This window comes from Hippopotamus amphibius, chromosome 7, assembly GCF_030028045.1.
Source record: "Hippopotamus amphibius kiboko isolate mHipAmp2 chromosome 7, mHipAmp2.hap2, whole genome shotgun sequence".
NCBI classification, from domain to species: Eukaryota; Metazoa; Chordata; class Mammalia; order Artiodactyla; family Hippopotamidae; genus Hippopotamus; species Hippopotamus amphibius.
This window is the reverse complement of record NC_080192.1, coordinates 79,167,900-79,408,566: the sequence shown is the minus strand read 5'-3', so window position 1 is coordinate 79,408,566 and position 240,667 is coordinate 79,167,900. Positions and strand designations below refer to the sequence as shown.

Here is a 240,667-nt window from a genome sequence, read left to right as displayed (position 1 = left end):
CTTAAAGCTGTCTGTACATTTGCCTTTATTTCAAAAATCTGAACATATGGCCTGCGTATACTTGAGCTCACTGTTGCTGAAATTTAAATGTCAAAAAAATAATACACCCATAAAAATAAAAAGCATCTGAATACCTCAGCACCTCCCAAACCTACCTGCACCCTACACAGAAACCCATTGTCTGAGCATTTCCTCCTGAGCACAAGACCACCTATCCATCCCCACTCTGGGTCCCCACAGCAGTTCTGTCTAATGCCAAGCCCACTGCTGGACTTGCCCTTTGGGTCAGACAGCCAGCAATGGAGACTCTATTCCAAGAGGCCTTTCTTCAGGGTGGTCTACCTCTCACCTTAGACCCCAGATGGCCCTCATTTCCAACCCTTCAGCAGGTGGCCCTGAAATGAATCTTCCTCTGGAGCTTTTCTTACAAAACTGGGATAGGAGTGAGGTGGGCAAGGATGGAGAATGGAGAAAAGAGGAATTGCAAGAGGTCCAGAAATCCTTACACCACCCCCGGGCATGGATCAGGAGAGCAAATCCATTATATTCTCATGGGCATAATTTACCATTTACCAAGGATATAGAGAGTCTGTTATTGATCTATAAAACTAAAAATTGATTGAAAGCATTGGTGAAGCTTTTCATGTTTGTATATTTTCTCAATTAACAAATGCTTGAAACACCACAACTCTTATCAAATAGGAGACTGAAGCTTTTTCGACTGACTTAAAGCTACTCTCAGCCTCTGAGCCCCCAACCCAAGACCTAGAGACTTTCAGCTCTGCAAGTGTCCTCTGGGTTCTGGCTCCCCTGGCCTTTTCTGGACAGGAGTTATCAGTCTCCTGTTTCAGCCACAAGCCTGTCACCCCCCAGCACATGGTCCTTGAGCAAACCACAGCCTCTGAGTCTCCTTCCTCAGATAAAACACAGCAATAACTTCCCTGACCAGCTGGCTCACCAGGCTGATGTGAGGATCAGATTGTATCGAGTTTGTGAATGCTCTTTGAAAATGGTTTAAAAAAACAAACCCCCAAACACACAAATAAATAAATAAATGAAGCTGAAGTCATACGCATAGAAGACACTATTACCTATGAAATATCACTTTCCTTCTTTCCATAATTCTTCTGGGGGGCTTGGACGTGACTGGAGCAGCCATTACTACAGCATTTGCATTTTTATAAAGGGCTATTTTTTAATTTAGGGGAAAAAGAATCCAGGAAGGATCCAACTTGGATTTGGTTCCAGCCCCATTACCGGCAGTTGTGTGACTCTGGGCCCTTGATTCAGCTGCTAGGAGGGTCCATTTCCTCATCGGTAGATGAAGAGGTGATATTACCTGCTTATAAATTGTTGGGAGGGTTAAAGGAGAAAATTCATAGCCCACTTAGTTCTGGTGTCTGACTTATAGTAAGTTCTTTATTATTATTATTTTACATTTTTATTTTATTAGATTCCCACAGGGCCAGATCTGAGAAAACCAGGGTGCTAAAAACTCTTCAATTCCACAAGCATTTATTGACTGCCAATTGAGCCCTGTGCCAAGTATTATATAAAGATACAAATATTCAACCCAGCCCACTGGCCTCAACAAATCTGGAATCCCACTGGGAGGATCAGCACACCCTCGAAGACAGGACCCTTGGGTACCTGGTCGTGTATTTTACTCCCTTACGTCGTGTAAGGTGCTCATTTGGACATCCAATGACACCAGAGGAACATGGGTCCTGCAGGAGGATCCCAGGCACTGTGACGTTGATGGCACCCCTAGTGGAGGAAGCAGACACTGCTCCCTCCTAGCTGGACAAGGTGTGGACCATGTCACTGGTGCTTGGTGCGAGTAGGGGAGGGGGCTCGTGCACATCCCCAGACAGAGCAGGTTGGCTATGGAATTCCCTTTGGAGTTTCCTCTGAACATCTTTAAAAGGAGTGGACTCAGCCAGTGGGATGAGAGAGCTTGATGCTTTAGGGGACCCAGTATCTTCCAAATATCAGGGTGCTTAAAGGCCAGGAAGAGTCCCAGGGAGCAACAGTACTATACTTCGGTCCTTGGCCCTTTGCAGCTTTATGACTTTTGTGAATATGTTTTCTCATGTAACCCTCCCTAAACAGCTGTGCAGGTTTCTCTCTCCTTAACAGAGGGAGGTAAGGTGATTTGGCCAAGGGCACCCATGCAGAAAGTGGCAGATTCAGAGAACAGCTCCCCTTCCCCAGGCAGGCTATCTCTGGAGGAGCCCCTTTGCCAAGTTCCTGCCAGTGTGAGAAGCACAGTGGGGAGGCAGTAGAAATGCAGATTCCAGGACCACCCCCAGAGTATCCAGTACTGGAAGTGCACGGGGCCCAAGAATTTGCATTTGTAAGCTGCCCAGTTGAGTGTGAACTAGATCTTGGACCATATGTGGGAAAAAAAATATGACTGTCTGGGATCCCCAAGCAAACCATCAGATGAGTCTGTCTTGCTCTGTCACCCTCCCGTTCTGTGTGTGTGTACATGTGTGGGTGTGTGTCCCTCTCTGTCTCTCTCAGCTCTGAGGAGAAGGAAGAAAAAAAATGCTTGTGAAAGGAGCTGGGAAAACCATCTAAAGGGTGAGTGTGTCTTTTCCAGAAGAAAGCAGCAGTGTCATCTGAGGGCAGAGGAAGAGAACACAACACAGGGGATTAGAGCATAGAGCAGGTACCCTTCCTCCTGCTGCTCCAAGGTTCCAGTCAGACCCTCAGCACCTGCCACACTTAGCCTGAGCCCACTGAGCTGGGCCAGGGCCAGGCTGGTGCACACTGGCCTCTGTCGTTCCGTGAAAGACTCGGGCTGGTGGGAGCCAGGTTCCCCGGCTGCCCAGCGAATCTGAGAGTATTACCCACTGAGCACCAGGTCCCAAACCCCTCCTGCTGAGGGGTTTCCACCTGTGACATGTGGGCACAGTGGGGAGCAAGGAAAGGGTTGTCTGAGCCCCACGATGTGAGCTCTCTGACCACAGGAACGTTAACACCGAGTTTTCAGAAACCCAATTGGCTCTCCAGTTTTGTCTTAGCCCCACATCTCCCAAGCTTCGACTTCATCAGCAGAGAGACCCCCCCATGAAAGCTGTGTCCACCCCAGCAACCCCCTCTCTGCAGCCCTGCCCACAGGGTGCCCACTCTCACTCTCGTCTGAACCACACCCTGCAGCCCCTCCGTCTGCGAGGGGAGACCCAGCTCGCTGGACGGGGTGACCCTCACGTTGGAACTTGCTGTTCATTTCCCACTTAGGGGCTGTAAGGGTAATTACAAATTAAAAACAAGAGGCTGACTGCCTTATTGAAAACAAGGGAAGTTTTCTGTCTTCTGTCTCCCTTTTCTTAGAGCATAATTTACTTTAGAAAACTTAAAACTTTCTCTGTTTCTTTGAAATGTATGTCAGTCTTTTTAAGAACCTAAGTAAGCGTCTTGCCAGCTTTATGACCCAGGTGTGTCTTTCTCAAGGACCTGGGAGCCAGGTCTTTGAGATGGAAACATGGAGGGAAACAGGCCTGTCTCCCAGCTTCTGTGGGAGGGCAGGAGCCTACCTTCAGCAGGTGCCAGGCTCCAAGCTGCAAAATTCCTTCCTAGCAGAAACACAGACCTTCACCTTTCCTTGGCATAAAATCAGTGAGCTAACCCAGATGGTGACTCCACTTACCAGGTAAATTTAAGATGAGCTCTATGGACAGGAGGTGCTGACAGGTCCTCTTTAACTTGAGGACTAGGAACTGTTTGTCTTGAGGACGGGGACGTGCTGGGCTGTACCTGTTCAGCTACAAGAGCAATGAGATTCCTTCCTGCCTCTGCCACCTCTTAGCGGGGGGTCTGTGATGAGCATCACATTCTGGTAAATGCTTATTTGATAACAAAATTCTTTTCTTTCTCTTCTCCCTTTGTGGAGACGTTTTCTGGGTCGGGAGCTTTTGTTTTTAATTCCACTTCCCCAGTAGGGCAAACTAGCCTCACCTCCATCCTCCCCCCAAAACCTGGACCCCCAGGTATTAGTCCAGCCATTGCCCCTTCCTTGCTTCACACCTCTGGGAAGGCAGTACTTGAAGTTGACCCCTGCAGGCCCCCTGAGAGCTGCTGCTCACCTTCTAACCTTGGCCATGGAGGAGGAGGAGAAGGGGGAGGAGGAGGAGGCCTTGCTCCTTCCTCGCACTCACCTGCGTGACCCAGCGGTGGCTTCCGGGGAGAGAACTTGCAGCAGAGCTTCTGGATTGTGGCTCCTGCTGGGCGGGGCTGCTACTCCCAGAGAAGCCCTAGGTTGGGGGGACATGGCGGCGACACAAAGCCACAAGCTAAACCTGCCTTGTTTTCCCAGAGGTAAAAGGACTCAACTGATACGTAATTTAGAATCTTATCTGTAATGAAAACACGTGGGGATCATATGATGCAGTTGGATTCAAAACAACACACTCATTTCTAAGCTGAGGCGGGAGAAAGTTACCATTTGTGCCTCATCCTCAGGGCTCTCTCTGGCCTGGCCTCCCCACCCTGCCCCTGGCAGAGGCGCCCTAGGCAGAGGAGTTTGCTGATGGGATTCCCTCTCAAGGCAGGCGGAGCTGGGATTGCCCATTTTTATGGGTGAGGCTCAGAGCAGTTCAGGAATGAACTGGGTGTTTCTATCATGCGTGCTCATGCGCGCGCACACACACACACGCATGTGCACACACTGCCTGGCTCTGGGGGGCAGGCTCAGCAGCCCCCCCGCCCACTCAGGCTTTCTGTGCAGCCCTCAGGGAGCCCAGCAGGAGACAGGGAGGTGAGAGGAGACGGGGCGAATCCCTGCTCCCTGTTCTGCTTCCCTCTGGCTCAGGAAACATCCTTCCCTCTCCTTGACCCCTGCAGGGTGGGGCAACTCTCACTGCTGCGGGTCTCTGGCTGCCCCAGCACCCCCATGGCCACACCTTGGACACAGCCCTCTTGTAGAAAACCAGGGGCAAATCTGCTTCCCCTGGAACGCTGGCTGACACCAGGGGTCTGGCCATGCTACCCAATGGGAAATAACCCCATCGCTGCCTCTCAGACCCAGCTGTTGGCACCTCACTGCCCAGGTGGACACCTTCGTGCAGAATCGTCCGCAGCAGGGAGGGAGGGATCCAGCAGCATGAAGGCTTTTCCTCCTTCGCTCTGTGTGATGCGTCCTTCCTCCCCCCAACCCAGTACCAGACACCTTGGCTGACCTGAGTGACTCTCCTCAACCTTGAGATGGGTCCCTGGGCAGGGACCTGGGGACTCAGTTACTTGGCGAGGGGAAGTTGGAAAGGGAGCTGGTAGAGTTAGGGGCACTAAAGACATTCAGTTCATTGTGTAGCATTCGTTGGGGGCGGGGTGCACATTGAGTCCCATTTTAAAGATGTGGAGACTGAGACTTAGAGGCTGTTTGGTGACTTGACCAAGCCACCCCCACCACCTGCCTCAGGAAGCGGCCAGGCCTATCAGTTCTCTCTTCTCGACATTTCTGGGCCTTCGGGGTCAAGCTGGTCTGTGCTGACTGCAGCCAAAGGGCTGAGGCTTATGGACAAAAGCCAAAAGCCAAAACAGCTTTAGAAGCTGTGCTGTGTTTCAACACAGGGCTTGCCTAACAACATCACTTACAAAGAATCGAAGCCAGAACTTCTCTGCCCGGTTGAGAAACAGTGTGTGGTTTACTCTATGCAAAACAGAAGCATATTATGAAATTCAAGAGCCAGAGCCCAGGTGGCCCCCATTAATTCCCAGCTCCAGGGAAGAGGCTGCAGGACGGGTCCTAGGAAATGTTGCTTCACGACAAGCCATTGAATGAGTATTGGCCCAGAGGCCCCTAAATTCCTCAGCCTCTGAGGTCAGCTCACAGGGCCCCCAGGACACTGAGACATAGGGCCAGGGGTGGGAGGGTTTCCAAAGAAAGTATTAGCTATCTTTCAGGAAGCTGTGTGTTCCAAGGATGAGTGGGCAGGCACAATGAACATGACCGTGGTGAGGAGGTGTCCTGCTTTACTGTATCTGTCCTTGGGTGAATCACTTAGCCTTCCTGGGTTCTCGCCTTCCCACCTGCAAAAGGCAGAGCCAGCACCTCCTGCCTCTCCAGCTATCAAGGTGCCAGCATCCTCGGGAGTGTCTGAATGGATCTGTTATACCTCAAGTTATACAAAGCCCAAGATCACAGCATCCACTTTCACAAGTTGGCTTCAAAAAAAAAAAGGCATCTTCCTTACAACCTCATCAGCTAAAAGCAAGATGCTGTTAGTCCTGGCATTGAGGGGGAAATACAGAGAATCAGAAGCCTTGGATCCTAGATCTTGCTCTGCAGAACTCAGCAACACCTTTGGACATAAGTCACAGCCTCTCTGTGCCTAGGACACTCCCTCTGTCAAGTGAAGGGCATTTGAGATGACCTTGAAGATGGCTGTCCAATTCTCCAAGGTCCTGGGAGGCCCCAGCCACCCTGCTGGCCTGCCTGCCTGAGGGAAGCCTACTCTCAAGCACCTTCCAGCTTGGGCTGGACTGATGGCAGAAGGGTCAAACTCACTACCCAGTGATCCCTCTCCTGTCCTTTCCCCAGTGGCTGAGCCAACTGGAGACCATCTCAGAAAGAATGACCCCCTCCATGGGAACTTGCCATTGCCCCTGGTAATATTGATCTCTAGCCCTTCAAGGTGGGCAAAGGAGAAAAATAGCAAGGGGTCACTGCACCAAGCAAACCTTAACTCCTGTTTGGTTTGCCTCTCTGAGGGGATGCTTGGTCTTTCCAGGGAAGCTGAATTTTAAAAAGTAAGGTACAACAAGGAGAGGACTGCTGCTCTAGGCACAAGGAGTAGCATGACATGTTGGAGGAAACTCTGACATGTGGTGGGTTCATTGCCCTGAATAAATGCCCCCAAAGCTATACCCTGGCTACACATCAACATGTGCAGCCCTCCCACCCCAGAGTTGGCACCCAATACAGTTCCCACAAATGCTAGAGGCACACTTCCCTGTCCTTGAGCATAACTTTCAGACAGGATCTTAACTCTCTACGAAGAACAAAATAATCCATTGTTCAAGTCCCCTTCAGTACCAAAGAGGTAAGAGGAGAGCCTTGGCATCCTGCTTAGGGATCAGCCCAGAAGAATAACCATCATCATCTGTGTTGTCATCATAAATATGCTTTATAAGCTGAAGTGGGTATTGCAAGAAACACTGTTAATGGACTCGCAGAGGCCCAGGACCAATCACATTATTTTCAAGATATGTGTTAGATATGGCTGGATGGCATTGGGTACCCACCCCTACCTTCCTATACTGCAGATCTAAAAGCATGTGCTGATGGAGTTCTACATGCAAACTAGGCCCCATCAATTAGATGCATTTCTTCATTGTTCTGGAGGGCTAAAAGTGGTGTGGCCATTGTCTAGTAGTTCTGCTATTGCTTCTGGCAAGCATGACCATAGAGACATTGGGTCTTTCTGAAAAGCTTTCCAGGGGCCACTCACCAGTTTTGTGGGCATTGGGAGCTAGTTACAGTAGGGGCAGAGGCAGCTTCCCAATTCCCAGATCAAAATTTATGTGACAAGCCATTAACTCAAGGGTTCCAGGGCTGGTCTCCTGATTTCCCATCTGCCTGACTGTGTCAGAGGCAGCAGCTCCCCTGGCAGGCCAGTTCTGCTGAGTTGTTCCGGGAGTCAGAGCTGGAGGCCTCCCCTAGAGCTTGCTCCAGTCCTTCTACTGTAAGCATCCAGCATGTGCCAATGACCAAGCTGACACCATGGCAACAAAGAAAGGAACTGCTGACCCAGGTGGAGAAATACATGGAAAGAGACAGGTAGGCCTCCTCTCCCTTCACTCCTCACTCCCTGCTCCATGCCCATCTTTGCCTATTGAAATCCAACTCACCCTTCAAAACTCAGTCAGATTTTACCTCCTGTAGGAAAACTTGCCCGGTGGCATGTTGGAAGCACTCTCTCCTCTGTGACTCCTACAGCTTCATATTGGTTTCTCCCTCAAAGCAGTTAGGACACACACCGGCCATTGTAGCTATTTGCATGCAGTTCTTCTCTTAAGATGCTAACCTCCTTGAAAACAGAGGCACTGTCTTTTCTTTTTGGTCTCTCCAAACATTTGACCTAATGTTTGATACCTAGAATATCCCCAATAAACAGTTTGACTGAATGATACTCATTGAGGAAAGAAGACAGACAAAAATTACTGGAGAGGATCCCATGGCAGGACATGTAAGAGCTGAATTGAGTGCCACCAACCAAGAATGGCAGGTCCCTCCTCCATCCCAAGCAGCAAGGTGACTCCTCTACCGCCACACTCCCATCCCCACCCTCAACCCAGCCCACAATACAAAGAGGTATAGTCACTGAGCAAATTGAACCATGGAGATGTCAGACTCCAGAATACTAAAAGCAGTAAAAAGTTATGGCCTAAGGCAAGAGAAACAAATTTTAATCTGAGCCAGACAAAATTCTATCTCCAGAATTCCCTTAGCCATGTCTATACCACCTCCACCACCAGAACAGAGGGTTTGTGAGAAATTCAGCACACCTCGAATCCCCAGAGAAAACATCTCCAGATTTGAGGATCCTCCTATGGAAAATCCAACCAACAATCTAGTTACCCTAAAGAAACCCCAGCCCACGAGGTCTGCACAAGACACGAGGCTTCTAATTACATTTCATGCTTCCTTCTTAAACATGAATGGAGAGTGATGAATCATCAGATGTTTCAGGAAAATGCCTGACATGAAAGAGAGGAACCAAAAGAGACAAACAAATTTGCAGAACAAAAAGACCAGCCTCCCCCAGCAGGAGAGAATCCTCCAGGTGATGCCTTCAGACTTCATCTGCATCACTGGTTCTTCTGGGTATCAAGCCTTCTATCACTGGCCTGCACTGCAGATTTGGATTTGCTGGTCTCCATAATCATATGAGCCAATTCCTTATAATAAATCTTTTTCTCTATATATGTACATCCTATTGGTTCTATTTCTCTGGAGAATCCTAACACAATCATTTTAAACATAGAATTACCATGTGATCTAGCAATTCCACTCTTAGGTATACACCCAAGATAAATGAAAACATATGTCTACACAAAAAAACTTGTACAAATTTTAATAGCAGTATTATTGATATTAGCTAAAAGGTGGAAATAACTCAAATGCCTATCAGTAGATGAATAGATAAATAAGATGTGACATATCCATACAACAAAATATTATTGAACAAAAAAAGAAAGAAAGTATTGACACGTGAAAACATGGATAATTTTTCTGAAAGAAGGCAGACACACAACAGACCAAGTGCATGATTTTCTTTACATGTTCAGAATAAGCAAGTCTGTGGCGACAGAAAATAGATTAGTGGTTGTCCAGAGCTGGAAGCATGGGTGATTTGGGAGTGAAAGCTAAAGAGTATGGGTTTCTTATTAGGAAACATGTGATGAAAATGTTTTCAAATTAGATAGTGACAATGGTTGTACAACTTTGTGAATGTCCTTAAAAATATGAAATTAATATATCATGGCATTCAGAAAGGTTAACATTTTGTTTATGATACTCCTGCCAAAGATGCATGACCCACAACTAATCCTGAGAAAACATCAGACAGGGACATGCCTGGTGGCACAGTGGTTAAGAATCCGCCTTCCAATACAGGGGACACAGGTTTGATCCCTGGTCTGGGAAGATCCCACATGCCATGGAGCAACTAAACCCGTGCACCACAACTACTGAGCCTGCACCCTACAGCCCGCAAGTCACAACTACTGTGCCCGAGTGTCGCAACTACTGAAGCCCATGCGCCTAGAGCCCATGCTCCACAGCAAGAGAAGCCACTGCAATAGAAGCCCACATATGGCAACAAAGAGTAGTCCCCGCTCACCACAACTACAGAAAGCCTACACGGCAACGAAGACCCAACGCAGCCAAAAATAAATGAATAAATAAAATTAAATTTAAAAATTAAATTAAAAAAAATCAGACAACTCAAACTGAGGGCATTCTACTGCCTTGGACTCTTCAAAACTGTCAAGGTTAAGAGAGAGAGTGGAGGGCTGAGGAGGTGTCCCAGGTTGAAGATTAAAGAGACATGACAAGTACATGCAATATGAATCCTGAATTTGGTTGTTCCTGGATTGTATCCTAGACACCGAATTTTTTTATTGTTTTTATGATAAAGGACAGCAGTTGTACAAAAGGCTGCAGAAGAAGTAGTAATATTATGCCAATGTTCCCTTCCTGACTTTGCTACTTGCACTGTGATTATGTAAAAGAATGTCCTCACTTTTAAGAAACATACTGAAATATCATATTTAGGCAAAAAGAAAAAAATCATGAAAAATTATCTATATCTAGCTACAGAAAGAGAGAGAAAAAGTAAATGTAGTAAAATTTAACAACTGGGGAATCTGAGTAAAGGGGAATACAGGAATTCTTCCATTACTTTTGCAACTTTTCAGGTTTGCGATTATTTCCAAAGAAAAATGAAAAAAAAAAAAAAGAATACATCATGAAAATATTTCCTAGTCACTAGTATGGGTCTAACTCAAATTTTCAATGGCTGCATAATATTCCTTTACCTGAATAAACAAAGTTTATTCAAGCATTCTCCAATGGGCATTGATCTTGTGTCCAGTTTTTGGCACAACAATTTACTTACATAAATCCTTACATGTCGGTGCTTTTCTTTCCATAAGATAGAGTCCCAGAGTAAGATTACTGAGAAGTATATGTCATATTTTTTATTTTAGTAGTTATTGCTAGATTGCTTTCCCAAAAGTCTACACAATTCATTTTTCCACCACTAGTATCTGAGATCTTTCCCCTAATTCTTGTCAATAATAGGTGTCACTCTTCTTAATTTTTCTTTTGTTTTGTTTTTTCTTAATTTTTGATAACCACATTATTCTAATTTGCATTTAGCTAATTACAATGGAGTTCTACGTCTTTCTACATATTTATGAGCCTTTTGACTCACTTTCCTATGAATTGCCTATTCATATATCTTGCCCATTTTTCTACTTATTTGCTAATTTTTTCTTAACTTTAAAAGCTTTTTTTTAAGTAATTTTCAATGTGTATTGAAAATATCCACATACATCCCCCCCCAACCTACACACACAATTTTAGCATTATCCTGTTGAATTAACTTATAGTATAATTTGTCACCAGGAAAATTTTATATAATCAAATACATTTGTCTTTTCTAATACACCTTCCAGGCCTATTGTCTTGACTTAAAAAATCTCCCCCATCCTAAGGGTAAAACATAATTGCTTAAATTCTCTTTCATGACTTCTGATTTACTTATTTTTATATTTAGCATTTAACTTATCTGAAGTTTCTTTTTTGCATATGGAGTAAGAGAGTTTAACTTTATTTTCTTTCAATGAGTGGCTGGTGGTAATAAATTGTAAATCACAAAGGAACCCAGAAAGACAACACAGCATGGTGGTTAGAAGCCAAACTCCCTGATTTGGGATTCCCACTCTGCCACGTGTTAGCTGTGTGACCTAGGGCAAATCACTGACTCTCTGTCCTTCGCTTCCCTCCTTTGTAAAATGGAATCATAATAGACCCAACTTCATAGGGTTGTGGTGACAACTAACTGATATAAGTGTTTATCACAGTCCCCAGACCACAGTTAGAGTAACATTTAGAACTAGGATTTTACAGCTGCAAATCCTCTTGTTCTACAACCCTCAGGGGCAGAGAGGTCTCAAATGCCTAATCCATTTCAGGTGAGACACCAGGGGCAGGGTTAGGGTTAGGGTTACCCTGCCCAATGGGGCACACTCCTGCACAACCAAGGCCTGGCTCACTTCCTAACTCCACCTGCCCCGCAGCCACTCCACTTAGGAGAGGAAGTAAGTGGCTGGTGGAGTCTGTGGGAAGGGCATTGGGATCATCTTCCAAATTCCCCTTTCCTTCCAAACCTCAGCTCTTTCCTGGTTAAAAAGGCCACCTCACCTGGCAAGGGGCAGGGTAAGTAAATCTTCAGGGGCCTTAACACTTGGCACCTGTCTTCTTTGTGTTAATTTATGAGGCTGCGTGAGTGTGTATGAGGTGAGTGTGCATCTACACACATGCTCTCTTGTGTGTAGATGTAAACCTTTGAGCATTTCTTGGAGACTGTCATGGTTTATAAAAAGATCAGTTTATGGGATTTAAATTAGAATGAATCAAATATAGTTCTTAAAAATATTTGTATATTTATTAAAGTAAAACCGTAATGCTGGGATGGGGAACACAGCAGTCTCCTTCCCCAACCTTAAGTTTCCAGGTAAAGGACTCCTGCTCCAGAAACATCCCTTCCACCCACCCTCCACATCCACAGAGGAGGAGGTGATAGGAAGGAAGATTCCCATCAGCACACAGCCTTGCTAGGGAGAGAGAACCTGAGAAATGGCTTTCAGCACTGGAAATCTATGTCCCTACCTTCTCACCCTAGCTCAGTGCCAGAAAGTTATCCTGGGCAATTGGGTCCACTCCCCAGATGCTAACTGCTTAGATATCTAGAGCAAAAAGATGAGGGTGAGGGACAGGTGTTACTGTTCTAAAAGCCATGTCATCCATGCAGAGTTGGGGGGATAAAGTGAGCTACAGAAAGGAAGGGGGGCCAGCACATCCATCTCCTGCCTCCATCTTGTCTTCCCACTCACAAACTAGAAAGGCATCCCCTCCATCCCTGTGCCCCACAAGCTCAGAGGGAGCCTGGCCATTCTCACCTCTGACTGCACACCACAGTTACTCAACAACTGCATGCTCTCAGGCAAGCACACTCTTTTAAGCCACCTAAGGGTTGAGAAAGCTTGGGTTTCACTGGCTTTCCAAGTGCCTGGTGCTCGAACCATCCAGAAAGGCATTGCTCTCCTCTGGCCAATGTCCAAAGAAAGAGATGACTGCTTCCCACTTGCCTCCTGATGGGCAGGTCCTCATCTGTACAGCCTGGGCACACTGCCATCTGGCTGCTAGGCATTGTGGGAGAGTGGGGCCTGTTGAGCCTCTCTACATTTGCCTCATGGTCACTGAGTTTGGGCTCCAGGCTGAGATGCTGGCAAGAGTCCACAGAGAAAGGACTCTACTGCCATCTCCTGCAACCCACAGACACACACAGAATCCTGCTTTCTTAACTACCCAGGCAAACAATTCCCACTGGTGACAACAGCCAAAAAGGGAGAGCACTCCATCCATGACACTGCCCACCTCAGTTCACCAACCAGCCTCTCCTGCAATTCTGCTGGTGGGAACTGCGGGCTTTTGCTCACTCCAAGGGCTCATCCGGGAGAACCAGCTCAAAGGTCAGGTCATTGTGTCTGCTGAGTACATCCCAGGCTCCCTGGCATTACCCTTGGAAACCTGCTTTTCATAAGTCCTGAGAGTTTTGCCCAAGGTGGTCTAGCCATTCCTGCCTCCTTGGGCATCACTTCCCAGACACCAAAGTCTGGTGATACACACAGGGAATTCCCTTTCAACTGGGAGCTGCCTGCTGTTGGGAGAATTCTGGGAAACAGTAAGGAATACAAAGAAAAAATTCACATTGTAAAAATTCATTTGTCAGTGAGAATGATCTAATAGTTCTAAGAAGTGGAGATATTTCAAGATTTGACTTTCCTTCCTAGAGAGGGAGTGTGAGAAATATTTTGCCCCCACACTCTATTTCCTGGATTCACACAACTCATTCTCCTCACTGGAGCGTTTGTGGGGAGGAGCTCATTTCATTTGAAGCCCTTGTCTTCCCAAGATGGCAGATACCCCCCTACTTGTCAATTTTACTCCCCTCATGGGTCACTTGAAACATCTCCCTGGCAACTAAGACTGAGCAGTGATAATGGGCTCAGCACTAGTGCTCCTGGAAGCCCAGAATGGGTCCAGGAGGGGTCCCATCAGGAATGCTGTCCAGCACAGCAATTTTCAAAATAACTGTCTCTTGCTCTAATTAAACAATCAAGCCCCCAGATGTGTTAAGCCCTCTGCTAATCTCAGGCCTTTTCAGGATCTGGTGGCAAGAACAAATTGCCTAAGAGACTAGAAGAGCTCCAGAATTGGACTCTATTACAAACCATGATACCTAACTCACCAGCTTCACCTGCGGTGGAAGGTTCCCAGCAGTGGATGGCAACACCGGAAGTGAGAAAAGTGAAGGAAGACGTAGCACCCATGACAGCCAGCATGGGAATGGCCCACAGAAGCCTGTGGGTAGGATTCAGAGTGACATAATCAGCCTGGATTTGCACTTTTCTGCACCCCTGGTCTGGTGCAAGGTGCAGTGTGCAAGGGAGAAGCATTTTGTATAAGGAGAGTTGTGACTTCGTAAAGCAAGTTAAAAAATGAGAGGGAGCAGAGGCATGACAGGTATACACAAGGTGGGTGTGGTTCTTACAGGAGTCCTGAGGCTTGAAGTACAGTGAAGACAAGTGAGATCAAAGGACAGTCAGGGTTGGGATGACAGAGGGAGGCAGCTGGAAAGATGCAGAAACAACCTAGACATCCATCAACAGTAAAAAAAATAAATGAGCAGAGGGGGAAGAAAGATGGTGGTGAAGTAGAAGGATGTGGAATGCATCCCTCTCCACAGATGCATCAGGAATACATCAAAAGATGCAATAATTCCCACAGAGAACCTGCTGAACGCCAGCGGGTGACCTCAGACACCAGAAAGGACTGCAAAGATCCCGACATAACTGGGTAGGACAGAGGGGAAAAAAAAAAAGGAGAAAGGAGGAGAAGAAAAGAAAGGGACAGGCACCCTGGGGTGGGGGGATCTGAAACAGAGGGGAGATTGCTGAATTCGGGGAAATGTCCCTTATCTCACAGGGAAACCCCTTCTCCAATGGGAAATTTCCCTGGGTCAGAAGGGAGGCATTTTGGACTGTTCAAAAAGGGTGAAGCGGCTGAGCTGTGGCAGACGGGAAAGAGTGAGAAACACACAGAGGGTCCACACCACGACTCAGCATGTCTGGACTGAGACATCAGTTCACAGCTGAATAAGGGGTCTGGGAGCTGGAACGTGGGAACCAGAGAACTGGTTCAGGGTGAGAAACATTGTTGGCAGTAGGGAGACGGACTGAGAGGACAGAAGGGAAGAAATCCTCAGCAGCCATGGTGGTGGCTCGATACTGCTGACTCATAAGCAGGGGGGAGGAGCCACGGGTGTAGCCTCTCTCTTGGCGCCTGCAACGGACAAAGGAAGGACCCCTCTGGGCCTGGCTAATGCACTCAGGGATAACAAAGGCCCCTGGGCGGGGCTGGCCTAGAGTGCCTGCAGCCAAGAGCCAAAAGCCCGCAGAGTGGCCCAGCTCTGGAGACATTCTGTTCACATCTGAGCCACTGGCATCCCTCTGCAACAGGCACTGCCACGGCCGACTGAGCTGCCATGACCCAGGCAGGGCGCCCTGGTGGAGTTGTAGCAGCAGGGAGGAGCTGCGGTTGTAGTCGCTCTCTTGGCCTGAGCCACTGTTGTCCCTCTGCAACAGGCACTGCCCAAGCCACCACAACCCAGGCAGGGTGCGACTGCTCACTCGCTTCCAGGGGAAGGAGCCACTATTGTACCCTCTCTCTCCCCACACACTGGCACTTACAGATGAACAATAAAAGAAGTTCTGCTGGTCTCAGAGTAATACAAAAAGCCCAAGGTGGGTAGAAGGATGCTTACAGCTGAGACCACAAGGAAACAGAAATATTATAATTAATTCTATTGATCTAGTCCATTCTGGGGTCAGTTCTAGCTTTTTTTTTTTTTAATTAATTATGATCTTAGTCCTAAGGGATCTACATGTTTTATAACATTTTTTATTCTATTTTTTATTCTATTTTTATTTTTAGTCTTTTTATATACTTCTATTTCTAAGTTTTTTTGTAGTGCTGACTATCTCTCCTACCTTCTTTTCATCTCTACCTTTTATACGTTTCTATTTTTTTCTTTTTTTTTCATATTTCCAGTCACATTACACCCTTCTGTTGCCCTGTCTTCTATCCTTTTTTAGTTTCTTTTAGCTTAATGTACTTATAATCAATATTATTGCTCAGCTCTCTTTCCTTGCTTTATTCTCCAGATGACACACTGCTTTGGTTTTCATTATTAGGTTTGGTCTTTATCTTAGTTCTGATTATAATTGTCTCATTTTGTTTTGGGAAACTCCAGTCTGTCTGACTGTACTCTTGCTCTTTATTATATTTGATCCTAGCTTTCAAAATTTCCCTGGATATGTGTTTGTGTGTGTGTGGTTTTTTTTTTTTTTAATTAATTACAATCTTAGTCCTAAGGGATCTACACATTATATTTTTTATTCTTTTATTCTATTTTTCCTTTTATTTTTATATTTAGACTTTTTACATATTTCTTTCTAGCTGTTTTTGTACTGCTAACTTTATCTCTCCTACCTTCTTTCCTTCTCTATCTTTTATACATTTCTATTTTTTCTCTCTTTTCTTTTTCTTTTCATATTTCCAGTCACACTATGCTCTTCTGTTGCCCTGTCTTCTATCCTTTTTAGTTTATTTTATCTTAATATACTTATAAGCAATATTATTGGTCTGCACTGTTTCCTTGTTTTATTCTCCAGGTAACACATTGCTTTGGCTTTTATTATTAGATTTTCTCTTTATCTTAGTTCTAAGTATAACAGTCTGATTTCATTCTGAGAATCTTCAGTCTGTCTGGTGGTACTCTTGCTCTTTATTATATTTGATCCTAGCTTTCAAAATCTCCCTGGATTTGTGTGTGTGTGTGTGTGGTGTTTTGTTTGTTTCTTTGTATGCTTGTTTTGGGTTTTGAATTTCTGTTGGTTTTCTCTTTGACTGTCTGATTGCATACTGGGGTTCTTCTGTCAGGTCTTTCTAGTGCCTTATGTTCTATTGGATTCAGTATTTGTGTGTCTTATACATGTATGTGTTTCCTTGATTTAGTATTTGTTTGACTCAACACTCTGCCATTAGTCTGGGGCTTGGACAGTCTTCTTTAAACCCCTTTATTGGTGGGAAAAGCAACCTCTGAAGTCTCTACTACTCCATCAGAAGTCAAGTAGGAGGCTCTGGGGAAAGAGCACTGAATCCAGATTGCTAGACTACTAGGGAGTCCTCAGACACAGGGAAGATTAACTGCAGAGAACTCTCATGGAGCCCTGTATCAGAGTCTAAGACCTGGCTTCATCTGACTGTCTTCAACTGACAGTGGTGGACACCTCACACCAAACTACAAACAAGACAGGAACACAAACCAACCCATCAGCACACAGACTTCCTAAAACCATATTAACCTCACAGATACCCTAAAACAAACCACCTGACACAGCCCTGCTCATCAGAGAGAAAAGACACAGAGCCACACACCAGAAAGCAGACACCAGACTCCCCCACACCCCCCACCAGGAAGGCTACTCAAGACACTGGACAAACCCCACCACAGGGGGCAGAGGGCAGAAACAAGAGGAATTACTACTAGGCAGCATAGGAAAAGGAGACAGCAAATGCTATAAATTAGACAAAATAAGAAAACAAAGAAACACCATGCAGGCAAAGAAGCAGGAAAAAAACCCACAAGACCAAATAAATGAAGAGGAAATAGGAAAATTGCCTGAAAAAGGATTCAGAGTAATGATAGTAAAGATGATCCAAAATCTCAACAACACTATAGAGAAAATATAAGAAACAGTTAATAAGGACTCAGAAGAACTAAAGAGCAAACAAAGAGTAATGGGCAACAAAATAACCAAAATTAAAAATACTATAGATGCTATAAACAGCAGAATAACTGAGGCAGAAGAACGAATAAGTGAGTTGGAAGATAGAAGGGAGGAAACAACTCCCACAGAGCAGGAAAAAGAAAAAAGAATAAAAAGAATGGAAGACAGTCTCGGAGACCTTGGTGACAACATTAAGTGCACCAACATTCAAATCATACGCATCCCAGAAGAAGAAGAAAAAAAGAAATGGTCTGAGAAAATATTTCAAAAGGTTATAGTGGAAAACTTCCCCAATGTGGGAGAGGAAATAATTAATCAAGTCCAAGAAGCACAGAGAGTCCCATACAGAATAAACCCAAGGAGAAATACAGTGAGGCACATATTAATCAAACTAATGAAAATTAAACACAAAGAAAAAATATTAAAAGCAGCAAGAGAAAAGCAACAAATAACATATAAGGGAAAACCCGTAAGGATAACAGCTGATCTTTTTGCAGAAACTCTGCAGGCCAGAAGGGAGTAGCAGGATATACTTAAAGTCCTGAAAGAGAAAAACCTACAGCCAAGAATACTCTACCCAGCAACAATCTCATTCAGATTAGATGGAGAAATCAAAAGCTTTACAGGCAAGCAAAAGTTAACATAATTCAGCACCACTAAACTGGCCTTACGACAATTGCTTAAGGAACTTCTCTAACTAGGAAACACAAGAGAAGGAAAAGACCTACAAAAACAAACCTAAAATAACTAAGAAAATGGTAATAGGAACATACATGTCAATACTCACCTTAAATATAAAAGGATTAAATGCTCCAACCAAAAGACACAGACTGGCTGAATGGATACAAAATCAAGACCCTTAAATATGCTGCCTATAAGAAATCCACTTCAGACCAAGGGACACATATAGACTGAAAGTAAGAGGATGGAAAAAGATATTCCATGCAAATGGAAGTCAAAAAAAGCTGGAGTAGCAATACTCATATCAGACAAATTAGGCTTGAAAGTAAAGACTATTACAAGAGACAAGGAAGGACACTACATAATGATCAAGGGATCCATTCAAGAAGAACATATAACAATGGTAAATATCTATGCACCCAACACAGGAGCACCTCAGTACATAAGGCAAATGCTAACAGCCATAAAAGGGGAAATCGACAGTAACACAATAATAGTAGGAGACTTTAACACCCCACTTACAACAATGGACAGATCATCCAAACAGAAAATAAATAAGGACGCACAGCTTTAAATGACACATCAGACCATATCGACTTTTAATTGATATTTATAGGACATTCCATCCAAAAACAACAGAATACACTTCCTTCTCAAGTGCACACAAAATACTTTCCAGAATAGATCACATCTTGGGTCACAAATCAAGCCTCAGTAAATTCAAGAAAATTGAAATCATATCAAGCATATTCTCTGCCCACAATGCCATGAGACTAGATATCAATTACAGGGAAAAAACTGTAAGAAATACAACCATATGGAGGCTAAACAATATGCTATTAAACAACCAAGAAATCATTAAAGAAATCAAAGAGGAAATCAAAAAATATCTAGAAACAAATGACAATGAAGACACAACAACCCAAAACCTATGGGACACAGCAAAAGCAGTTCTAAGAGGGAAGCTTAAAGCAATGCAGTCCTACCTTAAGAAACAAGAAAAACATCGAATAAACAACCTAACATTACACCTAAAACAATTAGAGAAAGAAGAACAAAAAAACCCCAAAGTGAGCAGAAGGAAATAAATCATAAAGATCAGATCAGAAATCAATGAAAAAGAAAGGAAGGAAACAATAGCAAAGATCAATGAAACTAAAAGCTGGTTCTTTCAGAAGCTAAACAACATTGATAAACCATTAGCCAGACTCACCAGGAGAAAAAGGGAGAAGATGCAAATCAACAGAATTAGAAATGAAAAAGGAGAAGTAACAACGGACACCTCAGAAATACAAAAGATCATGAGAGACTACTACAAGCAACTATACGCCAATAAATTGGATAACCTGGAAGAAATGGATAAATTCTTAGAAAAATACAATCTTCCAAGACTGAACCAGGAAGAAATAGAACATATGAACAGACCAATCACAAGTATGGAAATTGAGACTGTGATTTAAAATCTCCCAACAAACAAAAGCCCAGGGCCAGATGGCTTCACAGGCGAATTCTATCAAACATTTAGAGATGAGCTAACACTCATCCTTCTCAAACTCTTCCAAAATATAGCAGAAGGAGGAACACTCCCAAACTCATTCTATGAGGCCACCATCACCCTGATACCAAAACCAGGCAAAGATGTCACAAAAAAAAGAAAATTACAGGCCAATATCACTGATGAATATAGATGCAAAACTCCTCAACAAAATACTAGCTAACAGAATCCAATAGCACATTAAAAAGATCATACACCATGATCAAGTGGGGTTTATCCCTGGGATGCAAAGATTCTTCAATATATGCAAATCAATCAATGTGCTACACCATATTAACAAATTGAAGGATAAAAACCATATGATCATCTCAATAGACACAGAAAAAGCTTTTGATAAAATTCAACATCCATTTATGATAGAAACTCTCCAGAAAATGGGCATAGAAGGAAATTACCTCAACATAATAAAAGCCATATATGAGAAACCAAAAGCCAACATCATTCTAAATGGTGAAAAACTGAAAGAATTTCCTCTAAGAACAGGAAAAAGACAGGGGTGCCCACTCGCACCACTATTATTCAACATAGTTTTGGAAGTGTTAGCCACAGCAATCAGAGAAGAAAATGAAATAAAAGGAATCCAAATAGGAAAGGAAGTAAAATTGTCCCTCTTTGCAGATGACATGATATTATATATAGAAAACCCTAAAGACTCTACCAGAGAATTGCTAGCACTAATCAATGAACTTAGTAAAGTAGCAAGATACAAAATTAATGCACAGAAATCTCTTGCATTCCTGTACACTAACAAAATAAAAAGCAGAAAGAGAAATTAAGGAAACACTCCCATTTACCATTGCAACAAAAAGAATAAAATACCTAGGAATAAACCTTCCTAAGGAGTCAAAAGACCTGTATCCAGAAAACTATAAGACATTGATGAAAGAAATCAAAGATGATACAAACAGATGGAGAGACATACCATGTTCTTGGATTGGAAGAATCAACATTGTGAAAATGACTGTACTACCCAAAGCAATTTACAGATTCAACGCAATCCCTATCAAATTACCAACAGCATTTTTCACAGAACTAGAACAAGAAATCTTACGATTTGTACGGAAATGCAAAAGACCCCGAATAGCCAAAGCAATCTTGAGAAGGAAAGATGGAGTTGGTGGAATTAGGCTTCCTGACTTCAAACTATACTATAAGGCCACAGTGATCAAGATGGTATGGTACTGGCACAAAAATAGAAAGGAAGATCCATGGAACAGAATAGAGAACCCAGAGATAAACCCAAGCACATATGGGCACCTTATCTTTGACAAAGGAGGCATGAATATACAATGGAAAACAGACAGCCTCTTTAAGAAGTGGTGCTGGGAAAATTGGACAGTGACATGTAAAAGAATGAAATTAGAACACTTCCTAACACCGTACACAAAAATAAACTCAAAATGGATTAAAGACCTAAATGTAAGGCCAGACGCTATAAAACTCCTAGAGGAAAACATAGGCAGAACACTCTATGACATAAATCAAAGCAACATCCTTTTTAACCCATCTCCTAGAATCATGGAAATAAAATCAAGAATAAACAAATGGCACCTCATGAAACTTAAAAGCTTTTGCACAGCCAAAGAAACCATAAACAAGACAAGAAGACAACCCTCAGAATGGGAGAAAATACTTGCCAATGAACCAATGGACAAAGGATTAATCTCCAAAATACACAAGCAGCTCATGCAGCTTAATACCAAAAAAGCAAATAACTCAATCCACAAATGGGCAGAAGATCTAAATGGACATTTCTCCAAAGAAGACATACAGATGGCCAACAAACACATGAAAAGATGCTCAACGTTACTAATCATCAGAGAAATGCAAGTCAAAGCCACAATGAGGTATCACCTCACACAGGTCAGAATGGCCATCATCAAAAAATCTAGAAACAATAAATGTTGGAGAGGGTGTGGAGAAAAGGGAACTCTCCTGCACTGTTGGTGGGAATGTAAGTGGGTACAGCCACTATGGAAAACAGTTTGGAGGTTCCTTAAAAAACTAAAAATAGAACCACCATATGATCCAGTAATCCCACTACTGCGCATATACCCAGAGAAAACCATAATCCAAAAAGAAACATGTACCATAATGTTCATTGCAGCACTATTTACAATAGCCAGGACATGGAAGCAACCTAAATGCCCATCAACAGATGAATGGATAAAGAAGATGTAGCACATACATACAATGGAATATTACTCAGTCATAAAAAGGAATGAAATGGAGCTGTATGTAATGAGGTGGATAGATCTAGAGTCTGTCACACAGAGTGAAGTAAGCCAGAAAGAGAAAAACAAATACTATATGCTAACTTATATATACGGAATCTAAACAAACAAACAAAAAAATGGTACTGATGAACCCAGTGACAGGGCAAGAATAAGGAAGCAGATGCAGAGAATGGACTGGAGGACACGGGGTTGTGGGGGGCCGGGGGTGAAGGGGAAGCTGGGACGAAGTGAGAGAGTAGCATAGACATATATACACTACCAACTGTAAAATAGATGGCTAGTGGGAAGTTGCTGTATAACAAAGGGAGATCAACTCGATGATGGGTGATGCCTTAGAGGGCCAGGACAGGGAGGGTGGGTGGGAGTAATGGGAGGGAGGGGATATGGGGATATATGTATAAATACAGCTGATTCACTGTGGTGTACTCAAAAGCTGGTACAAAGGTGTAAAGCAATTATAATCCAATAAAGAGCTTAAAAATTTAAAAAATGCGCAAATTGTGTTTAATTCCTATAATGGAATATTTCACAGAAATAAGGATGATGCAGAACTCTATACACCAACATGGAGGAATCACACACACAAAGTTGAGAGAAAGAAGGCAGGGAACATTAATATACTCCTGTGATTCCATTTATATAAAGTTGAAAAAAAAAGGCAAAACTAATCTGTGGTGTTACGAGGAGGAAACTGGTTATCTGCGGGCAACAGGGAAGATCATCAGAAGAGGCAAAAGAAGATTTCATATTTCTTGCTCTAAGTGCTGGTTACTTAAACACATTCTCTTTGGGTAAATTTACCAAACCATATCCATAAGATGTGGTGCTTTTCTGCATCTATGTTACATTTCCATAGGCGTTTACATTGAAAAGTATTGGAGATGCAACCACATGGATGGACTTGGAGGGCATTATGCTAAGTGAAATAAGTCAGACAGAGAAAGACTCTATCATGTCATTCATATGTAGAATCTGGAAAATAAGCAAACTAGTGAATATAACAAATAAGAAACAGACTCATAGAGGATACCAGTGAAGAGAAAGAAAGGGAGAGAGGAAAGACAGGGGTAGGGGATTAAGAGGTACAAACTACTATCTATGAAATCGCTACAAGGATATATTGTACAACACTGGGAATATAGTCAATATTTTATAATAACTATACATAGAATATAACCTTTAGAATTTGTGACTCACTGTGTTGTACACCTCAAACTTACATATTATAAATCAACTATACCTCAGTGAAAAACAAATAAAACAAAAAAATTTTTAAAGCACTGTGAATTAGCCATCTCTAAGGTCACCACTGGTTCTGAAACACTTAAGTTCTAATTAACAAGCCAAATAATCAGTGCTGAAATGATCCCAAGTTGGGTGACAAGCAACAACAAGTTGTGTGATCAAACACACAAGCAAGCCTCAAAAGCAAGTATAGGAGAACTTAGTGACAACACTAGTATATTGTATTTTGGGGACAAGATGGCACAGACTTTTTCCCCTACTCCTTCCATCTAAATACAACTGAATTCTCTGACAACAAGCCAACAGACAATCATCAAAGGATTCTGAAACATGGAAAGAAGGTGGGTTGAATAGCGGCCTTGGACTTTGGGAACACCACCACTGCGAGCTCCCTGAGTTTTCTTTTTTTATCTTCCATGTACCTTCCTACTGGGCACTGGAGAGACCTCCAACCCAAAACTGCCAAGAGACACAGACAAAAAAAAAGGATAAACATAAGAAACTCTTGTACTCTCTTGACAAAGGACTAGGAAAGGAGCAGCCCAGCAGGGGTGTAGTGGGAACACCCATATGCAGTGGTGGTAGCCCTGACCTGCCTGCAGCAGCAGAAGCAACAACGATGGAACCCAGGCAGGGGGACTGTCCCCTCCCCAGGTGGTGAGAGGAGATCCCCCTAGCTGCACCAGTGGCACCAGCAGGCCCAGTGTCTCCTGAACTTCCACCTAGGGGCTGACAGCATCTTAGACTCCATGGCTCTTGTCCTCCACCCAGTGGTAGAAGGTGACCCAGGAGAGGCTTCCCTCCATAGCAGCACTGGCAGAGATAGAGTGCAAAGCTCAGCAGCACCAGGTGGCCAGAGAAGACGGCAAGGGCAACATTGTTCTCTGTCTTCCAGGTCCAACATGCCCCACCCCTGCCTAACAACACCAGAAGGCCGAGGGAAGCACCCTCCACTCCCTTGGGAAGCACCAGCAGGGACTTAACAGGAGCTCAAGTGGAGCCAGAAAAAAGAAACAGATCAGAACAGCATTTAGAGGCTCAGCAACTAAGTCATCATTGGAATTACAGCCCATAAAATAAGACCAGAACCTGAATATTAAATCAAAGCATGCTTCATTTTAAAATAAAAAATGAAGTAGGATCAAGACTCTCCTAACATAATAGGCAAATATCCAGGATATAATTGAAAACTACTCACCATACCAAAAACTAGGTAAGCCATAACCTGAATGGAAAAAGAAAATCAGAATTGATACTGGTGCCAAGATAGATCAGATGCTGGACCCATTTGTCAAAGATGGAAAGCTGCCACCCTAAAATTGCCTCAGTAAGTAATTACAGACTCATTGGAAGCAAATGAAAAAAAAATGTAAAATCTCAGCAAAATAAAATAGGAGTTATAAAAATAATGAAATGGAAATTATATAAATGAAAAAAGAAATAACTGAAATTTAAAACTCTGAATTGACTCAGTAGTAGAGTGGTGTGACAAAAAGGTAGAATCAGTGAACTTGAGGACAGATCAATAGAATTCATTCAATCTGAACAACAGAGAGAAAATAGACTGAAAAGAAAAATGAACACACTTCAGGGATCTGTGGGACAATAACAAAAGCTCTAACATTTGCGTTATCAGGATCCTAGAAGGAGAGGAGTAAGAATGAGAGATTTTAAAAGTATTCAAAGCAATAATGGCTGAAATGCCCAGATTTGGTGAAAGAAAAATTTCTTAGAAATTTAGGAAGCTGAGTGAATATAAAATAGGATAAAGCTAAAGAAATCCATGCCAAGATACCTGATAACTGAGAAAAAGAGAGAAAAAGTTTAAAGCAGCCACAGAAAGACAGCAAACTAGAAGGAAACAATGGTTTGAATGGCAGCAGACTTCTTATTTGAAACCATGGAGGCCAGAAGAACCAGCATATTTTGCAAGTAAGTCTTGAAAGAAAAGAACTGTCAGCCAAGAACTGTGTCTAGCAAAACTGTTCTTCAGGAATGAAGGGGGAATAAAGATACCCTTAGTAAGGAAAAGTAAGAGAATTTGTTTCTAGCAGAATTAGCCTCAAAGAATGACTAAAGGAAGTTACCATATTGTGGTTTTAGTGGAATTTCCCTAATGACTAGTGATGTTGAGCATCTTTTCATGTGCTTTTTGGACATTTGTATATCTTCTTTGGAGAATGTCTATTCAAGTCCTTTGCCCATTTTAATTTTTTTTTGTCTTGAATTTTCAGAGTTTGTTATTCTAGGGAATTCCCTGATGGTCCAGTGGTTAGTACTCACACTGCCATGGAAGGGGGCCCAGGTTTGATCCCTGGTTGGGGAACTAAGATTCCACAAGCCATGTGGTGTGGGGGAAAAAAATGAGTTCTTTATTCTAGACCCTTATCCACTATATAACTTACAATATTTTCTCTGTTAGTGCAGGTTGTCTTCTCACATTCTTGATGCACAAAAGTTTTTCATTTTGATGTAGCCCAAATTATCTATTTTTTTCTTTTGTTACTTTTGCTTTTGGTGTCATATATAAAAATTTATTGCCAAATCCAAGGTCATGAAGATTTAACTTCATATTTACTTCTAAGGGTCTTATGGTTTTAGCTCTTAAATTTAAGTCTTCAATCCATTTTGAGTTGATAGTTTGTATATGGCATGGGGTAGGGGGTCCAACTTCACTCTTTTGTAAGTGCAAATTCACTTGTCTCAGGACCATTTGTTGAAGAGATAGTTCTTTCCCCATTGAATGGTCTTGGCAGCCTTGTCAAAAAAATTCAGTTGGTCATAGATCTATGGGTTTATTTCTGGACTCTCAACTCTATTCCATTTGTCCCTTTCCTTATGCCATTATTGCACTGTTTTGATCACTGTAGCTTTGTAATAAGTTTTAAAATCAGAAAATGTGAATCCTCCAAATTTGTTCATCTTTTCAAGATTGTTTTGACTATAATTGCTTTCCATGTGAATTGTGGGATCAGCTTTTCCATTTCTGAAGAAGAAAAAAAGAGGCCATGGGATTTTGGTAGGAATTGCATTTAATGCTTAGGTCACTTTGGGTAGAATTGCCATCTTAGCAATATTGTCTTCCGAGCCATGAATACAGGATATCTTTTCCATTTATTTAAGTGTCCATTAATTTCTTTCAGGAATGTTTTGTCATTTTCAGTATACAAATCTTACACCTTTTAATTTATTCTTGGTTTTTTAATTAATTAATTAATTGGCTGGGTTGGGTCTTTGTTGCTGCATGTGGGCTTTCTCTAGTTGTGGCAAGTGGGGGCTACTCTTCCTTGTGATGCATGGGCTTCTCATTGCAGTGACTTCTCTTGTTGAGGAGCATGGGCTCTCGGTGAGCAGGCTTCAGTAGTTGTGGCTTGATGGCTCTAGAGTGCAGATTCAGTAGCTGTAGCACATAGCCTTTGTTGCTCCACAGCATGTGGGATCTTCCTGGACCAGGGATCAAACCCACGTCCCCTGCATTGGCAGGCAGATTCTTAACTGCTGTGCCAGGGAAGTCCCTATTCCTAAGTAGTGTGTTCTTTTTGATGCCATTATAAATGGAATTGTTTTTGTAATGTCTTATTTGTATCACGCATTTTTATATAGAGAAATACAATTGATTTTTGCTTGTTAATCTCATATCCTGCTACTTTGCTGAATTAGTTTATTAGCTCTGATAAGTTTTTGTGGATTCTTTAGGATTTTCTACACATTGTCTACATGTCATCTATAAGCAGAGATAATTTTACTTCTCTCTTTCCAATTTTGATGCCTTTTCTTTTTCTTTTTTCTTTTTTTTTTTTTTTTTTTTTTTTTTTTTGCTTGATTGCTTTGGTTACAATTTCCCACACAATGTGGAATAGAAGACTTGTTCCTGTTTTCAGGAGAAAATCTTTCAATCTTTCACCATTAAGTATGAGGTTAGCTGTGGTTTTTCATAAGTGTCCTTTTTCATGTTAAGTTCCTTTTTATTCCTAGTTTGTTGAGTGTTTTTATCATGAAAGTGTGTTGAAATCTTTCAAATTCTTTTCTTTTTTTGGCACCAAGATGATCATGTGTTTTTCCTCCCCTCTTTCTATTAATGTGGTGTATGACATTGATTGATTTTCATATATTGAACCATCTTTGCATTCCTGGGATAAATCCCACTTGGTCATGATCTATAATCCTCTTAATATGTTGTGTATTTGGTTTGCTAGTTCTTTCGTTGAGGATATTTTGCATCTCTATTTATAAAGAATATTGGCCTGTGGGGTTTTTTTTTTCTTGTGATATATTTATATGGCTTTTGTATCAGAGTAATGGTAGCCTCATAGAATGCATGAAGAAGTGTTCCTTATTCTGTGTTTTTTTTTTTTTTTTTTTTTTTTTTGAATAGTTTGGTAAAGGTTGGTGTTAATTCTTCTTTAACTGACTTGTAGAATTCACCAGAGAAAACTTCTGTTCCTGGGCTTTTCTTTGTTGGGAGATTTTGATTACCAATTCAACATCTTTACTTTTTGTCTGTTCAGATTTTCTATTTTTTTCTTGAGTCAATTTTGGTAGTTTGTGTATATCTAGGAATTTGTTGATTTTGTCTAATTTCTGAAATATAATTGTTTATATTATAATTGTTTATATTATTGCTCTTAAAATCCTTTTATAAGGTCTAGAGTAATGTCTCTACTTTCATTTCTGATTTTAGTCATTTGAGTCTTCTCTCATTTTTTTTCTTGGTCAGTCAGTCTAGCTAAAGGATTGTCAATTTTATTGATCTTTTCAAAAACCAACTTTTGGTTTCATTGATTCTCTTGTTTTTCTAATCTCTATTTGTTTATCTCCACTCTAATCTTTTTTTAATTTCCTTCCTTCTGCTAACGTTGGGTTTAGTGTGCTCTTCTTTTTCTATTTCCTTAAGATGTAAAGTTAGGTAATTGACTTGGGATCTTTTTTTTTTAATGTAGGTGTTTATAGCTATACATTTCTCTCTGAGCACTGCCTTCACTGCATCCCATAAATTTAGGTATATTGTCTTTTACTTTTCATTTGTCTCTATTTTCTAATTTCCCTTGTAATTTCTTTCAGCTACAATTTCTTTAAAGTGTGGTTTAATTTCAACAGGTATGTGAATTTTCCACTTCTGTTATTTATTTCTAATTTCTTTCCATTATGGTTGGGGAAGATATTTCAATATTCATAATTTTACTGAGATTCATTTTGTGGCCTAATATATGGTCTATCTTGGAGGATGTTCTATATACCCTTAAGAAGAATGTGTATTCTGCTGTTGTTGGAGTGTTCTGTATATGTTCATTAGGTATAGTTGGTTAGTAATGTTGTTCAAGTCCTATGTTTCCTTCTTGATCTTCTATCTAGTTGTTCTATTCATTATTTTTTTTTAGAACTTTTATTGAGATACAGTTAACAGACCATAAACTGCATATCTTTAGAGCATACAATTTGGTATCCCAATCTCCCAATTCATTCCCCCCCAACCCTCTCTGCTTTCCCCACTTGGTGTCCATATGTTTGTTCTCTACATCTGTGTCTCTATTTCTGCCTTGCAAACCGGTTGATTTGTACCATTTTTCTATAGTCTGCATATATGTGTTAATATATGGTATTTGTTTTTCTCTTTCTGACTCACTTCACTCTGTATGACAGTCTCCAAGTCCATCCATGTCTCTAGAAATGTCCCAGTTTCCTTGCTTTTTAGTGCTGAGTAATATTCCATTGTATATATGTATCACATCTTTTTTATCCATTCATCTGTTGATGGACATTTAGGTTGCTTCCATGTCCTGGCTATTGTAAATAGTGCTGCAATGAACATTGGAGTGCATGTGTATTTCTGAATTATGGTGTTCTCTGGGTATATGCCCAGCAGTGGGATTGCTGGGTCATATGGCAACTCTGATTTTAGTTTTTTGAGGAACCTCCATACTGTTCTCCATAGTGGCTGTATCAATTTACATTCCCACCAACAGTGCAAGAGCATTCCCTTTTCTCCACACCCTCTCCAGCATTTACTGTTTGTAGTTTTCTGATGATGCCCATTCTGACCGGTGTGAGGTGATAACTCATTGTAGTTTTGATTTGCATTTCTCTAATAATTAGTGATGTTGAGCAGATTTTCATGTGCCTCTTGACCATATGCATGTCTTCTTTGGAGAAATGCCTATTTAGGTCTTCTGCCCATTTTTTGATTGGGTTGCTTGTTTTTTTGATATTGAGCTGGATGAACTGTTTATATATTTTGGAGACTAGTCCTTTGTCTGTTGATTCATTTGCAAATATTTTCTCCCATTCTGAGGGCTGTCTTTTAGTCTTGCTTATAGTTTCCTTTGCTGTGCAAAAGTTTTGAAGTTTCATTAGGTCCCACTTATTTATTTTTGTTTTTATTTCCATTATTCTAGGGGGTGGATCAAAAAAGATCTTGCTATGATTTACGTCAAAGAGTGTTCTTCCTATGTTTTCCTCTAGCAGTTTTATAGTGTCTGGCCTTACGTTTAGGTCTTTAATCCATTTGGAGTTTATTTTTGGGTATGGTGTTAGGGAGTGTTCTAATCTCATTCTTTTACATATAGCTGTCCAGTTTTCCCAGCACCACTTATTGAAGAGGCTGCCTTTTCTCCATTGTATATCCTTGCCTCCTTTGTCATAGATTAGTTGACCATAGTTTATCTCTGGGCTTTCTATTCTGTTCCATTGATCTATATTTCTGTTTTTGTGCCAGTACCATACTGTTTTGATCACTGTAGCCTTGTAGTATAGCCTGAAGTCAGGAAGTCTAATTCCACCAACTCCATCTTTCCTTCTCAAGATTTCTTTGGCTATTTGGGGTCTTTTGCATTTCCATACAAATTGTAAAATTTCTTGTTCTAGTTCTGTGAAAAATGCCATTGGTAATTTGATGGGGATTGCATTGAATCTGTAAATTGCTTTGGGTAGCATAGTCATTTTCACAATGTTGATTCTTCCAATCCAAGAACATGGTAAGTCCCTCAATCTGTTTGTATCATCTTTGATTTCTTTCATTAGTATCTTATAGTTTTCTGAGTACAGGTCTTTTACCTCCTTGGTGAGGTTTATTCCTAGGTATTTTATTCTTTTTGTTGCAATGGTGAATGGGATTGTTTCCTTAATTTCTCTTTCTGATCTTTCATTGTTAGTGTATAGAAATGCAACAGATTTCTGTGTATATTCATTATTGAAAGTGGAGTTTTGAAGTCTCCAACAATTATTGGAGAAATGTTTATCTATTTCTCCCTTCAATTCTGTTAATTTTTGTTTCAATATTTTGGGGCTCTCTTTTTAGTTTCATTTATGTTTATAATGGTTAAATTTTTTCAATGGATTGACTCTTTTATCAATATATAATGTCCTTCATTATATGTTATAACAATTTTTGTGTTTATCTGATATTACAATAGCCACCTTAGCTCTCTTTTGGTTACTTTTTCCATCCTTTCACTCTCAACCTCTGTGTGTCTTTAGATATGCAGTGAGTATCTTATGGATACTATATAGATGGATCATAGCCTTTCATCCATTCTACAAATCTCTGCCTTTATCTATTTACATTTGACTTAATTATGGGTATGGAAGGACTTACTCCTGCCATTTTTCTATGTGTTTTCTACATTGTCATACTGTGTTTGTTCTCAATTCTACAATTACTGCTTTCTTTTATGATTAATTTTTTTTTCTACTGTACAATTTTTACTCTATCTTTTTCTGTACTTTTTGTTGTTGTTTCCTTAGTAGTTACTCTTGGGAATACAATTGACATGTTAACTTTATAACAAGTTTGAATTAATCATCTTAGTTTTAGTAGCATATAAAAATGCCATTCCTTTACACCTCCATCCATCCCTTTATGTTGTTATTGTCACAAATGACATATTTATACATTAACATAGATTTATAACTATTGGTTTTTTTGCATTTTTAGGAAATAAAATAGTAGTTACAAACAAAAGTTCAATGATACTGGATTTTCTACCTACCCGTGTAGCTATCATTACTTTTTTTCTTTATATGGCTTCTAGTTACTGCCTAGTGTCCTTTTATTTCAGCCTGAAGGACTCTCTTTAGCATTTCTTTCAGGGAAGATCAACTAAAGACAAACTGTCTCAGTTTTTGTTTATCTTGCAATGTCTTAACTTCTCCTGCACTTTTGAAAGATAGTTTTGAAAGCTAGTTTTGCCATACATAGAATACTTCTTTGCTAGTTTTTTTTTTTTTTTTTTTCTTTCATCATTTTAAATATGTCATCCTACTGACTTCTGGCCTCCATGGTTTCTGGAGAGAAATTTACTGTTAATCTTATTGATGATCCCTTGTAGATGACAAGTTGCTTCACTTTTGCTACTTTCAAGATTCTTTCTTTGTGTCTTAAGACAGTTTGATTATAATGTGACTGGGTATGGATCTCTTTGAATTTATCCTACTTGGGGTTTATTGAGCTTCTTGGATGTATAGATTCATATCTTTCATCAAATTTGGGAAGCTGTAGTCCATTATTTCTTGGACTATATTTTCTTCCCCTTTCTCTCTCTCCTCTCCTTCTGGGATTTCCATTTTATATTTGTCAGTATACTTGATGGGTCCCCACAAGTCATTCTTTCATCTTTCAGCTCCTCAGATTTGATGTACTTCAAATTCTCTTAATTCTTTCTTCTGACTATTCAGAGATAGGTGAAATAAAACAAGCCCTTGCACCAGTCCTTCAGAGAACTGTCAGACAGGTCAAAACACACAACAGTTCTTGAGAAAAAGTGCTCTTTAGGAATCTGCATTAGGAATGTAGGCTGCCATCTTCATGGCCACCATTGATCAGGGATGGGGCAAGGTAGACAGGAAATTTAAAGAACCACAGTAGTCACTTACTACAATAAAGCAACTTCTTTCTTGAGCTTTTTCCAGTTGTTGTAAGGTTTTGACTCGTCCCAGAGTGCTGCAAATGTTGAATCTGACCATTTTTTTTAGCTTATTATTTCTATAGACGGACAGAGCCCTGGAGACCTCTACTGCATCATTTTCAGTGATATGTCGCATGGGAATCTATAAGTAAATTAAAATAAAAAGCTTAATCAAAAACTTTAAATAAATTAAAATACCATCACAAAGGGAAATTCCAAAATACTGCTTAGAAAACTGAATCAAGTTAAAGCAAGTAAGGACAGAGAGATTTAATAAAATGATCAAGAAAGTCAATTAGTAGTTGTTTATGCAATGTTACATTCCCCAAATAGAGAACTTTTTTTCCCATTGGTCCATTTTACACTGACAAAATTAAGTTCTTACGCACACAGAAAATTTTAAGAAATTAAAAAAATGGGAATTTGACAGGCCTTATATTCTAATAATAATTTAGTAAAATTAGAAATCAATAATAAAAGCATACGTTTTTTTACTTCTTTACTTCAAAATTATGAAACCCAGAGCTAAATAAACTTTGGATCAAGAAAAATCAAACTGAAAATACAATCCATATGGATAGTGAAAAAAAAAATCAACAATTCATACTAAAAGTCAAGCTTACTCAGAAAAAAATTTTAAGTCTTAAATATGTTCATTATTGAAGATGACAAACTAAAAAAAAAAAAATAAGGAAGTTACTATTTGTATTGGTTCCCTAGGACTGCCACACCAAAATACTACAAATTGTGTCACTTAAAACAACAGAAAGTTATTGTTTCACAGTTCTGGAGGCTAGGAGTCTGAAACCCAAGTGTTATCCAGGCCATGCTTCCTCCAAAGCCTCTAGGGAAAGATCCTCTCTTACCTGTTTCAGTTTCTGGTAGATACAGATGTTCCTTGGCTTGTGGCAGCATAAATAGGCCAATCTCTGCCTCCATTTCCCACAGTGTTCTCCTTTCATCTCTGCATCACATGCCCATCTTTATGTAAGGACACCAGTCATATTGGATTAGGGCCCATCTGAGTCCAGTGTGACCTTAACTTTATATCTATGATGGCCCTATTTCCACAAAAGGTCCCATTATGAGGTACAGGTGGTTAGGACTTCAACATTTCCTTTCGTGGGGACACAATTCAACCCACAGCAGTTCCCATCTAAAGAAATTAGTAAGGCAACAACCATTATAGAAAACAGTATGGAGGTTCCTTTAAAAACTAAAAATAAAATTACCATATGATCCAGCAGCCCCACTCCTAGACATATATCTGGAGAAAACTCTAATTCAAAAAGATACATGTGGGACTTCCCTGGTGGTCCAGTGGTAGAGAATCCACCTTCTAATGCAGGGGACATGGGTTCGATCCCTAAGATCCCACATGCCGTGGGGAAACTGAGCCCATGTACCACAACTACTGAGCCCATGCACCTCAATTAGAGAGGCTGTATGCCACGAACTACAGAGCCCACAAGCTCTGGAGCCTGCACACCGCAATAAGGATCCCATATGTTGCAGCAAAGATCATGAGTACCACAATGAAGACCTGATGTAGTCAAAAATTTAAAAAGAAAATTAAAAAATTAAAAAGTAAAAATATGCACCCCAATATTCATAGGAGCACTATTTACAATAGCCAAGGCATGGAAGAAACCTAAATGTCCATCAGCAGAAGAATGGATCAAGAAGATGTGGTACATATATACAATGGAATATTATTCAGCCATAAAAAGAATGAAATAATGCCATTTGCAGCAACATGGATGGACCTAGAGATTATCATACTGAGTGAAGTCAGATAGAGAAAGATAAATATCATGTGATATCACTTATATGTGGAATCTAAAAAATGATACAAATGAACTTATTTACAAAACAGAAATAGACTCACAGATGTAGAAAGCAAACTTATGGTTACCAGGGGGGAAAGAAGCAGAGGGATAAATTGGGAGATTGGGATTGACATATACACAGTACTATATATAAAATAGATAACTAATAAGGACCTACTATATAGCACAGGGAACTCTACTCAATACTCTGTAATGACCTATGTGGAAAAAGAATCTAAAAAAGAGTGGATATATGTGTATGTATAACTGATTCACCTGCTGTACAGCAGAAACTAGAATACTGTAAATCAACTATACTCCAATTAAAAAAAAAGAAATTAGTAATGGAACAAAAATATCAAACCACAAAGAGTTGGAAGAGGAAATTACTAAAGATAAGGGCTAAAATCTATGTAATAGAAACCAAACACAGTAGAAAGGACATATAAATCCAAGAGCATTTCATTGAAAAAAACCAATAACATTGATGATCTTCTTGTGAGATGGATAAAGGCAAAAACAAAGAGCAAAAATATGCGAGTAGAATGAGAAAATCAAATAATCACAGACGCAGGGACAGGTGAGACCACTGTAAAATAACACTACTTACAATCCTATGGCAATATACTTGGACACAGATGGTTCCCTTACAAAATGTAAAAATTACCAAGAATTAAACCAAGAAGTGGAAACCTTGAATAAATAAGTTACCATAGCTGAACCTGAAAAGGTGATTAAAAATACACCATTGCAGAGAGTACCTGGGACCAGATGGTTTCACAACGGAGTCCCAGTCCTCAGTTAATTCTCATGCCATTTAATCTATTTCAAACTATAGAAATGTGGCAATATTCTCAATTTATTTTACAAAGCTAGCATCACTTTAACACAAAACTTTATAACAGTAATAACAGCGATAAAAAGGAAAGGATAGACCAATGGTTCTTATGATTACAGATGGAAATATTTTAATTATTATTAAAAATATTTCCTAAATTATGGGTAAAGGAAGGTACTAGCACAAGTGCCTATCAACTGGGAAAAAAGAAAGCTGAATTCCCTATCTCACACTATGTAGAAAAATAAACTCCTGATGAATTAAAACAAACAAAATAATACAAATCCAAGAAGAATATTTAGGAAATATTCCTTACATCCAAGGGGTTTGGAACAGTCCATAAGCAAGAACACCTTCCTTCTAAGTTGGCAGCTTGAACCTGATGGAATCTGACACAGACCAAGGACTTGAACCCCGGCCTGGGCACCCACTCATCTCCATGCTTTATAATCAGGCTCCAGGATAAGCCAAGGATGCTCTGCCCACGCAGAAAGGTATTGGATTATGTCTTCTCTTTCCTCTTTTTGGACAAGTTGGAGAGATGTGGACCTTGTGACAGGCCCCTCAGGTGGGTTTTTATCAACAGTAAGAAAGGGACTTCTCGTGTCGTATCACCCCTGACCATCTCCTAAGCAGACTTGTTTTGGGGTCAGCCTCATAACAAAAGGAACATACTTCTTTCTCAAACACACAGATGACACAAAGCAATAGTTAGTTTAGGGGACAGCAGGCTTAGAAGCAGGAACATTTTTCATAAATTAGGATTATAGGTCTAAAATAACAAGTAGAATTTTCTAAATCCTGCATAAGACAAAACAGGCAAAATCAAAACGACAACAACAAAAAAAAACAATCCTCACTATTGTGTCCATGTTGAGACTTACAAAATGTCAATGCCATTAACTAGATGGTCTTTCTCTTGGACATTTATCTAACACAAGCTCAAAACAACAAAAAAAGAACAGGCATAAAAATAATTTATCATTTGGATTATCATTAAATGATTTTACTATGAAATAGGTCTACATGCAGTTAAGTGTTGGAAGGGCAATTGTCTTTTTCTCCCCTTGTTTATGTAGAGGATGGAAAAGGCCAGCTTGAAGGCAGCTAGAGGGACGTCCTAGGATTTGGGCTGACTCGGCTTTAGAGATGGCCTGCAGTGCAAGCGCAGGCAGCTCTATTCATAACGTACTGTTCAGATGGTGGGCAGATGTACTGGGCCCTTCATTGACCAGAGCACATCTGGGGTGTGGTGTCTAAATATGAGCAGGCCCTCAGCAGCCCAGAATGGCCAGCCAGGCCCCACCCTGTGTGGAGTATGGGCTCCCCAAGGAGACAGGCTGCTGCCTTCTCTGGATGGACCACCTGCTGGTGCCCCAGGGTCCCCAGCACATCTGCACCAGCTCTTTCCTGCTGTGATACTCCTCTGCCCACTTCTGGGGACATGTGAGTTTGTGCTGTTGCATGGCGTCTAGGCTGACACTCCACTCCTTAAATTCAGGACACCAGATAGACAGACGAGACCACAGCTGGACCATCTCATTTTAGTGCACAGGGAAAAGCTCAGAGAACGGAGTTTCACCTGGAGAAAGTGATTCTGGGCCTCTCACTCCTCCTCTCAGTGCATTAAAAATAAATACCCCTGTTCAGAAAAGAAAACACAGGAAAAACCTTAAACTCTAGGTCATAAATATATTTTCCAGGAAGAAAAACTAGAACCTGCCATTTGCTTACTGGCCTCAAATCAACAGAGCTTTGGTCACTTGCTGGAGCTGATAGTCAATGGCCAACAGCAGCAAGCATTTCAGAAGGAGCCTGTCTCTGATGGGATGCTTTAGGATGGAAGAGACAGAAATCCTGGTTTGAACTGGCTGGAACATAAGGACAGGTGTTGGGGCTCCCGCCTGGGCCCCACACTAGCTGATCCTGAGGTCCCCAGCTGTTCCCTCTGAGTACTGGCTTCACCCTGGGGTGCAGCCAGTCCAGTCCTCTCCACCTGCTGCAAAGACTGCAGAGGAGCAGAAAGCACTGATCTCTTCCTGCAGCTCTTGCTCAAAAGTAAGGATACTTTTCTCAGAAATTTCCAGCAAGCTTGCCCATAGTTTTGTGGTCAAGGTCAACCACATGCCCATTCCTGATCACCCACCTGCAGGCGAGGGAGTCCCCTAGCCCCATCAAGCCCCAGCTGAGTCAGTGGGTGGCTTGGAGTCATAGACCTGAACCCAATCAGTTCAGTTCGGAAGGAGAAAGGGCAAGTGACCAGAAATGTCCATTATACCACAGGCATTTTCGAGGTTTTTCTCTCCGTATTAAAAATTCTATATGTTGACAACGGCAAATGTGGAAAACACAGAAAGGCATAAAAAAGACACACACTGTTAATAGCCTGCACTATTCAATCCATCATACAGGGGGTCTCCAATGTCTTACTGGTGTTGCTGGCTTTAATACAGGTAGAAGAATAAATCTATAAATTTACAAAATAGCATCATTTATTTACATTTCTTTTGTACTTATTTATTTTCTTGAATTCAGAGTAATACATTTTAACTTTTTTGTTTCAGTATCTCTGACTGAAGATGGCAAATGTGAATTGAAACAAAAATCAAAAGATTAAGTACTTATTTCAAATTCATGAGTGCTCAAAGCTGCATTACAACTGTTGTTCAATAGTTTTATATAATTTAGTTTTGTTATTTTGTAACATTCCACAATTACAGGGTTGGCCAAAAAGTTCATTTGTGTTTTTCTGTAAGATGTTAAGGAAAACGTGAATGAACTTTTTGGTCAACCCTATTATTTATTTAACTAATATTGTATTATACAATGTTTAGGTTTTTCTCCCTATATCCCATGATTTAATGTCCTGCAGAAAATGGTTTAATTATAACTCCATATGACTTCTATTAAGGGGACTAATAAACTACCTAGGAATAAACCTACCTAAGAAAGCAAAAGACCTGTACTCTGAAAACTATAAGATGCTGATGAAAGAACCTGAAGACAACACAAACAGATGGAAAGATATACCATGTTCTTGGATTGGAAGAATCAATATTGTTAAAATGACCATACTACCCACGGCAATCTATAGGTTCAATGTAATCCCTGTCAAATTACCAATGGCATTTTTCATAGAACTAAAACAGAAAAAAAAAATTTTTTTTATTTGTATGGAACAACAAAAACCCCAAATAGCCAAAACAATTTTAGAAAGAAGAACAGAGCTGAAGGAATCACACGCTGTGACTTCAGACTATACTACAAAGCTACAATAAGCAAAACAGTATGGCACTGGCACAAAAACAGACATATAAACCAATGGAACAGGATAGAAAGCCCAGAAATAAACCCATGCAGTTATGGTCAATTAATTTGTTGATGTTTCTTACTGAAGACCTCAACTCTCCATACTTTTCTTACCTCCTTGCTTCCCTTCCCCCAATTGCCAGGATTGTGCATTGTCACTTTAAAGCTAACTGAAGATATTTCCTAAGAACAGCTCAACATGTGTGCTATGTGTGGTAATATGTGCAAGAGAAGCCTAGAGAAACACCTTCCCCCTCATCCAATGGAGGATGAAATTGCATTTTGAAATAAAACAAGTCTATGTGGTTGCCAAGTGAAAGGGGATGGGGGAGGGAAGGATTGGCAGTTTGGGATTAGCAGATGCAAACTATTATATATACAATGGATAAACAACAAGGTCCTACTGTATTGTACAGGGAACTATATTCAATATCCTATGAAAGGGACTTCCTGGTGGCGCAGTGGTTAAGAATCCACTTGCCAATGCAGGGGACACAGGATCGATCTCTGGTCCAGGAAGATCCCACATGCTGTGGAGCAACTAAGCCCATGCACCACAACTACTGAGTCTGCATTCTAAAGCCCGCAGGCCACAACTACTGAGCCCATGCACCTAGAGCCTGTGCTCTGCAACAAAAGAAGCCACCACAATGAGAAGTCTGCACACCACAACAAAGAGTAGCCCCTGCTTGCCATAACTAGAGAAAGCCTGCATGCAACGAGGACCCAACACAGCCAAAATATACCTATATATATCCTGTGATAAACCACAGTGAAAAATATGAAAAAAATGTATATATGTATAACTGAATCACTTTGCTGTATAGCAGAAATTAACATAATATTGTAAATCAACTATTTAAATAAATAAATAAATAAATAAATAAATAAGTCTAAGTGATGCCCTTAGTTAAATGTAGCCCATGTTCCCCCATGAAATGGAGATGTAAAATTATCTCTTCCCTGAAGTTTTTCTTTTTGTCATCAAATACTTCACCAGGGCATAAGAACATGTTGGTGATCATTTTTATTAAAGCCAAATGTTTTCTTACAACGGAAACACACATAAAGTTGAAGGTTGAATAACTTGTCACAATGTGTGATAACACAATGATTGTATTGCTGAATTTATATATGATCATATTCCATTATCACACATCAACAAAATGTCATAGTTTGGTCAAGTGATCTTGACTGTTCCTAAAATGTGTTTGAGAGGGCTTACCAAAGGACATAGTGACAGGGTTAAATAAAATAAAAACAATAAGAATATGAAAAGAGGAAGGAAGTATGCTAATCACAGAGCCTGATATCTTCACAAACACTAAATATCAAGTTTGACTCAGAGTTTCCTTGAGCAAAAAGGGGAACAGAAGTTACATAGCTCTTCTCATCAGAAAGAAAAAAGCACCCGCTCCCACCCACCCCTCTGCAAAATTCAGAAAGACACTTGTTTTGTGGAACGTTTTGGACAGTAAATATAACAGGAGAGGATTTTTTCCAGCAGAGTTGTGTAACAAATGGAGAAGTGATTTCTAATGTGTGCTTCTGGTAAACCCCTCCAGGAAAGTTTCAGAGTCAGATACTATGGGGGAAAGGCCAGTTTAAACCAAATTAAACAGGTTGGTTCCTGTGAGGCTTTCCTTTCAGACCCTTCGGTATGCACCAGTACATTCAGTTAATCATGGAACTTTGGTCTGATAAAATCTGCTAACATCTGGCAGAACTGGTGTCCTGCAGAACAGTGTTTGGGAAACGTGCTTTAGGTGTTTTTTTTTTTTTTTAAATAAATTTATTTATTTATTTATTTTATTGGCTGTGTTCGGTCTTTTTTGCTGTGTGTGGGCTTTCTCTTTAGTTGTGGTGAGTGAGGGCTACTCTTTGTTGTGCTGTGCGGGCTTCTCATTGCTGTGGCTTCTCTTGTTGCAGAGCACGGGCTCTAGGTGCGTGGGCTTCAGTAGTTGCAGCACATGGGCTCAACAGTTGTGGCTCACAGGCTTAGTTGCTCCACGGCATGTGGGATCTTCCTGGGGCAGAGATCGAACCCATGTCCCCTGCCTTGGCAGGCAGATTCTTAACCACTGCGCCATCTAGGAAGCCCTAGATGTTCTTTCTTAAGATGTTTTTCCTCAGCCTGGATTTCAATCAGAGTGGCAAAGCTGACAGGTTGAGATTAGATTCTCTGAGGAGAACTCAGGCTTCTGATTTTCCACATGGCTGAAGGCAGAGGGACAGACAGAGAGAAGTGATAAGAGACTAGGTGACTTGGTGATCTTTTGTGAAAGTTCTGAAGCCTAACCAGGCTTCTTGCCCTAAAAAGAATTGAGTACCAGTGGACAGAAGTGGGGATGCTGACCTGGTTTTCTTCATAAAGGATACAAGAATTTTTATTCTCATAAGCAGATTGATCAACCTTCCCATAATCCCCTCAAATCTATATACAACAATGTTTCTAAACATATGTTCTGTTTGGATGTTAAGATACTATATCCAAGTCATGTTGCCAAATGCTAGGTTAAGTGGGTAAAAGGAAGGGTAAGTTAGAATGTTCCATTTTAAGAGGGTAGATTGAAAACATTGTTTTTCTCCACTTGTTACCATTAAAGAACAATAATAATAATGAAATAAATAGGAGGGGTCTTCAGTGGATGAAAGATTTTAACATAAGTCTGGGAAAAGGAAAGTGGATGAAGGTATTATGGTGACCATGTAATGAGGATGCCAGAGGCAAGGCTGTATGCAAAGGAGGGTTACAGGGGACCAGGGAAGAGATCCTTCCTGGAGAAACTCAGGGGGCTTCAGATCCAGAGATGGTGAGGTCTCCAGAGGCTGGCAGTCCAGTGTTTATCACCAGGCAAAGAAGCCAAAGAGATTTTCTTTAGTGAAATGGACCTGGTTGGGTGTGGATGGGTTAATGGTTTAGGAAACCTGAAATTTGGGAGATTCCCAGCCGAAGGGCTGTTCATCCAGCCATGTACCCAGAGCTCCCCATCAGCTTTCCCATTCAGAACTAATGAGGAAACAAACCTACTTACACAACAGCAGAGGAAACTTACATCAGTCACCTAAAAGCAATCTAGTCCTAGGAAAACTTCGAATCATCAGACATACGTGGACTCCAGGAATGTGAAAAAGTAAACAAGCAAAAACTGAACTTGGAAAATCAGGAAGTTAAAAGATTCTAATTTATATCACCATGGAGAAGATATTACATCCATAAAATAAAAAGAAGGTGCTATGAAAAGGAATAAAATCCATAAAGAGCTCAAGAAAATATGTACTGGTTTTTGTGCCTTGTTGTAGAATGCTTTGCCTCATACTCAAAATAACTTCTATATTATGCTTTAAAAGTGTTATTGTTTCACCTTTCACATGTAGAACAATCACCTATAATTGATTGTGTACTGGGTGAGGTGTGGGTGTAAAAGTGATCCAGTTCTATTTCCTGAAAAGAACTCTTTCCCAACTACTCTGGGCTGTCATAAATATAAGTATCCACATATTCCACGAAGAAGGAGGAGAAGGAGAAGAAGGAGAGGGGGAGGGGAGGGGGAGGAGAAGGAGAAGAAAAAACGTTAGAGACCTGCTGGGATTTTGGTTGAGACTACATTAAATCCATATAGATTAATTTAGGATGAATTGACACCTTTTTCATTCTTTGATAAACAAACATAGCATATTACTTCATTTGTGCAGTTTTCTAAAATTCCTTAAAAAGTTTTCTGTGTAGAGGACTTGCATATTTTTCATTGGAATTATTCTTAGCACTTCAATTTTTAAGCTATTGTAAATAGTAAATTCCAGTTTTCTCTTAGTTTGGAATTTTTGCTGCTGAATAGAAATATAATTGATCTTTAAAACTTTTTTATTTTGAAATAATGATAGTATTATAAGTAAAGTACTCTCATAAGAAGTTGCAAAAATAGTACAGAGAGGTTCCAGGCCAGTTTTTCCCAATGGTAATACCTTACCTAATTATAATACAACATCAAAACTGGGAAATTCACACAATCTACTTCAATTTCACAGATTTCCATACACTTATTTGTGTGTGTGTTTATAGTTCTATGAATTTTATCACATGTGCAGATTAATGTAACCACTGCCACAATCAAGATACAAGAACTGTGCCATCACCACAAAGATGTCCCTCAAGCTGTCCCATTAGAGTCATGAGCATTCACCTGCCACATCCCTAAACATCTGCAACCACTATTCTGTTCTCCATTTCTATAATTTTGTCATATTAAATGGAATCATACAGTACGTAATATTTTGAGATTACCTTCTTTTCACTCAGTGTAATGCCTTTGAGATCCATACAAGTTGTTGACGGTATCAACAACTTTCCATCGCTGAGTAGAGTTCCATGGTATGGATGTATCCCAGTTTAACCGTTCACCCACTGAAGGACATTTGGATTGCTTCCTATTTTTATCTACTATAAATAAAGCTGTTATAGATCAATGGAATAGGATAGAAAGCCCAGAAATAAACCCACGCGCTATGGTCAATTAAACTATGACAAAGGAGGCAGGAATAAACAATGGAGAAAAGACAGTCTGTTCAATAAATGGTGCTGGGAAAACTGGACAGCTGCATGTAAAAGAATGAAATTGCAACATTCTCTAACACCATATACAAAAATAAACTCAAAACAGATTAAAGACCTAAATGTAAGACCGGATACTATAAAACTCCTAGAGAAAAACATAGGCAGAACACTCTTTGACATAAATTGCAGCAATAATTTTTTGGATCTGTCTCCTAGAGTAATGAAAATAAAAACAAAAATAAACAAACTGGACCTAATTAAACTTGAAAGCTTTTGCACAGCAAAGGAAACTGTAAACAAAGACCTACAGAATGGGAGAAAATATTTGCAAACAATGCAACAGACACGGGATTAATTTTCAAAATATACAAACAGCTCACACAGTTCAATATAAAAAAAAAAAACCAACAACCCAATGAAAAAATGGACAGAAGACCTAAATAAACATTTCTCCAGAGAAGACATACAGATGGACAACAGGCACATGAAAAGATGCTCAACACTGCTAAATACTAGAAAATGCAAATCAAAACTACAATGAGGTACCACTTCACATTGGCCAGAATGGCCATCATCAGAAAGTCTACAAATAATAAACGCTGGACAGGTGTGAAAAAAGGAACCCTCCTACACTTGGTGGGAATGTAAATTGGTGCAGCCACAATGTAGAGCAGTATGAAAGTTCCTTAAAAAACTAAAAATAGAGTTACCATATGATCCTGCAATCCCACTCCTGGGCATATATCTGGAGAAAACTATAATTTGAAAAGATACATGCACCCCGAAGTTCATAGCAGCACTATTTACAAGAGATAAGATGTGGAAGCAAGCTAAATGTCTATTGGCAGATGAATGGATAAAGAAGATGTGGTACATATATACAATGGAATACTACTCAGCCATAAAAAAGAATGAAATAATGCCATTTACAGCAATATGGACGGACTTAGAGATTATCATACTAGGTGAAGTAAGACAAATATCACATGATATTGCTTATATGTGGAATCTAAAAAAAAAATGAGAGGAACTTATTTACAAAACAGAAATAGACTTACAGACAGAAAACAAATTTATGGTTGCAAAAGGGTAAAGAGGGTAGGAGGATAAATTAGGAGTTTGGGATTAAAAATATACATACTACTATACATAAAATAGTTAACCAGCAAGTACCTACTGTATTGCACAGGTAACTATACTCAATATCCTGTAATTACTTATAATGGAAAATAATCTAGAAAAGAATATATATATTTGAATCACTTTGCTATATATCTGAAACTAACACAACATTGTAAATCAACTGTATTTCAATGAATATTTTTCAAAACATAAAACAAAAAACACAACAAAACAAAAAGCTGCTATGAACATTTATGTTCAGCTTTCTTTGTGAACATAAGTTTTTATCTCCCTAGAATAAATAAGTGCAAGTGCCAGGTCACATGGGGAATGTATACTTTGTTTTTTAAGAAATGGCCAAAAACTCATTTCCAAAGTGGCTATAGACTTTTTACTTTCTTGAGAGTCATATACGAGAGATTCAGTTTATCCACATTCTCACCAGAAGTTGGTATTGTCATTATTTTGTATTTTAGTTCTACTGGGTTCATTTACAGTGATCTCTCATTTTGGTTTTAATTTGTGTTTCCTAGTGGCTAATGATGTTGAAAATAGTTACAAATACTTCCTTGCCATCTATCCTCTTTGATGAAACATCTCTTCATGTCTTTTTGCCCATTTTCTAATTGGGTGGTATGTGTTTTTACTGTTGAGAGTTCTTTATGAATTCTAGACAGGAGTTCTTTGTCAACTATAAGGTTCGCAAATATTATCTCTTATTCTGAAGCTTATATTTTCATCCTCTTAAGAGGGTCTTTTGCAGAGCAAAAGTTTTTAATATTGATGAAGTTTAATCTACAAATTCTTTCTTTTTTGAATCACACTTTTGGTGTTATGTCTAAGAACTCCTCATCTAGTCCTAAGTCCCAAAGATTGTCTCCTATGTTTCCTTACAAAAGTGTTAATTTTTTTATGTTTTACATGGAAGTTCATGGTATATGTTGAGTTAAATTTTGTACAAGTAGTGTGGTTGAGACCAAGATTCTCTCTCTCTCTCTCTCCCTCCCATCTATGGATGTCACATTACTCAAGCACTATTTGTCAAAAAAGATATATCCCCCTTCACTGCATTGTTTTTGCATCTTTGTCAAAAATCAGCTGGGCACTATTGCATGAATCGGTTTCTGGATTCTCTATTCTGTTTCACTGATCTGTGTGTGTAATCCTCTGCCAGCATCTCACTGTCTTGATGACTCTAGTTGTAAAGTCTTAAAATCAGATAGAGTGATTCTTCCCACATTATACTTTTTTTTTCAAAAAAACTTTTTTTGCTGTTCTAGCTCTTTACCATCCATGTACACTTTAGAATAAGCTTGTCAAGATCTACAAAAAAAAATTCTTTCTGGGATCTTTATGCAATTGCATTAAATCTATAAATAAATTTGAGGAAAAGTAACATCTTTATTATATTGATGTCTTTTAATCCATAAACATAGTACATCTAATTTCTTTAGATCTTCTTTGGTTTCTTTTATGAGTACTCTGTAGTTTTCAGCATACAAGTTCTCTACATGACCTGTTAAACTTATTCCTAAATAGTTCCGTTTTTTTTGAGAGATTGTAAGTAGTATTATGTTTTAAATTTTGTTTCTACATGTTCATTGCTAGTATAAACACACAAATATCAATCACATTTCTATGTACAAAAAGTAAATATGTGGAATCCAACATTAAAAACATAATACCAAGAAAACCATAATCCCAAAAGAAACATGTACCATAATGTTTATTGCAGCACTCTTTACAATAGCCAGGACATGGAAGCAACCTAAATGCCCATCAACAAATGAATGGATACAGAAGATGTGGCATATATATACAATGGAATATTACTCAGCTATAAAAAGGGATGAGATGGAGCTATATGTAATGCGGTGGATAGAACTACAGTCTGTCATACAGAGTGAAGTAAGTCAGAAAGAGAAAGACAAATATTGTATGCTAACTCACATATATGGAATCTAAAAATGGTACTGATGAACTCAGTGACAAGAACAAGGACGCAGGTGCAGAGAATGGACTGGAGAACTCGAGGTTTGGGAGGGGGCGGGGGGTGAAGGGGAAGCTGAGACGAAGCGAGAGAGTAGCACAGGCATATATATACTACCAACTGTAAAATAGATAGCCAGTGGGAAGTTGTTGTATAACAAAGGGAGTTCAACTTGAGGATGGAAGATGACTTAGAGGACTGGGACGGGGAGGGCAGGGGGGACTCGAGGGGGGGGGGGAGTCAAGGGAGGGAGGGAATACGGGGATATGTGTATAAAAACAGATGATTGAACTTGGTGTACCCCCCAAAAAATAATTTTAAAAAAATTAAAAAAAAATAAAAAAATAAAAAAAACATAATACCATTGGGAATTCCCTAGTGGTCCAGCAGTTAAGACGGCACTTTCACTGCCATGGGCCCGAGTTCAATCCCTTGTTGGGCAAATAAGATCCCACAAGCTGTGCAGCACGGCAACAAAAAGGAAAAACCCACAATACCATTAATAACAATGAGATGCTACTATCCATCTATTAGAATGCGGAATGTTCAAAGCACTGATAAGACCAAATGCTAATGAGGATGTGGAGCAGCAGGAACTTTCATTCATTACTAGCGGGAATGCAAAATGGTACCATCACTTTGGAAAACAGTTTGGCAGTCTTTTACAAAGCTAAATAAATTCTTAACATATCATCCAGCTATCACACTCCTTGGTATTTACCTGAATGAGCTGAAAACTCATCTGCACACAAAAACCTGCACACAGATGTTTATAGCAACTTTATCCAATAATTGGAAGGACCCAAATGTCCCTCAATAGGTGACTGGATAAAGAAACTGTGGTATATCCATACAATGGAAATTTTCCAGCAAACAAACAAAAAAGGGCAATGAGTCATCAAACCACAAAAAGACATGAAAGACTCTTAAATGCTAAGTGAAAGAAGCCAGTCTTAAAAGTGTATATGCTCTAAAATTCCAACTCTGAGAGATTTTGGAAAAGGCAAAACTACGCTGACAGTAAAAAGATCACTGGTTGTAGGAGCTTCAATCAGTGGGTGGCTCAAGTTTTTTGCTCCTTTGTTCATGTCTGTGAAAGCACCATGAGTATTCATTTTTAAGGTTACAAATGAATTTTAGCAGTTAGGCAGCTTCACAAATATGGAAACTGAAAATAACGAGGATGGACTGTAATTTGTCTTCTGGCTGCTTTTAAGATTTCCTCTTTATCTAGTTTTCAGCAGGTTTACAATGATGTATCTAGGTGTTTTTCTCCCTGCTTGGGAATTACAGAGCTTCTTTATCATTTAATATCTTTTTATCAATTTGAAAATGTCATTGCCTGAAATCTCTTCAAATATTGCTTCATTTTTGCTTTTCTCTTCTTCTGGGACTCCAATCTCTACATATGTTAGACTTGTACACTGCATTCCACGTCTCTTGTGCTCTTTTCCGTATTTCCCATGCTTTTTCTCTCTGTGATTCATTCTGGATATTTTCTATTGACCTACTTTCCAGATCACTAATCTTGTATTTTGCTGCATCGAACCTGCTGTTAAACTCATCTGTGGAGGTTTTGTGTTTTTTAAAAATTATTTACAGAAAGAGAAAAACAAATAGCATATGCTAACACATATATATGGAATCTATAAAAATGGTACTGATGAACCTAATGGCAGGCCAGGAATAGAGATGCAGACATAGAGAACGGACTTGAGGACACCAGGGGGTGGGGGTGGGGAGGGGAAGCTGGAATGTAGTGAGAAAGTAGCATTGACACATGCACACTACCAAATGTAAAATAGCTGGTGGGAAGCTGCTACAGAGCACAGGGAGATCAGCTTGATGCTTTGTGAAGACCTAAAGGGGTAGGATAGGGAGGTTAGGAGGCAGGCTCAAGAGGGAGGGAATATGAGGGCTATATGTATACATCTAGCTGATTCAATTTGTTGTACAGCAGAAGCTGACACAAGACTGTAAGCAATTATACTCCAAAAAAGAAAAAAAATTTTAACTACAAAAATAATTTTATTTTTTTAAAAATATAACAAAATTTACCATCTTAACCATTTTAAGTGTACAGGTCAGTAGTGTTAAGTATATTCACATTGTTGTGCAGTCAATCTCCAGAACTCTTTTCATCTTGCAAAACTGAAGCTCTGTACCTATTACTCAATAACTTCCTATTCCATGCCCCCACCCCCAGCTCCTGGAAACCACCATTCTGCTTTATGCCTCTCTGAACTTGACTCAGCTAGATACCTCACGTAAGTGAAATCATGTCGTATGTCTTTTGTGACTATCTCACTTAGCTTAATGTCCTTAAAGGTTCATCCATGTTGTAACACCTGTCAGAATTTCCTTTTTAAGGCTGAATGATATTCTGCTATATTACAGACCACATTTGCTTATTGGTTCATCCATCAATGGACACTGGGTTGCTTCCACCTTTTGGCTGTTGTGAATTATGTTACTATGTAGATTACCTTTTTTTAAAAATTGGTGTAGAGTTGCATTACAATGTTGTGTTAGTTTCTGCTGTACAACGAAGTGAATCAGCTATATGTATACACATATCCCCTCCCTTTTGGACCCCCCCCCCCATGTAGGCCATCACAGACCACAGAGCTGAGCTCCCTGTACTATACAGCAGGTTCCCACTAGCTATCTATTTTAAACATGGTAGTGTATTTATGTCAATCCTAATCTCCCAATTTGTTGCTATGAACATGTGTATACAAATATCTTGAGACCTTGCTTTCAATGTTTGGAGGTGTATACTCAGAAGTGGAATTGCTGGATCATATGATTGAGAGTAACTGTCATACTGTTTTCCATAGCATCTGCATCATTTTACATTCCCACCAGCAGCACAAAAGTGTTCTAGTTTCTCTACATCCTTGCGAAAACTTGATATTCTTTCCCCCCTCCTTTGGTTTTAAAAAAAATAACAGACAACCTAATAGGCGTGAAGTGGTATCTCATTGTGGTTTGACTTGCGATTCCCTGGTGAATAGTGGTGTTGACTATCTTGTCATATGCTTATTGGCCATTTGTGTATATTCTTTGGAGAAATATCCATACAAGATTTTGCCCACTTTTTAACTGAGGTTTTAAAAAAATTGTTGTTGTTGAGTTACAGGAGTTCTTTACATATTCTGGATATTAACCCCTTATCAGATAAATGATTTGCAAATATTTTCTCACACTCTGTAGGTTGTCTTTTCACTTTAACAGTGGTTTCTGTTATTGAATTTTTATTTGTTTCATTAATTCTAGTTCTCTGCAGAAATTTCCAACCTCTTCACCTATTTTATTAAACATGATACTTAAATGATCCAATGTAACTCCAATATCTGCATCACCTGTAGGTTCTTTCTCTAATACATTTGTTTCCTGGTTTGGTTAACTTTTTGCTATTTCTTAGAATGCCTGATAGTTTTTTATTGCATGCTGGACATTGTGTATAAAAAATTGTAGAGAAAATTTGATGTTCACTACTGTTATCTTTCTCCACAAAGAATACATTTTGCTTTCTGGCAGGCAGTCAGAATAGGGACACATCAGCTTATTCAGCCTGGGACTGAAGGATTCAAAGTCGAGTTTCAGTCTTGGGAAGGCTAGTCTTTTTCTGGTTTACCCTTAATTCAAGTGTAGCCCTCGCATGGCATCAATAGGAAGCCTGGGGTGTTTAGCAGGGCTTCTCCTGCTTAGTGGGCAATTAACTGAAATTTTTGCCTCCCCAGACTCGTGAGACTGCCAAAAGCTCTGCCTAGTTTCCCCGCTTCTCAGGTTCTTGCACCCATGCTGCTGCTTAATCAGCAAATGTCTGAAGGGAAAAGTGGAATAAAATGTTAAGTTCAGCTCAATGTGGCTTTTTTCTCTGGGATTTTAGACTTTTTAAGTCTTGGCTGCTTTGGTAACCCTGACATCTATGTTTTGTCTCTCCAGTCACTGTGAGATTGCCAGAAATTCAACTCAATTTCCTGGCCTCCTAGCTGCTATTTCTTGTTCTTGGACCCATACCACTTTTTTTTTTTTTTAACAGTACTTTTTTTTTTTTTAGTTTATTGATTGATTGGCTATGTTGGGTCTTCGTTGCTGCACACGGGCTTTCTCTAGTTGCAGCAAGCTGGGGCTACTTTGTTGTGTTACACGGGCTCCTCATTGCCATGGCTTCTCTTGCTGTGGAGCACAGGCTCTAGGCACATGGGCTCAATAGTTGTGGCTCACAGGCTCTAAAGCACAGGCTCAACAGTTGTGGCACATGGGCTTAGTTGCTCCACGGCATGTGGGATCTTCCTGGAGCAGGGATTGAACCCGTGTCCCCTGCATTGGCAGGCAGATTCTTAACCACTGTGCCACCTAGAAAGCCCCCCATACCACTTTCAAATTAGCAAATCCCTGAAGGGTAGAAGCACTGAAGAACATTGGGCTCACCTGTACGTAATTCCTTTTCTATAGCATCAAGGCCCCTTAAGCTCTCTCTGAATTAATAGCTCTCCAATGCTTTCAAACTGATTTGACTTCTATCTTTTAAGGCATTTCTAGTTGTTCTCAGTGGTCTGGAACATGCTATTCTATCACTACCTGATACCTTTACGTCCACTTAAAAATAACATGATTGTTAAAACGAAAGAAAAAGAAAAAAAATCAGTACACGGGCTAAAAGCCAAAGTCAGGAAAAATCAGTAAGCAAGCTGAAAGTCAATCCACCAAGGTAGAACATCCAACTAATGGGAGTTCCTGTGATGTCAGAGCTAGTGAGAGTGGGGGGAAATTGAAAAAAAGGTCCCAGCATCAAATAAAGTCACCAGACTTCAGATTGAAAGGGACCACTAAAGGAATAATTGGGGGGAAAATCCAATAAATGAAAGAAGACTCATGAGTATTCAGAATATCAAAGATAAAGGAAAAATCCTAGATGCTTCCAGAAGGGGAAACTTTCAAGTACCAAGGAATGAGAATCATACTGAATACAAGTCCTCACATCAGTGATAATCAAATGATATAAGACAATGGAACAACACCTTCATAATTCTGAGGGAAATTTGTTAATATAGAATTTTATTCCCAGGCAGACTATCAATGAAATATGAGAGATGGAATGAACATAAACATTTTCAGAAAGACAAAGCCCTAAAGTTTTCCTCCCATGTACCCTTTCTGAGGAAGTTACTCAAGGATATGCTTCAAGAAAACAAGGAAGGAAAACAAGAAAGAGAAGGAAATGAAATCCAGAAAGCAGTTAGTATAACCCAGGTAGGGGAAGGGGCAGTGATCAGTAAAGGGAAGTCCCAGAATGAGAACTGGCCAGCTGTCAGAGAGAGCAACTGGTGTAGGCTAGACCAGGAAGTTGCGATGGTCTACAGGGATGTCTCTGAGAATAGTGGATTGCATTCTGTAGGTGGTATCAATGAAAGCCTAGATGGTTTGAAAGATAAGATGAGGACATCCTTCTTTAAAGATACTTCAGGATTCTAGGAAAAACTTTCTATTTCGCAAAATTATGGTTAAAATATAAACCATGGTTTGAGTAATTAATGAGTATAGTAAAGGATCACCAATTTGATCCAGATACCAGAACTATCTTTCTTTCAGTGGAACAGAGTTCAAAACATTTGACTGTAAAGAGGGGAAAGTAGTTCCAGCAACCCCTTGACTAGGCAGAGAACAGTATTGGTTGGCCAAGTAGTTCGTTCAGGTTTTTCTGTAAGATGTTATGGGAAATCCTGAATGAACTTTTTGGCCAAGCCAATGTTTAGTTAGACTAGTGTAAACACTATACATCTATTTTCAAATTTCACAATCAACTCATAGACAAAGCATGGAAGACTTAAATATAGTAAAACATGTTATTAAGTATGAAATGGTAAAAAAAAAATTATAAAGCAAAATTTGAGAGGTAGAAGATAGAAAACATGATATAGGACAGGGCACGGGGCTAGTGCTCTCATCTTACCCCATAAGGAAATGATGCATCCCAACTAAATTTGGTATAACCAAAAAATTGATGTTTACATGTTGTTTTTTCCCCTATCTGGACTGCGCTAGTAGTTACTAGGTATATAACTTTGTCAAAGCTCATCAAAATTATATTTTTTAATGGTTACATTGTATTATATGTAAATTATACCTCTATATATTTTAGAATTAAGCATTAACTTAAATTAAATATATAACCAATAGAATAAAAATACATAATTCTGAAAAGCTGGGGAGAGGAATAAGAAACGGGGGTTAAATTAGACAAAGCTTTGTTTTTCTTAACAGGGAGTTAATGTTTAAAGTTGGTAAATCAAGGAAAGAGGCATTTTAACAAATTATCAAGTCTCTAGCTATACAAACTTAGCCTATGATAAAGATGTTGTCTCATACCAGTGGGGATAAGCTGGGTTTTTTAATGTGTTATGAGGTATCAGGATAACCACTTGGAAAAAGATAAAATGCAGATTTATTCCTCACAATGCAGATCAGTATAAATCCAGACAAATCAAAAATAAAATGTTTTTAGAAGAAGAAACTGTACCAATACTAGAAGAAAATGTGAGCAAATTACTCTTATAACCAGGGTTGGGGAAGCTTTTCCTGACAAAATCAAAGACCACTACACTCATGTCTAAAATACTGAGGAGTCAACTTGAAGGGGCTCCTACTGGCCAAAGCAGAACCACTGGAGCATCGACAATGCTGACTCCAAAAAAAAGTATCAATTATAATGTGTTAAACAGATCTTGATTCAAACGTACTGATAAAAATCACTGAGATGAGGGAAATTTGAATGTTGAATGATATTTGCAGAAATTAAGGAATTTTTCTTCATTTTTTTGGGTGTGATAACAGTTTGGTCAATTTGGAAGTGGTCCTGAAATATTTAAGGATCAAATGATCCAATGCTTGGGGGCTGCTTCAAAATACTCCATGAGGAAAGTGGGGTGAGAGGACAGATGAAAGAGATGGCCATCCATGGATAACAGTTGAGGCAGGATAATGGATATACAGGGGTCCATCTTTCTATGATTTTTGTATGCATTTGCATTCTCCATAATAAAGTTTTAAAAGGTGTTATAAGCTTTGCTATTTATTGATACACTGCAGAGTAGATATGAATTTATTCAACATTCAGCACCAGAAGCGATGCATTATTTCTTTTTAAAATCAGATCCAATCCTCTAAGCCTCCACTGGTTAAAATGTTGAGAAACTCAAACAAAATCATGTCTGGAGGATGGCTGCCTCTCTGGAGGATCGTACCAAAATCTTTACAGCTTATATGTCATCTGAAAACAGGAGATAGGTCTCAATTCTTCAGCCTGTGGAGTCTGTCACCTGGGGATCTTTGGCTCTGCCCACTCCCCACCCGCCCCCACCCCCGCCCAGGTTTTTACACTCATTTCGTGTGACACTTCACCTCTTCAGGGTCCCGTCACCTGGTGTAAGTTGGATGAGTCTCCACTGGCAGAATCCCCTTCTAAACCCTTCCCCAGCTTTGGGGAAGCTCACCTCTCCCCTTGGTTGGACACTGCTTGGGCTGTCATAAGAAAAGACCGCAGACCAGGTGGCTTACACAACAGAGATTTATTTTGTCATCGTTCTCGAGGCTGAAAGTCCAAGATCAAAGTGTCAACAGGCTGGGTTTCTCCTGAGGCCTCCCTCCATGGCGTGCAGACAGCCACCTTCTTTCTGTGTACTCACATGGCCTTTTCTGTGTGGACACTCACAATGTCTCTTCCTCTTCTTATAAAGACACCAGTCTTATTGCATTAGGGACATCCATTGCAAACTCTCCGGCCCCACCTCAGAGCTCTTGAACCAGAAACTCTGGGATCAGGCTCAGCAATCGGTTTTAACAAGCCCTCTAGGTAACGTGACACACACTCAGGATTTGCTACATGACTTAGGTTTCCATACCTGGAAAGGCTGTTCAGCCTCATGGGTCCTTCTTCTCTCCTGAGCCCCAGCCCTATCCTCAGGGTGCCTGGGGCTCTCCGTGGCTGTGGGGAAGCCGGCTTGTCTTTTCAATTCCTTATAATGAACTTGCTTTTGGAGTCTAAGCTACAATTAGATCCTCTTCCTTCATGTTATACAATAATCTCAGCATGCAACACAGTGGCTTGTACAAAGAAAGTATGGTACTTCACAAATACGCACTGAACGGATAAACTATTTCGTGCATAAAACTGTAAAAACACTTATTTTGATGCAGATGCTTCATGTTCAGTTTTATGGAGGTTACACATATGCTCTCAGATAGCTAAACTTGATGATCTGATCTTGGGGGAATATCATCTAAGACAAGAGTTTGGTCCTACTTCCAGCAGACTCCAGGAAGAGCATTCTCTTAGGCTACACCCAATTCACAAATACAATGGCTTCAACACAGTGTGGTAGAAACTCCTGCATCTGGTTCTCTAGAATGGTATCAAGGCATTGGAAGTATAGATTAAAACAAGGGGGCTGTACTTCAACACAAGGGAGATTATGATGCGGACTCTCAGGCGATAGCTACCCGCCCTGCATTTTGGCCACAGTACAGGGTGAGTCAGGAGGAACAGAACGCTCAACTCTTGTCAGTCACTGGGTTATATCAACACATGGATATGCCATGATGCACCAAGTTCCAGAGCTACCAATGCATTTCTCAATTTCTGCACAGACCCCACGCGCCCATGGATCCCACGGTGGCAGGAATCAGGGTCTGGACACAAAGGTGGGATGGGTTTTCCCCACAGCTACGAGAACCTCTGATTTCACGTCTCAGCTCCCACCATGTGACTCAGAGGTTCTGGCTTAACATGCTCCCTGGCACTGGATGGGACCTTCTGTCTAAACACTAACCACCAGCTGCACAGACCCTGAGACTTCTTGTAGGGGATGTGAAAACACAGGGCTGCTACCCTTCCTTCCTCCTGGTCTTGGGAAGATGAAGGGCTCACCAAAGAGGGGAGACAATGTGATCAAGGGCACCACACTAGTCTCACAGGAAAGAGGTCTCCTTACCCATCAGGCACAGCCCAATTGGCCTCTGATATTTGCCAATTAGGTGGTCTGCCTAGCTTTGATTCTCACATTTCTGTTTTAATGAAAATTTAAAGAAAACAATGTTCTAAAATCCAGGTTTCTTGGTGAAAATATGAATGAGCTAAAGTAAAACAGATCAGAATCTGTAGCCCCTTGGCCTTCCCATCCCAGGTAACATTCCAGTGGAACTTCGTCTTAAAAAAATTGAAATGTTTCTTAAAAGTATTTTAAAACACCAATCAAAATAATGTGCACTAAGGTGTAGAAAAACCAGAGTCTGGAGATAAACAGACAAGGTCCTAAGCCTCCCTAGGACGACCCCCTCAGCAGGTTATTTCACTTTTAGGAACTTCAGTATCTTCTTCAGTAAAATGTATCAACAATATTTACTTCAGAAGATTCTAGAGTGGATTAACGATAAGGTAAAGCCTCTAGCACTGCGCTGTCCAAAATGTCAGCCACCAGCCCAAGTGGCAACGGAGAACTTAAAAAGTGGCTCAGAACTGAGATGTGATGTGTGACATCCACAATTCCAGTCTTAGTGTGTAAAAAAGAATGTTAACTATCCTATTGTTGAAAGCTTTGATTACAAGTTGAAATTACATTTTGGAATATAGAGTTAAATAAAAACATATTAAACTGGGCACAATTAAGCATATGTCGTGTCTTACACCAGAGACTAGACAAAATGATGGTCTGTGTTGCCAGCTTCACTTCTTTGTGCTCACATCTTAAAAGCTTCTACTGCGACTACCCAAAAGCATCCCCAGATTGTTGACATCATATACTTTTGGTGTTCTTTTCTTACAAGGTTAACTGTTTAAAAATTGCCATTATTCACCTATCAGAATTATCACCATACTAGAAAACTAAAAAAGAAAAATAAATCTGACACTGACATCAACAGAGATTATCCATAAACCTCAAGAGCAAAGCAGTATCAGTTCTCACTGCTGGATCTCTGAAGAACTTTGTAAATTTGAACTTAATATCCACACCAGTACCTCTTTTCTCTGCTTTATAGACAAGCATCCCATTGTTTAAATAAGGCTGGAAATCTGAGAGACATGGATCTGGGAACATGCAGTTTCTTTTTGCAACCCAGAGGATTGACTTAAGGCAGAAAGCACCCCCAGAACCAAATGTTCTCAGGTCCAGCAGGACCTGCTAGTTACCCATGGTGGGTAAGTCCCTAGATCCCTACTTGGTGGCTACAGCGTTCACTGGGGAGCTGGCCGCAGTACTGGGAAAGCACAATCAGAGGTGGTGAGGCTCCCAGAGAGGCCCTGGGTAGGGGGTCGGTGGGGTGCTCTGTGGGGCTGCAAACAAACTCCGCGTGTCCTGGAGAAACTTCCCATCATGCCCTTGCCCATCCATTCCTGCTGCACACAGAATCAGTCTCTAGATTGCTGCCCAAATCCCCATCTGCTCAAACATTCATTCATGTTTATGAGGAATATCAAGGCCATTTGTACTTGAGTTCAAAAATGCTCTCAAACGGCTCACGCACTGTTTACCAGCCTTGTTGATATCCAGTCCCAACAAACCTCAAAGGCCCTCCTCTACTTCCCAACAAAACTCAAACATCTCCCTCTACATCCCAACAAGGTCAGCCTCAAGGGCGTGGGCCTAGCCAGCTATGGAAGTTGCCCATGTCCTTCTTCCAGTCCCTTCCATACTGAAAGCAGTCTATGGGTTCAACCCACTTTTTCTAGATCTACCACTTGGCACCTCGCAGAGCTACCCCTCCTGAACCTAATTATTTTTCCAAATAAAGTAAACAAGTGATACCCTGTCTTCTCTTTTACAGGCGGAGCGGCCATGTGTAAAAGCCCTAAGTACATGCCTGTGGCGTAGCAGACAAAGTATCTGCTGTCATCACTGTTGTTAACGACCCCAAACTGGATTGATCAGAAGAACACTCTTCAGAAGTTTATGATTACTTCTCCTAATTATTTCTGTCACTTTTCCTTTAAGCCAGTCCTCTTGGGAACTGGTCTGAGGCCCTTCCCAGTCAGTCCTTCACCTGGGCCAACGCTGTGGTTGGTCTGGATCCCACAATTGGGTGTATCAGGTCAAGTGTGACACGATCAGAACAGGGGCATCCTCTTTTCTCACTTCACCGCTTTCTCCAATCAGTCCAAATACACACCAGCTCTTTCGGCAGCCACATCGCTACCTTTGGTGAAGAGTGTAAACCTCCCCATTTGCGCCGTTATTGAAGGCTCTGCTTTAACACCCAGAGCACACTGAGCACTGGTTTCAGAGCTGCCCTTGTAGACAGCGCCCTGCAAATCCCCCAGGAGCACGGCACCTCCAGACACGAGGTGCCCAGCAGAGTTCAACTCGTCGGCCTCACCCAAATGCCACCAAGTTCCCAGAAGCTCAGGAGCGTCCACACCTACTCAACAAGGTACCCTGGAAGGGCAGGTTCAGGGACAATTAGGTGGCCTTCCACAGGCAGCACTAAGGAAGTGTTCTCAATGCCAGTAAGAAGCACAAGGCCCCAACAGGGGAAGGCCCTTTGGAAATGGGACAGTTGAGCCCACCTGCTCAGGATGAGAAAGGGACCTGGCTCAGCACAACTGGCCCTTCCTAGGGGCGAGCACGTGAGCCAGGGGGACAACCTGAGGACCTGGATCCAGCCCCCAGCTTCCCGGGGTTGGAGACTGGCCCTCCGAGGGCAGGTAGGTGTTGGGTCTGCAGACGTGGCAGCTGCACTTCTGGATGCCCCCCCCCACCCCCAAACATGATCACCCTGTACCACCTGACCTGCAAGGTGCCTGACATTTAGCATCAAGGTCTCGGAGGGGAGGGGATCACTGGGTTTCTAAGAGCTCACAGTGGAAGCACATCTCAGCAGGAATCCATCTCTGGGGCAGCCTGTCAGGCTGCTTCCCCCTCAGGGTGAAAGGTTAACTCCTCAGCTCTCACTGCGGGCTAGGACCACCCAGCTTGGCTGTCAGTGAGGTGGTCCTCCGTTCCTAAGCCTGAAGGAAGGGACCTGTGGCAAAGACAAAGAACAAAGGATGCCAATAAAAAGAAACAAAGAACAAAGACACAGAGAAAGAAGCGAAGCTCAAGCTAAAACAGGATGTGTAAGCAACCTCCAGACACTGCAAAACCAAAGGGGCCAGTGACAAAGGACACCCACTGTAGGATTCCACTGACATGGATCATCTAGGAGAGGCACGTCCACATTGAGAGGAAGTGGATAAGGGGTTGCATGCAGTTTAGGGGGACGAGAGGGGAGGGAACTGAGGGGCAGAGGCAGAGGGGTGCAGGCTCTCTTGGGGAGGTAACCGTGTTTAAAGATGGGGTGTGGTGATGTGCTCACCATTCTGAAGGACTAAAGGCCACCAAATTGTACACTTTTAAGATTTTTTTTCTGATGTGGACCAATTTAAAAATCTTTATTGAATTTGTTACAATATTGCTTCTGTTTTATCTTTCTGGAGCTCCGCGACCAGGATGGAACCCACACCCTCTGCACTGGAAGGTGAAGTCTTAACTTCACTGGACCACCAGGGAAGTCCCTGTCTGTGCACTTTAAATGGTGAATTGCATGGTATGGGTTACCTCAATAAAGCTGTTAATAAAAGAATCAAGGCAGGATTTAATATCGTTTATTGTAGAAAAGTTGTTTAGTACTGGTTTTCTAAGGTTTGTAACGAAGCCTGACTTTCAAACACACTTAAGGAAGAAGCGGCATTGCTTTGCTCAAGCTGTAGCTATGTCATCTCTCTGCAGGACCCCTGGGGGGCATGCTGCCAAAATTTCACAACTCAGCCCAAAATAAAAACAATAGTTTTATATCATTTTGTGCTGGATCATCAACTCAATTTCCTGTAACCAAGCAAACTAGGAGATGAGACTTAGGCATCAAAGAACCTTGCTGTTCTTACAGGAAGGCAAGTCGCAGCCGGGGGACTGGTGAGTCTGTTCCGGGACCGGGTAGCCCGTGCCCAGCATGGGAGAGGCTCGCAGTCCCCCCCTGGGGCCTGGCTACTCAGTGCACTTCCTCACCAGCCCCACACTGCACAAAGGGCTGTTAACATCAGGGTTTTTATTTCAAGCTACTGAAGCACACAACCAGGAAATTCTGAGGAGCAGAGCAGTTAGAACCAATCTCAGCTCATATGCAGGCTCTGTATTCACACAGGAACAGAGTGAACAAGATAACACCGTGTCGCCATCAGGATACAGAGAGGACAAATGAGGTGAACTGTGAGCACAGGGAAGTTAGGCAAGGCAGAGGCAAAAATGGGAGAGTTCCAGAAAGATTCTGAAATGCAGATATGACATGATCACTTTACAGTGAAGGGCAAGGAGGACCGGGTGTGAGAATCTCCCATAAGAAAATGTAGTAGCTACTGTTCCCAACTTAATTCCTTAGCCACTGTACTTTACAAAACACAGCACCTACTTCTCCTAAAATGAAACCTGGGCATTAAGTCCTAGATGGCAGAGAAAGCAGCAATGTCACCACACCCTTGAATGTGACACCAGATCAGTGGGCTGGCACTCATTACAGGGGCTGACTTGACGCTGTAAGTGAAATCTCCACCAATGAAGGGAAGTTGGAACAGGGACCATGAATGACGGGCCACCACCTGTCACCCACACCAGCTGCAACAAACAAGCAGGAAGAGAAAAAACTTGCCTATTTGGTGGCCTAGGTATTTACGAGTTTATTTCTTAGAGAAAGAACATGTTTGTAGTGCAAAGCACAGAGGAGCTAGTTGACTAATGCATGTAACTGATGAGGTGGCGTGGCCACCCCTCCCCCGACCCCAGGGGCTTGGGCAAGGTGTTGACGCCCACAGTGTGACCGGGGATCTATCCAATGAGGAATGTTCCTGCCAGGCTAGGAGGGGCCTGATGGGGCACACCCACGGCTGAGGCCATGATGACCTTGCACTGAAGGAGCTCCAGTGACTAGGCCTAAGGTCATGTCTATGTGCCAATTTGAGAAAGGGTCCCTTTCGTTATCAAAATAGCTACAGTACAGACAGCATGCATTTCACATCTTAAAGTCAATTTAGACTTGCAAAAGTAAAACCTGATTTCTTCCTTAAGAATGAGCTTTACTCTGTTTTTGGCTTCACGAATATGGCAATCAAGAGCTCACCCATCAGTTTCATTCTAAAATCTTTGAACAAACGTTTGCTGCTTTCAAAACCTGTGCCTGGGGCTTCCTAGGTGGCGTAGTGGTTGAGAATCCACCTGCCAGTGCAGAGGACATGGGTTCGATCCCTGCTCCAGGAAGATCCCACATGCCGCGGAGCAACTAAGCCCATGTGCAAAAAAAAAAAAACCTGTGCCTGGTGACCCCCTGGGCCATTGCTAATTAGGGAGATGGCAGGACCCAGGAGCTGCCCGCTCGGGCCAGAGGTGGCACCGGGGAAGGAGGATCCTTATAGGAAGGAAACATTCTGAAGGAACAGAATATATTTGAAACTCATGCCACATGAAATAGGTGTCATGTTTACTTTATTTAAGGACAAAAAGGGAGAAGAGGGACAACAGTAGTTTTCATAATACACAGAAGACAAGTTAGCACTGAAAAAAAGAAGGCTGTGTGTGTACTTGCCACCAGTCTACTTTGCAGCTCTGATTAGTAAATTTAATGCAGCTTGTCATTTGCATTACTGTTCAGCAAATTTAGAACTGGCAAAATTAGGGATTATGAATCACTGTAAGTGGACTACAACTAAGACAAAAGCCTAAATAACCCACCAAAAATCACTTAAAAATAAACCATAAATACGTGATGCATATTAGTGTAACAAAACCATTTTTTGTAAACATTTTCTTCAACACAACATGTGCATGAGAAAAAGTAAAAACAACTGCGCTCGATACAGAGAGACTCTGCTTTAAACATGGAAAGGTATCACTTATTAAAGCTTTCACTAAACCTAGAATCATACTAGTATTTTGTTTGGAAGAGTTGTCATAGATTTCAATGTTCCATATTTAACGGTATCAGCGTAACACTATTTTCATCTGTTAATTCTGCCATCTTGGCACTTCTGTGAAGTCATTACCCTGTTAAAGGAAAAAGATCATCCCTTTCTCTAAAAGAGGAACACTGTGACAGCTCGCCATCTTTTATGGACCAGTGGCCCGCTGACCTCAGTCAGCTAAGACCAACGAGGGACTCAATCACATTCAACTCCAACACCACCAGGTGCTGCCCAACTAGGACAGGCCGACCCTGACCTGAGCCTGGAGCCCATCACCCCTAAAGGAAATGTGGTTTTTGTCAAGTTCTCAGTACTCAGCAATTCCAATGAAACACTGTCTGCATGGTCTGTGCCACAGCCCTTGACTTACAGACACTAAGCTTCAAGTCTGTGGATGACGCAGACCATGAGGCCTCACCCTTTTTTATATCTTCCATGTAGGTATCAGAAGTGTAGCATTTTTTCAAAGACACCTGCCCAACTTTTACCTTTCACTAAAGTCATGGGAGGGGGCTACCAGTGACCCCGCCATGCAGTCCTTTCTCCTTTTAGTGGACATATTCACTGTGGCACATTCTGTCCTGGGTCAAAAGCCAAATTGAATAGGGAATTGCCAGCAGTGATGTGACGGTGACTGCAGTCCTGTGGTGACAAAGTCTGGCCTGTCTCAGAAGTCCCTTCCAAAGTGGGATTAACTCCCCAATCTTCTCTATGTTCAGTATAAATTAGTAGGAAAGAACTAGCTCTTTCTGCCTTAGACATCAGCACTACACCAAAGTCACACACAGGAAATCCGTTTCCTCGGCCTTATCCTTCCAACACAGAGGCGGGTTTTCTCATCAGGTCCTGTCGTGGTGGGTGTACGTGACCAGCTGTTGTTTCTGCATTAGTGAGTGTATGTGCTTTTCACTAGGTTTTTGAAATTCAAAGGAGAGCCTCTGGCAAAAATGCTGGCCCAGGAGGAAGAGAACGATGAGTCAAACAGATGCCAAACGGGATGTGAATGCCGGACCAGACCTCTGCAAAGAGGTACAAGTGACTGTTACATCTGGGGGAGGGAAGCGTCCACTTACATGTTATAAATGAAAATCCACCAAGGAGGAGGAGCAAGCCTATGAAACACCAAAATCTTGTTTGGTGGACATGACATTTCCATCAGAACTCAACAAGAGGAAAGGTGGACGGCAAAGCCAGAGCGCTGAGCGCTGCTCCTTTACCAAGTAATTAAAATTAACATCCTCAGAGGAAGCGACTGATCAGAAGCCATGAAACCAATCATTACCCAAGACATTTATTACAAATGTCATGAACATATTCATAAAGTAAAACTGGTTTAAAAAACAGAGAGAGAACAGGAGAGCAAGGGAGAGAACAAGAGAAGCCAGGGCTTTGATATCATACCCCAAACACAGGAAGATGCTATCTTATGAATGAGCAGTATTAACTACATTCTTAAAATAGTTTTAGTGCATTGCATTTTTAGGAAAAGGGCCCCAAGGAAAGGTTCCTGCAACACTGTTAACAGTTTGTGGGGCTGTCCCCATATGACCACCTGTCTGCAAACCCCGATCTGAGAACAGTGAGGCCCCTTGTGCTGTGGACGACGGCCGCCCATCCACCACTACTGGTGAATCTGGTGGAAAAGGCACCATCTGCTCTCTCAACTCAGAAAGCAGACGTGCCAGTCAGCGTAGCAAACCTCGTGGCTGTTTCCCATCTTCGGGGACAATTTCTCTTGTGCCTACTGAGACTTGTGACGAAATAACAGTCAAACTTCAATTGGATAGTTTTGGTATTAAGATTAAATTAAACATTAATGTTTTCCTCCAAAAACATATAAACTAAACCACCTCTTAATGCATTAAAAACAATGAGGTAGGCGAAAAAATAAACACGTGGTTGAAAACAAAATTTTTTCCCTCCACAAGTGCAGACCGTGGTGAAACTGCTGTTGCACTTCTAGGTTTAAACAAAAATTAAACCTTTGACCAAGGCAGCGCTAATACTGTCACACAACAAGGTTCTGGCCAGGATACAAATGCACGCCCTTTCCTTTTTCTTTTTTTTTCTTTTTTTTCTTTTTTTAAAGAATCATTTGCACACGATTTAGTCAAAACCTGGTACACAGAAAATGACTGAGTTCTTGGCCAAAAAACAAACAAACAAAAAAATCCCAAGAAAACAAATGGGTCCCTAACCCACCCACCCTGCCTCCCAAGTCCCACCCACAAAAAAGTTACCCTAGTAACTGTGTCTTTCACATTTTATAAATATTAACTTCTTAAACCTGCACCTTCTTCTTTGTCCACATATGGTCACATTACAAAAAAGAAATGTCAATTAAATACATTGTTAATGTTACTATATTAAATCTGCTCTTGGCTTCGGTGACCTGCTCATTCGAGCACACTTTCCACCCACTGTGCCCACTTCCAACCACCCGCCGGCGTGTCTGGTCTCCACCTGCAGACAGCCCGGAACAGAGTCACAGACAAGTTATTCTGGAGCTGGAGGGAAGGCGTTTGCGTTCTGCCTGATGCTCGATCCCAACACTGATAGCACCTGATGGCAGAGTCTCAACAGCACCAACTGCGTTGCAGCCTTGATTTATTTCAAACAGGACAAGGAGAGAATGGGGATGGACTGATAAAAGCGGGCGGGAGGGGAGAGGAGACCCCCGCCCATGCGACCTGGGCGGCTCCAAGCTCCAGTTGCCAGGAATTCCAGGTCCGCATCTCAGTGACTCTGGGGCCGGCATCCTTGCCTGCCACTCCTACCAGCTCAGAAGAGAGGTCCTGCCCAGCGTCATGAAGTAAACCTGGCTGCTGCCCCCGGAACGGACCGAGGCGAAGAATACCTGCAGGAGGAGAGGTGAGGGGTCAGGGGATCCTGGCTCCACAACCCCAGAGGCCCCTCCCACGGGAAATCTGGGATGATGTCCATTCATCGTCTGTAAGGAGCCAGTTTTCATCTTGACTAGGAAGGCTCCTTAGCCAATGGGTGACTTCTCAAACACTGGGCCCTATTGTGAGAATGCAGAGGAACAGAGGTGGTGTTCCTGAACGGGAACGTTAGAGTTCACCTCCACGCTTAATTCCTTCTGAAAGATAAACAGGTTTGGCAAACTCAATGAGCAGTGGGGAGGCTCCTCAGCCATCTCATTTTTCTCTTTTAAAAAATGAAGCCAAAATGTATGTTATTCATATGACTCTACAAAACAATATAATTTAGTTTTGTGCCTTTTATTAATAAACCCTGAGAGCTGTGACATAATGAAAGATAAAAATATTTAAATGCCCAAAGTTCAAAGAATATCATGGTTATGGCACCACTGAACGTACCTAGGAAAATATAAGCCCCAAAACTGGCAAAATCCTGGGTTTGGTCTGAAGTTCTAAGGATTTTCAAGGTAAAAGATTTGGGAGATATTATTGCAGGAAAAAAAAGGTCACGTGCACCAGAAAATGAGCTAAAGGACTGCAGGAGGAAGTGGGCTGGTGGTGACACGGCTCTTGAGTACAGCAAGGAGAAATGACAGCTCTTCATCTGAGAAGTCAACCTGAGGTCTGCTTGCTATGAGGTTTAATACATTTTAACGTGAAGCAAGAGGTGGAAATGTTTCTAAGGCTGCAGTGGGCTGCCTCAGGTGGTCAGACATATTTTCATCCAAGTGACAGAAAAGAGAGAAATTTGGGCTTAGAAAAGGCTGGAGGGGTCAACACCCTTGACCAGCTGTCTGCTCCACTCCAAGGCTGGTTTGGGGAGGAAGTGAGTCAGTCCTGGAGAAGACAAGGATGCGGCCAGTTTTGAAAAGCAAAGGTTTTAACTAGGGCTTTGATGCCCTGGAGTCTCAGCTGCAGGAAGTACTCCTGCTTCTGCATAAAATTATTTTTCCTCTTAGGCATTTATGCCACGCAAATGAAGTTATTTCACTACTCAAAAGGCAGACTAACAAGTGGTATATTTCTGGTATATATCAGGTGAGAGAAAATTTTACTGTTACTTAAATTTGCATGAGGCTTCCTTCTAATCACAAAAGAATCCCACCCATCTAAATTGGTAGCTTTAACCTTCTCTATCCCTAACCAAACGTTCCCTAGACAGGCCAGCTAATAGGGAAAAAAAAAACCCAAAAGACAAAAAACAAAAACCCACTATAGGATGATTTCTGCAGAGATAAACACCTCCATCCCCTCAACAAAAACAAAATATACCCTGACCTCCATAAACGGGTCTAAAAAGTCACTACTTAAAAGTTCCTTAATAAATTTATTTCAGAATCTATCAAAACGCCAAGGAAAGGCTTCACCAAACTCCATGTAAAATAAACCACTGCTAAAAGAAGCAACTAAAAAGAATCTCTAAGGAAAGTGTTACCTTGTCATTGCGTTCACATAAGAATTTCAGTCTTTGAGCCCTTTTGTGCATAAACACACCATCCAAGTGGCCGGTCTCCACAGACCGGATCTCTATGGCCTTTTCTCCCCAGCCCATCGTCTGATTGGACCGAATATATGCTTTTTGAGAGGAGAAAACACATACTGTTAAAGATAAGGAAACAGCCGTGGAAAGAAACCACTTGGGTCTCCCTCCCTCTCTCTCACGCACACACAGACACACCCACCCACTATCCCTCTAAACAGCTAGTATCTGCGGGTTTTTGTTTGCAAGGAACTGTGCATGTGCAACCTTGTGGTCCATCCTGGGAGGCGGTATTTGGAATTAACAGTTGAGGCTATTAACTCCCCTGAGGCAGTTCATGCTGGAGCATCACCCACCCCCGCCCCACCTCGCAGCACCCCCACAGTTTAGCTTGTATTTTTATCACACTAGTTTACCAGGGAGGCAGGCAAGTGGACAGGGCCAGACTTGACTGCAATAAAACCAAAATAGTTTGGGGACATGAACTTGGAGCCATGAGGGTTCCAGACGTCAGCCTCCACGGCCGAATGCACAAAGGAGGTTGGGAGACTGTGTGCCGACTGCAGCTGGGCCACGAGATTGCAAGAACAATCACTTACCTTCCTGTTCCCCTCACTTTCCACACACCAGTCAATAACTACATCTGTCCTACTTTCCCTGGCTGACTTAAAGATTAAATGAAGGATTGTGAATGATGCAGTTTTAAAAATTAATTACCTGGATTCTGTCCTAACATAAGACTATAACATGTGTCACGGTCTACAATCTCACTTTCCACCAACTACTGACAACCATTCTGTTAAATGGCCAAAAAGTCTGAACAACACGCAAAATCAGTATCCAAAATATACACATTTTTAGGAAAGGCTCTACTTTTACAACATGCGGCCTTTTCCTCCCAGGGACACATACCTACAGATGTTGGCATCTCTCCCCACTGCAGAACCACATCCTTGGTGATCCTTCCATAGGTGTTCACATAAACCCCTTCGTCTTCATAGCACACCAGAAGCTCCATTCCATCCGTGTTGGGGAGGATTATGATTGCGTGGGGTTTGATGCTACACTGGATCTAGAGAAGAGGAATACAGTACAGAGAAGCACATTTGTGGCTATTTCTATACCCGCAAAAGGGCTCAATAAGAATGTCTTTGGGAATGCACTGGTTCAGATTCCTGTTGATAAACACAGCAATTGGATAACATTTTGGAAAATCCATGCAATATATATGTGAGAGACTACCTCTGATAGGTCCTATATTCTACGAGGTCACATTTTCTGAGCCCCTGGAACATAATTTGGATTGTGGGCTCCACTTAATAAATTATGTTCCTCTAACCAGTCCCGACCCACAGAGGTTCTGACCTGCCAGCAACCGCCCCAACCCTTCCGTGTTAGTGAAAGCAGGGCTAGGAGGTTTTCCGGAGGGCTTCAGAGCCAGGAGAGGTTTCCCCACTTGCCTCGGAGCAGAGCTATTGAACAGGGCACGTCATTTAAATACTCACCCCCACACCAAAGGGGAAGCAAGGAATCCCTGCTTGTGTTAGTTCACTAAGCAGAGTAAAGGAAAAAGTCAAAACAAAATGAAGCCAGTCAACCAACCATAGAGTGTGGGTTCTTTCTTACGTGTGTTGGTAGATAAATGTCATAGACTGATCCTGAATCCACATCAACAGCATGGAATCCAGCACAGGATCCATAGATCACTTTCAACCTCTGGCCTTCCTCAACAGTGAGATCCACCAGTAATGGCTTATGCATCAAATCTCCAAATGACTACAAAGAAGAGCAGCAGTGAGAAGAAGCAGAACTTATTTCTAATGGTCCAAACTGGACAAGCCAGACCCAGGCACTCAGTTACTCTTATCTGTTAGTCAGCATCAACTATTCTAACTCAGACAATGGAGAGAGCTGATGCAGGAGACATGGACAGGGAGTTTCATCAGTGTGATCACTACAGTCTCTGCTGAGCTCCTCAAGCCTCCACTCTGATTTTTCAACCAGAGTGATGACGGTAACGAGAGGCTACCACGTACTGTAACAGCCTGGGCGGCCTCAGTTTCTCATTAACGTCAACACCTACGGCTCATGAGACAGACCTGAATAAGGTATTTATTTATAAAATCAACGAGTACGGTACCTAGCACATGAAGGTAATTAAGATCAGATCTCAGAAGATAATTGTAACCATACGATCAATTGCTTTTAGTCACTAATATATAGCTTTATTTTCTTTAGCAAATACGATAACCCCATTTATTCTGCTTTACTGGGGAATCAAGCAATAAGCAGTCTAAATATGTCAATTTTCCAAATAACAGAAGCCTACTCTTAATAAAATATGTCAAAACTATTTTAAAAAATAAGTAAATAGAATCATTTTGGATACAAAATTCTTAATTTCTTGCCCTGCACTAAAACGGCCCTGGGTGCAATGCTTAAGGTTTTGTGTCTAATATCAGAAGTGATGTTATTAAGTCATTTATAATATTTAATGTTATAGCAATATCATTTTAATTAAGAATTTTATAAATTTGTATCTAGTGCAAACTCTAGAATTACAAAAAAGGAATATGAAAAATACCCACAAAAATAACTGCTAATATTTTTCTACAGTATTTTTCTTTAAACAAAAATGGTATATTACACATATTTTTAATACTTGTTCTATTTAATGTATAAAATACATTCCTTGTGTCATTAACAATTTCTATAACTTCATTTTTAATTAGTCCTCTGAACAGATATACCTTAAAGCTGCCTATTGCTGAATACTTGTCAAAATGATGAACATCTAAATCTTTATACACGTCCATGACTTCAGGTGGAGGGTTACAGTCTGCTTTCTAAATGGAGGTGGTTTAATCTAACCTTCCAACCCCAGTGTCTGCCCAACATTCTGCTCCCCTCTTACATGCCAAGGACTCAGAAAGTAGACAGCTCAGTTTATTCCATTAGAAATGGCCTCTCATGGAAAAGCTATATCAAATCAGCACATGGCTTTTAAATGATCAGTTGTAACCATTCACGGTTTTTAGACATATTCCCCGACTCTGGGTCACAGGGTGCATGGCTGATGCTACTTTTTAAGTGCACTTGATGTTGTTACCTTAAAGGCCATAAATTTGTGATATGGCTTGGGTGCCCACGCATAGACTTCCACAGAACTCTTCAAAGCAATGACCAGAAATTTGATTCTTTCATATTTTACTGAAACAACAAACAAGCGGAGCACAGGTCAGTATCAACATGGAACTCTAAATTCTTTTAGCTGTCTTCTGAAAATTTTCTGAATATGCCTTCTGCTGATCCATCCAAACCACTAAGAGAAAAATGCTGACAGGTCAGGCCCCACAGTTCACTTCTCCTACTCTGTAATGTACAATTCAGGCTGTTCCCATCTTCCTTAAGGCTGTGCCGGACTCAACTGCATACCCTGGTTACTATCTGTGAGTTCCTTGTTAGACTATAAGTATTCAATAATCAAGGACAGTGTCGGCCTTTCCACGCTTCCATCTCAAGGGCTCAGTATTAGTTCAAAAGGAAAATGAGGTGATTTATCAGCCAAGAGGCTCCCGAATCCCAGCAAGAGGTAGAATCTTCCATGTGGCCTTTCTGGAGTCTGGTGTGGGGCTTACAGGTGGAGGAAACACGAAAGGCTACAACAATATACTCATCAATTGAGTTTGACTTCTATCTATTTCTGTGTACAAGATCAAGTATCACTTCAAACCACTTCTTGAGCTATAGAGACAGTAGTAATTGCTAGGATTCTACCTAAAGTTCTGTGCCAAAAGTAAAGAAAATTTCTCTTTAACTTTTTCTATATATATATATATACATATGCATATATATGTATATATATATATATATAGGCTTCCTTTACACGGCTTTACAGCTGTTTCAGCCAGCAACTCTACTTAGAGCAGATACCTGGAGGGGCTCTGGCCACTCCTGACTTACTGCCTGGTGCAGACCCCCAAGTGTCTTCACGTGCTCTCTAAACCATAAGACATGGCTTGTTGACTTGATAACTCTCCTTGTTAAATTCCATGTATTGTCACTATTCAAATGAATCACATGACTATTATGATACAAAGATTGTAAGAGGCTGTCCAAACCAGTGCTGACGGGACAGAATTTTCTGTGATGACAGAAAGGTTTTATGTTCACCCTGTTGATAGGACAGCTACTAGTTACATGGGGCTATTGGGCACTTATAATGTACTACTGTCACTGAGGAAAGAAATTTTTAAGTTTATTTCATGTTAATTAATTTAAATATAAATTTAAATAGCCCCTTGTTTCTTGACAGCAACCATACTGTACAGCACAGGTCTTAATAAACTGAATATAATTTCCTAAAAGTCTAAAGATAACAAAGAAGTGTTTGTGATTCCTTCAGTAAGAATGACAAGCCTGAATGAAGACTGATGTTTTGACCTGGTAAAAAGCCCAGCTCACTCTAATATATCTGCCTCTCGCTCCCCTGTAGGATCAACTATTCAGGAATAATTCAGCTATTATGAGCCAGTTCATTACATTTAGCCTTAGACGATTTCAGTTACATCTCAACAAATAAAAATATTACACAAAAACACAACACAGAAAATCCTAATCCCAAAATTTATACCAAGGGGATAGAACCCTGCAGGATCACTTGGAATCACCCCACTATCAGGGTGGCACCCACACTCGTTAGTAACCAATGAGCCGAGGCCTGTGGACAGGTGACATAAACAAGACAATAACACTAAAGACTGTAACATCCTTGGGAGCAGAGGCACTGACTACAGTATGTAGTTTCATAAACACAGAAGAAGAGAAAACACATAAGCAGAAATCAACACTCAATACGCCCCTTACATTACTGAGTCTTAGGTATACAGAGACCATTTGCTAATCTTCTCAACCTTCCATTTCAAATTCAATTAGAACACATCATCTCACCCATAAAACTGTAATTGGGCTAAGCTCCATTATTTCCCCCTTATTTTCCACATCAGTACCAGTATTTTGATATTTTTTCCAACACAAAAAAATTTATTTTGGTTTTGTTCTTGTGAGATCTTAAGAACAAAACAGTTGCCATGGAACAATGACTGGCCAGTGAGACATGTTTCTTAGTGATGAGCAGGGCTCTGGACAGCGCGTTTAATTCAAGCTGACAGGCCACAGCTTCTTCCCAATCAGTGCCTGCCAAGGACCCACAGTCCTCCAAGTGAGAACTAGCCTGCAGCACAAAGGAGGAAGCCAAATCGACTGGCTCTCCTCTGGCATCGCTTCCTTAAAGAGGTCACTCTGAACCACAGCTCACAGAGCAGAATGTGGACCATCCAAGGAAAGGTGAGAAGAGGCTCAGGACAGAGGACGGGGACAGCTGGAGTGAACGCTTTATGATCAACAGGGCCCTGCAGGCTCAGGATCAGAAGGTGCCTCAGGAACATCATGATGCAGAAATGAGTCACAAGTCTCAGAGACAAGTCCATTACTAAAAGCTTCAAAAACACATGGATTTTAAATGGAAGATTAATTAAAACGTGGAAAAAGAGAACCCTCATGACCACTGTGGGACTTACCAACTTTATAGTGTACACATCCTTCCAAATCCCCCACGGTTGTCCAACCCTGCTTCTTCTCAACTTCTGGATCGTTGTGAAGTATTTTATTTCTTAACCAGGACAAATAGTAGACACGTAACTTATCCTTTTTGCCTAGCAAAATGAATATAAGTACTTTATATGTATGTTCAAAAGTAGATATCTTAACAACAATAGTAACCAAAAGAAACTGCAATAAACAATAAATATCATCCCCTTGGAAACCATTTTGTACCAGTTTCACTAGAAACTCAATTCAAGCTATTATGATATCTGATTCTCAAAACTCTCTAGAGTAACTATTATTTCTCATTTGAGAGCACAAAAGGGTTTCATAGATCACCCAACTCGGGGACTTGAATCCAGCGAAAAGGCAAGCCATAAACTGGAGATAAGCACAACTTAACAGAGCTAACAGAAGACTCATACCCAGAACACGTAAAGAACTCCTATAAATCATTAGAAGACAGATAACCTAGCAAAAATACTGAGCAAGCACGTGGAACAGACAAAAGAAGTTATCACATAGATTCATAAAAAGGTAATTGCTCTCAATATTCTGAAAAGGCTATCCACTGCAAGAGCCCACCTATGACATTCTGGAAAAGGCAATATAGAGACAGTTAAAAAAAAAAAAAAAAAGATAAGCTGTTGCCAAGGGCTTTGAGGGAGCAGTGAGTAGGTGAAGCACAGAGGATTTTTAGGGCAATGGAACTAACAGTCCGTATGATACTGTAACGGTGAATAATATTATGCGTGTGTCGAACCCAGAGGACACACACAGAGAGAGAATCCTAATGTAAGCTGTGGACTTCAGCTAATAATAAGGTATTAATATTGGTTCATCCACTGTAACAAATATACCCCAATAATGTGAGAGAATGGGAGAAACTGGAAGGGAACAATATGGGAACTGTCTATACTTTCTGCTCAATTTCTCTGTAAACGTAAAACTGCTCTAGGAAAACAGCCAGACACAAAAGACTACCTAGTATATTCTGAGGTGTTCAAGTCAGGACAGTGCTTCCCTCTGGGGAGAAGGAGCAGTACTGGGAGGCAGCGCAGGGGAGCCACTGAGGGGCTGGGATGGCACCCCTTCATCACCAGGGTGGAAGCTACATGGATGGGTCCTAACTGTGATGGGTCTTCGTGGAGCTGTACACTATTTATAATCTGTGCACATTCCGTATTAGATCTTACACTTCAACACAATATTCTGAAGTTTTGAAGAATTTCTGAATGTGGGAAAATAAGTGAAACAAAGATGACATCCTTTTATGTATAGTGTTTTATTCCCACACTGTGAGATATATTTATAGAAACGAAGAGAAGGAAATACAATAAAATGCTAACAAGAGTATCTCTGAGATAGGGGTTACATCTTATTTTATTCTTCCTGTTTTCTCTGTTTTCGAAGTTTTAAACCATTTTTTAGCTCATTTATTTTTCCTACAATTCTAAAACCTACTTTCCATCAGCACTCAAGTTTTAAATGGTTGTTTTCTCATTTAAGTATGAGATGCACAGTGAATTTTTGCATTTCAATAAACATTTTCACTTAAGCCAAAAGCCTATTTGAAAACTAAAATAGCTGCAAGAAATTTGTTACATATAAACAAATACGAGTTCGAGTTAGCAGATAATTAAATAAAAAAACAATGCTGGTTATTAGAAAACAAGTCTTACACTTCTGTATACTCTTTGATCCCAGCAAAAACACAAATTAGGAAATTATGATCTAGGCAACATGGCTTCACATGTCCTGTGGTTAAGTGAGCTGCAAAGATACTTGTGAAAAATGTTTACATGAGAGGGAAAAAAAAGGAATAAATGGAAAGGCCTACAACAGAAGACTAGGAAACAGACTTTAGTACATCTATGCAAAGAAACATCTGTAGCCATGCAGTATGGGTATCAAGAAGGAACGTTCAGCGACATGGAAAGAGCAGCCTACAAGGTCTAGTCAAACAAGAATGGACAGGATACACCTCAACATCAGGAAAGTGGTTACCAAGGGCAAGTAGACATCAAATGTATGCACAGCAGGGTATTCTAACATCCGTTAAAACCATCTCATCAGTATATGGGTGTCATATCATTCTGTCAGTGCTTGAAATACTGCATAACTATTTTTATGGAGATTTTTCCCCCAAGTGTATATTTTGAATGTGTGCATGCTTAACATTGGAAATTAAAAACTGAAGTTAACAGATGCTATCTTCAGATGATTTTACTGTTTATTTCTCCCATTTGCTTTTCTGCAGTAGTTTCTTGCTTTCTACAATGAACATACATAATCTATACTAAGAAAAACGCTCTTTCTAAAAAAGAAACTTATAGTAAGTGTCGATTGACATTAAAAAAAACAAAAAACAAAAACACCACAATACTTTTATCATCAATGGCAAAGAATAGTTCCTTTTGCATGAAAGAATCCTGTGCGAGGAAGTGGACATAAACCCACACCCTGAACAGACAGAGCACAGAGGGCAGTGGCAGGGTGGGGGAGCAACATGAAACAGGAAGTGCGGGTTCCTGTGCGCCCCAGGACCACTCAGCAGAGCCCTGGGCAAACGTGCACACATGGGTCCCGTCTGAACACATTTCCTATCACATTATTGTAAAATCACGCTATGGTTCTATCTCATTTAGCTATTACTTCAGAAAATGAGCCCACTCAAGCTCCGTGCCGGGAAGTACCACATTTTTAAACAGTGCTGGAGGCCTGCTTTCGCGAACAGACACTTACCAGATATTGTTACCAAGACATTCAAGCCTTCCAGGACATCCATCTGCTGAAATCGTCTTCTGTTGATCAGAGGATACACCTTCCCTTGGCCACTTCTGTCCAGCAGCATCAGGCCACTCTCTGTACCCACCAACAAGTTCACTCCTATTTCACAGACAGAAAGGCCACAATTTTACACTGTGCTTGGCAAACAGCCTTGTATGAAGCGAACAGCACCACTTATCTGGAAAAGAGTGGTTTCCTCCCGTCACCCACAGACAGAGATGCTTAGGATAGTCAGAGCTTAAAGTACCCAAACGGCAACAAATCACCATAGAGGAGAGAGGGTGAAATATTCACCTACATATAAAAAAGGATCCAAGGGGGGAAACAAGCCCGCCTCATACCCTGATTCCCCACCACCCTCCAGTTTCTGGTTCTTCCATAGTTGCCCCAAGACATTCCAGTCCACAGTCTCCTGGGTACCACAGACTCTCCATCTCAAATGTGACATTAAACACCCAAATAAACTTTGTCTGATGTTACAATCCCCACCTGCTTCCTTCATCTGTCTTTTCACGGGCAAACTTCCAGAACAAGCCATACACAGCCCCCTTAATCCTTAACAGTTTGTGACTGATCTGGTGTCTATCACTCAGTTTAAGGTTGTCTTAAAGACCACCCTCCACCATCATTAACAAACAAACAGATGGATTTGGTTCTTGGTCCCCAGGAACAGTACACACTGGGCCTCCTGGCCTCGGACACATTGCAGCTCCACTCTTTCCAGTCGTGTCCGGTCTCCCCCTTGTCTCCATGCACCTTCTCTGCTTCCCAGTGCAGGCATCTCCCTTGCTGTCTCTCTGCTGGAGCAGGACCTCAGCACCAGAAACGCCTGATTCCACTCCCACTTCCCTGCTCTTCTATCTACTTCCAATCCTACTGAGACCAGCTTCTCGAGCCCTGCCATTTCTATCAATGGGGCCCCCAACACAACTGCTAGTTTCATACTAGCCAAACTGACCCCCACCCAAAAAGACCCCTTTCCGTTCCCCTTCCTCTGCTCTACCCGCCTTCAGGCTCTAGCCACCTCACCGTTGATAGGTAGAGGCCCGAAGTGAGGCTGTTACGACCCTCTCCCCCTACTTTCTCGTGACTGTACCACAAACAATCCTAACCTTCCTACAACACTCACTGGGCCATACTGTGCCTTCAAAAACTACTCTCTCTCTTTTGAAGAGGGTACAAAAGCCTCCATCCAGCTTTCAAAACTCTCTGCCCCTCAAGCCGACTTTATCATTCATTTATTTCCCCAATTACACAGATTCCTTGGTCTATCACCTTGGTCACCTAAATTAACTTTGTAACTTGTAGCATAGAGCACCTTATGTTCCTAGGGGATTGGGCACATCTATGTCTGCACCAATTCCCTAAACTGGATAATAAACTCACTGAGGCAAAAGGAATGAAGTATTTGTGCTTTCACCAAGTAATCGCTCAGTCAATATTTTCAGGCAGATGGAATGACAGGGAGGAACAGAATGTATTTCTTGAGCCATGTGATCCATGTTTATTCAGAAACACAGTTTTCCAGAAAACTTCAAAAGAACAATTGTGAAGGCAACAAGAAAACACCTTCCCAGCCCCTCAGTTCTATGCCTGTTTGGTATTCAGTAGGGGGAACCCCAACACCAGGAGGACAGTATCTACCAAAGGAAACATGAGGAAACCAGAAACATCTTTTGGGTCCTGGGGGAGAGTGGGGAACCTGGAATTCACACATGTACTCGCATCACTGCTACTTCAGCAACTAACAGAGTGCTGGCATGCACGCATGTGATTACCAATATGCCCAAGCACTGCACGCTGCAAGCTAACACCACCTGCCCTGGAGTCCTCAAAAATAAAGAAATGCTCACAAATCCTAGGGACAGACATCTACGGTCTCTAATAGCACTGTGACCTGATGAAAGTCCCCCATAATAATCTATCAGGCAGCAATGCAGGTTCCCATCTTTCAAGACGAATTTTCTGTTTTATTTACACGTAAGCAGACACACAAGGCCAGCAGCTACCACAGCAGTCAGTGCAGCCATGACGACACTCATGTTTTACTCACCAGGTAGCATCTATGGCTTTGAATTACGGCCTTATACTTTTTTAGGCCAATATGTTTTTATTAAAAAAGTAGTTCTTCTTTAATAGAAATATCATACGTATCAGATAATGACTTCATTCTAAGAAGAAAAAAAAAACTGCTGTCCAACTTAAAAACAGGTTTATCATCAATATAAAAAAAGTTAATGCTTAAGCAACACTCCACTCATTTTCATATAAGTTTACTTTGGAAGTTGGCTATTTGCCATAACTAACTCCCTATCAATATAAAATTTATTCGAACATTATTTTAGTGTTTACCCTCCACATACCTAGGTCAGGTAATTCTAAATAGCTTAAAAGTTATTTGCAGCAGAAAGGACAAACCATTACCAAGGAGTTCATTCCAAAGGTTCCAGTTCATATACTATTTCAACATTTTCCTGGTCAATCTTCGATATCAAAAAGCTAAAAAAATCTGTCAACCACCCAAATGTGTAATAACTACCCCAAATATGAGCACTGTGAAATCTATTATTTGTGGTTTCCAAAAATAAACACCATTCAAATCTCCATCCAGATTTTACAGCAAGAAAGAACAAAGATTCAAAAGAGCTGAAAAAAACCTTTTCACATACACAAAAATTGTAGATATTTCAGCACTTACACCGTATTTTCTAATTACAGAATTATTATTCGGATTATTTTCTAGTTCTAATTCAGTATATATTTCTAACTATGTAATTTTGTGAAATACTGAGTGCTAGCAGTCAAAAGAATATAGACAGCCACTGGAAAGTAGCAACCTTGGAAATTATGAGCCTATGGAAAAAAACTGTGGCATGCTATAGTAATTTTTTTATAAATATTTTTTTAACATTACAATTTTTAGATATAATTAAACTTTAAAATGCTAATTGTTCAAAGGTAAGCAGGTCTAGGAACTGCAATTATATTCACAGGAATCTGGTGCAGGGTTATGGAAGAAATGGCTAAGAGCTCTATAACATGTGATTTTAAATTTCCTTTCAATTCTAGGATAAATCATACTGTAGTCAAAGTACCACAGTAAGTGCACACAATTCTTTATGATCATAAGAGTGGAAACTATCACATCCAAAAGATATGTTAAAATAATCCTGGCTGTAAACAAGGAGAAATTGCCTTACTAAAAAATTAAACAAATATGCAGTAATTTACAAAACAAGGAAGTTCAATAAGACGAAGGACACTCACAGCAAACATCTTCTAGGAAGGTACACAAAAAACTAACCTAACTCGGGTCAGCAGAACGCAGATGCATCCATTTCACCATTTCAAAAGAGCACTGCAGCATCCTCTGAATTTCCTCCCCTTGTCAGGCTATAGCTCTCATAGTACATGTTTTAACTTTTCTGGGTCTATGTCTTTAAGAGACTTATTTTTAACTTCACTTAAAAGGTAACTCACAACAGCTATCACAAGCTGTTTAAGGAAATCCACCAGTGATGTGACCCAGCCAAGGGGCAACTCAAATACACTCATATACAGAAACCTATTTTAAGTCACCTCCCTATCTCTTCTTTTAACACATAATGATAAAAACAGATTTCTACTGCATTTTAAAAGACACAGGCTTGAGACAGTCACCTATCTTCCTCAGAGGTAGTGAAGAAGTTAATTAGGAAAAAGAAAGATTTTAGCTAAAAAACAATTGGTTAATGGCACAGAGAACAGGGCCCAGCACTTCACAGGCGTTAGAGGAATATAAATGAAGTGTGACACTGCTACCAAGTGCAAACATCCTATGTACAAATTACTGCACCAATTTGAAAAGAATTAACATGTTTAACATTACTTCTACACTGAACATAATGTAATCATTTTGATGATATAAACACCCCCACAAAGGGCCTTTAATATGAAGAAAAATGTGCCTACAACGGGCAGAGACAACCCTTCCAAAGCCCTTGGGGGAGAGGGGGTAAGCGAGGCCAGGACAGACCAAGGCCCACAAGGCAGAAGAGGAGGACAATCTACCAAGTTACAGGTCCTTCTGCAACGACAGGAGCAAGGAGCATCTTGAGGTTCAGCAGGTGAACCTGGGGCTCTCGTGTCTGCCTTCATCACTTTGGGCCAGGTGAGTGGCTAAGAGTGAGGGGGGCTGATGGGGTCGTGGGGGGAATGCAGAGCCATCATGGACACCCCAGGAGAACCGTGAGAGGATGTGCTGTGTCCTCATGCATTTATACTCGCAATGTCAAGGGAGGAAGAAACTTTTCTGAGTAGAAGCACAATCCCTCCCTATCACGAAGAGCTGATGGCAGGGTTCAGGGTGGACAACAGGTGTGGGACTGGAAGGCGAGGTCAGGGCGAGAGCAGATGGAGGTCAGGGTGAGAGCAGGTGCACCTGAGGGGCTGGGGGAGGTGGCAGAGCTGCGTGCGCGACAGATTCAGTGAATCCCCTCTCATGGTGTCCACACAAGCCTGCACGGGTAAGGCAGCTCACGTCCCCTCCTGCAGATTCTTGGCCCGGGGAAGACTGCTTCTAAAAGCTTCACTTAGATGTTAAGCCCAAGTCACAAAGAGCACAGAAAAAACTTGAAACTGAAGCATTTAAAGAAAAGCAACTTGACAAATTTCCTCATTCTCCCTATAAATATGGGCCAAATCAAATGTCTTTCTCATCTTTTCCCTTTTCTTCTTTATATGAAGAAACGGAGATGAATCATTCTTTCCAACACTTGACAGCTGAAACAAGGGCAGGCTGGTGTGTGTGCCTGCAGGGTTCCACGGGGGACGGTGCAGGGATGGGCATCGAGAGCCTTCAGTCTTACCTGCCAACAGTGCTCCCCAAACCCCCCACACTATCCAAAGTTGTACTTCTCTAAACGACCGGTCCACCCTTGAGAATAAAAACAAAAAGGTCAGAGTCGCAGTGAAATACCTACCCCACAAGGCAGCACACAGGATCTCGGAGTTAAACCTCTTCTTGTATTTACGAATCTCTGGGGTGTCACTCTGTGGCCTAGTGTTAGTGGGATTCACATTGACCACTGAGCCCTTCCGGGTAGGATCTTGCCTTATGGCCTCCGGTCTCATTCCATCACAGGAAAATCCCACTGAAACACAGGACACTGGAATTATTTTCTGTCTCCACAAGCACTGGGCCTGCTCCCTTTCCCACTACACCTCAAGTAGATATTCATGTCACAACCAACTCTTTGCCAAGGAAGGGAAATTTTTAAGAAATGTACATGGAAAAGGAAACTGACTATGCAGCTCATTGCAAACATGGCAGTGCAAGCGGGACAGGCATCTGGTCTGAGGTCTGTGCCTGCCAACCACCACCACACATGCCCAAGCCACAAGACAGAGCGGTGCAAAATGCCCGAATCTGCTCGTCAGCTGCTTTCTTACTGCTGCTTTACTTACCCACAGAAGTCACTGTTGTCCCACTAGATGGAGAAATCTGTAGTAATCTGGGGTCTATAAAAGGTGTAAAGGAGGAGGAAGATTTGTGTTTCTGGAGTGTGCTACTAGCGGACTGAGTCTGCAATGTAAATTTCAGTCGTATTAATACAGTGACAGTAAAATGACAAACATAAAACACTTCAATCCACTTCTACACTGCACTGCTTCCCAATACAAAACCCATATCCCCTCACTACCCCCTGCAAAAGGCTCTGGAGGTGCCTCTGCATGTGTACCCCATATCCCCCCAATACAGGGTGTTTAACCAGGAGCCAAAGAGAGCTACCCCTCTTTTTGGAAATAACTGCTCCTCTAAGACGGAACGCGCAAGCTACCAGCAAAATCTACACTTCATGCTCCTCAGGTTTTTAATAAATAATTATAATGAAAACTCCTAAAGGAAGTTTGAAGTGTCTTGACTGATTCATCAGTTTTTGAATTTACTCTCCTGCCCACCCCCCTCCAAGTCCAATGACCCTATGTTAGAATACTGGCAAATCTTAATTTTATATTGTTTATTTTAAAGTGAGCCTCTTGCCAGAAAGCTACAGAAGCTTTGGCCACCATCATTTTAGGTGCATCATCATTAAATCCATATCAAATAGGGGCTCAGTAGTGAAAGGTGCAAATATAGAATAAGGCATATCCTTTTGCTCTTTTAGGAATAGGAGTGTTTTGGTTAATAATGTAACTTAAGACAAAAAAAAAACACAAAGGAAGTGAAACAAATTGTTAAGTGGAAATGTAATGACAATTAAAAACAAAACAAACAGAAAAATAAACTTGCCAGTTTAGTAAGTTAAGGGTTATTGTAAATACTGTACATTAGAGCAAAATGAAGCCAAGTTCAAATTAAGAAGGAATGTCAGTGTAGGTGGAATATATAACTGGAGGAAAAAAACATGTCTGACCACGTGCTTTTGTCCTGTATTGTTTCACTCCCCTAGGCAGCTGAAGTCACAAGTCCTGCAGCCCACCCTCCCCTCTCTCCCATCCCACCTTGCACAGCCGCCTGCTGGCAGGCTTCCCACCCGGGCCCACGACCTGGGACCCATCCAGCCAACGGCGGCCAATCTGATGCCAAGACTGCCTTGGAAGCAGTCGACTTGCCCCTGCTCCTCAAGGGAAGAGGATTATTCTGATTCTAACAAGTGAACCAAAATAGGAGCAGGTGGGCAGGCCGGCAGTTCAATGCTTACATTGAGAAGATTGGCCAAAGCTATATGCCACTTGCGACCTCCTTCCACTGTTAGACAAAGGCATTTAAATCAAACCTCCCGTGAAAATGATCACTTGTTTAATTAAGGACAGGGTGCCCTGGTGGACTGTCACTGCACTTGGGACATAACCCTGTTCCAAAGAGCAAGAATCACCCAACCAGCACCCAGACTGAGACCACAGCCACGCCTTCAAGCAAGCACACAGGATTTCCCACTCAAATTTGAAATGAAAAGCACGCTCAGTTCTTTGCTCTTCTTATGTAACATCCTAGTTTTCTAGGTTTCCCCGAAAAGCATTTGGCCTCTTAAACTCTTGAGTGATTGTAAGTTTCAAGGAGAGAAATCCTTTCAACAAGGTTGGCAAAAATAAATAAGAGTAACAAACCAACAACACCCCCTCCCCCCTCCCCACCCGCCTCCCCCAAAACAAAGAAAAAGAGATCCAGCCTTTTTTGAAGGAGGTTCCTGCAAAGAGCAACACATTTGTCCTGATAAGGCCAAGTCTGCTTAACCAAATGTTCTGTATTTTGCTTACTGGATAAAAAGAATGAAAAGGGCAGATTCCACAAATGACTACCAGAATTTCATGCCAAATACATAATAGATCTGAGAACACAGCAATTGTTTTATTTAGACTTTTTGAAAAATAAACTGAATAAGGAAAGCCATGCAACTACACTTATCTAGAGAAAAGTAAACAGTGAACTGGCAAGTTTGGAGGGAAATTGCTCTAGGGTTAAGGGGTTTGTATGCAGATCTGAAACATGTTACTTGGGGGTGGGAGAGAAGGGGAGGTGATAGAAGAAGGCGGGTGGGGAGGGGAGGTGAGGGCGTGGGAAGGTCTCTGCAAACTAGCTCCTAGGCAGTGCTGGTCTAACCCTGGGAGAGCAGCCAGCTGTGGTGCGAGACATACCTCATTAGTAGTGAGCTTGTCCTGGGGTGTCTGTGGGGACATGGTGGGTGTCGGCTGGCTGGAGGATGGGGAGGAGGAGGTGGAGGAAGTGGAGGAGGAATGGCTTTGCTGTAAGAGATCTGGCAAGAGGTGAATGCGACCGGCAAAGCCATTGCTCTCATGATGGCTGGCGCGCTTTTGGTCAATTGCACTCTGCAGAGAAAACAGGCACACTGGTCTCGCTCAAGCGCCGCTAACATTGCTGAAGACCCTACTGATACCTGACTGCTGACGGTGCTGTGTGACTCCTCAAACTCTGTTACGTTATCAAGGAAAGCCTGGAGGAAATTAGCCTGAGCTGCTCACGCTTCCTCGCTGAATGCATAGGCTGACAGAATTCACAGCACCTCATCTGGTGGCCACAGAAGCCAAACAGTGTGTGTTTGATCTGGTTTATCTGCCACATGAGTTGCTGTTACCAAAACCACTGGCTTTTTTCTTTTCTTTTTAAATCTGTCTAAAGCTCTAGAAAGAACCCCGTCACTTCGAGTCCTGGTCTTTTCCAGACCAGGCCCTTCCCACTTTCCATCCGAATGCACTGCCAGAGCATGAAACACACTCAGGGAAAAGTCCAAAGTACGAGACAGGTGCCCTGCCCTACTTAAGTGAGAAGTACATCACTTTTCTTCCATCTAAGCTAAGAAATGAATAGATGGTTGTTAAACTTGGTAATCCAAACGGAGCACATCTGGGTGGCACACGTTTAATATTCAACGAAGGAAGATGCTAACATCCAGAGCACAGAAGAGAGACCTCCCCAACTCTGGATCCAGGGGGAGCTCCCAGGAGGCTCCTGCCTGCCTTGCCCACTCCCGCCATGGGGCCTCGGAGCCGAGAGCTCCGTGCAGACCCTTGGCTGCCCTGCTGCAGGCTGTGGTCTGCCTCCTGTAGCTTCTTTGTGCTCACACAGACCGTGGGGCTCCTGTGGTGCTAGGCTACGGGCTGGCGCATAACACGCAGGGGAGCAGGACGGGGGGACACTGCCGGCTGCCTCGGAGACATGCAACACACACCTGCCTCCCTCACCCCGGACACGCTACCCTCCGGGTCTTGTTAACGTGAGAACAGACGATGATGTAGAAACAGCATGAGTGAGTGAATGAGCAAGTGGGTTAATGACTACAGGAGAAGCTCAGCCTCTAACAACAGAGAGAGGATGCGGATACCTGGCGGACGATCAGAGTGCCCTCCTTGGATGGGGTCATGGCTGGCTCACTCTCCACATCATCATGGACAATCATGGTTTTCACGGATTCTGTTTCACCATTGCTCAAGTTCAGAGATGACCTATTGAGACAAAATCCAGACATGAAGGGCCATAACCAAGGAGCCGAGGATATCTTGTTTAGATTTTTCTCAGAGTCCTATGAGACAGGTATAACGTTTCCTCAAGGAAAATGAACTGAAATTTCCCTTTTATCACAGCCTCAAATTAAAAAGAAAAAATGAAATACACAGAGTATTGGAGAGGCAATGACAGGCACACACACCAACGAAGAGAAGGGGGAAAACAGAAAGGCCATCTGTTGCTAACTCCATGACAGTGAAATGTTAAATGTTCACAGGATCAGAGGACAAGTTTAAAGAAACTGGTTCCAAGTGGAAAGAAGGCCCAGCGGGGACACTCATCCTCCCTAAAATAGAGTGGGACTGACGCGGCTCTGGTGTCCTCCGGCCCCGAGGTGGGCTCCTCGGCCCCTTCCTGCTCCACGTCGTCGTCTTCCTCGTCCGTCGTCCCCGACTCCTCGCTGGAGGAGGAGTAGTCTGTCACCTTGTGTGGCGGCCGCACGTCTTCCACTGCTCGAAGCTCTTTGGCCAGTGCCGTCAGGTCCTAGTGCAGGGGACAGAAAAGAGAGTCACAGAGGGGGAAGCAGGAGGGAAACAGCACAATGACGTGCGCCTCGTCCTAACTACCCATCAAACAGCCATGTCCGCTTTGCAGAACTGTCTTATAGGGTATTTACCAGTATCATGAAGGGGAGCTCTTACAGCTTTTGATAGAAAAGACCAAGAAAACTCAAAAAGATAAAACAAAAAATGGAGATTTTTTTTGAAAGTCAAAGATGTTGTACACGGTTCAAACCTCGCAGCCATAAAAAAACAATCATCTGTTTATGATGAGCTGAGAGCATTTTTTTCCAACTATAAAAACTCATCAACAAATGTGTGCAGACAGATGTTGGTAGTTTGTTATAAAGATACCTGCCCCTGTGACAAAGTCTTTCAAGGAGATTTTTCAGGATGATTTTAGTTAAACAGGGGTTACTTACATTACTTATTTGGTGAGATTTTTTAACTTCAACTTTTATTTTTAAAAATTTCCAACTTTCAGAAAAATGAAAGAGTGAAGTAAGCACAGTGTACACAGCTCACATCTGGCTTCATCGAGTGTCAACTTGCCACGTTCGTGAACAGAGTCCCTACATGTGATGTGAGAAAGTGCCCCAGTGTGTGTAGCTGTGTGTGGGCGGCTGGGCAGGCTTCCCTGCCACTGCCATGGCTGTGCACACAGGAGAGAAAAGCAGCCCAGGGTAAAAGCTGTTATTCACAAGAGCTTCAGTTCCCTTTACTCTTCTCTATGAAGATATTTAAGACGCAATTAGTTATCCAAATATAACTTCCAAGCTTATCACCTCTATTCTACACTTTCATATAGAAGTTCAAAGTATGTATCTTTCCACTTAAAATTTTTATTTAAAAAGTAGTGATTTTTTAGAAGTCAGCCTATGTTATGTGGCCACACTTCCTCCTGGCAGAGTCTCTTCTTCTCACCAGTTAAGAACATGCTTCTTTCCTTTGAACCTGAGCCCCTGAGACAAGTGAGCAAGGACTGGCCTTGAGCCCTGATCGCAACTTCATAAATACAGCTGCAGCTTTTTGTTAAAGTGATTTTAAAAAGCTGTATTTAATAATAATAATAAACGCATGCAGCAAATTTTGGGTGTTAAAAAAGATAAAGCAAAAGTTTAGGGTTTTTTAATTCTAGAAAAGAACAAGTTGAGGAAGGAAGAGGCATGTAGGTCGAATACAGGCTAAGTTTAATTGCAGTTAGAATGCTGCTCCGACGCTGAACTGTTCGACGGGCCTTACCACTTCGCCCTTCAGTCAGTGGGTCCCATCGAGCCAGAGAAGCCATCAGTGAGGAGGAACACGCAGCACAGGAAGCAGGGAAGAAAGAAGAGGGCACAGAAATCAATGCAAGCAGGAGATAAAATCCCAGCAGGCTCAAACCCCCAGCGTGCCCAGTGACGGGGCAGCCACTGCACTGAGGGCCAAGGAGAAGAGAAACAGCCACGCTGCCACCCCATGTACCAAAGGGCAGAATTTAAACCATGGGGGAGTTTAGGAAGGTAATGAAAAATATCACTTCCAAAAGCCAGTATTTTAGATGCCCACTCATCAAGAGCATGTAAAGGTTGATGCCAAGCAGAGAGATAGAAGGCTTTTTTTTTCCTTTTGTATTTTTTTAAATGACTTGGGGGTGGGGGTGGGGGGTGCACATGGCACAAGTGTGTCTGAGGTTTGCAGCTTTCCTTATAAACCCTCAAATCTGTGAGGCCCCACAGGAAGGCCTGCAGGGCTTGCAATGGCACGGCTTTAACAGATCTCACTCAAATTTGAAATGACTAAAATGGATTTTGTGTAATTCTTACAGCAGGCTTGAGAGGTCTAAAAACTTCCTTTTTATCTTCAGGCTTTTTTGCTGCATTTTCAAGGCGCTGAGATGGTGAGCCCTCAGATTTGGATGATGCTGTTAAGTTCAGAGACAAGAAAGGCAGAGACACGTAAGCCACCCAGCCCACCTGGCCCTGGTCCTCTCCTCTCATTAGCCCCGCTCATGGCAAGGTCTTCACATGCAGGTCTGAACCCTGGGGTTTCTGACTCCTTCCAGAGAACCCTCGATTATCACCCTGCACTAACACTTGTTCACACTCCTTGTTATGTTACATCAATAATACAGTAGAGGGGATTTCCGCTAACCTACTATTATGAGTAGGTTAAGACAACCAATACTGATGACAATACTGATGGAGTTTATACTGAGAAGAGTGGGTTTAAATCTCAGCTTGGATATTTAGCTAATCACCCTGCACAAGTTATGTAAACTCACTAAACAGCAGTTACTTGAATCTGTAAAATGGAGACACAATATATATCCACCTCCTGGGGATTACTATAAGGATTAAATGAGATAATGCATGGAAAATGCTCAGCATGTGTAACCTCTCAAAACTTCACTCTTTACTATTAAAATTATGACAATTATTAGTGTCACTAGCAAACCTACACTGAAACATAGTTTTGTAATATGCATCTACGAAAAATCACAGGTCTTTTCCATGCTTGAAAAGGATTTCCAAAATACACTCAACCCTTGAACAACACAGGTAGGAACTTCGAAGGTCCACTCATGCATGGATTTTCTTCAACAGCAAATAACTCAGTACTACAGGATCCACAGTTGGTTATAACCACGGACACAGAGGAACCGCGGGTACAGAGGGCCTACCACAGATGAGGATTTTCAACTGCAGTGGGTGTCCCTAACCCCTAGGTGTTCAAGGGTCAACTCTACTGACTGGAGCCCGATATCGTGAACAGGGCAGGGAAGAGGAAAGGCATCCTACATCTCACTCTGAAGCGTTCCCCAGAGCCGCTCTGAGACCCAGGGTGGGACCCAGGCTGGGATCCTGAGTTGCTGGACCCAGAGGAGCTGCCACTGCCAGGCCTGGGCACCAGCTTCTCCACTCTCTCCCACAGCAGCCTGGGTTCAATACTGCTGTTGGAGAAGAAGACAAGAGAACAGCTAATGCATTATCCCAAGACGTACTGTCAAATTATAAACACATGCATGATGTCATTGAAAATGTAGGGATGATGAGAAAACCAGCCTACAAACAGCATTTAACATGAAATTCACCGAAAGTTATAGTGGCATTATTCATTGGTTTTATCTCAGATATCTTAACAAACCAAAAATGCTCAAAGACAGTCTACCATTAGCAGACCCCAAATCTTCACTGGGTGTGGGAGGAAACACTCCTGTTTGGTCTAGAAGTGTCACTAGTTCTGTCTCAGCTACAAACTCAGTTTCTTATTATGAAAAATTCCACTTATATAATTATACACAAAATCATACTGTTCCCAGTACCCACCACCCACCACTGTTCTTAAGAACTGACGCTTATGTAGTATACTCCTTTTTCCATGATCTGGGCTGGAAATGCAACAGTACATGGCCCGCGGTGTATCCTTGCCATGGATACACCACGGCACAAGTCTTCTAGGTAAGAATTAGCACACAGACTTGGGCACAGGAGAATCCCGCAGCCCACCCTGACCACTGAAGGCTCAGAAAGCTCTCTGTCTGCAGCTTCTGGGCTGTCATCCATTTCACTGCCTCATGTTATACCGAGATACCACGTACAGAGGTTCAGTGATGATCAGGGTACAAAACACTCAACATGACCTTTTCTTCTTCTAAAACGGCTCTGGTTGATGGAACTGAGACAATGACAGTGTTCTACAGCTGAGCTGGAGAATACAGTCACCACCAAGCTACATGAGGTTATGGAGCACTTGAAATACGGCTAGTGCAGCTAAGGAAATTAAGTTTTAATTTTATGTAATTTTAATTAACTTAAATTCAGATTTAAGTAGCCTCATGTGGCTAATAGCTATCATATAAAACAGAACAGCTCTAGAACCTGAAAATACTTTGTGGTTAATTCACAAGTTTATTGCCAACTCTAAGTCAACCGCTGACTTTCTTTCGTAGCCTGTGTGATTTCTGTACCACTCCCAGGACACCTGAACATCCTTTGGATAATAAGCCCTCTTGGGTTAGAATTCCCTTAACCACCCCCACCTCCCCCCACCCCGCTCCCTACTGTTCCTTCCACTTACTCTCACCGAGGCAGGTAGTTTTCAACTGAAAACTGCCACAATACAGAGTCAGATTTAGTCTCTTTTTACCACAGATCAATTTGATGTTATTCATGCGAATGGACTTTATGGCATTTTCTTTATAAACTAATCACCTCTTTGCCCCAAAACTTCCATGTTTATGAGCACTTTTATACAAGCAGACAATATAAGACTGCAGGACACTGCAGTAAACCTTTTGGCTAAGCTTCGCTCTTCTCTTACCTGGTGGAGTTTCTCTGACCTGCTTGGCTATTTTGCTGCCCACTGCCCTGCAGTGGGGAATCCCGACGGGACAGGACTGGGGACCGGGACGTCGTTCTCACAGGAACCTTTGGGTACAAAATACAGCAATTAAATTACTGAAAACATGAGGAGGAGACGAAAAAAAGACTTCCCTACCAAACATACCTCTAAGGCAGTCCTAGTTACCTTAGCCTTACTATCACCGACCTACCCCCAATCCCCCTCTGCCCTCCAGTAACAACAGAAAGAGAAAATGTAGTCAAAGGCATCAAAGGCACCAGGACAACCTTTCTATGCTCCTGTCACATTTAAATGATGTTGGCACTGAAGCTTGCCGGCAGGGGACATACAAAGCATTTTGCTGAGATAATGTGAGAATCAGGAAAATATGCTCAAAGAAACCAAACAATGGCCTACAAATGGATCAGCAAGAAACAAAGAATGCAGGAAGCAAGTAAATATTCAGAGGAAACAAATTCCCAGTGGAGGAAAAATAAATTAAAATGTGCCTTTTTGTTTAATTTCAATATTAAGTGATTACCAAACCAAAAATTTTGAAAACATTAAAAAAATCCAAACAAAAACAAAAATCCCTCAATTAAAAAAAATCATTTTTTTGAAACATTTATATTAATTTTTTCCCTTTTAAGACCTTTTCTGAAATTTTTGATATTAGTTAATGGTACAAAGTAATTGATAGCTTCTGAATAAACTTAAGCAGACAGCTGCTAAAATGTATTTTGATTCTGTCTGTTCTAGAAGCACACACTTTATAAACATACTATTAAATTATTTTGGTATCTTGTGCTTAAGTACAGAGTTAGCGACAGCAATGAAAAAGCTAACTAGCCAATGGCTGAACCTAACTGCCTCACTATGGAATTCTCTCCCCACCGTGAAAAGTTCCTCTGCCATCTCATCACCCCTTAATTCTGGTGACGTCACCACACCCTTAATTGAAATAATTTTTTAAAAATAACAAAAAGGAAAAAGAAGCACACATCTGTCTTTCTGCTTCTTACCCTTGGAGGCACCTCGTCACTGTCTGATCTAGACCAAGCCTTTTGGGCGGGGTCAGGTACCTCCGACTTAGAGTCAGAACTCTGACTTAGCACCTCACTGCGGGAAGGTGGACATGGGTCCTGAGAGCGAAGATGATGGTGTGCAAATTTGGGAGGAGAAGGGTCACTGAAGGAATGGGATCGCGAGACAGGGGAAACATTGTTCTTGAGAGATGCCAGGTGGGACCACTGTACCTTACAAGAAAACAAAACACAAAACATTCAATGCGTTCTGCAGAAAACGCTTTTCTGGTCAATACCAAATCCAAAGCGGGAGCCGGGCAACGCACATGGGGCGGCTCAGAACTAGGTCAGCCAAGCAGTACAACAGTTATGCTTTAAGTGGAGAGGTGGTCTGGGGAGCACAATATGTAGAAAAGAACAAATGTACATTTATAAGGAAAACTTTTAATATCCAGACAAACGTTACAGAGAGCAGTAAACGTGAAGATTTAAAAAAAGAAAGAAAAAAAAAAAAAAGACTCACAGCGCTCCTGTCTGAGGGGCAACGTGCAGCATGCACTTCTGCATCAAAGCAGTGTGGGCAGGCAGAGAGGGAGGAACCACAGGACGGACATCGCCACACGTGCAAACCTCTCTACCCATCCTCCCGTTACCTGACAGGGCAAGATGTCCGACCAAATAACAACAGAGCCACATGTTCACTGCACAAAGACCAACCCCGCATGCTTTGACAGATAATAAGAGTATAACTTAAAAACAGCCAGCTTTTCAAATATACCAACAATTTTCCCTCTTTCTTGTCCCAAATCTTAAAACACTCCAACCCCAGAGAACTCCACATGTCTGTGTACTAGTTAGGAAAAAAAGAACTTTGATTTCTTTAGCAATATTCAGCACTAGGATTCCCTAAGTGGACTGCTGAGGCGGTATTCCATCTCCTTGACAACTGAAGAGATTAAGACAATTCCTTGTCAACTGAGTTTATCTGGTCACTTTTAAAATGGAAAAGCAATCTCTGAAACAATCTGCATTTTCTTGAAATTATACTTTTTGTTTCAAAATAATTGTTCAATATTAAAATTTATATAATTCTAGTTATATATCTATTACATCATCACATTTAATGAAAACTGGAAATACCGCATCAGGATTGGCTCAACCTCACCAAGTGTAAGATCCAGAATTAGTTCCGAGTCTGTGATTTCTAAGTGAGAGTCACATAATTCCAGTTACTAGTATAATCCCAAACTTCTAAAATGTTTAAGGTTTTCAGGGGGAAAGCATTTAACTAAAAGTATTATCTGTAACTGTAATAAAAAATGGGTTTTAAAATGAAGTCCTATGTGAAAAAAATTCTTCCCCAAAGAATGTTTTCATAAGTACAGGTTTTGGCCAAAAGCAACTTAGATAGAAAAGGGAAAAAAGACTCTTTTTCCAGACACTATGTTAATTAATCATCAGTATAAAAAGTAGTCTACATAATTCAGGAATTCCTATTTTCTAAACTGTCAGTGGCCACAAAAAGATTTTCTATTTACAGTTAGTCTAACGTTCATCAAACCTATTCTCCGAACCCCCCCTTCCCCCTTCATCCTGTCCCGCTTTCTTCTGCATCCTTTTCCTTTCCATTCCTCACTCTCTGGAGTTGCCCACTGGCTTGTGGGTCAGCATTTCTGTGACTCAAGATGCTGCTGGTCTCACATAAACATCAACCTCCCAACACCTGCCCCACCAAGCTTAATCCTGGGTCTTCTTTTTCCTGTAAAACTGCTCCATACCAAGGATATTTATTGTAAAGTGCATTCAAGTCCTCATCTGGGTTTGTCTGAACACACCGCTACCTCTACCATCCCCCAACACATGCAAACATCAGCGACAGGTAAACTCAGACTGAAGACTTGTGCCCAATACTCTGGATTACACGGCTGCAGGCAGCAAAATGCCTGAAACTCAATTATTTTCAGCAAGAGTGGGAACCATCAACTTAAGAATTTCTGAGATCTTCAATGTGGGCCATCTCTGCTGTCTGCTTTCTCCTCCGGATAACACAGAGGTCCCCCCAACCTGGGCAATGTAGAGGTTGACCCAGTGGCCCTCCCTGACCTACTTCAGGGAAACACACACCCAACTCACTGGGTCGTAAACTTTTCTGGATGTTGGACCTTTTGAGAATCTGATAAAAGGCCCTTTTCCTGAAAAAAATTGTACATTTGGACAAATAAATTCTACACGGAACTTCAGGGCTGCCCATTCACAGAACTGGCCGGGAGCCAAGGACCTCAGCTTCTCCCTCTATGCACTTATGACACTGACTTTCTAAAAACTAAACTGAAAAGTCTTTGTATTTGAGTAAGGAGGCATTTAACGAACATCTGAGTCAGGGAAGGCAAAAAGTTAGACAAAAAGAAGAAATCACTGAATCCAGGTATTCTTATTAAGTACAACAACAATCTTTAAAAAGAAAATTCTGTTTTTCCCTATCAACTTAGACTATGTTCTCTTTGGTCTAAACTCACTCTGCTAATCTCCTCTCTCTCTAAATGTGGTAACAAACCAAACTGAGCAGTTCAAGCAGGCTGGTGGCTCAGTGAGCATTTGCGTGCGTCTCCTCGACCCACAGCCAACTGGCCGTTCTACCTGTGGCTCGGCTGGTCTCTGCAGGGCAGGGTGCACAGACTCGGAGTTGCCATTGGAAAAAGACTCTGATCTGGAAGGCACTGGTGGCTCCAATACTCTGCCTGTCTGCTTAGACTGGGCTTCAGGGGAGCTGTGGTTAGTTTTCCTAAATCTATCTTCCACCTGCGTCAGAGAATTAGAAGACATAACTCAGGGTTAGTAGAAAAAAGCAGAGATACCGAAGAAAGCCTGAAAGTGGAAGGACGCTTAAGAGAAATCTTCTGTTTTCTTCAACTACAAGAAAAGAGAGGAGGCAAATAACACTGGACTAGAATCTGATGCAGAACAAAGAAATATTCATGAAGATAAAAATTTAGAGAGGCGGCCTTTAAAATCTGGCAAGAATTCAAGGATTTCACGTGAAGATAAACTAGGAAAAAAAATTAATCTGTTGCAACCAACTAAACCCACTGATTAAAAGAGCATCACCAGAAATCTAACACACATTTCATTCCACCGAAAATAAGGCAATGCAGAACAAGCAGGACACTGGCTCCTAGAACGTGGCATGTGAGGGCCACCACAGCGGGAGGATGCCCCCCCACCGTGGGTCAGCATTCCACACACTGCAGGCCGCCCGGTCCATCTTGCTAGTGCCCCAGAAACAGTCCTGCTTTGTCACATCCTCACCGGGAGGCTCTGGGAGCCCAGATGCCCTAATTCAGTAACAAACCTTGATCACAGAAAAGCCAGTGGATCAGGCCCAGGTATGCTTCTTCCTCATGGCAGTTTTAGAAACACAGATGACCAGGCCACCTTCCCCCTCATTTACAGTTTAAAGAAGGATGCTGCCACATAACCTCCTCTCTTTCTGTCTAAGTCAATGTTCAGGTCATGTGGAATCTGTAAAGGAAGCGCTCAAGCCCTCTCTAGACAAACACTAAGCAGAGAAGAGGCCCCACCTCCCCGCCCTGAGTCGCCCCCATTGGCCCCTCAGAGCAGGCACAGAACAGCAGGGGCCGTACCTCGCGGGCCCGGTCAGCTGGCTCGTGCTGGGCCTTGGGCTCGGCACCGTGCAGGCCGGCCTTGCTCCTATCCGGCGGCGGGGGTGGCCTCCGGGGGTCGTGCTGTAGAGACAGGAGATAGGCTTGTTCTTGCTGCAGCTGCCTCTGGAGCCGCTCCGCCTGCCGGTGCTCCTCCAGCTCCCGCCAGCGGCACTCCTTGGGAGGAGAGGGGACACTCAGTCCAGGGCCCCAGGTGGCCCGCCTCACCCCGGCTCCAGCTCCACTTTTCCCCAAGACAGCGTTTGCTGACGCTTGTTTCGTGACAAAGCAAAACGGCCAGGATTTGAAATGGCATATTACCTGTGGGAAAATCTGACAGCTTGTCGCTAAGCATAATGTCACTGGACAGAGTAAGAGAGAACCCAAGGAAATGCTGGTTTCGGTGGTTTCAAAAGACACTTCGAGTATTCTAGGTAAATGTCCTACAGCATGTGCCTTGAACCTTCAGCTCTTAGCATTCTAGCTTGTTCACCGAATGCCAGGTGCTGTGCAAAACCTTGTCTATCTACCAAACGAGAACAGTTAACTTAGCAATGGGAAATCAAGAGATGAACAAAAGCCGCCTCAAAGTGTGACCAAAGCACTGTGACCCCAGAGGACGTGTCCACGAGAGCCTGCCAGCCCCAAGGTGCCAGCCACAGGGGCCTGGTGGTCGGCACAACCCTGCCCAGCTCGGGGGCCCTAGCTACGGGATGGGACCAACGCGGGGCGTTACCAGTAGCATGGCCTGCTCCTGGAGCAGCTGCTGCTGAAGGAGTTCCAGGTGCCGCTGCTCCTCTTCCAGCTGCCTCCTGATATACTCCTGTCACACAGAAATCACCCGGCAATCAATGGATCCACAGGAAAGCAACAGAACCACCTGTGTGAGGTGCCCCGAACCATCCGCCCCCATCACCTTGGGGTAATTCATTTAGCAATCAATGGCTAAAAAAGCCTACTGCCGAGGATTTTCCCAAGAACGAGTTGGCCTCTAAGATCTAAAGAGTCTAATAAATGATGGCATGCACTCCAATGATAACCACGAAGGTGTGGGGAAGTTCTTCTGTTTGAACACAGCTCCAAATGCAAGTCTGCATTTGTGTATAGCAGCTGTGTTCAAACAGAAAAAGGACTGGGCTGTTCCTCTTCAGGATGGTAAACCCAGAGGAATCAAGAGTCTATTTAGTTAGGAAACCAGAGTGTTCATGTTAATATATACCTGGTAATTAATTATTATTTATAACAAGCATGAATTGCCAATTTTTAAAACCCCAAACCAAAGCCTCTTTAATATCAAATAAAACAAACAGGCTTTGTGTTTTCTCTGACACACAAAGAATGACTAAATCCTGAAAGCCCTGGTCTGGGAACAACAGACACAGCTGACTTCTCCCAAGTGAACAGGCCCAAGCTTTTCGTGATGGGGGGGTGGGTGTGTCGATGGGGGGGTGGGATGAGGTGGTGTGTTTTCAACAGGAAGACAATGATAAACCTCTGTAACAACGAAAACAGGTAAACACATCCAAAATATGTTATGTAAAGAAGAAAAACCTAACCTTGAAGTTGTATGCATATGTGATGGGCTGGGAAATCAGGAGACCTTTTTCTACAACAAGCAAGTCCTCAGCCTTGTCTCTAGCAAGACATCGGCCTCCCATTTTCTCAGTCTTCTCGTTTGAGAAATGAGTATCAAGAATATTCTCTCCCAACTCAGGATTTTTTGTGAGGCTCAAGTATGAAATACATATGAAATAACTTCAAAAACTATGAACATTTTACAAATAAAAGACATTTCCTTTCTTTTCAACAGGGGAAGAGCTCACTATCTGGAAGAGAAGCAGATTGAGAGGTCTGGGAGCAGAAATTTTATTTTGAAATTGTGATTACTTCTTTACAGTGTCTACAGCTAACCATGGCGTACACCTTAAAATAAAAGTAGCCATACACCTGGGCTGAACAGTAGTTTTAGTTAACCAGTCGTTCTGGTGAAGAGAATGCTGGAGAGCAAAAACATGACATAAATTTCCTCAGAAACTCTTTTCTTACAAAGCAAATTTAGCTCAAAAAAGCCAACCTGGGGTAAAGTGCATCCACAGGATCACTGCAAACGCCCCTTGATTCCAATCCAGGCTCCAGTCCCAGGCATGGAAACCCTCCCTGCCACGACAGGCTGGCTGAGAGCCACCCTAGGGGTGTGAGACCTACCCCCCAACAACTGAGGACCTCAACTCCCAGCTCCCCTCTTCCCTGAACCAGACAAAACTCAACCACAGTTGCAAGCTCAAGTCAGTACATCACTGGTTTTCTACCTTCACGTCACAGGAACAAATGGACAATGACACATGTACACAAACATGCACGTTCACACAGAAGTGACGTGTTCCTACAGCACTGCTGACACGGGCAGTATTTTGGAATAAAACTGGCTTCTGATGCTATTTTCATAAAAGACAAGATGAAGAATACTTGCTATACACAAAAGCCAATGACTCCAACAGAACACTGAAAGTCAGTATTACACTCACACCCTCTTCTCCAGATCAAGTTTCGAGAATTATCCCTCAGTGACTTAATTTTTTAAAGTTTATGTTTTTTCCTTTGTAGTCCTAAAGTATAAATCAGAGTGTGAAAACTAAACACACCACAGTTAACTGGCCAACAACATCAGTCAAGTAACAGATAAAGAGAATCACTTATATTCCAACAACAACAAAAAAAGGTATGTAGACCCAACACTTGGAAAACCCAAGGCAAAGGATGAGTTATCAACGATAGCAGCTGAATAACCAAATTTGGAAGTTAAATACCATTGTTTACAAGCATTTTAAATATGACTTTCAGGAATCATTTAAATTGGTCCCCATTCATATCTTTTTTTCCTTCATTCAAAGCTCATAACAAAGAGTGATCAAAGACATGAAAGGCAGAGAGGCCATGATGGGATTCACGTGGACAACGCAGACAACCAAAAGCAGTTTCTGTTTGCACAGGTGGTTCAGAAATCAGATTCCTAAAGACAGCTTCATCTGACATTAATAACACACTATAAATGTCACTAAAATCTGATCATTTTTGGCTAATATTATCAGTTGCTCTAACGTTATGTATGTACATACTGAAATATATGCACATATATCTTAAAATATTCAGTTACTCACTGGATACTTCAATCATATCTCACAGGAAATGTCTTACAGTTGGTTTGAAATTTCATTTTTTGAAAGGATTAATTATCCAGATATCTGAGGTTTAAAGCATTTCAGTCAAACCAGAGAAGACACGTTAAGAAATCTTTCAGGCATCGTACTAGTGGAGACCACTCTGTGGGTTAAGAAGTTTCTAAAATGTAATGATTTATGTATATGTTGGTAAAGACAAGAGATTCAATTTACTGAAGCGAATGCTTCCAACTGTGTTTCTGCATTTTCAAACCTCTAAAGCCCTGAACATGTGCGTACATATGCACATGCATGTGTGCACGTATGCACAACACGTGTGCTTTCTGCCCCAAATTCCCCAACTCTGCAAAGCGACAGACCTCACAAAGTCCTGGCCAGAACACCCTCTGAGGACTAACCTGCTCCCTTTCAACTCTCCTCTTCTCCTCCTCCGCCCGCCTCCGCTCCTCCTCTTCCTTGCGCCGCCTCTCCAACTCCTCCAGCCGCCTCTTCTCCTCTTGCTCCCGCCTCCGCTGCTCACGCTCCTGCTGCCTTCTGGCTTCCCGCTCTCTTCTTTGTTGCTACAAAAGTAAAGATACACAATCAGCAGACTCTCCAGCCACAGCACGCAGGATAGTCTGCTGACCAGTTACAGGGAGATGCTAAGAGGGGGAGCTGGTGGACCCCACTGCCACTGGTCAACTATTTCCACAATGCCCCTTGGCCCACATATAACAGCTTCCTCTTAAGTACCAATCAGAGTTGGGTTTCATTTGATATCAGTTATTCCCCATTCTTCACTGAACCATAGCACTGAAGAGACAGGGAATTCTGTATCCTTGAGTATCACTATCAGGGTTACCCAGGGCCCTTGAATCAGAAGAAAAAGAAGAGAAATGAATACAGGAGAATAGAAATAGGGCAATGAAAGGAGAGAAATACTTAAAACAGGGAAAAAAAAAAGCACACATCAGGGAAAGAAGAAGTGATACCACGAGAATAAGAGATGCCATTATTATTTCCATGTGTCTCGCATGGTGCTAAATATCTGATAGTCTTCCTTCCATGTCCTTTACCTAATATAATTCTCATGACAAACACAGGAAGCAGGTACTACACTCCTATTCCACAGAGGAGGAAACAGGTTCAGAAAAGATGAGTGACTTGCCCACTGTCACCCGGCTGGTAAGGCCCCAGGTCAAGGGCCACTCTGCCTCCCACTGTTAGCCAGACATCATCCTGCATCCCATCAGCAGGTGCAGAAGCTGCTACTGAGTCACCAACCTCACTCTGACAGCCTTTCCTAACGCAGACCATTCTGTTAACCCCTCAGTATCAAGCAATGTGACCCTGGGAGCACGTCTATGGCCCCTTCTCATGCAGCCCCAGACATCTGTTTGTCAGCAAAGCACTGCTGCCATGAGTACAAATCAACCAACTCCTCCCAGGAACGTGCAGAGCACTGGCCTGCAGCCCCCTGGGATGGGGAGGTGCCCTGTCTCAGCACAAGGGCCACTGGTCCCAGCTGGCTACCCAGCACATGAAACATGACCAGCACAAGTGAGGAACTGAGTTTTTCATTTCATTTCACTGAAGTTAATTTATATTTCAATAGTCTCTAGCGGAGCTCTAGAACCACAATCACAACAGAGAAAACCAGTCACACAAAAGGAAAACAGAAGAGAGAAGAAAGGCAACCAGTGTTGACTCCTTAAGACTCCCCCTTAGCTTTTCAAGCCAATCAGATTCAAGTGAACAGGTCAGAAGAGGCAAAGGATCTCATCACTGAATTTTTCAACTTTCAGCTAACAACATAGCCAAGATGAGCCAAGGTCTCATAAGCAGTGAACTGTAAGAGAACTGTTCCCCTTGGAAAGGTCTGGGCTTTCCCCTTCTCTCCGATGGTTATCTGTTCCTCAGGCAGTCTCTACAAGCCAGCAAGGCAATCCCCAGGGTGGGGGTGGCAGGGTGCAGCAAGGAATACACCCAGAACTTTTATGTACTTATGCTCCCAGCTCATCCTTTAAGATAGCTACTTTTGCACCTTTTATAATGTACAGATAAGTACAATGATACATAATAACTAGATATATCTCTATCTGATATACATGCTTTTATTTTTTTTAAATGATGGAATGCATGATTCAAAAGTTTTCCAGGCCACCGCACTGCACTAAACAACACCACATGACCACAGTCACACCCACAACAGCCCCAGAAATGTGCCTGCTGCCCTATCCTTACAGACCGTGCAGGCTACCAAAATAATTCTTAGGAATGATGCTGAAGGAAAGGTGCCACTTAGCCCCATGGGATCACACAATAAAAAGAAAAGCCATGGCTTCACTTGCGTTCTTCTCTCCTATTATTTACAAAATCTTGAAAAATTCTTTAGTTCAAAAGAGCTGATGCCTCAGCTGTTACCATGGACTTTGCATGTCACAAAAGCTTTGCTCCCACGCTGTGCAGATACTCTTGGCTGAGGGAAATAATTTCCCTTCAGAGTTTCAAAAGCATTGCTATGTCATCTTCTTTCTAGTTTCTGATGTTGCTCTGGAGAATCTGAGTCCATTAGGATCCTTGACACTTGGTACCACCCCCACCCACACGCTTCTATCTGCTCCCCTGAAAGCAGCTTTTACAATCCTCTTTCCATCCTTGAGTTTCTAAAATTTCAAGATGATGTATGTGCCTCTGAATCAGGTCTTTTTTCATTCACTCTGCTGAGTACTCAGTAAGCCTTTCAATTCAGAAATTATTTCTTAGTTTTGGAAATTTTTCTTGAATTCTTGCTGCATGCTCTCCCTCTGGCACTCGCTTCCTGGACAATTTATTAAATGGAAGTTAAACCACCTGGACTGATTCTGTTTTTCTTCTGTTCTAGTCGCCATAAACTTATATTCCCTCCCCCCACTTTCTAGGACTTTGAATTTATTAAAAAATTTTAAATTGCTTCTTATTTTCTGAATAGTCTTGTTTCATGATTACTACCTCTTCTCTCTGTAAGGATATGAGGATCTGTGCTGTGTATACACACGTGTGTGAGATATTTTGTCTATTCCCTACATTGTCTCTACTTCCGTCAAGCTCCTTTTTTCTATGTGTTTCGGAACATCAACCCTCCCATGGTCTACCCTCTTCCATGCGCTCACGTCCCCAACTAGGTTTCCATTCTTGTTCTCCTTGTTTTGACCATTTTTGGTTTTTCACAGTCATTGCGCTGAGATTTCTCAGTGAAAGTGAGGTAAACATCAAGGTGGTTTTGTTCAATTCTTTACCAAAGTTGATATAATAAAGATACTGTGCAATTATTTACTTAAAATAAGTTATAATAAGTTTAATTCAAAACGTACATCTTAAAAAACAGTAAGCAAAAACACCCTACAAACAGGAACAACCGACAACTGACAATCTCAACTGTCAAGTGAAAGCCTCTGACAGGCTTTTTCTTCTTAGTTTCCTGTGAAAGTACCACACTCTTGGTTACCAGATCAACTCACAAAAAGAAACCACAAGCTCCTTGAAAGTAGGACTCGTGTTTCACTCATCTCCACTCCTGCCCTCTGTAAATATCCAAGAAAAAAGGTACAGTGATTATCTAACATTTAGCATCTAGAATAAGACTAAAGAATCCCTGCGTAATTCCAAGTCCTACAAAATCCAACCGAGTCATAAAACCACCTTTTCAGGATCACCTACTAAGGGCACAGTGGCTTGAACAGTCATTGTTAATGGGGATATAGCTTCCCACTTCATAACACACACCCTCTGTGCCTCACGATGTTCTACCAGGTCTTTTAAGGCGGCTCTGGAACTCAAATCTGAGATCTCAAGCCTAAAGGTTCATTGAAGAATGGGTACAAGTTTCCAGAGCAAGTCCTTTCTTTCCAGAGATACACCCAGGCTACAAATGCTGATTCACCCATTTGAGAAATACTCATGAAGCATCATGGGTACACAAAAGTCAATCAGAGACAGCCCTTCTCTGTGGATAACATAAGTCACACACTTTTTAAAAATCCACAAGACAATTTCCCTGGACTAACTCACTAAGCAAGTCCTGGTCAGGAGACTGATGGCCAAGGCAAAGAACAATGTATTTACCAATTCCCATTCTACATTATGCTCTAATATTTGAAGCTGTAAATTGGACCAAAAGCAAAAATTTAGACCCCAACCATACAAAGCACTACAGTCAGGAAGGGGGGGGGGGGGTGGTAATTAAAGGTTAAAGACAGCCCTTAGTAAATACTAATCTAATTACTAGATTACTAATGTGAAAAGCTGGCCTCTCACAATAGAACTTCAAAAGAAAACGGTCAAAAATAAAACATATACACCATTAACCATCAACGAAGTAAAGTCAACACCACAAGATTAACCCCACGCCTGTGATTTTAAGCAACAACACCCAGGAGATTCTAATGAACATGCCTGCTAAGGGTTACCCCATTAACAATGATAAACATGATATAAATCCTTTGAAACATTTTCAAACGATGTCATTCTTCTCTTAAATCATTCTTTCTTTAAAAACAAAATCAAATTGAAAAACTGCATGATGCTGTAAAAGTGATTCCCAAGTCTCTCAAGTTATAGATTTTCTTATTACTTAAATTCTTCCAAGCATGCCTGAGTAAATATGTACTTTCCCAGCTATGCTTTAATTATCTTTAAGTTCTCTTTCTAGATTGGTATTTAAAAGCAGTGCTTTCATCTCACAATTCTAACAGCTTTTCTAAATAGATCGCACTGATAATAGTGGGGTCCATTTACAGACACTCCACTGGACTTACTGGCTTTAACAGAAACTAAACCTTAACAAACCAATCTCTTCTTCAGGTTTGACTATTTCCAAGAACTTCTGAGGTCATGTGGCTGCACACGTACCAGCAACCCTTGAGTTTGTTAAGTGCAAATTCTGATGAAGCTTCTGTAGAGAAACTATTTTCTTCTCCCCCAAAGACAACTCTTCCCCATCTCTAGGCAACAAGTAACATTTGCTGACTTACAATAATTCTTACAAAATTTAACTAGGGGGGGGGAAAATACCACTAGGCTGGGATACCAAAAGAACATTTAAGAGCTGAGGACTTCTGATAGGCGAGACAGCCGCCCTCTGACAGGCAAGGCCGCCGCACACAGCACGACTGGGGCCGAGTGTGGAAAGGGAGCCCTGTGCTCACACACACTCTCCCTTCGATACGAGTGGCCTGTGTGTGTGTGCAAGGGCCTCTGTGTGCGCAGAGGGGTGAGGACACGCAGGGGTGAAGAGGGCCTCCATGCTGTCCTTCTGGCACCACACATCCAAGAGACAACCGCAGATGCCTGCCACGGTTCACTACGTTTTTCTTAGAAATCTCCAGGCTTTCCAAATGTTACAATTTAGTTTCAGGACGAATCCCACTTCAAGCAACTTTTTTTTTTTTTAAGGCATCACACCTCCGCAGGGCCAGCGGGGCTCAGCTGAGAGGCGGAAATCTATTCCGCAAGTCCGGAGACCAAAAGAGAGCCCCAGGCGGCACTGAAAGAAAAGCAGGCCTCCCGGGTCGGGGCTCAACCACTCGAGGAGCGCTACCTCCCACTGACTGGGCCCAACATCCGTCCTCAGACGCCTCCAGCGCCTTCATCAACCTGCCCCGCCACTTGTGCGAGGCCAGCATAAACAGGCTCCTGATGCGGCGAGCAGCTCAGGCTGAGAAGCCAGGAAAGCTCCGTGTGGTGAGCCCAGGGCACCAGCGGGAACATCTCGGGGGCGGCCGCGCCCGCCTCGCCCTGACGTGGCACGTCCCGGCAGGCGCGCGCGCGCACGCACACGCACGGACACGCCTGCACGCACGCAGACGCACGGACACGCCTGCGCGCACAGAAGTGTGACCGTCCACGCGTCCACCGTGCTGAGCGAGCAGCAGGCTTCGAGCGCCAAGCCTGGGGCTGGTTTCAGACAAAATTTTTTCTCTTGCTTTACGTTGCGTTTAATTTCTTCCACTTCTACCCACCTCTCTAAAACTGTGATCACTCTGGAACCTGCAGAAGTGAGACAAGTGAGTGTAAGCATGTGTCCGCTTGGTAGAAGAAAAGCAGAGGGACGAGCTGCTGGGCTCACACACGTGCCCCCCTCGCTGAGGGGTGCGGAGCCCCCACAGCCCCACGACTGTGGCAACTCCGGGGCTGAAAACTCAGATCGTAAAGATGAGAGATTATTGTTTTAAATACCTGCAGAAAAATTCTCGCAGTGGGGAGTCTTGAATATCCTACCAGCAGTTCAAGAACAGGAAGGGAGACGCAAGCAGCAGAAAAAGGGACTCAGCCTGTAAGTAAAGCCCTTGGCCGGGTTCAAAGTCTGGAGAGCACACAGTCATCTTCACAAACGGGTAAGATCAGGAACACACAGGGAATTGGAGTTCCCCTCTTTCTGTCTTTTGTTTTTAAGAAAAGTATAAGTTCTAACCTCAAATGAAAAGTTTGATTTTGCCTATCTATAATTAAGAGATTATGCAGTTATTTTTAATGTGCTGTTGTTATAACAGCATCATAGGCTTGCTAAAAACAAATCTTCCCTAAGAAATTTTTTTTTTTTTTTGAGTGAAGTAGCACACCAAACCACAGACAAATCTATCCTACTTTTACCAATAATTTGATAGTCTCCATGAGGTCAAAAATGAAGAAGTATGAATTAGGACATATGAGATTTAAATATGGAACAGGTTCAAAAACATATCCAAAATACACCTAATGTAGTCACCTTAACTTAGACCACTAATTGGGTTCTCTCCAGCATGTCTTGCATAATATTTCTATTAAACTTAGACGAGGAACGAGAAGATGTGATCATGTGTGGATGTCACGGGAGTGGGAGGAGTAGGTAGTAGGTACCAAGGCAAGAGTCAATGAAAAGTGCACACAACCATTAGGATAAAATGACAATATGATGAAATAATCTTCATTTTCGCTCAAAAAAAAAAAGAGAGTAAAAATAGGCTGGGAGAAAAAGCTTGGCTGGGGGGTTGGCGGGGGCAAAATTAGCTAGAGGGAAAGCTCTACGTGAGCCAAAGGTGTGATGATGCACCTGCATATGAAAGGTAATAGAGTAATATTAAAACTTTTTGATGGAGGGAGGCCGTTATCGCACAGGGCTCTGAGTCTGGGTAACAGACTTAGAGTAAGCTGAGAAAACACTAAGCATCACAAGAGGAGGACACTCGTGAGGGGCAGGAGAGGAGGGGACGAAACCACCAGCGTGCACTCGGCCACGTGAGCTCAGCGTGCTTCCGGTTTCCTCTCAGGACCACCCAAAAGCAACAAGAAAACCACAAACATCTTTATCTGCTTCGTTAATAACAAAAGCAATCCCTATTCCCCACACCTTTAATGCCAATAAAGGGCTACAAATCACTTATGGCGCAAGTATTCCCAAACCACCTTCTGGGACCTCAAGTGTAGACAATGCTTAAACTACCAGGCTAATAAAAAGGCGCTGGATCACCAAGAATCCAAATCAGTGGATTCTGTTTCTGCAAATGCCACCATTTCAAGGACCCAGCTCCATCTTCCTTGATTAAGAGGTAAAAAGGTGACTGTGAGCTTGAACTTTTACTGAGAAGCTGAAATTAAAGGGCTAATTGAAGCCAGTAGAGTGCCATGTTCTTATTCAGCAGACAGGCCTGATTCTCTAGCCTCTATTTAGCTGACAGAACAAATGGCTTTAAAACCTCAGGTCCTTTCCTTGTGCCAAGGCTAACTTAACCCCATAATCCTCACTCCCTACCACATCCAGAGCCTGCATAATGGACACTTAATCTCACCATCACTCGGCTTGAAAGCAGTTTCCAGGGCCTGTGTTACAAACAGGCTCCAGCTGACCTGGTCCTTGGTTGGCCCTTCAAGTTATAAACCACCAAACTCCCCTGCATCACAAGCTGAAGGAAGTATGGCCCAGGAATAGAAAGGACGGTGGAGGATACCACATAAAGAAGCAGCTAGAAACAGCCGGAGCCTCAAAACTCAAGCACTCTCAGGTACTAAATCCACACAGTCTATGTACAGCCTGACAAACCTCGGAACCACTAAGGATTTCTGTTATGTTCCAAGAGTATCGAGTCTTAAAATATTAGAAATGCGTTTGCAAATAAACTGCAAAAAGTTACATAAAAAGTTACATAAAACAGCAATGTCGCCTCTCCTACAGAGTAAGGCTGTGCTCTGTGTTTTCTTCCAAACCACTGGCCAAATACTTCCAGTCTTCTTAGTTAGACAGACACCAGTTTTCTAAACCAGGGCCAAACTGTAAAGTTTTCAGAATTCAGACTATAAACACACAAAATGAGGCAAAGATTCTCCCCACAAAATGTACCCTAAGTAACTTGGAGAAAAGCATGTGTTGTTATTTAAATTAAACGCCACTGCACAGTATCAACACATGGCTTTCCTGTTGTTTGGGGTTCTTTTTCTGGCATGAAAGATACAGATGAAACAATAAGATGTATGAATTAAATGGAAACAAACTACTATGAATGAGAAATCTGAAGCTGTGAAATACACAGTAAAAAGCAGTCAGATAAAGAAAATCAAAAGACACTTTTGAGCCCCAAGTGAAATATAGGGAAATAATATTTCTGTGAATTAAAAATGAAGAAGCTGTGGGTAACCACATTACCAGTGACAATAGTATTAAGGAGTTAAATCAGCAGGTGGTACAAAATGTGTTCCACCCCCACAAATAACTAATCCCACACAACAAGTAGATTACAGAATAGCATTTGTATTACACCCAATATAATTCTTTTCTTCATCCCTTCTTCTTAAATGTACCTAAAGTTAAGGCATTTATAGAAAAATGTTTTTCCAGAAAAATAGTACACACCAACTTGGACCCAGTGGCCAAGAGTGGAGGAGAAATGAGGTCAAGGCTGAGCTGGCCAACTCAGACCACAGTGGATACAGCCTCCACAGACCCAGGGCAATGCTGCCTCTGGGCCCTGCATCCCACATAAATAGGATAAGTAACTGGGGGCAGGGCCCTAAACTTTATACAAGAGAGGAAAACACTTCTAGGGCCTCTAGGAATGTGAGGTCCTGCCAGTGCATGAGCACAGCTCCCCTTCAGAGGGGACCTGACCAGCCAAGCCAGGGAGAGGCAGTACCTGCCTTAGGAGGCCATGGAAAAATGGTCCTTTGAGCATCTGGCCACCCCTGTGAATAAAGAAAGAGAAACCTAATTCAGACATCTTCCTGCTGTACCTCTTCCAGCCGCCGCCTCTGTTCCTTCTGCTGCTCGATCCGTTTCTGCCTCTCCGCCAGCAGCTGCCTCTTATACTCTTCCTGCTCCCGGAGCTGCTGCTCCTGCAGGAGTTGCTGCCTCCTCAAAGCCTCAGAACGTTCCTTGTTCTCCTGCTGCAGCCTCAGGAAGTCCCGACGAAGCGTGGACTCACCAGGCACGTTGACGATGGAACTGCAGGAGGAAGCAGGGCTTTCATGGACACAAGCTACTCCACGTCCACCCTCTACCGGGCTCCTCCCACTCGGAGATGTGACACATCCAGGAAATAACTAAACCTACAATTCAAGAGCATGACCTCTTCTTTCACCTGTTTCATAGGTATCTTACAACTCTGTCCCAGATGTCTGACAGGACATCTCTACGTAGGATTCTCACATCAACTCAGACTGCAATGACAAGCTGAAAGCGCCTCCTTCCACATGTCATTAGACCCGCTGTGACCACCTTAATTCCCATCAGGAACAGCAGCATCATGTTTCGGATTGCCCAGGTGGTAACAGCAGAGACATCTTCAGCACTTCCCGTTCCCCACCTTCTCCATCTGGTCCACCACATCTTGTCATGCATCCCCTTCCACTCTCTCTACTCCAGGGCCAGCAGTTGAGCCCAACTGGGTCCCAAGGATGAGCCGTCACACAGATAAACTAGCATCACTCCCAGCTGGTCTCCCTGCTGAGAGTCACTTCTCCACTTTCAAAATTCCCAGAATAATATGACAAAGCAATTGTCCTAAACTGTCCCTTTTCTTATATCACATTCCTAATAACCCAAAACAATTATATTGCTAATGAATTGAATTACTCTAAGAATTTTAGCCTCAAATGGATTCAAATCTTTTATGTAATTATTGAGTTTTTTTTTTCCAACAGATTCTCTTCTCTCTTGATATGCTCTCTTCAAACGCCCATTCTCTGCACACGGGTCCCCACAGGTTTCTTGAAGCACCCTCCCTAACCTTTTGTCCAGCTAGTCAGCTATGTGTAGCTGCAGCATGAAGGCCAGGCAGGCAAAATCATTATTAAAGCTTTTAAATCCTCTCTTCCCTGATTGAGTCGCTATGAGGTTTGTGCTACCAAACCTTCAGGCTTCTGCTTCACTGTGCCTCAGGGAGCCACAGATGACCAAAACAATGGACCAGGACAGAATGCACCCTAACAAAGGCAGTGGAATGCCAGTGACCGCACTGTGGGAGGAGCAAAACAAACCAAGAAACATGTTTTGGGAGAGACTGTGACATTTTCAGTGGAGGCCCTGCTGGCCCATGAGCAGGACAATTCTGTGTGTGCAGGACTGCTTCATACACTGTAAGACATTTTCCATCCACGCGTCCTGGAGCAAGAGGTGCCAGCTCCCCTTCCCCAGGACCAGACACAACCTGCACGCTTCCAAACAACCGGGGGAGAGGAAGCCACGCAATCTCAGTAAAGAACCATCGGGTCAGAGGCTCCAGAGGGGAAGAATGCTGACAGGAGTCTTTGAAAGAACAGAAGAATGGAAGAAGTCAAGGCACTTTCAAATTAACTGACGACTCCTTCACACCACATGGGTGTCGTCTGCAACCCTGGCACCACCAAGGACCAGTCTCTTCATCAGGCAGGGACACGAGAGACCCCGTCATTACCTGGGCTCCCCCTCCTGCTCAGGCACCTCCTCCTCCTCTTCCTCACTCCCACTGTACTCGTACTCGGTTTCATCTGTAAAGAAAAGGACAAAATAAACAGGTCACTTCACACATCATGACACTGTGGGTACAGGCAGGCATCTCCAAGGGCATCACCACCGAATATAAACCATATATACTTTGAGAAAATCATAACCTATGTGGAAAACTAGAGGGGAGGAGGAGCATGACACCGATTCCCGCCGTGAATGGAGGTCACCCCCTGAGCCAGCCCTACTTCCCACAGAAGAGCAGATTCCCTCATATTTGAGACAGACACTTGTGGGATGCATGGCTGGGGGAGAGGGGAGGGGACGGGTATGGGGCAGGGCTGTGAGAGGGGCTCCAGAGCCCTTGACACGTTAGAAAAGTCCTGGAGCATCGGCAAATGCACAAAGTCCACTCTGATGCCAAAACTCAAAGAGATTTAACTGCCCAAACTAACTGAGGCAATATAAGAATATATTTGGTTATTTTTAGCACTCGGAGATCGACCTGAACTTGCTCTTTTTAGTTTCTTCTTTGGCCTTGAAATCTGAGTGTCAAAAAAATTCAGTAACAAGATGCCAGTTATCCAATGTTGTCCTGGGCAGAATTCACAGAACAGGAAGGTCACAATGGGAGCCAGAGGCCCCAGGGAAGGTTTAGGGAAGACGGTGGTGAAGCTTGGCCTGCACCTCACTGGGCAGGAGGCACTGTTGAATTCAAGCAGGTGGACACAGAACACATCAGGATAGGAAACCCAGATACTGGAGACCAAAACTTCATGCTGTGCAGTAAAGAGAGAAAATCAGGCCAGCGGGGCCCAGGCCTGACCACACCACCTGCACAAAGTGCAGGAAACCCTGGGGCTCTTGAGCAGGAGAGGAACGGGGTAACACATCAACAGTAATGTTCCCAGCTGATGCTGAGCCCTCCATGACGCAGACAGAACACAAGGTCCATAATGAAGTTAAAAAGCACAGCCACAAAGGTGTGCCCCCAAGGAGGAACAGGACGGCATCGAGTGCTGACCGGCCATGGTGCCCGCCACCCGGGGTCAGCCTAGTGACACACCACATAGCACTGGTCACCTCTGCCGGAGCCAGGCTGTCCCCTCGGGCCGTCCCTGGGTGCAGAGCAGAGACAGACCACTCAAGCCCTGGCCAGGTGAGCACAAACTCGTGTGGGAAAGGAATAACCTATCCTGGTTGGCAAAAACCTAAAAAAAATATTTTTTAAGATGAAAATAAAAACAGGCTTAATACCTTTCTCTCCTCTCTTCTTTCTGGTCCGGTCTATATGGTCCTTAAGCTGGATTCTAACCTGCCTTTCATTTGGCTGATCCCTTATAAAAGGATGTTTCAAAAGCTGCTCTGTGGAGGGCCGCTGCATGTAATTCTTCACCAGGCACCCTTCTATAAAACTAAAAAATTTCTTTGACCTAGAAGAGGAAGTAAAAAAGATCATCAAATTTCCACCACAAAGAGCAAAGCTCCAAAAATATCAGTAACGTACAAGCTTGTAAAGAGAGCAGGGCTTCAGAATTCACTGAGAACAACTCTGCAAATGCACAGGGATGAAGCAGGGGACAAAGCAGGAACCACCGGGCCTGGAGCATCACTTAAACATGGTTTAGGAGGCACAGCACACGCTGAGGGCTGCGCAGGCTGCTTACTGATCATGGAATCACGGGTGGAGGAGGCAAGGGAGTAAAGGGAGGTCTTTGCTAACGTGAAGACGACAGAGGAGAGATGACTGGATCCTCAAAGACAGGTAGGGAGCTGAGTAAGTGACTCAGGGCTCTTGACCCTGTTACTGTGGCATTTCCATCAGTTTCAGACTGGGTTACACATCAGTTCTCTACACTTAACGTACAGAGGCAGAAATAGTGCTGAGGCGGACAGTGACCCTGCTGTCAACGTTTACCCCACCAGCCACTTTATTTTTGCCTGTTTCTCCATTTCTGGCTCTGGAGACCCCCTCCCCACCCTTCCTGTCTTTTGAGACTCAGCTCAGACACCTTCCCATCGGTAAGCCTTTCCTGGCAACACTGTGCCCCGCACACCCCAAGTCAGGTGCCTTTCCTTCGGGACTGTCTGCATGTAACACACTGCACACTTCACATTTATGTTTCTGACTCTCCTGGTTTAAAACAGTACAGGTCAGGACTGGTTCCTACTTTTCCATTTGTCAGCAATGCCCAACTCTGAGCACGTACACTACAATAGGTTTGTAATAAATTTTTGTTGAATGAATGAGTTATTACTCAGTATTTAAAAATGTGATCGAGGAAATTAGTTCAGTCCTTTCCTGTTATTTCACTGCTTTTAGGAATCAGTTCCACTGTCTTCTGTTTCTACTCAAACTTAACATTTTTGTTCACTTCAACTAATATTTATGTGTCAACGATGTACATTTGTTTATGCTAGGCTCTGTAAGAGATACATATAGGAAATAATGCATATGTACACAACAGCAGATGTATAATCCAACTGTGAAGAAAAAAAAAGAACTACTGCGACAGTGGACTGGGACAGACATCCAGAAAAAGGAGGATATTTGACATTCCAAAGATGGGAGAGAAAAGCCACTGTTCCAGTAACAGGAACCACCTCAAGGTAGCAGAGTACTAGGGAACAGTGAATTGTTTTCTGATACTAGTATGAAACGTGGAAAAGAGTAAAAGAAATAGGTCAGGGGCAGCTCACAGAAGGGCCCTCGGCCACTCAAAGAAGTTATGACTTTATTCTGCGGTTAACGAGGAACGCAGAAGAGTCTACACAGTGGTGATGGAATGCTCTGGCACAGATTCCCAAACCCCACTGCCCACAAAGATCATTTTGGGAGTTTAGTAAAAATACAAATGCCTGGGTCACTCCTCAGACCTAACAAACTGGAAACTTTGAGGTTGGAGCCCTAAGTTAAAAATTTCCAAAGGGATTCTCATGTGCCGTGTACAGATTAACATCTGAAAATCGAGGATCAATGTATTGTTTAAAATCAACTATCAGATTCTGCTGATCATCTCTTAAAGGCCAATTCCCCAAAAACAGTCATGGAAATTTACATCTGGTGGATGGGAAGACAGCAACAGTAAAGGAAGAAGGACTTCATATGTTTGCAACCCTCTCCACCCTTCAGAACACCTGGGTAAAATGAGGCAATGATATAAATTGCTGAGAATGCATCTGATGAAGCTTAGAGGAAGGTTGGTGGAAGAGCACAGGGAGAATCTGTCATCTACATCCATCTCTTTACTTCACTGTACTATACACACAGTGGTTAATCCAAACCTGCCAATCATGGACAGAATCATCAGAGTGGGGCCGACTGAAAGGACTTATAAATTGTGAAATACCCTGAAGATGGAGCATAAAGTCCCTCTAATAAAATCTGACAGAGAAAAAGAAATGGGAAAATGAGTATCCTTCAGCTTAGCATGAGCCAGATAAAGTGTTACCCAGCTGTGTAGCTTACTCCTTGGTGACATCTACTGTTCACATTTGGTCTCCCAGGGCTGGCCACCCATGGGTACCCACAGTTATCATGTTTTAATACAGGAGACCAACTGGGGCTAAACTGTTGCAACTGTCTGGCCTTAAAGAAACTCTCTGAGAACTGGTAAGTGGAACCAGACGACCTCAGTTCCCCAGAGCTGAATGTGGTGAAAGACGGGATAACGGAAGGAGGAAACCTGCCAGCAGACAAAGGTGGGAAAGGATGGTGAGATGTACTGGAGAAAGGACAGGCAGGAAAGAAACAAGAGTGAAAATACACGTGCGTGTCTATACCCAGGGATGGGAAAGAGCCTCTAGAATGCCAGAGGATGTGCCACCGAGAAGAAAAGAACAGACCTAACAGCTGGAAGACCGAGTCCAGGACAGGAGGAGGCCAAGATGGAACTCTCTTGCCTATTTCAGAATCAGAATCAAGAACCTAAGAGGAGATAACACTACCTGGAAAACTCATGAGAATAGTTTCAGAAGGTGGGGGGGGGGGGGGGGGGGGAACCACTGTAGGTAAGACCACAGAGCCCAGGAAACAGGAATAGCAAAGGAGCAAGGGTGGGCCCATGTGCACAAGAGCCTGAGTACAGACAGGGACCGACAGGAGAGGACCCAGAGCAACCCTCAGGAGGGAGTAAGTGGGCAAAATTCTCAGGTGAAAAAACAAGGCACCGCCCTCTCCCTCCCAGATTTTACAACTATACCAAACCAGCATCTCCCCACACTGCTGCAGTTCTTAACGCTTCCATCCATGGAGGTCATCACCACCTCCCTCCCCGGGATCAACCATTTAGCAGATACATGAGGAGGGAGAAAGAAGGGGCAGCCCAGGGAGAGGACCCCTCCTCCAACACGCTCTGCTGGGACAAGGTCCCCTCTGACTTCAAACTCTGCAATAATTACAGTAAACCCTTCTATGAATTTGAAACTACTACTTCAACTGAGGAACTACATACAAGTCAACACAGCTTTGCTTCTTAATGTAAAAATGTTCAGAAATACATTACACTGAGGGGTGTGCTTGAGTACTAAAATGGAGTCCTTTTCTTTAACCACATGTTGGTGTTTCCTAGGGTCACCTGTCACTATTTTATCATTCAAGGACAACTGATCAAGGAAAAAAAAAATTTTAAAAAAAGCAATACACTTTTTAACTGGTGTTTTGGGGCACTGGCTCTTGTGTTCTTTTGGAGTCAGAATGGCCAGAATTTTGCCTTAAAGTCAAACTAGAAAAGAACAGGTTTTTTTGTTTTTTTTTTTTTTAAAAAAAAGGAGAACAACAACAACATGAACAACAAAGCACACGTAGCTTACCATTTTTTGGACTTCAGCCGGGGAGGAGGGTTCCTGGGGATGAGAAACAGTGCCCTCATGGGGTGCATGTCACAGAGAGCTGGGGAGAGGAGAGGGCGTGTCAGTATGCACTCAGGTTACTCACTCTCGACCCCTAGGGTCCGCTCACGACATCACATGGTCTGCCCATCGTCTGATCAACATGCCTTACGCCAAGCAGTCCGGACATCTATTCATGCAGTCGAGGGCATACCCTGAATCCCCCACTTAGACACAGCAAGATATGACGAGGACAAGAGCAATGAGGAGAATATACAATTTCAAATAGACACTGGAAAGTTTTCATAAATCAAAGACAAATATTGATTCAAAGTCCTAAAGGAGTTAGCAGCTTAAGTTTCTACACCATCTATCAGATGACAATGAGATAACTTTATGTTCATAAGGTTGTTGTGAGGATTAAATTAGACATGGTTGTAAAGGCCTTCCCACAATGCCCAGAACACGGGCACATTCAGCCCTCCAGGAACATTCACTGCTCATTGTTAGAGCCAGTGTTCTTATGGAAAAGCAAAAATGAGGGAAGAAATGGGATTAATTCTGTGCAATGACTGCTTGTGCTCTGATCACTTGCCCAATGAAGGCTTGTTAGGTGCACGAGTACACACGAATATGTCACATCACGTATTTCCGTGTTTATTTACCTTCACAAGAATCTTACAAGGCAGCTGGGAAATGGGGGCAAAGAAAATGAGGGTACTGTTCCCACTATGAAAGAAAACCAAGACAAAGGGCCAGGCAGTCCTTCCCCATCTCTGTTCCTCAGAGGACACAAGGTGGCACGTGGTGACCAAGACAGACAGCCACTTCTGCAGTACAAACTAATCCTTAGCTGTGGGCAGTCTTTTATCATTCATTCAACAAATATTTATTCAGCAGCAACTATGTACCAGACAGTTATACATTCTCTGTGTACACCTTTTTTTTAAGGGGGACTAGCAGAAAATGCTGTTTTTCCCTTTGCTCTCTGCAGTTCTACCCTGTTTCTGTTTTAAAATCAGTTTCATTAAGTTGTCAGTGATTTAATCCAAATAGGAAGCAAAATGTCATAGGTATAGGTTATACCAAAAAGAATTATTCCACAGATAAAAAGTTATGCCTCTCTTTGTAAAGTTAAAACATAAGTAATACTGAAATTTCCTGTTTCACTGAATATTAAGTTGAAACTGTAAAAAGAAAAATTATTGCCTATTATCTGATGTCAGAATAATTTCAGGTCACATGTCTGATTACAACTTAAATAAAAGATAACATAGCCCTCGGACCTCAAGGAGATCTTCAAAAGGACTAAGGCGTGCCAAGAATTCCTTTCACGTGGAAAACTCCACTATATTCAAGATTCCTTCACGTGAAGGCCCCATTGGGAACAGCTTCATTCAGGAAGCCACTCTTTCTGAATGCTTGAGACTAAGTTTAAGTTACACAGAACTGGGCTAAAAAGGAACACAGGCTACTTACGGGGAGCTCCTTCTGCCATCTCAATGGCTGTGATGCCGCAGGACCACAGGTCACTCTGGAAACAAAGCGGGATGTTAGGACGCCGTCCTAGCTGTGAGGCCACAAACTCACACTGCTGGTCATTCACACAAATGACATACATGCATTCTTTGGGGTACGAACCAAAAGGCAGTTCGCTAGGAAATTAAAAGCACAAACACTAGCATTGACATGTATACACTACCAAATGTAAAATAGCTAGCTAATGGGAAGCTGCTGCATAACACACGGAGATCAACTCAATGATGGGTGATGACTTAGAGGGGTAGGATAGGGAGGGTGTGAAAGAGTAGCAGGAGGGAGGGGATATGGGGATATATGTATAAATACAGCTGATTCACTCTGTAATACAGCAAAAACTGGCACAACAGTGTAAAGCAATTATATTCCAATAAAGAGCTTAAAAAAATTAAAAAATAAATAAAAAATAAAAAAATTTTAAAAAGCACAAACACATCTGGAAGAACACCTTCCAAAAACAAATGAATGAAAGATATAATGATACAACTGATTATTAATTACAACCACTTGTATCTATGATCAAAAGAGAGTGGGTTCCCATTACATCTTCTCTCTACCTGCCCACTGCGTGCTCTGCAGGTCATTGTTTCTTCATTTCTTTGCACCACTTAATGATTTAGACTCCCAGCCTAGACTGACGTTTACTTTTATGCTTGATGATAATATCTCAAACTTAACTAAGATGTTAAACATTACTCTTTATGAAAGGTCCTCAGAAGAATTAATAAAATCCACCCTCACTCACTAAACAGAATCTCTCAATTCTCCCATCAAACTTAGTCAGGGGTATGCGATAAGCTAAGTGCATGCAATATTTTCCTTCTGATTCCCCTGAAACATTAATTTTTAAATTTGAATTATACTTTTTTTCTTGGCTGCACCATGCAGCTTGCAGGATCTTAGTTCCCCCACCAGAGATCAACCCTCTGTCCCCTGCAGTGGAAGCATGGAGTCCTAACCACTGGACCACCAGGGAAGTCCCTAAAATTTGAATTTTAACTTTATCCCCTACTCAAATACAAGTTCCCTGAGGGGAGACATTTTTTTTGTTGTATTCACCTTTGTATCCCCAGAATTCTACTACCATGTGGTAGACACTCAATACACACTGCATGACAGATGAGGTTTTATCAGCTAATTTCTTAAAATCCAAACAAGATTTTCTAAAAGCAGATAACAGATGGTTTTTCATCATTAGCCTTCTTTTGTTTAGACACTATCCTAACAAAGAAATTACTTAAAGTTGCTCAGTTTAAAGGTTTTCCTAAATAACCTATAACTATGCTATGGAGTTCAAGCACATATATTTTATTACAAGAATAGACCCATGAACTGCTACCTTATTTTTACAGTTTTTTATACCCTCAGGCACAAAGGGCAATTCACCACCTTAACAGGCAACTAATATGGGCAGCATCCCTGGTGGGACCAGCAGGTGTTCACACTTCCTGGGGTGGTGTGCAAACAAACCACACCCATCTCTTCTCAGGGGATCTTGCTAATAAGGTTTTTCCTGATACTAATGGAGCCTCTCCAGTTTAGAGGAAACAAGCTAAATGACTTCACAAAGATTAGAAAGGTAAAATTCAGAAATGGTAAGATAAATCTAAAGGATGGAAACACTGCCTCTTCAGCAAGTTGGTGTCATGCAAAAACCGGGGTGGGGGGATGGATGGGTGGATATTCTTCGTTAAAAGATACTCAATGACCAAACGATCAAATACAACGTCTTGTCCTGTACTGAATACTGGTTTGGACAAACCAGGTGTGACCCTGCATTAAGGAACTGTTTTTAGTTTACTTAGGTATGATTATATTTTGGATACCTTAGAAATGTTTTCCAATTTTGGAGATACATAATGACATAACAAAGAGTGAAAAATCATAAAGTCTATAACCTATTTGAAAATATTTCAGCATATAAAAAAAAATAAAAGATATTCTTCTCCACCATAGGCTTACAGCTTACACTGAGCTCCCTAGCTGGGCATTTGTAATAAATACTAAATACACTGGCACATGTTAAGATAGGAACTCAACTGTGAGTATCATTAACAGGTACATCAACCACTCGGACTCATTTACTTAAGGCAAGAGAATTTTTAAGTAGTTTTTATAAACATGTTCAACCAGAGTCTGATGATCAAATATGGGTTTTACATTAGGATCAAAAAGTGCATTATTGATACAAGTCCCTAGAGGTCACTCTAATAGTTTAAATATATTTGTGACCAAAGCAAAGCTACAAAGTTTTGCTTTAATAATACTTTAAAATTTCACAGATGAAGCTACTGCTATATATTCTGAGAGTATTTTTAAAATAATAAATATCTGATTATAATATATTCTTTAAGTTAAAAAGAATAGCAAACGGGGAGAAGCACTGAATTTACTAAGGACAAAAAAACTTCTGCAAACCACAGAGTGACACCCACCCCCACGCCCCACCCCGCCTTGAAAGCAGCATCGTACTTAGTAACAGAACAGAGGTGATGCAGAATGGACCAAAAAAAGCCTCGGAATACTGTCCCAGCAGATGTGCCCCTGCAGCAGGGCCCACGCAGTCCTCAGTGAAGCAGCAGGGAGGGGAACTGGAGGCAGAGCCCCACTAGCAGGAATGGCAGGGCCCGAGCCTTACCCTGTAATCATAGGTGGCGTCGGGGTTCTCATCACAGGCGATGACCTCAGGAGCCATCCAGTATGGCGTGCCTATGAAGGTGTTTCTCCTCCCCACGGTCCTGTCCAGCTGAGCACTCACACCAAAATCCACTGTGGCAGGAAGAGGAACACAATCGACAAACCAGTAGACGTCAAGGTGACGCACGTGAGAAGCAGGGGTCTTCAGAGTAAACCAAACAGAAACACTGCATGGACGTGCAGCCTCCCACCCACAGGGATAAGGTGCACCCTCTCCAGAGCCAAGCCACCAAGATGCTCCACCAGCCTGGGAGCTCCTGGGAGGCCTGGACCCGCCACCCCCTGGAGCTTCCCGGCGAAGACCACCAGCTGGGTGAGCCAGGAGTGTGTGTGGGGTGGGGGGGCGGTGCGCGGCGGGTCGTCTGGAACCTGGCTAAGCAATAAGCCCAGCTCTCACTTCTTAAATATGACAGAAGGAGAAAACGCGGGTGACGTTTCCAGCTAACTGCACTCAGGCAGGGTATCAGATCACATGGCATGCCCATCACTTACCAAGCTTCACCTCTGCATTCTCAGTCAGCAATACATTCTGGCCCTTGATGTCCCGGTGAATCACATGATGGATGTGGAGATGCGCCAGCCCCTGAGCAGGAAAGACATCTGGATTTAGTTCTCTGTCACCATAAGTGAATCGCCCAGAACGCACCCTTTATAATAAAGTGTTCACACAGGCCAAAAGTTTCTGTGTACATACAACTCAATCTCAGTGCATTTTCAGCAAGACATCGCCAATGACACCACACAGAGAGAAGCACCCCCAATCTCAATGGGCCAGGGGGCGGGGCAGCGTTACCACTTTCTAGCTGCTCCCCAAAGGCACACTTTCAATGACCATCTGCAGTGTCTCTGCTGTAATTTGTGCTATTTATGTACAGCGTGGTTCCTTTCCCACGCTGCATGCCTGTCTTGCAGTGGGTGACCCTGGGGGTAGATCTGAACTACACACATCCCAGGGGAAAAGCAAAGGGCGAGAGTGGGCTTTAAGGGTTGGCCCTTGAACCCAGCCTCGTTTTCCCACCAAAGAATGACAGACTGCTAACTACTGAACGACCCCACCTCCACCCCATGTGTAAAACAATTCTGCCATCAAAAGAGCTTTATTTTCAAATCAAGTATCTTTCTTTCCCAAGGAAATAAATCCTACTGGGCATATAGCACTTTTTGATGACCTCGTATCTGGAATGAAGCCCAGAGCGTGCCTCTGATGAGAGGTGGTGGGAGAACAAAAACACAGTCTGCATCCAAATATGGTCAGGAAGACCAAAAGGCATCATTCTCACAACTCGTTTACTTGTCCTGACTGTAGCTGGAGAAGCCAAATCTATAGCCTACCTCCTTCAGCTACAAGCAACCTGTTAGCTCCAAAATGTCTCTATTCAAAAAGGGCAGATCAGAAGTAACGATTTACTGGATTTGCCCCGTTTAACTTTTTTATGGGGTTTTATTATTATCATTACTTTGTAGGATATGAATTAAACATAACAACTGCCCCAGAACACTCATTTTTCTAACATAAGGGGGCTTCTAAAATCATTTATGAGTCTGCCTGTGAAACAGAAGAGAGCTCTCCAGCCCAGGAGAGCTTTTCTACTGACACATGAGGCCCGCATGCCCACGGCTCTCAACCTGCTGAGAGCTTCATTCAGCAGCACCTGACTCTACCGTCCACTGAGGAATGACATTTGTCACTAAAGAAATCAGCCCCCAGAGATCTGCCTTCCTTCCCCATGAGCACAGCTTCTCACCACCCTGCTCTCTTTCCCAACCACTGACTCTTACAACCCCTGTGACACACACGAGTATGTGATACTGGCTCTTCCAGAAGCTTTTGTCTGGGGTTAGTTCACTTAGACTTTTGTCGTAGAAAAAATTCCCATTTCAGATGAAGTGTACAAGAAGGAAACTCTTGTTTCAGGTGCCCATTGGGGCGGAAAACATTTGCTGCATCTCGAAAAGATGTGCATTGAGCAACCATATTCAGGTCGATCTGGAGCCTCAACCTGGGCTTCTTTCAAATGCTATCTGAGATCAATGGTGATAAAACCGCTAAATACACTGAGTCAGCTACTTACCCATATGTTACATAAATGATTCGTGTACACTAAAACTCATTTACTTCTCATAATAATGGTACTTTCCTTCATAGGACTGGGACCTAAATTTTATAAATGAAGAAAGTAAGTCTGGAAAGTTGAGTAACTTGGCCAGGGATGTGCAGCAGAGGCAGGACTCAAACCCGAGTCGAACTCATGCGAGCATCCAATTCTCTTAGCCCCTGCTCTCTCCTGCCCACCCTGAGTTTTTCTTATCAAGATAATAAATACACCTGCCCACTCACTGAACTCCCTCATAGCAGTGTAGGGAAGGAGGCTGAGTTTCCCACATTTAGGCTCCTACAATAACCATAAAAGAATCCTGATAGTTTTATAACAAAATTTGAATGTGATGATAAAAGGACGGGTCTCCCATCTCACCCTCTATAACTAGTTTTCCTAAGGGAATTGTCTGTTTTCAAGGGCTCTGTAAACTATCTAAATAAAAACAAATTCAGGGACTTCCCTGGCGGTCCAGTGGTTAAGACTCCTCACTTCCACTGCAAGGGGACAAGGGTTTGATCGCTGGTAGGGAAACTAAGAATTCGCATACCTCAAGGCATGGCCAAAAAATTAAAAATAAATAAATAAGAAGAAATTCAAACTATCTCTATGAATTCTAGATGGCAGATTTTTAAACCTGCAGTCCCCTGTGAAACTTAAAAAGTGGAGTAAATTTATCTATAAATTAAAAATTAAGTAACAACTTTTTTATTAGAGAAACATAAGAATTAGATTCCAGTTCAACTCCATAGTCTTTATTTTTAAAATGTGGTCGGTAAATGAAATCCAACCAAGTAATTTAAGGGTGTAATTGAGGGGTAGAGAGAAAAACTGCGCCGGCTGGCCAAAGGGAAGAGGCCCACTGGCGACTCAAACGCAGTTTTCAAATACGAAATTTTCAAACACTGTGCCTGTGCTGTCAGGACACAGCTCTACTACTGACAGGAATCATTTAGAAGCTGCTAAAACAGTAGCTCGCTCAGAAACTCACTCTAAGATCATAAACCAGCTTTCCAATTGGCTGTAAATAACTTTTCCTCATAAATACTGCAACAGATTCTAACAGTTAATGCCAAAGTCCACAAGATGATTGTGAAAGCATTTAGCACCATTAATATTGATTTATAGGGTTAGAACAAGATTCCCATAAACACAAGAGTTAGAGATTATTTCTCCTCCTCTCCACTTTGATTTTCTTTTTAATAACTGCAGGGTGAATTCAGAGAAATACAAAAAAAAAAAAAAAAATTAAGTCGTTTCTTTAGATACTTGCCAGAGTCAAAACCATGATGTGGCTTAAACTATCAAAGCCAGCTGGTGATACAGAACCCTCGGTTGTCACGAAAAGAATAACTTGTACAGTCACAACTAATGCAGAAAAATCCCTGGGGCTGGGCAAATGGAAATAGAAACACAAGCCTGCACCTGGGCCGCCATGCCCCGCTTACCCTCAGGATCTCCCTGGAGATGTAGGCTATCCAGTCTTCCTTGAGTGTGTTGCCCTTGGTGTTCTTCACGAGGTCTGTGATGGAGCCGGCCCCGCAGAACTCCATAACGAGCTGGAGGGAGACAACACGCCCCGCCAGTGGTCAGAGCACCAGACGTCAGCACACGTCTGGCGGGGGCGGCGCCAGCAGTCTAACCCCCCTCCTTTCCTAAAGGTCTAGGCAGATGATCACTGTGGAGGCACCAAATTCCTGAGAGCATATCTCATTGCACCCCATCTATTCGGCACGGACATCCAGTCCAGGAGATTGGGGTCCGGGTATTCCAAAGCACAGCACAGCCCATGCAGAGGCACTGAAGCCCCACTTCTCGCCTGAGCACAGGTGCAGGTGGACCGTTCGTTCCTAATCAATGCCCAGTCATCAGAAATCTGATCCAAATACTTCCTAACAGGCTTTCTCACTTGCCAGCCTAAAATTTCTATTTTCCATACACTGTGATTCTCAAACTATTTTATATTAACTGGGTTTAGTACAAAAGAAAAGCACTATTTTTAAGCAGCACATAATTTTTTAAAAGACACTATTTACAATACTTAAATGTTTGAACAACATGAACACAGTATATTTTTAAAGTATTTAGAAAGAAATTGAGTTGAACTATTCTAAAAATTTAACTGTGTTTGGATATGGGCAATGGAAATAAAGGTAACTATTTCCCTTTTACTTTCCTAACTTTGCAAATATTCTATAATGGCTTTTTTAAAAGTTAGAAGAGTATTCATTTACCTTCCTGCTCTATTAAGTCCAGTACCTTTGGCATAACTAATGTGATAACCACAGATCGGATACTATCTCGGTGTCATCATCTTGAACAGAAATGTATTCAATAAGAGATAAGGTTAAATGTATATAATTTCTACAAACTTCCCTGGAATCCACTGTTCTTAATAAATTACTGAACTAAGCTTGTTCTTTTGCAATTTGTCTCTCACTCCCACATAGTAAAGGTGCATTTAGCTGAGATTCCACACTAATTTCCATAAAGTTTTTATCATATTGCTTTTATTTTCAAGCTGCTAACTTCCTTGCTATTTAGTTACTTTTTTTTTTAATGTGCCATTTTATTTCCGAAACACAAAGTTAACTCTTTCCCCTCCAACGTGAAATCAACACTAAAATAAACATTCAGGACGCCATCCACTGAGAAAGCCAGGGGAGATACCAGACATTACCCCTATTTTCTTTGCTTTTCTCTCCCCCAACTCTGGAAAGTCCTTAATGCCCTTTTAATACAACCAAAGAGGAAACCCCACAGAATGCTCAGCAAATGTTTGCCTACCCAGAGCTGGTCATCGTGTCCTGGGGGGCTCTTTTTAATGAAAGCACCGTAATACGTTGCAATATTTCTATGATGAGAATATTTCTTCAGCATATTTATCTCCAGTTTGATTTCCTCCTCTTCATCCTTAAGAAAAAATACAAATAAAACGTGCAGCTTTTGAGTGACATGCATGATTTTACTTTCTCCACATGCAGGCAATGAGACCTTCCCAGCCCCTCCAACAAGGGAGACACGGTCACTGTACCCTCGTGCCAATAATTGGGAACTTTCAGGAGACTCATCCTTTGAAATGCGATTACAAGCTCTGCAAGCAATACAACAAGTACAAAAGGTAAAGATGAAACAGGAAGCAGCAAGAGCAGACGGTACGTGTGGTCCTGGCTCTTCCACTGACCACGTGACCCCAGGCAATCGCTCCACTCCTCTGGGCCTCAATTTGCTCACCTGTAAAAATGGGAGGAGATGGGGAACTTCTTGATAGTATTTCAATTAATTACTAGAAAGGGCTGTTTCTTTTCTAGAGAACATCTGTGAGTATACATCCATCCGGCGCACTTAAGGCAGAGAAGGTTCACCTCCGAGAGCCTCACACAGCAGCATGGCCCTGGGCCGGGGCCAGGAGTGGGGGCTGAGCCCAGGGGCCCTGTGGTCCTGGATGGATGGCGCCCCCACGAGACTCAGGCCAGTCCAGGAGCCTGGAAACAAACACCACGCGGTGGCAGCAGGTTACCCTGGCCTGGGCTCCTCCCCCCGCCTCCGCGTTACTAAAATAAGATGAGCCGAGGAAGAAATAAAGAGTCTGTATGAGATCAGAGGGAGAATGAAGGAGGCAAATGGTGACAAAGGTCTGGAAAATAAAAATGAGCTGCTCCTGTGAATGCTGAGGTCTCCACCTTGTCCCGCACACGCCCCCCCATCCCAGGGAAAACTGTGTCACTGGGGGCGTCCTGGCCCTGCTGCACACACAGACACGGGAAGAGGGTAACGGCCAATCACCGGCAAACAGTCATCCGCAGGAAGGTTTCCAGGTAGCACGAGCATGAGAGGCAAGCAGAATTAAAGTGAGAAAATGAGCCTTGGTCAGAAAAGAGGTGTTTGAGAGAAGATAGAGAAGATCTTTGAGAAAAGCCTTATAGCCAGACCCCGGAACTGCCTCTATTTCATGTACCTTCAACAGGAAACGATGACTGGTTCCCTGAAACCTCCTGACTTTTCTACAGTGACACACTCCTTCCACTTTAGCTTCCTCTCCAGGGACGACTCAGGGATTCCGAGCCACGTAGGTGCGTGCATGTGTGTGCAGGCGCTCACTCGAAACCTCCTGTTACAGCCTAGCACCTCCAAGAACCTTTTATAAGGCCTCACAGGCCTAAAGTAAGCTTGGTTTGCAAACACTGCTCTTTAAGATAAAAGAGGCAATACCATTAGTTAGATATTAACAATGAGACCAAATAAAAGATTGTCTTTTTAAAAACAGAGCTTTCAGTTGGTCATTACTGCTTAATAAACCAAATACACACCAAAATATATAATCATCTGACACCAGTGATTCTCACGGTGGTGGCTTCCAGCTCAGTCCAGAGTCTAAGTATGAGAATATCACAGCACAGAGATGACAGGCATGGCTGTCATGTGACTTTGGCAGATGATGCCCGTAAATATGGAGAAGAGTCACATGGCCAAGTACAGTCTAGACACTCATCTGTGTAATAATTCTCATTCAAACCCCGTATATATGTAAATCATACCAAGTATGTATCCTTTCAATGGCCATGATCAAAGCAGCAATGAACAATGCGAGGCTGAACAACTAGGATAACTAACTAGCTTAATTCTAAATAAAACCAGTGCTTAGCCTGGCTAGTATTACAGAATCACACACCTCTATCTGGGACCTTTCTTCAACGGAACTTTATACTGTAAAACACCAAAGGGTGACAACTTTTATTCACATTAGGCACAAGGAAGCGCACCCCAAGCAGGAACTAGGAAGGCCCATCCACCCACAGCTTCATCTTATGCTCACGTTCCCCACAGTGTGGAGGCACCACCACCTGCTGGTACAGGGCCCTGCTCTCTCTCACGACTCGCTGCCCACGGTCTCCTGGGTTCCTGGGCAGCCAGGACACCCACTCCAGTGAAGCCTGTCGAGACCGACAGGTTCCTAACAAAAATGAGCACACGAGTCTGACCACAGCCTCGCTCCTGCTGGACAGGAGGTGGTGTTACTCCCGGGACAAGGCCCTGAGAAGTCAAACATCCCACATTCCCTACACTGGACAGAGTCCCTGATTAGAAAGTGAACTAAAGGTTTGATTTTTTCCTTTTATCCAAAATCAGTCAACTATAAGGATCTGGGGTACAAAGACGACACACAAACAAAAGGAACAACACTGAACCAGAACAGGGAAAGATCAACACACTACTGACCTTAATTTTTTGCGTTAAGAGCAGCAGCCGCTCCCTTCATGCAGTACATGCACCTTCCCGGACGGAAGGCAGGACTTTACTGCTCGGTCTCTAACCCTCCCTACCCGCCTCCACCCCCCCCCCCCCCACACTGGCTAACTCATCCCAGGGTCCCTGGTCCCTACATGCTCTGGCAGTAGGTTTCACTTCTGGACAGAAAGCAAACGCTAACCACCGTTCTCCCACAAGAAGCTTCCTGAGCAATAATTAAGGGTCTTGACATATTGTGACTGGTTTTGACGTATCTTTTCTTGTAATGACACAAACCTCTGTCTTCCAGGACCTAACTCGTTCAGCCTCTGTACAAGAACAATCAAGAGCCTCCATCGGCACCTGATGACTGCGGAGCCCACCGAGTTAAAATCCTCACACGTCTTGCACATTTAAAAATCCTTACAGCCTTGAATTCAGTCAGTTCTGCCTTCTGGTGAGAAAAGCACTTAGCAGACCCATGGGCCATACTGCTGGCTGATCATCACGGCACAACACATCTCCCTGATCCTAAGATGCTGCTAGACAGACACCCCATCACTTTACATAATGAAACTATGACTCGCTATCAACACATACTGTAATATCTTTGAAATTGGGCTGTAAGTTAGAAACAATGAAATATGACGTAAGAACAACTTAAATACAGTTTGGCAACAGCTTTTCTAATATGACTGAAATATCCAAGTATTTTTCGAAAATACAGTAATCAGATCAATTCCACCTGCCAGAATTTTCTTAAGTAGTCAAATCCTGGAAGCAGATGAAACTGAACTACGAATATTGAGAGGAAAGCATACTGTCCTCTCAAATCATCATTTTAGGATAGGAATCATATATTCCTTGAAACATTCCTTCTCTGGCTTCTCCGATTTTAAAATAGTTGGCTACTGCACAGTTTATAAAATAAAAAGACATTTAGTACCACTACTTGTCATTCACTGTCTAATTATGACCATGCCCACCTTGGAGGAAAAGCATCAGAAATGCAGAATCTGCCAACAGCTTTGAGCCAACTACACCCAGGAACCCTGATCACGACTAAAGCTTATAATATGGTGTTTTATATGGTGTCTGTAAGATAATAATGAACCAACTTGTGAGTTCAAATCTCCCTTCGGTCATTAGTTAAAAACAAGTTTGGTGGTCTCATTCCAGCATTTAAATACATACACACCACCACCACCACAAACAGAGACCTCATTTCGCTGGAGAAGATACAGCAGAAAACAGCCCTGGGGCAGGCTAACTGAATTTTTAAAGCAACGACAAATCCCAGATTTGCAAAGCAAGTGGAACTAACAAAGCTCGATGAGGAAGGGATATATCCAAGTATCCTGGTCAAGTTCAAACGACTCTGTCCTTCACACTCCTCTTTAGGAGGCCATAGTCATGTACAGATGGAAAAAGAAAAATTAAGGGTCATTTGAGAGAGGAGAGAGGACATTTGGGGAGGAGGGCAGGCCCCCTCCAGGTCTCCTCCAGGAATGAGGCAGCTGCCAGCCCCTGGTGATCGAAGGCAGCCGATGCCAATTAGCATTCTGGACTCTCCCCGTGGGAGCCAACTCCCGCAGAAAAGGTCTTTGTCTCAGGCTGGGCTAAGACTAGGGAGGAGTTCTCCTTTGCCTTCTTTGGCTGCTACAGGATGGGTTGGGGGAGGACATCTGAATCGTGGTCATCTTCAAAAGCAGCTGTGGCTTTGGCAGTCACAGGACAAGCCCTGTCCACTCCACAGTCTGAGCACAGAGCAGTGCATGTGACTAGTGGGGGTTTTTTAATGACTCCTTAAAATGTTGTTTAAACTCGTTACCTAAATTGTCTCCTTCCACTGATGGCAGTAACTGTGTGAAGAGAGAGAGGTGGACTTCTGATGAGCCAACTGGGAGGCTCCAAGAGGACTGGGGGGTGTTCTCCCCAGCACCACTCCTTACAGAATTAAGCCTACTTATTAACAGCAGAATAAAAAAAAGGAAGGGCCATTCATTATTCACTCTATCTTTGCTAGATGGAGAGAAGAAGAATAAAATGAGATGTGCAAGCATCTCTGGCAGATTTCACCACCAAAATGTATAAATGCATACATACTTAGAATGAAAGTATCCATTTAAAAGAAAAAAAAAAACCACACAAAGTTTACAAGTTTATTTCTTTCAGTTAACTACTACCAAACCCTTCTCTATGAGACTGTGAACTGGTAGAGAAATGAGAACAGATTTTGACTTGGCAAATTTCATGACATCTGAGTATTACTCAGTACTACACACCAAACTGAAATTAATCAAAAATTTTTTTTTGACTCCAATAGACATATGAAAGCTCTACAACTTAAATTCACTGATAATTCAACCAGACAGAGGTGAACATAACTCTGCAGGGAATTTTCTAGAGTAAAGGAAGGTTAAAGGATCTGGTTGAAGGAAGGAATCGCATGTTCTTTAAAATTAATCCACGTCCATCTCACAAGATCCATCAGTTCCAGGACAAAAACCCTAATAGAAAAATGACAAAATTAACATAGCTACAATGGAAATCAGGCACTCGTGACAGCTTACTCAAGAAAAAATGCTGCTCTGAACACACTTCAGACAAGAAGACATGTTCCCTAGTTTTGCTACTGAATCAATGGACTTATAGGATCCCAAAGTCTAAGGGTAACGGCCCTGAAGCCCTTAACCTGCTGCTCTCTGTGGAGAGGTATCACCACATAGGACTTTACTTGAGTCCGCAGTCTTCTGCGAAATCTGTTGTAATGCAGTGAGACTGTATCACTAGACTGGTATCTAAGAGAAGCGTGGTAAAGAGGAGAACTACGGAGCAGCACGGTTCACTGGAACGGGCGGGGTGACAGGGGAAACTTCAGACTGTGACAGAATGGTGCAGGATGGCGAATAAAACCCACTCCACTTTCCTCAACATCACTCACTCACGAAAAACTCGGGAAGAGCTGATTCACTTTGTTGTACAGCAGAAACTTGGCACAACAGTGTAAAGCAATTATACTCCAATAAAGAGCTTAAAAAATAAAAATAAAATAAAAATAAAAGCACAGCTTCCAAAAACAAAAGACAAAACAAAAGACAACCTAGGGAGACTGATGCTTCCAAGAAGGCCAAGACATATCTCTGGGATGACCCCCACCAACAAGCACAACACAGCGAACAAACGTGGTGAGTGAACTCAAACCATAAAGTCAGATAACACATCACTATTTTCTCCATGATCTAAACAAAACTATTAGAACTTCCCAAAGTTTCAAACCCCAATTTATAGGACACAATAACCGGGGTACAAGTGGCTTCGATAGTCTAACTTGAAGTAATTCACATCAGTATTTGATCTTAGAATCCACCCATTTTACTCCTCCATCAGGGACCCTGAAGTACATGCGGCCCCTAAAGCAGGAGCTGAAACCTAGGTCCTGACAGAAATGGAAAGGAGGTCTCCCAGGTAAGGCCCAGAGTGACCAAAATCAAATCCTCCAGCAAAACAGCTGATTGTCACCCAAAATATGCTTCTTTGACATAAGGATTATGTTAAGCTAAAGACACTTGAAAAACAACAGGTACAAAAAAGGTGCTCTGACCGCCCCTTTCCTTCCTGAAAGCAGGCTAAAACTCCCACGTGAAAGGCATCCTTCCTATACCAACTGGAAAAAAAAAAAAAAACCATTCTTATCACCAGAGCCAGGGGGTTGAGGCCAAGAGAATTCTGTACAAGCAAGCCTCTTATCTTCTGTCAGCTGTCCCATATAGTTTAGTTACTGGTCCACAATTGCCTCTCTTTGTTCAACCTGGTACACAGACACGAGGTCTTCTTCGAGTGTTCATTTTCCTTGGGAAGGCTCCCATGTATACTCAAGACAGACAAGTTAGCAAACCTGTTTGTTTTTCTCCTGTTAAACTGTCTTTTATTACATGATCAAGAACCTAGAAGGGTAGAAGGAAAGATTGTTTTTCCTCCCCTACATAATCAAACTTGTAATTGTATTATGAGACCAGAAAGAGATCAGCAATCCGAAATGCTCGGAAGATGACAGAAGAATATATTCTTGATGTCAACATTTTGCCATTCGCAACACCAGTGTGCAAGTATATTTAGATAACTCCATGCATGTTTTAATGTGTATACAGAAAGAAAAAGAAGAAATGTTACCAAAGATTATCTCTGGATTAGAGATATTTTCTTCTTTAACTTGCCTAATTTTCAACAACTGACACGTACAATTTTCCTAAGTAGGAAAAAAAGTTAAGAGTTTAGAACAGAGGCGTTAACTCCGTAAGAACTCAAAATGAGTTTCTTTCTGGCCACTTGCGTGGTCCAGCCCCCTCTGCCTCCCTGGACCAAGGGTCCTCACATCCCCTTTGCTGGTTCCAAGTCACCGCCAAGCCCCTGCTCCAGCTGCTCGCTCCAGCTGCTCACTCCATTGCTCAGCTGTACAGGGACGGGGATGGGAGTCTGAAGAACAGGAACCTTACTGGTTAACTTGCCTTCCACTGGGTCAGCGTTACCCAGAGCTCAGACCTCCAAGGTCACTTCTTCCTGTTGGCCACGATGGTACCAATCCAGGTCCATGACTTCCCGAGACTGGAAATTTCCAAGCTTAAGTTGTTCCCGGAGCAAAGGAGAGGTAGCTGGAGCCTAGGATCACCCACTGTGCCGGCTTCACCTTCCTGCCCAAGGACCCCTGACAGAGTCTTGCCTCCGTGCATCCATGCCCTTCCCCTAAGCCAAGGGCAAACTCCATGAAGAGCACTGCGCATGTGTTAAAACCCCAAAACCAGGCCTTAGTAAGCAGTGGCAAGAAAGGGCACAGCTCTGGAGGAGCTATGAGTGTGGAAAGCATCAGTTTAAAGGTGTGTTTGCTTTGTTTTCAAACAATTCTCTTCATTGTGGGTAATCTGCATACCTGGAAAGGGATGCCCTCTTTGCTCTGAAATGGCAGTTTCCACTCAAATTCCATGGAGTGGCCTCTGACACAGTTTCACAGCCTGGGGCAGTGCCTGGAGGATCCTCATGGAAACCACACATGGACAGCCATTCAAAGATGCTTCCACAGAAGTGACTCAAAGACAAGGACCGAGTTCCATAAGTCTTTGGGGGAAAACAGAAAATAGAAGCAAGATATTCTAACTCCTGACACACCCTTTTCCAAAGCTTTTAGGTGATGAAATTCAGGTGAGCACATCACTGACAACATTACCCGGCATCCGTGCTCATCACAGGGGAGGCAGGACCTGCACGGATGTGCAGCCGCCCGGCAATTCTCGAAACTCCTTACATCTGAGCGACTGCGTCTCACGACTGTGGGTGGAGGAAAGCTACAGGATGGCCTCAGTAATTAAACCTCGCCTCCTTATTTTCCAATTCCAACTAGGAAAATAATCTATAATGTCTCTCTCTCCCACTTTCCCCTACTTTTTAGAAACATACCAAATCATGTGAAGACAGAAAATGAGAGGAATATAGAAGCATATGCCTCAGAGTCCCAGACATGCACCTGACCCGCTGACCGGGGGTCTGACTCTAGAGAACACCCCCCACCCCGCCCTACAGTAGACGTGTCACTGACCTCCTCTCTTAATAAAACCCAAAGGAAGTTGTGCTGTGAACCAAACCAATCCATTCAGGTATAGCCCACGGTATGGTTGGTACTTCTTGGGAAAAGTCTTGGTGGATGCTTTATACTCTGTCGGAAATTCATAAAATGTGTCCCTGAGCCTCCCAGCTGAAGAACTGCCCCCCTCCCCACAACAGCCTCCCCCAGCGCTGCACCACAGCCATGCCAGCTGCAACACTCAAGCTCCAGAAGAACCTAGGAAGGCAACGAAAACATCCAGTAGCATAAAAACCACGCACTCCAGGAACAGACAGATTGTCGTCTGTCTCAGCACTCAGTCTCACAACAATCCGCTTAAATCTACTTTCTCTGTGAGGACGTCCACCCCAGGAAGGCGGGGACTCCACCTGCTCATGTCTGTACCCCTGACAGCACCTGTCAGACTAAATGTGTGCACTGTGCCCAGCCAGATGCTGGTAAGACAGGCGATCTTTAAAATAAGAAATAAAACCTTTAAAAGAGTAAATCTCTAAGCCTCAGTTTCCCTCCACGCAAGAGGAGGAAGCGCTCATCCTCCCACACCCCAGGGTAGGGAGAAAAAGTTAGGTAACAGGCAAAGACCCTCATGGTGCCTGGCACACAGCAGGAACTGTAATTATCTTTCGCTTTATAAACTGATGTCATGCAATTTCGAACACGAAGCCTGCGGCCTGTAAGTGGCGACCCCGGTGAACTCAGACCAGTGAACTTGGCATCACCTGCCCTCTTGCAGCAGGTACGTGGACACTTGCCAGGCTTATCCACTCACTGCTGTGATGGCCAAGAGGGCAATCGGGGGCGCCAGCCCCCAAAGAGACCAACAGCCAGACCGTGAAACGGTCATCCCACTGTAAGAAGCTGATTGCGTGGTCAGCTCAGGTCTACTGCTAAAGAACGGTTACTGGCGTGTGTCCTTAACTACACGTCACCCCTGCTGACACAAGGACGCACTGATTAAACTGCAGGTGCTCCTCTTGGGAAAATGTGGAGAGATGCCAAAAATCCAGACACCAAAAAGACGGGAGGGGAGAGAACCAACTACTTCAGTATGTGATTCAACTAGAAAGAAGATGACTCGCTGCTGAGGCTGGTGTTATCAGCTGTGTTCTGAAGCCTTTAAGGAACATCACAGCTACCAGGGAGCAAAGTGACCCCGCCACAGCTTCACTCCCAGCATTTTCATTCTGAACCATGTCCTGATCGCAATACACCGTATTGCTGACGGTGAGGACTATTTGTATTTTATCAGAAAATAATTTCTCTTCTGAATGTGACTTTAAAAGATATACAGGATTATTGTTTAAGATGTGAATTTTATTGCATACAGGAATAAAAAGTGTCTTCCAGAAAACACATCTTTAATTTTAAAAGTGGAAGGCAATAATACAGGATTAAGACTGTCCAATTTCAACAGGCAGACAAAACGTTTTCACAAGTTTTGAAGATATAAGTTCACTATCATATCTTAACCTCACTTCTTTTACCTCAGTTGGTCTCCCATCACCCCAACCAGCAGTTATTTAAAGCAAAGGAAAGGTGTAGATTCCTTTTTTTAAGTTAGTGGAAAGGTAAGTGACTAGCAAACTTTTTGTTATTAATCACTTTATATAGACGTTCAGGGCAGGGTACTACATACACAGGTCACAAAACTAATAAGTCATGTTGGTCTAAAAAGAGCTCACAAACTTGAGATCATGTTGCTTAATCCATTTTGCCTCCTTCTACACACACACACACACAGACACACACAAACACACTCCAGAGAGTAAGCTGCAGGCTGGAGCTGCTGGTGAGGAACCTGGGACATCACAGATGCAACGGTCACCCAGACGCTCCCTAAAGAGCACCCAGCCCTCCCCCCGCAACCACTCCCAGACCACCAACCGCCATCCTGTGTTCTGAGTGTCTGTGAAACAAAATACACAATAAGAGTCCCTGTGGCCCCGGGGTCAGGCTGGCCACCTCAGAGTGGGTGTTTTGAAAGTGGAACTCTCACAGAGGGCAAGAGACAGACCACAGAGACCCCTTGCTCCCCTCAAGGTGATGGGTCTGGACTTGGGCACGAAAGGGGAGGGGAGGGGAGGGAAGTAAACCAGGGCCATATCCACCAGCACACGAACAAAATCACTACCTCAATGGCATATCCATCAAAATGCAAACCAGTCAGTTCCATGTACAATTACATTTCTCCAGTGAAGTCCCAGAAAGGTCACTCACCAACCCAAACTCACAAGCACGAAGAAGGCTATCGTCCTGGTAGAACCGGCCCCGGCCATCCACCTCCAACCAGCAGTACAGATCGCCAAATTTACTGTCTGCTAGGGCCCAAACATGAAGGCCAAGAGGTTGCTATGTCACGTTTCTTGATGGCCTTTTAGCAAGAACCACATCCCTGTGTAAGCTCATCCACAGAACACATGCATTCAGTCGGCTGGCTGAGGGCCGCTTCTGAACAGACAGCAGGCAGGGGCAGGACGCAGAGATGGAGGGATGGACCAGGAAAGGGTTATCAGGCTGCCCCTGGGTGAGGGGAGACCCGCCATGGTACAGGCAGGCAGACCTTCCAGAGAGAGCTGAGGGGCTGGAGGAGCCACAACAGGTAGAACCCAGACAAGAGGAATTGCACAGGATGAAGCAAGAACTCTCACAGGACGCAGAACCACGTCCACATCCTCAGAGCCTGGACTAAGTGAGCAATGAAACAAAACAAATCTGTAGTAGAAATCAGAAAACGCCCTCTTTTCCTGCCAGGCTCAGGACAAGCTGGCAACCTCACGTCTGTGTGTGGATGTTTACATGCGTGTATACTCACCAGCTGTCTGTCTGTGGAATACTGAGGCTTGGGCTAAAACAGGCAAACTGAGTGCTGTGGCCTCTGTCTGCAGAATTCATTAGATTGATCGGTTTATCTAACTAAGCATAGATGCAGGAGCGGGGAGAGACTGAATTTAAAATTTAAGATTCTCTAAGGCTTTTAAAGGGAAGAAAAAGAAATGCCTCTGGACTTAAGAGTCCAGAGTAAATAAAGGGTTAATTTGGAGCTTGCTATTCAGAGCTAAGAGCCCCTCAGCTGTTAGTTTTATCTGAAGACAATGACATCCTTATTCACTTGGGGGCTGGGGGGGATGTAAAATCTTTGAGATATAGTAAGTAACAAACTCTGGGGACCTATGTGTTTTTAAATATTATGTTAAACTTTTTCAAATATTATTAAAACAAGTGTCAATCCAGGGAAAAGGCTTCCCCACAAGTGATTAAACATTAATTATGTATATAAATTACAGTATGTATTAATTCCTAATATATAATTATAATTAAATTAATATATACACATTAAATAGCCATATAAAGGGGAAAACCCAGCGGTACTATGGAATCCTCCCTAAACATTCCTTCTAAAAATGTACTGGAGCTGCTACGAAACACATCTCAGACATAGCAAACCTTCTGAGATGTGAATCAAACTAAATTCACTCTGATTGTTTGGCCACAGTCTTCACTGCTGTTTCCACTACCTGTTTTACCAAAATGACCACTTCTTAAACTTAGAATGAAGAAAATTAGAATGTCTCCATCAGCACTAGACTAAGTGATTTTAGAGGCAAACACTTAATAAGACAACGGTACTTTCAATTCACTGAGATCTTCAAGTCTGCAAGGAAAACCATCTTGGGTTCTTGAACTGCTTGTGCCTTCTACATCAAGTAAGTATCCGTGGCATTATTCCATTATACACCAAATAATTTTCAGAGTTGCAGAAGATAACTACATTCTCCAACCAGATGTGCCTGGTGCGGGAGCTGCTAAGCACACGTGGAAACCCCACAGCTGTGTCCATCCATCAGACATGATGTCACAGCCCCACTTAGAGACAGCTTGCCAGCCAGCATCTCCCTCCCACATAAACTAAGCAACAGATGCTGGAGAGGATACGATAAGAAACCCTGGGACTGAACCACCTCTACTATGCAACGGATGGAAGATTTAAGTCAAGTGTCAATAGAAATACACAGAATCTATCAAAGAGGTTTCAAATAGTACATACGTTTCAAACAGTCAGGCTTTAAGTGATATGCTGCTTCCTTTCCCTAGCTTCAGTTTTGCTTATATTCAGATAAGTTAACATAATGAAGATAATGGCAAATACCTTGTTATTTAAGGAGCATCTGCCAAGGAAAATATATTAAGTAACCATTACGCAGAGTGGCAGTGAGTGCCCGCTGTTCAAGATCTTAGTAAAAACAAAAACTAAAAAGTGTTTCTCATCACATGGTATTACGCAGTTAAACTGGCCTATTCTGCAGTAGTTTACAATCTAAAGGACACACTGCCCAAACAAAGTACACGGACAGAAGAAGTAACCACTAGATGAATATAGAGAGTAAACGTGCACTACTGTACTAACAAGCTTACAGGCAGAAGTTTACTGTGAGGTGGTGATTAAAAAAAGGTTATATGAAGTATACGTTTGAGAGTAGACGAAGGCTAAAGAATTCACTTTCTAAATTATTTAGCGGAAATCTTCCCAAAATAAACACAAACTTATTTTTAAACTAAATGCAGCCATACAGATAAACACACATGTTCAGCTGGAAATTCTGTAAGTGATCAGCAGCACTAAGAAACAGCTTTAATACCAGAAAAGCCTGGAAACACACCAAAAAGTCAACTATACTAATCCTGGTAGGGGAGGGGGACGCAGGGTAAGGAAAAACAATTTTCCATCTTCCAATTTTCTAAATGAGTACATTTCTTTTAATGCTAGAGAAAAAGCTATTTTACCATTTAAAAATAATTTTATATGTATATGTATATAAACATATATCTCTATATGAAACTAGAAAAATACATATTAACATGTTAACAGTAAATAAATCAAGGTGACAGAATTATGAAATGCTGTTTTTATCTTTCTTTTTCCTCTATATTTTCTCCCTAGAATACCTATATTTCATAAAGGAAAAGAAAAACAATACCCTAGAAGTCATCTGAACTTTTTGTTCCAACTGCTTTATAAAGCCAGAATTTATATACCATAAAACTCACCACTGTAAGTGTACTAAACTTTTCTTGGGGAAAGGAGAGGAAAAACAGAGAATTAACCAGCAAAACTCAAAGGCCCAGAAGATCTTAAACGTCTAAGCTCCCACAACCAAAGCAGTTAAGAAAACATTCTCCACCTGTGATGACCTCAGCTTTACTGAAGCAGCATCAGCTGTGAACTCTGCTGTATCACAACCAGGGTAGGGTCACAGCCACAGGCACTGAGGGTTAAGAGGAAGATGTAGAGTCCTTATACTTGCATGAGGCCAGCAACCCCTCTCCACGAGCTCCAGGCCACCACCCCAGCCAGCGCTCAGGTCCAGTTATGTCCAACCCGACCAGCAAAGAAAGGATCAATGGGCATCTGCTCCCCACCCTCTCCCAGGGAAAAACACTAACACAGGGGAAAATAACTAGAACTGCTGGTCAGTGGTAAGGCTGGGGGCGTATCTTGAAGAAATAACCACTCACTCTGTTAGGCTTCACCATGAAGAAGCGTCTTTAATTACAAGTGTTACCACCTTCTGCCCCTTTTCTCTCTGAACTAAACAAAAATGGCAGGTACCCTAAACCTTCCCCCCCACCACACATCCAGTAAGAACCATGGTATCATTATAAAGCACTTACACAAACACAGCAAGACGTCACCGTACTTACTCAAACCAGCATAAAGGACGGCCGTGTTAGGTAAAAGAAGGTAAGGAGAAATGAGAGAGGAAACAAAAAACAAGTGCTGGAACTGTGTGAGCAGTATCATCCACAACAGTCAGGACCACAGGCACTGGGGCATCAAAATAGTCACATTCATGGCCTCATACATGATAGTCAAGTCCAACCTGGCCCCTGCTCTCACAAAGGCTCAGAGACACTGCTGCTTGACCTTGAGATTCCAGATTTTAATCTCCTCTCTCAAGGGTCTTCTTTTCCTTCCTCCTTCTGAGGAAAACCATCTCTGCAGTTATTTTCCAGACAAACTGTCTTCTTCTTCTTTCTAAACTACTTAAGGAGAAACAATAACCAGGGGGTCGTCTTTAGTTCTAGCCTCAGGCAAAAAAACACACACCCAACCTCTCCAGTACGTGAACAAAAGTGAGAGGAGACTAGGTATTTCCTTGATATGAAACCACAACAAAGAGGGTGCCAGATCTTTCCTGGTATAAACACCTTCTCTCTCTCACTCACAGCAGAAGTGGTCACCCAGGGGCCAGTGGAAGGGGACCTGTCCTCAGGAGACACATGACCACACAGTCCCTCGACCTAACAGTTACGACCATTACTGCTGCCCTAAGAGTACAACAAAATGCCACACCAAAGGCTTTGTTGTGTGTTGTTTTAAAACATCCTTGTCATCAGAAAGGAGAGAGAGCAGGCGCTGAAAGGGTATCCCGAGAAGGTCTGCGAGGGACCACGCAGGGCAGGGAGAGGGGGACTGGACGGGGCAGGGGACAAGAACTTGGGCTGGCCTGGAATCCCGTTTGTTACGGTCCATCTCCCCGTGTGCATTTCACCCCAAACCTCTATCTCTGAAGGGAGGAGGAGCGACCCTTTCCAAGATTGCAGGGTCAGCAGAAAAGTGACCAGTAGCTCAAACAAGATGAACAGTCAATGGCACTGTGACATCGAGACTCCCTGAGGGCACTGGGTAAGAACTCTCTGCTGAGGACCTGTCACAGCAGGGAAGCCAAGGAAGATGGAGTTCAGAGAGAAGTTCCCACAGAACACTTTATCTCTAGTCATCAGAAGGTAGCAACACCACCAACTTTTCTCTTGACTCTTACAGTTAAGCAAATAAAACTAAATCAGAAAAGAAATATTTAATCATGCCTAAAACATAAGAAATTAAGAAGCGAAGGTCTGTCTTCCCTATAACATGCACCTGAGCATCTCATCCATTCAAGGAGAACTTCCTCTATCAGGTAAATTTCCTTCTGTTTCTGCAGCGATTCATTTCAGTGTCTGCTACGTGAAGGACGGCACGAGGCTGCACTGCCAGCTCGATACCCCATGGGAGAGACTGTTCTCTTGGAAGCTAATGGGATGTCACAGAATACTAAGAGCGGGGAGAATAAACAAATGCTCTCTACGTGCAGCAGCATGAATGGCTCTCAAAATCGTCAGGCGAAGTCAAAGAAGCAGACACAGCAGTGCCTTACGGTTCTACTTACATCAACCACAAACACAAGCAAGAATAATGGATCGTGTTAGAAGTCTGGAGAGGGGATACTCTTGGGGGAGGAGTGGTGACTGGAAGAGCTCCTGGGCTGCCCGCAATGCTCTGTTTCTTGCTGATTTGTGAGAGGAGTGAGTTCACTTCTCAGAAATGTCCTGGATGTGTCATTTGTGCACTTGTTTGCATGTATGTCATACTTCACATACACACACACACAGAGGCAAGATTCACACAGGTAAGATTTTCCTACAGACTCACAAACTATGTCAACTTCTTATGAATTTCAAATATACAGAAGCAGGAAAAATAGCTTAACAAACCCTCTTGTACCTCTAATCCACAGTCAACAGTGACTGGCCCGTGGCCCAGCCCTCCCACTGGCCACCACCGGTCACAACGATTCTGACCCCAACTGGATACTGTCTGAGGGCAGCACTGACAGGATTTCCTAACAGACAAGGTGAGCAGTACATGACAGAAAGGTAGTGGTCACAGGACGCCAGGGCTTCTGTGCCCTGAGCAGAAGGCAGGAGCCTCCACTGACGGAGAAAGGACATGGCTGTGGGTGGAACAGGCTTCGGGGGAAGATGAGGGACTCACAGGAGATCAGACATCCAATGAGATGCTGCACAGGCAGGTAACACCCAAACGCAGAGTCTGGGAGAAGAGTCTGGTCCCCAAGCCTGGGGCTGCTACCTCTGCAAAGACCTGAGGGCAAAGCTGTGTCCAGCACACAGAGCTGCCCTGCGCTGGCACCTAGAGCTTGGATTTGGGAGGGTTCCTACCATCCCGGGACTGAGAAGAGTGGCTCTCTGTTCCTGGGTTTTGTGAACAAACGACATGGTTTATGCTGAACACCCAGTTCCCTGCAGAGAGTCTGAAATTTCACATACATGCCAGGCAGAGGGTGCTCACATGACCAGCTCCAAATAAAACCCGGGGCACCGTGTCTCTAAGGAGCGTCCCTGGTGGACAGCATTGCACATGTGTTAGGACAACTCGCTGCTGCAGGAATTAAGCGCATCCTACATGACTCCACTGGGACAGGACTCCTGGAAGTTTGTGCCTGGATTCTTTCAGACCTCATCCCGAGTGCCTCTTCCCTTTGCTGACTCTGCTTTTTGTCTTTCCCTGATTGTAAGTCACAGCTGAGGGCGCAGTTATAGGTGGGGCCCTGTGAGTCCTTCTAGGGAATCATAAAGCCTGAGGATGGTCTTAAAGACCTCCAATGCACAACTTTTTTAATAAGTTTGCTAGGAATGGAAGAAGGGAAGTATCGAGATAATAAAAGTTTGCATTTACAGCCCCCAAATTAAAAAAAAAAAAAACGGTGGGGAGGGAGGATGTGGTTGTTAAAGAACAGTGTCCATATTTTTAAAAATAACAATTTAGGTCATACAAAAATTGCTAGGTATTTGTTTCTTAGTTCAACTATTTGTCTTCCTTAGAAAAACGCCTTTGGTTCATGAAGTGACGTGGAAGCCCTATCTGCCTGGAGAGTGCTCGTCAACGGTTACAAAGGGCGCCCTTTCGTGGCAAGTTTTATTTTACCAAGAGATCAAGAATAGCTCCTTCTGTAGCATAATTAACCTTTCTATTCCACCCTACATCTGCAAAGAGTCTGCATTAAAAAGACTTAGTGTTTAGTAATTGTTTAAATGAATTAATTAGCGCAACGTCGTGAACAGCATTTAAAGACACAGAAACAAAAGCCCAAAAACCACGGTTGACATGTGCCCTTTCCAGTCCCAATGAACAAACTGCATGTGACCAAAACCATGTATACTTTTTATTTCCAGTAAGAATGCGTGATAATATTTTTATTTTCCAATTTAATGTTCTTTCTTTTTTCAACCCACAAAGCAATAGAAAAAATACATATTAAAATAAGGGCTGTCTCTTTTGTTATAAAAGGGAATCTATATATACACACACACACACACACACACACACACACACACACATATATTTTCGCCAGCACTCAAAACACTTTTGGAAATTCTCCTTTAAAATTGCCACGAAATTCTTCAGAGGCAGCAAACAGAAGCTGAGCGCCACCCATGTGACGGGCTCTGTCTTAAGCCTGGAAAGGCTATGAGCATCCTAAAACAGTTAGCTCCCCAGAGTTTACAGCCCAGTACAGAATAACATAAGCATGGAACGAACATGAGGAAACTGCTCTCCAGGCAGCTGTTAAAAGCTCACAGTCCGCACACAAGTGGTGACTACACCAGGGGACAAAGAAGCCACCTGAGGCAGGAGCCTACAGGGATGAAGGTCACAGAGGAGGAGGGCCACCTGGAGAGGTCAGAGAACAGCTGCTCAGGAGAGCAGATGGGTGTGTCCAAAAGTCTTCAGCAAAAGCAATGAGTTATGTTATTTTAATATCTTTAATGAGGAGAAGGTAACAAAGAAACCCTCATTTACCATGTAAAAATTATATGCTAGAAACTCTACATCTATTATATAATTTTAATTCTGAAAAAAGCCTAGGAAGTAGGAATTATTATTTCACTTTACAAATGAAGAAACTGAAGCTTTATTAAAGTTAACTCTAGGCCCTAGTCTACCAAAGGATGTTGACCCTGTCTTAGAGTAAAAGCCAGGAAGAAACTATTAAATAAATGCAGCCGACTTTCAATGAGGCTCATAAACTAAATTCACTTTGAAAAATATTTATAGGCCTCGAATTTATGTTCACAGGAAAAAGGAGAAAACTAAATAAATCATTTTTATTAGTTCAGTGACCATTCTAAAAACAAAAGCCAGAAATGTACTCACTCTTTCTAACCACTAGTAATTTTAAGAGACTCCTTTATTTTCTTTCCTAGAGGGATGAAATTCAAGTGTGAAGAGCAGGTCTTACTATTATTTATTTATGATTAATGCATAACATATGGTTATTTTTATACTTTTTTATTACAAAAAATGAGAATGCTATAAAACACGGTCATACCTCCAAGAGTTCTCTATTGCAACAATATATTATAATTTTCTTGGACAATGAAACCAATACTGTATATCTATTACATGTTTCTCCAAGTGCCCACCAAAAACAGAATACCCTGTTCAATTCATCAAAGATTTGAGTACCTACAACTTACTGGGCATTGTGACTGGTTACCTGGCACTAGTTAGACCCCAAGTACAGGACACACAGCTATGCTCCCCAAGTGAGCTAGGAGATACCACAGTGCAATGAAAAGAAGACTGGGGTGCTATTCCAGCAGCAAGCTATGGAACTCTGACCTTTCTAAACACCGTGTTGTCACCTGTACCTAAAATGAAGGCTTTTCAATGTGAAAAACATACACCATCTAAAGTATACAGCTCACCTAGCCTTAACCTTCCTCTACTTATTTACTTATGAACTACACAAGAACAGAATTTTCCTGTTCTGTAAGTTCCCGTTACATTCTTAAATTAGAATACATCAATCCAAACAGAAATACACTCTATCCTTGACAAAAACAAAAAATCTAATTCTTTACAAAATCTCACTGTCACACCCTCACCAGCAGACAGTTACCTATTTTTTGAGCACTTTGGCCTTAACCCTAAGTTAACCTCATATTACTTTTAGGTAAAGGAGAGTAGAATTCAGAAGGAAGAGGAGTAAGCTTGGGGGAGGGAAGGATTGGGAGTTTGGGGTTAGCAGATGTAAACTATTAGATACAGAATGGATAAACAACAAGGTCCTACTGTATAGCACAGGGAACTATATTCAATATCCTGTGATAAACCATAATGGGAAAGGATATGAAAAAGAATATATATATATATATATGCATAATTGAGTCACTTTGCTGTACATCAGAAATTAACACATTGTAAATCAATTATACTTCAATAAAATTTAAATTAAAAAAGAAAAAGAAAAAGAGGAACAAGCTTTACAGTCAGTCTGTTTTGTGGTCTGAGTCCCACCTTTGTTCTTCCATCTACTGTAGATGCAGGGGAGGTGGGCATTGTTTCAAACCCAGCTGTGAATTCCAGCCCAGCCTGTACCACATCCAATGAGATGCCTGGCACGGTCCTTAAAAAATACCAGTTCACTTCATCCACTCTACACTTCACCACTGAAGATGAATTCTAGTATCTAGTGAACTTTTTTAAAAAAAGGAAGTACTAGAAATAGTACAAATTGCACTCTGGCTCTTTCATAAAAGGTCCATGTTTATTTACTCTACATCAGGTGTTCTCAATGGGGGTGACATCACCCTCTAAGGGGACGATAAGTGGTTTTAGGAGATGGAGGGAAAAACCTACCACTTTTATGTACAAAGCGGTAAAGATATACATACAGTACATGAGCAGATTTTGCAGACTGTAAATTTTCACTGGGATGATTAGGGAAAAAAAACCTTAGCCTTCTTAGGGAGGCGATTCTCAAAATGAGGGTGCAATCGGTAGGGACACAGTGGGACTACTGGTTCTCAAAATCACTGTCATATTTTTGAATTAAAATAAATCAAAGCTTAATCAACTTCTAATTAACTTTAAAAGCTTTTCTTCAAGGACTTGCCTTATGCCAACATTAAAATTAATAATAATAATAATAAAGTTGCAACTTATGACCTTTATCTATAGAAAGGCTGAGAAGGGAAGACAATCCAAATTAGGAAGCTGAAATCTAGTATCAAGATCATTCAAATTAACTTAGACGTTACCAGGGACTTCCCTGGTAGTGCAGTGGTTAAGATTCTGCACTCCCAATGCAGGGGACCCGGATTCGATCTCTGGTTGGATTCCATCCCTGGTCGGGAAACTAGATCCCAGATGGATGCCTCAACTAAAAGTTCACATGCCACAATGAAGGAGCCCACAAACCGTAAATAGGGAGCCCTCAAGCTCTAACTAAGGCTCCCACCGGCCACAACTAAGACCTGGTGCAACCAAAAATAATAAATAAATAAATTTATTTAAGGCACATTAGTTTCTCTCTCAGCAGCTAAGAGAGAGTAGGTAGTTTGCTAAGGTAGGCAAAAACACAGAAGATAAGGAAAGAATATTTGTAGGAGGGGGCACACAGCCTGCTGTTGAAGCTGACAGCAGACACTGCTGCACTGACTGCTCCCCTGACGATGGGACGCGGTCCCATGGCCAGCCTGACAGAGCCACAGGAGGGTGGGGACAAGGAGCCAGGCCCAAGCTGTGAGGCCTGCAGCATCTAACTGGCCTCTGAGGAGCAGCAGGATGGAACAGTAGGTCACAGTCCACGGAGACCTCTCCTTCCCTTCCTTCTGTCCTTACTTCAGTCTAGACATGAATAGCACATTCATCACATCGAGCTCCCCTGCAACTGAAAAGTGGTGAACCTGTTAGGCCTCATGGGGCCTTGCTCTGTCACTGGAGTAAGTGTGTCTGCTCTCTCCTGCCAGGCCATGAATGCCCCGGGAGCAAGAATTCATCTCCTCCTCTGTGGACCCAGCTCAGACAGCACTCAAAGCCCCGTTCCCCAGATGTGACCTACACGCTTAGCACTGGGCCACTTCTTCTGGGGCACCTGCCTCCCCAGTCTGACCACGGGCACAGGCTAGGTTTCACCCAACTTCCTCTCTCCCATCTCTAAGAGTGGGGTGCCAGAAGCAGGGAAGGCACCCACCAAAACCCACCAACCAGCATCCTGCCCCAGCAAGCATCAGACCCAGCATCTTCCCATCCTCCAAGGAAAAGGCCTCAATTACCAATCACCGACACCTCAGTTGTTAGGACTAAAAGAAAGTCTGCTCTGGCTGGCCTGACAGGCAATATCCACCCATCCTTTAGGGTCCAGATCATATCAGCTCTCTCATTAAGCCTACTGAGAACCCGACATTTGAAACTGTTAATACCTTCACAGGTTCTGTAAGCTGAGAATCAGACATCTGAGTTCTAGTCCCTGAAATCTAACTAGCAACGTGCTCCTGAGTACAAAGTGTCGGTGTCTGAGCTGGAACCCTTCACTTGCAGGTGTGAGGGGGTGGCTTCTTTCCTCAGCGTCCATTAAAAGAAGGGTTTTCCAACTTGAGGGTGCCTCCGAAACCCCTAGTGGGCTTATTAAAACTCAGAATTCTGGGCTCCAATCCAGCATTTCTGATGCAGGAGTCTGGGATGCAGCCTGAGACACTGCGTTTCTAACAAATTCCCAGGTGCAGCTTCTGGGAGACCACACTTTGAGCATCTACCACTTTGATCCCATCCTACGCCAGGAAAGCCTAGTGAAAGAAGGACCAATGGACCACGGGACCAATCCAGCCAGAAGACTAGACTGGGGGCAGTGATGAGCTGCATCATCCCACAGGGCACCGTTTCATCTCTGTCTGACATAAAGTACTGCATATTGTTCCCCTCTGTTCTCTCTGCACCACCCCAAGACGATTAGCCCTCCTTTGCCCAAAGCAATTACCAAACACAAAGGCACGGAACTTATGGCAGTACTTGGGTATAAGGTGGTCCATCACGCAGACGATCGAGCCTAAGCTGTTCAAAATTGTTTTTTGAAATATACGCCTTTTTATATAGTTTTGACTTGTGAACCATGTAAATGATGCACGCATTCAACAATTAAATCAGGAGAAAAAGGAAAACCTATAAATGAATTAAAACAGAAACCAAAGCTAGTAGCTACATATCAAACTGATAAACCATATGGAGAAATTAGTATTTCCAGTAACTTCTGAATACAGCACTCGGTAAATCCTTCACAAATACAATCTAAGGACAAAAAAAGCTTCAGAGAAATCAAACTTCACTCCATGTCTACTGATAAGCAGTAACGCTGTTGTAATTCTGAAATGATTTTACATTTACTGACGGATAAAGCAAATAAGTAAATGTATTATTGTATTAGGAACCAAGATTTTTCAGTTTAGGAGAAAAGAGGAAGAAATATAAAATACACAAGATTTTTAAAGTTAAGGAAAAACTGATTTTGAAAAATGTATTCCCAAGCTCTATCTACTGAAAGGGCCTAAAAGCAGAAAACCTCAGCAGCAATGAGCACACTTAGCATCCAGATACTGGTTTCTAAATGCACTTCCCACTGAAAGGAACTGAGGCTCCTCAGAGGAAGAGATCCACATTCTGAAAGATGAGCCTCAAATATCTACTTGTGCCAAAAAACAAGAAAATACTCAAAAACTAATGGGGTCATGTCAAAGGGCTATAGAAGGCAATCTTAAAAGAGCTCCCATAGCCAGACCTGTCATGACTTCATTAAATAATAATAATGGCAGCTATAATTGATGGGAACACATTGAATAAATAAAATTGTCCATGTCTATAGCAATATCTAGAATAAGAAAGACAAGAAAGGGTGGGAAGTAGGTAAGAAAGGAAACTCTTCTTTACAGATGGATGCAAGCTAATAAAGCCTAGAAGACAGAATCTGAAAATCATCCCTTTGCAATCATAACTATTCACATAGTATAACCTGCAGATTACTTCCCAGTGCAGAGCTAAGGGTGCCCCTTGACAGTGGGGAACTCTGCAGCAGCCCCCTCCATCAAGAGATCAAACTGGCTTCACTAACACTGGGACAGTCAGGATGGATGTGCCCCCTGAGGTCACCCAACAGGACATGCCCAATGCCACCAATGTGGTGCCCTTACCAAAAAATATTACTTCTGCATCTAATCAAGCCTTAACCTAATTTCCAGTTTACAGGAAATATAGGAGGAGGAACAAGTTAAAGCACAATGTGAGAAAACTATCAGACAAATCCAGAATGCGGGGTATTTTACCAAACTGGCTGGGCTCTTCCAAAAGTCAATTTCTCTTTTAAGAGAATTTAAAAAAAAAAAAGAGGAGGAACAGGTGCAGAACTCATCTAGATTAAAAGTGACTTAAGAGATAAGCTAACCATTGTGTGTGTGTGTGTGTGTGTGTGTGCATGCGCGCACCACATCTTCTTTATCCATTCATCTATTAATGGATATATATACACAATGGAATATTACTCAGCTATGAAAAAGAACGAAATATGCCACTCTGCAGCAATATGGATGGACCTAGAGATTACCATGTTAAATGAAGTAAGTTAGAAGACAAGTATCATATGATATCACTCATATGTGGAATCTAAAAAAAAACAATACAGATGAACTTATTTACAAAACAAAAAGACTCACGGACATGGAAAACAAACTTACAGTTACCAAAGGGCAGGGGGTAGGGTGGAGGGGTGATAAGTTAGGTGCTGGGGATTGACATAAACACACTACTGTATATAACACAGGTAAACAACAAGGACCTACTATATAGCACAGGGAACTATACTCAATATCTTATAATAACCTATAACGGAAAAGAATCTGAAAAACAATATATATCTGAATCACTTTGCTGTACACTTGAAACTAACACAACATTGTAAATTAACTATACTTCAACTTTTTAAAAAGATCTTAAAGAGATAACATAACCAAATGCAATGCACAAACCTCCATCTGACTATGACTGGGAAAAAATGGTCATAAAAAACTTTCTTGGCACAACTGAGGATATCTGAAATCAACATTAGGTGACAATCTAAAATTATTCATCCTTTCAGGTGGTATTATGATTATGACTGCATTTTAAGAGGCGTGTGCTCAAGTGTTCACAAGTGAAGCATCTTGGTATCACAACAATACACATGTACCCACACACAAATGAAATGTTTACAGATGCTGAATCTAGTGAAGGGTAGAGAGTGTTCGTTTTCTGAGCAGTTTTGTAATTATGAACATTTTCATAATAAAATGTTGGGGGGAAATTATTAAAATGAAAACATAAAATTTAATTCTCAGAAACAAATCTTAAAGAGTTTATGGACCCCAAGTTGAGAATTACTGATCTATAGATAATTCATTCTTTTCTTATACCTTGCAGAGTGTTAAATAAAAACAATGGGATACCCCAACTGCAAGAAACAAACTCTCAGTCTCTTATGCATATTGGGAATAAAACAAACTTGACATCAAGATACAAAGATGAAAATGAAGGTGCTATCAAGAATTCAAACTACCAACTCAAACATCCCTCAAAACGCATCACACACACATATACACACACCCTCCCCGCCCCCCCCCCATACACGTCAAACTGAGGAAATCTGAAAAAGCTCTGTGGACTGTATCAGTGCCAACTTCCTGTGGCTGCCTTGGCTCTAGCCCATGCAGGCAGACATATCTGCTACAGTCTAACATTGGAGTCCAGGTCAAATTCTCACCTGGCTTTGTTTTGTGCACAACTTCAGTTGTGACACTGTATTATAGTTACGTGAGACGTTACCCCCGGGGGAAACTGGGTGCAGGATAGAAGGGGTCTCCCTACACACTTTTCTGCAGAAACAACACATTATGGATCTCATGTCCTGGTCTTGTCCAGTTGGAACACATTTTTCAGCCCTTCCCACAACCAACCAGTTAAATGACACGCTTTCTTCAAAAAGAAACCTTCAAAATCCTAAAGAAAATCAATTCTCAAAATAGTTCAAGCCCAAGAAGAAGCATAAAGACATTTGTACATCTCGAGCAAATAAATGCCTCCCTTCCAGACCTCTCAGTTTCCCAGACAGCCCCTCACCCCAGGGTGAAACGTGAATTCTCGGTTTGCTTTGTTTTCCAGGGTCACATAAGCAAGTGAAGCAGGTGAAACAGACTCGGGCAGCTGGCCTGGAGCACATTTATTCAGGGCAGCTGACAGCTGACAGCTGGGGGCAGAGCGACCCCGCCAGCTCCTCCCCACACCTGCTGCTCCTCTGGCCTTCAGAGCCTGAGGAATAACCAGTAGCATGGTCACTGCCTCTCGATTTCACCTAAGGAATAGGCTCAGCCAGCAGGATGCGTCCGTGATTCTTCCTAAGGGTAAGCATCCATACCTTCTTGCTCCTGAGGTGAAACAGCTGAGTCCGAAACCACGCAGCATCCTGCACTCCAGTATTCTAGAACCCGCTCCAACAGCCCCTCCTGCCAGCCTCTCCCTCCTGCGCCCAGGTCCCACCGGCCAATGCCCACAACTCTGCAAGAAAAGCTGAGAGGCAGGTTCTTAATGTGAAGGGTGGGGTGCCTGCTGCACAAGTTCTCCACCCACCATCACACTTGCTCGGGGCGCTGAGTGTGACCCAAGCTACAGCACCAAGGTCACTCTGTAGAGAGGTCGCTGCGTGAGAACAGGACACAAGAAATGTTACTGAGAGGCCAATACAGTATAAATGGCTGATTGGGTTTGTGTTTTGTTCTGAAGACTCACCATCTGGTTTTCATTTTACCTGCACACAAGGGTTTTGCATAATTATTTTTAAAGAAGTCTTGAAAATGCATTTGTCCAACACTGCCTGATTTTTTCAGGCAAGGAAATACCTTCTGTGTGCATCTCACACAAAAGTGGCCATTACACCCACGGGTACGTGTACAGCCATGCTCACGGAGATGATGGTGAGCAAATGCACCAGGGCCCCCACAGTGATGACGGGGGGGGGGGGAGGATGAGGATTTAACATGCGTTTTTACTTTCACATATTTTACACTTTTTTTTTTTTTTTAATAAACAATGATCGCACATTGCACAGGACATCCAACGGAGCAGACAAGCTCACCTCAATGCCCTTGGAAATGTCAGCAGCGTGTTAGCCAGGGTAGCATGTGCTGAAGCTAGGAAAGAACCTCAAACCTCAGGGCTGGCAAATGCGTCATAGAATTCCCAAAGATTACGTTTAAAACGATACCCCAAGGCTGTCAGTAACCGAGTCAGGGAGCGTGCGGATAACTATCAGAGGACCCAGCTGCACCACCAGCCACCCGCACAGAAGGGTGAACAGAGGCCTGGCGGGAAGGGCCCCGATCGGTCCATTTAAAGGGCACTTCATCAATAACGGACTGTGGTATTTAAATCACAGTAAGTCAGAATCTGCGCTCCTTCACTGCTCTGTAATCTTCAAATTAGCATTTAACTGAAAAGAATCCAACAGGATCACTAGAATGCAACAGAATCGCTCAGGAAGTTATAAGAATCTCCTGGCCAGCCAAGCAATGGTACCTTTCCATTCCAAAAAATGACAGAGAAAAGAGAGCAGCCACCACATAAAATGTCACATCTTCACCCACTGCCCTGTGGTCCAGAGACAACGTTTTCTAATTCTTACTAAAACAACATGCATGATGGCAAAGAGTGTGTTACCAGAGACCGAGGGGAGAAGAGGGTGGAGAAGGGATGAAAACAGTCCCTGGTGCCAAAAAGGTAGGGGACCGCTGCTCTAGATGATCAACTGCACACCTGACACCAAGTTTAGCCATTTTCTCCTTCAACAGACCCGAGACCTGGGGAGATTACGGCTTGATTTAAAGATATCCCAAATCCCCAAAGTTGCTGGTTAACACTCTAGAATCTGTGACATATGATGTAAATCTTACTCATAATTAGGCAAGTCAGAAGCAACCATGAGAGGATAAAGTAAAATCTCAAGTGAAAATAATTTAAACTAAGATGGATTTGGCTGATTATAACCCACGGCTATTTTTTTTATAAATAAATGTGGATTCATGCATATATGCACACGCACACACTTACCTTTCATCAGAGTTAACGTCTCCTCTTTCCCATCTAAAGCTACACAGTAAATCCTCATGTGACCATTTCAAGAACTATTTTTTGCTACTAAATTTTGCCAACAATCTGCTCAGCATTCTAGCAGATGTTTCTGTTTTCAAACCTCTGGGAACTTGGCTGGATCTGTTTTCTTTCCCCATGTTAAAAATAAAAGAAATGGCCCAAATGTGGCCTAATACCCCAGAGAAGCTTTCCCCCACCCACCCCCTCAACCTCCCTACTCATGTGACCTCCGTGGATCCCTTCTCAAATCTTTTCAATTTTCCATTAGAGAAGATGTTTCCAATTATGGTCCATTATGTTGCCAAGGATGACATCACTCAGATGTGATTTTTTTTTTTTTTTTTTTTTTTTTTTTTTAAAAGAAAATGCTACTGCTTCTTCAGTTACTTGGGGCCCATCTGCAACAATGTAAGCCAGCTTGTCTGCTGGTCCTTCTGAACCCACAGTGTCACATGAGGGCAATTTGCTCAAGATTGATTCTCCAAACAGAACAATTCCTCTTAAATGGGGGCCTGGAGGCACAGGGGGATCCTTGTTTTTTATCTAAGGATTTCTTTAAGAACACTTGTGACCCAATCTTACCTCGGTAACATCCATAACTTTGATGGCTGCCAGCTGACCTGTTTTAACATGTCGACCCTGGAAAACAGAAAAAGGAAAGGTAATGGGCACAGCTGTTCTGCATAATCATTAGAACAGATCGGCTGAAGTTTCGACAAATCACCTCTTCTGTATTTCTGCCCCAAAAAGTGATGATGAAAGAGCCCTGTGCTCTCCAATAGAACAATATGATTTTATTGGTTTGTAAGACTCGTGAACTACACTCAACAAACCAAACAATTAGCAGAACAAACAAGTTTTGGTAAAGAAATCAATTTCCTCTTTCTTCCTGGCATTTTATTTACATATCATTACCTCTCAACCTGAATGACTTAAATGTTTTCCTCCATACCTCAGGTTGACCAGTCTTTCCTTCTCAACATTCCAGATGAAGGAAATGACCAAAAAGCCTAGATATTATTGTCAAAAATGGCAACAGTCATTTTCCGCTCGTGTACCCCCAATACCCAGTACTCGATTTTACAAGTTACACTAAGCGTCTTCTTCAAAGCTTTCTTGTGATCCCAATGCAGGAAGGCTGGAGCATTAATTTCTCAGAATAAAGGGGGTACACACAGAGACAGGGGGCAGAGAGAGACAGTGGTCTTTCTGCTGTGTCATAATTCCCAGCCTAGGACCTAAACATTGGTTGTCCATTTATATCACGAGCATTTCAAACAAGCGTGACACCACTTTCCTGTCCCCTCCCCCAGACAAGGGGCGAGGGATGTCATCCCCATCCACCTTACTCCTCTGTACCCTCCCTGGGTAACGCTCCGCCAGGCATCTCTCAGGCGAGCAACAAAGAGCTACCCTGACATCGTGAGCACCATCCCCTTAAGGCTTTATGGAAAATGGTCCTGCTGCCACAAATGTGAAACAGAAGGCGCATCCCCAGAGTTTCCAAGAGCAGCCTTCGCCTTGCTTGTGGCCTCAGATGGAAAGCGCTGTGAACTTTGGAACTTGAAACCTGAGGAAAGCTCTCCATTTATTCTGGAAAGCTTGGGCAGGGACTCAAATTACAACTCGGACAAAACAATTCCATGAAAATGACACTGAATTATGACTGTCTCTCAACTCTCTGTGGTCACGGAGGGATGGGGTCCAGTGCCGGCCCAGCAGCTCACCAAGCAGGGCGGCAAGACAGCCTAGATACGAGGAAGTAGGACAAATAAAGCTCATAAGCCTGGAACCTCGTTCCAGCCTTGGCCACCTGCAGACACCCCATCCCACCCCCACGTGAGCCCCCACCGTGCTCAGAAGGGCGGCCCATCCCAGCATCCACAGACATCTGAAGAAGCCCCACCTTTGCAGCAGGCGGGGGACCCCACGTGGGCCAGTCCCAGGAGCCCAGCCTCCCGCCTGGTCACCTGGCCCCCCCTGCCAGTCCCCGAGTGCCCTTTCAGCCTCCCAGCCTCACCGCCCCCACCCCCTCGTGTCCCATCACACTCCCCTGCATCCCGCACAGCCTGGGGGACAGCCTGCCCTGCTCACAGCTGGGTGACCCACAATCCTAAAAGAAACGTCGTCCTGTCTGTCTGTCCTCACACAGTGCATGATGTGACCTGAGGGGACAAGTGACACATGGAGCAGCCCCATCTCAGAGACGGGGGGACCAACCGTGTGTCAGGAAACAGTGATCTGCTTACAGCACCTGGGCCCCACATTTCCGGCTCTTACAGCCAGGATTTACTACCTGTCCGTCCAACATTCAGCATCTGTGGATGTGTCCACCTCTGACTCGCTCGTTTCAAGTTTCTGCCTGTGGGTTCTGGGCTCTGGAAGCTCAGTCCCTCCTAAGTACGGCATCTACAGCCGTGCTCACACAGACACGTGGAGCCGATGACCCTCTGCAGCTGCACGACAGAGCACCCAGCTCAGCCTGGGCACCAGGGTGTGCCCACCCGACACCTCCTCCACTTGGGGGGCCTCCATCCCCCATCAGCAGGGTGACAGTGCTGCCCACATCACAGGGGTGTCGGTAAGAACAACAGAGGGGCAAAGCATAGCGCGTGGCACAGGTCAACTGCAACCCTGGTGATAAAATACAGCTGGACTTTGTTTCCCTCCACCGAGACAGAAGATGGATTTATTAGCAGAGACTCAAGCAAATAGGTGACTATTATGGGTAATGCAGTCCTGAAGCCAAGGTGTAACTTCCTAGAATCTGAGAAGAAAGAGCTGAACTTAAGAGGACAAAATAACCCTCCAGGCCTTTCCATGTAAGGGACATAAAGTTCAGCTCCTTCACCCCTGGTCAGCCCTCAGATCTGGAAACACATGCCCGTCACTCTTCCTACAGTGAGGTTATGTCCAAATTACTACAGCAGACTTCTCGCTGATGGAACTAAGTGATGAGAGAACATGTCACAAGAGTTGACCAGCTCTCCCACTTTTCAAGAAGGCAGGTGGTGAGGTGGGAGCATGTCAGTGAGATGGGGGTGAGGGGGGCCTTCTGAGCACCTGATCCTCACAGGTCAGAAAAAGCCACAGGCCAATGGGAAAGCCTCCCCGATGTTCATGTCCTTGAGCCATCTTCCTTCTCTCCCTGATACCTGATCTCAAGGCCACCGTGTACTCTTCAGCCTCAGCAGAGTGACAGCGGTGTGAAAGCTGAGGGTCGTGGGTTCACTCTACGTGTTCACATGCAACATGAGGTCTCCCTCACTGAGGGACAATGGAATTAGGACCTAATGACAAATCATTACTTTTGTGTTGGAGGACAGACCATGCAAAGACAGAAGCCTTCATTTAACACACACCAGGTCTTCCAGAATTAGGTCCATCTGAGTTTAAATTTAAAAAAGGAAACTAAGAATTCTGCCTCCCTCCCTTCTAAGAATCAAGGTAATTTAGTGGAAGAATCTGGGACTCAGGCAGCCTTGGGCTCCCATTCCTCTGCTACCTCCTCACTGCTGCATTTCCTTGGAAAAGCTGCTTAATAACTTCTATGAGCTTCCTAAGGTCCCTGTGGGATCCAGTGTGTTAAGGGACCTAAAGTCCCTTTTAGAATATGGCAGGCTATAAATAAAGTGCACGGTGTCCACACCCAGATGTCACCTCTGGCACGCAGGGAGCACCCAGGGGACAGTCTTCCACTTCCCTCAACCAGAGAGCCACGCTGATTCCCCGTCCCTGTCCCTAATTCCATCTGCAACTATCTCAAACCCAGTCAATGCCAGCCCATTTCTATTTTCCAAAGGCTAGCCAACACAGTGGAGTGCTGAAATAATGTACCTCTCTTTTTTTTTTTTTTTTTTTTCAAGAAGAAGAAAAGAAAACCTCTGAACATGAAACTAACAGAAGTAAATAGCCTATGTGATGAGATGGGCCACCTCTGTATCAAGGAACCAAAAGGGCCAACAAAACAATCTGAGGAGGAAAACTCCAGCCGAATGCACTGAGTATTAATAGGTGTGTGATTGTGTGCAAAGGAGTAAATTTCGTAGCACCTGACTCCTTTTCAGTCTTTAAATGAGGAAAACGCATGTTTCTCTTTTTAAAAGGGAAACTCAAACTACCCTTGGCAGACATCCAAGCTATAGAAAATGCCTTAATTTTCAACTCCCCTCCAGATTTCTGAGTCAAAATTGCCACTTTGCATTTGCAAGTACGTATTACATTTATGACACAAGTTCCAAGGGAAAAAACACCACCACATGGTTTTAAGATGCAGGGCACTGTGGCAGCCTGTCTGTCTGCCTCTAATGAAGTCTGTCCATAAGCCACAGAGAGGAGCCAACGGCAGAAGGAACAGCGTTCAAGGGAAGCTTTTAAGCCCCAAGAGAAAAAGATGGTGATGATCCCATTTTCCTGATTTTCTACTACCGCCAAACACTAGGCAGCTAACTCACGCTGCATAATCTTTATCTAAAACCCCAATAACTCCATTAAAATACATGTGGTTTTGCTCCCTAGGAGGCAAATTCTGGGGTCTCATTCACAAGAGGAATCTTAAGAGGGAACGTTAGAGAAGGGAATCTCCTGAGTGTGTGACACCATACAGTAGGTAAACACACCTTAGGAATGACAGGTATTTTCTCCCCCCCCCCCCGCCCCCGACAAGCCAGAGGGGTGCACGCTCACAGCCTGAACTCCCGCAAGCACAGTGCTGGGGACACCTGGGGACAGGCTATGAGAACAGGACACAAGTGGGCAGCAGGACGGCCCCACTCATGGGACATTTAGTGAACAAAGCGCTCTGTAAGTGTTGTCCTTTACCCCTCACACAACCCAACGTAGGTACCATTATCCCTATTTTACAGATGGAGAAAGTGAGGCTTTGAGAGGATTAAGTTAACCAGCTTAGGACTCACACGCAGACCTGTTCCCCTACACCAGGCTGTGGACCTTCAAAGAGACATGACCACAAGCACAAATGTCCTATTAAACCAACCTCCACAGGGGCTGCCAAGGATACGATTCTACAACTTCAATATCTTAAGTGATTATAATCAAACACAGCAATGCAGTTGCCAACAGTAAAAACTGACTTTCAATCCCTGACCTTTCTCTCCCATGAGAAATCAGGAAAAGTCAATGAAAGAACAGCCCAAAGGAATTCTCGAGGGAATGTGAAGGTGTGTGAGCACAGTCCGAGCTCCTCATCCATGGCTTTCAGAAACTGAAAATGGGCTTTTTGTTTGTTTCTTCATCTCACAAATTTTCTTTCAATAAATAATGGAGATCAGAATGCTTTTGCTTTCCACTGAGTTTAACTTGAAAGAAAACTTTTCGGATTAGCTGCCTGAAACTGGCTATTTGCTTAAGAGCAAAGCCCATCAATACCAACTGCAGTAAGCAGAGGGCAGACTGCACTTAACCAGGGGCCAGGACACACCCTGCATGGTGAGGGGAGAGCCCACCACCCCTGCCTTCGGGAAGCTGTGGTTGAGAGGCTGCAAACCAGTCCACAAGAAGTAGCGTTACACAGTGACAGAGAAACAACGCACTCTGTAGCAGAAACACTTAGGAGACAGAACAGGGTGAAGCCAGCTGCTCTGGGTGACACAAAGTGCCTTTAAAGGTGTAGTCAGAAGGACATCACTGTGGGGCCAGTGGTGGAGACCCCTGTGGGGGCTGCAGCGGGGCCTGCGAGGACTGCCTGGTCGCCCGGAAGATTTCAGGGGACAGCTGGTGGACCCCTTGAGATCTGAGCTGCAAATCGTCACCAAATCCCAGAAAGGGACACGTGTGCAGACATCACCAGGCCAGGGAAAGGGAGAACCCAATGATTCAGACCCAAACGTGGGAACTCTGGAAGTGGGACTGCAGGAGTCCATGACTTTTTAACCCAGTCTGTCTCTAGTGATTCTCATGCATTCTGAATTGTGAAAATTGCTTCTCCACGCTTATATGAAAAAGCCCAAATTCAAGGTTCTCACATTCTTTCTAGACTACATAGTATTTATTACCATAAAGATATGCACTCATTGTCTTAGCTGGGGTTTTGGTGTGGGAAGGTTAGATTCGTAACAAATGAGTTCTAACAAATGTCAATTATATTCATCACAAAAATATATGACTATGTTCTGAAATGTCCAAAAGCTTAAAGGACAGGCAAGCCTAGTTCATCAAAATGGTTGATGTTACAGGTGAAAAAGTAAACCCAAAGAGCTAAAAGGAGACCATGTGGTGGGTCAGCGAAGCCTGGTCTGTCAATCCTCTTGCAACCCAGATATCTCACTCACAGCACTCGCAGTTTAACTTAAAACATTCCAGCTGGGGAAGGGAGATGACTAGGGCAGAGAGCACAGAGGATTTTTAGGGCAGTGAAAATACTCTGTACGATGCTATAATGATGGATTTATGTTACCATATATCTGTCCCAACTCACAGAATGTACAACACCGAGAGTGATCCCTAATGTAAAGTGAGTGATTACGATGTGTCAATGCAGGTTCATCAGTTTTAACAACTGTATCCCTCTGACCGGGGCGGGGGGAGGACGGGGGTGTGCTAATAATGGGGGAGGGTTATATGCATGAGGGGGAACAGGGGTATATAGGAAATCTCTGTACCTTCCTCTCAATTTTGTTGTGAACCTAAAACCTAAAAAATTATTTAATTTCAATTATAATTCCCCCTTATATGTCCTTACTTAAAAGGGCAAACGTGAAACCTACCTGACCATGTGATGGATGGTATAAAGCTCGACACTGCGCAATGCACTGACTGCTTTCTAAGGCTCCACATCCAGCCACCCTAAAGGCAAAGACCAGCTTACCTGGTTCTGCACTGTAAACCCCAAAACCAGACCCCACTCATGAGTGTTCTTCTCCAGGTAGTGTTCATAAAAAATCCCAAATGTAACAAGAAGAAGAAGGCATATTACCCAGACAGCACCCCGTGAGCCATCTAAGATAAGGCACCACGTAATTAATTTGGGAGAGAGACAGCTCAGAGCACTTCCGGAAGGAACTCAGCCTGCTAAGCGCCTCCGGACACCAGAGCAGGAATAAGGACGACAGGATCCCACTGACACACGCTTTCTCATCACAATCCTCCAAAGCCCAGGCCCAGTGTGAGGCGGGCACTTTATCCTCGTAACCACCATTTATTACTATAATCAAGGTTCGTTCATCGGCTTCTCCCTCTGTTCCATGTTCAGGGCTGAGGATGGGCAGCAAGACAGAGAAAGCACAGGAGTATGCACATGTTGTGAGATCAAGAAATAAGAAAACCGAGCTTCTCTTCCCTGAAGTGCTTAAAATTAAAGGCCTCCATATAGAATTCTGCCTTTCTTAGGTTGCAGCTGCCTTCCCTAGAACATCACTCCCTCTAAAGAAATGTATGCCTCCATAGCAGAGAACGTGCAGACTTTTAACTTCTACTAAGAATGAAACAGCCAAAACCAACAGCAGGGTAAGACCCATTACCCAGGGCCGACCCCCAATGAATGAGTCTTTTTTTGTTGCACAGCTGAGTTAGGTAGTAAAAGTGAAATAATTTATGCACCACATCTTTTTTGAAGAGACCAATCTGGATGGAAATCTTTCGAAAGCCTGAAATCTTGAGTACATTAAAGATGCTCTTCTTAATGGCTCAGGGAAATCATTATGAACATCAGTTACCATCCTGTCCTTGCAATTAAGTGACAGCCGCAGGGAATATTACGTCAGGCAGTAATATTCTGACTCCAGCAAAGAAAGGGCCCAGTCATCTGGGCTCTGCATGCCTGTTCTGTCACTTTTGGTTGTGTTCCAGAACAGACTGGGGGCGGGGGGACCAGACAGCAAGCTAAGTACCAGCTAGCTAGGTGAGCTATCCCTGCAGCAAGCATCCTCTTCCGTTGGGAAGTGGAGACAACCTGGATAGGTGTGTGAATGAAAGGGCCCGAGGGAAGAGGCACTGCCTTGAGCGCTTAGGAGAGATTCCCTCAAAGAGGGAGGGTGTGTCTGGGCAGTGGGTGGGTGTGTGGGTGTGTGTGTCTGGGCAGTGGGTGGGCAGCTTTATAAAGACACCTGGTGAAGCTGCATTAAAAGGGACAGTGCCCCTTCCAAGGAGGCAGCAGCTCTGCATGTGAGCCAGTGTCTGGGCTGCGGCATCAAGTGTGAGGAACTACGTTGTAAGAGGGAGACCAGCAAATTATGAAGCACCAATAGTAAAGGGCCCATAAACACAAGGACAAAAAACTCAGCATATCTATTCTCACATTAACAGTAAAAGAAAAGGTACTGGCAAGTCTTCACACCAAAGCAACTAAAACAATGGAGATTTCGGATTCTGCAAACATCTATTGCTACCACTTATTACACACTTGCAATTAACTGCCTTTTCCTCTAGTCACCAGAAAAACACAACTGATTTGGATTGAGCAATTTCAGTTTAAAATAACAAAAGGTTTAACATAACAAAAAAATCTCCAAACCTTTTACTAGAGGCAAACCTACATATGAAGCTATTCTTCTACCTTAGCCTATGAGCTAAGGCACCACATTCCACAGCTGGGCTGTCCAATCTGGTAACACTAGATCTGAAATCCAATCATATGACTTGGACAAGACAAATTCAAATACTGTCCTCCTGAAGGTGATGATTCAGCACTACTGGATAAAAGAAAACTGACCAAGGAGACACACACACAACCCATGAAACACACACTCACTACTGACAGTTCTCACAGCAAGAGCTGCACATAAAATACATTCTTCTCATATCTGCTGACTGTCAGAAGCTACTAAAAATGAGCTCACCTTTCTCTACTTTTCTATATTATTAATTTTTTTATGATTAAAATTTGTGCTAATATTTTTAAAGGAGAAAAATAAGAAACTTTTTTCCTTAGTTCCTTTATTTCACACATGAGGATGTTTAAATACTGCATAGTGGTGCCCAAAGGGGGCAGTAGAGTCAGGAACTCAGGAGGGAAGCCGTATTCACTCCAACACGCATTGAGGGTGACCCTGGGCCAGTTCCTCAACCTCTTCTGGACACTGTTGTCTTCCTCTGTAAAACGGGGGTAAAAACAACTTTGCAGTAGGGCCTGTTAACTATAAAAAAATCAACAGCAGGTAGCAGGCCTGGTCCTGGTGGACAGCACCATGACTGGAGTGGAGGGAGTGCGGCAGGACCACAGATGGGACCAGCGTCACTTGTCACAGCATCTGAAAGACCAGCTTTAAAAGCAGCAGTCCTCTAAAGGACCAGGGGCCGCTAGGTGTTTCCCTCCAACATGAGAAACCTTCCGGGAGAGAATGATAAACCTAGTTATACAAACTCTACCACAAAATACTAAATGTTTATTCATTCAGACTTCAACTAAAATATACAACCAGAATTTTGCTCTTGAGACCTATGCAAATTAACAGCACAATATATACGTATATCGAGTATATAGATATAAAATTAGATATTGATACATTAAATATTGACATATTTTCTCACTCATTTCAAAACCAAGCCATATACCACATTCCATTACTTGAATTATTGCAAGAGTAATGATCTGTGTTTATCTACAATGTAATTCTCAATCTGAACTCCTCTCTCTTCAGCCTTCCCTCGGCAACAGGCTGGGTGACCATAGTCCCCTATACCAAATTAGGGAATCCTATCTTTACTTTTTTACGTAGTTTTAATTCTTGAATTTCTCAAAAGAGGAGGTAAGAATCAGGGAAAGCAGCTGGGGAAATGAGTGTTACACTAAAACATAACCAACAGGGGCTAAACACCACCAACCACCGTGAAGCCAGAGCAGTGGACACAGCACCGGGCTCCAGGAGGCAGCTTACATAAGATGGTGAATCTTAATAAGAAGTTTGCTCATTACAGTGGCTGACCACTTACCCAGAACAAAAGATGAGACAGGATTCTGTGTGTCCCCTTCTTCCTCCTCCTCCCACCACTCATCCCCTCCCCCTCCAAGAAGTTTTCCTACATTTCTCCCCGAGACTTCTCAATGTACTCAATTTTCAGAATTATACCCACAGAGCAATTTCAATATTAAAATACCACTTTAAGCATCGTTAAAGCACTGAAACTGAGCTCTTCTAGTTGGCTTAGAGTGAAAGGTTAAAAGTTTCAGACACAAGTCAAAAGGCAAGAGATTAAGTGATGCAAGGGACCCTTGTTCCATTCTGGGCTCCTGATCCACCCAGAATCCTTCCTAGTTATCACCAACCCAACCTTCAATTAAGGTTTTCAAATTGTTCCTTACTTTTCCTCAGCCCCTCAAGAAGCTGACTCTAAAAATAACACTGCCCTTGAATCTGGAGATATTTGCAGTATTCATATAAAGTCAGACGGTATGCAGCTCTATGTCTTACTAAACAATTTCTAAATACAAGAATAACCTGGTTTCTGAACCTGAACCACTTCCGCTGCTGTGTCTTCGGCACTGGCACAGTTGGAAGGCATAATTCTTCCCTGGCATGTGGTCTCTAGGGGCAGTGTTTGTTTTCCTTCTGGTTTCCAAAGTCTGTATACAACTCAACTTGCCTGTGCTAAAAATTCGTAAGCTATTTCATTCAATATTCATAACTCCACTCTTCTTCCTAAAAAGAGGTAAAAGATTTGTTCTACATACAACTCCTAATTTGCCTGTGCTGAATAGGCTTTAGATATTTCATTCATTAGTCCTAATTCCCCTATTCCTCCTTTAAAAAGAGGCAAAAGAGAAAACCCATCTTTAGAAAGTTTCCCTTTGAGGTTCCACTTGACAAGACCCCTCACCTGAAATGATACATCCACACCACCCTCTCAAGCACCACTCTTTCCTCCCTGGGACACAGAGCTCTGCCCATGGTTCAGCCCAAGCCCACCTTCCCTTTCATCAACCCTTCGATGTGACAAATCTGTCAAAGGACTTGCTGCTCCACAGCAGTTATTATCTTCAACCTACAGCCCACAAGCATCCAAAATTAACCTACAGAACTGAAAGGCAACACTGAATTGAAACTCGTCAAGCCACAAATACACCAACTTTTGCTTTAAACCCATGACCTTACAAGTAAAAACAAATTCTGATCATCTGAGTCAACTGCTCACTTAGCCACTAAACAGATTTATGACCTTGAATGAGTCCCTTAACTTCCCGGAAGCATGGCCATCTCACCATGAAATGTCAATGGCTCTGAGCTGCCCCCCAGGCCGGCACTGTGGGTCACCAGGCACGGGTCTGCACACCAGAGACACACCAGGAACCAAGCAGGTGAGGTCTGCGCTCTCATGCTATGAGGGGGACACAAGCCACACACAAGTGAATCCACTGATGGTTTACCCAAAAAAAAAAGGCTCTAGGGAAAAACCTAGCGGAGCGAGGAGAGGGCGTGCCGGGGGTGCGGGAGGTTGCTATTTTATCCTGGGTGGTCAGGGAGGCCTCTCCTGTACCCTGTCATTTGGGCAGCGCCGGAGGAGGTGATGAATGACTTGCCCTGCAGGACCTCGAGAGACAGAACTGACCTACGCAGAGAAACAGCCGCACAGGCACACAGGCTGGGCCACCAGCCCTCCCCCGGCCGGGGTGGCCTCCCCGGCGGCTTGCAGGCAACACGCAGGTCCTGTGCCAGCCTCCACAGTGGTGACGTGCTCTGCTCCCTCTTGGCAACAGCACACACAGCCCCACGGATGTCCCACTGCAGCTCGTCTGTGAAGCAGGCCCACCCAGCACACAGGAGGGCAGGACCTCTCCCCAGGCAAGCCGAGCCAGTCTGCAACTGCCCGCTGCCTCCTGCAAAGCTGGGCTTGAGTTATCAAGAGAGGGCAGCGAGAAACAGGGCCAAAGGCTCTGGCTAAAAGAAGCTGCAAGATTTCTCCACTGACCACCTGACTACACCACTTCTCTTCAGCAAAACTCAGCCTCCAGGCTGAGGTCTGAAGCCTCTACTGGCAGAGCCTGGCTATGATTTTCCAATGAAGCACTGAAAGCAAAGTCTCCCCTCTTTCTTTAAGAACAACCATCAGAGGAGAAAAGACGTTTCTGATTGAAAAATAAATCCCTAAATGCGTGGTGCACATCACTGCATATTAATACTGGGTATGTGGCTACTTTGGCTGTGAGGTTACAAAATTCAGTTACTGAACAGTAACAAAAGCCAATGAATGGAGTCATATGAAAAACAGCCTGTGTGCTGTCTCACTGTGGCTGCACTTCTACCATTTCAGATTCTCCTGGCATCTTAAGGCCATTCTTCTGAGTTTCGCAGTCAGAAACCACTCTCCAGATGCTAACAGCAGGTTCTCCCTGATAATTCACAACTAAATTGGACATCACATTTCCTTTAGTGGGTTTGAGGGATGGGATGGGGTTGGAGAGAGTTGCTTTTTGTCTTTTTCAATTGAACATTCCAAAAATTAAGAGGCTGTGCATTTCTAATACCCAGATTTTTCATCTCTCTTGAAAAATGGATTTGTTAAAGCTGGGTCCCGATGTGTAGAGCTAGGCAGAGCCGAGGCAGCCCCCGTGGGCCGGCAGCGGCTCTCCTGCCACCCCCACGGCCCCCACCACCAGGACCCTCATGCGTGTGCTGGTGTAAACCGTGGACCCAGTGTCCTCAATCAGAAGCTACAGCAGTGGACCCCTAGCTGACAAGCAGTCACTGGGAGGGAGTTTTGCTGTTGCTGCTGGGTGTTTTTTGTTTTGCTTGTAATTACACATGCTTGGGCCTCACCCACATCTATTGGATTAAAATCCCTAAGGAGTGGGGCCTGAGCATCTGTACCTTGTAATCTCCCCTAAATAATTCAGAATACCTGCAACCATGACCTCACGAGGAATAATGTCAGAAAGACTCCAGCACGCACCACCAAAACCCATGTTCTCAATAAAAAAAGGCCCCCAAAACACCCCCACCCTGGATCACACGCTGTAAGAGGTTCAGCCTCACACTGTAGCTAATGAATGCGTGGTTGTCACCTCCTGGATGCAGGAAACACACGGGTGACAGCATGACAGCATAGGGGAAGCCCCGGTAGCAGATGCCACACAACAGTCCAGCAGAAACACCGGCTGGTGATCACACAGGCAGTGCCTGTCCCCTGTCCCCCTGTGCTGGGGCCACCACGCTGACTCATCATCCAAACAGGACCCTGGAGCAGGAGCGCAGCACTGCCAGGAGGCCGCCAGGGCAGCAGGTGTGACCCAGGACTGCCTCGGGCCAGCAGAGGGTCTGCACACCCTCCCCGACGGGCTTCAAGGAGTTTTGTTTTAAGGGGGAAAAAAAGCCACCCAGACAGTGAATCACTAGAAGTCAGAGGCCAGGAGAATAACCGCCCTCCCTGCACCTCACCCAGGGTGAGCACCCTGCAGGCCCCAGCCAGGGGCCTTCAGTGGCCAATGAAGAGTCATGGGCAGTGGACGCCTGTGTGATGGGTCACTCGGTGATGTGCAGACACGACCTTCACAAACCACCACCTTCAGCAGTGGGTAGTCCTTCAAGTCCCTCAGGTGATGTCCCCTGAGAGCTTCCCCGCAAGCCCACCACGGCCGTCCCCATCTCAACAGACCATCCAGAGATAAACCATGACATACACACTCTTCCCAGGAAATACAATCTGCAGAGGAGGCCAACGTGACCACGAGCTGACCCACTGCGAGCTGCAGGGCTCTGTCCACCTGCCTCTGGGGTGGCCGGTCAGGGCTGTCCTTTCCCGGGGCAGGTGAACAGGCACACCCCATGCTGGTCCTAAAGGCCAGAGGCCCGCAGGCACCTCCCCTCCTGACCTGTACCCTACAACAGCCCTGGAAAGCCACTCACCAGCATCATGCAGGAAGCTCTAGGGGTAAGACTGGAGGGGGGAGGGGTCCTGTAAACCCCAAGTGCCCACAACTCTGAACCCAAAGGCCCATCCTGTGTCCTGCCTGTGGTCACAAGAATCTACTCAGAGCTGCGCACACCAAAAGGAAAGTCAACTTTATGACAATTTTTGAAATAAATTTAAATACTAAAGGGAAGCAGGAATGACTCAAAACCCAGAACACCTGCGGACCCTGGGCCTCCTTCCTGTTTGCTCAGGGGGCCCCAGAGGCAGGCAGGCAGGCAGACAGACACATTTACTAAGGGCTTTTGCTTTATTATTAACACTTGTCCTCGCTCCCTCCCTCCTGGCCCTCACTTTCTTCCTATTCTAATGACATCACCAAACAACAAAGTTACACTTCTGGGTAAAACACTGAACCCAGGGCAGGTCTAACTCTTGCCCCAGGCAGTACCAGGCAGTACCGTCAAGTAGGAAATGCTGGTCTCGGGGGGCCACTTAGGGCCCAGAGATTGTGCAGCATTTACAAAGCACTGCCCTACCCCTATCTGAGGGGCACCCACTTTGAGAAAACCAAGGCAACCAACTCAACAGTGCCAACCAGACGCAGCAGTACTGTCCCCGTGGGCACCTGCACCGCCAAGGATGCTTGTGGAAAGCCCAGCACAGGCCTTGATACACAAGCGATTCCTTACTTTGTATGAACCTGATGAGACACTGCAACACGAACACCAGAGGCCTTCGCTCACTGAGTTTTGCTCTCTGCCCTACTTTTCCCATCTCGTGTGATTCCTCCAGCCTGGAGGATAACTGAGAAAATGCCACAGCAACTTCTCTTTCTCATCCTTTCCTGGACAGAATAATCTCATCTGGATATATGGAAAGGGAGTCACAACAACTGGCAAGGAACAAAACTCCTACAGAGACAAATATTTCCACAGTTACGCCTCTTCTCAATGAGGAGGTGTACTCCCTAGACTGGGACTTAGAAGAATTTTTTGCAATATTCACTAAAGTCCACCAAGTATGAAGAAATCTGGGGGATCTCCTTTTCCATGTGTGTGAGCTACAACTCCACATATAGGGTTTGTTTAAAATAGGGGACACCTGACAGTACCCCCTGGAGAGACAATTTGCCCTTTCAGGGGATTTAAAAAAAAAAAACAACAACAACAAGGAATCTGTGTGAGTGATTTTCAGGTGGTTGAGATGCTGGGTACAAATCTGGGGGCCTCTTTCCCAGTCCTCCTTATCAGCGACCACACCCAAGTAGAGGCCAAGGACAGCAATGTTATCTGGACCAAGTCTGTTCAACACACACTCAGCCAACCGAACCCTAGCAGAGCAGTTGCATAGCACAGGACGGCAGGCCTCACCACGTGAGGGAGACCTGAGAGGCCCAGGGGGAGTCTGTGACCACCACTCCCTGCCCCAAAGGACCGCAGCTGTCAAGACCACCAGCAACCAGATTTCCAAACCATCAATCACAAGGCATCTGGCCACAGAGCTTCACTGTTAGGCTCTGGCGGACGATGTAGGGGTTTTACTTCTATTCAAAGGACGACAGTGAGCTGGTCAACTGGACATCTCCCTGCAGCGTCCAACCTGGAGCACTGCGCATCAGACCATCGTATGAACCAGGGTCTGGCCTCCTTTGCTGGGGCCCTGGCACTGCTCATCTGCCGTCTGCACGGCCTCCGTGTGGTTCCAGATACGTGGTTCCAGATACGGTGGCAGGGATGAAGTGCAGCCAGGAAGAAGGGCTGGGAGCAATGCCAGGTGGGGAAATGCACCCCTTCTTTCCAGCAGGCACCTGGCACTCAGAGGAGCCTGAACAGCCGGCCCAGAGGAAGACACAAAAGGGGACCGGATAGAAGGGACGGGGCCACAGGCTTCAGGGCCTGAGTGTAAGGGATACAGTGAAGGGGCCGGGACTCTCTAGGATGGGCAGGCCACCCTCCCATCTCACTGCAGACCCTGCTCTGGGAAGAGTTCCCCCCACAAGGGAGTCATGACCTCAGGAGGTCTGCGCTTGCTCCTTCCCCTGTGCTGCTCCAGCCACTAATTACCGGCATCTCCTCCCTGGGGCTCCTCCCTGGAGCCGAGAGGGGCTTCCTGTGCCACCTCCACCTGGGATCCTGCCACTGTCTGGCATGGTCATGTGGCTGGCTGCCAGGCGATTCTAGGAACCCCAGCTTGGACCCCTTAGTTGAATCCATGGAGACTGGGCCAGGAGGATACCAGGGGGCGTGAAGACCCACCCTCCACCTAGAAACGAGGCCCGAGAGAAGACGAGCTATTGCTGATCAAACTAAATCTGCATGACCACTGAATTTTACAGTATAATATTGTTATTCTACAAAAATCACAACAAAAATGTTTTTGAAAGATCATATTTTTAAAAGATCTCCTTTGAAGACTCCAACTACACTCTGTTAACATGTTAACAGCAACTTTCTAAAGAACAGAACTCACTGAAGGAGGACTACGATAAACACTGAATGAAGCCAGCTCCTCCTCCTAGGAAATCTTTTTACAAATATAATTGTGTTTAAACAAATTAATAAAAGCCAGAAAACTATCTCACTGGTATCAATTAGCTGTTAGAGTTGTCATTCACCCCCTATTTCCTTCAGATATTTTTTTTAATATACAACCCCCAACAAATAGCTCGAAATCTTAAAACATTTCTGGATGAGAATCACAACACCACAACCTTATTATATCATTAATATGCAAACATGAGAACTCAATTCATCTCTAATAAAATGCAGAACTACATACCACAAAAATCCCACTCCCATTAATTTATCCTTATTTCTTCTCAAAATTCCATCCACCATGACCATCCTCCCCTCCATTTAAGAACAAACTTGCGTGTCTGCAAGTATGGGGCCGGGACCTTACCCCACTGGCTTTTCACTCCTACAACTCTAGCACCTAGCTGATGGTAAATACTTGTCAAGAGGAGCTGACACACTCTACTTTTTGTTTAAATGACCACATAAAAATGAATAAGGCTAATCAAGCAGTTTGAAAATTTCCCAATAAAAAGAAAAGAGCCTGAGAAAAGAATCTGAAAAAGAATGAATATATGTACATGTATAACTGAATCACTTTGCTGTACACCTTGAAACATTGTAAATCAACTATACTGCAATAAAAGAAAAATTTGTTTAAGAAAAAGAAAAAAGCCAAGTCACATAACACCACTTAAGATTGAGTTATTTCCAAGAAGCCATGTAGCAAACATAGGCACAAGATTTTGGCAAAAGCAAAAACCAAAAATGTTTTCATCTGAAATTACAAAACTAGCACATAATAAATAAAATTCCAGCTTCTTCTCCTTTCAACTTTACAACCAAATGCCGCCACAGTTCTAACTTGGAAGGGTCTGGACAGGCTGACACCAGCTGCGGCACTGGCGCCCTGTGCCTCCTGAGAACGGGCATTTCTCTCCACAGAGCAAACAAAAGGCTTCTGTGCCTTCTGCTGAGAAGCAGCAGCAGCAACACGGACAGGCCAGGAGAGGGTGTCTTGTGTCACACACTCAACTGAGCCGCTCCTAAAAGCCTTAGTTTAGAATGCTGGCTGCAAATACCTCTGCCACCTGCTCGACTCCACCTGCCCCTGCCCTCCTCCACCAGAGGAGACACATAGCGGGGGTGGGGGGGGGAGGGGCGGTTACACGACTGGGGGGCAGAGGTCTCACCGCATTATCTCTAGGCACACACAGACAAAGCAGGCTGTGGGATTTATGCAGGCACTAACGCTAAGGAAAAGCAGGCAATGTCTAAAATGTGGGCCTTTAACCAAAAGCATCATGGCTAAGCCAAAACCTGGCCACTGAGCAGTGCGGGTCAGAACAGAAGCACATTTTTGCTTCTTGAGAAGATAACCTTGCCTTTTCTAATCCAACACCTTGTCCTTTTGGTAAAAGCAGTTTCAAATTTTAAAAGCAGCATGTGTTAAATAATGTTCTCTATCTCCCAAGCCCACTGGTCAATTACTGAGGAAACAGGTCAAAATCTTACTGAAAAGGACAAAGTGTACCCCCAACTGGATGTGGAAATACAAACAGAAAGTCACTTTAGTGCCCCCAAATCATTATGATATTAAAATATTACTATGATTATGATGTAAGATAATCATATACTTAGAAAGGCAGCTTCAGTAATTGCAGTAATAAGCCACGTGTAGAGAGGATGCATACAAACAAGTAACAATTAAGAAAAAAGAGAAAGAAAATCTGCGTTTCAATCAGCTACTCCAAAAATGTCTGAAAGCCAATCTTTTATTGGAACAACAGCACCGCTTTATAGTAAGCCATCGAATCCAAAAGCCAGTTTTATTTGTGGGAAAGTAAGAAAAAGGGAAAGAAAAATAACAGGTCTGAGGACAAGCAACAGAGTATTACAGCTCATTCTAACCTAGTTAGTTATTAGTAAGTCAAGCTGTCACAGCAATTATTAAAGCAAATTTCCTGCCTAATGAGAGGCTAGGACAACCTGCCATAAACTCCCCACCTCCCCACATACAGTGAGTGCCACTTAGAGGGGACATCTCTGTGGAGGAGACCCATCTGGAGCCACAGCCCAAGAACTCAGCCCGAGAAGGACTCTGGTTTGGATAAAAATAGGCAGAAGCATCTCCAAAGGTGAGACGTTTGTTCACACCAAATGCTCGGTATTGGTGTCCTTTCCTGGGTCTGAGAGTTCAAGGACAAGGCCAACCTGGAGACAACGGATTTCAACACAACCAAAGCCAAAGACACGCCGCACAAGCTGCCACGAGGAGGACCTTCCTGAACTCCAAAAGGAAGAGCTTCTGAAATGCCTTGCTTGGGGGAGAAGACAGACGCTCTTTACTATTTAGAATTTTTTTAATTTCTAATGAAAACCAGGTTAAACTCTAGGACCTCTCCAGCCAACTTCCAGTGAGGGTTCACGTTTGCTGTTGGATTACTCTTCCTGAAGGAGAGTCTCAAACACATCCCTGAGGTTTTCCTCCCCAGACAGGGTCCCCTGCCCACGGTCCCACCTAGCCATCCCCTTCGACCAACCGTCAGCAAATCTCTCTGGTGGAAAGAAGTCGCCTCAGCCTCTGCAACCAGACAGAGAGCATGCAAGAATGATTCCCGAGCACAGGAAACACAAAGGGAAATGAAGCCGGAAACAAGTTAGGAAAAAACACACAATGTTTAAGGTTTAAGAAAACTTTAAAATGAAAAAGAAACACCCAACTCTTAGACAATAAAAGTCTACATCTAATTGTGGCTGGAGATGAGAGGCTTAAGATTAATCTTCAAAACTCCCCACTAGTTTATTTCTACCCCTGAGAAGTCACTTTAAAGGGACCAGGGTGACACCACAAAGACTGAGAGCCCCCACGGCTTACCCTTAAGATGTGATTCCACTCCCGTCACACAAAAATCCACTACCCTGATTCACAAACCCCATGAACCCCCGCCCCCACTACGCCTGTGCGACCACCAGCCTCCCTTGCTATCCACCCCCACCTGCTCAGAAAAAGGACAAACAGTCAGCCCAGTAACCTCATTTTTCTGTAATTTCAAAGACTTTTACAGCACAGAAGCTCACCTTAGTTTAATTTATGGGGTAAGGGAGAAAGTTCTCCCAGCAGCAGTGGAGGATAAGAAGGGTCCATGGCCCCAGGAGAGTCATGGCAGGGGGGGTGGGGGTCCTGCCAAGAGCATCCTCCCCACACATACCTTGGAGTAGGGGGGTGCGATCTTCTATTGTTAAAGATTAAACAAGTAAGCTGAAAAGAGGCCCAAAGTCAGTATGGCAAAGACATACCTTTAAAAGAATTCATGTTGAGTCTACATTTTAAAATACAACCTGGAGTAATGGCCTCATTTTACTAACTGCCGTAGTAAAATGGAAATACTACGTAACTTTTAATTGTGAAATTTCTAAACACACAGAAAAGGAATGATCCTAAATATAATGAATATGATTATTCAATACCTAGAGTCAACATTTATGAACATTTTTACATATTTACCTCAATAAGATAATTTCCCCACTGGACCATTTTCAGAATAAGTCGTAAACATCGAGATCTCAATTCTAAACACAGGTGAGAGTATTCTCTTGCCACCAGCATCACACATGACTATTACAGCAAAGAAAACCAACAATCCCCGCAGTAACCAACACCCAGTCCGCGTTCAAATGTTCCGAACATCCCCCCAACCCTGTTTTGAGCTGGTTTCCATGACAATGGCCCAGCACTCCTGAAAACATGGAGCTGAATTTCTGAAGAAACAGGCCAGCTGCCTCATAAAAGGGCTCACATTTTGGATCTATCTGATGATTCCTTTATATCACTTGTGTTGTTAACCTGTTCCTCTGGCCCCAAATTCACTTTAGTTAGATTCCAGATTTGGGGAACAGTATTTCATGGATAACACCTCATATTTCTACAGCATTGAATGGGATTACACCATGTCAGGTTGCCCAACTCTTAGTGATCCTAAATTTGATCACTTAAGAAGTGAAATAAACATTTTAACTGATATTTCACTTAAAAGCACTTAGGATATCTACGGACATTTAGAAAGAAGGGAGAAGGCAAGAGAAAGGAAAGAGGAATAATTAATAAGGGAAGCAAATGAGCCAAAATATGGAAGAAGTCAGCGCCTTGGTTTACCTCAATTAAATTAGCCTAAATTATGGGCAACAAGTATGACCTGAAAGTCAGGGGTCTATAGTATTCAGGTATAATCCACTTTTAAAAAATCTCAGAGCTTTAGTGCAGACACAATTACTAGGTGATTAATAATACCGTGAAACTACCCACATAGCTCTTTCCCCAGGTACCATTAAAACATGTTTGCATGCAGTATGTACCGCACACCATCTTCCAAGTCACTACATACTTCCCAAACATGCCTTCCCATACGTCTGTGCACACAACGGATCATGCCAACAAGCCCAGGGAGGCAAGCAGGGCAAGCATGTCCTGGTCCTCATCTGACCAAAAGGAACGGGAGCCAGAAGGCTGGACCACAGCATCAAAAGAAGGTTAGATTCCAAGTCACCTGACACTCACTATAACGACCTTTCTAGTAAAATAAGTCATGATTTCACAGCACGGCTCAATGTGGGTACCATTCTCTAGAGACACCTTTATGTGTGGTACTGCAGCACAATGCTGCACGGGCGCGGCGTCCTTTACACAATACATAATTCCTTTAATCTCACTGTTCCTTTATTCGAGTAAAGGACATTTATAAGTATGTTAAATAAATCCTCTTTCAGGAACATCAATCCCACACAGACTTCCCACCTAAGTAAAGCTGTGAGGATGAAGGATGACAGCACTGCCGTCATCGTGCCCATGTGCTCAGGCAGGAGCTCTGAGCACCGCCCGTCCCCCTGCTCCCCCCACCCCGACATGCAGCTGGCCTCCGGGTCCACCTCGCTCCAGCCCTCCTCCACCCACAGTCCTGCGTGGGCACCGTGCCCAGCACTGACCTATTCAAGTTAGGTTCTGTTTTAAATACACCAGGGAGTTCTTTTGAGTTTCCCAGTTGCTCGTCTCACTGAGACGCTGTGGAGTCTCAAATCCATGAACTCTACAGCGTCTTTGCCAGAACTACAGGTGGATTTAATATCTTCTGAAAAACCACTACTTTGCTCACAGTTTCTTTAGCTAGAAGATGCAAAGAAGGACTTGAGCGCTTTTCTTGCCATTCTTGTTAACAACTATGGTCATTCTCCAATTGGGAAGAAATTAATTGAAATTTTATTTTCTAAGCCCACTAACTTGGCCACCAAAATCCTAGGAAAATCAAAACCATGAAGAGAAAGTCCAGAGAAAATGATATAAATACAGCATCTGAAGTCATCCAACCTGGTCAAGACCTGTACTAATACCCAGTGGTGCCCGGTGGCTCTGCCAGGAACCAGCTCCAGTCCAGCCCCTGGCAGCCTCACAGCAGAGCCTTCACCTGCTGGCAGATAAGAACAGGAAGGTAAGAACGGGGGTCCCCGAGGGCCTCCTTCTGCAGCCCCTCTGGACGGGCCTATTCCTGGAGCTCTGTAGTAACCGAGTCCATGGCCCTACTGCTTCCTGAACTGCAGGCGGCCCCGGCAACACAACCCAGCACTGATGGAGCTGGGAAGCCAGCCGTGGGGCCCTCAGCCACCACCCTACTCTGGTCGGCATCCCCAGGAGCTACCTATCAGGTGCTGATGAGAAGTCACATTTCCACCAACGACAGCAAGAAACACCAGCCCCCACCAGCGACTGGAAACTAACAGAAAGCAGACCACTGCTTTCCATCACCCTCTCTTCTCCCCGGTTCCACTCACACCCACTCAGGGAGGGCCGGTCCCTGGGCGGGGGGGGGGGGGAATCAAGTCAAAGGCGTCCAGCCCTCTGCCAGCCCTCAGCGCACAACAGGGCAGCTTTGTGTACCGCATGCTTGGGGGGTTCTTCACAGCAGATCTGGAATGAGGAAATTCCGTTCACTGCCGGACTTTTGTTAAAGAGCTCCCATTTAGACGGCTGTGCCCCTCCTCATCTCCCCCTGTGCCATTCTAGCCATTTTACCTCCACAAGAGCTGACAAGTCAGCAGATGGTATCAAAAGTACTTCTGTACTCAGGCCTGAATGGGAGTATGAGGGCCTGGGACGGACAGAGGTTCTATTCAGAAGGACCTCCTCTGACAGCTCCCCTGGCCTTCCAAGCCCCAGGAACTCGAGTCACTGCCAGGGGAGGCCTTCTCTGCCCAGAGGGCAGGGGACACTCAAGGGGTGGCAATTCCCAGATTCTACCTTCTCTCTGTGAGGAATTCTTCCAGATATTTAAAACAAAGCACCTCAAAATGCGGAACTCACAGTTCCTGATGCCAAAGGTCATTACCTGAATCATGACATGATTTACTGGACTCTAAACTAAAAGTCAATTCACTTTCCATACACTTTCTGGTCCTGAAAACAACCCTGCTTGGCAGGGGACCCCACCCCTATTTTTTTCAGACAAATAAGCAGATGGAGAGGGGTTAACATTCCCACGCTGACAGACCCACTGGGAGTCAGCCCAGGTGCGGTCACCTACCTTTACCTCTGTACAGGTGGTGCGACAGGAAAGCGGGTGCTGAAGAGGGGATTCAGTGTCCCCTTCTCCTCTGAGCTCCCACCCTCGCTGTCATCTAACTACCTGCCTACAAAGTGAGAACGTCTCACAGGGAAGGGCTGACTCTCGCACTCACGCCTGTGTCCCCAGCACCCAGCATGACAGTCTCACCAAGACAATGCAGCAATTCTGCTGGATGTCGCCCCTCGGCGAATCACTGGAAAAGATCAAGCATCACCACCTCCATAATCTACACAACCACAAAAAAGTATGAAGGGAAAAAGGTCTAATGACAACAACCCCCAAAACTTTATTTTACATCCTTTTAGAGTAGCTCATTTACACCCAAACCAAGTGAAAAGAAACCCACATTGCCACAATCGTACCTTATCTTCCATAGCAAGTTCATAAAACACAAATACTTCACTTTAAAACTCTAATTACTATTACTTAAACATTACTATGTTTTCAGAGTTCTTACAGTTCCAGAGATTAAAAGCTGGTTCTTGGAAGTCAATCTAGTCTTTATTTATCTCGGTACCAACAAGTTAAAAGACTCAGTTTTGAGCTTTAAAAAAAAAACTGTATTATTCTAACAAACAGTTTTTGACTGCTGCCTCTCCACTGCTTTTTTTCTTTTTTATCTAGTTCATATGCAGACGTCTCTGTGTGTCTGAAAGCCAGCTCTTTAAGAACCTGGAGAGCATGAAAACCCTGAAATAGTTTAAAGGCTTTAGTGAAACAGAGTCTAAAAAAATTTTTTAAAGGAATTAAAGAAAAAGCTCAGTTAATTTTCACTTGTACGCTTACAGCTCCCCTTCACAAACCAAGTGCCTTCCTCTAGGTTAGAGGATTCCGGACAGCAAACTTGGAGGAAATGCTGAGGAGATGGTGTCATGCAAGACTCCCAACGGAAAAGGGAAACAGATAAGACCTCCTTCTAGGAGAAAAATGACCAAGGAAACCCAAGGAAGCAAACTTTATTCAAACAGAGGAAAGTCTAGCCTAACTTAACGAGCCTCTGCAGGCTAATGACAACTAAAATCAGAACTCTAAAATATCTGAAGTTAAAACAGCAATCCTTTTTACAGGGTCCAGCTCCCGGGAGATCATTTAAGCCAAGAGAACATGCCACCTGAGGCGTGAGTGTGATCATCTCTAATGTCTATATTTCTGACCTCGGTCAGGTTTCCCAAGTGTTTTCTCTCCTTCCTTCAGATCACACTTTTCATCCTAAGAGGACAAGCATCTACAGCAAAGCTGTGGCATCAGGCAAGGTGAAGGGGATCACAGGAAAGTGGCTGCAAAACCCAAGTCCTGGGAGAACCTGAGTAAACAATGAACCTTACTGTCCTTGATACTGACCTGACTGAGTCATAAATAAATGCAGAGCAACACTGATAACGTCCAGCGCATCCTCAAACCCCTCTACAGCACCCCTTTTCAGATAAAGGATGTAAAATAGCGACTGTTACAACAATTTTCACACAGATATCTCTGATTTATCATCTTCCAAGAAGAGAGGTTTCTGTGACTATATTCACTATAACAAAAACTTTTTTAAAAGTTTTACTTTTCCATTGAATCTGTATTAAATGACCTATCACTGCTATGTCTGTTTACTTAAAAAAAAAATAAAAGAATTTGGACTGCGTTCAGGTCTTGATTTTCACCACTTGCAAGCTACAGATTACTTTTCTATAGATCCAATCTATTCACTTACTGTTATTATTTACCTGGGAAGGTGTTCTGAGGTTTTATAGAGAGACAGAGAGACACAAAGGGAGATTATACACAGTATTTTTTTACATTCTACACAAAGTATTCTGAGGTTATCAACAGAGGATAACCTAAACAAAGTTAATATATCATTATTTCCAAAAGCACTTGTCAAACTGTAATTATTTCAATGACTTTCTAATAGCTCTGTAATTGTATAAAGTCAAGTCCCAAGGCTCTTTACCCACTAAGCTTTCTACATGAAGGGAGTTTCCCTCCTGTTATCCCTAACCCCAAAAGGACACACGATATTTTTTAAAAGTCCAACAAACCAGGACTTCCTAGGTGGCGCAGTGGTTAAGAATCCGCCTGCCAATGCAGGGGACATGGGTTCAATCCCTGCCCCAGGAAGATCCCACATGCTGCGGAGCAACCAAGCCCGTGCGCCACAACTACTGAAGCCTGTGCGCCTAGAGCTGGTGCTCTGCATCAAGAGAAGCCACTGCAATGAGGAGCCTGCACACCACAATGAAGAGTAGCCCCTGCTTGCCGCAACTAGAGAAAGCCCAAGTGCAACAACAAAAACCCAACACAGACAATAAATAAATTTATTAAAAAAAAAAAAGTCCAACAAACCTACTGCAATCTACGTGAAGTAAAATGGAAGAATAAATAGCAACAGCATTAAGGATCTTCCCCAAAAACAACCCACCACGTAAATATTAACATGAACATTTTTCAGAGCAGAGCAGGATAGTTTGTTTGTAAGCGAGGGAAACCATGTGATGGTCAAACACGCCTGCTAAAAGCGTACAGGGCCCCAGTGGACACAGGTCAGACCTCAGGCCATCACCACCACCCTCTTTACCCCTGACTTTCAACACTATTTCAACAGTATTTCTCAACTGCTAGGAGCAGGTGCTGGTGTTTCCAGCATCAAACCAAGCAGTCTGGACGAGATGGCATCAGCTTTCATATTCCCTCTTTGCTTAAGCAGATGTGTATTAAGGCTCATACTAAAATTTTACAGGAAGTTTAAGAAGCCTCACTGGGATCCCCTGAGTTCATTATGGTCAAGCTGTCTTCACGACCTCCTGACACACAGCTGGCCCAGGACAGGCGGAGGTGATGCACATGATTCTGCCTTTAACTTAAACTGAAAATGAGCAGATGTTTCTACTCCAAATTATTCACTGTAGTGAGCTTACTTTAAACCTCATCAACACAATGAAATGACCTCTCCACACTCCATCTCAACCAAAGACAAAAAATAAAGTCTCCCAGGCAAGCAAAGCCCAGGAAATCACTTTCACATGCCCAGAAAGCCTGGGCATAAAACTCAGCTCAGCAAATCTCCCCCACCCTCACCGTGTGTAGGTCCAGCACTGAAACCAAGGGGGCCACAGTCCCTCCACCCCCATGAAGCAGGGAGATGGCAGCACCCTGTGGACCCTCGCACGCAGGTCCACCCTTGTCCACCAATGAAGGAGAGGGGTCGAGAGCCGTCACCTCACACCTGTGTCTACAGCCCAAAGCACCAAAGTGTGGGTAAGGGCAAATAGTGCCCCTTCCGACAAAAAATGCCAAGTCCTACTTTAATACCTCTTTCCTACTAAAGAAGAAGGTCCTCATGAATAGTGTGCTGCAATCAAGTCTTTCTCGGAGATCAAGGACAAGGCTCAGAGATTTTTTGGGCTGGCCAAAAATTTACAGAAAAACCCTAACGAACATTTTACTATCTCATTAAAGGTACACAATTAAGTTTTGAGTCCTTTCATAGCATTATCATGATAAATTTAAAGAACCCCCCTCAAAAAATGCAGACTGATCTATAAGAAGATCTGAATTAAAAATTAAAGCTTGACTTCTTATTTAGAAGAAAGCACTTAAAAACTATCAGAAAAAGATAAACAAAACTGTCGAGAAGGAAAAGCATACAGGTGATGCAGAGAAGTCCTAGACTGAAATCTCTAGTTCCGGAGCAACAGACTTTGCTAATCTACAACTTAGATAAACTGATGAGAAGAAGGGCCAAGAGAAAACAGAAACCGACTCGGAGCACCTGTAACGTGAGAATCATGCTATGAATAAAGTTGCCCTGCCATGTGCAGAAATAGGAGGAAGTGACTACAGGCAGATGTGCACTTAGTAACATCCACAGGGAAGGAGAAGGCAGGTGGCACAACGCCCCGTCCAGCACCTCCAGGCCCCAGAAGGCTCGCGCCTTCAAGTAGGAAAAGCACTCTGCAGGCCTCTGCACCAGCGAGGCTCGCGCCTTCAAGCAGGAAGAGCACTCTGCAGGCCTCTGCACCAGCGCAGGGTGCTCTCCACTCAACAGGGGCCTCTGTTTGATTAGGAAATATTAACAGGCAGATGAGAAGGAGCCAGGGAAGAAAGGATACATGAAAAAAAAAAAAAAAAAAGGTAAAGTGGGGAGCAGGGAGAGAAAAACAGAGACCAAAAACTTGTCATCTGTGCAGACATAGGGATAACACGCGAAGTATAATTCTCTGGAGTTTCTGTTCCTTCAACAGCTGTGTGGGGCACCTAGATTCTGAGTCAGGGTTTTCTTCCAGAAGAGTTTCCCCTGGGGACAGGGACAAGGCGAGATGTGCGCTGGGTGCGGATGGGAGTAAACAAGTGTGAAAAGGAGCAGAAGATGGGCAAGTCTCTCTCTCCCTGCCTCTGAGAGCTATTTATTCCCAGCACCGGTCATGTGAACTCGGAGTTTGCGTGACACACAAAGGGCCTTTACTAGCAAGTCCACAAGGGAACCTTTAAGAATGTTAGCCTAGAATCAAGAATTTTTCAGTCTGCTTTAAAAAAAGAAAAAAGAAAAAAGAAAAAACCAAGCAAATTAAAGGAAATTAAATTTTAAAAGAGCACCTGGGGCTTCCCTGCTGGCCCAGTGGTTAAGAATCCGCCTGCTAATGCAGGGGACACGGGTTCGAGCCCTGGTCCGAAAAGATCCCACATGCCACAGAGCAACTAAGCCCACATGCCACAACTACCAAGCCTGCACTCTATAGAGTCCGTGAGCCACAACTATTGAGCCCACGCACCGCAACTACTGAAGCCCGCAAGCACCTAGAGCCTGTGCTCCGCAACAAGAGAAGCCACCACAGTAAGAAGCCTGCGCACTGCAATGAGGAGTAGCCCCCACTCTCCAAAAGCCCACACAAAGCAACAAAGACCCAATGCAGCCAATAAATAAAAAATAAAATAAATTTTAAAAAATAAAAATAAAATAAAATATGTTGCATTATAAAAAAAAAAGCATCAGACAAACCGTGTTGCTCTCTTACTCATCAGTGATTCCTAAATCTAGCCAATAAGGTCCATGCCTCACTGGGTTTTCTTAGTGAACATAATATTCCTAAGGGAGCAGCCATTCACGTCCATGAATGTTTTTCACCTGAACAGGTTCACTGGACAGCAAACACTTACCTTAAATTCCTTCTGGAGCAAGGCATCAATAAATCAAGACACACACTTTAACCACAGCACACTCAGTGTCTGGAGATGGCATCCAAGCCAGGTCCCTGCAGCCCTTACGAGCGTTGTCCTGGACCCCTGCCCCCCAACTCATCCCCCCCCCACCCCCGTTCCATCTCCAAGCCTTTCCCTCACAAACTGTCAAAAACCAAAGTCATCAGGCTCTACCGTCCCAACAAGGAGCTGGTGAGGACTGAGCGGATGCTGCTTCCTTCAGAACCAGTCAGCAGGTCCCCGTACACTCTAGGGCTTTGTTTTAATTCACTCTGCTTAGTGAAAACTTAGATCAACAACGCTTTCCCCAACTCAGAGCCTCCAATTTTATACTGTGAGTAGGACAATGTCAGAACTCACACCTGAAAGCGATTTCCCGCAGAGCCGGGCAGCGGCCAGTTCCTGAATCTGAGTTGACTTTCTGGTTCTCTCTGCCCTTGAGAGCATTTCACACTCATACAAACAGAAGGTGCAGACAGCGTCGGATGTTAGTCCAACACTGAAAAACAAAATTAATTCTCTGATTGAACCTTTGCAACTAATAGAAAGAAAAAGTGCCCACACACACCTGGCTGGCCAATCACCACTCCTCCTCCTTTCACGGGAAATAGGAACTAACAATAAAGTGCCCCGCCCCCATCCCACCCCCAAAGCTGGCTGTCCTCCCTTCTGGGGGCTATGCTTCAGTGGCTCCTAGAAGGTCCACAGAGAAATCCCCAAGCAGCAACAGCTAAGATGCCCACAAGACAATGCTGCCTCAACCTCCTGTGGTTTAAAGCATTAAGTCACCTTGGTGTTAATGGCCCTTAACTCTTTAAACCACGCTTTAAACCCAAAGCAATCACCAAAATCCCTTAGTGTGCTGGCAATTTCTAAATTGAGTATTGCTTGAAAAACTGGACTGCCTTCTTGACTGGACCCTGGGGAAAGTTTTCACTGGGTGTCCTACAGTCTCAAGTTGAGACAAACCTCACTGGATCCTTGCACACAAAACTGTCTGGAAGGATGACACATAAAAATGCTCAAAGGGATGCGCCTACCTGTTAAAACCCACATTCCTGCCTCGTAAACCCAGGGATGCCAAAGACCTGCTTTCTCAAGATCCAACGACTGGAGAAAAAAGATGGGTATCTACGCTATTTTGCCAAGTCCTCGGGGAATGCGTTTCCACAGTGAGAACGTTTCTCTTCAAAATGCGAAAGGCACATTTCAAAAACTTTTATTTCTAACAAAGACTTTCTTTGAAAAAGCCTGGGGTGTTGCGGGGAGTGTGCGCTGTAGAAACTGCTTTAATCAAAGGCAAATTTGGGAAGGTGTTTAAGCTTAACGAGGAAGTCAAATCACAGCTCTCCCACTGATCGGCTCTACAGAATCTCAAGCAAATTCCAAAAAACAGCTTTAAACCTCAGTTTCATTAAAAAATGGCGATAACAGCAGTGCTCGCACCTCCCAGCGTTAACTGGAAAGATTAGATGAGAGCTCGAGAAGTGGAGCATCCTTGTACACATGCTAAGTAACTCCTAGCAGGCACAAAATAGGCGGTAAATGCTGGTCACTGTCACCATTTACTCTGCAAGAGGCGCAGAGCTGGCAGTGTCCTGTGGTCCACTGCTGCCCTACAATGCCAGGCCTCTGGGTGAGGCTGCTGATGTCCCTGCCACCCGCAGAAACAGGACTGGGACTGATGTGGTTTCACAGTAGGACGTGGGGCAGCGATAACTATGTAAAACTCTCGGTGCAGTTTAGGGGATCAACTTGAACTCCAACTGTGAACCTTCAAGCGCATGACCACAAACAGCTAACTTAACCTGGCTAAGCCTCCAAGTCTTCTCTTTGGCTACATGGGGATGTCACATCATCTAAGCTAAGCCCTGCAGGTGACAGCACCAGCAAGGCACCTGACTCGGGGCACCTTGAACATCCTTTCTTTCCCTCCGCTTCCTTCTCCCGGTAACTTCCTAACGCAAAGTGCCTTTGGCCTAAGGCGTGAGCTTGTCAGCTGTGATGATCAGAACATGGGCTGGGTGTTATATGAGAAGGACCTGAGAAAACGCAGGCTGATGCAGGGCGTGGCTTTCTCTCCTGAGTCAAGAATGAACCAACAGCAGCTGGAGGAATGAGATAAAGCCACCTGTCAGATATGAAGATGAATCACTGAGAAACTAACTGTTCAATAAAAGGCGAGCTGGTGAGCTGTGAACTGAAAACCTGTGGGGCCACGTGGTTCCACGGCTGTTTTATTATCACTGACATTCATGTAATCTTTCCGTCAAAGACCAGGCTTTCAATACCTTGGGGTGACCACATTTATCTTTAGGCAGGTCATAAAACTTTCAATTCCAAGAGAAAATTAATTTTAATCCACTTTACAACCCTGGAAGGGAGGAAGGTTCCAAAGAAAAAGATAACAAAAAACAAATAGGGAACTAAATACCACAGAGCCTGGGAAGTGCTGTTCTCCTAGGGGAACAGTCTCGCAGGCCGTCCTTCCAGACCCCAGGTCACTGTCCTGGGGGAAGGCAGTGAGCCACCAGCCTGGTAAGGACAGCTGATGCCTTCCCCGCCGGCTCTCCCAGGATCACACAGAGGTGGACTCCAGTACATGTGGAAAGTAAGTGAGCGTGATTCACACGTCTGAGGGGGCTCAAGGTTCAACAGCTCAGTGACAAAAGGCAGCTTAAAGGTACTTTGCTGAGTTAGTTCTACATGTGCCCCCCCACCCCCACCCCTCATTGCCCAAACTGCATCCAAGACCCTCCTGCCCCATTCTGGGGAAGCTATGTAAGAAAGAAAATTTAAAAAAAAAAAAAAACCTCTGGGAATAAAGAGATGCCGTGCCCACTCCTTTGCCCATCTCTCCCTCACTATCCAAGTAGGGATATGAGAGAAAGACAGGTGCTCTGAAGAGTGCCCATCGCAGAAGCACCAGGCCAGGGAGCTGGTCTCCGGGGACAGGAGTCAGGAGGACACCCTGGCTTCTGGTGTCCCGGCCACAGGCCACTCCAGCCTGACAAACGGCATCCGCCCCCCCACCCCTGCCAAACCACGGGTTATCCCCCAGACATATGCTTTGAGCCTGTGTTATTTAAAGACATAAAATCAGTCACACATGGACACAGCCCAGTCATGGCACTGCTGACCCTGAGAAGCCCAGAGCCAGCTGGATTTGGCTGTCCTTTGGTGACAATGAGGAGGATGACCAGGCCGCCATGGGGACACACGGACGCTGGACAGCGAAGATGCTGCTCACAAAGGTCCTCCTCCCGAGAGGCCACAGGTCAAGTGCTCATCTTCACTGCACCCAATGCAGAAACTTAAGAGGTGGTCACTCACCCAAGACTCCCAACCACAGCCTGCAGAGGCCTGGCCTGGCCCTGTCTCGCTGTGGGGCCTGCCCACAGGCCACCAACACAGCACACACTTCACACCACACTCTGCAGACCTGTCCCTTTCACCCATGAGGATGTAGAGATTGCGCCATGTTCACTGCAAAGCAAATTTCAACACAAGCACCTCCACTTTTATCACCTCCAGATAATTCTCTCTGGGTAGAACTATCCTTTTAGCTGTGACTGTTTTTCTCTAAAGCAGTATGTCAAGCCTCAAATTCAAAACCAAAAACCAATTTAAAAAAAACAAAACACTGTCCATCAGCTAAAAACTAGCAGGCCTGCCACTCAGGAAAAAAGGAACCTTCTGAAGCAACCTGGATAGAAGTGACGGAATGACCAAGGCTGACCCACCCTGACAGCCCCATCAACACCTCCACTGTGACAGCAGCTCACATGGCAACTTCAGACGCAGGCAAAGCCCGGACACCCAACCAGGATCGTACACGTCCCAAGGGAACCGATGCTCCTCAAATCCAGACTCCACTGCTGGTCCACCTGCAGCTGTCTGTGGTCAGGTCCCTCCCTCACTAAGGAGGAGTCACCTTCTTCTAATACCAGCCAGTCCCGGGGGCAGTGCCAGGACCTCCAAACAGCCCCTCACAGACCTCACATCATCACTGACTGTTTCCCACCACCTGCTCCCTTTAAATCCTGAGATCTGAGCACCTAGAGATGCGGTGCCTCACTCAGCAAGGACCCAATAAATTCCTGCTGAATGACAGAAGGGACCTAAGGAATCGTCTGCTCTGGTCTTTAGTCTGAGCCCCATTCTACAGATGAGACATTCAGACTTGGACTAACCCCCGTGCTGTCCCAGTCCCCAGGCTGGGATGGGGACGAAGCTCTGGGAAGACGGAGAGCACTAGTCTCTTGTCCAAGTATTCTGCCTCCCAGTTTTATTTATAAAAGTAGAAGAGGGGAGCACTCCTACAAAGCTGGTATTCTTTTTAATGTATTCTACTGAAATTTACCAATTTCTGAAGTCTGTTTTCTCCTTTCCTTTTCTGCTGACTTCATGCTCTGTCACCTGATGAGAACGTGATCATGTGCTCCTGTGGAAGACCAGATTCCCTGCAGAAAAGCTGTTATTAAAACCCTGCCACACGTCCCAACACATCAGCAGGGTAGTGGAAGTGGCACACAAACACTGCAAGAGAGACCACTTCATCCCGGGAGCAGGTCCGGGGTGGCCCACAGGCTACTGCCGAGCAGAGGGCTGTCCTGTTCTCAGAAGTGAAATGTAGTTTACAGTTTAAATTTCCTTAAATAAACATTTATAGTTAAAGGCATAATCTGAAATGTATAATACAAGACCCTCAAAAAAGCATTTTTATAGCAAGCTCTCATCTTGCGATAAGAAACGTTATCCCAGAGGACGGGATGTAGAAATCAACTCCTTGCCAGTGATTCAGTTGTGAGAAGCAGTCCATTCTCCTGAATCTCAGGCAGGAGATATTATATTCATTATTATATAATGATAATATATAATATTTATATATAATTATACACAAATACATATAATTATCATAATTATATAATATATATTATTTAATAATACCATAATAATATTCATTATTGTGAATCAAGCCAGAAGCAAAGCCACTTCTTCAACTTAGAAAATATGAAATAAGTTTTTCATGATGAAAACTGTATTCATTCATCATACCAACAGTAAAAATATCAGCATACGCTTTTATTCAAAAAAAAAAAAAAAAAAATTCAAAGGACACATCAAAATTGGGTTTCAAATAACCTGGCCTGAGTGTAGATGCCGGGCAGCAGCGACGGCGGGGACGCCAGCTCCTGGGGGCCTCACAGTAAGACGCTGAGAAACAGACCCACGGACAAGGGAAGCAGCAGGCGACAGAAGGGGGCAAGGGTGCGCGTACACCCTAGGGCTCCGTTTCCCAAGCCAACGGCTCCAGAAATCACTCTAGCAAGTAGCTCACAACCGGAAAGGCAGTTCCAACCCCCCTCACACCTGGGTGCTCAGCTCTGCAAACACCCACCCTCATACCTGGAATGCACGTGAGACCAAAGCTATAAAAAGCCCCTGAGTGAGTGTGTGAGTGGCGTTTCAAATTTAGACACATCAGAGAGTGACACACACAACAGCCCAGAGGTAGCTGCGTAACAGCAGAAATTCACAGTCCGCTGCGGGTTCTGTCACTTTTGTTTTTACCTGAGGGCGAGCGACACCACACGGAGCGCGTGTGAGCGACAAGACACTGCCACGCTGCCTAGTGCCACCGTGTGTCTGGGAGGAGAGCGGGCGCGGTATCATTAGCGAACAGGGGGGCATATTTCCACTTTTTTCCATCGTTCACTATTCCCCTGACTCAACCTATCTTATAACGTGAAATCTTACTAGAGAAAAAACCTTGTGACACCTAAGGTGAAACCACATATCTTTACAGGCTGCATACACTACATTTCATATTCAAAAAAGATACAAATAAACTAAAGGAACACACCATCAAATACTTTTTCACAAATGAAGACCCAACTTGCTTTCACACAATCTAAATTTGCTATACTAGATACTCACCTGGTGAAACACTAGACTATTTAAAAAGTAGTGTTACAACTAGCAATAGAGTGAAATTAAAATTTTCTACCCTATTACAGATGAAGAAAGAACCTAGAACTCTTCCTACCATAAAAGTTACTAAATAAACTTCTGCTGCTCTCTGGGAAACTGACTACTCAGAATAACTCATTTCCTGCCTTTTTCAAAGAACAGAGGTTTCAGAGGTTCAGGACCATACACTAACTGTGCTGCAGTTTCAAGCCACCCAACTTCATTCTTAGGAACAAGAAATCAGCAAAGAGCAGATGGCCAGAAAACACCGCCTGCAACCCTATTCTCAGGTGAGGCAGGAACCCACCCGTACCCCTGTGTCCACAAGTGAGGCCAGAGCCCAGGGGCCCAGGCTCGGCTGTGAGGTGCATGGCGTCCAAGGGCAAAGCCCCCAGGCCAGCTCACATCTCTTCACCTCCCGAGAATCCTGTGTTGCCAGTCAGGTGGGAAGGCTCTGCCAGAAAACTAAATTTCACTACATAATAAAGAGATCAAATTCTCTAAATCTGCCCGGTCCAATTGCAGGAGCCCCTTCAAGACCTCCCTGTTTTTGGGTTTTAAACACGTTAAGACAAATCCCACTGCTAAACATCACAGTCTTTACCAGCCACTCGCTGTTCTCAGAGCAGTAAAGAAAAAAGTGCCAGAAACACCCGAAGAAGGTCAGGCAGCCCACGACTCTCACGGGTTTCCTCTCTCAAACACTACCTGTTTCTGAGTGGTTTACAGCGTGGGGTGTTTTCACCCCTGGTAAAAACGGGGGTCTGGTGGGGGAGTGGAGCAGACGACACATCCACCGAGGGTGGCTGTCATTCAGAGCTGGGTCTTGACACACTCAATCCAGAGACGACCCAATCAGCCTGCTCCTCAAACTCACCTCCTGAGACAAGAGTCACAGCTCTGCTTCGAAGAAAGCTATTTTGTTAAGTTCCCCATCTTAGGAACCCTGCTGACCGTATGTTTTAGAAGCACTGGACGTTACAGCCCTAAAACTTAAAGCCGCCCCCCTTGCACAGCTGCCCCCGAGACACCTTAAGGCCGGGCTAGTAGGGATCCCTCTCACACACGCTTAGGACTCCTCCCATTTCTGTCTTCAGAGAGACTGAGTTCACATTGCTCTAGGCTCACCAACCCCCTCAAGCAGAAAACCTGATGCCAAGTTAGAACTGAATGTAAACAGATTCCTACTTTTCAGAATCTATTTAAGTCAGTAAAACCTCTTTTTAAAAAGTGGGGGTGGGTGTTGGGCCGGATGAAAGCATCTCATTTCATTTTAGATTTAAAACCTGGAGAGACATGGGCTTCTTCTTTCAGGCTTCTACATTATGACGTACACACACGGGGCGACGTGATGGTGAGGCTGGTCCCCCCACCCCAGACGTGGCGACAGCAATGACTCACCAGCCTCCTCCCTCGCCTGCCTCCCTCATGTCTCCCCACCACTCAGAGCCCAGAGAGGAGGTCCGGTGGGGAGGGGGCTGCTGAGCAAGGAGGGGGGCCCACCGGCTGCTGAACCACAACTCTTTCCTTAAGAAGGTGGGGCGGGGGAAGGAGGGCAAAGCAGCCTTAGCCTCACTCATTTCATTCAGGCCCAAGCTGGCGCTCAAGCAAAGGGGCTTCACTCTCCAGTGCACACTTTCCATCATAAACATCCAGGGGAGGGAGCAGACAGAGAGGCAGAGAGAAGAACAGGGGGCGGGAGCAGGAGAGAAGCACTTCACTCCAAAGGCTTAAGGAAAGAGCGGTCCAAAGGAGCCACTGCAGACACCGGGGCCCCAGTCTTCCCAGTTCCTCCTCCGTCTGCCCACGGGTGCCGGCCTGGGACCTTGCATCTGCATCCCAGATTCCCTCTTCAGGCCAGGTGGCCCCACCCCAGCTTGCAGGACTCGGGAGGGTCCTTCCCACTCTCCCCACCATCACACAGAGGGCCCTCGAGCAGCAAGGCCCCTCCCAGGCCTGTGGCCACCATCCCTCCTCGGCCCAGGACCAACACAAACAGCATCATGCTCTCCGAGGTCCACCACCCTCCCACCCACTGACACACGTTCCCTGTCTGTCTCAGAACCCGGGAACCCCCCCAAGACAGACGCCCATCCTCGGCCCCCCCTCCCCCAGCACAGCAGGTGCATTTGGGCTTCCAGCCCTGAGACACACGATGCAGGCGTCACTGCATGGAATCCTTGCAGCCTGATCAGTTACTACCGTGGACCTCATCTTTCAGCCAAGGACACTGAGATTCAGGAAAATAACTTTCCCAACAGCCCACGGCTAGAAAATGCTAGAACAGGGAAAGCTGACCCCAAAGCCTACACTTAACCACTAGGCCAGTGGTTCTCAAACCTTTTAGTCTCAGATCTCAAGCTCAAGAAAATTACAAAGAGCTTTTGTTTAGGGGGGTTATATATCAATATCTACCACATTAGAAATTAAAAATGAGTAATTAAAGGGGGGAACCAGAGTAAAACTCCCTTGATAAGGGACCCCTATTAACATGGAGTCTGACACGCTCAAGGGAAAAGCCCTATCACCCTCCACTCCTCCCCACATAAAATGAAAGCGTCAAAACTGCAAAGTTTACACTAAAACAGTGTTAAGAGTCCTTGAGCATCACAAAGTTGGATTTGACTCTCAGACCCTTCTTTTTTTCTTAAACTTTTTTTGGCCTTAGGCAAGAAGCAATGACCTCCACAGGCCTCAGTCTCCTCATCTGTACTATGGGAATAACAGCTAACAAGGTTATTTTCAGGGCAGAACTCTCGTCACAGCGTCTGGCTCATAAACACTCAGATGCTGACTGTAATCACTGCTATTATTATCAGCTATAGGAAAGGAGAGAGGGACTAAGGAGTGAATTGTCCACTTCCACAAAACAGCAAGGTTTTCTGAACAGACATGTTTCCTTCCCCTTCCTCTAAAAATACGGTTCTTTTCAAAGCAAACAAGGGATGGGGCTTTGCTTGCGCTGACAGTGCAAAGTGAGGAAAACTAACCCCTATCTGCAAATATTTATTTTTCCATTTGATGTCAACACTCCTTCCCGTCCTCACAGCAAGCCTGCAAGAGCACTTACTGCAGCATCACGGTCAAGTCCTGGTACTGCAGCAGATCGCAAACGACCTTCGTTGTGTGGAGCTCCAACTGATGTAATAAATTAGAAGCTGAAGACAATAAAGTAGGTTTTCGATTCGAATGGCCAGGGGAAAATAAATCAAGGGCATATAAATCACTTGAAGCCAAAGACATGGGAGATGCTCTGGTGAAGGCTCAGCATCGGGCTGCTGGACGTCCCAGGGCCGGGCATCCACAGAGCACAAGACGGGCCAGAGGCTCAGACACAAAGAGGGAGAAGACCTTTGCAAACAGAGATTCAGGGGCCCTCTTCACTTACAGGTGAAGAGGCAGAAGCCACTCTGACAGTCCCAAGTTGGTTCCCCCAACACTTCTACAGCTGACTTCTCCAACAGAGCTGGAAGAAATCAGCAACTCTTATCTGTCTGAGTGAATTCTGAATTCATTTCTGGAGTTTAGAGATTCGCTCGAAATTCTCTTCTATCTGCCATGTTGTAAGAGAAACTAGTTTTCAGAGTCAGGCTTATTTAGTTATTTTTTTAACCTTTAGTCAACAGAGTTTACGAGAAGTAAATCTACATAACAAACCCAAATTCAATAAGGCAAAGAGTTTTCAGGATGAAAAGTAGCTGGCACCCTCCAGGGAACTTAAATCACGACCCCTAAGACCCCGAAGCTCAGTGTACCCATTATTACATAGGTATCCTCTGCTTTACGTTTCTTAAATTGTACCGAATTATTACAAAAGTAAATTGCAAAAAAAACCACCCCCCCCCGCCCCCCCAAAAAAAACCTTTAAAATCAAATGATATTTCAAGGGGAAAAAAATTAGGACTCCTCCCATGAAGAAGATAAATGTTTTCATTTATATATATATCCTATATAAAATGTCTTCATAAACGTGTTTCTTTTGGGTCATCCATGCAGTCAACTGAAGGCGACAGAAGGAGCACCTTCCCGACAGAGCCAGCAGCACCCAGAGCGGGGACAGAGTTCTGGGGGCTGGAGCTCAGGCACAGCAGGGTCTGGGGCCACACAGAAATCTTCGCCCCTCACCAAGAGGCCCACCATCCTGATTTCATGTGTCTGTTTATAGAACACCAGCTATGTGCAAGGAAGGAAATCCTATGCTGACCACCATCTGACTTGAGAGTCAACTGCAGAGTCACTGGTGGAACCTGTCACGGGGGCCATCAGAGCCACTTCCCCTCCTGCCTCCTTCCAGGCCATGTACCATCTCTAAGTCATGGGAATCTGCCCATCAGGAGTCACAGCACAGCTGGACACAACCATGAGAAAAGCACAAGCAGACATCCTACAAGACACGACAGCCAGCGGACACTTACACGCATGACATCTGGACACGACCTCATCTACGCTGACAAAGATCCCCTCCTGGACCAAACTGCAGCCAGGCTCCTCTGAGCCTCTTCCCAGCTAGGCCTATCAAGTCATGAACAAACACCAGCCTTGCTTTGAACAGCCCAAGGCCGCATCCCTAGGAAGACCCTACCCACCCCCCGCCACCTCCCACCAAAGTTCCTGCCTAAGAAAACTCTCGCTGCCAAAAGAACGGACTGTTGGGCCAGTGCCTGGAGATCAGGCCCGTCTTGGTCTCCGTGGGAGGGTGGGAGCCAAGTTCAGAAAGCTCTGGTGAACAGCACCGGATGGGCCTCACGTGGACTCACCCTCACCTCCTGGACTCAACAGTGGTCCCGCTCACCCTCTCCCTACGCCCTCATTCTCCCTTTAGAACGCCCAATCATTTCTGTACCAACTGAAGCTCAGTAACAGTCATCACAGGTCAGAGTCTGTCCTGGCCACCTCAGTGTCTGCCTTCGCCATCTCTGACAATCCTCGCCACCACCTCAGAAAGCAGGCACTACTTGAGAGGAGCCCTAATTTACAGCTGAAAGATGGGTTCTTAGGTTCAGGCACTTTTCCCTAGGTCACCGCCTATTTGGTGGCAGCCCAGGCAGTGATCTTTTCACCACTGGTCCTTTAAACTACATCAGCCCAAGGACAGACCCAGGAAGCGAGGCAGAGTGACAGGGGCTGAGACAGGAAAGGAAGGTCACTAGATGCTGCAAAAGACATCAGATGCTGGGTCTAGGTCCCCAGCGCACTCCAACAGCACGGGAGGCTGGGGGATAGACCGATTCGAGACATCTAGGAAAAAAAAAAAATCACTGAACCGAAAAAACCTTCTGCACATCATTATCCTATTTCTTTCACTCTACGAATCTCAAAGCACTAAATCGCCTCCCAGAGGCAACTACTATCAATTTTGTTCAACTGAAACTGATTTTAATTGCCCGGTATAAGAAAAGACATCCTACTGCTTTTTTTTAATCTGCATATAAGTTACTTCTAGTACTGACCGAAGGCACTTCTTTCTCAGTATTCTGTGCCTGGGAGGTCTTTATCCCTCTTGCTGGCCTGTGTTCATCAGGGGTCCGACTAAGTTTCTGATCAGAAGCTGATGTCCTAATTCCTTTGGTTCAGTGGATTAAGAGAGGGTCCAGGTTTACGCAGATATTTCTTGGTGTTTGAAGTATTCCAATCTTTACCTGGGAGTGTATTTTAGTGATTTCAGAGAAGCAGCAGTAAAAAGGAGCAGGGAGGCAGGTCACTGCTGACTTGTAAGCGGATAGATCTTCCCTGACACATGGTCCAGAGGTGAGCTCTGAACCAACCCCAGCCCAGGCCAGCTCCCTCTACCACCTACAAGCTGTGTGCCGCTGGCATGGTGGGTAACCTCTCTGAATTTCTTATTTCCAGAGCCCGCCACAGAGCAGGGGCTCAACAAACACTAATTCACAGCATTCCTTTTAAAAAGCGCAGACAAAGTTCAAGGAGACGGGAATCTAAACGAACGAGGCAAAGTTCAAGGAGACGCGAATCTAAACGAACGAGGAGAGAGGAGAGAGAAAAGGCATAATTGGGGCCTGGACGATAGTGAGTAACTAGAAAATGACAGCTTCTTTCCTTTTCAAACTTTCTTTCATCTGAGTCACCTGTTCCAGACACAGGCTCCCAGCCTTGAGCAATTCCAAAGGAGTGGCAGAGAAAGGAAAAGACTCGCCAGTGGTCTTCACCGTGCGCGCTCACCAGCATGGGACACTAAGCAGCTGCCCCAGACTCCTCCGGGTCTGTCCTTTGTCAGAGATGACTTTCGAACGTTTCCCAATCTCACACTCAGATCCATCGCAGACATATTAGTAACAGGAAATATAGAAAATATTAGTAACGGGGGGGAAGCTCACATTAAATAAGTTCTAACCAACTGAAGTCATCTGGCACAGTAAGGTATATTTATAAATTCTTTGGAACCACGTAACTAACTTAATTTAATCCAGGAATTAAACTGAGGACCAGCCCTCACCACCCCAGGGAGGCTGGCAGCTCGTCACAGTAAAGCCCAGCCCTGGCCCCACTTCACGTCTCCTGGGAGCCAAACATTGTTCAAAACCAGCAGAAACACACGCCCCAACTGAAGGAAAAGGCGCTGAATATCTTCCAGGTGACACATAACTTCACAAGATTGAACTGTATTAGCGGCTTTATGATCTGTGTTTCACAGGTTTGTCACAATGACTAACTTCTCACAATCAAAACTCCAAATTGCCCAACAGACCCTTTTTCCTGTGTGTGGGCAACTCGTGATAGCAGCCACCCATGCAGAACTGTGACAGCAAAACTGAGCTGTCAGAAGAGAGGAAGGAAGTGAGGAAGGGGCTGGGGGGGGAAGGGAAGGGGGAGGGAAAGAAAGGGGGAAGGACAGAGGGACTGATTAACCTTTCCGATGCCAGAGTTCTCCTTACTTTATTTTAACAGATCTCTTTCTAAAGTGTTCCTTCAGCCAATACACCTTTATTAAGTGCCCACCAGGGACCAAGTAAGTGTCCGGCACCAACTCGGAGGCCCTCAGAGAGCTCACATCCTGGCAGGAGGGATGAACAATGCCGTACAGTGTGCTGAGTGGTACTGAGTTAGGACAGGCACTAGGGAGCACACTGTAAAGGAGTTTCAACCAGAAAAAAAACATACTTATACATAACCTTTCTGAACAACTGAGGGTCTGCAATGAATAGAATGAGTTACGCTAATGCACCAGAGTTGAATTCAAAATACATAAGGACCAGTTATGTGACAGGCAAGGGGCAGTGATCCATCTCTATCACTAATCAATGACTCCACGAACAAATATGAAAACACAACTGTGCCAAGTGCTGTGACAGCAACAGGCAGGGCTCCAAGTGCCCACGTCTGTGACCAGGACCCAGCTGGGGACATCAGGGGGTAAATGGCAGGAGTCTTTAGTGCCTGGCAGGCAGGAGCGGGACGAGAAGGCCAATGCAGCGGCAGCACAAAGATGAAGAGGGACCATGGCATCTGGCCAGGTCCTGGACCAGCCTGGGCCAAGAGTCTTATTAGAGCCTGGCCTTTACCCTATGAGTGATGGGCAACCACCGAAAGAGGGTGACATGATCAGGGACTTGTTTTGAACAGATCCCTACAGCTGAGCTGCAGAGAACAGACCAGATGCGGAAAGGCCGGTTAGGATGAAGGCTACTGCCAGGGATTGTGTGAAAACAAGTGGGAAGGAATTCTGACCTCGCCAGCAGCAGCGGCTCTAGGATTTTTAGCACTGGAAGTATTTTATATTGACTTCTTTTTGGTGGGATCAAAAGCCTGCAAGTAGACTTCCAGAAGGTGTAAGAGGGAGAACAGCACTAGTAAGGAGAAGGCTAAAGTGAACTTCTCCCCTGCAGAGAAAGCATCACTCATCCTCAGAGCTTCTGTCAGCAACCATCCGAAGCTGTTCTTTCTGAGAATTCAGCATCACCCTTACCATGTGGCCTGTCAGCCAGAACTCACCAATCACATTCACGCAACTCTCGAATGTACACCCTCCACCCACCCCCATCTCTATTCCATTTCTGGCTCCCGTTCCAAAAGCATCCAAACTGGTCTCCTTGCCTTCAACCATACTCCGCCCCATGCCATCCTGCCCACTGCTGATGGAGGGCTCTTTCCAAGTACAAACCTGACTGCCTCTCTCTCCTGCTTCAAACCCTTCACCCTATAACTTCAGGATGAAGCCTAAATTCCCTGGCTTAATGCACAGGGACTCCTATGGGCCAGCTGGCCCCTGCCTGTCTTTCTCCTGCGGCCCTGCCCCACCCGCCAACAAATGACTAAGAAGAGCGACTTAGGGTATTCTGGGAAGTGTTTACTCTAAAACCTACAGATTTTTCATTTGCTCTCAGCAGGAAACCCTAGTACAAAAATAACGTAGGTGGTGCCTATTTGGTGCCCTGGATGGGCTATGCAAGAAGCCTCCTGCTCAGCCACTGTCCAAGAGAAAGACCCTTGCCCTCTGACGACTTTCCCTGATCTTGTACAGAGATGAAGATGAACAGGGCTAGCCCTGGCAAAACCGCTTAGTCTGGAAGTTTGCCATGGGCGACCCTCTTCGTGTCTGCAAGAATGGCCCTACGACCCCTCTACTCCCCCTTTCTGCCCTAGAACCTTCCTGCTTTCCAGCCTAACCCCTCCTTGCCATCTTAATAGGGGTCTCGTTTACACAGCAACTGAAACGCAGCCACTACATGTTATGTTTGCGTGGTAAGCCTTTTACGGTACATAAAGGGAAAATAGAGGGATGCGGTGCTGGACAGAGAAATTCTGGTTCTGGCCAGTGAGGGAGGAGGTGGCATTTTAGTCTGGTGCCTTCTCACCGCCTCTGAACACCATCCTGGCCACAAACACAAGTCAAAACCGAAGCTGACGGGGCCTGGCCCCTTCTGACCCCCATTCCTTTCCCACAGATACACTGAGGCTCAAGTGTCTCACCAGATGCCGAGAACACCCAAGCCCATTTCTCAGGAGCCTTCTCTCCTCCACAGCCACCCCAGGCTTCATTCACCTCTGGCCAGAGACAGCGTGGTGACCATTCTGTTCCCTGGACAGTGTGACTGGTGCACAGACTCAGAACCTCCCTCCCTTAGCAGCCCTGGAAGGCAGGCAAGGAAGCAGGGAGAAGGCTGCCCGGGCCCAAGCAGCTGACCCTCTGCAGGCAAGGCCACAGGACCGTGGGGAGGTCCGGCCAGTGCTGAGAGCAATACCCTGTGCATCTGGCAAACTAGTGATGGCTGACCTGGTGCCTGAGAACAGACACAACAGAATGGAAATGGGAAGGAAAAAAATGTGTGTGTGTGTGTGTGTATTTATAAATTTTGCTTTACTATGTAATAAGGCTAATTACAATGTTTTAAGTAAACTACCTGATAGTTGTACTAAATTACCACTCAGCACAATAGCCATCATACAGATAATTACATGCTTCAGATTGATCTTGTGAGTTTTCTGGGTTTTTTGTTGTTTTTGTTGTTTAAATACAAGTAGTAAATTATGTACATGTCACAATCAGCTGCTACGACATAAAAGAAAAAATAGGGGGTGAGGGTGGGCACAACATTTACCAGGTCAATGTTTTCTTTATATTTTCATAATGTTTGATTTCATACAGATTTTCACACAAAAGTAATTTCAAAACTTAAATTTTCTCTATTATTAGAGAAACTATAGTATGATTCCCTGGATAACAGATAATGAATCAACGCGCTCGCTCACGGGATCTCTTTCTATCAACAGTCCCACTAATAACAGAGGGAGAAAAGATAAAGAACGCACTTGGGGCATTTCATCTGCAGGGTGAATGAAGCTTGACAGGCAGGTGACATGACCCCTATTTCTCAGGTAAGAAAAAGTACAGTTCAAGGAAACTTGTATGTTTACAAGTTTCATACACAAACATAACTGTATATGTTAGTCCGAGGTTTGCAAGCTAGTAGCAGGTGGAAGGAATGTTTAAACCTCAGTCTGTCTGGCTCCAAAACTCCTAGGAGCTCTTACCACTGTCCCACCCGCTCACCAAACCTTCTGCCCTTGGGCCTGACCAGGTGAGAGCACAGCCCCGCCACATGCACCTTCAGCCCCCTCCCCTCCTCCTCAGCACCAGCACAACTGCTGCCGCTCCTCCATCAGCCACCCCACCTCGCAACGCCCCCCCCCACCTCTCCACCTCCAGCTTTCAGAGACCCAAGTTCTCATTTCTAGACTTGATACCAACTTGCTGGGTGACCTCATCAAAGGAGCTGAACCTCTCTGGGCCCCAAGAGGCTAAAGGACCAGAAGGCCACAACGGTCCTGCACAAGCCTTGCACTCAGTGGCTCCTCACCTCCCCTTCATCCTTGCCCAGGAGCGTCAGTCCTCTGCTGACCGTCGCCTCCTCAATCACGCAGGGTCAGGTCTGGGCTCAGCGGCTTCCACGCTCCTGCAGACGCGGGGACCTCGGCCAGGGCCAAGGGCATTGGTAAAGCCTGCAGGCGGCAGTCTGGCTGCAAGATCACCGGGTGGGGGTGCTTAATTCAAGCTCAAGCTCAGGATCCCATCAGCTTCAAGCCAGAGCCTGAAAGCTGCCCGAAAAGCTCCTGGGGGAAGTTGGAGCCCTGGCTCAGGGGCCAAGGGATAAGGGACCCGGGACCCGGGGCCCCAGCCCAGAGGACGAGGATGGTGGCTCTGAGCGGCCACAATGTGGACTGTCCAAGTTCACCAGCACGTAACTGGGGTCGGGACAGGGATCCCACTATCAGCTGGTGGAAATCATCCCCCTTCCTCCAACCCAGCAGCGCCAGGGTTGAGGAGTCCAGGGGGAGGACACCATCCCCTGAACCCTGTCACTCCCCATTTTCCAAGGAGCTAAACTGCAAACAGTACTAATCCCAAGACGGTAAAAGCACTTTTTCTGAGCTGTTGCTGCCGTTTCTCTCCAGCACAGCCCCCACAGTGATTACGTCCCTGAGGGGTAAGCAGTTCCCAAAGGAATAAAATCAATATAAAATAAATAAGTTCTGGAAAGTTTATGAAGGGAGGGTGTGTGGGTTACCTCTGCCCAGGACCACAGGAAATCACACACCAGCTACTTGTGTGGGCTTTCTGAGCCCATTTCATCTCCTACTGCCTTTATTTATTTCCATCTTCTTTTTTTTGCCGGGGGTGGGGGGGGGTGGGGGTGGGGTCCCCTCACCGGGCAGCTTGTGGAATATTAGTTTCCCTGACCAGGGATTGAACCCAGGCCCTCGGCAGTGAAAGCCTGTAGTCCTAATCAATGGACTGCCAGGGAAGCCCCTCCCACTGACTTTAAATGTAATAATAAATGATATTAAAATCCACACCTACTCCTTCAGAGCTGGTCTGACTATACACGTTACCATAGGAACTTGCACAACCAGCTTCCCCTCCCAAATTCTGAAGAACAATTCAAAATTAAGGGGAGGAGTCCCTATACTGGTAAGGCCACACAAGATTATGGGACTTTTAATAATTTTCCTAGTCATTTCTGGAGGGCAGGAAGAAAGGTAAAATCCACCAACAGGAACCAAAACTTACTTCATTTAAAAGGAATCTTGGGAATTCCCTGGCAGTCCAGTGGTTAGGACTCCACAGTTTCACTGCAGAGGCTCGGGTTCAATCCCTGGTCTAGGAACTAAAATCCTGCAAGCTGCTGGGGGGGCAGGGGGAGGCAGGAGGGGGGTGTACAAACTTTCCATTATAAAATAAATAGGTCCTAGAAATGGAAGGTACAGCACGGTAACAATAGTTGATAACACTGTATCATACATTTGTAAGTTGCTAAAAGAGTTCTCATTAAAAAATAATTATTTTCAGGCTCCTACATAGCTTCCTCCACAAGAGGGCAGACAGCAGTATCAGCTGTATTTCGTCTTGTGGAACTGAAAACCACAGCCACAGAAAGATAGAGAAAATGAAAAAGCAGAGGACTTTGTACCAGATGAAGGGACAGGATAAAACCACAGAAAAACAACTAAATGAAGAGGAGATAGGCACCCTTCCAGAAAAAGAATTCAGAATAATGATAGTGAAGATGATCCAGGACTTTGAAAAAAGACTGGATGCAAAGATCGAAAAGTTTACCAAAGACCTAGAAGAATTAAAGAACAAACAAAGAGATATGCAACACAATAACGGAAATGAAAAATACACTAGAAGGAACCAATAGCAGATTAATGAAGGCAGAAAGGCGAATAAGTGACCTGGAAGACAGAATGGCGATCATCACTGATGCAGAAAAGAATAAAGAAAAAAGAATGAAAAGAACTGAAGACAGCCTAAGATACATCTGGGACAATGTGAAACGCACCAACATTTGCATTATAGGGGTCCCAGAAGGAGAAGAGAGAGAGAAAGGACCCGAGAAAATACTGGAAGAGGTTATAGTTGAAAACTTCCCTAACATGGGAAAGGAAATAGCTACCCAAGTCCAGGAAGTGCAGAGAGTCCCAGGCAGGATAAACCCAAGGAGAAACACACCAAGACATATAGTAGTCAAGTTGACAAAAATTAAAGACAGAGAAATGTTATTAACAGCAACAAGGGAAAAACGACAAATAACATACAAGGGAACTCCCATAAGGGTAACAGCTGATTTCTCAGCAGAAACTCTGCAAGCCAGAAGGCAGTGGCATGATATATTTCAAGTGATGAAAGGGAAGAACCTACAACCAAGAATACTCTACTCAGCAAGGATCTCATTCAGATTCGATGGAGAAATCAAAAGCTTTACAGATAAGCAACAGCTAAGAGAATTCAGCACCACAAAACCAGCCCTACAACAAATGCTAAAGGAACTTCTCTAAGCAGGAAACATAAGAGAAGAAAAGGACCTACAAAAACAACAACAAAACAATTAAGAAAATGGTAATAGGAACATACATATCGACAATTACCTTGAATGTAAATGGACTAAATGCACCAACCAGAAGACACAGGCTGGCTGAATGGATACAAAAACAAGACCTATATATATGCAGTCTACAAGAGACCCACTTCAGACCTAGGGACACATACAGACGGAAAATGAGGGGATGGAAAAAGATATTCCATGCAAATGAAAATCAAAAGAAAGCTGGAGTAGCAATATTCATATCAGATAAAACAGACTTTAAAATAAAAAAATGTTACAAGAGACAAGAAAGGACATTACATAAAGATCAAGGGACCCATCCAAGAAGAGGAGATAACAATTATAAATATATATGCACCCAATATAGGAGCACCTCAATACATAAGGCAAATGCTAACAACTATGAAAGAGGAAATGCAAGGCAGAAATAGAGACACAGATGTAGAGAACAAACACATGGACACCAAGTGGGGAAAGTGGGGAGGGTTGGGGGGAATGAATTGGGAGATTGGGACACCAAATTGTACACTCTAAATATATGCTGTTTATTTTCTGTTAACTGTATCTCAATAAAAGTTCTTAAAAAAAAAAAAAGAAAGAAAAAGGCTATAACACCAAAAAAAAAAAAAACTGACAAACTGAACTTGTCTTGCCCTATTTCCTTTTATGAATACCCCCCCCCCCAAAAAATAAGCATTTTCAAAATAAATAAAAGGAATGTCAAGTGGATAAAAAACAGGGTGTGATGTCAGGTTCCCGCTCAAAATCCTCTCCTTTCCTTTAGCTTCCACACATCGTTTCATTTGTAAAAGAGACGATTTCTTGCTCTCTGTTTTATAATTTTTTTAAATGTACTATCCCATTCAAATCACTGTAAATGTTGTCTCTGACATATTTCTGAGCTGAAGTGATCAGCAGGAATTAGATGTTAAGAAGTTGTGATATCCTGAAGAAAAAAGAAGTACCCTCAACCATGCTAACACCAGTTCACGTCATTCTGGATGTTACTGGAACAGCCCCTGCAGAAAACACGTCCAGAGCTCACAGGCGTTCGTCCCATGAAAGCCCTGGAGTCAATGACCTGGTGCCTGTGACACATGACCAGCTCCTCTCACCCAAGCTGCTCAAAGACTTCTCTGCAGTTGGACCAACTCGCCGTGAGTGTAACTTCTGCTCTTTTTTGCTATAACCAACACACGGTCTTAAAAACTGTCCCCACCGCCATCAAAAATGGGGCGAATGAGAAGGGTGGGCCCCTCAGTCATGGAGGGCAGGCCTCCCACCCAACTTCATGCACCCCCATACTCGACACTGTGTCTCCGCAAAAGCTCTTGCAACCAGAGGAAAAGTGGAAAAGTAGCTTCAAGCTATGAATATAACCCACAAATAAACCATCTAGCAAAGCGTCCTATGATGTCACAACAGTAGCAATCTGCAGAAAGCCATGCAGCCATTTCCAATGATTCGGAAGACTAGTTAGAAACATGAGAAAAATTGTTTTAGACATGAAGAAAACAGAATCCAAATATTTGGATTCATCTGTCCCCTGGACCCACTCAAGCTCCCAATCTGTGTCTCTCAGGGAAGATGTGACGTCTCCTGTGGGACCCTCAAGAAGGCCTGGGGGGCTGCAGGAGGAGAAACAGGACAGCTGGGCATCTGGGTCACCCCTGCACTAGTTAGGACCACCTTCAAGCCAGGAAGAGAGTGATGCCGGAGGAGATGGAACAGGATTTCAAGAGGGCCTTGGAGTGACCTCCACTCCTGGAGGCTGGGTGAAGGGATTATTGCAGTAGGTGTCCTCACAATGACACCCTAGGCCAGAGGGGAACGCCCTAGGCCAGAGGAGACAAAACAAAATGAGGACTGAGATGCAGAGAACAGTGGGCTACATGGCTGGTTTCATCTCAGAAGAAATGTCTATGCCATTATTAAAAGTGTACTCTTTTTAAGCATACCTCCCTTTTGCTAAGAGAAATCTAGCAACTCTTCGTTCGCTTGCTTTCAAACTATCTTGACTGCAACCTGTAATAAAAAATAAATTTTAAACCACCACCCAATACACATATAACACACATTTTTCACCAATAAACGTTTCTGAAAGTTCCACAAAACACCAAGTACGTATGATGCACTCTATTTTCTATACAGTTAAAACAAAGACAATAATTTTGACCAACTAACTGGTTGCACTACGCACTAATGGACTGCACCCCCAACCAGAGAAAAACAGTCCTACTTCGTCACCTTATGAAAAGCAGGCAAAAATCAAGGACAAGAGATTATAAACCTAATATTAAACAAAAATTACATTTTCTGAGTACAATGTTCCCTGCAATGTCAAGCAGGTTGTCTTCAGAGGAGACCCTAAAGAAAATAGGATGGGGAGGAAGGACCACAACACACAAGCAACCAAGTGCTTTCTGAGCCATAACTCTCAGTTGCTTCTGCCTTCATCTGTTGTTCTGTTTTTAGCACCTTCACAGATTCCTAAAAACTGAACATCTGTGCAACATTTACCGGTTTTCTTCAGACTGACTTCTTAATTTTGCCAGATTTCCTAATATAAATCAATTTCTTTCACAGACTACAAGACATAGAAGAAATCCAGAGCAGTGGTCTACAAACAGGGCTGCACGTTAAAATCAACTGGGGGATTTGTTATAAAAATATCACCCTGGCCCCGTCTCAGATTCATCAACAGGGCCCTGGAGACAGCTAAGATTTTAAAGGCTCCCGGTGTGACGGTGATGCTCTATATTTTGATGGGGAGGCTGGGCTAAACCACTGTTTGCACTGTCTTCTACAAACTCAAAACCCATTAAGATCTGTGCATTTCATTAGGAAAAACTGTATATAAACACTGCACTCGATGAATAATACGCAAGCTTAAATATTTCAGAGTAAAGTTTTTATACCGATTGCAGCAACTTACTTTGAAATGCCTTTAAAGAAATAGCTCATACTGTAGGATTCCCACTATATGACACTCTGGAAAAGGAAAAACCTGAAAAAAGTGATCAGGGGCTGTCAGGGGTTGAGAGTGGGGAGAAAAGAATAGCTGGAGCACAGAAGACTTTTCAGGGCAATATAACCACTCTGTATGATACCCTCATGGTGGATGCATGTCTTACACATTTTTCTAAACCCACAGAACGCAGACACCAAGAGTGAACCCTAATGTAAACTCTGGAATCTGGGTGACAGCGATGTGTCCATGCAGGTTCATCAACTGTAATCAAATGTACCATCTAGGAGACGGTGTTCATAATGAGGGAGGCTCTGCAGTCAAATGCTCTACCCCTGAGCTACACCCCCATGAGGGAGGCTCTGGATGTGGGCGGAGGGGGGGCAGGAGCTACATGGGAAATCTCTGCACCTTCTTTTAATTTTGCTGTGAACTTGAAACTACTCTAAGAAAATTAAGTCTTTAAAAAAACAAAAAAGGACTAATGGATGAACAGGTGGATAACTGGGAAAGCAAATATACTAAAGTCAGTTATAAAATCTAAGAGGTAGACAGGTAGGGTATTCATTTTATAATTGTTAGCTTTTATGTAGGTTTCAATTTTTCCTTAATAAAATGTTGGGAAGAAAGCTCCCCATACGATTATATTCAGACACTTCCGCAATGCGTAGTCCCCAGACCAGTGCTTCCATGGCACCCAGTCACTTGTTAGAAACTCAGATTCTCAGTCCCACTCCAGGCTGACCGCACCAGGATCTGTGAGGGGCAGCCCACCAAGTCGTGTGCAACACGCACCCAGGGGAGGGGGGCAGCAGTGGAGACGGTGCCAGCTTGCTGCCTAGACCAGGCTCCAACCAAACCCCAGCAATGTCTAGACAGGGAGATGACGTGGGCTGCAATCTTCACGTCACCAACTCTGGGTGTTTTTTCAGTTATTTCATGAGAGCAAATTGAGCCGATAATCTCCGAGCTCTTTGATTCCACATGTTTCCTACATGGAGTCCTAAATGTGCTCCTTCTGTGGTCTCACCACTGTCTCTCTGTTTCACAATTTTTAACATGAGAGCTGTCAAGTCAACAAACAAGTACCTCTTATTTCTCTTTCATTCTATATTAATCTGTACTCGCAAAAAAGAATTTACAGATTCTAAAACAGAGGCTAGTTATTTCGTAATGAGCTATGTCTGACAAGCATCTTTTCTTTCAGATGAAATAAATAAAACTGTCTTTATCTTTAAGGACTTCTGCAATTACAATCAAAAGCCAATCTCAATGACTATATAGGGTTCTTTACACTTCTGGATATTTTGAGATATCAGTATTTGTTGAAACAATTTTTTTTTTTTTCTAAATTCTCACATGACCTTTAAAGTACCCTCCACTTAGTTTTACAGCAATAAATCCTTTCCTTTTTGAAAATGGCAGCTACATGAGTAAATGCTAAGTGTTCTGTCTGTTTCTATAGATCATCTGTAGACTACTAAAACAGACAGCATTAGAAAGTTATGAGAGGGTGGAACTGAACTCCTCCTCTATCTCATATAAAACAGTCCAAACAAAGCACAAGAGCATTCTGCTCTTTCCTATCTGGTTTAAGGCACATGCTCTATAATCCTATCGACAAAGGCCCTTTAAATTCAAAATAACGTTATTTATGTTCTAAGTAAGACTTGAAGCCTTGATGATGGTGTATGAAAGTACTGGCCAGGCCAACTGTAGAGCAGAAAACTGAACAGAAAACTATCTACCAACAACCAGTAAAAACCCAAAATTAACTCCAAGATGATTAGCTAATAATAGTTTATATTTCACTAAAGCTAACAGATTTTCAGTCAACAATAAAATCAAAACTAAAATGCAAAAGAGAATGACTCAGGGGATGGAAAAAGATATTCCATGAAAATGGAAATCAAAAGAAAGCTGGAGTAGTGACACTCATATCAGATAAAACAGACTTTAAAATAAAAAATGTTACAAGAGACAAGAAAGGACACTACATAAAGATTGAGGGATCAATCCAAGAAGAGGAGATAACAATTATAAATATATATGCACCCAATACAGGAGCACTTCAATACATAAGGCAAATGCTAACAACTATGAAAGAGGAAATGGAGAGTAACACAATAATAGTGGGGGACTTTAACACCCCACTTACACCAATGGACAGATCATCCACACAGAAAATTAATAAGGAAACACAAGCTTTAAATGACACAATAAATCAGCTTGATTTAATAGATATCTATAGGACATTACATCCAAAAACAGCAGATTACACATTCTTCTCAAGTGCACATGGAACATTCTCCAGGATAGATGACATTTGGGGTCATAAATCAAGCCTTGGTAAATTCAAGAAAATTGAAATCGTATCATCTTTTCCGACCACAACACTATGAGATTAGAAATCAATTACAGGAAAAAAACTGTAAAAAACACAAACACATGGAGATTAAACAATACGCTACTAAATAACCAAGAGATCACTGAAGAAATCAAAGAGGAAATCAAAAAATACCTAGAGACAAATGACAATGAAAACACAACGATCCAAAACCTATGGGATGCAGCAAAGGCAATTCCTTTATTGCCATAAAAGAAGTTTATAGCAATACAATCCTACCTCAAGAAACAAGAAAAATCCCAAATATACAATCTAACCTTACACCTAAAGAAACTAGAGAAAGAAGAGCAAACAAAACCCAAAGTTAGTAGACGGAAAGAAATCATAAATATCAGAGCAGAAATAAAATAGAAACAAAACAATAGCAAAAATCAATAAAACTAAAAGCTGGTTCTTTGAGAAGATAAATCAAATTGATAAACCTGCAGCAAGGCTCATCAAGAAAAAGAGGGAGAGGATTCAAATCAATAAAATTAGAAATGAAACAGGAGATGTTACAATGGACACTGCAGAAATAAAAAGCATCATAAGAGACTACTACAAGCAACTATATGACAATAAAATGGACAACCTGGATGAAATGGACAGATTCTTAGAAAGGGTAAACCTTACAGGACTGAATCAGGAAGAAACAGAAAATATGCACACATCAATCACAAGTAATGAAACTGAAACTGTGATTAAAAATCTCCCAACAAACAAAAGTCCAGGACCAGACGGATTCACAGGTGAATTTTATCAAACATTTAGAGAAGAGCTTACACCCATCCTTCTCAAGCTCTTCCAAAACATTGCAGAGGAAGGAACACTCCCAAACTCATTCTATGAGGCCACCATCACCCTGATACCAAAACTAGACAAAGATACTACAAAAAAAGAAAACTACAGACCAATATCACTGATGAATTTAGATGCAAAAATCCTTAACAAAATACTAGCCAACAGAATCCAACAACACATTCAAAAGATCATACACCATGATCAAGTGGGCTTTATGCCTAGAATGCAAGGATTCTTCAATATATGCAATTTAATCAATGTGATACACCATATTAACAAATTGAAGGATAAAAACCACATGATCATCTCAATAGATGCAGAAAAAGCTTTTGACAAAATTCAACACCCATTTATCATAAAAACTCTCCAGAAGGTGGGCATAGGGGGAACCTACCTCAACATAATAAAGCTCATATACAACAAATCCACAGCAAACATCACTCTCAATGGTGAAAAACTGAAAGCATTCCCTCTAAGATCAGGAACAAGACAAGGATGTCCACTCTCTCCACTACGATTCAACATAGTTTTGGAAGTCCTTGCCACAGCAATCAGAGAAGAAAAAGAGATCAAAGGAATCCAAATTGGAAAAGCACAAGTAAAACTGTCGTTGTTCGCAGATGACATGATACTATACATAGTAAATCCTAAAGATGCCACCAGAAAACTACTTGAGCTAATCAATGAATTTGGTAAAGCTGCAGGATACAAAATTAACACACAGAAATCTGTTGCATTTCTATACACTAACAATGAAAGATCAGAAAAAGAAATTAAGGAAACAATCCCATTCACCATTGCAACAAAAAGAATAAAATACCTAGGAATAAACCTAACCAAGGAGGTAAAAGATCTGTACTCAGAAAACTATAAGACACTCATGAAAGAAATCAAAGACGACACAAACAGATGGAGAGATATACCATGCTCTTGGATTGGAAGAATCCACATTGTGAAAATGACTATACTACCCAAAGCAATTTACAGATTCAATGCAATTCCAATCAAATTACCAATGGAGGGAGGGAGGGAATATGGGGATATGTGTATAAAAACAGATGACTGAACTTGGTGTACCCCCCAAAAAAATAATAAATAAAATTTTAAAAATTTAAAAAAAAAAAATTACCAATGGCATTTTTCACAGAACTAGAAGAAGAAATTTTATGATTTGTATGGAAACGCAAGACCCCAAACTGCCAAAGCAATCTTGAGAAGAGAAGACGGAGTTGATGGAATCAGGCTTCCTGACTTCAGGCTATACTACAAGGCTACAGTGATCAAGACAGTATGGTACTGGCACAAAAACAGAAATATAGATCAATGGAACAGGACAGAAAGCCCAGAGATAAACTACGGTCAACTAATCTATGACAAAGGAGGCAAGGATGTACAATGGAGAAAAAGCAGCCTCTTCAATAAGTGGTGCTGGGAAAACCGGACAGCTACATGTAAAAGAATGAGATTAGAACACTCCCTAACACCAGACACAAAAATAAACTCCAAATGGATTCAAGACCTAAATGTAAGGCCTGACACTATAAAACTCCTAGAGGAAAACACAGGAAGAACACTCTTCAATGTAAATAACAGCCAAGATCTTTTTTGATCCACCCCCTAGAGTAATGGAAATAAAAACAAAAATAAATAAGTGGGACCTAATGAAACTTCAAAGTTTCTGCACAGCAAAGGAAACTATAAGCAAGACAAAAAGACAACCCTCAGAATGGGAGAAAATATTTTCAAACAAATCAACAAAGGATTAATCTCTGAAATATATAAACAGATCATCCATCTCAATATCGAAAAAACAAACAACCCAATCAAAAAATGGGCAGAAGACCTAAATAGGCATTTCTCCAAAGGCATACAGATGGCCAAGAGGCACATGAAAATCTGCTCAACATCACTCATTATTAGAGAAATGCAAATCAAAACTACGAGTTATCACTTCACACCGGTCAGAATGGGCATCATCAGAAATTCTACAAACAGTAAATGCTGGAGAGGGTGTGGAGAAAAGGGAATCCTCTTGCACTGTTGGTGGGAATGTAAACTGATATAGCCGTGATGGAGAACAGTATGGAGGTTCCTTGCAAAATTAAAAACAGAGTTACCATGTGACCCAGCAATCCCACTGCTGGGCATATACCCAAAGAACACCATAATTCAAAAAGACACATGCACTCCAATGCTCATTGCAGCACCATTTACAATAGCCAGGACATGGAAGCAACCTAAATGTCCAACAGATGAATGGATAAAAAAGATGTGGTACATATATACAATGGAATATTACTCAGCTGTAAAAAGCAAGGAAACTGGGACATTTGTAGAGACATGGATGGACCTAGAGACGGTCATACAGAGTGAAGTGAGTGATAAAGAGAAAAACAAATATTGTATATAAGCACATATATGCGGACTATAGAAAAATGGTACAAATCAACCAGTTTGCAAGGCAAAAAAAGAGACATAGATGTAGAGAACAAACATCTGGACACCAAGTGGGGAAAGCGGGGAGGGTTGGTGGGGAATGAACTGGGAGATTGGGATACCAAATCATACACTCTAAAGATATGCAGTTTATTGTCTGTTAACTGTATCTCAATAAAAGTTCTTAAAAAAAAGAGAGAGAATGGCTCATAAATTAGCTAGTTACTGGCAGTTCTGTGGCACAGCACTCATGTCTACCTGACTACCTAACACAGACCGACTGACCTGTGACAGCCAAGTGATGGTTTCAAACCTGCCTAAGGCCATTTTCATGACAATTCCCCCAAAGCCCTTGAATCACTAAACAAGTGCAAGCCCCAAAGACCCTTTATAATTCTGATTCCTCACTCAGAGAAAATAAAGCTGTTTCACAATGCTGAAGTGTGCAGCTCTCTCTAACATAAATCCATCTGCTTGGCTTATCTCCACAGTCAAAGAGCTGAGAAGGCATTACCCCAGCCAGAGTCCAATTCCCGAAGCAGCTCCCAAACCGGAGGAAGCTGTGAAGCTGAGAAATGGCAGGGTCACCAGACGTGCAGGCAACTCGTGAAGAGATTTAGCTTGTATCGACTTCCACCCACAGAAACAGGAGATGGCCACCAAGAAATGGGCTACAAGGAGAAGCAGACAAGCTTGAAGGAGATGAGCCACCTCCTGCAAGATGTTGAACACCTTTGCATGAATGCCACGTGCTCACAGGTGTCCTGGCTCCGCCCCAGATCATCAACCGCAAATGCCACCCACCCGCTCCCCTTTCACACCCAGCAGTGCTGCGATGCTGACTTTGGCACAGGAGCCTCTCCTCATGTTATCTTGGAGACCTGAAGCCGACACGGCAATGGGCTGACTGGTCTTGGCAGCGGTTAACACATCCCAGGTGTGTGTGCAGAGGCGGAGGGAAAGGCCTGGACCACGGGATCTGACTCAAGTCCGTCTCAGGTGAGGTGAGCCCAGGGCCCATCTTACCATTTACCTTTCGTGACCACAGAATAAACACAACAGGCAAGAGTAAATGGTTCCAAAAAGTAAAACTTTGTTTTTTGCTTGCCTTTCAGTCTGGGAAACTTCAAACACACCACAAAAGTAGAGAGAGTAGGAGAACAAAAGCCCCATGCAGCCACCCCAGCTTTAATAAGCACCCACAGGCGGCCCCACAGGCTTCATCTCTCCTCTTACCTACCTCCTCCTTGCACTGGCCTATTCCGAAGTCAGTCCCAGACATGTATCATTTCATACGCAAATACTTCACTATTTATAAGAAGCAACTGCTTCTGAAGCGAGTATTTCCCAAACCTGGCTGTGCAGTCATTTACAGAGCTTTATAAAAAAATACCCAGGTCTGGGCCTCATCTCATCAGCAGGTCTGGGCAGGGTCCTGGAATCTGTTTTGTAATCTCTCAGGGTCAATCTCCCACTGCTCGCAGAGAACCAATCCTTAAGTTCTAGACCCAAAGCTGATTTCTGTTTCATTCCCTCCAAAGAGAGAATCTTTGGAATGCAGAAAACGTGGCAAAAATACCAAACCAAGAAACCAATGTAGACCCAAAACACTATCCAGAGCCCACCTGCAAATGGAACCAGGTGCTCTAAATCTCACCTGCTAATGAGCTCCTGCACTAGAGGTTTCCAAAAGGGCTGCCTTTTGAAAGCACTCCAAATCTTAGAGCTAAATGGGCCCACACTGGCTCACCCCTACCTTTCACAGAAAAGGAATCTGAGGCCCAAAGAGAAGATATGACCTGCTCAAGACACTGATCCTATCACTGCAGCACTGAAGGAAATTCCTGACCTTGAGGCCCTGTCATTCGCTGACCTCAGGGCTTTGCCTGTGACCCAAGTTCCTCAGTGCTGTCCTGGACTCCGGAGCCTACACTGCACACAGGAGGGGCAGCACCACTACTGTTACAGAGGTCATGATCAACTGGAACACATCCAGAGGTACCATCTCAAAAACAAGGGACGTATCAGACATAAGAAGACCATGGGAAGGACTGGAGATGCCCAGTCTCATGTTAAAGAGCCCTCAGGATACAGGAGTGAGGCCTCCATCACCTGGCCAGTCATTACTTGCCAGGGCAGAAGTTGCCATGAAGAAACTGTCGCCGACATCTCCAACCGTGAGTGATGTAAACGATGGTGGCCATGAGCTCTGGTCCCTGAACCTGCAAAGCGACATGGACTAAGGGCCAGCCGGATGCTGTGCTGGGGGAGGGGCTTCCTGAAGGCGGCAGGAGGAAGCACAAAGTAGCTCATCTCTCCGATCCTTCCAGTCCAACATCAAGCTCACCTGACTCCACCACGGCAATTTATGGTTTCTTCTCAACCTCTCAAGGCTGAGAGAACAAAACAAGGCTGGCCACAAGGAATTTAAAAGTAAATAAGTAGTTATTGCTGTGAACCTTCCAAAGACCATTTCTAAACTTCTTAATGTGAAACCTGCAGCCTCCAACCCCCGGGTGAGGAGCCGGGCACAGAAGGCACACCAGCCACACAGGGCAGAGGCTGCCTTGGGCGTAACCCTGTGGAACAGAAACAGTGACTCTAGGAGTCTTCAGAGGTTGTGCAGAAAGCAGATCCGCATTCTGAGCTTATCCCCAGCCTATTTCCTTACCTCTGCTGTGTACAACAAGACATCTTCAGTAATTCTCTCCTATGTTTACAAGTATTTGCAAGAAAACGCTACTAGTGCAATAGTTTATACAAGATGTTTATATTATATGCAAAAAATGTGGGGAAACATCCTAAGATAAGACACGTATACCCCCACCACAGTGTCAATGTTTAGCACATGCAAGGTCAACCCCACCACACATGATTCTGCAGATCACGGAGACCGTGGACAGGAAACAAGTGATTCTGAAACCCTTTTAGTCCTGAGCTTCCACAGCCCCTTCCGTCAAAACCAGTACAGGCATGCCCTCTGATAAAGGTACGTATAAACTCACATTGATGAGAAGTCTACACAAACCACGAAAATTAACAACAAATTCCCAAAGGAAGAACTCCAATGTAATAGTTGAAAACGAAGCCATTCAAAAAATTAATAGTAATTCATGACCTTTCCATACAGGGTGATTGGGGGGGGGGGGGGAGTGAAAAGGAAATAAAAAAAAAAAACAGACTATGATTTACCTTTTCCTCTCAATTATCAAACTAGTGAAGAAGCAAACTTCCACAATCGACTGAACCTGTGTCCCCCCAAACTGAGTTATTATAAATGACGCTTAGCAAAGGGAACAATAAGGGGAGGAAATGGCACAAAGGACTTCCAAATCCAACAGCCAGCAGAGCAAGCCCAGGGTGGAAACTGACCAATCCCAGCAGCCAGTGTGGACCAAGCTGGTCAGCTTAGAACTGGAAGCTCGTCAGGATAACCTGGGAGAGTGGACCCCCCCCACCCCCGCCACTGCCAGCCAGCCTGAGTCTCTGGGGATTCAGCACAGTTACCAGGTGTTTTGGCTCCCAGGTGACTGTGACGTGCAGGCCAGGCCGGGACCCACTGCTTCAGGGTGAGGCTCAGAAGCTCCCCACGTGATTCTCAGGAGCGTGAGGGTGAGAACCCAAGCCCCTTTCCTTCAGACTCCCCATGGCAGCCACCCAGCCCCCCACCCCCTCAGAAGCAGGGTCTGGATTCTCAAGGCTGCTTCAAAGGTTACCTTTCTCTCAATGTCTCCCATGAAATACTGACAACTTAGGTTTTACTTTTTTTTAACTGCAGAGCCTACTGACATGTTCTAAGGTGGAAATTAAATTTCAAAGGCCTATCTGTAAGATGGGAGCGTCAGTCTGTCCTTTTCAGATAGCTGGGAGAGCTCAATTTCTGGTAGGAAAGTTCCAGTGATCAGTGCTGAGGGCAATCCAGCTAGAGTACAGAGGTTTCAAAGGACAAAATTTTAAATATGGTTTTTATTAATGTGATGCAGAGAAAAACCGAGTATTAAAAATGTTGTTCTCTAAAGACTGGCGTGATGCAACAAACTGCAAACTATGATATTAATTCTGCCAAAACCAGAAATTCTGCTATAATTCCACTTGCTTTACAAATTAAAGCCTAAGACAGACAAATCTAGTAATTATTCTCATATTAAGCAAACAGTAACAAGAGGACTGTAGGAATTAGCTTGAATATCTCAATTTTCAGGAAGCACCATCTAAAAGTCAAAGGAACATGACAAAAAGAACCATGTTTATCACAGTGCCTGCACCTAACAGTCACCGAGTAAAAGTGTATTTTTTTAAAATGAGTAAGATGAGAGAAAGCGAGAGTGTCAACAAGTCATTTTAGGCAAAAACGTCAAAGCCCTTTTGGCAATCTCCTCCATGCCTGGGCTGATTCACCTTGTAAGCCACTGTTCCCTCCAACTCTCTGGGGGTTTTCTGGGCAAATGAGGGAGGAAGACTAGAGGTTCTCTCAAATTCTTGCCAGAACTGCCATCCTATGATTCTGAGACACCAACATAATAAAACCCAACTGGCCTCACCCATTATCCCCACAAAAGACACACGCTTAAGGACAACTGTGCCTCACATCTCTCTGTCCACACCCATTTCTTCCCTCGTTTTTTCTCCACAGCACTCACTTTAAATCTCCAGGCTGTGCCCACCCTCCATCCACTGGCCCCCCTTCCAGAACTGCCCTCTGCTCGAAGCCAGGCCTTTGAATGTTCTATTCCAACAATGACACTGTCTACTGCCTGTTCCCCAATTTGCAAGAGAGCATGTGATCAAGAACAAAAAAGCAAGTTCTCCACTTGATTCACACCTGCCTCCCTGCCCCCCACCCCCAACTCAAAGCCCAGCAGCCATCTGGCAGGCCTGCACTGGGGTCTGCAGCACCCTCCCCCCAATGCACCGGCGGAGTCTACGTTCACTGCAAACCTGAACCAGGGCTCAGTTACTGTCCCCATCGACCACCTCACCCAGAAACTCAGCTCATTCCCTTTTTCACTCACTCTCTGCAACACTTCCTGTTGTGCCAGGAAATGCACTACAACTTGCAACAGAATGAGGGTCATCATCAGTTTCCCATTCTGGTTTTTATCATGTCATCAAATCACCAGAGTGGGAGGGGCAGCACCCCACCGCACTGCTTTCAACTCAGACAGAGAGGACAGCCCGGGGGCTGGGGGGAGGACACTCCAGCTCTTTGGGACCCTAGTCCTGACCAGGCTGCTTACCTGTCACCTTTGGGGTCGAGCTATGGCATCTCTAGAAGCCTTCCCTACATCCACATCCTGTGATGCGTAGACTAGGATCCCAACGGAAAGTTACGGTCCCTTCCCAAAATCATCGACACAAGACACCTGACACCACCACACAGATCAGAAATAATCCCAGACCAACTAAGCCACCCTAAGAGCTGTGGGCCAACGTCATGTCTAAATCAGCTGCCAACCACCAGCACTTCCTCCGGGAACCTCTTACTAGGTCCTTAGTATTCGAAGTGTGAAGATGTTGTAGCATCACCAGGAAGAAACATAGACTTCACATTATAAACGTAGACTCTCGGGCCCCATCCCAGACCTGCTGACTGAGAATCTGCAGGTTAAGCAAGCTCCCCAGTTGATTCAAGAGCACACAAGGTTGAGAAGCACCAAATGAGGCACAGAAAACTGGGGGGATAGGAAACCTTCAGGGCTGGCAACTTCTGCCCTTCTTTGCCCCTCAACCCCACCCCCACTCACACCCGCCCCTCCTCCCACCGTCTTTCAGGGCCTCAAGCCCTCCCTCCTGGTCACATCTTGCCTATCGACCCAACCTGCCAATACGCTGGGCAACAGTCTGGCAAATGATAAGTGCTAAATAAGTCAAGACTGAAAGGCCTTAATGCCTAGATTCTCCACTGCCTACCAGCTGTGTGACTATAGGCAAATTACTCCACCGTACAAATTACTCATATGTGAAATAAGGATAAAAATGAGGAAATATATATACAAAAAAACTCATGGAGTCGGTAGTCAAGGTGGCTATTCTTTTCTAAACACACCGTCAAGATATCCCCTCTTTACTAATTCAAATAAATCATATTGGTTCCAAAACTCCCACAAATCCGTCCAGCCTCCAACGTCAGCATTTTTTCTCTCGTGCATCTTCACCTGTCCATTTCCACTAATGTATATGATCACGTTACTGTGTCAAAGGCTAATGAGCCCTCACTGAGCTTTCCTGATTCTTTCCTAAAGCCACCAAAATCAGTTTGCAGAATATCCTCGACACTGCAGAATGCGCGTAACCCAGACACTCCCCATGTGTCTGACTCACTGAAACGAAAAATCAATTCATGCAAAGAAATTAAGCATCATAAGAGAGCCTTAACCTCGGGCACTTAACCCTCAAATCCCATTTGTTTTATTCTCCCTAAGAGCTGGAACTCATCTTCAAACTTCATCTTCTGATATGTAAACATCAGAAACAATCTGGTTAGTTTACCTGTAGATGGATCTCATTTCCCCTTCATAATCAGCATTTTAGGGAAGGAAGTAAACTTCACTTACTCTCCCAAAGAGCCAATGAGAAGCCTGCACAGTACAAGCTGGGGATGCATGACTTCCTCCAGGCCGACTCTCGTTTCCTGTTGAGCTAAGAAAAGCAGATCTGGTACTGCCATGAATCAAGGCACCTGAGCACCTAAAACCACAGCCAGCATAGGACTCATTAACCTCTTTCCAATTATCATCCCATTCAAACACATGGATCAAAAATCCTTACTCCCAGGTGTAAAACAGAACATGTGGTAACACTGCAATTAATGGGTGTTTAGACCTTTCTGTAAAATGAAGATATTAAAAAGGTCAGCATTCTCTCTCCACCTCAATGCCGAAAAATGGAATCTTCCACGATATCCAAAACTGTACTTGGACCTTTAAAGAGGTGAGCAGATGAAAATGAGACTGTCAGAGTTGACTTGTGTTCTTCTAAGAGGAAATATGAGGCACCAGGGAGGCACTCACAGGAGGAAAGACCATGTGAGGGCACAGCCAGACAGCAGAAACCAAACCTGCCGACACCATTATCTTGGACCTCTAGCTGATAAAACCATGAGAAAACAAATGTCTGTTGTTTAAGCCACCAAGTCCATGGCATTTTCATATGGGACCCCAAGCAAACTAGTACAGGTATGCAGTTCACTCACATTTCTTCTTATGGTTCTCATGGACCCATATTTTTATCACATTCTCTGAAAAATGAATAAATTACTGAAGAATCCTAGAAGAAATGTTGCATGGCAAGTAATTTTTTTAACTGATTTTTAACTAGGAAGAAGGGTTCTGGTCCCATCTCTGTGACTGACAAGGCCTCTGATTTGGGAAGGGGTCTGGAGCCTCTCAGGACAAATTTTAGATCCATTCTTTTACCAAAGTAGATAATCTTCAAGCCTCCTTACAGTCCCAACATTCAACAAGCATTCCATTATTCTGGAAATAATTATCAGAACAATCAAATGAACTCTGCAAATGATTTTTAAAAGGAGTTTTAACTTCCATTCTTATTCAGGGTTGGTTGATATCAGTGATGAATTTCAGAGGAAACAGTTTTCCCATGGTTTGCTGATGAAAGCAGAGTTCTTATGATTACTTACAGGACAGCTGTGGAATATATTTCTTACACTCTTTTTTGGGGGAGAGGGGCTTTCTTGAGCGGATTCTTTCTTCAAAGAACCTCATCTGAAATCAAGATAATTATGTCCCTTAAGCATAAACACGCTGTAGAGAGATGGAATAATTTTCTCAGAGTTAAAGTTCATTTCTCAACAATTTCTTCACAAGTAGAGGAAATGCACTTTAGTAAAACCTTCCTTCCCTGTAATTTAAGCCTGAGCAGGTTGCTCGGGTGAAATCTGCGTTCTGGGTAGTTCCTCTTTTGCTAATATTTATAAACGAGCAGTTTAAAAACTTAAATAAAAACTATGTTTTGAGAGTTAAGAATAGTAAGTGTTGAACTAAATCTGATAAGACCATAATTTAGTGTTTACGTAGCACCATCAGATTTCCAACGTGCCCTGAAGTCACTATTGTTTCTTAGAGCATCACCCTGGGTTGGATTTGAATTTATCTGTATCATATGAGTGAGGCTCCTAAAGATACTCACCAACCTGCTCTGTCCCAAGGCCAGCTGAATTTCAGGATTGTAACTGCGATGAAAAAATCCTTTGGTATTCGTTACTTCCGGTGATGGGAGGTAGGAATTTTTCCACTTATCACTGTCAAAATATTGGGCTAGCAATGCACATTTTTCCTCCTAGATGAAATATTGTAAGCATACCAAAGATTTTGGTTTAAGAGAAATTTCTTAATCAACTCTTGCGGTGCAAGGCTATTTCTTAGTGGTTCGGGACCAGAGTCTTTGATCTTCCTTAAGAAACACATTTCTCTATACTTTTCTGATAATGACAGGTATGTTACCTAGGTATGTAATTTGTACATATTCTGGAATAGACTTTTTACAGTGAAAATTTCATAAGAAATGATAAAATAATCTAGGTAGTTATTTCATATCTAGATAGCTTGACTTTGTTCTATTTCTTTCCATGTTTTATTTTTTCCTCTTCTGTGTTATATGGTACTTAGTTTATAAAGATTTCTAAAAAATCACAGACATTATCAAATTATTCCTTAATGCATTTGCAAGAAGAGGAATCGAGACTCTCTCTAGATGTTCTCTCACAAATAAAGGAGGGTGGGGGTGGGGGAGTCTACTGTCTATGTGGACATGGGTATGAAAGACATTAGTCTGCAAAACAGCAAATCTTTCATCATGAGAGGAGTAAGTCCCAATTCACAAAACTTGTGTCAAGTGCCCAAAAAGCATCTTCAAAGTATGTGCCAGGGTCAGTCATTAGTAAAAACATTAGCACAATCAGTAGGTCCTTTTGAAGAACAAGTTTGGAGAACTCACTCTTCCCAATTTTCAAACTTCCTACAAAGCTACAGTGATCAAGACACTGTGGTACCAGCATAGGATAAATTTTTTTTATTGTTTGGCTATCAAGTTGCCTTTATTAACAAGTAGTCCCTCCAAAATAACAGTAGTCTCTCAGTATCATATAGTCCAAACACATGGTCCCTCTTGCCTGGTGGCTGGCAGGGTCACACAAATATTCTATACTTGTTAGTGTGTGAAAGTTTGTAAAAATGACACCACAGGGACTTCCCTGGAGGTCTAGTCGTTGAGACTCTGCACTTCCAATGGCATAGGATAAATACTGAGATCAGTGGAACAGAATTGAGTCCAGAAATTTAAGAAAGAAAAAAGAGAGTTCAGAAATGCTCACATTTAAGGTCAATTGGTTTTTGGCAAGTCCAAATGGGAAAGGACTGTCCTTTCAACAAATGGTGGTGGGCCACGGGATATCCACACACAAATGAAAGGGCTGCACCCCTACTTCACATTCTACACAAAAATTAACTCAAACTGGATTAAGGAGCTAAACATAAGAGCTAAAACTATAAAATATAAAATAACACAGGAGTAAATCTTCTTAATCTTGGCTTAGGCAGTAGTTTCTTAGATATGACACCAAAAGCACAAGCAACAAAAGAAATAAAGTGAACGTTATCGAAATTAAAAACGTCTGTGCTTCAAAGCACACCATCAAGAAAGTGAAAAGTCAACTCAAAAGAATGGGAGAAAGTTTTTGCAAATCATACATCTGGCAAAAGATTTGTATCTAGAATATATGAGGAACTTTTACAACTCAAAAACTTTAAAAAAACAACACAATTTAAAAAAATGTGCAAAGGATCTGAATACCATTTCTCCAAAGATATTCAAATGACCAACAAGCATATGAAAAGATGCTCAACACTAGTCATCACAGAAAAGCAATCAAAACCACTAAAGTGGGATACCACTAAAATGGCTATAATCAAATAGACAAATAATTACAAGTATTGGCAAGGAGGTGGAGAAACCAAGACCTTCATATACTGCTGGTGGGAATGTAAAATGGTCCAGTTGCTTTGGAAAACAGTTTAGCAGTTCTTCCAAAGGTTAGCATTACCACATGACAGTAGAAGCAATTCTACTCCTAGATATACATCCAAAAGAAATGAAAACAGTCTATTCAAAAACTTGCACACAAATGTTCATAGCAGCGTTATTCCTAATAGTCCAAAAGTAGAAACAATCCACATACCCATCAACTGAATAACAGATAAAACTGGTACATCCGTTCAATGGAATATTGTTCTGCAACAGAAAGAAATGAAGTACCAATACATACTACTGTACAACATGGATGAACCTAGAACACATGCTAAGTGTTCACAGAACACATACTGTTTGATTCCATTTATATGAAATGTCCAAAACTGGTAAATCTATAGAGATAGAAAGTAGATTAGTAGTAGCCTGGGGGCGAGGTGGGGGAAAGGAGAAAGGTGGTGATATTCGGTTTCTTCTCTGGAGCAAAGAATATGTTCTAAAATGTGGCTATGACTGCATCACTCTGGGAACATACTAAAAGCCACTGAATTGGGTGAACAGTGTGATGCTTGGATTACATCTCAATAAATCCTTTTTTTCTTTTTGGTGTTTTTGAAATCTAAGGTTCTTCTCCTCCTACTCCCCACTATTCCCATCAAAGAAGTGGGGGAGGGGTTGTTTTCAGTTTATCATGTAGCTGATGCCCCCAATGAATGAATGATAAATAAAGAGACAGTATGGACATACATACCACTGAACTTCTACTTCCAGCCAAAATGGTGTTAACAAGTTGGATTTACCTTTCCACTTGAAACAACCAAAACAAACCTACACAAAATTCATGAAACAAAGATTTTCAAGAAACTAAGACATTCAAGCAATGAAGAACAGTGATCCCTGACATAGGAAACAAATGAGTCGTACAACTGCCTGGACTTACTCCGACTTACTCCCTTTAAAAGCTTTTGGGCACAGCACAGGGAGAGGAAACCCAAGCAGAGCTCAGCAGACTGAGGAGCAGGGGCTAAGAGTACAGGTAAACCAAGACAGCTAGAGTTCCAGTAAGAATACCAGAAATGAGAGCTACACAAAGAGAAGAACCCCCAAGCTCTGCAAAGGGTCGTCTGTATATTCATCCAAGTAATGATTAGCACATGCAAAGGAAACTACCCAAGGCTGGGGGGGGAACATTCAAAAGAATTAGAAGGAACACTGTGAGTGCTCACATAGGGATGGAAATAGTGTCTGTTTCCACTAAACAAGTGGAAAAACTCATAAATCATGGGGAATTGAGAATTCAGAGGTCTTGCCTGAGCAGTGGGATATAACTAGCTCTAGACTGAGCACTACTTCAGATCTCCTTAACAAAACCATAAAAGCAAGACACAAAAGGATCAAATTATTTCCATGTAACTTAACTGCATCCCAGAACAAAGCTCAAGGATACTTATATGAAGAGAAAAACACTCAGCACCCAAACAAGGTAAAATTCATGTCTCACATCCATGCAAAGATTACCAGACAGGAAAACATGACCAATAGTGAGAACAATCCATTGAAACCAACCCAATACTGACACAGATATTAAAATTATAGGCAAGGACACTGAACCAACTATTATAACTGTATTCTTATGTTCAAAAAGTAGAGACCTAGAAAATATTTTTAAAACACCCAAATATTCTAGAGATGCAAATCAGAGATGAAAAATACATGGAATGGGATTAATGCCAGAGTCAACAACGAAAAAGAAAGATAAGTTAACATGAATGCACAGCAAAAGAAACTAACCAAAATGAAGCCCAAAAGGAAAAAAAAAAAGATACATCAGCAAGCTGCAAGACAACTTCAAGTGGCCTAATAAACATTCATTGGGAGTCCCCCCCAAGCCTAAAAAGGGGGAAGAGAAGTGGGGGAGGGAGGGAAGAACTGAAGAAACAGTGACCAAAAATTTTTCAAATTTTATGAAACTTCTAAACGCACAGATCCAAGAAGCTCCCAAACCCCAAGCACAAAAAAACATGAGAAGTACAGCAGGGCACATAGTAACCAAATTGCTCAACACCAGGGATAAAAAGAGACTCTTAAAAGCTGTCAGGAAAGAAAAAAAAAAATGTGTACAAAGGAACAAAATAAGGACAGCAGATTTCTCAGTAGAAACAATGCAAGTGAGATGACAGTGGGGTAACATCTCTAAGACGGGGGGGGGGGGGGGGGGGGGGGGGGGGGCAGTGAAAAACCCAGCAATCCAGAATTCTATACTCAGCAAAAATACCTTTCAAAAACAAAAGCACAAAAAATTTGCAGACACACAAAAACTTAAAGAATTCATCACCCAGCAGACCTGTACTACAAAAAATAAGTCCTTCCTGCAGAAGGAAAATAGTACTGGATAGAAACATGGATCTACAACAGGAATGAAAAGCACCAGAAATGCTAATAACCACACGGGTAGATGTATTAGGGTTTTTTCTTACTTATATCTTTTTAAAAGACAGCTGACTAAGCAAGAACAGTACCAACATATTTTGAGATTTATAACATATATAAAAGTAAAATATATAACAAAAGTACTGTATAAGGCCAGGCACGGAGAAACGAAAGTGATACTACTGTAATGCTCTTACATTACATATGAAGTATTTACCACCTGAAGGTAAACTGTGATAGGTTAAAAGTGTGTACTATAAACCCTAAAGTTATGTATAAAACAGCAAAGTAGAAATAATAGCTCACAAGCCAGAAAATGGAATCTCAAAAAATACTCAATTATTTAATTCAAAAGAAAGAAAAAAGGGAAAGAGCAAACTACCAATGAAGAGACCAAGTCCTCAGTAGAAAGAGCCAGAAAGCAATAAAAGAAAAAAGATCAAGGAAAAAAATCAACACCCTATGTAAAATTTAGCATTTTATTTTTTCATATAAGTAAAAAGAAGAATATACATTTTCAGCTAATTGAGTAGCAAACTAATGAAATGTCTAATTCAATCTTGGGGTTGATGACTGACAGAGGCCTTGTTTAAACAAAATAAAACAAAAATTTTTTCGCATTTTGATGGCTAGCACTAGCAATTAAAAAGGCCTTTTTCCACTGTGAATAGACAGGTTAGAAATATTTCACTCAATATTAAAATTTTTTCAGAAAAGCCCACAAGACCATTTTACTTAGTAAGCTCAGGAAAAGAAAATTATCTTTTATCTATATTATCAAAATGCAAATAGACAGCATCTAAAAAGAAATGTAAAACTTCATCTTTGAAATCATTTCCTTGTATAACCTGAACTCCAGAAACTTACTAAAAGCTGAGTATCACAAAGCTGTCTGTGCACCATAGCTCCCATTTCACAGAGGTCATTTGCAGCCCTAAGGTCAGGGGTCTGGTGGCTAACCATCCCACCACGTGTCCCCCGTCTCTGGGCCATCCATCTCCAAATATGAACACCACATGCTGCGCACAGGACACCCTGAGGTTCGATGAGCGCCCTCCCCACCCTACTCTCTATGGGGATGCTGAGGGTGTTGGACGGAGAGCTGCTAACTCAGGACAGTCCGGACACCACGCCCACAGCAGACAGGATGCAAGGCCTCCCAAGAGACAGATGCTCCAGGCAAACTGAAAGGGGTTGGCAATTACCGTAATTAATGCAACACACCCCTCCTATCTCTATACAGAGTTCTATTAACCAAGATGATGAGTCATCAGCTCCAAGGCTCCTCCCCCATCTCTGCCTCAGCCAGAGACTCTGAGTTTAAATCATAAAGCTTCACTGCCTACTGTATCAGGTCCAACTTAGCTATCCACTCCCACAGGCCACTCTTTCCCATGTGCAATATCATCCTCCTCAAACTGCGGGCTATGTGCTGCACAAGGGCACGCTGACCACTCTCCTTGTCCGCCGCCACCCATAAGGAGCCTCGCGGGGTGTCCGGCATACCCCACCATCCTCAGTAAGCTCTGGAGTAACAGTGGATGCAGAGGAGTGCTGCCTAACAGAGCAGGCTCAGACATCTCACAAACAGCAACACACAAAACAGACACTAAGCCCCCATGTCACTGAAAAGTAAAGAGCTGAACATCCACAAGTCTTCTCTGGCAACTAAGGGATGGAGCAACGAGAACGGATGAGGAGCATGTAGACACATAGAAAACAGAGATGCCCAGGTTCAAACAGGAGAGGCTCTAGAACGGCAGGCAGGCCCCCACAGGTGAATGAATACACCTAGTGAACCCTGTGCCACCTGAGTGCACGTCCTCAGCCCCAGGCCATCCTCACTGCCTGACTCGAGTTCCCAATAGCTCGTATGTCCCTTGGGTGCACAGCTCTGACTCAGGTAATATTCAGTCTTTGACTTGAGATCTCCAAACTGAATAGTCAGCAAACTACACCGCAACTACATAGAGGGTCCCAGAGCTACTGATGGGCCAAGGGTTCTGGCTGTCAACATTACTCAGTACCAGAAGCAGGTAAAAAGGAAACCTCCGAGTATAAGAATTTTCCAAAGTATACTAATATTAAATTTAGATTTGATCCAAATGCACTGAAGCCCCCAATAAAGGATATCATAAAAGTTCTTTAGAACAAAAGATGAAAAAAATACTCTAAAAGGTACACCTGAGGAAAATCAAATAAGTGATTGTATTCCCCCATATAACGCAACAAGTCGTTTATTTAACTTGGTATACATCCTTCTGACCAAAGATAATAGGTTTTGTTCTGTTTTTTCAAATCCTGGTGAGTCAATAGCTTCTGTCTGACAGAAAGGAAAACTCCAGTCTTTAGCATCACATGGCAAAGGGCTGGCTACTGACAATGGAATCCCCCAATAAAATGTGAGAAGGAAAAACCGGTTTGGCCTAGTTCCTGATACCAATGACTTCACTGATAGTGAACAGTTTGTCTTTACCGCGATAAGAAACTGTTTTCATGTTTAAAGAAATGACCTAACGCGCAGTGATGACTAATACTGAGAGTGGGAAGGTAAAGGTTTCAGGGAAGCAGAGACAGCAGGCCGGGTCATCAGAACCAGGAGGTGATGAGTTATACTGACAAGCAAGGGGGAAACCCAGGCAGACAAATGCCCCCTCTTTTCTCCTTCTATGTAAGGCTCCCAGGTGCAGCTCTTCTGAAAGCGTCTGGGATGCCAGGCCCAAACACCTGCTGAAGGCACCCCTCCCAACAGCCAAAATCTAGAAACAACTGCGATGTCCATCAGCTGGTGAACTGGTGGACAAAATGCAGCCTGTCCATACCCTGGATACCATCCAACCATAAAAAGGAACAAACTACCACACTCAGCGGGCATGGACAAACCTCAGAGGCATTATGTAAAGTGAAAGGAATCACACACCAGCAACCACACGTGGCATGATTTTATTTATATGCAATGTTCAAAAAAGGCAAATTTATAGACAGAAAATAGATGAGTGGTTGTCTGAAGCTCTGGGATGGAACAGGGGTTCACTGTGAAAGGGTAGGAGGGATCTTGCTGGGGCGATGGAAGTGCTGAACACTGATCTGTGGTGACAGCTGTGCCACTCAGTGCATCTACTAAAAACCCGTGAAATGCAGGCTTGAGGTGGGTGAATTCCATGATACATAAAATGCACCTCAATAAAGCTGTTTAAAAAAAAACAAACCTGCTGAACAAACATCTCTATCTTCCGGAGGCTGGTGGGGAGCAGTGGCGCGTCTGGGGATGTCCACCCCGCAGGGCCCCCACATCTTGCCCCGCCCCGCCCCCTTGTCCCCCATTCCTGGGTTGCATCTCCCACTTTAAGTATCAGCACTAAGGCACTGCTCCACTCCTCTTTCCATTTTTGTTGCTGGCATTGCTGTTTTTGTTGTTACTGCTCTGGATGAAAAGTAGCCCACACCAGAACAAATCCGCAGGTGTAAAATCAAAGATGCAACGTCTAGTTGACTCCAGGTCTGGGGAACTGATCACATGAGTCATGGGGGTTCATTCCCATAAAAATAATTGGAAGGTAAACAGAATCATAAAGAGATCAAAGGGAAGAGATGACAGCACAGATCATTTCTATCAGGTTTTGATAACTAAAATATGGATGGGGCAGGGACTTTCCTGGTGGTCCAGCAGTTAAGACTCCGAGCGTCCCCTGCAGGGGCCACAGGTTCAATCCCTGGTCAGGGAACTAAGATCCCACATGCGGCAAGGTGTGGCCAAAAGAAAATAAATAATAAAAATTTTTAAAAAGAAAAAAAACTACTTAAAAAATGGATGGAGCAGTAATTCACTTAGTAAAGAAAAAAGTTATAATCTAAGTGCCCACTGAGGAGGACACCAAAAGTGAGGCAATTTGCCCCACAGAACCCTGAGGAGATTCTCATTTGGAAGCAACTGATACCAAATGAAGTATGAGGCTAAAATCAGGAGAGAGGACACTTAGTGACGGAACACCCCAGGCCCCTTTTCTCTACCTCACAGCCTGGTGGTCACCCCGCATCACTCCAACACCACTAGGAAACCAGAGGTTCAGGCCGTGGAGAAGCTGAAGGAAAAATGCTCCAGATGCAAGGACAGGAGGGAAGGCGGCGGGACACAGGGCTGCAAGGCTAAGATATTAGACGGTGCACCTCTAGCCTCTTTCCTCCACCCGAGCCCCAGACGCCAACACACACATGCACGGCCTCTAAACTGGAAAAGCCTCTGGGCGTTGGTCTTACCCAAAAGCTGAAGGGCTTTTCTTTGGGGTAAAGCTGCTCAGCAAGGGGGCTCCCCATCCATGAGAATGTACTGGGCCCACCTGTGCTCCCTCCCCTGAGGTATCAGCAGTCAGCAGCCTCCAAGTCGCTGCTAGTGCCTCACTCAAATATGAGCAGAGTCACCCATCTCCAAGTATTTAAGGACAATCTTCAGCCTTAAAGACAAAGAGCCAGGACTTCCCTAGCCATCCAGTGGTTAGGACTCCAGGCTTTCAATGCTGAGGGCCTGGGTTCAATCCCCGGTCAGGGAACTAAGATCTCACAGGCCACCCAGAGCAGTCAAATAATAAATAAATAAATAACCCAAATAAACAAATAAGAAAACTGAAATCTGGAGGAAATGGGGAAACAAATGCCGAAGCACAAGAGAACCAAACAAACAAAAATACCAGTATCTACCCTCAATATCCTCAGAGAGATAAGAGAGAAATTCACAGAAGAATTAGATGCAGTTTTTCTTTTTAAACTGGGAAAGAGGACTTCTCATAAATTAAAAATATGACAAAGCTAAAAATTCAACAGAAATATTGAAATGGAAAGTCAAAGACATCTCATAACAGTAGAACAAAAAGACAAAAAAATACATAACAGTAGAGGAAAACATAAGAAAACAAATCAAAGAAGTGACTAATAGGACTTTCAGAAAGAGAAGGCAGGGAATTTGGAGGGAAAGGAAAAAAAACAATTTTAAATGACAACACAAGACACTCATAAAATCTAAGAACATAGGAATAAAGAGAATATCCTAAAAGCTTCCCCAAAGAAGTTTACAGCAGGTCACACTCAAATAAAAGAGCAAGGTCTTCAAAATTCCAGGAGAAAAATGGATATCCAACCTAGAATATTTTCCACCAGCTAACATATAAATCCCATGTAAAGGAAGAACAAAAACGTTTTTGGCCATCCAAAGACTTAAAACCTTTACGCCCCACACACTCTTACTTACAGGCTACTAGAGGATATGCTTCAGGAAAGTAAGGCAGTAAACCAAAAAGAAAAAAGGAAAAAAAAGACCATGGCATCCATGAAACAGATGGTCTAGGAGCAGAGCTATGCACCAAGGTGGGGGTGAGCATACCCGGCCAGCTCCCCTCCAGGGAGAAAAAAGTGCAATCTATAGGTTATCTGAAACAATAAATCGTCTGACACATTTAAGCATTTAGAAAAACCGTTGATAAAGGCTTAATTTTGCTAGGCATTTGATGTAACTTTCAGGGCACCTGACGGGGGAAGTTATGACAGGTACACAGAAATCTAAACAAACAAAAAAGGCAATGCAAGGGGGAAGGAGTGCTTAATAAAGAAAATGTAATCATATTAAATTCCTTGGCTCAGGGATAAACGGTGTAATACAAACAATTATTTTAATCCCAAATTATGACATACTCATTAAGAGAGGGAGGCAAGTGTAATAGCTAATTCTTCAAGAACTGTAACCACCATCACAAGAAGTCAGTAAGCGTACAAAACTGATAAATCAAGAAAAAGCCATGTAAGCATATAATTTAGAAATATGGCAGTCAATTTCAGATGGAACAACTAAAAGCATTGAAAACAGATGCCTCTTGGAAATAGGACAACCCCAAGTTTTGATATGAGAACTTTAGTTTGACATCTGATTGTAACTATGTGCATTCCTCACTTTGCGGTTTGAAGGCCTATTTGTTATATAATGAAAAGACAGTTTTTAAGCCATAACATAAAAGTGGGGGTTTCAAAAAAAACAAAAAAAAAAAAGGGACTTCTCTGCTGGTCCAGCAGTTAAGACTGTGCTTCCAATGCAGGGGGCATGGATTCAATCTCTGGTCAGGGAACTAAAATCCCACATGCCCTGCAGTGCAGCAAAAGAAAAAAAAAAAAAAGTAAAAAGGGGGACTTTTCCCTTTTGTTAATAATTTAATAATTATTTAACGGGGGAGGAGGGAATTGGGATGAATCGGGAGATTGGGACTAACATATACACACTAATGTGACTAATAAAATGCTGACTAATAAAAAATATCAAATTGTATACTTTAAATATATGTGGTTGGTTTCAGGCTTCCTAGGTGGCACAGTGGTTAAGAATCCGCCTGCCAATGCAGGGGACACAGGTTCGAGCCCTGCCCCAGGAAGATTCCACATGCCATGGAACAACTAAGCCCATGTGCCATAACTATTGAGCCTGTGCTTTAGAGCCCGTGAGTCACAACTATTGAGCCCATGTGCTGCAACTACTGAAGCCCACGTGCCTAGAACCCCATGCTCCACAACAAGAGAAACCACAGCAATGAGGAGCCCACACACCACAACGAAGAGCAGCCCCCGCTCACTGCAACTAAAGAAAGCCTGCACTCAGCAATGAAGACCCAATACAGCCAATAAATAAATAAATAAATAAATTTTAAATATATATATATGCGGTTTATTGTATGTCAATTATATCTCAATGAAACTCTTTTTCAAAGAAAAGAATAATTATTTAAGATTAAAAATTGAATAGGAAAACCTGTCAACACTTGGCCACATTTGAGATACTTGCAGTGCCCCAGGGACTGAGGGCCAACTCCGCAGAAAGACTGAAGCAGCTTGGGCTCCAGCTGCCCCCTCCTCGTGGACAAGGCCCCCAATCCTCCTGCTAATGCAACACATCAGCCCAAGGGGCTCGGAGACAGCCCTGCGCAGACTCGACTCTTGTCAGTTCAGGGCTCCTGCAGGTGCAATTCTGCTGACTGTGGTATAACCAGGTAATTGCACAGAAACTGACAAGTGTGGAAAAACTTTTATAGCAAGTTGACAGGGTGACATGATGTCCTTTGATTCTAATAACAAAAGGATACTGTATATAGAAATGGATAAACAAAAAGGTCCTGGGAAATCCCTGGCAGTCCAGTGGTTAGGACTCCTCGCTTCCACTGCAGGGGACACGGCTTGGATCCCTGGTCAGGGAACTAAGATCCTGCAAGCCACGTGGCATGGCCAAAAAAAAAAAAAACAAACCACACAACGAGGTCCTACTGTCCTACTGTATATAGCACAGGGAACTATATTCAATATCTGTGACAAACCATGATGGAAAAGAATATGAAAAAGAATGTATATATAATATGAAAAAGAAATCTATATATATACACAACTGAGACTTTGCTATGCAACACAACATTGCAGATCAACTATGCTTCAATAAATTTTTTTTTTAAAGACTCAGGCTGGCATTTTCTGTGTCTACTTTTTCACCTCGCTTCTCTAGTCACGTGTTTGAACTATATTTTATGGCCCAGAGAAGCCCTGTGGAGGCTAGAAAGCTCTCTGGGGTCGGGCGCATGGGCTGTGTCTAGGTGGAGGGCCTGGGGAGACACAGCCATCATCAGATGTTACACACCTGACGTTACACATCTGGCATGCTGTGTCCACCCCGTCTTCCCTGTGCTCCTGGAGGGTAAACACACTGCCTGCTTCCTGCACGACTATGTGGACCCTGACCATGCAGGCAGGGCCCAGCTCGGGTAGCAGCACAGTGAGTACCCTAAGTGGCAGAAAACCTGCCCTGTACGGTTAACTTGTCTCCCCAAATTAGTTCTAAGTTCCTCATAATGCTACACAGATGTCACAGATTCTAAGATACCAGTTTTTAAAACCTGAAAAGTCCTAAAGTTTATCATTCTGTCCTTCCTTTTGAAGTTCTTACCGAAAGCAATGCCTCACAACTCAGTCCCTGCCAACACATCATTCACTTCTCTTCTGAATGATGCCAGCGGACCTTTATTACTGGGCCAGACTCCTAACAGAATATCATAAAAACCTAAGACCCTTGGGCTGCCATGCTGGTCACTAGAAATGTAACATCACCCTGGTCCCATTCTCTTCCTGGTCATCCCTCCTTAAGTCCACAAAATGTATCCTGATTCAATTCTTGTGTTATCATATTATTAGAGCAAAATAACTGTCAATCAAATCTTCCAAAAGTACTTAGGAATCTCTACCCCTTGATAATCATGTCCCAATGATAACCAGGTCCCAAATTAAATATTAAACATATCTTAATATTTTAACACTGATAATTCAGAGTAGCATTAAAACGAACTTGAATTCATGAAAAATCTGTTCAATAATTCAAAGGAATTATTGCAATACTTGCAAGTACTTTATAGGATGACCCATGTTCCACTAGCTCTATATTTAGCTACTTGTGGGAGAAACAAAGTTTTTAAAACACTGATTTTTAACAGGTAAGGTGGTGACCTAAAGTTGTTTCGACCTATAAAACTATCACAAATTCTAAATAGGTATTGTTTGATCTTGAGAACTCACTGTAGGTTAAGATCTTGACTCCAAATACAGTGAATGGTCACGCAGTCCGCACTTCTGCACATTTTCCTTTATAAGATGGGAGTGAAGCTTCCAGGGCACCATGTATCAGTGCTGCCCTCTGGGAAACAGTCCTGCTTCTGTACTGGGACCACCTGCGTTTGAAAGCAGTGCACTTGTACAATCATTTATATGCACTGCTGTCTGCCAATTTAAATCATTAGAATAGAGAAAAAATGAAAACACTGTTACTAATGGTAAGAAGCACAGGCATCCTAAATTTACTGCAGCTGAGAGATGGAAAACGCTGCTCTGAGGGTGGGCAACTTCTTGGCTCAAGCCGCTGTTCACAACCAGGTTAAAGTATTTATTTACTAAGACGGCAAAGAAAATAAAAGACCATGTATGAAATGCATGTGTCAAAACACCCATCTCCAGGTTAAAATGTGTTTTAGTTATAATATTTTTAGTTCCCTGGGAAGGAAACTCCTTAGATTATTCCCTGGCTTAGCACACCTGTTCATGGATTCATTATTTCCAAAGCAGGATATATTTTTTTTTAAAAATCGTCTTTCCTTCTCCAGGGTCAGTCCACAAAAAACTATAAACACACCTGTATCAAAAGTGCCCCCAGATAATGTCAATATGTAGAAATAGGCATAGATCCAAAATTGGTTAAGAAAAAAGGCAAAATAGTTTGCAAGCTATGCAAATAAACACTGTATTACAAAGTTTCAAGCCATAAAGAATTAAAAAACTATCCTGAGCAGGGTTTTATCTTGTGGTTGGTTTTTCTGCAAGGCTTTTGACTTTTCTAGTTTAGTTTAGTGCCAAAACAGTTTTTGGAAGTTTGGGTTGATATTTTTTTAAGAGAGCCACACACCTATGTGTGTTCAACAGGGCTGGCTCGTCCCCCCTCCCTTAACCCAAGCCCAGAATCCTTCCAGCATGAAGGAACTCTGTGTCTCCGGACAAGTCTGTACATGCCACTCAGAGGCAGAGCAACCCTCCTCCTCCTAAGGAAAACAAGTGTCTTTACCTCCAATTAAGAACAAAAGATGCTACCCTGACAAGACAACATTTGCAGAACGCCCCCTCACCAAAGTTTAAGTGCTTGCTCCAAATGTTACACCCGATGATTTTTAAAAGCTACACAATTTACAAAGCACTTTATTGCTGAGCAATGGAAAGGGATTCTAGCACTTTCATAGAGCCCAAGGCTCCTCCCAATCCAGCAGGCAAACACTGGACCCATTTAAAGGGCTACATCAAAGCCAGCAGAGAAGGAGTGAATTTAGCAAGGAGGAAAGCCCCAAAATTCACCTCAACACTCAATACTGCCCTGCCCTGGCTTTCCTGCCCCTCCTCTCTCCTGAACCACTGCGCTAGGCCAACCAAGGTACTTGCTCCCTCCCCAAACCACATCTGAGCCTGTCTCCGGCTCCCAGGGATCTCCAGCCCCAACAAAACTTTCAATGGCTCCTCAGTGCCAAGGAATGATGGGGCTCCTCAATGCCAGCACAATTAACCCCTCCTCAAGATGCCCACTACACCCAAGTCCTCCTGCCATTCCCAAAGGTTGCCCTCATCCCTGCGGCCACACACACTCCCCTTTCTTCAATAAAAGAGGGGGACGGCATTTGCATAGCGCCTAACAGGTGGCCGACTCTCAGGTCAGCTCTGCTTACCATCTTAGGGCCTAGAGCAGCCTCCTCCCTCAACCTTCAACATCTCCAGCCCACCAAGGCCCTTTCCTCCAAGGACAGGGTCAGAGTCAAGATGTTCCATACATCCCTCCTGTGAGTAAACTCTGACTCCAGGCACTGCAGCCTGCTGGATTCTCAACTTCCTAACTCCCCCTCGGGCCCCCTACCACGCCAGTCCAGATGCAGGATTTTCCTGCCTTTAGCCAAGGCATTCTGGAACACTGGTCACTGAATGCCACTGAATGATCACAAAATGCAAAGTAACAGTAGCCACCCCAAGAAAAAAACAAAAATGACCAAATAAACGTTAAAAATAACAGACTCCAATAACACAAAAATTAACTTTAACCTATCATTTCTGGTTTGGATTTTTCACATTATCATCGTCCCCCTTTGATGAAAATAATTAAAACTCACTGTATCTACTCAACATGCACAAAATCATCTTATAGATGATTTTTATAAGTATATGGTACTCTAGGACTTCCCTGGTGGCGCAGTGGTTACTAATCTGCCTGCCAATGCAGGGGACACGGGTTTGATCCCTGGTCCGGAAAGATCCCACATGCCGCAGAACAACTAAGCCCATGCACCACCGCCACTGAGCCTGTGCTCTAGAGCCTGCGAGCCACAACTACTGAGCCCACGTGCCTAGAGCCCGTGCTCCACAACAAGAGAAGCCACCGCACTAAGAAGCCCAAACACTGCAACGAAGAGTAGCCCCTGCTCGCCACAACTAGAGAAAGCCCGTGTGCAAGGAAGACCCAATGCAGCCAAAAAAATAAAAAAGAAATAAAATTTAATAAAAATAAATAAATGGTACTCTGAATAAAACTCTGAACAGAAAGTCACAATTTTTTTCACGTTTACGTGTATCCTTCCCTGTGATCTCTCAAAAAACCTAAAGTAAAAATAAATTTTTTCAGAATACTGTCTGTGTATTTTTAAAGATAAAGTTAAAATATACTGTTCAACTACAAACTATTTACCATTTTTGTCAGAGAGGGAGAAAATTATGAACTATCCCCAAGAAAGCCATCTTCATACAACATATCAAAACTCAGAAAACTTCCTCTCTCGACTCATTCACTTCATATAAGCCTAGCCTTTTAAAAATAACCACTACCACTAAAAAAAGTTCATAGAAAAAACGAAAAATAGAAAATAGGACTGTAGGTTGTTCAGCTCACAGGTGTTTCACTTAAAATTATGCTTTTTAAAAAAAAAAAGCTTCTTTATAAATAACACATTAGACCCAAGTATTTTCCACACTCTGATGCTAGTCACACTAACGGGAGTTTAGGAACAGTACGTCAATAATCTGATCCCAAAACCACCATGTGCAAATCATGCCAACAAAAATCCTAAACACACTCCTAGGCATGATGCAAATGGTTCTAGAAATTAACACATTTAAAGGGAGAAGAGAATGGAGATGTCTCTGCTACTTACACCATCTCTAAGACTAAACTTCCCAGGATCAGTTCATAAATATGAAAGAGCTTCTCTTGACAGTAAGAAAACAAGACAATCAGGAAAATGTTCACACTGAACATCTGAAATAAGCTTATAGTTACCAAGGGGGGAAGAGGTGGATAAATTAGGAGTTTGGGATTAACATATACACTCTACTATATACAGAATAGATAACCAACAAGGACCTACTGTATAGCACAGGGAACTCTACTCAATATTTTATAAGAACTTATAAAGGGAAAACAACCTGAAAAAGAGTATTTACATATGTATGTAAAACTGAGTCACTGTGCTCTACACCTGAAACTAACAAAACACGGCAGATCAACTATGCTCCAATTTAAAAAAAATGAACATTTGATAGGAAGAAATTAATTTTTTCGATGTGAGAACAGCATTGAGAGTATGTAAAAAAAAACAAAAAAGATACATACTGAAGTATTTATGGGTGAAATGGTATCTGGGTTTTATGTGAAGATAATGGACGGAAGGAGGGAAGGCTACAGACAAAACCAGATTAGTCACGTGCTGGTAAATGTTAAACTGGTGATCTCTCTCTCTCCCTAGCCTCCAGTTCAAATTCTCCTTAAAAACACAACAGGAGGCAAGCAAAATCAAGCACGCTTCCTCGTGAGTGTATGCAACTGTTGCACACATTTCTTAACTCCTCGGGTTTGCATCATTTGAGAATTTCTCCTCAACTGTACTGACTTTGTAGGGAGAGAGCCAGAGAGCCAGTCACTGCCAGGATCCCCAAGACTTCCCCCAAATGTCGTGCTCAGCAAACCTATCTCAAAAGCCTGGGGGAAGAAGGGATAGAAGCAAAGTGGGAAGGAGAGGAAACCCCTTGGCAGTGAACCTGCCCCAACTACTTCCATAAAGAACCCCTGGCTCCTAAACCCATTAAGACACATTCAGGTTTCACTCTATTCTCTTACGGTTTAAAAACGGACCGTTGGCTTCTGGTTTACTTCACCAGCCTTCACATCCACGCTGACCGAAGAAGAAGATGCAAACAATCCAACTACCGTATAACCAGGTCAAAAACAATCTCTGGCTAACTCACTTGGACAAGGACACTCACCACTTGGATTCGGCCAGAAAACTGCGTTAGAAAAAACCAACTGATGCTTAAACAAACACTGGGACTCAGGAGAAAAAATGTCTTTCAGACAGTTAGCAGACCGCTCAGAGAGTTGCAACACAATCTTTTCCAAAATTTTCCAAAAGCCTCCAAATTCAGTTGAGCCCGGCAGGCTGAGCTCACAGGGCTCTCTTTCAAATTCAAAAATCTGGCCCCGGCCCCAACAGTTAACCACCAAAACACATGCTGATTCACTTGAGATCACCCAAGAATACTGACTCCATCCAGTTCAGTCCACAGGCCGGTACAAAGCCCAGGCCAGGGGGAAGTTGGGGCTGGGGAGAGGCGTTCAAGAGACAGATAAACCCTATTCACAGAGCAAAAAGGAGACAATGGGATCCAACACTTAATGTGGTCGAAGAAAATGTCTACAGTCAGCTTCCAACCCCTCCCCCCATTTTTAATGAGGCAATGACAATTCTTCACAGCAAACCACAAAGCCCTGCTTCATAAGGTTTTTTTTTTTTTTTCCTATCCCAACCTTGTACCCAGCTAGAAAGCACTAACAGCTACCAAACACTCTCGGGTGCAGATAACTTTGCAAACGCGTTCCGTAATAAGAAACAAATCAGCACAGGGAGAATTTCACATTCTGTTTCAAATGTTCAAGGCCTGCGCCTCCATTACCCAGAGCTGCTCATAGTCTCCAGAATGTGCACTGGATAAAATAAGCAGCACTGGTAGTCTCATCAGGTGTCAGCTACTCAGGGTCCACTCAAGAGTCTCCAGGTTTGTTAGTTTCATTTACCGTTGGGGGGGAGGGAGGGGGCGGGAGGAGGGCATGTTAAAAAAAAGGAGAAAGACCTGGGGTGGGTGTGAAATCTGGGCATCCTCTCCACTCCTGGGCTCTGCTTCATTTCTGTTTCAATTACACACCTGTCAAACAGGTTATTCCTGGAATTCAGACTGTATAATCCTCCCACTGTAATTCTTCCTGCTCCTGTTGCCCAAACACACACCCCTCCCTGGTTCCCCAAAATATATACCCATCAGTAGAATGTATACTGCTTATATAAAGTAGAACCAGGCAGCACCAAACTCCGCTCCCTGGGCGCCTGGCGAGCATTCAAACGAGGAAACACGAAGACAGTTCTCACGGAGGCCAAGGCAGTGGTTTGGGATAATCACAGGCATAGGCCTGCCTCTACTGAATTTTAATTAACACACCAACTCCGAAGGCCAGATCTGGGAAAGATGGAAAAAAATGTAGGTTGTCTGATGCAAAAAAATGCTTTCCCATTTTACGGAAAAAAAGTGCATGCCTAAAAGTGGAGCTTATTTCCTTATCTAAGAGCCAGGAAACGGGGTCTTTTCGGGCCAATGTTAACATAAACTCTGCTGAAAAGAAGAGGGACGGCGAGGCGAGACCCCTCTCCCAACTTCGGCCGAGCGGCGTGGCCTCCGGGCGGCGGCGCGTCCATCAGCCTCGCCGCCGCCCCCGGACCAGAAGTTTCAACCCGTCCCCGGGAAACAAAGGACGCGCCCGCACCGACCTTATAGACTTGTCCGTAGGTGCCATTTCCCACCACTTCCACCAGCTCGAAAATCCCAGCCGGATCCTGAAGGAGAAGGAGGGGAGGGGTGAGCGTCGGAAAGCAGCACAACAATGAATAAAAGAAGCGGGGCAGCGGGAGAGAAAGGGCGGCGACCAAAAAGGCAGGCTTCGCCCGGCGCGGTGGCCGGCGCCCGGGGGCCGCGATGGAGAGTCGGGGCGCGCGGGGTCGGGGTCCTCCGCCCGCGGAGGGTCGCGCCCCGGGCCCCGCACCCGCCGACGCGGGCAGACAAAGGGGCCGCCGCGCCCGCGGCTCTGCCCGCGGCAGCGCCCGAGCGCCCGGCCGGCCAGGGCGCGGCCCCGGCTCCACGCGCCCCGAGCCCCGGCTGCCCACGCCCCGCTCCCCGCGCCCTGGCCCCGCGGCCGCCACTCACCCGCAGGGAGGACAGGTCGATGTCCACCAGACTTTTTGCAGGGGAGTCGTTCGCCATTTTCCCTTTCTGCCACCCCAGAACCAGCCACAATCAATAGGTCTCCGGTGTGTTCCCGGGAGTCGGAGGCCCGGCGGGCGGCGCGGGCCCGCGGGCGAGGCCGGGGGCGGCGGGCGGGGCGAGCGCGGGCGGCGGCGGGCGGGCGGCGGCGCTTACTCCATGGCCGGGGCGGCCGGCAGGCCCCCGGGCGTCGCCCGCGCCTCAGGCCCCGGCCCCGCGCCCCGCCGCGCGCCTGCACGAGCGGCCCGGAGTAGGGGCCGCAGCGCCGCCGAGAGTGGAGCCCGGAGCGCGAGGCCGCCAGACAAAGATGACCGGGAGGCGGAGGCGGAGGCGGGCGCGCGGCGGGGGGCGGGGGGCGGCGGCGCGGGAGGAGGAGACACGGGACACCGAAAACGTATTCTGAGGAAAGCAAACAGCTCCCCCTTTCCTCCTCCGGCAGGAAAAGCGGGCGGAAGCGCGCTCGCGCCCGGAGCCGGCCCGGGCGGGGGGCGCGGGGCGCGGCGCGGCGTGAATATTCAGCACAGGGGTGGGGCCCGGACCGCGGCCGCGCGCGGGGCCGGGGGCCAGGGGCGGGGCGCGGGGGGTGAGGAGGAGAGCACCCGGGACAAAGGGAAACCGGCCCGGACCCCCGGGCGGAGGGGCGGGCCGGCCCCTCCCTCCCGGAGCCCCTCCGCGCCAGGCTCCTCCGGGATCCCGAGAAGGAGGGTCCTCCTGGCCCCACCCCCCCACCCCCGGCCCCACCCCACCCCCGGCCCCCTCGCCGCTCTTCCCACCCCATCCCCCACCGCCGGATTCTGGCCCCTTAAGACCCTAGTTTCCGGTTTCCCTACCGGGTTTTCTTGTCCTTTCTCTTCTTTTCCAGGCTAAACCGGTGACATGGTTAGGCTGGGGCTTCACTGAGCATCGTTCGACTGCCTGGTCCCGAGACTTTCAGCGGAAACTGAATCCAGAACAGCTCCTCCAACCGCCTTGTTCTGAGTACCTCACTCAGTAGCTGAGCACTGGTTCGGGGGGCAGAAGTCCTAACCCGAGTTTTGTGTCTAGACGTCACTGAGGATCCAGAAACGGGCTTCTTCCCGCACCTTTGGAAGCTAGTCAGCAGTTAGTTAGTTTCAACCTGTTAAATAAGGGTATATGGTCTGCACAACAGTCATTGTGTCACTATCACTCCACTGTCCAAACTTTCAGGGGCTCCCTGTTACCTCACAGCAGGTTCTCAAACGTGAGTGCCTGGGAATCACCAAGAGGGATTGTAAAAGCGCTGACCGACCACCCCACCTCCAGAGTTTGTGATTCAACAAGTGTGGGGTAGGCCTGAGAACCTGCATTTCTATCAAGTTCTCAGAGGATGCTAAGTTGCTGTAACAGGGATCACACTTTGAGAACTGGGGCCTCACAGGATGAAAATCCAAGGCCCTTTGTATTCTAATTTGTGACATCAGCATTATCTACCAATTCTTGGTTTACAACCAGTATCAATTTCACCCCTCCTATAGCCTTAGGGTGATGTTATCCTCCTTTTAGGGATGAGGAAACAGAGTACCGAAAGAGAAGGAACTTTCCTAAATTCCTTAAAGGCATAGCCTGGAAGTGGAGCAGGGATTCTCACCAGCCCTTTCCCAAAACCAAGTCTCTAATTCAGCCAAGTTAAGCTTCTACCCAGAATATATTTAGCACTCTCCTGCCTCCCAAAAGTTTGGTTTCCAAAATTTTCGACTATGAGAATCTCTCGTAAGGCTAAAATATATTTAGGAACTCCTGGAATCCATTGATTAGGAAAATCATAGTAACCAAAGAGTTCCTATGAATTTAGTGGTACTTTTAAATAATTTTGCTTTTTATTCTGCCAACAGCAAGTGTAAAGTAAATAATTTACTCAGATTGGTGTACAGGTGAACTTTCAGACCACAGTGCTAGTAATAATATTTTAGTAGTAATTATTGTTAAAAATATAACACACATATTGAGTCCAAACAATGTGTTAAATCTTTTACATATCCTATCTCATTCTTCACATTAACCCCAGGTGGTAGGTACTCTTACTTTTCCCAATTTACACATTAGGAAACCAACATCTAAAGAAATTGACTTGCTTGGTGTTCACAGCTGAACCTGATGTAGAAACTCCAGGGCCCCCCAAACCAGCCTCCTTCCATGGATTCACAGCCTCAACTCTAACCTCGTGACACTGAGGCCTATCCCAGACCACCCCCTTCTTTGCCTAGCCAAATTCTCTTCATCACCTCAAGCTTGATTCGGAAACCAACTCCTCTTTCTACCAAATTTCTCTAACTCTCTCTCCTAAGCTGCTCTTTCCCACATTACCATTGTGACAATTATTTCTTACTTTGAATTCAGTACATTTTCTTAAGTTCCTCCCCAGGGCAAGGCACTGGCTTAGCCACTGCCCAGGATATAGGGGAGATCAGGACAACCTACCCTCAAAGAGCTTGCAATCTGCCAATGGGTGTAGGACAGTTTCATAAACAGCTATAGTTAAAGACAGAACATTATAAATTCTAGCGAGCTGCAAAGAGCACCAAACAGGTCCAGTGGAAAGTACGCTGTATTGGGGGCAAAACTGAATTGGCTTTGAACCTAGTTCAATTATTTATCAGTTATGCAAGCTGGCACGTGTTACTTAACTTCTGAGCCTGCGTTGTTTCCTCTTCTGTACACTAGATAAAGACGGGAGTAAGGAAAGCTAAGAGGCCATCTCAAGAGCACAGGCCAGGGTAAAAAGGCCTGGAGAAAAACGATACAGGAGGTGTTGTGCCAGGAGACTCTCTTAAGACTTGGCATCTAATGGAATGCCAGAGGCAGTGTAGACAAAGAGGTAAAAGATTTGCTTGTGCTTCAGTGCCTTGTTCACACTTGGGAGGATGCTGTCACAAACGGGAAAGGATGGGAGTTCCTGAATGGTGGTAGCAAAGGAAGGTTTGGTTTTGGACTCTGTGAATTTAGTTCATTTTTCATGCAGAAGCAGTGTACAGCTGCCCAGCTCCAAGGTTGGGGACCATGTTCTCAACCAACAACCATGTATTAGCTCAGGCCGCCAATACACAGACAGCGTGGCTTAAATCACAGAATTTTTTTTTTCTTTGCCACACTGCACAGCATGCAGAACTTCCCCGACCAGGGCTCGGGCCCATGCCGCCTGCATTGGAAGCATGGAGTCTTAACAACTGGACCACCAGGGAAGTCCCAGAAATTTGTTTTCTCACAGTTCTGGAGACTAGAAGTCCAAGATCAAGGTTCCAGTTGATTTGGTTCCTGGTGAGGTCTCTCTTCCTGGCTTGCAGGCAGCTGCCTTCTCACTTTGTCCTCACATGGGCTTCCCTCAGAGCTAAGTGTCACAGAAAGAACACTAAGCTCTCTGGTGTCTCTTCTTATAAGAACACCCATCCTATCAGATCAGGGCCCCACCCTTATGACCTTATGAACTTAACTTTAATTATTTCCCTAGAGGCCCCATCTCCAAATACAGCCACACTGGGGGTTAGGGTTTCAACATGGGGGGCGGGAGGAGACACATTCCGTCCATAACAAGCCACGTGCAGTACCTGACGCCAGGAAACAGATCTAAGTCAGGGCCTTGTCCTCCGGCATGTCTGAGAACGTGAATAAGCCCACCCAAAAAGAGGATCAAGATCGTAATTTGGAAAATAACTTCTAATTTGGCATTTTAGGCTGGAGGAAAATATAGCTTGCTTGGACAGAGAATGAGGAATTGAGAGAATGAGAAAAACCGGCCACACTTGGCAAGAGGACTCAGTTGAGAGAAAGTCAGGCAGGTTAGGCGGGACCAGAGGACAAAATCGAAGCCTGGGCAGAACCCAGATCATCAGTCAAGTCAAGAATGAAAGCTCAGCTTTTGACAGCTCAGATGGCAGGTGAGATGCTCTTGGGTTCAGCAGGCCTTGGATACAAATATGCATCTCCCCAGAGTACACTGGCAGTCATCTCCCCTCCAGTCACAGAAATTCCAGGAGGAGCTTAATTACGCAGGAGGTGGACACTGACAGTCCTCTGGACATCACTTTACTGATTTCCTCATTTGTCTCTGCTGCAAAAATATTGGAAGCAGCTGACTTTCAACCTCAGAATGGGGCAGGGGAAGGGGGGCCACAGAGCCATAAAACTGGACTGCATGAATGTAATTCAAGGATTCACGGTCATTGAAGACTTGGATCACCTGGAAATAAATGATGGAAGTAGTGATCAGCAAGGGGAATTGAGTCAAACAAGGAACGATGGTGGGATGTGTTCAGAAGCTCAGGGAGAAGCTGAGGTTTAGAGGTCAGAGATGTGAGCTCTGATTATCTGATGGACAAAGTGCTGCAAATGCTCACCCTCCCTGCCCCTCAGTTTTCTAACATGTGGGATTGGGTGGAAATGATTGAAAGGTCCTCTTGGGGCCTTAGAGACTCAGATTTATAGAACCCTGGCCTCAGCCCTGGACCTGGTCACGCCTCCTAGCCGAGGACAAGAGGGTTGACATGAGCAAGGGAAGTTAGTGGAACACGTAGCATGCTGCAGATTCAGCAGCCAGGCTCAGCTTTAAAGGCCATCTTTGACCACTGGGAGAGAATCCTTTTAAACTAGTCTATCAGTTGAATTAAAAGGAAGCAACTCCTCTAGTGCACAACAGGATGGAAGGCATGTGGTGCAGAAGCAGATCAAAGGGCAACAAAAGAAGAAGCAGACCAGCGGCGAGACAGACATCGTACCCCAGCTACCAGGGCTGTGCAGTTGCCACTTCCGTGATGAGGAAGTTGTGTGAGCTCAGATCGCTCCCAAAAGCAGATCTTGAGACAAGGGTTTGGATGCAGGTAGTTTATTTGGGAGATGATCCCAGAAGGCACAAGTGAATGAAAAGGGAAAAAGAAATGTGGGATGGGACTTCCCTGGCAGTCCAGTGGTTAGAACTCCATGCTCTCAATGCAGGAGGCATGGGTTCGATCCCTGGTTGATCCCACGTGTCACAGGGCACGGTCAAACAAACCCAAAAAACGAAGCAAAAAAGAGAAACGTGGGATGCAGATGTGCCAATCAGGAGAGCATTCACTAGCAGGTTACCTCTGGGCAGCTGGGCTGGACATACCTGGCTGTTCAGTAAATGAGAAAATGCAGATTGACCTTTCTTTATGTGTACCTGTGACCGCAGAAAAGGTTTTTTGTAAACATTTAAAAAAATAGTATTTCAAATGCAGAGGAACTTGCAATAGCAAGTTCAAATAGAGACTTATTTGAAATCTTTTATAAAGAGAATTTACTTCCCTTAACTTATCCTTTTAGTAAATGTATTTTTATATGTAAGGATTGTTTAAATCAATTTTAGCCATGAAAAGTCCTTAACCTGCAAAAATCCCCAAGGGGGCCTCAAAAATGAAATCAGAGGTCGCCTTACAGCTTTAGAAATCAAGATGGGAGCCGCAAGAAGTGGTTGGGAGAAGCCGGATGGGGACATTAAATAGTTGTCAGGTGTGTCGGGGTTTTGATAGGTGTTCGGGTGACAGGAATCAAGGGTTTTGCCGAGGGCTGCTAGCTGAAGAGACAACAGGCTTATTTATATTTGTGTCCTAAGCCTCTGCAGCTAAATGTCAGAAAGCGACCAGAGCAGTGGGCCTCTCTGATGCTCAGCCACTGCACATGCCACTGAATATGAAATATTAGAACCTGGAGTTTGAATACGATGCCTCAGATTCTGGCCAATGTGCATCAAAGTGCATCAGAAGCGCCGTTGGAGAGGAGTCAGTCATAATCAAGTTTATCCCTTTAAAAATGAATGAACCACAAACCTCCATTAGGGATCCTACAAGCTGGCCCGGCCTATTGATTTGTAGTTCTCAGTTAATTATAGTGACTCCACTCTCAAAATCTTCTAAAATATGCCCTATGATAAAAGATTAAGTGGTGACATGCCAGTGATAAACTATGAACTGCAAATGCCATGGGTGAATTACAAAATGTGAGGCCTGTCCTGTTCTCTTAAATAAATATAATTATCATCTTCATCTTCTTTTCCCTGTCTGCATACCATATCCAGCTAGTTTAGAATATGTAGTCAGGGCCAGGTCAAGAGGCCGGCCATGACTGACTGGCTTGGATCACCTGGATTTGTTCTCATTCTTGGCTACAGACAGTGCCTTGAGGTTAGTTGGAGGTTGAGAGTGGGGGAGGGGAAGAGTTGGACAAGAAACTGTATCTGGATCAGCATAGGGTGTTGACCTCTCCTGAAAATGCACCTCAGAGTCACAGAAAGGAAAGACCACTTATTCTCACCGAACTGCATCTTTTATTGCTTTAGAACTTATTATTATTAGCTGCCTTGCTTGTAAAAAATGTATTCAGTGTTAAAATAGTACTCATGGAAAAATGCTACACAAAAATGGCCTTTAGAATCACAGCTTAGCTCTTTAGCTCAGAGAGGAGAAAATGCAGAGGAGGTGGGATGCCAGTGGTTGGCAGGAGGAATTGAAAAGGGAGTGATCTGGGTATGGATTCAACATACACCCACTTGTACATGTCACTCCTGTTTTGAAATTTCCAGGAACTGGGAAGAGCAGTCACTCAGAAGAGGGAACCAGTGGCCTTGGAAAAGCTGAAACGCTATGTTTGATAACTAGTAATTCTTTACATACCTTGGACTTAAGAAGGTCTATTTCTGTGTGTCCATTCCATGCAAAGTGGATGAAGAGCTGGAGTATGCCCCACCCCCAAAAGGTCTATTGAATTCCTAACCCCTAGTACTTGGAAATACACAGTACAGACTGTGTTCCCCAGGTCTCCCTGGATTTCCCAAGGGAGGTGGAGGGAGTTAGTAAGAGGACCCCTGAACTCACTGCCTAGCCCTCCCTTCCTTCCACCACCCAAGTTCTGCTTTTATATGTTTTAGACACTGGGAATATGAGTAATCGTTTATTAAGACAAGATTTCCACCGCTGAGAAAAGCTTGCAAATCACAAGCTAAAGTATACTTGGAACCAAGATTTCCATGACCATATGGCAGGTATCTGAGATCTAGTTCTTCTGAGTTCAAAACCAAGCCCTTCAGGCACTTTTTAAATCACTGCCATGACCTGAGTAGAGAAGTAGGGAAGATACAGGAGGAGGAATTGGGAACCTAGACCCTGTATGGGTTCTACCTGAATCTCTGCTGTCACAGTGGTTCCATCACCCAGGCTGGTGTCACAGGACCAAGGATTCACTAATTGCTGGCTCATTAAGTAGCACAAGCTTCACTCTCATGCAAGGTCTCATACACAGATGTGAGGATCCACTGTGTCCCCATTCTTGACTATTTTAGTGTGACCCTGGCCTATTAGGGTCTATTTGATGGCCTGTTTTTTTATGAAATAACCTACTTCCTGTCTCTCACACAGCACACTTTAGAGAGAATTGATGAGATAATCAAAAACATTTCTAATTCATGAACACCGAAAGACTGACTGAAATGATGAAAATAGTAGAGTTGCCCACCAATAATCTGGGCAATATTGCTCATATTGAAAAACTTAAAGGATACTTAAAAAAGTTTGTAGTAATGTAGAAATGTATGTTGTCATGTTAATTGGAAATATCAGTATACAAAACTGGTATGAGATTACAGTCATAGCTACATAAAATTTTAAAACTATGTATAGGAAAAAATTGGGAAGAAATACATCAAATTTGAGTAGTTTTTGACAGATGGAAACTGTAAGTGATATTTTTTTTTCGTTTCAGGACGTGATTCCACGAATTTCTGCTATGAGCATGTGTTATTTTATGACATAAAGAGTATAAACAGAGGCAAACTAGTATATATAGGATGGATAAATAACAAGGCCCCACTGATTAGCACAGGGAACTATATTCAATATCCTGTGACAAATTATAATGGGAAAGAATATGAAAAAGAAAATATATAAATATATGTATAACTGAGTCACTTTGCTGTACAGAAGAAATTAACACAATATTGTAAGTCAACTATACTTCAGTAAAATAAAAAAGAATATAAACATAAATTTTGAAATAAAATGAAATTTTAAATAAATAAAAGAAACTACTATTTAAATAAATAAAACTAATTGCATTAGTTTCCTAGGACTGAGCTAACAACGTTGGCAGGCCACACTCCCTCCAAAATCTGGAGGGCAGTCAGGCCTCTTCTAGGTATTTAGTAGTGGCTGCCCATCTTCAGGGGACCTTGACTGACTGCTTAGTTTTAGTCCCAGGGCTTTCTCCTTGTGTGTCGAGTCTTCTTATAAGGACCCCAGTCGTCTTGGATTAAGGGCCCAACCTACTCCACGATGGTTATAGTTAACTAATTACATCTGTGATGACCTTACTTCCAAATACTAGGGGTTAGGAATTCAATATACCTTTTGGGGGTGGGGCACAATTCAATCTATAACAGTCATTTAACAATTTTTCAAAAGATTTTTTTGATGTGGGCCATTTTAAAAATCTTTATTGAATTTGTTACAATATTGCTTCTGTTTTAGGTTTTGGGTTTTTTTGGCCACAAGGCATGTGGGATCTTAGTTCCCTGATCGGGGATCAAACACACACCCCCTGCACTGGAAGGCGAAGTCTCAACCGCTGGACTGCCAGGGAAGTCCCAGTAATTTAACAATTCTGATGTTTTTACAGAAGTTGAAGACCATTATCCTTTCTTATTCTGATGTAGCAGTTTCCACACTTGAGCACATGCAGAAGTGTAGAAACGTGGTCATTTTGATAGCTTTTGCTGAGACTTCCTCACCTTCTCTCTTGCCACCCGTTTCATTTCCTAACATGTATTTATTAGGCACATACTGAGTTCATAGCACTGTGTTGATCTATCAACAACAAAAAAATCACACAAAACTCTCTTCTAACACGTTGCCTTCATTTGCACTCTAAGTTTCAAACAGACTGACTTTCTAATCAATGACTTCAGTCTACAAATCACTACAAACAATTACCTTTAAGTTAGACTGTAAAAAAAATTTCTTAGACCTTATTACAAATATATAACAGATGATAGGGCAAAAGGAAGGAAGAAAACTAAAGTAGAAATAGGTCCGAATAGAAATTAACGTTGCTTGTTGTAAAGACAGAAAGACTATTTTTTCAGTGCTCAGTAATCTCGGGTTTGGTTGGGATATTTAGGAATTAGCTAAATGTTTTAAAATAGTGTCTTATTGGCTTTGAACTATTCTTCGGAACTTTTATCCCCAGCACGGCTGGAAATATTTTCATTTTTTTTTAAATTGAAATTTAAGCATATTTATTAAATTTTCGAAAGAATGCTGTCTTTTGCTAAGTTTGGAAGAACTGCTTGAAATAAAAATACAAATAAGGAACTATAGTGGGGCATGGAGAAAGCAAGCATGACTTTATATTTTCTAAAGACAATTACATTGCTGCTGCACGCCTTTGGAAGCAAAAATATTTATTTCACTTGTTGCACACACGCATTTCTGTAATGAGTATTTATGAGACTCTCAGTGACATCCTCAGTTCCGCATGGGCCTCCCATTGTGCAGTTATTCCCTTTTATTTCCATTTTCTTGTGGCAAATGCTTTGTGTCCAAAATGCTGAAGAAATTAAATACAAAGCTTTGTCAGTACCATGCAACTTCACTACACACGTCAGGAAATTAGGATTTGTTCTCCCAGCAGCTGGGTCTGGCTGCTCTGAACATAATGCGTCAGAAAAGTTAACGTGGGGCAGTTTTCCAAAAGAATTCTGTTGGCATACAAAGAAATGTCGCTGTGTCCATGCAGAGGACTATGGGCTGGGATCAGCTGGGGATCCACCACCAGCTCAGGATCTCCCAGGCTCTCAGCCCCTTCCTCTCCTAACCCTTCTTCTCTGCTCTGCAAGAAGGGCCACAATTAAACTGGCAAACTACCCGCATGATAGCAGGACAAGGGTGGCTCTCCCGGCACCACCACTATTCCTGCAAGCGGCACCCCTGGTTGGGTGTTTGCCTGTGCCAGGCACTCTGCTCAGCACTTTCCCTGCCTTATTTAATTTAAGCCTCACACAGCCCCCTGTAGCCAGCCCTCCCGTTTTCCTAATTTCACAGACGAGAAACCCAAGACCCAGAGGCATGAAGTCATTTGGCCGTGATTTCACCTTCAGAAAGTAGCAAATCCAGGATTAAAAACTAGATTCACACAGATAACCCATGCTTCTGACCAGTAAGTTTTAGGTAGCTGATGCATTTTAACCAAGTCTTGGAAGAGCCAATTTCCTAACACAACAGAGGGACTTAAAAAAAAAAAAATTAGACTTCCCTGGTTGCCTAGTGGTTAGGATTCCGGGCTTTCACTGCTGTGGCCTGCTTTCAGTCCCTGTCTAGGGAAGATCCCCTAAGCCACGTGGTATGGCCAAAAAGAAAAAAGAAACAGAGCCCCCCCCCCCAAAAAATTACATTCTTCTGATGGTAAATATAGCGCATATTTATTGAAGAAAAGAGAGAAGTATAAAAGAACACAGAGTATAAAGAGAATACAGGGAAGAATAAAAAATTCACCTATAATTCTTACCAACAATCATTAATTCTTAATATATTTCCTTTGTCTTTTTTCCTAAGCCTGTGTGTGTTTAATGTGATCAGAATTGTATGGTTACCTAATTTTCACTTCATGTATTACCAACATTTCCTGGCATTAAATATCCTGTTACAAGCTAATTTGTAATGCCTGTATTGACTACAAAGTAATTTATTTAACCAATCTTATGGTGTTGGGG

At 43.5% G+C, this 240,667-nt stretch overlaps 1 protein-coding gene across 50 annotated transcripts; it reads right to left on the bottom strand.

Moving 5' to 3' along the window:
- Positions 1-57,188: 57,188 nt before the first annotated feature.
- MAP4K4 (mitogen-activated protein kinase kinase kinase kinase 4) lies at positions 57,189-230,323 on the bottom strand. 50 transcript variants are annotated; one of them, XM_057742558.1, is made up of 33 exons: positions 229,879-230,296; positions 229,446-229,511; positions 147,692-147,748; positions 120,264-120,389; positions 118,925-119,035; positions 115,873-115,963; positions 115,322-115,452; positions 112,624-112,678; positions 111,127-111,205; positions 107,572-107,747; positions 106,286-106,358; positions 104,625-104,835; positions 95,804-95,965; positions 92,963-93,049; positions 92,209-92,403; positions 91,205-91,366; positions 88,565-88,798; positions 87,522-87,628; positions 86,000-86,148; positions 85,025-85,122; positions 83,027-83,202; positions 82,538-82,658; positions 81,333-81,524; positions 79,161-79,278; positions 78,677-78,847; positions 73,671-73,814; positions 70,901-71,035; positions 68,431-68,531; positions 66,924-67,097; positions 66,234-66,393; positions 65,277-65,416; positions 60,249-63,756; positions 57,190-60,112 (listed from the first exon to the last, which is right to left on the bottom strand). In XM_057742558.1, the coding sequence occupies exons 1-32, from the start codon at positions 229,933-229,935 to the stop codon at positions 63,673-63,675; spliced, it is 4,143 nt and encodes a 1,380-aa protein (XP_057598541.1). In that variant the 5' UTR covers positions 229,936-230,296; the 3' UTR covers positions 57,190-60,112; positions 60,249-63,672. The 50 variants fall into 50 exon arrangements, with proteins under 50 accessions (XP_057598548.1, XP_057598541.1, XP_057598540.1 ...); XM_057742557.1 differs by having other exon boundaries at positions 57,191-60,112; positions 86,000-86,151; positions 229,879-230,294; XM_057742561.1 differs by having other exon boundaries at positions 57,191-60,112; positions 92,209-92,310; positions 229,879-230,293.
- Between the last annotated feature and the right edge of the window lie 10,344 nt (positions 230,324-240,667).

Excerpts from the sequence above, each read along its gene's own strand:
- MAP4K4 (XM_057742557.1), bottom strand. The coding sequence starts at position 229,935 with ATGGCGAACGACTCCCCTGCAAAAAGTCTGGTGGACATCGACCTGTCC. Across the intron at positions 106,359-107,571 it reads AAAGAAGAGAGGAGAGAAAG|ATGAAACCGAGTACGAGTAC; the intron begins GTATTAAGCCTG and ends TTTTCTTTACAG. Across the intron at positions 104,836-106,285 it reads GAGCAGGAGGGGGAGCCCAG|TTCCATCGTCAACGTGCCTG; the intron begins GTAATGACGGGG and ends TTCCTCCTGCAG.